The sequence below is a fragment of the Sus scrofa genome, chromosome 5, assembly GCF_054392235.1.
Source record: "Sus scrofa isolate SSC_HxYL_T2T_F1_AM1 chromosome 5, Sscrofa_HxYL_maternal_Yorkshire_Landrace_v2.0, whole genome shotgun sequence".
Lineage (NCBI taxonomy): Eukaryota > Metazoa > Chordata > Mammalia > Artiodactyla > Suidae > Sus > Sus scrofa.
Window position 1 is genome coordinate 4,635,729 of NC_139387.1, and position 211,141 is coordinate 4,846,869.

The 211,141-nt window shown below is 56.5% G+C and overlaps 1 protein-coding gene and 2 long non-coding RNA genes across 17 annotated transcripts; all 3 read left to right on the forward strand.

Annotated features, from left to right (window-relative positions):
• Nucleotides 1-44,051: 44,051 nt before the first annotated feature.
• Nucleotides 44,052-187,965, forward strand: SHISAL1 (shisa like 1). 15 transcript variants are annotated; one of them, XM_085024980.1, is made up of 5 exons: nt 44,052-44,190; nt 137,062-137,157; nt 140,397-140,610; nt 151,270-151,587; nt 182,127-187,965. In XM_085024980.1, coding segments are annotated over exons 2-5 (600 nt in total). In that variant the 5' UTR covers nt 44,052-44,190; nt 137,062-137,090; the 3' UTR covers nt 182,128-187,965. The 15 variants fall into 15 exon arrangements, with proteins under 15 accessions (XP_084881106.1, XP_084881105.1, XP_013852928.1 ...); XM_013997474.3 differs by lacking the exon at nt 44,052-44,190 and adding an exon at nt 106,273-106,674; XM_085024990.1 differs by lacking the exon at nt 44,052-44,190 and adding an exon at nt 108,267-108,514.
• On the forward strand, nt 160,364-164,847 carry LOC146403086 (uncharacterized). The gene is made up of 2 exons (XR_014845373.1): nt 160,364-160,886; nt 161,648-164,847. It is a non-coding gene; the product is annotated as an uncharacterized LOC146403086 (long non-coding RNA).
• Nucleotides 187,966-191,068: 3,103 nt separating the features above from the next.
• On the forward strand, nt 191,069-195,744 carry LOC146403087 (uncharacterized). The gene is made up of 3 exons (XR_014845372.1): nt 191,069-191,428; nt 192,494-192,687; nt 193,584-195,744. It is a non-coding gene; the product is annotated as an uncharacterized LOC146403087 (long non-coding RNA).
• Nucleotides 195,745-211,141: the final 15,397 nt, after the last annotated feature.

A 211,141-nucleotide genomic window follows, 5' to 3' on the forward strand; every position in this document is an offset into this window, starting at 1 on the left:
ATTTGGCTTTTTCCCACACGGATGTGCATTTTAGAATAACTTGGTGAACGATGTTCTGTCCCTTCACGCCAGGGACTGCCTTGGCAACTCTAAATCAAGCGACCAAATAGAGTCCGTACTCCTTCTTCTGTTTCCTAGGTTTGTTTGTCTCTTCCCACGCCAGCGCCACGGCGTCCTGATGGCTGTGTCTCTGTAGTAAGCTTTGAACTTGGGGAGGGTCAATCCTGCCACGAGGTTCTTTTTCAGGGCCGCTGTGGCTCCTCCAGGTCTGCGCTCTGCAGCCAGCTACTCGCTAGACACATGCGGCTGCTTAAATTCGTTAAGATTAAGGAAAATGAAGGATGCAGTTCCTTGGACACCATAACCACATTTCAAATGCTCACGGGCACGTTTCCATTGTCATAGCTCTATTTCGGGTCCTTTGCCGTTCCATATAAATTTTATCATCATTTCATCAATTTCTATTAAGGAGGCCTGCTGGGACTCTGATTGGGAGGGAATTGAATCTCCAGATTAAAGTGGTTGGGAACTGACATTTTAATAATGTTGAGTCTTCCGATACGTGAATGTGGTTGGTTGCTCACTTTGTTTAGAATTTCCTTAAGTCTTCTCCGCAGATTTTTAGCTGGTGGCCTTGACACATCTTTTGGGAATGTGTTCTGAAGGATTTTATGATTCTCGGTACTATTTCAAATGGTTTTTTGGATTTTTTTTTAATTCATTTTGCAATCGTTTGTTGCTAATGTATAAAACCCAAACTAATTTTCATAGTTGCTGGTATTCTGTGACTTTGCTAAATTTGTATGTTAGCACTGGGGATTATTTCCCAGACTCCTTAGGGTGGGCCAGACTCACGAGCATAGGTCTGTGCATAGAGAGAGTTTGCAGAGCTCCTGTCATGGCTCAGTGAAGCAAATCTGACTAGCATCCAAGAGGATGCAGGTTCGATCCCTGGCCTTGCTTAGTGGGTTAAGGATCCGGCGTTGCCGTGGCTGTGGTGTAGGCCGGCAGCTGCAGCTCTGATTCATCCCCTAGCCTGGGAACCTCCATATGCCGAAGGTGTGGCCCTAAGAAGAAAGAGAGAGTTTACACCTGTCATTTCATCCTGGATGGCTTTGATTTTTCTTGCTCCTCTCTTCCGAGGTAGGAGGTAGGATGGTGGGAGTAGAAGGAACTTGAGCTCAGCTTTCCACAGCCTCTAGGACTTTCTAGGACTTTCTAGGGCGGCGTTACACAAGTCACAGGGTGGGTGGCCTTGCCTTATTGCCGATCTCTGGGGTACGTGGTCCCCACCCACAGTTAGGTAAGATGCTAAGTACCGGGTTTCTCATATATGCCTTTTAACCGATTCATAAGATTTCTAGCTATCCCCAGTTTGGGAGAGTTCTTTTTTTTTTTTTTTTTTAAATCCTGAATGAAGGTTGAATTTTGTTAAATGCTTTTCCCATGACTTCAACAGTCATATTTTTTTCTCTTTTATTTCATTAACAGGATGAATTCATCTGGTTGTTTTTAGGTGAGGAACCAATCCTGCCTTCTCGGGATGAAGGAATCTTGGTAATTGAGCATTATCCTTTTCATACAAGGGTGCGTTTGCTTTGCTCATATTTTAAGTACTTTCGGTGTTTATTATCAGCAGGGGTTTGGGTCTGTAATTTTCTTTTCTGCAAGGTCTCTGTTATTAGAGCTTCCGCTCACCTCACAAAACAGGCTGGGAGCTGTTCCCCTGTCTGTTTTCTGAGAGCGTTTGTGAAAGATTAGAGTATTTCTTCCTTAATTGTTTGCTAGAAGTGAAACCATCTGGGCCTTGAGGGTTTTGGTTTTTTTTCTTTTTTTTGTCATAATAAGGTGTTTGATAACGAGCTCAGTTTCTTCAGCAAATGGGTGGGTCTCATGAGCCATCTATTTCTCCTCTCTTGAGGGTTGGTAGCCTGTGTCTTTTGGGGGGGATTTGTCCGTTTTTTCAAAGTCAGTCAATTTATTCACATAAAGTTGTCAATAATAGTCTTTCTCTTTTTGAAGTCTGTAAGGTCTCGAGTGTTTCGCCTTCTTTTTTTGCATAATATCTTGTCCCTTTTGGGGGCTTATTCGGATTAGATATTTATCAACTTTATTGATCCTCTCAAAGTACCGTTTTTTATTTCATGGACTTACCTCATGTGTCTGCTTCCCATATGATTGATTTCTGCTCTTTCATTGTGTTTTGGTTAGAGTTGATTGACCATGTTGCGCCAGGTTCTGCTGTACAGCATAGGGACCCAGTCACACGTATACGATTTCTTTTCCTTGTATTATCTTTCATCGTGTTCTATCCCAAGAGACTGGATAGACTTCCCTGCGCTCTTATCTTGACTTTCCCTTCTGTCCTCTGACTTTGGGTTGAATTTGCGCTTTTGATGGTGCTGCCATAAAACGATGGCAGGTGCCTTTTGCTTGTCTTCTCCAGCGCTGCCTTTGCCCTGTGGTTGGAGGACTTCCGCCCGCCTCCCCGTGGCTGGAGGCTTTGCTTTTTATAAAGAGGAGGGTCTGGGAAAGGAGGCTGCCTTGGAGGCGTGTGTACCAAAGGATGCACAGCTTTCTCTGGGCCCCTCACCTGTCCCCCCTTCTGTCCCCGCTGTTCCTAGTGGTCACCAGATTGGGGCCCAAGGATAAGAGCCAGTGAGTAAGCATGGGCTGCGCTGGGTCTGGGGCCTCAGCCACTTGTGAAAGTGTTAGCTCTTTTCTCCTGACCTGTCTTTGTGGGGCCCTTTCCTCCCAGCTCTGCTGAGGGTAGAGCCACTGGTGGTCCCATCTCAGCTCAGGGGGGACTGCCACTGTTTAGAACCCCCCTCCCTAGGAGATCTCTGTGGCAAAGCGCGGCCCATCAAACCAAACCAAACCAAACCAACCAAACCAAACAGAAAAGAACCCCCCCGCCCCGCGCCTTCATTTCCTTGTGATCTGAGCTCTTTCAGGGGCCCAAGGAAAAAGTGGCAATTTTGAAGAATCTGCGGCTTTTTCTCATTGTTAGGTTGGGGTGATGCTCTTTTGTGATTTTCTACTCCCTACACTTGACTTGCATTTTAAAATGCATTATAATTATTATTATCTTTAGGGCCGCACCTGCATCATATGGAGGTTCCCAGGCCAGGGGCTGAATCGGAGCTGCAGCTGCCAGCCTCCACCACAGCCACAGCCACAGCCACCATGGATCCTTAACCTGCTGAGCGAGGCCAGGGATCGAACCCGCATCCTCAAGGACACTATGTTGGGTTCTTAACCTGCTGAGCTACAAAGGGAGTGCCTGACTTGGCTGAAGTTATGTTTTATATTTTATTGAACACATAGTCAAACTCCTAAAATAGCTTTTTTTATTTTTATTTATTTATTTTTTTTGGCCAGAAGATTATTGGAAAATATAAAGCCATTTGTATTTCTACTGGGTGTGAGTTTCCTGCTTACACTCATGCTCATGAGTCAACCAGTGATCAATGATGTTGGATCAAAGTCACAAGAACATTCGTGAGTTCACCTGTGCCGAAAACATTTAATTAAAATAGTGAACCCTCTTTTTTGTAAGCCTCACCCTGACTGATGGTCCAGCAGCTTCTGCATCTTCTTCTTTTTTTCCTGAGGGGACTATAAAATAGTTTAAAACTCTGTTAGGGAATACACCAGCAGGAAATGTTACAAGAAAATTTATCTGAACAACTGAAAAGAGAAATCAGTCTTTGACTAACCGAAACATGTAATATGATAAAAGACTCAGTCAGCATTCGTGTTTGATAAGAGCTATAGGACAGAGGAGGAGAAATTGATGTTTTCTGAGGCGTTAAAAAGATATCCCCCAGGTCTTCATGGATTTAACTCCTAGATAGTGGACTGACTTGGCTTTTTAAAAGCACTGAAGAAGAGAAAGGAAGGAGCTCCCCTGTGGCTCAGCCGGTTAAGAACCTGGCACGGTGACCATGAGGACTCAGGTTCCACACTTGGCCTCACTCAATGGGTTAAGGATCCAGCCTTGTCATGAGCTGTGGTGTCGGTCACAGATGCAGCTTGGATGTGGCTGTGGCTGTGGTGCAGGCCGGCAGCTGCCGCTCCAATTTGTCCCCTAGCCTGGGAACTTCCACAGGCCACAGGAATGGCCATAAAAAAAAAAAAAAAAAAAAAATGAAAGAGGGGGAGAGAGAGAGAGGAAGGAAACCAGCCATGATGCCTATTGGTGTTGATTTTAAATAGTTGGTAGAGCAAAAGCTTTCCCTCACTGATGGACTTTGCCAAACTGTATTAGCTGTTTACCCCCCCTTTTTTTCTCACGGCCTTAACTTTCCATAGCAATTACTGACTTGTTCTCTTGTAGAAAAGTACCAGTGGTCATCGCTGAAGATTTAGAAAATAGAATGTAAAGCCTAAATAGAGGATAAAAGAAACAATAAAATGAAAGAGACCAATTTTACAAAGAACGAAGCACCAAACTGTGTATACGTGGAAAAAAATGAAACCGTGCCCCCAGATACAGGGTGAAAAAAAAAGCAACGGAAGCCTTGCGTGCAGGGTCAGCTTTGCGGGCCCCTTTCAGACCCTCTGCAACATAAACACATACGTGATACCTGTATCTACAGCAGCACCACGTCTGGGGCAGCCCCTCCTGGAGCTGCACAAGGGCACAGTCACCCCCGAGGTCTTTCACCTGTGCCCCTGTGCCCCTCGCGGGTCTCGCAGAGGCCAGCCCTGCTCTGCAATGGAGGTTGGCGTTTCCCTTGACCCGGATCTGGTGTCTCCCCTATTGCCGTGACTTGGCTTAATCGCATCACATTGATCTTCCGTGCTCTCTGATTATTACTGGGCTCTCCCGTCCTTTTCTACTCAGAAGCTACGACTCTCAATTATCCATCATTCCGGGCGTGTCCTGCCAGGGCTCCTGGTCTCCAGTAAGATGACCCTCGGCGGAGCCGATGAGCAGGTCGGCCTTGTCGCCGAGAACAGCATCTGTGGATTTATTTTCTCATCAGAGTTCATTGACAGGCGTTTCTGATGTTGGCGAACAGAGCTGATGAAGGAGGTTTTCATCCCAGGGCAGCTTACTTCGCCTTGAATCCATCTGGGGGGACGTTCACAGAAAATGGGCCATGTCACGGAGATTTTCAGATTTACCATCAGAAAACGGCGCGTGGTGCTCTCTGAGGCTTTGAAACCCCTCTCTGTAGCTGTAACGTCCCTTTTTCTTCTTCTGGATTCAGTTTCCTTTTTTTAATGATTCCATTGGTCAGATGTTGACTCCTGTGCTACTTATATTAAAGAATCAGCTATTGGTGTGACGCATTGTTTTTCTGTTTCATGTTCTCGTATTTCTGCTGTATTTTTATCACCACCTTCCTCCCCCACCAGCACTTCCTTATGTGGTAAGAAAGAATCCGCTTTCCAGTTTGCACATTTAAAAAAATTAAATTTCCTGGGCTACAGACAGGTATCCAGAGAAAACAAGGTTCGGAAGCAATTAAGTCGGGGAAACAGGGGACTAAATACAGTTCACTTCGCCCTGCCCCCCCCCACCTCCCATTCTTCCCAGAAACTTAAAAGCACCAGTGTTCATTTTGAGTGTCAGAGCACAGTCAATTCAAGTTCTCCCAAACCGCTAATTTACTAGAATACGGAATCCTATTCCTCCCCCATCTTCTTCTTCTTCTTCTTCTTTTTTTTTTTTTTTGTGCCTCACCTGTGCCATAGCTGCAACCCGAGCCAGAGCAGTGACGATGCCACATCCTTAACACACTGAGCCGCCAGGGAAGTCTTGCCCTTCTTTTTAGGTCTAAGATGTCTCAGGATTCATGCTGGGAAAAGCTCCTCATGTGCTCGATTGTACCATTTGACGTGCCTGGTCTCTCTGTCTCTGTCTCCCCCCCCCTCAAGCCCATCTGAGATCAACCTGGATCCCAATTCTGCCATCTCCACGTGGCATCGAGTTGGGCGAGGCACATCCCTTCTCACAGGAGGATGGTGGCTGGTGATGAGGCCTACACACCTGTCGAACGGCTGCTGGGTACAAGGCATGGCGGGAGCACTCCCGCCTGATCCCTTGATTTCAGCCCAGGGGAACCCACGTCCGTCTTCTGGCCTCCAGACTGTCGGAGAAGAAAGTATTGGTTTAAGGCTCCAAGTTCGTGATAAGTTGTGGCAGCAGCTCTAGGAAACTAATAGAGGTGACTTGGAAACAATTGTGACCATTTAAGATGAAACTTGACGAGTTCCCGTTGTGGCTCAGCAGTTACCATCCGTTGTGGCTAGCATCCATGGGGATGCGGTTTGATCCCTGGCCTCGCTCAGTGGGTTAAGGATCTGGCATTGCCATGAGCTGTGGTGTAGGTCACAGACGTGGCTTGGATCCCATGTTGCTGTGGCTCTGGCATGGGCCTGTGGCTGCAGCTCCGATTGGACCCCTAGCCCGGGAACCTCCATATGCCATGGGTGCAGCCCTAAAACGACAAAAAAAAAAAAAAAAAAGATGAAACTTTACATGAAGTGGATAAATTCCTAGAAGAATACTGTGCTGGAGTTCCCGTCGTGGTGCAACGGAAACAAATCCGACTAGGAACCACGAGGTTGTGGGTTCGATCCCTGGCCTTGCTCAGTGGATTAAGGATCCGGCGTTGCTGTGAGCTGTGGTGTAGGTTGCAGACACGGCTCGGATCTGACGTTGCTGTGGCTCTGGTGTAGGCCGGTGGCTGCAGCTCCGATTAGACCCCTAGCCTGGGAACCTCCACATGCTGTGGGCGTGGCCCCAAAAAGACCAAAAAAAAAAAAAAAAAAAAAGCCACAGCTAGTATCACACGTGGTGGCTTTGAAGGGCAGGATGCTCTCCCCCTGAGATTAGGAGCAAAGCCAGGATGTCCCCTCATGACTTCTAGTCCACGTTTTCCTGGGGGCTCTACCCGGGGCAATGAGGCAAGAAAAAGAGGCATCCACATTGAAAAGGAGGAAGTAAAATTATCTCTATCTGCAGATGACAGGATCTTGTCTGTATAAAATCCTAAGGAATGTACTCTCTGCGAAACGACATTCTTAGTGCAATTAGGTATTGGAACTAGTAAATGAGTTCACTGCGGTTTCCAGATACAAGATCAATACACAGAAATCAATTCTATTCCTCTACACTCTCAAGGAACACACTGAGAAGAAACATCAAAACAATGCATTTACGATAACATCAAAAGGAATGAAACACTCAGGCATGTATTTAACAAAGGAAGCGCAAAATAGCAGACTCCGAAAATTCAAAACATTGTTGAAAGACATGAGAGTAAATAAGTGGAAATACATCCTGTGGTCAGGGATCTGAAGGATTAATTTTGTTAAGAGGGCAGTACACGGATCTATGGAGCCAATGCCGTCCTTATCAGAATTCCAGCGGGCTTCTTTGTATAAATTGATGGCCAAAAAATAAAAATCATAAAAAAATAAATTGATGGGCTGACCCAAAATTCATACACATGCTCCAGGAACCCAGAATAGCCAAAATCATCTCGGAAATGAAAAGCCCCCTGGAGGATTCAGGCTTCCTGAATTCAAAGCTTACTACGAAGCTATCGGCATCAAGAGAGCGCAGTACTGGCGTAAGTAGAGACAGAGAGATGAACGGAACAGATCTGAGAGTTCGGAAACGGCCCTTCACAATTGCAGCCAGTTGACTTTGGCAAAGGTGCCAACACCATTGCATGGGGCAAAGACAGTCTTTTCAACAAACGGTGCTGGGAACATTGGGTATCTCTAGGCCAGTGAATGACGCTGGACACCTACCTCCCACCCTACGACTCAGACATTAACTCATAGTCAATCAAAATCCAAATGTAAAAGCAAAAATCTATAAACTCTCAGATGAGACCTGGGGCTCTATCCCCCTGCCCTTGGACTGAGCGATGAGTTCTTAGGTATCGCACATACTTGCAGTCTAGGAAAAGGCAAGTCATTTGGGACTCCATCCAGATGAGAACCTCTGTGCTTCAAAGGACACTGCCAATCAAAGAAGGCCACTCGCCAATCGGCTCTACCGGGATGAGGTCACGAGCCGCCACAGTTGCCGACTTTCAACACCCCCTGAAGCGAATTCAGGGTGAAAATCAGGAACGAGGCCCTCTGTGCTCCGGGAAAAACTGGCAGAACAGGCCATCAGGTAGCTGCATATTTTCAGGAGGAAATTTTATGAACCCGTTTTCTTGCATCTTCTCCTACCTGGAAAAGCACTAAAATTGTTAACAGAGACCTGTGCTCTTGTCACTAGCAGCAACCTTCCACGGAGACGGTGCCTGACGGCAAAAACATCCTTCCCCGAAATCCCGTCACGACAGTCCCATCCCTGCCCGGCATGGTTCCTCGGAGCCGTCCGTAAGGCCGTCTGCTGGACTAGGGGCCTCAGCCGGTCCCCAGATAAAACCGAACTCCCCCCACCCCTTTTAAGGCTGCACTTGTGGCATATGGAGGTTCCCAGGCTAGGGGTGAAGCCAGAGCTAGGGCTTCCGGCCTACACCACGGCCACGGCCACGGCCACACAGGATCCCCAACCCAGTGAGCGAGGCCAGGGATCGAACCCACATCCGCATGGATACCAGTTGGATTTGTTTCGGCTGCGCCACAGCAGGATCTTCCGAGACCACGGTTATAACCCCTCTTTCATAACCTCCACCGAGAACTGAACCCTCGGTGCCGAGCTTTTTCCTCTTTTTTTTTAGGGCCACATCTGGAGGTTCCCTAGGGGTCGAGTCAGAGCTGCAGCTGTCAGCCTACACCACGGCCACAGCAATGCGGGATCCGAGCAGATCCGCGACCTGCACCACAAGAGCTCTTTACGCTTTGACTGCATATCGACATGTTTCTGGGTGCCACCAATTGTAGTGTCAGCCATTTAGTTCCTGGGCACATTTGTGCCACCGTGAGTGGTGTGGGAACAGTTGGCCCTGTCCAGATGCCCTTACTTACGTGCTCAGCGTCAATCTCCAGACACAGACCTTCAGAGCAGAAGGGCGTGTGCGTTTACACGACTTACCGCTGTCAGTATTTAGTGGTTGGGAGATGCGTGACCAGATTCAGTCTCTACAGGCGGGCGGGGGCACAGGATGTGCCCGCCAGAATCCACGTCCTCTCCCAGGCTGAGCTCTCAGAGCATCTTGGAGCGGCTTCTGTCTGCCTCCAGACCTGGGGGCAGGCGGGGGGAGCATGGCCACATTTCCATGCTGAGATGTTTGCTGACCGCCTCTGACTCCCAGGACCAGCCTGACAGCCCTGCCAGCTCCCACAGGTGCTGGGCTCACTGCTCCCCCCAGGGGCCCAGGGCCCGGGGGGTCCATGCGTGGGTCTTCTTCCAGCCCCATCTCCCCTCCCTCCAAAGAAGTCCCTTCTCTAGGAACAGCCCCAAATCAAAGAGTGGGCTGTGACTGGAGGGGGACGTCAGGCTGGCCTCGATCCCTTTGGTGGCTTAAAAATAGACCAGCCATTATGCCGGTCATCTGTTCATGCCAGGATTAGGAAGGTGGTAATTGGCTCCGAGGCCAGAGTTTGCACCTCGCCTCTGGGCTCCGTGTTCCCCGATTGGGACCTCGCATCAATCAAACCCACGCGTATCTAAAGCAAAGCGTTTGCACCTGGACAAGGCCATCCTTCAAGTAAGAGACTGCACGGAGCGGGAAGAGCAGAGGTCCCCGAGGCAGCCAGAGAGAGAGCCTCTCACAGAGGCTGCCGCCGGCTGAGCCAGGGCGGCGCATTCACAAACGCGCACAAACGCATCCGCCAGAGATCTGGAGTGGCAGGTGCGAGACAAATGGAACATTTGGGAATACAATTAACGTAATGGGAGTCCTCCAGCCCCACAGAGTTCCATTTGCCGCAGCAGCGTTTCAATCCAGGCTGTTTATCCCCCCACGGAGGCCGGTTACACGGAGATAACGGCAAATCTGTCGAGTGGTCCAGGCGGTGATTTGTCTTGGAGTCAATCCCCTATGGTGGTGTGTCAGGAAGCACCGTTACCCAGACATGTTCAAATGAATGCGTCCTGCTCTGACGATTGGCGTCCAGCGTTCTTGATAAGAGCCTGAGAGTCCTGGCGTGTCCATGAATTTGCCAGTCTGCCCCGGAGGCAGCAGTCAGTGGGCTCCAGAGCCCAACCCTGGCAGTTCTGCAGTCTCCTCTGGGTTTCCCAGCCACTGTCTTCCCATGCTGGGGGAGACGGAGCCCCCTGTCTTTGGGGTAATCAAAGCTAGAGGGAACTCTTAGAGGTGGTAGCAGATGCTGCCGGTTGTCTAGCTAAGAGCTGCTCCGCCTGATTTTGATCAGAGCTGCAATGTGCACATTGAAACCGTTTGCTCTCCTAGCCACCCTTGTGGGCAGCAAAGGCCCTGTGGCACCCTTCTGGCTAAAAAGGTAAGGTGAACATCACTGGGGATGGCTTCTGGGAAAGCTTTGTGAAAGCCCCAGAGTTGGCTGCCATTCCCCCCCCCTTTTTTTTTAATCTTTGTGTCCTTCCTTCTGTCCAGAATGCAGAAGTAGTGTCTTGAGCTCAGCAGCCGTTTTGTGCCTATGAGGATCGTAGTCACCAGCTGAGGAGGACAGGGCAGAAGGACAGGGCTTAGGCATTGATGACCTTGTTGGACCAAAGCAGCTGACCTCTGGACTTTTCCATGGGACAAAATAAACCCCTCGGGCTCAGGGCCCTGTATCACACAGTTCTAACTACGGCAGTGGGATGGAGCATCTGTCTGGCGTTCAGGTGAGACATCTGGCTGGAGGTGGCAGTCCGGGCATTAGCAGCATTTGGTTAGCTGGAGGGCTTCATCTGCCATGGACAAGGCCGCCTGGGAAGGGGCCCAGAGAAAGGCTGGGATGTTGGCATTAGCCAGCGGCAGGTTCTGGAAACAGAGCCCTCCAGGGAGTGACGGGAGACAGCAGGGAGTGGAGGACAGGGCCTGGCAGAAGCCAAGGATCTCCTGTTTTGTTCCACCCCTCCCCAGCCTGGCATCTCCTCCTGGGATGGCAGGAAAGCCATCCTCAGCAGCCACGGAGTAGAATTCATCCTCTCTCCTCTTCCTTCTCCGGCCCCCATCTCAGGGACTGGCTTTGCTGCCCAGCCTCACGACGGGCCTCCGCCCTTACCCACTCTCCCTTCTCAAACTCTTCTCTCTCCCTCCCACCACAGCCATCAACTCCCGCCCAGACCACTGCAGGCTCCTCCCAATGGCACCCTCCCCCACCCTGATCCAGCCTTGCTCTGTGTGCTGACACACAGCCTGCAGAATCCTCACCTTCCTCCTCTGCTCAAAACCCTTCAGTGCCTCCCCACTACCCTCCCGATGAAGCCCACCCCCCTTTACTATCTGCCTCCCATCCCCATCTTAACCAGCACTGCAGGAATTTCAGATGATGCTCTGTTACCTGAGCAAGGCGTGGCTTCTGGGCTTCTGCGCTTTGCTATCCCCTCTTCCTGAAATGCCTTTCCCTTGGTCCTGGTGGTGAGCTCTTGCTCAACCACTGGGATCCCCATCAAACTCTTCCTCTGAGAGGCCCAGCTTCTGAGGTCAGAATCATTTGCAGCTTCCCTTTCATGCCCATGGCACTTTTCTTGAAGCTGGTGAGTTGAGGAACTCTCCTACTGTACCACAGGGAATCACACCCATGCCCACACTGCTCACCAGAATGTGAGTTCCTTGATACCAAAACCGTGTCTGATTAAAGCACCCAGCCCAAGGCTTGGCGTGGAGCTTAGTAAGTCATTGTCGAGTGGGTGGGATGATGGGTGGATGGAAGGATGAGTCAATGAGTCATTGAGTGGATTCATGGATGGATGGGCAAGTGAATGGATAAGGAAATGGGTGGATGGACGAATGGACGGGTGGATAGATGGGTGAATAAATGGGTGGAGGATGTGTGGATGAATGAATAGATGAATGGATGGATGCGTGGATGGATGGATGGGTGGGTAGGTGGATGGATGGGTGGATGGATAGGTGGATGGGTGGATGAATGGATGGGTGGGTAGATAAATGGATGGGTGGGTAGATGGATGGGTAGCTGGATGGATGGATGGGTGGATGGATGGATGAATGGATGGATGCGTGGATGGATGGATGGGTGGGTAGGTGGATGGATGGGTGGATGGATAGGTGGATGGGTGGATGAATGGATGGGTGGGTAGATAAATGGATGGGTGGGTAGATGGATGGGTAGCTGGATGGATGGATGGATGGATGGATGGATGGATGAATGGATGGATGCGTGGATGGATGGATGGGTGGGTAGGTGGATGGATGGGTGGATGGATAGGTGGATGGGTGGATGAATGGATGGGTGGGTAGATAAATGGATGGGTGGGTAGATGGATGGGTAGCTGGATGGATGGATGGGTGGGTGGATGGATGGATGGATGCGTGGATGGATGGATGCGTGGGTGGATGGATGTGTTGGTGGGTGGGTGGATGTGTTGGTGGGTGGGTGAATGGATGGGTGGTTGGATAGAAGGAAGGGTCAATGAGTCATTGAGTGGATTCACGGATGGATAGGAGGAAGGATGGGTAGGTGAGTGGGTGGGTGGGCTGATGGACGAGTGGATTCACACACTCCCCTGTTCCTTCCCTTTGCCTTATTTGTCTCCATAGCACTCAGCACCATCTACTTCACAAAGCTTTACTTACTTGTTATTTATTGTATTATTGTCCACCTTTCCAAACTAGAAGGTAAGCCCCGTGTAGACAGAGACTGCCTTGCTTGTTTGTTTGTTTGTTTGGTCTTTTGTCTTTTTAGGGCCACACCTGCAGCATGTGGAGGTTCCCAGGCTAGGGGATGAATCAGAGCTGTAGCTGCCGGCCAAACACAGCCATAGCAATGCAGGATCCGAGCTGCCTCTGTGACCTACACCACAGCTGATGGAAGTGACGGATCCTTAGCCTACTGAGCGAGGCCAGAGATCGAACCCGCTTTCTCATGGATACTAGTCGGGTTCATTAACCACCGAGCCACAGCGGGAACTCCGAGACTGCCTTGTTGACAACTATATTCTCAGCGCCCCAGACTCTCGCAGACTTACACAGGGGTTGCTCAATAACGTCCAAATGTGGAGGAAGTCTGGACTGAGGATCCGGTCTTGTCTCATGCAGCCTTCCACTCTCTCTCATGTGGGCTCTTTGGGAACAAACCAAAGCAAAGGAGACACAATGAAGGATGCCTGTACTCAAGGCCAGTCCAGGTCCAGATGGGGAATGAGCTCTGCCTTGAAGCATCTGGAATCTATGCAAATGTATGGAGTGTGCGCTTGTATTTTTTAGCCTCAGAGCACGTGGGGAGGGTGGAGGGGCAATAGGAAGAAGGAGGCTTGTGTGAAGAGAGAATTCTACATATACGTTGGGGAAGGCTTCCTGGAGGAGGTGGCATAGGAACTGGGCCCAGGAGGATGTGGAGGATGAAGACGGGCAGATCCAGACATGGAGAGCAGAGCAGGTGGGCTGGGCAAGAAGGCAGGGATGGGTCTGACTGGAGAGCTGGGGCAGTGGACGGAGAGATGGGCAGACAACAATGGGGACGTGTAGGTTGGGAGCAATTCTACTTGTCATCTATGAGAGAGGACCCAGGAGAGGTGTCTGGAGAGACTGGAAAATAAGCTGATGCTCCTGGGAGTACCAGGAACCTTGGGGCTCTCAATCCTGCCGAAACAGCAGGAACCGTGTGCCTGGAACTGGCCCCAGAGACTAGTTCAGGGCTGGGCATGAGACCCACTCTGGCCAATCAGTGTCTTTTCTGGGACTTTCTGGCTTCCTGGGTGAGGCACAGCTGGACCAACGTCCCGGCCATGGAAGATGACATCTGCAGAACAAGGCCAGGGCCCTGGGGAAGAGGAGCGAGGGAAAGGGAGAGAAGCCAGAGGTTGTTTGGGGCCCTGGAGGAGTTGCCGCGCTGGAGCCAGGGCTGCCGAGCATCTTCTGAACCATGCAGCCACCGATGACCCTGACGGCAAAAGATTCAGTGTGATGATGTGAAAACAGACACCATCGGAGTTCCCATCACGGCTCGGCCATAGCGAACCTGGCTAGTATCCATGAGGATGCGGGTTCGATCCCTGGTCTTGCCTGGTGGGTTAAGGGTCCGGGGTTGCCATGAGCTGTGGTGTAGGTCACAGACTCGGTTCAGATCCCGTGTTGCTGTGGCCGTGGCGTAGACCGGCAGCTCAGCTCCGATTCAACCCCTAGCCTGGGAACTTCCAGATGCCGTGGGTGTAGCCCTAAAAATACAACAACAACAACAACAACAAAAACCCAGGTACCTTTATGCTGCAGGTCACAGGGGATGGAGCTGCTGTGCACAGCGGGTGGGGTGAGCCGCCGGTGCCAGGGTCCCTCTTAGGTGGGTCAACAGCCCCCATCGTCCCATGGGAGCAAAGCAGAAGGCTGCTCCATCCCCTGGAATCTGGCAGAAGCCAGAGTCTTTAGGGGTTTGGTGGAAACGTCCGGCTGCAGGAAGATAGGACGGCTTCTTAAAGCTCCAGTGGAGACAAGCTTGAAACAGAGAAGAAAGGACAGTTTGGGCCAAAGGGGCTCTTTCCGCCCGGGGCCTCGAGTCCAGCAATGAAGTGCTTGGCAGGGCTGCAAAGCCAAATCTCTGCACCAAGCTGGGGTTCTGGGGAGCAGAGGCGGAGGTGGGAGCTGCTGTGGGGGGGAGGAGGGGAGGCCGGGGGCTGTGAGCCATCGCAGGTGACCCTGACACCCAATGGGAAAACCCGCCCCTGCCCCCCGAGGGGCAGCCCGTCCTGGGACACATACTGCTGTGGCTGCCCCCGGGGCCAACAGATAACCCAGGGCTGGAGGCGGTGGCTGGGGACGGTGGTTGCTAAGAGACGGAAATCTCAAGGCTGACATCCAAATGTCAGGCCACCACTCAGAAAGAACCCTGGCTTCTATCCCTGGCCCACGGCGTCTTTAGAAACCAAATCTCCAGGGTCCTCCTGAGGCCTGAGGTGGGCAGGCAGCTAGACCTGGAGACGGGAGCGGGGGCTCAGCTAGACTAGACCCCGGGACAGGCACAGGCGGAGTGCATCCCTCTGTCCCTTCCCCGTTGCAGCCTGAGAGGAAGGTGGGCCATGTGGCTCCCCTGGACTCACGCTAGTTCGGGAAGCGTGTCTGAGGACATCAGCTGGGGTCTGTGCTCACCCCCACCCTCGCGGGCACACGCACGTGCATACACACATGCACACGCACACATACACACACAGCCACACAGGTTTAGTTACGCTCCAAGACACCATTCTTTCTCTCCTCTCAGCTTCCCTCTGCCTTTATCCAGCAAACCCCTAAGAGTCCATCTTTTTTTCTTTTTTGGGGGGGCGCGCTGCACCTGCAGAGTATGGAAGTTCCCAGGTCAGGCGTCGAGTCAGAGCTGCCAGCCTACGCTGAAGCTTGAGGCAATGCTGGATCCTTAACCCACAGATCGAGGCCAAGGATCGAACCCGTGTCCTCGTGGACATTACGTTGGGTTCTTAACCCACAACAGGAACCCCATAAGATTCCATCTTCAATGTCAGTTTATCAGGAAGGCTGTCCCTAACCCTTCCAGCAGGAACCCTTCCTCCAGAGCACCGTACACGGCTGCGGCCATGCTCTGGGGACCCGGTGTTCCTCTAGCATGTACGTTCTTCCAGGTCAGATATCAAAGCTCCTCACTCAGCACCTACCTCTCGGCGGGCTCTCGCTAAGTGGCATTCAACACAATGACTATTTTATAAGTGCTAGGCCTGCCCTCTTTGGCCTCTCCTTTTGGAAAGGATAAAGTTTTTTTTTTTTTTAACTGAATTTGCTTAATTTTTTCATGCATTTTTGTTTGTTTGTTTCTTTATCTTTTTTTTTTTAGGGCCGTACCCAAAGCATATAGAGGTTCCCAGGCTAGGGGTCCAATCAGAGCTGCAGCCGCCGGACTATGCCACAGCCACAGCAATGCTGGATCCTTAACCCACTTGAGCAAGGCCAGGGATCGAACCCATAACCTCATGGTTCCTAGTCGGATTCGCCAACCACTGAGCCATGACAGGAACGCCCCATTTTGTTATTTTTTTTTTTTTTTTTGTCTTTTTGTCTTTTGTTGTTGCTATTTCTTGGGCCGCTCCTGCGGCATATGGAGGTTCCCAGGCTAGGGGTCCAATCGGAGCTGTAGCCAACGGCCTACGCCAGAGCAACAGCAACGCAGGATCCGAGCCGAGTCTGCAACCTACACCACAGCTCACGGCAACGCCGGATCGTCAACCCACTGAGAAAGGGCAGGGACCGAACCCGCAACCTCATGGTTCCTAGTCGGATTCGTTAACCACTGCGCCACGACGGGAACTCCCCATTTTGTTATTTTTAATTGAACTGTTATACTATTCTTTTTATCCTTGGTCTTCAAAGCGATGACTCAGGGTGCTCCAACCCAGTGCGTGGTGATACTGCCATATGGTCTCAAATGAATAGCAAGAATTTAATATTCTGCAAGCTTTCACTGAGGTCAAGGGAGCGAAGTCGCTTAGTGTTTAGGGGATGGGCTCTGTGCGTGGCTGGGCATCCGGGACAACTTGCTGTCAGGGATTCCCCAGGAAAGTCTGCGTGGGGAGAGCCTCAGCCCCTCCCAGAGGCTCCATCCACTGGGGTCTGTGTCTTGGGGCCCCCGACGCCTCCACCCCGTTCCTTCCAGCTTTGCATCCACCCCCGTGAATGTCGGGATGGGTCCTGCCCTACACTTGTGCCGTCCACAGGTGCTTTGCTCCAGCCTTCTTTCTGGACAGGAGAAAATTCCAAAACTCCATTTCCCAGGAACGAGTGGTTTGTGTGCCCCCCCCCACCCCAGGCCTCTGGAAAGACACTCATCTGACTCTTCAGGAGGAGCCTAATGAGCGACAGATGCCCCGTCGAGGGTGCCATCTCTCTAGAAGGTCGAGGGCATCCTCCAGCTGCCATCCTTTCCCAAGGGAGAGCTGTTCGTTTCCCAGCTGGGTTCCGGCCCCAACCCCTTCCAACCCCGACGCACTCGCTGCCCCACGCGGTGTCATGGAGGCTTGGATCTCAGGGGGAACCGTCAGGTGAACGTGTTGAAAACTCTGGACCAGGCACCTCGATTGGACTTCTAACTCGGCCACCAGGGGGATACGGGTCTCATCTGAGTCTTGGTTCGCTCACCCTGTCCAATGGGCACTTTCATCCCCATTTCGCAGATTCGGAATATTGAGCCTCATGGAGGTGAACAGCCCCCTTTCAGCCAGAAAGCAGGGGCCCAGGAGGAGGCTAAGGAAGCCTGAGCCCAAAGTCTGTGCCATCCCATGGCCCTGCTACCCACACCAGGGGAAACGGCTGCACAGAGAGCCAGCGATGCTCTTCAGGCCACCCAGGGGTTGGTGGCCTCGCTGGGGCCAAGGTCCTCTTCTCTGCCAGAGGGCAGCCCCAGTGCTGAGCCTGGCTGCCTTCCCAGGATGAAGATGTCAGACAAGCCCCCTGGGGTCCTGGAAGCGAGGGGACCCTAAGCGGTGTTCACAGCCCAGCAGCATCACCTCCCAAGGGGAGAATCGAGGTCCTTGTGCTCACCGAGAACCAGCAGACACTTGGGCAAACCCAGCTCAGCATCCTGGCTTAACCCAGTTAAATGTGGCACCAGGTTGTGGAGGGTGGAACATGAAGCTGGTGAGTGTACGTATAGCAAACCCAGCGCAGCCCTGGTCCCATCATACAGACCCCATCAGCCCAACCTGTGGCCTTGGGAGGTGAGCTCACCAGCTACGGGGCCCTGGGACTCCTGGGACAGGAATGTGCCTGGCTTGCAGGTACAGCCTTGATGTGGCCTGAAGCACTTCCACTGGGGCGTCCCCACAGCGGGTTGGGGTTGTCTTTGCTTTACGATAAATGATTTGTTCTGGGCTAAGATGCTAACGTGTTCCCTATCGAAATGGTTTTAGTTCCTAAGACCTGGATGAGGCCTCTGGCAGGTGTGACGAAGAGGGTTGATCTCAGTTTAGTGAGATGCTACCATGTCCCAGAACTGTCCCACGTCACTTGTGTAGCCATTGGCACCGCTGGTTATCCTCACGTTAAGGTTCCCCGTGTAAGTTGGGGGGGGGTGGACCTGGGCAGCTCTAAGCACCCCTCCCCGCAAACCTGGCATCAGGGATTGCAGATCTGGGGTGGCAGGGAGAGTGCCCAGTTTAATAACTGATGAATTAATCAGTCAGCCACTCATTTAAGCAATGGGGACTCAGTTTCCTCATCAATAAAATGGAGACAACAAATTTTGTTTGTTTGGACAATAAAACAACAAATCTTGTTTCAGAAATTCCCGCTGTGGCACAGCGGGATCAGCTGACTCTCTGGAGCACAGGGATGCAGGTTCAATCCCCAGCCCAGCACAGTGGGTTAAGGATCTGGCATTGCTGCACCCTTGGCTTAGGTCACAACTGCAGCTCAGATCTGATCCCTGGCCCAGGAACTCCATATGCATGGGGCAGCCAAAAAAAGAAAAAAGAAAAATCATCTCTCATGAGGCTACCTTTTTAAGTGCAGCACCCCAGCATGTAATAGGTACCCCAGTGTGTCTTCAGTTTAGTCCACCCCGCAGGTGGTGGCTCCCTCTCTTTGACTCAGTGACTAGCTTGGCGACGACATTGCTGGACTGAATTCTAAGAGGCGTCCAGGCTGGAGTCCATGGTGCTCCCGCAGCTCTCAGACACGCACTCATTGCCGCTGCCTCTGGGCATCCCAGGTCTGGGGCAGCGCCTCCGTCTGTCCTTCCAGCAGCGGGGACAGGTCACGCAGAGGCTGTCTCTTCAGCCAGGCCGGCGTCTGTGACTCACTCATCGTCATCTGTGTCCCAGCCCTGGCCTCAGAGCCAGGGTCTCGCCTGCAGGACGGGCCGGGCAGGGCAGCACTGACCGCCCACAACCAGGTGGACCCCATGTCCTGTCTGGTCTGTCTCTGGCTGAACCGGGGCTGTCACACGTGGTGTGACTTCTGTCCCGAACTGTGGCTTCCTCAGGTGTAGCTTGTACAGATGTGGGGAGAACCAGCTGTCCCCACAGAGCGGCAGGCTCTGTCACTTAGTGCCCCCTGCCTGGAGGGCAGAGGGCGTTCAAGGCAGCTCTTCCCTTAGATGGCCCCTCCAAGGGTGACACGCAGGCCTGTGGGCAGAGGTCATAAGCTCAGGCTTTGCCTGGTCCCCTGTTTTGGACAGAAAGCTCTCCCTCAGTCACTAAAACCACTCCTTCCTTGGTCCCCCCAAACCTGCTCACGGCCACCGGGCACCTGGGCTGCATTTCGCTTTACGATGCCTGGAATTCTCACGGAAAGTGGGGCTCACACCCACGGGCCTCTGACTTTATAGGGACCCAGCCTTCAGGCTGGGGGAGAAGGGATGGCCACGGGCACTGAGACGTGCATCAGGCCAGCAGCCCTGCCCTGAGGACGTCCTGCGGTCACTTCATTTGTTCCTGCCTTCCTTCATCGAAATAGCCACTGAATAGGGGCTCTGTGTCTGGCCCAGAGCTGGGATCTCGGGACGGAAATCAGACAGGGGCCCTGTGATCAGGCAGCTGCTGGAACCTTAGAGCAAAATGAGACCCAGAGCACAGCATCCTCCAAGGGAGTCATCAGTCTCAGCTCCCTTCCTGCAAATAACGGGGAGCTCACTACCTCACAAGTCAGCATCGCTCAGAACTGGTCGTCTCTGCCTGTCAGTAAGTTCCTTCCTTCCTTCCTTCCTTCCTTCCTTCCTTCCTTCCTTCCTTCCTTCCTTCCTTCCTTCCTTCCTTCTTTCTTTCTTTCTTTCTTTCTTTCTTTCTTTCTTTCTTTCTTTCTTTCTTTCTTTCTTTCTTTCTTTCTTTTTCTTCCTTCCTTCCTTTTCTCTCTTCCTTCTTTCTTTCCTTCTTTCTCCTCTCTCTCTCTCTTTTTATCTTTTGGTTGTGTTGTGTTTCTTTGTTTAGCTGTTGCAAACAGTGCTCCAGAAATATTCTTCCACAAGCTCCTGCCACCCAGGAACAAGAGATTCTCTGAAAAACACGAACATGACATAAGCAGGTCTGGCCACCTCCATGCTCATTAGATAAGGCCAAACTGTTTTCCAAAGCAATTGCCCCAAGTTACACAATTACCATTTTATAAATTTCCAGAAATTCTATTTGACTCTTTTGCAAGTCTGCTCAAGTCATTTTCAGAATCTCTGGCTCCTAACTCATATTTCCAATTCTCTCCTTTTTTTGTTTCTTGAATCATATCAAACAAGCTTAGGATATACTCCTCTAGCAATGCCATTATCTGAAGACACCACGGGTTGATTCAGCTCTGCGTGGTTTTTGCTGGTTCTCACCTACTGTGCCCTGGTCCCTTGTGTGCTTAGTGGCTTTTTTCTGTAAGATGCTCATTTCCCCTGCATTCTTCCTTCATGTTTGGCTTCCAGGTGGAGTCCTCTAGAGGGGATTTGCAATTGTTTCTGAGAAGTCTGGAGAAAGCTGTTTTAACATAAATTCTCAGCCAGGGATTTTTGCAGACAGAGCTGGAAGTGTTGATTGGCCTCGCAGGCTTGTTGAGGGCTCCCTGTGGGGTGTAGTGTGTGAGGTCACCAGCTGGACCCATTTCTTGCCATTGTGGGTTTCTGAGGCTCATCTCAGGTCACCGTGGCCAGTTGGTGGCAGACATGTGAGACATTCAGAGTGTATGAGTGAAGAGAATAGCGGTGCCCATCATTAATTGGGCACCCCTGTGTGCCAAACACCTTGGGAGTTGCTGGACATGCTACATCCCACTTCTTTGTTACAAGAATCCTGTGAGGTGGGCACTAAGATTTGCCCACCCATTTTACAGATGAGGAAACTGAGGTCAAAGCGGGGAGGCCCAGACCCTCAGTCCCCCAGCTGGCGGGCTGCGTGCACGGGCACTCCTAGACTCCCAGCCTTCACGTTGAGACCATGTGGCTTCAGGTCAATTCTGCTGTAATTATTTTACTGTTCTGGCACCAGAGGCATAAGGTACCTGAGCCCCCTGCACAACTGTCCCCTCCGGCCCTGGCACAGGCACACCCCCACCCCTTCGGTGGAGCAGGCTTGTCCCTTGTCATGGCAATGAGTGGTGACTCATGCTATGTTCTTCTGAGTTGGTAAGAACTCCCCGAGCAAATGCCACTTCGTGTTGGCAGCCAGGCAGCCTCTGCCTGTCCAGCTGACAGACACTGGTGTCATTCTGGGTACAAGCTAATGATAAAGGTGACATAAAGAGAAAAGGCCCTCTTCCAGAATGGACAGCCCCGGCTGCCCCCTGCTTCCTCTGATGCACCTGTTTGCAAGTCTTTCCTGGAGGGATGCTCCTTCTAGCCTCTCCTGGGGACAAGGAGAGGCACCTTCCCAGTAGCTCAGCTCCAACTCAGAACCACGGCAGGGGCCAGTCAAGGGCAGGCAGGTCACTGGCCCAAAATTCACTAGAGCAGCCTGGGCCCCCAGAACTCCCATGAGCATCTCACCCCACGCAGCTGGCTCTGTGAGAAATAGGCCCTGGGCTGTGCTTCCCTCTGGCCCCAGCCCACACTGCCTGCCATTCTCCCGGGCCCCTCTGTCCCTCGGCGACTCCTGTGCCTAGGATGGGTGATGCTGGGGACACAGAGGAGCAAGCCCTGGCCTGGCCCAGTGGCAGCTCCCAGTCTGCTGGGGGTTCGGGCTCAGATAACAATGTGCAGCTGTAATGTAGGAGCCCAGGCTGGAAGAGAACAAGGAGGACTTCTTGGAGGAGGCAGGCTGGGCCTTAAAAAATGAGTAATATGAGTGGAGTGGGTAGGTTCTCTCTCCCCTGAACCTGGTTAGTTCCTGCTTGATCTTCAGATCTCAGCTCAAGCATCACCCCCTCCAGGAAGCCTTCTCTGATCTCACCCACCTGGCAATCCCGTATGATAGATGACCCTCCATGTCCCTCTCCATCCCAGAAGCGAGGAGATTACATGATTGAAGTTCCCCCCCATCACCAGACTTTGGGCTCCAGGAGGGCGGGGACCATGTTACCTGTGGCCCCTGGAGAACACTGTGTCCAGTGGGAGGCGGGTACTGTTTGGGGCACAGGCTCCATCACTTCCTAACACCACAGCAAGGGAGGCTCTGGGCCTCTGTGTCCTCATCTGTGAAATGGGTCAGTGGGGTAAGAGAGGCACAATGCTAACATACAGGAAATAGAGGAGCTATATTAGCAATTTTCTCCTCTAGCTCGCTGCCTGCCGCGGAGCACGTGATCAGTAACCATCTGCTGTATAAATGCGTGTGGTTGACCAGTTCCTTAGTCCCCCCGTTGGTCTGGCTACCTCGTTACTGAGTTATGATCTTCCTCCCTGGTCTGTGAGCCCTTGAGGATGGGCTGGGGCTGCCCTGCGCATCCTTGCGGGGGGAGGGAGGCAGGGAGAGGTGCGTGTGTCTGTGGGGCGCCCACTGTGCATCGCACGCCACGTCGGGTCCTTCGTCGTCTGTGGCTCAGCATCCCACGGGAAACTGAGGAGGGGCCAGGATTTGAACTCAGATCTCTGACTCTGAAGCCCAGCCAGACCTGGGCCTTCACTGCTCACGCCAAGCAGAGGGCCACCTCCCGTGGATTGTTCTCCTGCAATGTTGGCTGGAAGCTGCTTGATTTGTGTGTGTGTGTGCGGGGGGCTGCCTGAGGCTGTGCAAGGGACGCCCTGAGAGTGAAAATCCTACAGCCAAGGGGCGTCAGGGCCCACTGTGTGTGACAGCCTGGCTCTGGGAAGCCCTCCTTGCGACCTGGGGGATAAAGAAGGGGAAAGCTGGGGCTGGGGGTTTGCACTGTGTGTGGCTGGGCAGAGGAGGCCACCTTGCCCGCCTGCTGTCCCAGGACCTGTCACCTGCCTCTAGGCGGAGGTGGCCTCAGCCAGGTGGCGCATCTGCTCCGGGTTCTGCGAGGGATATTCGGGGAGGCCGTGCCTGGCCGGTCTGTCTTGCTAGGGTGCGCGGACCCAGCTCTTCTCCAGGCACACAGTAGGGGCTCAGAAGCGGATGTTGAGCCCATGGCTTCCTTGTGCGTGTCCGGGGGTGGGGGGCAGGGATGTCGCACCCAGAGCGGGGTACAGCAGGTGCCGCAGCACGTGTACCGTGACCTTTCCGGGCTGCTCTCGTCTGCACAAAGGGCCGAGAACGGGGAGAAGGGAGGCCCTCAGGTTGAGTTTCCCTCAGAGGGGACCCGGGAGCTGAAGGGAACACAAAATGGGACAGCGGTGGGGAGGCCTGACTGCCCGGGGTGCCGCACCCCCTGCAGATAAAAGCACGGGGACCCCACGCCTGCCCCAAGGCCCCGGGGGCCAGCGCCTGCCTTCCCAGCCCCTCCTGGCCCTCCGCCCCTGTTCCAGCCCTTCTCATCGCTCTCCCCGGGTGCCACGCGGAGGAGGGATTTCTCTAATAACCTTCGGTGTCTCCGACTTTATCATCCAGCAGCGGCTTTCAGGATTTACTGGGATCTCCCCCGATACGGTTTGACAGTTTCTTTGAGGAATTGGGCCGTTCCGCTGCAGAACTCAATTTATCTGCCAGCAGCGTGCTCTGGTCCCCCAGCCACCAGGCACCTCTTCGTGCCAGCTCTCAGGGACCAGCCACAGGCCGGCTCTGCCATTGACAGACCGAGTGGCTGCCAGGCGTGGGGAGCCAGCCAGGGGCAGCCTCAGTTCCGTCAGAGGCGTCTCCGAGGCCGTCTGGGAGGAGGTGCTGCAGGGTCACGTCTTCCGTAGCCAGGGTTTGGGGGAAAGCAATTCCCAAGCAGGCTCGGAGAAACGGAAATGAAATGATTTCGCGGGGAGGGGAGAGCGGAGCCAGGGCCCCGAATCACGCAGAAGCCCGGGGAAGGGTCCATTTTCTCTCCCATGTGTAGACAGAACAGCCGTTCTCTTCATTGATTTTTTTATTTTTAGGGCCGCACCCAGAGCATATGGAAGTTCCCAGGCTAGGGGTTGAATCGCAGCTACAGTGGCCAGCCTACGCCCCAGCCACAGCAACGCCAGATCCGAGCCACATCTGTGACCTGCACCACAGCTCATGGCAATGCTGGATCCTTATCCCACTGAGCGAGGCCAGGGATCGAACCCACATCCTCATGGATACTAGTCAGATTCCTTTCTGCTGCACCACAACGGGAACTCCCCAGCCCTTGTCTTTAGGAAGCAGGGACGAGGCTGGGTTTGAAGGATGATGCTTTAGCTGCTGTCTCCACACTCAAAATCTCCATCTCCCCTCCAGCCACTCTCCAGCTCTGGCCCATTCACGTCACCTGTCACACGTCCTTCGCCCTGACGCCTGCCTCCTTTGGCCCCTGCAGCTGTCTCCACCCCGGGCGCAGGTGCTTCTCCTGCTTCTGCAGCCCAGGAAACCCTTCTCCTCTCAGGCTCAGCTCCCAGGCCTGGGATCCTGAGTCAGGGCAGACCCCTGACCAGGCCTGAAGCTTCTCGGAGTCCCCACGTCTGTACCTGCAAAGCAGGGCCCGTGTCCCCTGCTTTCTGGAGAATGGACTGTCAGGTCTGCAAAGTCCAAGCTAGAAGGTGGGAGTGGAGGGGAACTGGGGGGCTGCCCGGGCCCCAGGGCCTCATTCTTCAGGGACTCCTCTGCTTTGTGGCTCCCCAGGTCTTATGTGCACTCTGCCCCACAAGGCCCCTGCTAGGTGCTGGGATTCAGGTGGACAGAGGGCCAGGGCTCGGGCACCAGACTGGGGCTTCGAGGCATCGTCTCTGACAGCACCCGATGTGCTGTCCCCAAGCTCACAGCACGCGGTGGCCTGTAGCAGATCTGTTCCCCGCCTCAGCCTCTCCATCTCGCTCTGATGGGGGCTGGTCCATCTCCAGAGCCCGTGGCCAGGTGTGTGAGGCCCGGGGCGGGGACAGAGGCCAGCTCAGCCTTCTGCACCTAATCTGCTCTCCTACAGACCGTCCCAGGAGCCAGAGGGGCCCAGAGGCTTTGAATGGACAGCCAGGCTGCGGGGCCCCGAGAGCCAGTCTTCCCACTGCTGTGGTTACTATGGAAACCAGGACCCCAGGCCTTCTTGCCCACCCACCCCCATGAAGCTGGGGCTGGAAGGAAGGTGGGTGGGTGAGTGAGGGAGGCCCTGGTCTGGGGCTGACTGTGGGCAATCCTGCCCTTCGGTCGTCAGGCTCCTGCAGAAACGTGGAGAGACCCCAGGGCCCAGCTGGCAGCGCAGAGATGCTGAGAAGGCGCCCTGGGCCTCCCAGGGCTGCTCAGGCTGAGCACGTAGGCCACCTGGCTGCTCTACCATAGCTGGGGGTGGGTGGGTGGGTGCAGGAAGAAGGGACTCAGGGGTCCAGGGGACCCTGGAGACTCAGGAGGGAAATAAGGCAAAGCGCCAGGCGTGGGAAGAGTGGGATTTGGGGCTGGATTAACCTGATCTAGTAAAAGAAGTCCGGCGTTCCCGTGGTGGCTCAGCAGAAATGAACCTGACTAGCACCTAAGAGGACACAGGTACAATCCCCAGCCTCGCTCAGTGGGTTAAGGATCCGGAGTTGCTGTGAGCTGTGGTCTAGGTCATAGATGTGGCTTGGATCCCACGTTGCTGTGGCTGTGGTGAAGGCCTGTGGCTACAGCTGCAATTCGACCCCTAGCCTGGGAAACTCCACATGCCGAGGGCAGAACCCTAAAAAAAAAAAAAAAAAAAAAAAAAAAAAAAAAAAAAAGACAAAAAAATTTTTTTAAATAAAATAAATAATTAAGAAAGAGACGTTCTCTTCTGCTTCTCTCAGGGCCTCTTGTGAGCAAGCCCACACCTTTGCCTAAAAACCTGGAAGCGGGGGGTCCCCAGGTCCCCCTTCACGCCTTGCCTGGCCTTCCCCCCTCACCCCGGTTCTGAGGTTTCCAGGCCCTGGTCTCAGATGAGCTCTGGGAGCAGCAAAGGCGAGAAGAAAGGCTCTAGAAGCTTCTTTGCACAAAACCCTAGCCAGAAACTCCGTCAGCTCTGCCTGTAAAGGTCTCAGTGAGTCAGACACTCCCACTGGCCTTGTTCACACGCACAACTGAGCTTGAATGGAGCTCAGTTCCTGCAGGAACGGAGGCCTGGGGCGCCCGGGGTGCATGGTGTGCAGGCGTGCCCTCTGCTTGGTGCGTGTCAGACCCAAGACCCCTCGCGGCTGGCACCTGGCCATCGAAGCCCTGCAACTCAGCTGTGTGGGTGATGCTCTGCGCCCCGGGCACAGCCCTCGACAACGTGCCAGTGCTTTCTCCTTCTTGCTTGCGTTCAACATCCTCCCAACAGAGCAGGGAGGGTCATTCCCATTTCACAGGTGACAAAACTGAGGCTGTAAGAACATGTGTGATTTGGACAGCGTTGCATGGTAGAGCTGGAGGTGGGATTTGCAGCGGGGTCCAGAGTGTCCCTCCCACACCGGACTGGATTCTTGTCCTTGCGTAGTTCCAAGCCATTGCGGCTTTTCATTCATTCACTCATTCCACCCTGGACAGGCACACTGCGAGGCTCCCCCGTTGGGTCTGGGTGCTGGCCAGTGGGAGAAGAGCTGTCCCTCAAGTCAGTGTTTCTGCTCTTCCCTCCACCTGGGAAGCGCTCACCCCTCTTCACCTGACAAACTCCTACGCACCCCTCAATGCCCAGATCCGTGACGCTGACCCAGGTCCCACCAGCACGGAGGAACTACAAGTGGCTTGACTCAGTGATGGAGGAGGCAGGGTGGAGGGGACATTTCCAGAGGTGAGGGGCTAGGGAGCCACGAGCCGAGTTTGAGTGGGACATGCGGGCTCTGATGTGCATCTTGAAAGATGACTCTGCTTTTGCAGTACGGTTCCGCCTGGCCCCCGGCCTTCTGTTTCCCAACCAACGGGCTTGGCTTCCATTAGCTTGGATCCCAGCGTGTTCCCGGAGCCTGTCTGCAGGACACGTTAACACATGTTCCCTGGGACCCAGATGCTGGGCTGGGCGAGTCTGGAAACATGGTTTTGCTTCGTTCAGGACCCCCTCAGTGAGCGCTCTGGGGCACCCACTGTGTGCGAGGCCCTGGGGACAGTCTCCTGAGATTGTCATCGTTCTCACAGCAAAGCTCAGGACTTGTGAGCCGATGTCTCCACCGGGAGAGGGACCATGAGCTCCTGGGTCCCCGAGGCCACGTTATGGCCCCTGAGAGGCTCGGGGGTCAGGGAGGGGTGGGGGCGGGGAGAGGGTCAGGCGTTCCTGACCTCAGGATGCTTCTTCCCAGCACATCTCGCGGGGTCCGTGTGGCCTCTTCCTGTGCTGTTACGTCGCAGGTCTCTGGTGGGCAGGACTCCCCGGAAGTGGTCCCGAGGAAGCAGGGGCACTGCCCCCCTGGGCTGCCAGGGCCCTGCAAGCCTGCATCTCTGAGCACCTGCTCTGGGCCAGGCCCGTGCCAGGTATTAGAAGCCCCCAAGATGGACAAGACCCTGCCCCCAGGAATTTCCGCGCTGATGCTGGGGGCAGGGGGGGCCCGGATGACAAATGAGCAAATCAATAGATGGACGGAGGGATGGATGACCAGCAAAGTGAGACGGGGCGATGGCGCCAGCTGCAGCCGCTCAGAGGAGGTGGGGCTTTGCCGAGAAAGCAGGCAGAGCGGGCAGGGCTGCAGGGAAGGTGTTCCAGGGGGTGGAGCCAGCAAGCTGGGGGCCTTGGGGGGCTGGGGGCAGACAGGAGCCCACCTGGGGTCAGCCTTCATCCACTGCATCCTGAGAAGCCATTGGAAGGTTCGAGCGGGGGAGACAGGTCATCACTCTATAAGGAAAGCTTTCCCTGGGGAGGCACTGAGCTTTGGCGACTTCTGCTGGTTTTCACGCCTCCCTCCTGCCGAGCCCTGGGTCAGCAGCCCCCAGGGCCCCCCAGGCACCGTCTCCCCCAGGTGGACCCCATCATTCCCTCCCAGGCCCTCAAACCATCCACCCCGAGAAGCCTGAGTATTAGCACATCATGACTATTGATTCGAGATGCCGACGCCCGGTGCAGGGCCAGGAACAAGAGGCGAGCCGCCGGCTGAGAGTCAGCCCGACCCTGCTCAGGTTCAAGGCCAGCCTTCTGCTCCCCACACCTTTCACGGGGCATGCTCATTCTGTCCACCCTCCCGCCCTAGGCAGCCCTCCTGTACCCCGACCCTGCCCTGGTCTTTAATCTGCGGTTCCCAGAGCCCAGGGAAGTGGCAGAAGTCTCTCAGAGGTTCCCGTTTCTCCCCGTGAAGCAAGAGCCCCAAGCCTCAGAGGTGGGAGATCCCGGCACCTGCTGGATAGATTTCCTGTCCAGAGGAGCAGAGAAATTGCCATCTGCGCCGTCGCTCTGTGCCTTGTCACTTCCAGTTTAACAAGACCCCAGGTAACACTGTAGCCGGCCCGCCAAGAGTGGTTCCTGGTTCCATCTGTGTCCCCTGGCCGGGCCCCTGGAACACGGCTCCCGTCCCCACCAGGTGCTATCCTGAGAGGCTGGGGCGCAGGGGCCAGCTCTGCCGCTCACTGGCTGTGCGACTCCAGCCTGGGCCCAGGCCCCTGGGCCTCCAAGCCCTCCATGACCTGTGCCAGGAGGCTCAGCTCTCAGACTGTTGGGGACCTGACTCTCTGCTCCATCCCGGGACCCAGGACCTTTCAACTCATCAAGCACGGACACATCTGGACCGGCCCTGCCCCTGCCCGGGACACCTGGAGCCCCTCGGAGCCTCTGTGTCCCCATGTCCCTGGAGACTCAGCCCGTTCCCTTGCTCAGAGGCTGACCTGTCTTTCCTGGGCCAGGTCCGATTCTGCTGAGCCCTCCTGGATCAGCCCAAGGCCTGGGCAAGGACTGGAAACCTCTAGAAGTGAAGCCTGGGCCTCTGGGCCCTGGACTAACACACATGCCCCTGAACACCAGCTTCCAGCCCAGATGGGTGGGGAGGGGAGCGGCAACGGAAAGTCGCACCCCTGCGTCTCTTTCCTTCCTGCAACTCGTCCCCTCCTGCAGCTGTGTCCCCTCCTTCTGTGTGCCTGACTCCTGCAAGCCCTGGCGGCCTCTGGCTGGGGACTTGGGGACAGGAGGCCAGAACAGGACTCAGAAGAGCCAGGCCTGCCCATCAGCCAATCAGCAGCCCACTTCCTCTCCATGCCTCGGGGTCCCCATCTGTCAAATGGGGCTGGGAAGGCCCCCCTGCCGAGGTGTTGGGAGCTAAACAAGGGACACATGAGTGGAGACTCTGGCTGACTTTCTGCCAGGTCACCAGGCGGTCCATTGCGGGAGCTTCTGCCCTATGCCAAGCATGGGCCAGATGCCCAGGTACCCTGGCAGGGCGCTCAGCAAGCCCAGTAACTGTTGGTCCTCCCTGGACGCGTGCTGCGTGCTTCCCCTGCTTGGACCCATCCCATTTGAACTAGTCCCCTTCAAGCCTATGGCTGAGAGTCCCTTCCTGTTCCCACTGCACAGGGCAGCACAGGGTCTGCTTCTGCGGGTCTCTCCGCCTGCCCCCTTTGGGGGCATCTGGCACCTCTCCAGGGTTCCCCAGGGCCTGTGGAGTAAGGCAACGACTGAAGAGCATCTTTTCATGGGCGGGTACAGAATGGGATGGAATATTATTCAGCCTTAAAAAAGGAAAGGGCTCTGACATGAGCTACCACACGGGTGAGCCCTGGAGACATGCAGGGCGTTCTGTTCCCCAGTTTGGTCCACGTGGGGGCGCTCCCTTTGGAAAACTTCAGCGAGCTGCATGTATGTTACACTTCAAACCAAAACAATCAAAAAGCTGGATTACAGGACCGAGTGTTAGGAGCACCACCGAGGAGGTTCAGCGGGCCGGGGTGCAAAAAGATGCAGGAAGCACCGGGCAGGAGGAGGGTCGCGCCCCCCCACCGCGAGTCCAGCATCCCGGGTAAATCCCAGCTGCTCTGCTTGTCCGAGCCTCAGTTTCTCTCTGTGAAAATGGAGTGAGAATTCGGACTTTAGAGGAGAGGCTTGTCGAAGCCAAGCGTGTGGCTTGCCGTACCCGTGGGCAGAGGGACCCCAGGCTGCTGGCACAGTCCTGCCCCCAGCCTGCCCCCAGGCTCCCCAGCTGAGGTGAGCCCTGGAGTGGCCGGTGACACGGTTCCAGGGCGCAGGGCCCTGCCAGCTGTGTGCTGTGTCCTGAGACACCCTTGGGAGCCTCTGGACTGGATGAGAAGCTCAGGGAGGGCAGGTCATTTGCAGAGAGGACGTCCAGTGCCCAAACCCTGGGAGCCCGGGGTCCAGGTGTTGGGGAGATGGGGCGGTGCCAGGCATGGAGATGGAGGAGGTGGGCAGGGAGGTGGGTGAGAGCCAGGCGAGAGGGGGCTGTGGGTCAAGGGGGGCTGGCACCCTCAGGAGGGAGGTACCGGCTGTGCTGTGAAAGGCCCAGCCAGGCGAGAGCAGAGAAGCGGCTGCGGCTTCGAGATGCCAGGAGGGGATGGTGGACGAAGATAAGAGCATTCTTCACAGAGTGATGGCAGCAGGGCCACCAGGTGGGCTGAGACCTGCTGCGCCGAGGGTGCAGTGGCCAGGACAGCGTTTCCAGAACCTTGGCTGCAGAGCATCTGGCGGGATAATCAGGGCCTTTTCTCCTAAGGGCCAGGAAGAGCGATGTGCTGTGTGCTGATGGAAGGATCCAGCAAGGGGGGCGGCTGGCTGATGCGCGAACGAGGGGGCGGGCTGCAGGGAGAGCAGAGCTTGGTCAGCACGGGGGCGGGCATGTAGGTCCTTCTCACGGACCCGAGGGCAGAGAGGGCACGGGGGCCGGGGAAGGACCCGCCTGATCTGGTGGCTTCTGGTTCCTTGGGGAAGAAGGAAGAAGGTCACGGCTGAGCGCGGGACGTGGGGGTGGGAGGAAGGAGGGAAGGCGGGGAAGCAGGCCTTTTGCAGAGTGGGGGGTGCGTGTGTTTCCATCACGTGTTCTCACTCCCACACGCGTGGGCAGAGCTTCCCTCGACACCATCGAGTTCACACTCGCAGTCCGCTTTCTGGACTGTCTCCACGCGGCATCTCGCAGGCATCTTTCCCAAGCAGGATAAACAGATTGCTGTCTCTGCACACGTGCGGGGGCAGGGGATGGGGGGATGCTGGTTCGAATAGCCCTCCCTGGGGGCAGACAGGGGGTGTCGGCTTCTCCCTACGACCAGGGACGCTTTAACCCAATGCACAGTATCTCTGGGCATGCGATGACTATTTTTTTAATTAAAATTTATTTATTTAAGAAAAGTTTTTTTTGGCCACCCCCATGGCAGATGGAAGTTCAAGTGCAGGGATCGAATCCAAGCCACAGCTGCAACTTATGCCAACGCTGCAGCCACGCCAGACCCTTAACCCGCTGTGCTGGGCAGGGGATGGAGCCTGAGCCTCCGCAGCGCCCTGAGCCGCTGCAGTCCGGATCCTGAACCCACTGTGCCACAGCAGGAGCTCCCATGAGGAATGTTTTACATGAGGGTCTCCAGTTAGTGGACTTGCTCACTCAAAAGGGCGTGTGCATTTATGGTTTTGAGGTCACTGGTCTCCCACCAAAACAGGCCCGGTTCATCCCTGGAGGGGACGCCAGGAGGGCCAGCTCTTGCGACAGTGAGTTCAGGACCCTTTTTGTTGGCGTGGTGATGGGTGAGTGCGAACCCAGCCTCGTTTCGGTGTTCAGTTCCCCGAAAGCGAGACCATGTTTTCTTCGTTTTTTTTTCCCCTCTCCTTCCCTATTTCACCCCCTTTCCTCCTGTTTGTGTTTTTCTTCTTGCCTTTTACCACGCTGCCTGCAAAGACAGCTATTAAGCTTTTGTTATATATGTGGCGGGCGCTTTCTCTTCCACCGGCATATGTCTTTAAGACTTTGTTTTCATTCTTGTGCCATATAGGAGTTTCCACTTTTATGCAGACGATTTTGTCAGCCTCTCTGCGGTGGAAACTGTCGCGTGTCGCCCAGATGCCTCTGGGGACAGCACACCCATCCCTCCTGTTGCCTGTGACGAGGCCCACGCTCCGCGTAGAGAACCCCCCCCCAACCGGGTGGCACCCCCTCTCCTGGCTGTGGCCCTGTGACTCACAGGCCATGCAGAGGGGTTGAGACGCCTCTGCAGACGCCCCGTCCCAGAGCGCCTGCAGGGTGGGTGGGGCCGGCTCCCCCCTCGCTGGTCCTCCTTGCCTTTGGCATGGACAAGCTGTGCTGGGTCCTGGGGCTGCCACCACAGGGCACCTCAAAGGTAGCGGCTTAAAACAACATCAGATTTTCTCTCCAGTCCTGGAGGCCAGAAGTCTGAAACGCAGGTGTCAGCAGGGCTGTGCTGCCTCCAAGCCCCCACTCCTGCCCCCTCCAGCTTCTGGGGGCTGCCAGCACCCCCTGGATTCCCTTGGCTTGTGACTACATCAGTCCCATCTCCGTTTGGGGGGCCATCCGACTGTCCCTTCTCTGCCTGTGTTTTCTCCCCTTCTTTTTCCTTCTTTCTTACCTTCCTTCCTTCCTCGATAGAAGATCTCAGTTCCCAGACCGGGGCTTGAACCAGGGCTGCAGCGGTGAAAGCGCTGAATCTTAACCACTAGATCACAGGCAATTCCCTCTGTTTCTTATAAGAACCCTTGTCGTTGGATTTCAGGCTCACCCAGATGATCCTGGAGAAGGTCAGCCGGAGATATGTGACTGGGTCACATCTGCAAAGACCCCTTTTTCTTTTTTTGTCTTTTTAGGGCCGCACCCGCGGCACATGGAGGCTCCCAGGCTAGGAGTCTAACTGGAGCTACAGCTGCTGGCCTACACCGCAGCCACAGCAACGCAGGATCCGAGCCGTGTCTGCACCTACACCCCAGCTCACGGCAATGCCGGATCCTTCACCCGCTGAGCAAGGCCAGGGATTGAACCTGGAACCTCATGGCTCCTAGTGAGATTTGTTTCCACTGCGCCACGACAGGAACTCCCAAAGACCCCTTTTTCTGAATAAAGTCACGGGTAGGGGCTCCAGGGGTCAGGCTGGGGACCTATCTTTGGTGGAGGGGCCACCATTCAAAGCACTGCAGGCATCTACTGGGACCCTCTGCCAGCCCACTGGGCCTTCTGTGCTAATTCCCCGTCTCAGTTTCCAGGGAAGCCAACCCAAGATGCCACGCCTCCCCCAAACGTTTGGGACTGAAGAACACTTGGGAGAAAGTGTCCAGGCCCCAGGCCCTCACCTGTCTGGCTGTGAGACTTTGGGCAAGTCCCCGCCCCTGGGGAGGAGGACAGCTTCCTGCCGTCAGTGAAATAATTGAGTTAGATGCTGGTTAGGGCTTTCTTTCTTTGGTCTTTTTGCCTTTTCTTTGGCGGCTCCCACGGCATATGGAGATTCCCAGGGTAGGGGTCTAATCGGAGCTGTAGCCTCTGGCATATGCCACGGCCACAGGGATGTGGGATCCGAGCCGCGTCTGCGACCTACACCACAGCTCACAGCAACGCCGGATCCTTAACCAACTGAGCAAGGCCAGGGATCGAACCCGAAACGTCATGGTTCCTAGTCGGATTCGTTAACCACCGCGCCACGACGGGAACTCCCGATGCTGTGCTCTGAACATGCTTCCACGAACCACCATCAGCCTCACAGGGGTACTGGGTGGCTCCTGGCAGCATGACCCTGGTCCCTTGGCCAGGGACAGCGGGACTAGGAGAGGAAATGGCCCCTGGCCTGGCCCCTGGCAAGCCAGCAAGTCAGCCCTGGCTGGAGAGCTGAGCCCAGGCTCCTCCCAGCTCCCGCCCGCAGCCCCAGAATAGCTCTGATGTAATTTATAATTGTCCCTTCCTCCCACAATGAAAGCCACCAAGCGAGAAAAAGGGGTTTCTTTTGTAAAATTGCTTTTCTGCCTTCCTTGACAGAGGCTGTGGTCCCTGCGTGTAATTAATTCACGGCCTGGTGACCGGGTCAGCCACTCCGGTGGGGAGAGAATGCTCCAGAGAAAAGCAGAGACGCGCAGTTGTGGATGGAAATGAGATGGCCCAGCCGCCCAGACCGGCCACTCCCCCCCGGACCAGAATAAACACCTACAAATCCCTGGCTGTCGGAAACTTGGCCCCCAAGGCTCCAGCCTTCCTCGTGTGCGGCGGTGCAGACCCGGAGAAGTCTGAGCAGAGGAGACCTTTTAAGGTTTTCCTGATGTTTCTCAGGCCTCCCGGAGGCCTGGAGACAGGTGTTTCAAACCCAGAGTGGGGGCGAGTCTTTTCCGGCTTGCGGGGTGAGTCCTGGTCTGCTGCCAGCTTTCTGGGCGACCTTGACTGAATGGGGACACTCGCTCAGTGGAATTGAATTGAGACTGTTTGCCTCTTCTGTAAACTGGGGTAAAACTTGCAAGCCGATTATAAAGACCAAAGCCCAGAGCTCCCATTGTGGCTCAGCAGGTTAAGAACCCGACTAGTATCCATGAGGATGTGGGTTTGATCCCTGGCCTCACTCAGTGGGTTAAGGAGCCCACGTGGCTCTGCCTGTGGTGTAGGCCGGCAGCTGCAGCTCTGATTCCACCCCTAGCCTGGGAATTTCCATAACCTGCAGGTGCAGCCCTGAAAACAAAAAAGACCAAGGACCTGCTTTGAAAAATCTAATCACTTCTCTCCAAAATTTACCCTGAAGGCCTTTATCCTGGGGCATCACTAATAACAAAAACAAGGAAATTCTCTATGACACGGAGAAGTGAACCAGCCCTGACTACACCCTACATGGGCTTCTTAGGAAAAGGACCGACCATTTTTTTTTTGTGATGGAATACTATGCAACCAAGAAAAATCTTCCTGCAGAAAAATCTTATTGCTGTGAGAAAAATAAGCAGGACCCTGAGCGCAGTGAGCCCATCGGGGGAGGGGACATGCATGAAGCCCCCCACCTGGGGTACGAATCTGCACACCCCCGCTTTCCTGCACACAGTCTTGGAAGCCCCAGGACAGGGCATCAGTTTTCAGGGATTTTGATTTGCCGTATTTGAACCAGAGGATCAGGGGAGGACGATGGAGCAAGATCGAGACTTTATTTATGTGGACTTGCTCATGGCTAATGCTTTTAGTATTTACTGTGTGCCCAGCACGGTTCTACTGCTGTACACACCATGTCCTGAGACATCGAAGATGCTGCCAGTTTCGAGACCCTTGTATTTTACAAACCTGGAAGAATCACCGATGGAGTTCCTGCCGTGGCTCAGTGGTTAACGAATCCGACGAGCATCCAAGAGGACCCAGGTTCGATCCCTGGCCTTGCTCAGTGGGTTAAGGATCCAGCGTTGCCGTGAGCGGTGGTGTAGGTCACAGATATGGCTCAGATCCCATGTTGCTGTGGCTGTGGTGTGGGCCAGCAGCTGCAGCTCTGATTAGACCCCCTAGCCTGGGAACCTCCATATGCCGCAGGTGTGGCCCTAGAAAAGACCAAAAAAAAAAAAAAAAAAAAAAGGATCCGACCACAGTAGCTCAGGATACCCTGCCTGGCACAGTGGGTGAACGATCCGGTGTGGCTGCAACTGAGGCTATGATTCAGTCTCTGACCCTTTTCTGTATGCCGGGGTGCGGCCATTAAAAAAAAAAAGGATTTGCTGACAAACTCTGCATCCTAGAATCAATGAAATATCATCTCCTAACTCAGAGCTATTCTTCATAACATTGAGAAGGGAAAATTGAGGATCCGAGACATTCACTAACTGTCTGAGTTACTGAGGTGGCAGAGCTGGGACTTGACCCTGGCCCATTGGGACTCGGCTCATTCCTCCAAGGGCACCAGGACTCAACTTGGGGGCAGGGAGTCAGGGGGTTGAGGGGGGAGGGGAAGCCAGGCAGCAGGCTGGGAGCCTCGGGGACCCGGTGCTGTCACACCTACCCCCCTCTCAGGGCCCCAGTCTCCTCCAAAGGAGAGGTGCCCCCCCCCAAGCCTTCTCCAAAGAAGAGGTGGCCAGGGACCCCCGGATACAGCTCCCGGCTGCTTATTGCTGGAGTTAACGTTTTTCTTGGATTCCAGAGTTGGAAAACTTCAGGCAGGGCGGGCAAATCAGGTTCATCTCAAATGCCAACCCTTGCCAAGCAGCAGAGATGCCTGGGAAAGTGTTGAGAAGGATTCAGAGGCCCAGTGGGGACCCAGGCAAAGCTTCCTGGCCCTGAGAAAGGATTGATGCCTTCAAGACATCAGCAGAGGAGAGGCGGGACGAGTGCCAAGCATTTTCCGGGCCTGGACCAGGGAAAAGCTGGGACACCTTCAACACGAGAGGACCCCCTGCCCCAAGACGCCTGCAACATGTGCAAGAAGAGCTGCCTGGCCTCCCAGGGTCAAGCGCATGCCCCTGGCCTCTCTGAAGCCCAGGCCTCACCAGCTGAGCCAGGACGTGGGAGGGGGTGACAGTGGGGGAGGGGGCCATCTACAGGGAGCCAGTTTCACAGATTATACCGCATACACCGCATACACGGCGGGGAGTGGGCCAGGGCCTGCTCGTTATTTCCCTTCTATGATCAGCCCAGAGGTCCCGCTGCTGAGGAGGAGGAGGAGGGCGCAGGGTGCGGGGCGGAGCGGGGCTGGGCGTAACTCACACCCCAGGGAGCGGGCTCCCTGCCTAGTCCAGGGAAGGCTGCCCACTTGTTCTAAGGTGGCCGGGACTCCAAAGGGCCCTCCCGGGACACAGGAATTGTCCTCGCTGCCATGCTGATGCGCATGGGGTCGGCGCGTTGGAAGGACTTCCACAGGCCTTTTCTCCCCTGTCCCCGCCCCGCGCCTTCAGAGGAGGCCCCAGGGGAGCCGTCGGCTTCTGAAGCACAGGTGGGCTTCGAACCCAGGACTGGCCGACATCCCCGCCCCCACATCCTCTGTGCCACCTGCTGTCTCATGCTCCTCCCAGACAAGGGCCGGGGAGGTGTCCTTGCAGAAGCTGGTTCTAGAACATTCAGGGATGGTTTCAGGGGACACATTCTCATCTTTAAGAAAGAGCTGGTGGAGTTCCTGCTGTGGCTCAGTGGGTTAAGAACCCAACTAGGATCCATGAGGACACGGGTTGGATCCCTGGCCTCACGCAGTGGGTGAAGGATCCGGTGGTGCCGTGAGCTGTGATGCAGGTCACAGATGCGGCTCGGATCCTGCACGGCTGAGGCTGTGGTGTAGGCCAGCAGCTGCAGGTCTGATTCCCCTGCCCTGGGAATCTCCATATGCTGCCCGTGCAGCTCTAAAAAAAAAAAAAAAAAAAAAAAAAAGAGAGAGAGAGAGAGAAAAAAAATAGAAGAAACAGTATCTTTGAGGCTGGGCAGACTTCCGAGGGTTCCATCAGCTGGTCTAGGGTGACTGTGTCCTCTGTTCCTTCCCTCGGGGACCACAGCAGAGGAGAAGGGGGCAGGACACGGGTGGGGTGGGGGTGGGGGGAGACCTCTGAGTCCTCTCCACCCCCGGATCCAGAGAGACTCAGGCCAAGGTCAGGCTTAACAGCAAGTGAGATTTCTTATTTCCTGCCTGCCTCTGGAACAGAGGAAAACAACTCTCAATTATGGTCAGAATTGTCAGCTGGAAGAAAGCTGTCGCTCTCGATTTAGAATTTGCAAACAGTTTATTAAACCTGCAGGGAGGGGCACGCCCCTGAGCCCGCCCGCTGGGGGAGAGGGGACCAGGGCACAGAGCAGGGCTCCACGGGCTCCGAGACACCATCCGGTCCTCAGTCCCGGGCGCACCTCTCACGCACATGGGCCCTCGTGACAGTACCGATGCCAGTGGCCCCAGCCATCGTTATCTTGTTGGCTGAGTAGGCGTGGGGAGACCCCAGGCATGGGCATGTTTTTATGGACACTTGTGCTTCTTCTGTGCAGCCAGGGAGCTGGGTGGATGGGTGCCAGGCCCTCCTGCTTCCCCTCCTCCATGAGCCTGTCTCCTGGGGTCCCACAGGAATCCCTCTCCTTGAGGCTGTGCCTCCCCCGCCACGTGAGCTGTAGGGTGTAATGCCCTCTGTCTTGGCTTCCTGATCTCATGGCCTTGTCCCACCCACCCTGGGACCAGGGGCTCTGAGGCCGGCTCCGAGTCTACACCCTGAGTCCCCTTCTATGTCTCAGGCCTGGCTGTGGCACGTCCTGCTGTTTCCTCTGACTTGGACCCGGGGAGGGGGGAGCATTATTAAGGCTTTGGATGCGTCCACAAGGACGGGTTGTGTCTGGTTCCATCTGGAGTAGAGAGAGCAGGCGTGTGGAGGGAGGGGCTGCTGCTGATGGAAGGTGGCAACTTGGCAGACGGCTGACGGCGAGCGGGGAGCATGAGGGGCGGGACCCCGTTCTGCCCTCGCTTTCAAGGAAATGACTCTTCATTCCGGAAATAAAGGTCTCAGGCTGGTGTCAGAGGAAGGCGAGGGGCCAATTAAAATCCTACAGGAACCAAGTGTCCCAGGCCTGTGCCTGGTCCCTGGACAGACCTCCTCTGGCTCCCTGGGCACATGTTCTGTTCAGGGAGACAGAGGATGAGCAGATAAACCTTGGACAGCGTGATAACGGGCGTCAATCCGTGTTACAGAGGATAGAAAGGCTGGGGCCGGGAGGACCCTGGGTTTTGTTACAGAGGCGAGCCCGGGAAAGGGTCTCTGAAGAGGTGGTCTGGAACTGACACCTGATCCGCCGTCACGCAGAGATCCAGGTTCAGAACGTTTGGCAACGGGAACAGGTGCAAAGGCCCTGAGGCAGCAGGAGCTTGCTGTGCTTGAAGGACAGAGGGAGGGTCTCTGGGCCTGCGGCCAGGGCAGCATGAGGATGAAATCTGAGAAGGAAGTGAGGATTGCAGAGCCTTGAAGACCAAATAGAGACCTTGAATTCTATTCAAATAGAATCGGAGGCCAGAGAAGAAAGCCATGTGGGTGCGGCCGAGATAGAACAACTGGCACCCAGCTAGCCCTTCCCCAGCCAACAGTTATGCTCTTTCCTCCTGGCAGGCAGTTCCCTTCATGGCTCAGCAGGTTATGAACCTGACTAGCATACATGAGGATTCAGGTTTGATCCCTGGCCTCGCTCAGTGGGTTAAGGATCCAATGTTGCCATGAGCTGTGGTGTAGGTCACAGACATGGCTTGGATCCTGTGTTGCTGTGGCTGTGGTGTAGGCTGGCAGCTGTAGCTCTGATTCTACCCCATAGCCTGGGAACCTCCATATGCCATGGGTGGGGTCCTAAAAAGCAAAAAAAGAAAGAAAGAAAACAAAGAAAGAAGGAAATAAGGAACGAAATTAAAGAGGAATTCTCTGGCAGTCTATGGGTTGAGGATCTGGCACTGTAATTGCTGTGGCTCAGGTCACCACTGTGGTGTGGGTTTGATCTCTGGCCCAGGAAATTCTGCATCCCATGGGCCCAGCCAAAAAAAAAAAAAAAAAAAAATTTACGGAATACTGTATTAATAAGTGGACAAATGGGAAAACTCAACAACTCTACAGAATAATGAAAATACTAAAAAATTACACTCTAGAATTAAAAAGAATAATAATTGCAATGAAAAATTCACTGGATTGGCTTCACACTGTGTTAGAGATGACAGGGGGACAAATACGGGACTTTAAAAACAGACCAATAAAAATTATCCACCCCTGAGTGCCCTGGTGGCTTCATGAGTTGGGAATTCAGCCTTGTCCCTGGCCAGGGAACTTCTACGTGCCTCAGCTTGGCCAAAAAAAAATCATGCACACTCCAGAACAGAGAGTTTTTAAAAAGAAGAAAAATGAACAGGCAGGGAAGGAGTGATTTTTTTTCAACCAATGGCGCAGCTTTTCTGACTGGGCTCCATTCTGGCCCCTGGGCTCCTGCCAATGCAAGGCTGGTCCCGGCCCCCAGGCCCCTTCTTTGGGCTCGATGACACTGACTGAGCTGGGGTGGGTGGGCTCGGGGCGGGGGCAGGCTGAGCCTTGGTCCTAGGAGCCACATGTGTATGTGGCCCAGTAGGGCAGGGAGCCAGGGGAAAGGACCCCCTTCTAGGACACCTGGGCTGTGCGTCTTCCCTCTTGGTCCAGACCCTCAGATTGGCAGTTCATACCCATCGATCACTCGGTCTGTGCTCAGCAGGGGTCGCTGCTGAACACACAGCAGTAAACAAGACAGACAGGGGCCCTGCGCCCTTGGCCTGACCTTTGACCTTCCAGAATGGGGGCAACCCACAATTCATAAGTAAACAAAGTGCTGGTGATGGGGGTCGATGCCGGTGGGCTTGGGAGTCACAGGCGAGCCCCGAAACACGCCTGGCCGGTGGGAAGCTCTGGTTAGTCTCACTCAAGAGAAGGGGTTTCACCAAGGCCATTCTACCTCAAGTTTCAAAGGCCCAGGGACATGGTCACAGGCACAGAGAGGGACCCAAGTCCCCAGGACTGTAGGCAAAGCCTCTGGTCCCTGAGCCACAGAGACGGGAAGGGCTGGAGTGCCCGCTGTGTCCATGGAGGGGCTGCCTTGGCAGGTAGTGAGCACCCATCACTGCAGGTGTGCGAGTCTTCCCCACCCACCGGGAAGGCTGCTGAAGGGACTGGAGGGGCCCAAAAGCATAGAGAGGCTGCAGGGGCCGGGGCGGGGGGCACAGGTAGGTGACTCTGGCCCTCCTGGCCTTGGTTTTCTCATCCATGAAATGCCAGGGAAGGTGGGACCACCGGCCGGGCCTGAGCTAGAACACTTTCTCATCCCACAGCCCAAGGCCGGGGGGCGGGCACTGCAGGCCCCCCTCTGCCCTCGCCTTCTGGGCGGCAGAGCCTGCTTGCCCGCCATGCGCTGTTCCTCCCATGGGGAGGGGGCCTCCTCCTCAGACTCTCTTGTCCCGCAGGCCCAAGATGGGTTTTGCTCACTGTGGGGAGGCGAGGTCGACGCCCGCTCTCCCCCTTTGGCTCCTCCTCACAGTCCTCACAACCCTGCGACCCTGCGACCCTGCGGAGGGACCAGGTAGCTGCCAGGGGCCAGAGGGGATCAGGCGGGGCCCCGCCTGGGGGAACAAAGCCGAAAGGGGCAAAACAACGGGAGCTCAGAGCCCGGAGGGCTTCCTGGAGGAAGGGAAGCCCTGTCTCCCTTCCCTTTGCCTCTTCTCCTCTCTCTCGAGTGCTAGGACCCTGGGCTGGCCGTCCTGCGCAGGGCCTCTCTGCCTCATCTCTCCCCTGTGCCTCTGTCTGTCTGTCTCCGTCGCTTTGGGTCTGGGATGTCTCTTTCCCCTGTTCCTCTCCTCCATCTCTCGCCTCGTCTCCCAGCCCCTCCCCGAATCTCATGAGTGACAGGGCGGCCAGATGGGGCTAGAATTAGACCGGCAGCTGGGAGGCCAACTGCCACTCTCTCTCCTCTCTGCTCGGGCCCCCAGCCTGGGGGCGGGTGTGGTTTTTCACAGCCCCCCAGAGAAGGGGGACCTAGTAGTAGAAGCCCCGAGTTTAGGTGTGGATGGGAGCGCCGTGGCCCTCAGATTGCAGAATGTGGGGTGCGTTCTGGGGATTGTCGGCCCCCAGGGGAGAATCCAGGGGGTTCACCAGGTGACCAAACGCAGGGCAGGCAGGACTCACAAGAGGGGATGGATACTCTGGGCTCTGGCCCTATGGGGTGACCGTTCCTGGGGCCCCTCTAATGCTCAGACCAGAGCCCAGACCCCTGGACTCAGTTGGGGTCCCCTAAGCAGGGGCAGGGCCTGGGGTCTCAGGGAGTGACAGGGAGGCCACGGGCCCCAGAGACCCCTGGGGGGTCTGGGAAAGGGGGCTCATTGCTAAAAGGGGGCCCTGCTCTCCTCTCCTTTGCCTTCCTGTACCTGGAATCTCCTGGGTCCCGCCTTGTCCGATGCAAGCCCGGAAGAGTGGACTTCTCATCCATCCGACTCCCCCGGGACCCCCAGCACCAAGAGAGCACCTGCACACGGTAGGGGTTCCACGGTAGTTGTGGAGGCAGGGAGGAGTCCGGGTGGCTGAATGGACCCGTCCACCTTCCCACCACAGGGGTTACCATCACAACTCCACCTGCCACAGGACACAGGGGACCAGGGTGGATCGGTGACCGGCTGGGCTGGGATGGACGGCCTGTAATCCGCTGTACGCATGTTCTCAGACTGTGAGCATTTGCCCGGAATATCAAATAGTGTTCAGAAAACGGTGTGAAGGGGCTGCACGGGGGAACATCACACGGCCGGCTCCAAATCCCTTGAGCGCTTCTGGGGGTTTCGTTCGCTTGACCAATGAATAGGAACAGTGGATGCTCCCAGCCCTGCAGAAGCGATGTCCTGCCTGGGGGCGTTTCTACCCCGTGGAAGAGACAGGCGTGAGCCAGGTCAGGGACACAGAGCACAGACTGTCCTGGGCAGGTGCCTGCAGAACAGAGGCTCCAGGAGGTGGCAGGAGACCTGCCTGGCAGGGATGTGGCAGGCGGCTCGCTGCTCCAGGGCACAACCTGGGTCCTCGAAGGGACCCGTGACCAGGCCTGGTCAGCCACCCCTAGGGTGCCGGTCATGGAGCCGAGACCCTCCCCAGCTTGTGAGCAGCCCTGGGTCTGGAGGGGGTCCTGGGTGGGCTGAGCTCCATCTCCAGGGCGGGCCTCCAGTGGCTGCAGCTGCATCACAGCCTCTAGGCAACCTGTCGCCTGTTCCCGAGGGCACGGGGTTGGGGGGTGGGTGTGGGCCTTCCTAGCCCCCAGCCCTCTTGTGGCCTTGGGAGACAGGCCTGACCATCCCCAATATAGGAAGGAAGTGGCGTTTGGTCCGGGGCGCTGAGAGGAAGGGTGGGCGCCCCAGACACAGGGGGACAGGGGTGTGGACAGGAGACCTGTGTCTGCAGGTCTCTAAAGGGGCTACGCCTGCTGTGTGAGAGGCGGCCTGGCCCACCCTCTGCACCGAGGCTGCGGCACATTCAGCAAACACGCACACACATGCATGCTCACACAGGCACGCACGCACACACGTGCACATGCACGCACACGTGCATACGCACCCACGCACGCACACGCATGCGCCACGCACAGACCAGGGCACTTTCTTCCCTACGGGCTGGGGCAAAGCAGATGAGCAGACACCGATGGCCTACCGTGCGCCAGGCGCCTTCCCCATGGTTCCTGCAGCCCCGCCAGCCCCAGGAGTGGGAACCGCTGCCCGACTTGGCAGGAGGGAGAGCACGACCCTGAAGGAAATGTCCAGAACCAGGTTGAGCCACCTCCCCGCCCCCCAGGGCAACAGACTGATTCTGAAGGTGGAGCCACCCCTGGGTCCTGACACCTCATCCTTGGCTTTGGGTGGGCAAAGGAGATGATGTTTCGGGTGCCTGATGGGGACAGTGTGCCAGGCCAGCGCCAAATCGCCAAAGAGGAAGGTTCCAGAGTTGGCTCTTGGACAGAGGTGGGGCCAGGAATGATCTGGGTTTGAGTACCCCTCCCTCAGGAGACCCTGGCACTGCCACCCTCTGGCAGGGGACCGGGCAGGCTCCTTTCCTGTCTGTTTAGCTCTTGCAGGTCTTTGGAGACTCGTGGTGGGCTTGGGGGGAAGGGGCATATGTTCCCCTCCTTATGAAACAGGACCCGAGCACCTACTATGTGCACAGACTTTGGAATAGACCCATGAACTAGACAGACCAGGGCCCTGCCATCCTGCGATCTCAGTCCAGCTGAGGAGAGGCACAGAGAGGACATTAACGGCGAGCCCTCATTCCAGCCCATTCTCGGACCCCAGCCCTGCTCTGGGCAGGTGCCCCCAGGGCTCTCCGTCACTTTCCCGATGGAGCCGCCTTGGGAGGGAAGCACCGTTTGGCCCGAGCAGAATCCCCGCCTGGGCCCTGAGCTGGGGGCCGTCCTCGCCAGAGGGATGTCCCCTGGTCTGGCTCCCGCTTCTCGGATGAGGACACCGAGACCACACCCTTTAAATGCCTCTGTCTCTCCCTTCTAGAACCTTCCCAGAAAGCGACAACTCAGCCCAGAATGGGCTAGTTTGAGCCGCTGGAAATCTCAGCTGGGATCCTGGCGTCTGGGGAAGGGCCGGGCTCTAAAAATAAACCACTCGCCTGAGCCTGGGAGCAGCCGGCGGGCGCCTGGTGAGAGAAAGCTGACGCCTGGCGCTCCTGGCAGATGACAGTGGGCCTGGCCCGGCCGGATTGTCCTCGTCAGGCAGCTGGCCCTCAGCACAGGCTGGTGGCAGGTGGCAGCCAGGAATATTCGACCCCGGCTCCTGGAGGCACCCACCACCACCCGCGCCACGCACAGGACACATATGCCCCAACCTGGGACGTGCGCCACAGAGCAAGGCTGGAGCTGCCCCCCTGGAAGGGGCTGGGGGCAGACGCCGGGGACGCCTGGAGGGACCGTCCGTGTGCCGGATAGCGACAAGCCTCAGCACAGGTAAGGGGATGTCTCCCCAGGCCCCAGAGGACTGAGCTGTGGGCCTGGGGGTGGGAGGGGGCTCTGGGGGCTTGGTGTCCGCCCTCAACTCCTGGGATCCAGGCCGGTGGGGGGCACTGCCACGTCCCTCCCTGCTCCGCACCCCCAGCCTGGTGGGGAAAATCCTGCCCTTTCCAGCTCCGCATGCTCTCAGCCAGCACAGAAATATCAGGGTCCTGGTGGCTTAATTAGAAGCCGGCTGCAGGTTAACGCGTCTGCAGGAGCCAAGGTGAAGTTTGGAGGCAGGCGCCCTGCAGGGTTGCAAGTTTGCAGGGAGTCTGGAGCCTTCTAGGGAGAACCATCATCTCCCCCTTCAGCCCCACAGTGGGTGGGGGGCAAGGACAGAGGGCCGTGGTCCCGCCGGACGGATGGGAGGCAGCCGCCAGCCTGGTCGGAAGCACTGTTTGGGCAGAGATCTCTTGGAAGGTGGGGAGACACGCCAGAGACACCCGTTTCTCTGGGCAGGTTTTGAGATCCCTGATTCTGCATTGTATTTCAGGGTTCACAGGGAGAAACCTTTCAGTAAAAGGCGGGGCTGCTTTGGGCACTGAGCTGGGCCTGACGGGGCCGAGGTGAAGCATGGGCCCCCGTCCGGGATCTCGGAACCTTTGGCCCCCGCGTTCAGACAGGCTGTCAAATCTGACTTTCTGCGCCTAATCCCTGGGGCAGGTGTTCACCTAAGGGCAAGGTGATAGGTGTGCATCCTGCCTCCTCCCGCGTCCAGGATGAGGAAGGCGGGGAGAGGGGCTGGGGGCTGAGGCTGGCCGCCTTTCCCACGTCGTTCAGCAGGGCAGGTGCTGGGAGAGGGGACCGGACCGACCCTATGAGGGCCGCCCAGGCCTCTCCTGGGCACCCGGCAGGGTGTCACTTAGGACGTGGGATTAATCAGGATGGTTTCTCTCCAGCCTCCAGACAGGCTCGGCTGGAGCGGGGGGCTGTGGTACGTGGCTCCAGGCACGAGGTTGCAGGAAGGAGGGCGGGGCTGGCGCCGGAGGGAGGCGCTCGTGTGGTCCGTGGACAGATGCTGAGTGGCGCCTGGGCTCAGGCTGGACACATCCTTCTTGCGAAAACGCAAGGAGACTTCACGCCGGGCCTCCGTGCCCCCCCTTCGCCCTGCTTGCTACCTGCTTGGTCCCTCAGAGTCACCTCCAGGAGCTGGCGCCCTTCGACCTTCTCCCACGATCTCCCAGAGCCCTGCTCCGGGGCTGCTGCCTGCTCACCTGCCCAGTAAACCCATCCCACCACCCCCTGCTTCTGTGCGACTTCCTATTCTCCTGTGTTGCCTGCGTCACCAAGACCAGCAACTGGGTCTTGTCAGCATCAGGCTGAAACCTCCACTCAGGCTTGCTCCTGATGCTACTGCTCCCCGACTGCGCGGGTCTTGGTGAAACACCTGGTCCCTAAGCCTCAGTCTTCCCACCAGGCAAATGGGGGGAGGCTGCCTTGTTGTGGGGCCGTAGAGGTTGGCAGAGCTTCTGGGTGGGAAGCGAGACATCTTGCACGGAGAGTAAAGGCTTCTATACCAGGATGGCCTCTTCTGCTTTAGATGAGTGCCCTGGGGGCCAGGATTTGTCAGCACAGAGCCTGGCACACAGTGGGTGTGCAACAGTGCATGTCAGTTTCACACACACACACACACACACACGAGGGCACGGCCACTCTGACTTGACATTCACACCAACCCGTGTGGCTGGGACCACGAGGACAACACTGCTGAGATATCCTCTCGCCCCTCCATGGCCTGGTGCTGCCCCCGCCCCACGGGGTCCCCGCCCACACGGCAAGCTGAGGGGTTTGGGTCCAGGGCACTCGGGTCACCTTCCAGAGGGGTGGGTGGAGCCCCGGGAACATGCGAGGCCCAAGTCATGGTCAGAGGCAGCGGTTTAGGAGCAGGACTCCTCCTTAAGCCGGTTTCGGTCCCGGCTAACTCAGCTCCTGTCTTACGTGTGCGAGTGGACACCCCGCCTCTGCCTCCAGCGCCTCTGAAGCGGGCCTGTCCCCAAGAGCCGCCTCTGACCTGCACGGCCTTTGTGATGCCCGGGAGGCTGGGGGTGCCGGAGGTGGCGGCCGTCTGTGGACCCATGACGAGGTCACAGGAGCATTGTAGCAAAGGCCTGAAACCGAACATGTCCCTGCCTTAGCGACAGTGACCCTGCGTGCCAGTGACCAAATGTCAGGCCAAGGCCACATGCTTGACAAGCTCTCTTACACATTCAGCCATCGGCGCTATTGCAAAGGGTACGATTTTGTTAAGGGAGGCAGCTCGGCAAACAGTGCGACTGCATGTGGACTTTAACACGGAGAGGGAGGCAGAGGGGCTGCTGGAACCCGCCGTGCCTGCTGGCCACACTGACCGGCCTGCTGCAGACACCAGAGCTCAGCTCACACGTCCGGAGGCTGTGCTCTTGACTGGTGCCTACCCCTGTCCACACACCACCCCCCAGCTTCTAGTCTGAGGGTAAAATCCGCCCTAGGGGTGCCCTGCTGGGCTTAGCTCTTGTCACTTTATCCAGACTGATACTGGCAGGCAGGGTGGCATCTTTCCCGTGGTTTTCCCCGCTTTGGAGGCAGGCATATCTCCACTGTACTGGTCAGCTCTTGCTGCAATGGTGCTGTGTAACAAACAACCCCCAAATCTCTGTGCCTTGCAGCAACCAAACGTGCTTTTCCTGCTGCGGGTCTGGGGTTTGGCTGACCTTGGTTGGGCCTGGCCGGGCTGGGCTGGGTTCAGGGGTGCTTGACTCCAGGCCGTGATCCGTCTGGGGTCTGCTCTGTGTTGTCCGTCTGAGGCTCCGTCTCCTCTGGGTTGCGGCTGAAGAGCAAGAGGCCAAACCAGCTCAGCTCGTGAATGGCCTTGCTGCTGCCTGAGGGGGCCCAGGGAGAGGAATGGAGCAGAGACGGGGAACACGGATGTGTCACCGCGGGGAGGGGGCTCCATCAGGGGGTTTCAGTAGGAGGAGGAGGGGGCAGAGGGCATCTGGAAGGGGGCCCTGCCTGGGCAGAAAGCAGGAGGCAGAGACTGGCTGGCTGGGCTGCCATTTGCTGAGCAAGCCGTGGGCCCTCCCGGGGGCCTGGACGTGGCAGCGGGCACAGCTCCGGGGCCCCTTTCAAAGGCAGTTCTGCTGCAGCTCCTGCCTGAGAACTGCCTTAAGCTCCTCTGGCACCCGCTCTGAATTAAGCAGTAAACTGGGAACCTCTGATCTCATTACTTCAATTATAATTGTCCCCGCTCTTTAATCCGCCACTGTGGCAGAGCCTGGGGACATGGAAGCTCCTGAGGGGCACCCAGCTGGCCGCCAAGAGGATGGTGGCTGAAAGGTCACTCACAAATACTCCAGTTCCCATTAATTTGCAAAATAAAGAATACACAGTCCCAAAGCCCTTAAGCTACGGAGGTATTTAAATACCAGCCGTTGGCAAACACAGAGGGAAGAGGAGTTATTTTTCCCGGTTAAATACTCTCGGATCTCCCCAGATTTCAAGACACCCTCACCCTCCACCCCCCAGGCAGGGAGGGCACTCAAGGTAACAGATCTGAGAGCAGAGGCCTCTGTCCTGGATGTTCTTCCATTCCCTCCCCCCACCCCGCACCCCACACCCCGCACAGCCCTGGACCCTTCCAGGTGGAGACAGCAAGGCCTAGAGTGAAGCGGCTCCAGTGGTGTGGCTGTGTGCCCCTGGGCACACCCCGGAGCCTCTGGGAGCCCCTGTTTATCCATCCGCAAATGGGCTGATGAGTTAAAAGACAAAACTGACACAGTCCCATCATGGGGGGTTTTGTTTGGTGGCATTTGGAGTCGAGAGAGTCGGAGGGGCATCTGCTGCTGATGGGAGGGGCCTCCAGCTTGGCAGGTGGCAAAAGGCCCTGGGGAAGCGTGAGGTGCGGGTCCCAGTTCTATCGTCGCTTTCAAGGACGTGATTTCACTCAGAAATGAGGGTCCTGGAGTTCCCGTTGTGGTTCAGCAGGTTAAGAACCCAACGTAGTGTCTGTGAGGACATGGGTTCGGTCCCTGGCCTCACTCAGTGGGTTAAGGAGCTGGCGTGGCTGTGGCTGTGGTGTAGGTCGGCAGCTGCAGCTCCGATTGGACCCCTAGTCTGGGAACCTCCATGTGCCGCGGGTGTGGCCCTAAAAAGGAAAAAAGAAAAGGGGGGGTGATGACCCCTGCTTGGGTCAGTGGTCCAGGAGGGCGGGGAGAGGGTGTGCAAATGCTGGGAGGGGTGGCAGCCTGTGCACCCGGAAGGGGGACAGGGAGAGGGAGCCACGGAGGGTCCCAGAGGGAAACAGAGACAGGAGGTTGATCAATCCTCACCTGTGGCTGAGACTCTGGAGGGGAACAGGCCCAGCGACCACGGGAGAGAGAGGCCCACCTGCTGCCCCTGCAGGAGGGAACAGCGGGGGGGGGCCTGGGAGGGCCTTGTTTCCCCCCCCCAGGACGGAGGAAGACCCCCCTCCCCCGCAAGGGAGCCCCAAGCTAGTTCAAGCTCAGAATCAGGAAAGGAAAGATGGGAGCCCATGTGTTAACAAATGAATGATTGGGAAAAAAAAAAAAAAAATGATTGAACCTCTAAGCGGGGTCCTGTGGAAGCCAGTTTAGGAAGAGCATGAATTAAGCTGTCAGTCGGTCACCACCCAGAGCTGACAGCTGGGGTCCTTTCCTCAAGCCTCCCTCTTATCCTGCTTCAGAAGGGGCCGTGGTTGAGCGCCCACTAAGGAGCCAGCGGGTCTGGGTGCAAGGCCAGCCCTGCCACCTGTGGGTCTCGAGTGCTTCGCTGCCCCGGGCCTCGGGTCCCCGCCTGCACATGGGGCTGGTTGGCAGAACCATCCGAGTTAATTTGCTCGAAGCGCCTCGTGCAGCGCCAGGCCCTTGGGGCTCTCCAGGAAGGGCCGGCTGTCCTCCCAGGCACACCTCTTAAAGGACCTCTTCTGATCCTGGGCGACCTTGGCCGGGATCCGAGGCGAACTTGGCCGGGATCCGCAGCAACCTGATGGGGGGACTGCAGCCTTGTAACTTGGAGTTTTCTTTGGAGGGTTTTCCCCTGAACTGCTTTTCTGGGGCTGCCTCTGATAGCAGGAGATGGAAGGGGCTGTGGGAGGGGGCCCTGGCCTCCAGACCCTCCCCCTCATGGTTGGGGGGTTGAGGGACACAGATGACAGCCCCTCTGCTGGGCCTGCACCCCTAGAAACCCACCTGGACCTGGAGGCAGTTAGTCTTGCGCTCCCTCAGTCCCAGGGGCGGAGCGGAGGCTCAGGGTCTGCTTCCCCCACCCCCCTTCCTCCCAGGAACAACCTTGAACCTGCCCTGGGCAGGCTCCCACCGAGCAGCCCAGAAACACCAGCCCGCCGGGGCCACACCAGATCTCCCCGGGGCCCCCTGGCCCCCCACCCCCGTGGGTCTCTCCTGTCTCTCTCTCCACCTGGCTTTCCTTCTCTCCAGACCCTCTGCCTCCCTCCCTCTTTTCCTCCCTCCTTCTCTCCCCACCTGGAGTGGCCCTGAAATGAAGCTGAAGTGTCCTCTTTAGCAATTTAAATGCATTAAATGTTTTTCCAGCACAAGTGGGATACTTTCTCTTTCTTTCTCCAAAATAGACAACAAAAGCCACCAAAAAGAAATAATTGGTTCTTTCCTCCTGCTGCCCTCCCTCCGGGGCCCCCCGGGGGCCTGTCATCATGCGAACTAATCCCATCAGCTTGGCAGGAGGCGCTTCATGCCTGGAACCTGCACATCTGGGTCCCCGAGGCCTCCGCTGGGACCAGGCAGCCTCGACCCCTCCTGAGCTGCCTCCTCCAGGTGGGCTCCTTTGCGATCTTGAAGCTCCACGTGGTGGTCCTGCCGGTGGGGAGGGAGAGGGAAGAGCCGCCTCTGCTGAGCCCACCGCCTCGTCCTTACCTCTGCAGCCCTGCACGGGGGTGTGTCCTAGTCATTCTCTAGGTGGGACAGTGGGCTCTGAGGGGCTAGGGACACAGCCAAAGCCACCTGCAGTGTGTAGCAAAGCCAAGGCTTGAACCTCTGTTGCAGAGAAGAATCAGAAGCAGAGTGACGGATCCTAACTTAGGTGTCTCCTCCACCAGGTGTGGCCCGGGCTGGGTGCCGGCTTCCAGAATGTTCCATTTGGCCAACCCCACCTTGCAGGTGAGGCCCAGAAGGGGGAAGAGCCTTGCCAGGTCACTCAGCGGGTAGCAGGCCCAGAGCAGAGCTTGCATAAGGAGTTGCCCAAACGTATCTGCTGAGTGCCCAGGGTGGCCCAGACCCAGGTGAACCCAGAGCCGCGGGCCATGTGCCATAGGGACAGACAGAACTTTCAGAGCCCAGTCCCCCCGATGTGCTTGGTGGACTGGAGGGGGCTCAGAGGCATGAGGCCTTGCAGGCCTTGGATGCGGGCAGACGCAAGTATGGACCCATATCTGAGCCCACCCTCCACCCTCTGACCACCGTGGCCTTGGCCAAGCTCTGTCCTGAGCTATACAGTGGGATGGTGACCCCACCGCTGGCACAGAGGCAGCCGCACTGCTCATCCCTTGGGGACATCAGTTGGAGTGGCAGGCCCTGGGGACACATAGTCCCCCAGGCACCAGGCACCCCAGGCCTGTTCCCACGCCATGGTCTTCAAGGTCTTTGCACGTGCTGTTCCCTCTACCCGGAAAATTCTGCCCTCCTGTCCCTTCTTTGTCTGCCCCTAAATGCCACTCCGCCATCCCCTGCCACCACGAGTCTGATACCTGGCCCTCAGCTGGGCTCTTGCCTCACTTCTTGCTGTTCCCTTTGCTCCGAGGACACCTGTCCTCTTGGCAAGTGTCTCCTCCTGATTCAAACACCTCCTCTTCCATGAAGCCGTCCTGACCTCCTCCTTCTCCCCCCACCCCTTGGACTGTGTAGACGTCCAGGAAGACACTCGTGACTGCGGCCCCATGGCGGACATGTGTCTTTCTCTGCCAAGGGAAGGGACTCCTTGAGGGTGGGGACAGTGGCTGATGGAGCCTGGCACAGGGAGCATCCTCACCCTGACACAGCGGTGCTACCTGACATGGGAGACTTCTCCCAGCCAAGGAGAATGCTGTCTTTCTCCACCCTCCTGCTCCGTCTCGCCAGTCCCTAGTGAGGGGACAGGGGAACCAGCTGTTTCCTGGTTGACCACTGGGCAATGCCGGTGCTTTCCTGTGGGGTAGAGAATTCTGACTGTGGGCAGGGGGGAGAGAAAACTGTCAAACAGGCTGAGGCAGGAGGCAAAAGAGTGATAAGCTGGGAGCGAGAGTGGAAGGAGAGATAGAAGAGTTCCAAGAGCAGAGAGAAAAAGGAGCTGGGGGACTGGACCACATGGGGCCATGGAATTCTTTAGGGTTACCTTAGGCTATTGGTAAAACCCAGGAGTTCCACTGCCCAGATGCGCCTCAGCCTGCCCTGCACCGAATGTGTCTGCCTGGACCAGCGGGCGGTGGGTGTTATCACACGTGTCCCTTTTGGGGTTAATAACGCACTGCCCTCTAGTCCAGGCCAATGGACGACTACAAAGTCGAACCCTCCCCGCTTCCTGGCCGGGAGCACAGACGCTAGAAACCTCTTCCTGCCTCTGCCAGAGCGCCGCTGCCTGCATCTCACAGTGCGCACGTTGGGGTTTGCGTCTCGGCGCCAGACTGTCCTCTAAATGCACCTCCCAAGCTGTGTGATCACCCCAAGATCAGTCCCTTGAAAGGACGCCCTGCTCCTCTAAGGCTCCCACACCCACCTGCCAATTAGCTTCGGCGGAGGTCTGCCGAGAAAGCGGATCAGACGTGATGAAAGGCTGGAGGACAATGAGGGCTCATTGTGCCTCCTCGCTAGGGCTGTTCTGCTCCCGAGAAGAGCGGGTATGTCATCTGGCTGCTTCGCTGGAAGCCTTCTGCACTTTTAAGACGAGCTTTTCCTGGGACCTGCCATCCGGAATGAAGGAAAAGGGTGGGCAGAACTGCTGGGGTTGGGGGGCAGCCACACAGGCACCAGCTCCGTCATCAATCGATTCACAGCCCCCTGCTCAGCGTGGGGTGGGGGGTGGCAGGGAGATGCACAGGCTTTGCAGCCTGACTCCGTCAAGCTTATAGCCCCACCTAACATCTGGGTGACCTTGGGCAAGTGACTCCAGCAGTCAGAGCTTCAAGCGGCCTCATCTGCCACGCAAGGCTCAGAATGCCAATACGGTGGGGGGCAGATGACCCAGTAAGAGGAGGGGGCAGCAGAAGGGCCTGGGGCCTAGCAGAGGCTCAGGGAACGGTGGCAGCTGTGCGTAGGGGCCACACTCTAGCCAGGTGGGATCAGCTGGCCCGACCAGGAGTGAGTCCCGGATGTAACTCTTGCTCTTGATATAAGCTCGTGAGCTGGGGTCGGTCCCTTGACGTCTGAAAAGCAGAACTGTTGGTGCCGTGCAGGGCTAGTGCGTGTGCAGGGTCTCAGGAGATGATATGGGCAAAGATGGGTTGCAAATTGTAAAGTGAGCTGCAAATGTCCCAGACAGTTGCTGGCAATGATCTGTGTGGTCCAGGGTGGCACCGGCGGTAAGATATGCTTTGTGCTGGTGTCTGATTGCTCCATGGGCTCTCCCGGAGGCACGGCCCGTGGCGAGGAGGCGGCACTGTGCCCATGGATGATCTGGGCTGTGTGATCTTGCATGAGGTGCTCACCCTCTCTGTGCCTCAGCTGCAACACAGTAAAGCTGTCACATTTGACTTAATGGCAGTACAGAGCCTTGCCCTTAGCGAGTGCCTGACAGGTGTGCTCTAACGGCCATCATTCCAGGACATCAGGCATCTCCTCCTGGGTGCCTTGGGTCTCCATTGCCCAGTTTAAGATTCAGAGCCCCTCCAGCCCAGTCCCCGCACTTCCGTCAATGTCTTTGTTCTGAAAAGCACCTGTCATCATACACCGTCCAGCTGATTAGCCGAGCATGACCTGCAGCAGCCCCTTCAGAGACAGCCCAACCCCTTCCCGGTCCCTCCTGCTTCCGCAGCCCTCCCGCTGGGAGCCAAGCCCGCCTTGCTTCTAAGGTGGAAGAGGAAGAAATTTTCCTCTGCCTTTTTATGTTTTTTCTGGCTGGTCTAAGATTTAAATTGATGGGAGACAGATTAGCAGGAGAAAATCGAACAAAGCTTCAATAACGTGTACCCAGAGGGGAGCCAAGAAAAGCAGCTCCCCTCAAAGGTCGCCACCCTCACCTTAAATGCCATCTCCAGCTGTGGATTCTGGGGGTAGTGCTTCGGGGCATCAAAGAGGAGGGAGCAAGCTACGTGGACAGAGGAAAGCAAGGGTGGGAAAAACGAGAGCTGGTGTGCCTTGCAGAGACAACCGGCCGCAGAGCGGACTCTGAGGTCTGGTCCTGCCTGGGCTCCCGTCACACTGGCCCCTGTTCTCGCAGCTGTCTCTGTGGGGCTCTATTTCGGGCACAGGCCCTTTATCTCGGTGCTTTTGGCAGCTAAGACGTAAAAAGAAAGACTTCCTTGAGTCTTCTGGTTTTAAAAAACAATCAGCCGAAATTCATCCTGATGCCAAAGGGACACATTTGAGGATAGAAATTTTGCTCCCTACCTTTCCAAGTCTCCAAACCCCCCGACAGAGGGCACAAGCTGGTTGCGGTCCCCAGATCTAGGACTTGGCATGACCTGGCCCCGTGGTCATTGCGTCAACCTGAGTCCCAGGGGCCAGCTGGACCCCCAAGGGATAGGTTCCGGAGACCCCACTCTCCCCGCTGCCCACCACCTAACCGCGAGCTGCAGTTATGCCAAGGACCTGCCAGCGTGGGATTCCTTCTGGGCCCCCCATCCCTCCGCACCCCCTGCCACCCATTTAAATCTATATCCCTGAGCATACATATCAGCCTCTGCCAGCTGCAGTCACACGAGGCCATAGGCTGGTCCCTGTGCCATCAGACACCTCTCTGCTTTGTCCAGGCTGTCCCCTCCCCCCCGGAACACCTCTCCCCTTGGCACCTGTTAGCATCTCCCTCCTTTCTCAAGGGCAGCCGTAGGAACGGACCTTCCAGTGGGACCAGCGGGACCCCCAGCGCTTTCTTCACCTTCTCGGTTAATGCTTCTGCCCTGTCCTCAGACTGTGGTCCCCCCAAGGCAGGGCTGGGAGCTCAGCCCCTCCCTGGTTCAGCACGGCCACAGGGCCTGGCCAGATGTCCATGGAGAACAGAACACCGCAAGAAGGGACAACTATCACACAGGATGAACTGGAGGCCAAGGAACAGCCTTGCCGAGGAAGTGAGGTTTAAGCTGAGACAGGGGAAGGCAGGGAACAGTATCCCAGGCAGAGGGAACAGCAGGTGCAGAGACCTGGGCGGGGGATGGGGGGTGGGGAGGGGGTGGCCTCAGCTCACTGGCCTTGACCAGGAGTCTCCAATAGGTGGGGCTTGATCGCCGTGGGAAGCAGGTCTCCTGTGTCACATAGTTGCAGGGACAGAGATACAGAGCAACTCGCGGAAGGTCCCACAGCAGAGGCAGAGGAGGCACAGATGCAGGCTGGGGCCATCCTGTGCTATTTCTACCCCAAAGCACGGCCTGCATGGTATTTGCATGTGGAGCTGGCAAATGGTCCAGCAGGGGGCCTGGCCCTTCTTGGGAGGGTGCAGGTGTCTGCAGGTGCCAGGCTGGCCTTGGTGCAGCGCCTGCGGGGCCGTCCCAGGAAATGGAGCACTCAGCATCCATTACTCCCCGCCCTGCTGGCGCCGCTTTGCTGCAGTGAACACTTTGGAACTGAGTATTTCCTCAAAGAGCAGCCGGCAGCCCCAGAGAAGCCGGGAGGCTCAATTTCTGCCTCACTCCGCGGAGCCGCGTTTCTGCAGTCAGAAGCCTTCCGGGATCTGATGATTTTTTAATGCGTTTATAGTCGAATTGAATTTCAGGCTCTGGGGGAGCTCCTGGGAGCGCCGGTCCAGGACCAGAGAACCTTGTTGCAAGAGCAGGGCTCTCACCTCTGCCTTCGCCTACTGCCAGTGCAGCCTGAGAACAGTCCCCCACGGTTTAGGGAACTTCAGGGGACAGAATCCCATCCCCTGCAAGAGTTGGTCATGGAGGACCAGCAGTTGGGCTCCCTGTTTTCAAATCCCAGCCCTGCTGTTTACCAGCCCTCCAACTCCAGGGGAACTAATTCACCCCTCTGAGCCTCAGCCTTCTCATCTGCAAAATGGGCTAAATGATGCAGGTTTTTGTTGGTGAGGAGTGGGTGAAGTAAGCCACGGGCGCTGCTCAGCACGGGGCAGGCATGGCATCCAGGGAGCATCCAGAAGCATCAGCTGCTGTGATGTTGTTCTAAGTTACACAAGTAATATGGGAACTCGCCCGCCATCCAGTGGCCCACAGGCCGAGGATAAGCTCCAGCCCCGGGGCCTCTCCCGCCTACCCCACTTCCTCCAGGGCCTCACGCCTGCTTCCTCGGTGAACCACACGCATGCCTCTTCCCGGCAGCCCTCCGTCTTTGCACCTGCTGTTCCCTCTGCTCCTTCCCCCTTGGTGGTCCCTCCTCCCCCACCCCAGGGCCAGCACCCCGTCTCCTCAGCCTCAGTGCCACCTCTCAGGGCCTCCCTGACCCCCCTGCCCCATTCTCAGCTTCTCTGAGCTGCACCCACCATGACCCCCGGCTCCGCCTCTCACATGACGTCAGCAGGCTTCTCGGGAAGCAGGGCCAGTCTCCGGCAACCCCCCCCTTAATTAAAAAAGTTGCATATGCGCATGATTATGTATCATGCACATGCAAATCTTATGGAAACGGGTACAAGGCAGAATAAAAGCCGCCTCCGCGCCCATTCCCCCAGCACAGACCCTCTCCCGTGAGCCGACGGCTGTGCTCCGCTTCCCTTTATAACTTTAAATAATACACTTCCACCTCTTTCTCATCGACTTCGCCCGCTCTGTGTGGCTCCGGCTCCGCAAGGCTGCCTCCTTCGCCCACGCTCCCACTCTGAGCCTCTCCACCTCTGATGGGTATTTGCTTCTCAGCCTCGGCTCCCCTGACTCCGTGATTTGCAGTGTAGACCTCTGTGCTATCCTGGCCCCGCCACGGCCTCCGGACTCAGGCCTCCTCTGCCTGTGTCCTCCCATCAAGCCAGCACCCTGGGGGAGCTTGTCGGCCAGGACTCTCCCTTCCTAAAAACTTCCGACACACACCGACCGCACCTACGGTCAAGCCCAGACTCTGCCAGGGCTTCCAGAGCCACACAGCTTGGCCCTGGGGGCGCTCGCCCTCCGTGGCCCCCTCCCTCCCTTCTGCAGACCCCCAGCCCAGCCTCACTGGCTCTCTCCCAATTCCTCGAGCCTGGCCCTGCACCTGTTCCTCTGCCGGCTCCTTCTTGCCACACTTCTAGTTTTATAACCCACCCCCAGGGGGACCTGCCTGTCCTTCAGGGAGGGGGGGTCCCCACTGGACACTCTCCACCCAACGGCCCTGGGCAGTTCTTGGTTGTCCTGGTGTTTCTCTCCTGTGTTGCTGGGCTTCCTGTCTGACCCCTCCCCTCCCCCCACCCGCCAAGGGAGGACGACCTTGGCCGCCACCCCAGCACATCTGGCCCTCGCCGGCAGCGTGAGCTGAACCAAGGAGCAAAAATGTCAACCTCAGGTTCTCGAGTTGCCAAGTTGCGGGCTCCTGCGGGCCTTGAGGGGTGAACCACCCCCTCCTCTCTGCACCCCCCACCCCGCCGCCTCCCCCCCACCATGAGGGCTGCTCCGCTGGCGCTGGTGGGGAGAAGATAGAACAAACAAGAGCCATTCATCTCTGCTTTGTCAACGGACCAGGTTTAGAGCCGGGGATGAATAACCAGGGCTTATGAAGTGACGCTACCAGATGCTGTTCCCCAGGAGCCAGGAGGTGTGATGGCGCCTGCGGACTGGGGGGTGGGAGCCCCACTCTAGAAAACATGGCCCCTGGCAGGGAGAGCCTGGCTTCGGGTCTCGGCTGCTCCCAGGCCCTTGGCCGCCCAGCCCCTGTCCACGCCGCCTGCTCACCTCGACCCACGTGTGCAGAGAGCCTGGGCGCAGGTGCGTGCAGGAGCACCCAGGGCGTGGGGTGAGCCAGCTGCCTTCCTCCTCTTCGGCACCCGTCTCTGGTTTGCCTTCGTCCTGTGGACGGTCCAGCTTGTGCAGAGCCCCGTCCAAAACCTCCTCCTTGCAAACTCTCATGGTCCCGCTTTTCGCTTTTCTGACTGATCGGGGCGGGGGGCTTGCCTCCTTCCTCCTCTGAGACTGATTTCTGCCCGAGTGAGCCTGCAGGTCCCTCTCCTTGCTGCCACGCTGAGCTTCGCCGGGGGTGGGGGTTTTGCCATCATTAGTCCTGCTGCACACGTACCAGCCCGTTTGATGGGTAAGCGCGGGAAACACGCCTCCCGTCATCCTTTTCTCGACCCTCGACCACTTCCTCTTTGTCCCCGTGCTCCCAGGAGCTGCTCCCAGATACTGGTGGATCTCGGGTTCAGACGTCCACATCCCCGGGCCCCTCCACTCACTCCTGCCTCTTTTTGTCTCCCCGGCTGGAGGTCCTTCCAGAACCCTTCCATTAACCCAGCTGGCGGACCCTTGCTGGTAAAGTCAGCGAACTTGAGTGTTTTGAAAACCCACCCACCCTCTCCGGCCTTCCTTCCTGCTCATTACTCAGCATCACTCAGGACCTGCGTGGGGACTGCCCCAGGGTTGGGGGGGGGGTCAAAGATCCTGGTCACCAGCAGCTCTGGTTAACAAGAGACCAGCTCCAGCATTTGCTCACACCCAACCTGGGCTTCTCCAGGCTCCTCCAGGGAGACCCACACTCCTCTCACCTCTGGCCGAGGTTTCGATTCCTCCAGCCCACAAGGGAGCCAGCCGGTGGTCCTAAAACCAAAACACCTTTGACTCAAACCCAGCCTACACCAAAATTGGGACTTGAACCCACAGGGTTTTTTTTTTTTTTTAATTTATTTTTTATTTTTTTACAGCTGCACCTGCACATGGAGGTTCTCAGGCTAGGGGTGCAATTGGAGCTGCAGCTGCCAGCCTACACCACAGCCACAGCCACAGCCACACGGGATTCAAGCCTCATCAGCAACCTACACCACAGGTCACGGCAACACCGGATCTTTAACTCACTGAGCAAGGCCAGGGATCGAACCCGGGTCTTCATGGATACTAGTCAGGTTCTTAACCTCATGAGCCACAGCAGGAACTCCCCACGGTTTTTTAATTAGAATCCCTCACCTGGTGTCTGGACTTAACTGAGGCTCAGGTTCTTTGTGTCTCAGGGCAGAAGGAATTCAGCAAGGGACAAAGTGATAGGCAAGAAATCGACTTATTAAGATAGGAGGCTTGTGAGGGATACCAGCAGGCAGGCGAGGAGGCTCTGCCCTGGGAATCAGGTGGGGCTACATTCTTATAATCCAAGGAAAGTGGGGAGGGGGAAAGCCACCTCCTTCCTCTACCTTCAGGTCGAGGGCAGGCTGACACCATTAGCCCCTCCTTCGTATCGGCTAAGAGAGAATTTGACCCTATGAGGTCGAACAAGGGCTGTCCTGGTGCTTAGTCGATCAGCAGAAGGGCGGTGACCCAGGCTAAAATGTGTTGAACCCCCTCCGCTTACCGTATAAGGAGAGTCTCCTCCTCTGCAAGGTCATCTTTCCCTTAAACGCCTCTCCTTGGTCCAAGGATCCTTGTCTCGCTGAACTTGAATGCAGCCCCCTTTTCTCTTTCACGTAATGACCTGAGACATAGCTCGTGCTTTTATTTCTGGTTTTAGAGTTAAGCAGGGCTGCTGTGTTCCGCGACGTTCTGCTGGCTTTCTTGAGCAACTATTAAGTTACAGTGGCCTCCCAGAGTTTCCTCGGTTTCCCTCATCTGTGGTCCCCCACTGGGGCTTCTACGGCTCCCTGGGGAACCATCCTACCAGTCCCTCCTCCTGGGCTTAGTTGTTCTCTCCACCTGCCACCTGCCACCTGCCAGGGCGGGGGGCGGGGGCCAGAGTCCCAAGTCTCAGAGCTCAACGCGCTGTCCCAACAGGGTGCCCCAGCGACCTTTCTTGGCAAGTGGATTCACTAGGTTTTTTGCTTCTTGCCCCTAAAGTAAATACTATGGCATTGCTTTCCTCCCCGGCTCCATCGGGAGACCCAGTCATTGATCAGGGATGCCCAGCTCACCCGCGTGCCCTGGCAGCTCTGGGGAGTGGGGCCCGGAGGGAACAACCAGAGGAGAGTGGATGTATTTGTTTTCTGAGGCCGTGGCCAGGTGTTGGCCTGGCAACCCCTGGTGGGGGTGACGTGTTGGCACCCTTGCTGGTTTGCTCACTGCCCCCTGGGGCTCTGGGGCAGGGTCCGGGGGCCTCTTGCTGCCCCTCAGCTCTGTTGCCAGGGCCCCAGCGACGTCTCCTGCCCAGAGGGCGAGGACCCCAGTGGCATGTGACTCCAGCCAGCTGGCACCACCTCTCAGCTCCAGCAGCGCCTGGGCTCAGAATGCCTGCTGCACAAGTAGGAAAATCCCTGTTCTCACCATGGGTGAGTCCACAGGGGGACAACGAGGTCCTCCCGGAAAAGTGCCCAAAGAGACGAGAGGCAAGGCAGGAAGCCCCGGCCCGGCACCTGAGGAGTCCCGCACTGCTCCCCAGGTTCATTCACGCCCCCCCAAGTCCGGTGCTCTTACCGCTCACCCTGCAGAAGAGGAAACTGAGGTGCTCGCGGTGGCAGGCAGGGGACAGAACTGCCAGGCCCAGGCCCACCTGTCAGCCTTCAACTCTGTTCATGGGAAAAAAAATCTACGTAAACAATATCTCACAGCGATGACGTACGAGCCCCTGAAGCCCACAGAAGGGACAGGGGACTGCCTGGAGCCACCTGGGGTGGGCTGTCCAAGGGGCCTGAGAGGCCGGGGCAGGGACCCACAAGGACAAGGTTTGGGGAGCGGCAAACAGCCGGTGGGAACACAGCATGCAGGAGAGGCAGGGGCTGGAGCTGTGGCTTGGTCCTCAGGGCCCCGGGGGGACAGAATCACCTGTGCGTCTAAAACATCACTCAGAGGGCAGAAGGGAGGGTGACAGCAGTGTTATCTGCGGGGGCGTGGGGGGGGGCGATGCCGGGGTTAGGTAGACCAGGAGGCCTCCCTGCTTCCTCCTGCCCCCTCTTCTGCACCCCTTTCTTCTTCCAGCACCCAGCTCTCCCCACCCTGTTTCCCAGGGGAACAGTCAGGTTGTAGAGGAAAGAGACCTCCGGCCAAGGGTCACCAGACTCTGGTTGAAAACGGACTTCTCGGAGCCGCCGCTCTCGCTTGTCTGAAAATGCAAACAACATCCCCGCCACCAGGAGCCGTTGAGGACCTGAGAGGTGATACAGGAGCACAGAGCCTGTGAACAGGAGGAGGCAGGCGGCTGCAGGGAGACAGCTCATCAGGCCGCATTAGCATTCATTAATTCTAACATCCATATGGATGTCCCGCCCCAGGGAGAGAGGGGGCCCGGCCATCCCCTGCTGGCCTCTCCCATTGGCTGCGGCCCCGAGTTCAGGCCATCAGCATGCGGCTGTGATCCGCTGATTTGATTAACGTACCTTCGGCTCAGCGTCAGTCCACAGAGGGCGTGGGGGCTGGAGAGAAACCATCCTCAGGTTTGAGGAGAGCGGAGGATGCTAATGAAAATCATTGCCCTCCTGGCAGCCACGCCGGTGAAGGGAGGGACCCACGGTGTCTAAATTCCTCCTTTCCCTGCTTTGCTCTCAATCAGGAATCGTTTCCAGTGCCTCGTGGGGCAGTCACCGCCTGGGCGAGGCGGTCCTCTCCTACCAGCAAGGCACTGAGCCTGCCTGCCTTTCCCAGCTGCTCTCTCAGCATCCTCGGGACCCCCCCACTTCTACCTCGGCATCTCTGTCCTTCTCGGAAAGGCTGGTCAAGCTCTCTGACCAAAGCACCTGCCAGATGCCCGGGTCCAGGCGAGCTCCCCAGGGCTGGACAGAACTTTCCGAGATCCAAACGGGCCCGTCATTCCCTCCTACTGCAAACCCTTCCAGGGCCAAACCCACACCCTGCGGAGGCCTGTCTGATCTGCCCCGTGCAACCCCTGACCTCTGCAGGCCCCTCCCTGTCCAGGCTCAACCCTTGGCTCAGCACAGCCAGAGACCTGCTTCACCCCTCCGTGGCTTTGACCTCGCCACTGCCTCCCCCCTCATTCGCCTGGTCAGCTCCTATGAGTCTTTCAACACTCACCTCCTGCTTCAGTTGCCCAGGGAAGCACCTGCTGGGTTCCCCTGCCACCCTCCACAGCCATCAGTCTTCGGGTCTGGGCTCCCTGGGCCACCCATGCCTCCCCCCCCCCCCCCGCCCCCGTCTCCAGCTAGTCTCTTATATACTCACCCCTGCTTTGCATCTCCCCTCATCCCCCGCGGACTTGAGATCCCCCAGAAAGTGCCTGGCCCACCCGCTTCCATGGCCCAGGGTCTGCTCAGCGAGGGGGCGCTGATTCCTAAGACTTTGTGGGGCAGCAGAAACACACCGAGATACGAGCCTCAGCCCCTCACCGAGAGCCCTTGCGAGGCTGCAGACACAAGTCCCCAGCAGCTGTCACCTGAGGTCAGGGAGGGAGGACACGGCAGAGTCACAGTGGAGCCAGCGCGTGGCCCCTGAGTTCTGGCGTCTCCCGGCAGCAGCGGCTCTGAGCTCGGCCCGGCCTTTACCCTCCTGCCCTCCCATCCCAGACAACACTAAGGGCAGGGGCAGAGGTCGCAAGACTCACCATCTACTCCGCCTTCTAGAAATCTCCTCCTTAGGTGGAGCCCCCTCCCAGGGAGCTTCCTCATCACTGTCCTCCTCGCACAGGTGGGCTCCCACCCCTCGTCACAGACATGCCAGCCACCCTGTGACCAGTTCCCAGACCCCATCTCTTGCTGAAGCTGCCCACCGGTGCAGGTGGCCTTCCTGCCCCCGGGGTACAGGCTTCGCTCAGGCGGGGCCTGACCCTGAGATCCTCCCCAGCCTGGGCTTCTCCTGCTCCCAGTGGAAAACTTCTTCCGGGAAGAAGTGGGTCCGAGTCTCACCTCTGCCGCTCACAGGCCCGGTGAACCCCGGGAAGGGTCCACAGTTCTCCGGGGTTCAGGGAGAACCCTGAAGAGGGTGGGAGGCTGTCGGCATCAGGCAGCCAACGGGAACCAAGGCCCAACTCTGCGCCTGCACATTTCGGGAGTTGGTGGGGGTGGCGTTTAAGCACCTACTGTGAACCAGGCCTTGCCTGGGAAGATGCCAGTGTCCCAAACAGCCACATGCCCTCCCTGGGCATAGGATCCAGGGCAGGAGGCGGATGTGAGCTGCCCAAGGGGATGAGCCACTACAAGGCTGCTCTGAGCCCACCAGGGAGGGGAGGAGGCTTCCCTGAGCTGGGGTCTAAAGGATGGACAAGCCTCAGCTCGGAGGAGAGGAGGGGAAAAAGAAGGAAGAGCATTTCAGACGGAAGGAACAGCATGTGCAAAGGTCCTGGGGTGGAAAGGAACCCAAAGTGTACAGGAAGACAAGAACTCAGGACACAGGGCAGGGCGGGATGTGTGATGTAGAGAGAGGGAGCAGAGGCCCGTCCCCACCAGCCTGACACAGAGGCTAGAATGAGGGCGACCACACGGCCTGGGTGGCTCAGGAGAATCCAATTTACACCTGTAATCCTGGCATTATTCATCTCTCCCTCTCTCTTCCACTCGAGAGTAAAGACTGGCTTGGATGGTGTGTTACAAACCCGGGGAGGATTGGCGCGTTTATCCTAAGGGAGGGGCTGGTGGATCGCAGGGGGCGCTGACACAATCAGGCACTTGCTTCAGAAAGAAGCCTGCCAGCCGTCAGGGGATGGGGTGCAGGGGACCCAGCTGGAGGGGGTGGGGCGCAGCCTTGAGGGTGGCAGACGGGTGGGGAGCGTGATGAGAACGTACCCTGCCCCTTGCATCTCCTGCCTGCCTCCCAGGCGCAAGCACCCACGTGCGCGCGTGCGCGCGCACACACACACACACACACGCACGCACGCACATACGCACACTCTGTATACACAGGCGCCTGCCCTTGGGGTCATCAGGACATGCTCCTTGCTGCTGAGCACGTGGTCTGCACCCCATCAGCGGCCTGTGGCTGATGTGTCCTCCACGGCTCTCCCCGGGGAGAGCTCTCCGTGGGGACCGGCTGAGTGGAGCTGCCTGGAGACGCCCCCTTCACTGAGCAAATGAGGCTTCATTTGGGCTAAGCCACACGGGCACAAAGGACCAGGGTCCCCGCCCCCCAGGGCTGAGGGCAGAGTGGCTGCCTTGGGGGAGGTGAGGTCAGGGCCAGAAGCTACCACACAGGCGCCGTAATGACGTCTAAATGGACGGCGGTGCTCTCTGCCCAGGTGCTGCATGGCACAGGTCACAGGGCAGGTGCAAGGTCACAGAGACATCCAATGAGCGGGAACAAGAGCTCAGCCTGGGGAAGCCCTGCCTTGGCCTCCTCCCAACCCCCCTTCCCTCCCAGGCCAGCCGAGGTCCTGTCCCCAGGGGAGGAGAGATGGGGCGAACCATCCAGAAATCACTACACAGGGTGTTACCCGCCTGGTCCAGATTGCAGACAAATGAGGGTGTGGCCCAGGGGCCCTGACAATAGCGGGCGGCCCAGGTAACACTCGCACACAAACCGCCAGAATCACCCAGGCGCTCCTGGGGTGTCTGTGGGGAGCCCCTCTCTGCCCCATTCCCACTGCTCTCCAGTGTCTGAGGCCAGGGACACAGGAGCCACACGAAACCCCAGATGCCGCCCCTCTCTTCAACTCAGGACCCCTCCGGCACCCCCCCCCCATAGCACCCAGCCACTCTGACCTCCTGGCTCCTCCTCAAGCCCAGCTCTCCCTGATGACCCCGGGTCTTCTGGAATCTCCCGGAAGGGTCCTCCTGGGCTCTCGGCAGAGGTGACAGTTTTTACCTTTTCACGGGTGAAACCTGACCCCTCAGAGAAGCCACCCCAACGGGAAGCTAGTGGAAGTCAAGGGTTTTAAAACTCTCAGCGGCGGCGGCGTCTTGGAGTCAGACTGGAGCCCCGGGGAGTCAGCAGTTTGTAAACACGGGAATGAGGGCGATTAGCGGGGAAGTGGGTTCCTTCCCCATTAATTCAAGGCCACTGGGCTTTATCGCTCCCGAGGGAGGGAGGGCCGGGGCCTGCTCTCCCCTCCCCCGCCGCCTGGGGGGTTGGCACTCTGCGGGGGATGGGAAGCTGGCAGGGCTGGGCTGAGCCAAGGGCAGGGCCGGGCTCCCCTGCTCCTCCCCTTGTGACCTTGAGCGTGTCCCTCGCCTCTGAGTCTGACAGCGGCACCCCGAGGGGGGCCTCAGAGGAGCCGTGCGGGGCGTCCCGGCCTTGGGCTCTGTTTCCTCTCTTCCTCCAGGACGGCGCCCCTACCAGCCGCTCTGTGAGCAAATGATCTGGCTCTGGTTTGAGGCAGGAGGCAAAGAGAACCAAGGAGAAGGACGGGGAACTAAACACAGGCCAGGGGAGTCCCGGAGGTTTCCCGGAGGCGGTGGCGTTGGCTGGTCTTTAAGCCCAGAGAGAATGTCCACAAGCAAAAGGGGGGCCAGCGTGGAGCCTGAGCCAAGGCCTGAGGCAGGAAGGAGGTGACCAGCCCATTGAGGGCTTGGCCGCCCTTAGAGCTGTGTTAGAAGTTTCCAGGGCCCACTTCAGATCCACTAGGCTCCAGCGACACCCCCCGTGCCTGGGTCTGTGTCCGGTGCCGTGGACCCATGGTCCCTGCCCTCGAGAGGCTCATCATCTGCTCAATGTCATGTACTCTGTCCATTCTGGGATGGGGAGGCCCAGGGCTACTCTGGGCAATCAGGGAGGGCTTCCTGGAAAAGGGCAACCTGAGCAGAGCCTTGTAAGCCAAGCAGGGAATGAAGCACGTTGACCACGGCCCTGCTGGGCTGAGCAGCGTGAGGGTCAGGGCAGGGTGGCCGGAGGCGGCGTGCCCACAGCCTCCTGTGCCCGGAACCAAGCGAGACTCTGCGTTATCTGATTATTTTCTTGGCATGTCCTCTGGGCGGCTGTTCCTTTACAGCTCAGGACCCTAGAGTTCAGGGAGGTTGGGGGACCTGCTGGGAAGTGGCCCAGCTGGATTCCAGCCCCGGCTGCTGCTCGAGGCCTGGACGCCACGGGGAGGACAGTGGGGAACCCTCGGAGATTTGGGGCAGGAGAATGACATCCAGGAGAGGCCGGTTGTTTGTGGCTGAAAGCTCTGGAAAGGGCACTTTTGGGAAAGTCCACCTGCCGCCCGCCCCTCCCAGGGACACCCCACCCCCACCCTCAGCCAGGCCAGGGGCTGCGGGGGAAGGAGGGGAGCTGCCGCCACCAAGGCCCCTGACAATGAGGTGATTATGTCTTGAGCTTTGCTTTAAAAACCTTAATGGATTTTTTCCACTCCATAAAGCCACCCTGTGGTCTAGGAATGATAATTGAGATCCGGGAACCAGCCTAATGCCCCGACTGCACATCCGCTCCCCACGCCCAGTCTCCTGGCTGCCCGCTGCCCAGGACGGAGAGGGAGCTCTCAGCAGAGTGAGGTGTGAGTTGTAACCCTGGCTGTGTCCCTATGGGCCGGCGCCAGCACTCTGCCTGGGGTTTTCCAAACAGCAGCAAACTGGGTCCTCTCAGCCTTGCAGGATGGGGGCTGCTGCCAACACGCCGTTCCCAAGAGGCCTGTGGGCTCATCCGTGGTACCAGCCACCCCTGACCCAGGAGCCCACCCCTGTTTCCAGCCCCCAGGCTTGCACACCTCTGGCGACGGGGGGCTCACTCCTCTTCACGGTCCTCCTTATGATCCAGCTGCTCTGCCCACCCGCCACGTGGGTGCAGGATGTCACCTCTGATCCTGCTGGCCTCTCCCTGACTTTGTCTCATCCCTGCTCCCACACCAGCCTCGTGCCCTGCCTGGCCCAGGAGGCCCTGGGGGACCAAGGGGATGGATGAGAGCCACGTGTCCCTTGCGGCACCTGCTGTCCCCATTCCCGTGCTTCCCCCTTACCAGGGTGGTCCCCGATCCCCTGTCCAAGGGGATGAAGAGGGAGGAACATGATGGGGCCACGTGGCAACTGGATCCCCCTGCCCCAGTGCCTCTGAGTCCTTGTCTTCCCCCTACACACCTTGCTCAGAAGTCACAGCAAAAACAACAACAACAACAATAATAATAATAGCAGCTAATACCTTTGCAGGCACCAGACCTGGTTTTAAGCAGTTCGCACATATCACCTCCGGGAGTTTTGTCACTAATTCACACAGAACACACCATATTCGATGCTATTTTACTGCTGAGGCCATTGAGACTCAGAAAGGTTGAGACACCTGCCCAAGGCCACACAGCTCCCTAGGTAGGGGGACCAGCAGGAGATGCTCTCCCTTGCTGGGGACCTAAGGCACAGGGCCCTTTGGTCCCAGAGAGGGACCTCTGACTCCAGGGAGCAGTTCCCCCTCCCCTAGCACTGGCTTCCCCCCAGGTTTCTGGGGCATAGAATTGGCGCTCCTGCGGTCAACTCCTTTCTCTGCTGAGCTGAGCCCCAGCCCAGTGCCTGTGCCAGGCCAGGTGCTATTGCCAGGGGCCCAGAGGCTCCCCTCGGGCCTGTGAGGTGCTAGGACCCTGTGGGTCCCCAAGAATTTATAGACCTCAGAGGTGCCTTGCTCTGCTCCCTGGGGTCTAGCAGTGATTGGGTCTGAGGGGACACGGGCTCAGGGTCCCATACTCAGCCCTGCCACCAGCCCCACTAGAGTGACCCTGGCAAAGCTCCAGTGCGCTGTCCCTTCAGCTCCACCAGCCCGTGAAAACTGAGTCACTATTTCCTGCACACTTGGTGCGTGCTAGGTGCCAGGAGCAGCCTTTTACCTTCTTGAGCAATAGTCCAGTGAGCTGGGTGACAGTCCCATTTCACAGAAGAGGAAAGTGAGGCTTGCCAAGCCCAGGGACCCATTAGCGCAGAACGAGGATGGGGGCTACCCTGCCCTCATGCTGTTGGCTCCAGTTCCCAGTGCCGGCTGGGGTCCTGGGGTTAAGCCCTCCCTTGTTCCCAGACCAACAGCCACTCTTTCATTCCCAGGCCTCTCTGGTCACATTCCTCCCAGGCTCCCGTGCGACCCTGGGGCACGGAAGGAGAGAAAATTGTTGGGAGCGGACCTTTGGGTCAGCTTCCTTCTGGCATGAATGGAATTGGCTGGATTTGTTAAGAATGCACCCAATTTGCTGAGAATAATTTATATTTTGCCTCTGAGTGCTGGCCAATTTTAGCTTAAATAGTCCAGAGTTGGTTCACTCACCCACTCTTAAGATGCTGCTGTGCCATTAGCCCCCTGCCCTCCTCCCCTCCCCAGCCACCCCAGAAAATGTGTTGTTTCAAAGCAGAGAACATCTGGGCTGTGTGTGATCCAGCTGTAGGGACTGCAGGAACCACAGGCCTGCTGGGACGAGGAACGTGGCCATAGCCTGCAAATGCCAAGCATGTCATGCTGACAGGATACAGGGCTGCCTGTGGCCCCCCACTCAGTCCTGAGGTCTCTTGTCTGACCCAGACCAGTTTCTATTACCGGAAGCAGAGATTAGAGTTTGAAATATGTTTGAGTCATGGCTCCGTGTGATCTGGGGCAAGGGGCTTCATTTTGCTGAGCCTCAGTTTACGTATCTGTAAAACAGGCTAGGAACATATGCTTTGCAGAGCTGCACTGGGGATTCAAAGAGAATCAGAGGTCAGAGTTCAGTATGATGCCTGGCAGACAGTGGGCATTCTACCCTGATCTGCCATGTCTGCGTGCCACTTTCTGAGCCCATTTTCTTCTGGCACTGACGCCCCCACCCTGCATGAGACAGCCCCCTTTCATGCCCTCACCTGCCTCCTTGCCTTTGCTCAAAAGTATGTTTGTATTTGGCTTGATAGTAAGTCTTGAATCTGGGTCTATGAATTCCAGTATTGTTTTGAATATCATAGATACCTTCCATTTCCACGTGGAAATATAGGATCAGTTTATCCCTTCCATTTCCATGTGGAAATATTAGGGTCAGTTTATCAGTCCTCCCCCAGATATACACACAGACCCACTAGGATTTGGACTGGGGGTAGCCGTCAACGTACAGGTCAATGTACAAGTCGAATTCACATCGTTACGATATTGAGGCTTCTTATCTATGAACATGGTATATCTTTCCGCTTTTTAAAAGGTCTTCTTTGAGTTCTCTCAATCATGTTCTGCTTTTTCTGTGTAAATGTCTTACACTTCTTTCCTTAGACTTGTTCTTGGGTGCTTTTGTGTTTTTGATGTTGTTGCAAATGCTTTCTTACAAGGTCATTTCCTAATTGCTGTGAATGCTATGGAGAGATACGATTGATTTGGGCATGTTGACCTGGTATCCAGCAACCTTGCTAAATTTATTCGTCCTCACAGATGACCTGTACCTTCTTCTAGATGACCCCTCATAACTGATCATGTCATCTATACATGCTGACAGTCTTATTTTTTATTTTCCCAATCCTTCCTTCATCTTTTTCTCTTTCTTGCCTGGCGTAATGTAAAACCGATATAGTGACCACAGTGGTTACTCCTGACGGGTTCCTGACCTCAGAGGGGGATGTTTTCACTCGCTCATCTTAAGAACGCTGTTTGCTGACAGATAAAGCAGTTTCCTTCTATTCCTAGATTGCTACACGTTTTAAAAAAAATCATGACGAGTGGTTCAGTGTTATCAAATGCTCTCTCTACATGGATTGAGATAAACATATGGTTATGTATTACATTCTTCTTCTGTGATGACTGTCAAGTCAAGGCAGTCTTACATCCCACAGTAAACTCAACTTGATCACGATGGATTGTTCTTTATACATACAGCCAGATTCTGTTCCGCTAATACTTTACTTAAGATGTTCGCATCTCGGCATTCCCGTGGTGGTGCAGTGGTAATGAACCTGGCTAGCTTCCATGAGGATGCACGTTCAGTCCCTGGCCTTGCTCAGTGGGTGAAGGATCCAGCATTGCCACGAGCTGTGGTGTAGGTCACAGACGCATCTCAGTCTAGTGTTGCTGCGGCCGTGGCCTAGGCGAGCAGTTGTAGTTCTGATTGGACCCTTAGCCTGGGAACTTACATATACCATGGATGCAGCCCTAAAAAGACAAAAAAAAAAAAAAAGATGTTTGCAAGGTGTTCCCACTGTGGCTCAGCAGAAACGAATCTGACTAGTATCCATGAGGACACAGGTTCGATCCCTGGCCTCGCTCAGAGGGTTAAGATGTCAGTGTTGCCATGAGCTGCGGTGTAGGTCGCAGACGTGGCTTGGATCTGGCGTTGCTGTGGCTGTGGTGTAGGCCAGCAGCTGTAGCGCCATTTTGACCCCTAGCCTGGGAGCCTCCATACGCTTCAGGTCAGGTGCAGCCCTAAAAAAGCACACACATACACAAAGATGTTTGCGTCTTTAATTTTGGGGCCTTTAATATTTTTTTTTTTGGTATTAGTTACATATTACTGCATTAAAACTTGCACCAAAACATACTGACTAAAACCCTCGTCTTATCTCTAGCAGATTCTGAGGGTCAAGAATTCAGATGGGGCAGAGCAGGGACACCTGGTCTCTGCAGTGTCTGGGCCTCAGCTGGAAGACCTGAAGGCTGAGGACAGATTGACCCAATGTCCCAGTTATTTAGAGCCTGACTATTGACTGGGGCCCTGGCTCGGGGTCCCTCACAGCATGGTGGCTGGGTTCTAACTGCAAATGTCCCAGGAAGGAGAGAGAAAGCAAGAGTGAGAGGGAGGCAGGGAGCCACATGCTGTATTCTTTCAGACCTGGCCTGGGACATCACATACATCACTTCGGCAGCTGTCCATCAGCCAAGAAAGTTTCTAAACTCCAGCTAGATTCAGAAGGAGAGGGGAAAGAGTCAATCCCATTGTTAAGAATACAGGGCAAGCGTTCCCGTCGTGGCTCAGTGGTTAACAAACCCGACAAGCATCCGTAAGGACGTGGGTCCCATCCCTGGCCTTGCTCAGTGGGTTAAGGATCCGGTGTTGCCGTGAGCTGTGGTGTAGGTCAAGGATGTGGCTGGGATCTAACGTTGCCGTGGCCCTGGAGCAGGCCAGCGGCTACAGCATAGGCCAGCAACTACAGCTCTGATTTGACCCCTCGCCTGGGAACCTCCATGTGCCAAAGGTGTGGCCCTAAAAAGACAAAAAAAAAACAAAAAACAAAAAACAAAACAACAACAACAACAACAAAAACAAACCCCCCAAAACACCTAAAAAAGAATACAAGGCAAACATGGCTATGTCTGCCTTTGGAAAATGCATTCTGCCCCTTTTCTTGTAAAGTTCTCCGTTTTAAGTATGAAGGCTCTGCTTTGCCTTTAAAACAAATAGGAAAATATTCCCACTTTTTATTCGGTGTATAATATTTTTTGCCTCTAAAACAAGTAGGGAAATAGTCTCACTTTTTTATTCTGTGCATAATTTGTATGCAACTGAGGTTATTTCTTCCTTGAATATTTGGAAGCATTCATCACTGAAGCTGTGTGGGCCTGGATATCTCTTTGAGGGAAGGTTTCTAATTACAGATCAAATTCTTTAACAGATATGGGACTACACAAACTCTTTATCTCTTCTTAGCTGGTTTCACTTTTCTAGGAGTTTGTCCAGCTCAACTGAAAGTTTAGATTTACTGGTAAGAGAAATGTTCACAATATCCTTTTTTAAATATTGGTGAGGTCTGGTAAGATGTCAGCTTTTTATCCTTTTTTTTGTTTGTTTTGTTTTTTTAGGGCCGCACTTGCAGCATATGGAGGTTCCCAGGCTAGGGTCCAATCGTATCTATAGCTCTGGCCTATACCACAGCTACAGCAATGCAGGGATCCGAGCTGCATCTGAGACCTACACCACAGCCCACAGCAATGCCAGATGCTTAACCTACTGAGCGAGGCCAGGGATTGAACCTGCAACCTCATGGTTCCTAGTTGGATTCATTTCCGTTGCACCACTCTGGGAACTCCCTTTGTTTTTGAATTCAGTAAAATTCCACCCTAGTCAAAGAACATATGGCTTTAATTGATTGAAATACGTTGAGACTTGCTTCGTAGTCTGGCATGTAACCTGTTATGGTAAAGGTATCAGGTGCATTTGATAAGAATAGAAATTCTGCTCTTTGTTTGTTACAGAGTTCTCTATGTGTCCACAGACTGGGTTTATTCAGCATATCATCTATTCTATATCCTGGGAGTTCCCGTCGTGATGCAGCAGAAACAAATCTGACTGGGAACCATGAGGTTTCAGGTTCGATCCGGGCCTTGCTCCGTGGGCTAAGGATCCGGCATTGCCTTGGGCTGTGGTTTAGATTGCAGACGAGTCTCCGATCTGGCATTGCTGTGAGCTGTGGCGTAGGCCGGCGGCTGTAGCTCTGATTAGACCCCTAGCCTGGGAACCTCCATATGTCGAGAATCTCTATATGTGTGGCCCTAAAAAAAAAATAAAAGAAATTTTCGACGTCCTCAGTTTGTATCTCCTCGTTCTGTCCCTTGCTGGGAGGAACGCATTGCTCTCCCATGTGACGGCTTCTTTGTCTCGTTCCTCTTTTAGTTCTGCTCATTTTTTACTCTATTTATTCTGAGATTATGTTACGAAGTTCATACAAATTTAGACTAGTTTATCTTCTTGGTTAATTGTCCCTCTTTACCACTCTGGATGATTTTTGCCTCGAAGTCTACTTTGCCTGATGGTATTATAGCAAAACCCACTCACTTCTGGTTAGAATTTGCATGATCTTTTTCTGTTCCTTTACTTCCAGCCTATCATAGAAGTCCTTTTATTTAAGATGTCTCTTCCAAGCAGCATATGGTTGGGTTAAAATTAAACCAATTTAAGTGAGATGATCTTTGTCGTTGGAGAAAAGCATTTATGTTCTATTTACCCCACCTGTTGTATGTTTCTTCATTCACCTTATTTTAGAAAAAATCAAACAAATATTGTTATTCAATTCCCCCTCTTCCATTCGCTTTTCAGGTATATAGTCTTGGATTCTCTTTTCATGGTTACTTTAGAGATGACACCATGCATCTTTGACTTGTTATAGTCTAATTTAGGTGACTATTTTTTTTTTTTACCCGTTCCTAGAAAATGCAAAAATGTAAGGGCTTTGGAGCGTTTTAACTTTATTTGCTCCTTCTGTGTATTTTTCTCATTGTTCTGCTGTATACGCATGTAGTCACATATCTACCCCGTCTTCAGCTCTTCATTCCTGCCTCCATTGTTATGTGTCTGCCTGGGATCAATTTTCTTCTGCCTAAAGAACTTCTTTCACAGGATTTCTTTTCTTGAATTGTTCTGGGAATAAATCCTCTGAGTTGTGTGTTTTTTTGAAAGGATCTTTATTTCATCTTTATTTTTGAAAGATATTTTCCTAAGGTATATAATTCTCAGTTGGTGGGTTTTTTTGTTTGTTTGTTTTTTTGTTGTTTTTTTTTTTTTTTTTTTTGGGCAGTTGAATCACAGATGCTCTTCCATCATCTCCTGGATGGTGCTGTTTTGGTTGAGAAGTCATCTGTCTGTCTTATCGTCACTGTATAGAAAGTCATGCGTCTTTTCTCTCTGGTTCCTTGTCAGCCCTTCTCCTTTGGTTTGTCTTTGGTTTGCAGCAGTTTCTGCGACAGGTGTTTTAAGCTTCTTGAATCTTGGCTTGAAGTTGCTCATCTGACTCGGAAAATCCTTGGAAATTATCTTGTCAAGTATCGTTTCTGTCTAATTCACGTCCTCTTGCCCCTTCTGGGACTTCAACTGAGTGTGTGTCTGATGTTTTAACAGGACTCCCATGCCATTTATCCTCTTTTCTGTATTGTTCCTTCGTGTGTCACTCTGCTCTGTGATGTAGATTTTTCTCACTCGTTTATTTCCCATGAATCTATTCTCTGTTCAGCCTCGTCCATTTTGCTTTCAATGCCGTTAGTTGAGTTTGGGTTTTCAGTTACTGTGTTTTTCAGATCTGTACCTTCTGGTGGCTGCTGCTGCTTCCTCCCCTGCCCTCCCCTCCCCTCCCCCTCCCGCACCTTCTTCTCCTTCCTCTCCTACTCTTCCTCTTCCTCCTTCGTCTTCTTCTTCTTCGTCTTCTTCCTTGATATATTCTGCCTTTTGGCTGAAATTCTCCCTCTTGTCACCAATCGTCTCTCATGTACGAGTCACAGTAACATTCATGTCTGTGTCTAAACCTCCAGGGTTTGGACCACCAGTGGGTCCTTCCTTTGTCTGCTTTTTTTTTTTTTTTCTCCCTCTTGTTCCCTTTACTGGGATGCCTGGGAACTTCTAAATGGATGTTGAACATTGTGTGCAAATGTGCAGAGTCTCTGTATAACATTATAATCCTCTTGAGAGGGTTTACTTTAGCTTCTGGAGGCATTTAGATTATGGAGATAGATCATTAATCCACTCAGTGCCTGGGTCTCGGCTGGGTCTCAGGCTTTCTCAGGCAGCTTTATCTCCAACTTATCCCGATTCCTGGACACAGCCGCCTTCAGGGTTGGCAGCGTGGACCCTCCTTTTTGGTGGTCCCTGAACTAACTCTAACATTTTCTTCTTCTCATCATCGTCAGTCTGCCCAAAGTTCTGCGTCAGTCTCCTAGCAGCCACCTTCTGCCAGGCTCATTCTGCTTAGGGATCAGCAAGTTTCTTGAAGGGAAGATGGAGAGAGTACAGTACACTTTGCCATGCTTCTCCTCTCCTGGAATTTAGATCGTCAGGTCCCGGGCGTCCAACAGCCCTCAGCTCCAACTTTCATCTCCTCAACCCCATGAGATTTCTAAGGTCTCTGATGTGATTAGCTGACATTTTCTGCCTGGTTGTGATGGTGGTGTGGGGGGTTGTTGTTGTTTGTCTTGACTTGGCTTCTCAGCCCCTTAGAACTGCCACCTACAAATGGGCAGCTGTCTCTGGGGAGAATCAGAATAACTATCAGCTTTGTCAGAATGAGTTTCCCTTCTCTTTGGGATGTGGCCCCTTCAGTCCTGGCTGCCTCTGTAGCTCTCTGGTGCCTTTAAACAGACATTTCTTGCATTTTATCTTGCTTTTCACTTTGCTGGGAGATCAGAAAGAGGGCAGGTGAGAGGCAATGCGGCCTCAGGTCAGCTGATGGCGGTGGAGGGGGCAGAAGAAGACAGATGGAGAGAGATGCCAACGCAGTGATTTATGGATGGGGGGTGGAGAACAGCCTAATGAATGTGGATTCTTTGTCTCTCTGAGATGCTGGCACACAGGCACCAATGCCAGGCTCCCGCAGGCTCCCCTCTGGATGTCCAAACCTCCTCGCTGTGCACCCCCCTCATAGCTCTGCCCTCCCCGTGGGTATCGTTTATATCCTTGTCCATCTCCACACCAGCTGGGAGCTCCGTGTTCCGAGCATTGCCCAGCACTGAGATGGTCACAGGTCCTCGAGGGAAGGCATTAAAGAAACGTGACTTAGTCTAGCGATGACCTGTGGTAAGACTGGCATCTCCTGGGTCCAAAGGCTCCCGGGACCGACCACTCTGCCCCAGCTGGGTATGTGGTATGGCGAGGCTAGGTTTCCACTGGAGGTGCTCCCCAGGCCCCAGCCCATCTGTTTCCCTGGCAGCTGGCATGCCTGGACTCCCTCTAACTGGGTCACTGGCCGAGTCCCAAGGCTGTTCCCAAGGCAATCGCCCTGGCTCCCGGCTGTGCCCAGGCCTCCCCACCCTCTCCTGCCCAGGCCACATTCTCAGCATCCCCAGCCCTTTCTCAGGTCAGAGGGGGTGGATGCTCATGGCAGGCCTCTCCCCAGCGATGGGAAGGCTGTGGGGAGTGGGTGTTTACAGCAGCCTGTGCAGCAGATAAACACCCGGCAATGACCGGACCCTGCTTGGCCTCTCCTTTTTTTTTTTTTTTGCTTTTGCTTTTTAGGGCCGCACCTACAGCATATGGAGGTTCCCAGGCTAGGGGTAGAATCAGAACTACAGCTGCCGGCCTACACCACGGCCACGGCAACGCAGAATCCAAGCTGTCTGTGACCTACATCACGGCTCACGGCAACGCTGGATCCTTAACTCACTGAGTGAGGCCAGGGATTGCACCCACATCCTCATGGATCCTAGTCGGATTCGTTCCCACTGAGCCACAGTGGGGACTCCTGGCCTCTCCCTTGATGCAGAATTTAGACCAACAAAGACACACTCGATACCTGGAGCAAAACCCCACCCCTCACCCCCACTTTGCCAGCCCCTCTCTGGCTGCCCGCACCTCCTCTCTCCCGACCACTAAGGAAGAGCTTGCCCCTCAAGTTCCCACGTACTGAGCATCCAGACTTTTCCTGAGGGGTGGAGCTAAGTTCCCCATAGGGCAGGGGCTGCAGAGGGACAGGGCTCCTGGGAGAGCTGGCTGGGCTGGCATGATGCGGGGGAGATGCCTTTTGGTCTCAGATGGAGACTTTCTGAGTCTCTGTGGATGGTTGAGAGGCAGGGCTGGGAGGTGAGGTCAGGAGGCATCAATGAGGTCAGAGGTCGGAGGGAATGGGCTGGGGTCTCAGGTACTGGGTTCTAGTGCTTTCCCGAAGCTCCAATGGCTTCTGGCTCCAGGCTTCTGGCTCCTTACCACTGTCCACTGCCTTCCCCAGACTCTGGCCACCTGAAACTCCTATCTGCGCCTCAAAACTGCAAGGCTGCTTCCTCCGGGGAGCCCTCCCAGAAAAGGGATCATTCTTTCTCTAGAAGGCGTCCCTGGTCTGATTTCATGCTGGGTGGGCTGTCCCCGCATGTGTCTCTCCAGCCACTGCCCGGTGTCGGCATCTTGAGGACAGTCTGCCACACCTACCACCGTCCCCCCTCCCCGGCTCCCAGACCCCTGCTTCTCTGGGGCTCAGCCATTCCCCTTAGCTGAGGGGTCACACCACTTTCTCAACAGGCCACGTCCAGGCTTCTGTTCTTGCCGTGTGAGGGCAGAGCTGGCAGGAGTGTGTGACGATCAACAGCTCGTTTTTACAGGCCATGGAAGTAGTTGATAGGAAGTATATCTGGGGCTTCTCAGAATCAGAAAACGGAATTGGCCAGGGCGGCCTGGGGGCCAAGGACAGAGGCCGATCTGGCCATGGGGCAGCTCATCACTTCCCCCAAGGCCACACTGCAAGGCCTTGAGCAGGCTGCTGGCCTCACTCGGGCCATGGGCAGCCAGCGCCCGGCCACTGAGCAAAGGAAAATTGATTTCTAAGACTTGAGGCATCAGTAGGTCAGCATCACAGCCCATGTCTGCAGCATCTGGTTTGGATGTTGCGAGAGAAATGCCCAAAGTGCTTTCATGACCGTGGGGCCTGGGCTGCCAGGACACCAGGGCCGGTGGCCAGAGAGAGTCCCCAGGTCCCAGCTGAGAACCCTCAGGCCTAATGACGTCACCCCACATAAAACCTTCAAGGGCTCAGGTAGAGACCCAGCATCTCCGCAGGGCCAATAAGGCCTTGGGGCTTCTGGCCTGACCCTCGAGCCCCCAGCATCCCTCCTCTTGGCTTGGGCCACCCCGAGTCCTTCATTGCTTCAAAGACATCCTGAGGTCCTGCCTCAGGGCCTTTGCACAAGCTGTTTCCCAGCCTGAGGATGCTCCTCCCCTCCCTTCCCACGTGACCAGGTGATGCCTCCCCACCTTTGGATCTCAGCTTGAAGGCCTTTTGCTCAGGCCAGGCTCCCCACTCCCAAATTTGCTCCCCAGTTTGCAATGACACAGTTTTTGGTAGTGACCCGTGGGTGTCCCCTCGAGGGACTGCACCCTCCACAAAGAGGTGGTTCATCCTTATACCCCTCTGACCAGCCCCGCAGCTGCCGCAGAATTGGTGCTCCACGAACGTTTGTTGAATGACTATGTGAGGGATTGCTGGCCTTGGCAGGCTTGGATCTGGGCTCCAGCCTGGGCCGGCTCCTTATTTCTATGTGCTTTCAGACACATCGCTTTTTTGGAGCGCAGTTTCTCCTACTGGCAGAATGAGGTTATTTATTAATCCTGGCCCCTCTGCCTGGCTGAAAAGTCGGTTCAGGGCTCGAAAGCATCTTATTTTATTCTTTCATTTACCCAAAAATTGCAGAGCATATGTGCAAAGTGCCAGGCGCTCCTCCAGGCAGTGGGGACCCAGCTGTGGGACGAAACTGACAAAAGTCTCTGACCTTGTGAAGCTGACATCCTTGGGGCTGGGAGTGGAGATCGGGTAATGAAGAGCCAAACAACAGGTGACAGCAGAGCTGTGCGAAGCAATAACTGGAGTCCCCGTCGTGGCGCGGCAGAAACAAAACCTGACGCGCATCCACGAGGAAGCAGGTTTGATCCCTGGGTTAAGGATCCGGCGTTGCCGTGAGCTGTGGCATAGGTCCTGGACGTGGCTCGGATCCCGAGTTGCTGTGGCTGTGGGGTAGGCTGGCAGCTGTAGCTCCGATTCGACCCCTAGCCTGGGAGCATCCATATGCCGTGGGTGCGGCCCTAAAAACAAACAAACAAACAAAAAAACCCCACTAACTGTATAGCAGGTGAGGTGGCCCTGGGATGGGGGCACGTGGGGGCAGAGTGGGCTTCCAGCCTATCTGGAAGGTGCCACACGAGCTCACACCTGCAGGGGGCGGTCTTTCCAGCTGCCTACGTCATTGCCTTTGGAAAGAAGATGGAAAAGCTAACTGCACAGCATCCAGGCAGAGGAGACAGGGAGGGCAAAGGCCTGGGGGCAAGTTCAGTGGGGGCAGCAGGCTGCGGGAGGCACTCTGTGCTGGGTGGGAACTGAGGCTGGCTGAGCCTGGAAGGGTCCTGAATGCCCTGCTGACCGCTGGTCCTGCCGAGCGGAGCCACCAAAATTTGCCCAGGTGTCACTTGCAAGCAGGTCAGGGCACAGCAGCCCAGGAAAGTCTCCCATCTCGGCCGCCCAGCCTCTCAAGTTTCCTCCTGGGAGACAGTGATTCGCCCTGACCCCAGCGTTCCCTGGGCTGCTGTGCACAGACACACACACACACGCATACACACACACACACCCCTTCCAGATGCCTCCCCATCTTGCACGCCCCGCCTGATGGAGAAGGGCCCCAGCCTGGGCCTCCAGGTCCCTCCAAGACTCAGAGGAATTAATCAGTTTGGAAGCAGCTGCCAAATGTACCCACAGGCTAAACTGGCCCAGACCCAATGTGTGAGCCACCCCAACTCCCCAAAAGCCAAGCTGCTCCCACACAGGTTCATCCCGGGAGGCAGGCCAGCCTATGCCCAATCGTCCTGGGCAGGCAGCCCAAGGAACCGCTGGAGGCTGGGTTCTTATAGACAAGTGCCCCAGCCCAGAGGGGTTCCCTGCCCCCTAGTCCCCCGACCCCAGCTGCTGCTCACGCCCTGGGCCGGGGCTGTGGACCCAGGGTCCAGCAGAGTGGGGGGTCTGTCTCTCCGCCAGAGCAGGGAGGGGGTGACATCAATGCTGCTACACGCGACACTGGGAAACACTCTTGGGTCACGGTCCACGGTGGTGGCTGGTTGGAGCCCCAGCCCTGCCATGTACCAGCCGTCATGTGTCCACAGCCAGTCTCATCTTTCTTTTTTTTTTTTTTTTTTTTTTTTTTCCAGTCTCATCTTTCTGAGCCTCAGTTTTCTCACCTGTAAACTGGGCTCCACGGGCCTCACTGTGTGGTCCCGGAGAGTCAGATGAGAGCCAAGGACTTCATTTGGGGGAAGGGCTTCCTGCCTTCTCATTCTCTCAGGAAATCGTGATGTGAGGGCATGTAGTGGGCGCCCAGGCCATGTATCCGTCGGGATCGGCGTCTGAGTCTGCTTGTCAACTCAGGACTTCATGAAGACAATGAAAAATGTGTTGAAGATCCTTGCTCTGGCATAAGGATCATGCATCTGGCGTAGTAGACCAGGAACTGGTTTGTCTCTATAAACACATCCTGTGTCCTTCTGGAAGTCTCACACCACTCATAGGATAAGACAGAGGATAGATCGTGGGGCTCTGCATCCCCCCCAACGTAGGGGTTGGGGAACCCCTTAACTAAGAGGATGACCATTGGGCCAAAGTTGAGGCCACACTGTTCTTTGTCCCGAGCTATTTCCTGCACCATTCTTGCCTCTTCCAACCGGCTCCCCACTTCTTGTTCCAAAAAAACTTCACGCGGTTGGTCAATTTTAGTTTAGTCTGTGAGGTCATCATTGGCCACATTTCTAAGACTTGCCTCCCTTAACCGAGTCTGCAAAGTGCCTGCCAACCAATCCAGGCCCTCAGGAATGACTGGGGCTCTGCATCTGGGCAACTTTGCAGATGGGTCAGCTGCTCTTGGAGGCCTGTGCCGGGCAGAGGGGGTTTCAGCAACTTAAGCTTTTGGTGTAACACGTAACTTCCAGGCCAGTCTGCCCTGACAGCCATGTCCCCAATGCACGGAAGTCTGGAATCCCCAGTACCCAATCTTTGAGTCAAATATTAATGCCTGTATCAGTCAGCTTCCACTGTGTAACAAACAATCCCTGATCTTTGTGGCTTTCGCAACTATTCATTTAGCTTATGATTCCATAGGTTGCCTGAGAAGTTCTGGATCAGCTCATTTCTGCTGGGCCAGCTGTACCTTGTGTTTGTGGTCAGCTGGCGGGGGGGTGGGGGGAAGGTGGTGGAATGATCCAAGATGGCCTCGCTCATGTGTTTGGTGATTGGCAGGCTGTTGGCTAGGGCGTATTCACTTGGTGCTCTCTACCTTCCAAGGGCATCACCAGAGCAAACCCCAAAGCCTACGAGGCTCCCAGCCCTTTGCTTGCATCATGCTAATGTCCCCTTGTCCAGGGCACGTCCAGAGTCATTGCAGGAGGGACAGAGACATTGCAATTTAAGAATGTCTTTTCTGTAATGAAGATGGACTCCACTACAGGGGGTTGGGGAGCTGGTGGCTGTGGGCACCATCTTGCCGGTGGACAGTGTTGGGGGTGAGGACACCTGTTGGCAAGCCCCCAGCTAAGGTGCCATTAAAAGGCAACCAGTGTTACTAAGTGAGAGAAGCCAGTCTGAAAGGGCTACCAATGGCATGGCTCCAAGTGAATGGCATTCTGGAAAAGGTGACACTATGGAGGCAGTAGAAGTTCAGGGGTTGCCAGGGGTTGGTGGGGGGGGAGATGAGGGGGAGGGGGAGGGGGCGGAGAGGAGAGGATGTTTAGGGCAGTGACACCATGTATGACAGGTGATGACGGATGTTATACCTTTGTCCAAATCCATGGACTGTCCAACATCAAGAGTGAACCCTCGGGAGTTCCTGCCATGGCTCAGGGGTAATGAACGGGACTAGTATCCATGAGGACGCAGGTTTGGTCCCTGGCCTCGCTCTGTGAGTTAAGGATCCGGCGTTGCTGTGGCTGTGGTATAGGCCAGCAGGTGCAGCTCCGATTCGGCCCCCTAGCCTGGGAACCTCCATATGCCACAGGTATGGCCCTGAAAAGAAAAAAAAAGAGTGAACTCTAATGACAGTTATGGGCTCGGGCGACTATGATGTGTCAGTGTAGATTCATCAATCATAATCAATACGTCGCTTGGTGGCAGGGGTGGATAATGGGGGGTGCGGTGCATGGGGGAGGGGGTATACGGGAAATCCCGGTACACTCTGCTTAATATCACTGTGAACCTAAAATGCTCTAAAAAATTCAATCTATTTAAAAAAAAAAAAAACGACCCACTCCACTTTGAGAGGGGATCCAGTGTAAGGTGAGGACGGCTCTGGGTGAAGCCGAAAATAGGAAGGAGACGGGGGCAGGCTCTCAGGGGCCTGAGAGCAGCGGGCCCTCTGCAGAGGGGAAACGGAGTCACAGATGCACCGGGCGGGAGCAGCCAAAGGGACGGGGGCAGGTGGGCTCTGCCACCTGTCTGGCGGCCTTCCACTCTCTGTGACCTCAGGCAGCGCCCTTGACCTCTGGGGCTGAGTCTCCTGTCTGTAAGGGTCCGTCCACTGTCCTTCCATCCACGGCTGTGGGAAGGTTTTAATGAGATAATGTGCATAAAACACTTAAAACCATCCCTGGCTTGCAGAGCGTGTACCCAGCGCAGGCCAGCTGCTCTTATTATTAGCCCAGCCCAGGCCTCCCAAGCCGAGCTTCTTCCCAGCGCGTAGGCATCGTCGGGACTGAGATGAAATGTCATCCACGTGGGGGCCAACCTCAGCTCTGCTGTGTGACCTCCGGAAGTTCCTTAGCCTCTCTGTGCCTCTGTGCTCCCATCAGGAGAGTGGGCCTGATGATAGGCTCCCCTCAAAGGGCCCCGGTGGGAATAAACAAGCAGCTTCCTGAGCGCTCAGAGGACCCCCCACCCCCCATTCCCCGCAAGGAGTGTGCTTTATTGCTGTTGCCATCACTGCCCTTCGAGAAGCATCCACGGCTTCATCCCTCATCCATCTGGTGTAAAGCCTTTGAGTGGCGGCTTCACAAGCAGATTCAGACCAGCACCTGCCCTGAAAGAGCCCCCAGCCACAGTGCCAGGGCCAAGACCCAGGGAGCCCGGGGCTGGGAGGGGAGCCGGGAGGGGGCCACCCCTTCCTCCTGGGGCTGAGGGAGCTGAGAAACCCAGAGCAGTTGCACGCGTGACCCTGGGCAGCTTCTCCTCCTGAGGCCTCAGCTCCCATCTGTGTCGCAGGAGAGAACAGGGCACCCTTTCCTCTGACCCTCCTGCATCTCATGCCAAGGACACGGCCGAGGCCAGAATCGGAGAAGGGGCTGCTGGGAGCCCCGCGGGAGACGGTCACGAAGGCCGGGATCGGAGAACCTTGAGCTGGATCCAGATGCATGAGATGACGCCCCAAGGCCCCTTCCTGCATGTCTAGGGCCCATGGGGGAGGCTGGATCTACACCTGCCCAGAGCGTGTGGATGCCTGTCCGCTGAGGCCTGGGGACGGCGCCCCCGGTGGCTGTCCGCATGAGCCAAGGCTCCAGGCAGGAGCACGTCTCGCCGGCTTTCCTTAATCTCCACCCAAACTGAGCTTTTTAGGAGCCACTTGGGCCAAACTGCTGAATTTCTTAGAAGGTGTGAAACAGTGAGGCGTGGCGAGTTCTCAGTGCGCCCCTCAAGCGACAGGGAACACGGCTGCCCCCGCCGCAGGAACAGGCTGTGACATGTGTGTCGCCCGCACGTGAGTACGTCTGTCTGTGCCTGTGTGCACACGTATGTGTGTGTTTCAGTCAGTAGCTGGTGTGTGTGGATCCACAGGCTAAAGAACAAAAGTGCAGATTGAAACCCAAAGCATGGAGTTCCCGCTGTGGCTGTGGGTTAAGTACCCACCATAGTGTCCGTGAGGATGTGGGTTCGATCCCTGGCCTCGCTCAGTGCGTTAAGGATCCGGTGTTGCCATGAGCTGTGGTGTAGGTTGCAGACACAGCTCGGATCTGGCATGGCTGTGGCTGTGGCGTAGACCAGCAGCTGCAGCTCCAATTTGACCCCTAGCCTGGGATCTTCCTTCGCTGCAGGTGCAGCCCTAAAAAGAAAAAAAGAAAAGAAACTCAAAGTCCGCCTTCTTTAAACATCAGGATGCCAGGCGAAGATGACTTTGTCTCAAAAGCTGTCTTCCAGATGCTTGCTGACTCAGCTCCAGAGGCCCAGGTTCAGGGCAACTTGGGGCCTTGAGAGGGGCCTAGGAAGGGGGTGCCCCTGGCCCAGATGGGAGCTGGGCAGATGCCGGGGGTCACTGACCTCCAGGTGGGGGTGTTTGCCATGAGTGCAGGGTTACAAACCTGGGGGGCCAGGGCCTTTGGTGACGGCAGCCTTTCGTCCAGGCTCAGCTCACCAGCCCCCGTGCCCAACGTGGGTCTTCTCCCCAAGCCCCCGCTGGTCACTCTTCACCTCTGGCTGGAGACATGCCCACCGTGGGCACAGTGCCTGTGGGAGGCCTCGGGGTGGGGCCGGCTTCCTTCCTTCTGGGCTCCCACCCGGCGCTCCTCCCACCCTTGCGTGAACAACAAGGGCATGGCCTGCGGTTTTTCCAGGCACTTCTGCATAACACAAAGTCCAGACAAATCTCACGTTAAAACTTGAGAGTCTCATGGAATCAGAGTGGTTTCGGGGGCGGGCACAGTCAGTTTCTCCTCTGTCCCCCTCCTCGTCCTTTGCTGGGTGTGGGCCTCACCCCCTGGGGCCTGGGCTCCCGGCAGGGCCACATGGAGACCCTCAACAGGGGCCCCTAAGCATCCAGGATCCAGGACCCATGCTTTCTTCCAGGTCTGATTTGGCCACAAGAATGAGGCCCTTTGTCCCCCAGCTTCTAGCACAGCCCTGCTTCTTGGCGCCACCTCAGAAGCCAGTTGTTCCCAGAAAGAGGTCCCAGGGGACACGGGTTGAGCTTTCAGGGAGGCTTGCCTGGTGCTCCGGCCCATCTTCCTCCAGCAGCTACTAGCACATACCTTTGTATAAAGGATAGACAGGCCCCTTCCTCCAGGCAGACCACCTGGCTTGACTGGCCTGGAGGCGAGGCTGGAGGCCAACCCCCTTCACACCCTGTCACTGTGGTAGCTGTCTTTGGGGACTGTGCCCGGGGGCGGGCTGGCTTGGCTGTGGACCCCCTCCAACAAACACCTCCTCCCCGAGCTTCCTGGTTGCTTTGTGCAGACCAGCTCAGCCCTTTGCCCCCGCCTCCCGGCCTGGAGACCTGCCCCCGCAGAGGGTCCTGAGGCGGACACGGCCTCCTGGACAGGGTCTGGTGCACAGCGGGCTCCAAACACATCAGCTGAATGAATGATTTGGTGAGGAGCCAGCGCTCCATGAAATGGGCCAGGAAGCCGTACCCCGGGGGCCAGGGGGCAGGGGCTGCGCCTCCAGGATTCGTTTCCCCACGAGAAGTCCCCCCACTCCTGCTGGCTGGGGAGGTGGACGTGGGTGGCCCCATCGCTGCCCTCATGGACAGGGACAGGACGTGGGCAGCAGCAGCTGGTGGGGTGGCCGGGGGGGGCAGGGCCCTGCAGAAGCATGGCCAACCCGACTGTTGACAGGCAGCTGCCTCGGCTGGGCCTCAGTCTCCTCATCTGTGAAATGGAGCATGCAGCCAGCCCATATAACTAAGGAGGCTTCTGGGTCAGGGGACGCCCGGCGCCCGCACGCTGGGCCTCCAGCGACATGTGGTGGCTCTGTCTGTGGGCAGGTGGCTGGCGCCAGCGCTGTCTCAAACAGCATCAGGCGGAGAGGGGAGCCAAGCGGGATTCCGGAACGTGCTGGAAGAATGCTGGGTGGCATCCAGGCGGGGTCACAAACTCTCCCTGCAGGGAACCCTTGTCCCTGCTGGGCAGTGTCCCGGTCCCTGCTGGGCGGCGTCCAGATCCCACGGGCCAGGCCTTCCGGAGGCTGGACCGTCCTGGGCAGAGGTGCCTCACCTCTTGGAGGGGAGCTTGTGTCTGGTCCTTCTTGGAGCCTGGGGCTCACTGGCGTGCAGACTGGAAGCTCCCTAAGGGAACCGCATGCGCCAAGGCAGGATGGGGGGGCCACTCCTGGAGGCTCCCTGTCCCATGGTCACTCACAGAAGGATGCCCACTCGGGGCCAGGCTCAAGGCGGGCTCTGCCCCACACGCCCTCCCCGAAATCCACACAGCCAGAAACCCAGTGTCCAGTACCGACTAGTTCAGGCTGCTCCTCTCCCTGCTGCCTCCACGGCTGCCCAAGGGGCTCCGGGAGGAGAGGAGAGGAGCCCGGCCAGGCCCAGGGACTCTCCAGACCCCGCAGCCACTCGCTCCAGTCATCCCTCACCCGTGCGCGGAGAGGCAGGGTGGCCCGGTGATCACACACTCCGCCAGGGGGACCAAAGTGCCGGGATGGATCCTGGTGTCCCCACCTCTGGGCGTTTACCTTGGGCAAGTGGCTTAGTCTCTCTGGGCCTCGGTCTCTCGGTCTGTGAGATGGGCCTGATCGCAGCACTGGGCACTGGGCGTGAAGTGGGGGCACAGAGCAGGGCAGCGTGTTCCCTCTCACAGTCGCCTACGGTGCGGAGCCTGTGCTGGGAGCTGGGAGGGGAGAGGGAGGGACAGCGTCTGTCTTCAAGACACTGGGACAGAAACCAGTGGGGACCCAGAGAAGGGGACGCGGACCAGGCCTCGGTGACCAGACAGACACACAGACCGTTCCTCCCTCTCTAAGCTGAACAGAAAGGAGCATTGAGGGAGCAGAAGAACTTTCATGATCCCTCCCCCCATCTCTGCCCCCCCTGCCCCCCCTCCAGTGCAGCAGGGACACCCTCTGGACGCCTCCCTCTCCAGCCACTGTCCCTGGCTCGTTCACTTCCTGGCTCCTTTTCAAACTCGTCTCCCATTCTCAGGGGCTTAACCCCCGCTCTGCTACTCACTGGCCATGTGGTCCTGGGCATATGCTTTTTTAGCCTCATAAAATGCAATGACAATACCCTTCTTACTTCGGATGCCAGGGAAAAATCAAGAAGGTGACCTATGAAGAGCGTTTCCCGGAGCCAGGTCTCCCGGAGCCATTCAAAACCCATCAATTCCCCCCTCCCGTCTCCTTCTGTAATTTGCAGAGAGATTGAGTTTAAGTGAATTTAAACTCTATCGAATGGACCCGCATGGCTCACTTAACTGCTTTTCAGAATGATTTGCTGCCGTGATAACTGCAGCAAACCTCGCTGTGCCCGGAGCCTCCTCACAAATGGTCTCCGAGGGGGGGGGCCGGGGCCTGGTTGTGACAAACTCCAGCTTTGCTCCAGCCTGGGGTGGTAGGAGGCATTTCCTGCGTTAAAGGCATTTGGGGAGTTGCCGTTGTGGCTCAGCGGTAACGAACCGGACTAGTATCCACGAGGTTGCGTGTTCGATCCCTGGCCCCGCTCAGTGGGTTAAGGATCTGGCATCTCTGTGAGCAGCAGTGCAGCTCGCAGATGCAGCTGGGATTTGGCATGGCTGTGGCTGTGGCGTAGGCTGGCAGCTGAAGATCTGACTTGACCCCCAGCCTAGAAACTTCCGTATGCCATGGGTGCGGCCCTAAATTGGAGGAATAGAAAAAGCATTTGGGATGCTCTGAGTGACAAATGTTTGGGACCAGCTCAGGCTGGCCCTGAGGAGCAGGGAGGGTTGCAGGTGGATTCAAGCCCCAGAGGGTCTGGTCATCATTTCCCCCTGAGAGCATCAGCAGGGGTTGTCATCATTTCTTGGGCCACCGCAGACCGGGTGGCCTGAACCACGGCATGTATTCCCCCGCAACCCCGGAGGCCTGAAGTTCAAGGTCAAAGTTACCAGCAGAGTTGGTTTCTTCCGAGCTTCTCTCTGTCCCTGCGCCTTCACGGGGTTGTCCCTCCGTGTGGATCTTTGTCCTCATCTTATAAGGATGCCAGTCCTGCTGCCCTAATGACCTCACCTTTGTCACCGCCTCAAAGGCCCTCTCTCCAAATACAGTGCGGGGGTGAGCACCTCAATATGTGGACTTGGGGCGTTCCCACTGTGGCTCAGGGTCTGCCTCCATATCGAGGCAGTAGAGAGGATAAAGCAAATATGGCAAAATGCTAATATTAAGGGGTTCAGGGTAAATACAAGAACTCTCTATACTATTTTAGCAGCTTCTCTCTCCGTCAGAAGTTACATAAATGTAAAAGGTTAAAAGAAAAAGGAGGAGTTCCCGTTGTGGCTCAGCGGGTTAAGAACTCAACATAGTGTCCATGAGGATGTGGGTTCGATCCCTGGCCTCGCTCAGTGGGTTAAGGATCCGGGGTTGCCACAAGCTGTGGTGTAGGTCACAGAGGCGGCTTGGATCCTGAGTGGCTGTGGCTGTGACATAGGCTGGTAGCTGTAGCTCCAATTCGACCCCCCTCGCTTGGAACTTCCATGTGCCGAGGGTGCGGCCCCCCAAAAAAGCAAAAAAAAAAAATGTTTGGATCTGGGAGGGGACACAAGTCAGCCGATAGCATTGGTGATTCATCATAATTCTAGAATTTATGAGCCTCTACGCTGCTCACCCCTGTAAAGACGGCCCCCAACACCACTAAGGGTTCTGCCTCTGGCGGGGGAACCCCAAGGCTGAAGAGACGGGCTTATCCATGGTCACACAGCCATCCAGGGGCTGAGGCAGGACCTGGACCCAGGCCTGGCTCATTCTGGAGCCCGTCAGCTTTCCACGGGCGGCCACAACCCCCTAAGATGGTTGGGGAAACTTCCAGACTCCCCAGAAGCTGGCTTCAGGGGCGGTGACAAGGTCCATTGCTTTATACCAGGTTCCCTGTGCCAGCTAGGGCCCCGGTCCCGAGAGGGGCTTGAGGGACTTGAGACCTGTGGATCTTGGCATCACCACACCCGACTCCTGCCAGCAGGCCGCTGCTGTGCAGAAACTGATGGACGACCCAGGCTCAGTGGCAGCCCTGGAGGAAGGCGCTCACCCTGCAAGAGGGAGGGGAGCCAGCCACATGTCCCAACACTGGGACACACAGCCAAGAGCTGGGGGCCACTTCTCCCTTTGGTCTGGGCCTCGCAACCTCCATGCAATGACCATGAGGGGCTGACCTTGGCAGGTTGCTCACCACGCCCACGCTCATTCCAAAGCCCCAGCTGTCGCCGAACCAAGTCATGACGGGGTTGGTGGGATTCCTGGGGGAGAATCTGGAGCCCGCATGTTTCTGCCCCACTGTCCTTGGTGCCAGAGGCTCAGCCCGCCACCACGTGCCCCAGAAATACCCAGAGGGGACACGTCCTCGTGGGCTGCAAAGCCCCGCTGGCCCCAGCTCTAAATTCCTCACCCCTTGTGGTCCCAGCCGGTTGCCAGCTGTAAACAGCCTGACACGACGGCCCCACAGGGCTGGGAGCTGCAGTAGCAGAGAACATGTGTCTTTGGTCCCAGTTGGAATTTTTTCCCCAAATAATATTGGACGCGTTGCGGCTCCTGGGTGTTCCCGGTCAGCGCACAGGCCCACCTACCAGATGCAGGAACAGTCAGCAGGTCAAACATGGCTCCAACCACTTTCCTTTTTCTTTTTACAGCCGCACCTGCGGCCTATGGAGGTTCCCAGGCTAGGGTCGAATCCGAGTTGCAGTTTTTGGCCTACACCGCAGCCACAGCAACGCCAGATCCAAGCCATGTCTGCCATCTACACTATAGCTCACGGTAATGCCAGATCCTTAACCCACTGAGAAAAGCCAGACATCACACCTGCATTCTTGGAGTTCCCTGTGGCTCAGTGGTAACACATCCAACTAGAATCCATGAGGATGCGGGTTCGATCCCTGGCCTTGCTCAGTGGGTTAAGGATCCAGTATTGCCATGTGCTGTGATGGGCATTTCTGTGAGGTAGGCCGGCAGCTGCAGCTCCAATGGGACCCCTAGCCTGGGAATTTCCATATGCCGAGGGTGTGGCCCTAAAAAGACAAACAAAAACCCCGGCAACTTCATGGATACTAGGGGGTTCTTAACCCACTGAGCCACACAGGGAACTCCTCAAACCCCTTTCTTCCCGGCCCCAGACATTGACTCCCCATGGCCACATCCTGGGACATCTCTGAGCCCAGCCAAGGCCCCAGAGAGGCCTGGATAGTCACGCTGCGGGGCTCAACCCCTCCTCCTGAGGGCCCTCCCCCAACCCCACGTGGAGGAAACTTCCGTCAGGCTTTCTGAGCCCTCTTCTCCTTGACCTTGACCTGCCAGACCCAGGTGCAGCGAAGACTCCTCCTAAGCCAGTTCGCGAAGCATCCCCTCCACCGGAGCGTCGTTCCCCGACCCTTGGCGTCTGACCCTTTGGCCAGTGTCCTTTGGGGCCCATTTAGCAGGAATTCCCCTCTCCTTGATACCGAATCAACTTCCTCTTCTTAATTGTCCATCCGCTGACCCCTCACCCTGCTCTTTGGCTCCGAGTCCCTCACCGACCTTGCTGTGCTCGGAACCTGAGCTCCATCTCTCACCCCTATCGCGGTAGCCTTGAATAAACTCTTCTTTGCCATTTTTAGCAAGCTCCCCGTGCAGTTTTTCTCTTGATCACAAGCCTCTAAGCCCTGTCCAGCCCGGCCGTCCTTCGGAAGCTGCTCACCTGAAAATCTTTTTTTTTTTTTTTTTTTTGCTTTTTAGGGCCGCACCCATGGCATATGGAGGTTCCCAGGCTAGGGATCGAATTGGAGCTACAGCTGCCGGCCTACACAACAGCCACAGCCATGCCAGATCCAAGCCGCGTCTGCCTACACCACAGCTCATGGCAATGCTGGATCCTTAACCCACGGAGTGAGGTCAGGGATCAAACCCGCATCCTCATGGTTCTTAGTCGGATTTGTTACCGCTGTCCACGACGAGAACTCTTCACCCTGGAAATCTTACTCTGGGTCTTGGTGGACAGCAAGATGGGCAGTCAGAACCCTGACTTCACCCCCTGGCTCCCCCGCCCCCGGGCGGGCCTCTCGCCCGGAGCACCGCGGTTCACACCTGCAACAGAGGAGCCGGGGAGAGAAGAAGCCGCATGCGCCGGGCAGAAGGCAGCTCTCCGAGCAGAACAGGTGCTCGGCAAACGGGGAGTTTCTTTCTCCTTCTCTGGCTCCTGTTTACACGCGGCCTTAAGTCTGCCAGCAAAGAAAGACTCCACGTGGCCAGCAGGTTCTGTCTTCCAACCGGGAAAACAAAATGCCAGGTGGCGGACAAGGGGCAACTCTCAGACACAGTGACATCTGCCTAGCGCCGGCTTCCCCATTTAGCGCTCTATTTCGGTGCTCAAAAGGACAGGCAGGTGGCCAGGCACGGAGCTGAAGTTGAATAAAAGACCCGGGAATTCATCGGAGCGGCCAGGCGCGGCCCGGCGGGGGGCGGGGGGCGGGGTGGTCTTTCGTGAGATGGCTTTGGCTCTTTGTTTTCTCCTCGACTAGAACAGCGGGCCAGGGAGTCGGGAAACGTTTTAGAGGTTTGTCCGAAGGGTCTTTTCTTATCCTCAGGCATGCAGCGCTCAGAACTGGCTGAAATGTTGGCCATGAGCCTGCCCCACGCCCATGCCTTTCGGATCTGAGTCCTTACCTTGGCTGGCTTCGAGGCTGGGGGGCTGGGTACAGGGAGACCTCGCAGGAGCGACCACCCCAAGCTCCTCTGAGCGCTGGGCCCCTGATGGCCCGTTTTTCATGCAGGGAGACAGAGGCCCAGAGAAGGCGAGGGATCAGCCCAAGGTCACACAGCATGTGCGTGCAGGAGCTGGGAGCCTGGACGCCCAGATTCCTTCCTTTGATGCCCTTTTCAAAAGTCACCTCAGAGTTCCCACTGTGGCACAGTGGGTTAAGGTGACTGCTGAGGCGTGGGTTTAATCCCTGGCCTGGCGCAACAGGTTAAGGATCTGGCGTTGTTGCCACAGAGGTGTAGGTTGCAGATGAGACTCAGATACGCTCCCTGGCTGGGGAACTTCCAGGTGTTGTGGGCATAGCCAAAAAAAAAAAGTCACCTCCTCTGTGAAGCCTTCCCTGCATCCACCACCCTCTCCAGGTTGGATCAGGTGCCCTCTGGGCCCCTGCAGCCCCTCAGGGTCCTATCATCAGAGTCCAGCTCATGCTGCATGGCAGTCGCCACCAAGGCCCTGCCCTTCTTGGGGGCACAGAGGTGGCAACAGTCCCTGAATGAATGAGTGCACGCAGACCTGGGCCTCTCCTGCAAGCAGCCTCCTCTCCTGCACACGGCCGCGGGCAGAGGCCCCGCCAGAGGCTCTCTGATCTCCACCACAGCCAGCTCCGACGCGGCAACTGACAGCTAATTACAATCCTACTATTAATAAAAACAATAAAAATAAGCACGGCACAACTGTCACCGCCAATTCCTGAGCCTTACTACGAACCAGGTGCTCTGCCAGCGACTTTAAACTGAAGGCTCGTGACAGCCGTGGGAGGTGGGTGTTATTATCCTAATTTTTGAAACGAGGAACCAGGGACTCGGAGCTGCCTCCGCGTTTGCGGAGCGAGGGCGTCACTCCCAGACAGGTGGTTGCCGGCGGGGTGCGGCTGGAAGCGGGGCCATGGGGCCGGGGCGGGGCAGCCTGTTGGAGCTGGGCTGTGGCATGTGTGTCCCAGCCTGCTGTTAACAAAGCACCGTGCCCTGCGGGACTGAAAACCGCAGACCTCTACGTGGTCACACACGGTCTGGAGGTCAGGGTGTCGGCGGGGAAGGGTTCCCCCGGGGCAGGTTCCCCGGGGGGTTTGAACGGGCTCTGTTCCAAGCCGCACCCCTGGCTTCTGGGGGTTTGCTGGCCATCCTTGCGGTAGACGCCTCGCCCCTTCTCTGCCACCACCCTCACACGAACTCCTCCCTGTGCGTGTCTGTGTCTACAGGTCCCCCCCTTCCACTTTTTAGGGCCACACCTGCAGCCTGTAGGAGTTCCCAGACTAGGGTTGAATCGGAGCTGCAGCTGCCGGCCTACACCACAGCCACAGCAACGCTGGATCTGAGCCGCATCTGCAACGTACACCACAGCTCGTGGCAATGCCGGACCCTTAACCCGCTGAGCAAGGCCAGGGATCAAGCCGGCATCCTCGTGGATACGCTGTTGCGTTCCTAACCCTCTGGGCCGCAGCGGGAACTCCCACGTCCTGTTTTTATGAGGACGTTGAGACTCACCCTCCTGCCGTGTGGCCTTATCTTGGCTTAAGTATGTCTGCGCCATCCTGATCCCTAATGAATATCGCATTCGGAGGTGCAGGGGTGGGATCTCGGCAGGTTGGGGGCGACGCAGTTCGAGCCATCACAGCTGCCCATGGGCACCCGAGAGGGAACGGCAGGTAATCGGGGAGGGAGGCTGAGTGTCAGGTGGGCGCTGGGGAAAGGCCACCTGCAGGAGGGGCCCCATGAGGGGGTGGCTCTGGGGGCACCAGTGTCCATGGGAGCCCAACAGCTGGGCAGGGAAGTGTTGTCTTGGCTCCCTGCCATCCTTCTCCCTGTAACTCAAACCAGAAGTGGGGGGTGGTCTCTGCCCCTCCCTCGACTTCAGCCCCCAGGTATGACCCCACCCCCACCACCTAAGAACTCCGAGTCTCTTGCTTACAAATAAGGAGGTGCCTGTATAATAGAGCAGATGATGATGAATACGGGGGGTGGGGGGCAAGAAGACAGGCTGGGGGAACTGCCGGGAGGTGAGGGGGCACTAAGAGAGACCCTCTGAGTAAATGACCTGACGTATCAGCCAAGGCAGGCAGGAAGAAGCCAGCCTCCGGGATGCCTGGGGCCAGCAGAACTCCCTGGGAACGGGGTGGGGGCAGCCGGTGCAAAGGCCCTGAGGCAGGAGCAGGTTTGCTGGTTGGGGCGGGGGGATGGGGCAGCGAAGGGGAGGAGGAGGCCTCAGAGGTGAGCCTCTGACCAGGCCTGGGCCTCCCCATCTGGGGGCAAGAGAAGCCTCAATATTCAAATTGCAATCGTGTCACCTCCCAGCTGCCAGGCCAGCCCCGTCTTCACAGCACACCTGGCTCCCAAAGCGGCGAGAACGAAGAGTGTGTGATTTTCATCACTGCAATCACTTTCTATAACAATATCATGAAACGCTGGGGAAGAGAGCAGTGCGGAAAACCCCCAGAAATAATGAAATAAAGTCCATGACGTTCTCGCTATGAATAGAAACCCCGTTTGCAAAAGTCGCACAAGGGATCACAATATTTCTAAATCTCCCCGTGGCTGCTGTCTAATTGCCACGGGGCACCGTTTTCCTCCTTAGGCTTTCATCAACCAATTTAGATGTATTACCGTGCTTGACGCTGCCTTGATTTCTGAGAAATGAAACAAAAATATTTAAAAAACACTTGCGGAGTTGAGAGCAGCAGGCCCAGCTCCCAGCCTGCGTTTTGTCCAAAGTCTCCACAGAAGCTGATTTGGTTCATTCACTCTGTAAATTTTGCTGAGGGCCTACTATGTGCCAGGCCCCGGGGGGCAGAGCAGAAGGCAAGTGGATACGGAGCCCAGCGGTGGTGTGGTGGACCCTCCAGATCCGAGGGGTATTTGCAAGAGCGGAAGGAAGGATAAAGTGCCCAAGGGAGGCCTGACTGGGGCGGGGGGCGGGGAGGGACAGAAACAGAATCTAGAAGGGGAATTTTAACAGGAGCGGGGAGACCCCTGCGGCCTTGCTGAAGAGCTGATGTTTTAGAGAAGATCTGACAGAGGTGAGATGAGCCAAGGAGCCGGGCAGGTCCCGGGGTACATTTCGGGGAAGGGCGCTCTTAGGCGGGCTGGGCTCCGGGTGCCAGGGTGAGTTCTCAGAAGGATCAGATGGACCCCCCACCCACAGAACACCTGCCACCTACCTGAGAGAGGCATAAGGAGCGGGGGTGGGGCCCACCTGGGCTCTCCGTAAACGGGGATTTAGCTTCTCGTAGCTCAACTCCTTCTCCCCCTGCCTCAGACACCGGGGGCCAGACTCTGGGCTGGAAAGAGACCCTGCCCACAGTCTAGAAACCTCCATGGTCTGCTCATGCTTGTCCACGTTGACACAGGCATCTCCAAGCCCCCAAGCCCCAGAACACAGGTCCAGACAGGAAGAAGGCCCAGGGCGTCCATTCATTCCACCCGAAGGGCAGGGCAGTGAGCCCCGCCAGCCTGGCCACAGGGCTGCTGGTCGGGGCAGCAGCAGGGCCGCCCAGCCTGCGGAGGGAGGGATGGAGGGAGGGACAGAGCCCTGGGCAGTCAGGGCTCTGCTGTGCTTCCCCCACCCCCACCCCCAGCTCCTAACGCCAGCCCCACCCCTGCTGCCACCAGTCTCACATCCTTGTGAACCCGGGAGGCGCCTCCATCACGGGGGCCTTCCCAAATAGTGGCCCCCCAGGCCCAGCTTCTCTGACGTCCACACCGGAAGAGTCCCTGTCAAGGTCCCTGGTTCTCCCAGGTGGTCTCTGGGCCCCATGCCTGGTCCACAGGACTCAGGTGGGCACCTGTGCCAGGACGATCATGGGGGCACTGCCGTGCCCAGCCCAGCCTTCTCCCCTGGTCTCTCCTGGAGGGGACCCTCGGATGCCAGTCTCTCCAAGCGGTCCCATCAGGCTGGAGGTGAAGGAGACAGGAGCTCCCTCCCCCTTGGGGACCGGAAGGAGGACAGAAGTCCCTCAGGTTCCTCCTCTGCCCTGACCTGGCTGGGGAGCACGACGTGGGGATGGGTCCCTGCTCGCTTTCTGCACCAGGCGGGGTGGGTGGGTGGTTGAGGGGACCTGCCTCACTGACGCCCCGTGGATGTGCCAGTTAGAACTTCAGCTTTGTCCACGGAAGGTGCCGGATGGACACCAGCCTATTGCACTTGGCCGGAAGGAGGGGTGGGGGCTGGGGGGGGGAGAGGATGCTCACGAGCAGCAGCTGCTATTGTGCAGGTGAGGGTCACGGTGGCCTCCATGGGGTTGCTGTGGACGGACGTGGACAGACTCCAGTAGTGGCTACTGGCAGAGGCCACAGAGCCTGGAGACGGGGGGAGAGGCGCCTGATGGCAGGGAGGAGCCGAGGCCTGGAGGAGGGGGCGGGCAGGGGCAGGAGGACACATGCTTCCAACCTGGACTTGCCCTCGGACCCAGGGCCTGAGCGGCTGGCCATGGCAATTTGGCCCTCCGGGGAGCGATCGGACCCAGAGATTTGGGACTTGGCGGTTCATGGATGGACAGGAGACGGAAACGAGAGAGTGGCAAGGTTACCATATATAAAGACAAATAATAAATATAAATATGACCCAGAGTTTCCCCCTGCCACCTTCTCTCCAGGTAGAGCAATTCCTGGTACCTTTGTTGAATGAACAGATTCTTATTCCCAGCTGCGTGGGAGAGCTTTAAGCTGAGACCTTCGAGCAGAAACCAGCCCTCAGGACGTTGAGGCTGCTGAGCATCGGATTATCAGGGGGAGGACAGAGGAGCACATGGGCAGCAGCCTTGGGAAAGTGCCTGGACCTGCAGGGCAAGGACACAGTGGGGGGTACAGGGGCAGACACCTGTGCCCTCACCACCCGCTGGTCCCTTACCTCCCGCTGGTCCACGGGAGGAGGGAGAACGAAACGGTCTGCGCGTGTGCCAGCCGCTCAGGACAGTGTGGCTGCTGGGCTGGGAGGCGGCCGGGCCAGAGAGCTGGTGCCCGGCAGCTGCGGGCAGAGCACCTTCTTTTCCTGGGGCTGCAGGCTTGGGACCCAGGAGGCCAGCCCGGCCCAGTGGGGAGTCGCCTCTGTGCCCAAGGCCGGCAGTGCAGGGAACACACTGGCAGGAGGACGGGACCTGTGCTGGTCAGCAAGCCAGATGATGACAGCTGGGTCGCAGTGCTTGGAGCCGGGCTCAGGGTCCCACCCGCAGCTGAGGGTCACCTAAGCTCCCATGAAACAGGAGAGGAAAGGGCATGAGTTTGATCCCGGTTGGGGTTTGCCATGGCGTGTCGGTTGCAGGGTCGGAGCTCCGGGCCGTGTGACATGAACCAGGCTTATGTGTTACAATCGTGGCCCCTTTCTCATCCTCTCGGGCCCCTAAACAGAAGCCCACAGCCCTCTGGCCATATTCAGGGACCAAGTCCCCCAACCCGGTCCACCCCCCATCTGCATTCACCCAGCTGTAGCCGGGGCCTCCTGTCCATCCCCCCCCAGCTCTGGTGGCCGGGACCGGGACTGTGCGGGGCCACCAGGACACCGTCCTTCCTCCTTCTCTGCCTCGCCCTCCGGGCCAGGGAACACGACAGGCTCCAAAGCAGGGGCCTGGCAGGGTCAGGTCTGATTTTTAGACCACGGTCTACCCAGTCTGCGTCTCCGGGCCAGCTCCGGATAAACCCCAGGGTGGACACGGATCCACGCGTGTGTGAACCGCTACGGCAACACCCCCGGAAAGCAGAGGACCGATTACACTGGAAGCCCCCCCACCCCCAGCAGGGAGCGCCCTACCTGAGGACAGCCTCTTCTCTCTCCTCTCCGATAGGTGGGGCTCCTCCTCCATCCATACCTGCTCGAATGCTCTCCCCGCCCCCCACCCCGCTGGCCCCAGGCCGGCCCCCTCAGAGTCACAAAGAGCAGGGCCGGTTCCTCTCCTTCCCAGCCTGGCCCCGCAGAGGTCATCCACTGTGCCACACCCAGCCCAGCCCACAGGGAGCACGACACCCACACCGAGCACCTACTAGATGCTTCGGAAGCACCTACTATGTGCCATTTTGTATGCATATCTCCCACCACAGCACCACGCCCACTGGATGGGCCATAATCCCCATTTCGCCACAGAGCAGGAAATGGGCTGGGAGAGGTCACGTGACTGGTCTGAGCCTGTGTGTGGCTGATCTGAGTTTGTCCTGGGCTATCAGACTCTAGAGCGATGCTCTGAGCTGCTGGACCCTCCTGCCGGTTCACACGGAAACAGAGGAGGCCAAGGTGGGAGTGCGCTCTTTTGGCAAAGGTGGAAAGTGGAGTCAGAGGCATGGGACGAGGGCTTCTACCCTCCAAGTTCACTGGCAAGGGGGCAGGATGGGGGCGAGGGGAGGGGAGACACCTGATCTGCAGCAAGGCATGACAATTCCCTCACCAGGGAACCAGAGACCAGAGGGCGGAGACTTGCCGAAGGTCGCCCACTAGCAAGTGGCCAAACCAGGATTCAGACACCACCCCGGGCTCCAGGCGGGACCCCGGGGATACAGCCAAGCGCAGGTTCAGCCCTTTTGGGGACGGAAACTCTCCCCTCCCTCCTGTTCCTCCTTCTCTCAAACAGCTGGTAAGGCTCAGCCATGCCCCAAAGATGCCAGCAGCAGCTGGCCGCACCGCAGGGGGCAGGACGTGTCCCCCCTCTGCAGACACACAGGGGCAGGAAGGCGGCAGGAGGCTCAGCTGCCCAGGCTATTCTTAGCTCTTCAGGGCCCACAAGCAAGGTCACCCTCTTGTCCCCAAGAGAGAAGTGACTCGGGCGGATGGAGGGCCTATCCTGCTCCTGGTCCCAAGAATGGGCCAGGGTGAGCAGCCAGGCCACAAGCCCCCTTCACTGGTCCTGTTTGCTGTCATTTAGGCAGACCCATGATGCCACCACCGATCACCCTTCTGTAGGTGCCAAGGGCCTGAGCCCAAGGGTGCCCATTGTCACCGTATATCCCTACTAGTGCCCAGGACAGCGCCTGGCACATAGGCGAGGCTCCCTGAATGTTTGTGGAGTGAACTGGTTAACCTGTGCACTAGCCCCGATCCTATAGCAGACACGTTATTAATAGTAATCATAGCCCCCCATTCCTGGGCATGCTACGTGCCAGCTGCTGCGGTAAGCACTCTCATGCCCCATCAGTCCTGGTGACGACCACAAGGAGAGAAGTCTCGCTTGTCCTCGTTTCACAGGCCATGAAGCTGGCCATGGCGAAGCCAAGGGTCACCTCCTGCAGGGACTCCAGAGCCCAGGCCAGACGCCCCCACCCCCACCCCCCCACCTTAAGATGCAGGCTGTGATGACAGCCCTTGGAGAAAGATGTTTCACTGGGGAGGATGGCAGGGACTGGCTCAGAGGGGGCACTGTCACCGTGTAAGCAATGACCCAGGAGCCTGAAGGAACCTGTCACAGGAGGAAGCCAGGTGCCTTTGGTGTGTCCACAGTTGCTGGCTGTGGAACGCTGGGCGCACCAAGAAGGCTGGGAGTCTGTGGGTGTTGGGGGCCAAGGGAGGACCCGGGCTGTGTTTTGGGAAGACCCCCTTAGCTGCCACATGGAGGGGACCTGGGAGGGCCCAGGACAGCTAAGGGGGTGGCTAGGGGCCAAATCCAGCCAGAGTTGTCCAGGGTGTAGACAGTTGGAACTCTGAGGGGAGGTGGGGTGGGACGGGAGATGGTGGCCAAGGATGGTGCCAGGTTCCTGACTCAGGTGTCTAGGGAATGGGATGTCCTTCCCTGAGGTGGGGACAGACAGGATATGTCCAGGTCCTTGCCCTTCTCTTTGTCCTCTTGTCCACTGCCCCCTCCACCTGCTGCCTAGACCGCCCAGCAGTCTGTTTGACCAAGCTCCTGCCCACCTCTCCATCACAAAATGCACACCCTGCTGGGCACCTGCTTGCTTGCATATCCACCAAACCCACACCCAAGCGTCCCTCACCTCCCAGTGCAGCAGGCATTCTCCGCTAGCAATAGTTACAAGCGCTAAATGAGTTAATGAATGTACTTGGAACAAATGCTTGGAACAGTGCCTGGAACCTCAATAAATATTAGCTACAGCGGAATATTATCACAATTGTTATTGTCCATCCAAGGACCCATCCACCCATCATTCACCTATTAATTATCTAGCTACACATCTCTCACTCTTCCACCATCACCCACTAATCCATCCATCATCCCTTCATTCATCTCTCCATGAAGCTCTCCAAGGACCAAACTATTCATCTTTCCATGAACCCATTCGCCCATCATCCCCCCACCTACCTGCTCATCCATCCATCATCCATTGATCTCTCATCCATCCCTCATCCATCCATCCTTCATCATTCATCTCGATCCATCCATCCATCCCTCATCCACCCATCATCCATCTATTCATCTATCCATCCATCCATCCATCCCTCATCCATCCATCATCCATCTATTCATCTATCCATCCATCCCTCATCCATCCTTCCCTCATCCGTCCATCCCTCATCCGTCCATTCTTCATCTGTCCATGCATCCACAGTTTTCCCATCCATCCCTCATTCATCATCCATCCATCCATCCATCATCTATCCACCCATCATGTATTCATCTACCCACCCACCAACTCATCATCTACCCACCTATCTACCCATCTATCTGTCCATCCACACACCATCTTTTCACTCATTTTCACATTCCTCCACACATTCACAAGTACTTGTCTCAGATGCCCAGTCCTCCGCTCATTTCCCAGGATGCAAAGACTTGGAAACTTGAGTCCAACACGAGGACTCTCAGTGTCATGGGGAAGGACAAGCCAACACAGCAGTCACCTATGAGAACAAGGGTCTCTGCTCTAAAGGCCAGAGGGAAGTAGAAAAGTCCCCTCTGAGTTGGCCTGATCAGGGGAGTCTTCCTGGAGGAAGGAGAGTCGCCTAAGACTCTGATGTCCCAGGGCCCCTCCAACACGAGTTCACCCGGCTAGCTCGCCCAAACCAGGCTCCAGCACCGTTCCACTCCCCCCGCTCCCTCCAGTTGCCTCTCGCCTCTGCAAAAATTATCTTTTTTTTTTCTCCGATGACAAAACCAAGTTGTTGAGACAGCAAGCTCTTGCATGGTGTTATAATAACCATCATAAATTAACAGTCCATGCTGAAGCTTCCAAGTCCACCTGGCAGCTCAGGGGAGGGAGGAGCAGAGCGGGGGGGCGGGGTGGGGGAAGGACCCAGGAGACAGAGAAGAGGAGATGCTAATTACACTGTGGAATGAGTCACAGCACCTCTACAGAAGGGACTTCGCACCTCATTACAGGCCACAGGAAGAGCAGCTTATTTGGGGTGCGGGGAGAATTAATTAAAGTTGGGGATGCACTCGGAGAGCCGAGGAGGGAAGGTGTGAGGCAAATGCCAGAACTGCTTATTAATAAAATAGCGGTGCCAAGGAGCAGACGTGGCCAGACCGGGCTGGCCGTCCCAGGGGCTCTGAGAGACGTCAGGCTCCTGGCCTCCTGGGCCAGGCCTCTGAGAAGCCCTTATGCAACTTCGCACACCGAGGCCCGCTCTGGGCTGGGCCCTGTGAGGGGCAGTGTTCGGGACACCGAGCCGGTTGGGCCCAGGCCAGCTCTCAGGGAGCTCCTGGTGGTGACAAAAGCACAGAGTCACACAGTGTGACCAGGACTGTGATGGGCGGAGAAGCCTGGGGGAAGCAGCAACCCAGCCTGGTTCAGAGAAGGATGAACCCAGAGACAGATGACCTGGGCCCCTGAAGAGAAAGAGGCGGGAGAGTCCAGGAGGAGAAAACGGAGAGCTGGGGCCTGGTGACATCAGGGCACGTCTGTTCCTCCTTCTGAGAAGCGGGGAGGCAGAGCGCGCCTCGGGTGGCCCTGTGGCCGGAGATAGAACTGGTGGCAGGTGGAATGCAGACTTTATCCTGAAGGAAGCAGGGAGCCGTAGAAGGGCTTTGAGCAGGAGAGTGATGCTGTGAGGTTTGGGTTCCACACGCATCCTCCTGGCCCCCACGGGGGGAAGGCCCCATGGGTGGCAGAAAGGAGGCAGGTGGGCAGCTGGCTACTGCATGCGTCCAGGCAGGAGACAGTGAGGCTTAAACTGGCAGCCCCAGTGGACACCAGGAGGAGCGCTGAGGGGCTGGACGAGGAGGGTCCTGGGGGCTCTGCAGATGAAGCCATGACATCTGGCGACGGATAAAGGTGTGAGTCCCATCATCAAGGGCAGGGTTCCCACACAGATGGGCCCCTTGGTTCACAGCACCGACCCCCTGCTGTAGATCTGGGGGCAGGACCAGCAGCTCTGCGAGCGCCACCTCTGGGTGGTACCCAGCAGCTCTTGCCCATCTACATCCAGCCCACTTCCCCTGCGTTTGTCAATGACCCGCCTTCCTCCTTCCTCCCCAGGTGGGCTCAGAGGTGGGGAGGGGGGCTTATGGGTGGAGGAGAGCCCTCAGCTTTTCTGACAGAGGTTCTGGCCCAGGTTTGAGAGCTGGGCTCCAGGGTTAGGCAGACCTGTTCGAGGAGCCTCAGGAAAGTGACTTCCCAGCCCCGGTTTCTTTGGCTGTGAAACGGACGTGAGGGCTGCCCCATCACGTTAACAGGCACGATGCTTGTCAGATGCATAGAACCCAGGGCTCCAAGACCTTGGCCGTATTGCTTTTATGATGCTGATGACGTCAAGGGCCCAGTGTATCGCCTCACACACAGCAGGTGCTCGAGACCTAGTATCTGTTCTTATGCTCGGTAAACACCAGACTCTAGGTACCCACGGGGGGGAGGGAGAGCCGAGTAGAGGCCTGTGGGCTAAGGCCCTTAGTCATATGGCCTCAGCCAACCACTTATCAGGGTCCCTGAGAGGTAGGAATGGTTGTCCCCATTTCAAAGATGAGGAAATCAAGACTCAGAAAGGAAACAAGTTCTGATGCAAGAAAGACCGAGAGCCTGACGCTGAAGCTGGGGCATCGTTTGTAATTTTCACATAAGATAGGACATTAAGGTGGCAAGAAGGCTTAATGTGTAGGTGACCTTGGGCAAGTCACTGGACCTTTCAGTTTCCTCATCTGCAATGACGGCTCACAGCTGCTGACCTTGGAAGGTCATTCTGCCGGGGTTCTAGGTTTTTTTTCAGGGCCGCACTTGCAGCACATGGAAGTTTCCAGGCCAGGGGCCAAACTGGAGTTGCAGCTGGGGGCTATGCTGCAGCCACACCAGATCCGAGCTTCATCTGTGAACTATGCCACAGCTTATGGCAACGCCAGATCCTTAACTCCCCAGGCATGGCCAGGGATGGAACCTATGCCCTCACAGAGACTGTGTCGAGTTCTTAACCCGCTGAGTCACAATGGGAACTACAGTTCTGGGGTTCTGTTTCTGTAGGTGATATCCCCGGATATTCCCATGGTGCTCTGGGGCAGAAAGCAGCCCATCCTCTCTTTGGCTGAGCTCCAGTACCAGGCATCCTGTTCTGGGGAGGCCTTAGAGCAAAACTGACGGCAGAGGGCTTGGCCTCTCAGGTGGTCTGGGTCTGGGGGCAGCGCTGAGACAAAGGTACCTGCTAGACACCAAAGTGGGGCCATATTTTCTCTGATCAAACACATGACGTAAATGGTATAAACGGTGCTGAACTTGGAAAGCTAATACAGGGCAGGCAGCAGCTTCCACGGAACTGCTGTGTGACCCCGGGCAAAGTACTTAACCTCTCTGATCCTTCCTAGCCACAGCTGAAATGGTGCAAAAATAACATGGCTCGCGGGGCTCATGAGAAAACCTTGGCAAAGCCCCAGGCCTGCATGAAGCACATCAATCCAGTCTCTGGAAGCTGGAGTTCTTTTCCTTTCTCTTCTTTCAAAGGAACCAGGGTTTGCCTGGCCCTGGTCAGCCAGGGGAGCCCTCAGACAGGGCTGCAGGGTGTCCCAGGCTGTGGCTGAAAGCACTCCAGCCGCTTTCCATCAGGCCCCCTGAGCCTTCGGAGGTTCTGACTCATCCCAGATGTTGAGCGGTGAACAGGCTGTGGCTGGCAGGCAGCCAGACAGGCGGGGGCCACCTGGCCAGGGTCACGGGCTCCACCCTGCAACCCAGGCCAGGGCCGGCTCACTCACAGCCGCGCACCTCCCCGGAATAGAATTCAGACAGATGCTGGAACCCACCACCAAAGGCTCCTCTTTGCCTGGACTCCGTGGACGTAGGAGATTTTGCAGTAACAAAGGTCACTCTGTGAGGCCCAGCCAAGCCATCAACAATATTGGGAGAGGCCCCTCAGCAAAATCAAAGAAGCCTGGAATTCCAGCCCTGGCTACGGGGCCCTGATCTGTTAAACTCCAGACAACCTGCCTCCCAACAGCTGGGCTAAACCCACAGGGAGCCAGTGCTGGGCTGCATGCACCAGGGTCTCACACTATCTGAGCCACAGGGGCCTGGCCAGCAGTGAGAAGGAGCAGGTGGGGAAATGGAGGCCCGGGGGAAGCAGAGTCAGGATGCTCTTCTCCTTCCAGGGCCCTCTGCCCTGCTCCTAATTGCATCAAGGTCAAGAGCTCAGGCCCGGGGCGGGGTCAGGGGAGGGACAGGTTCAAATCCTACCTCTACCACTTCCTGGCTGTGTGACTCTAGGGGAGGCACTTAACCTCTCTGGGCCTGTTCACCATCGGTCAATAGGAATGCATAGAAGCAACTCCCAGGATGGTCCTGAGGATTCCGGGGGACCTCCTAAGGAACACCGTGGGGCACGGAGCCCCCAGCAGGGGCAGCCTCGCCTTGGCTTCAGATAAGCACATATTACCTTAGCCTTACTAGGCGCTCACCCAGGTAGAGTGGGGGAAGGTATACTTCCTACCCAAGTGGCTGTCCCCTAATTCGAGAGAAACAGTAGATCCTCATCCCAGAGAGGTTAGGTGACCTGTCCGGGGCCTTGCTGGGCCAAAGCCCGTAGACGAGGGCTTCTGAGAAGGGGCTGTCAGGGCGGTAGAAAGAGTCCCTGCGTTTCTGCCCCAAGCCTGCCTCACACGAGCTGGGTGAGCTCAGGTCCACTCCACGACCTCTCTGGGCCCCGTCCCTGCAGCTCTGAGACGAGGGTGGCTCCCCGGCCCTGCTCCTGCGGGCGTGCCCCCCACCCAGGAGTAAATGAGTGTGGCCAGCGGGTGAAAAGCTCTGCGCGTGCCCATCATCCTGCTTATCGTTGTCGTCAGGAGGATTATTCCCGGGGGGCGGCGCTGTCGTGGGGAAGGCTGGGCTGCGTGGAAATGAGGCCTCTAGCTTGGGGTGCTTGGCTCAACCTACCAATTTGCATCATATTCTCATCACCTGCAGGCTGGGTTTGAGATGCTGAGATGCTGCAGCAGCACGGCTGTGAGAGCCGCCAGCTGCGGCCGAACCAAACCCAGGATGGACACAGGGCACAGATGCCGTCACCATTCATAGAAGCCGATGCCCAAAGGTTTGGGGTGGGAGTGAGCGCCCCAGAGGTATGCCTTCAGCCATCAGCCTCGGGCTGTGCCCCCTGACCCCCCATGAGGCAGCCGGCCCTCATCCCTTTGGCAGGTGAATCAATCCCCCCAAGGCCACCAGCTGGCATGCGGGGAGCCCTGGATTTGAGCCCAGGGACCGGGATGCAGGGGTTCTCCCCTTCTCCAGCTCCTCCTGCCACCTGTGAGCCGGTGTCACGGCGCCTCACCTGTGTCCCTGGCTCCTCACCTTGGAAGCTGTGACAATGACAGTGAGCCTTCGGAGGTTCTGATTCATCACAGATGTTGACAGGTGAACAGGCTGTGGCTGGCAGGCAGCCAGACAGGTGGGGGCTGCCTAACCAGGGTCACGGGCTCTGCCCTGCGACCCAGGTCCCAAAAGCCAGTCGTGACTGAGCACAGAGTCTACTGCCAGCTGAATGAGCTGTGGCTGTGGTGTAGGCTGGCAGCTGCAGCTCCAATTTGACCCCTAGCCTGGGAACTTCCATATACCGCAGGTATGGCTCTAAAAAGAAAAAGAAACATCCATTTATTATCTCACAGTTCTAGTGGGTTCCTAGTGGGTCAGAGCCAGGGAAGCTTTGCGAGTCTTCTGCTTAGGGTCTCACAAGGTAGAAATCAAGGCATCGGCTGAGCTGGGCTCCTAAGGGGAGAGTCTGAGGAGACTCCAGGCTCCAGGGTGCTGGCAGAACGCAGCTCCTGATGGCTGCAGGACTGAGCACCCCCCTTTCCTCCCGAGTGTTGGCTGGGACAGGCTCTCACCTCTTTGCCCTGAGCCCCTCCCATCTCAGAGCCTCCCTGAAGTCCAATCCCTCCTTGTGCTGGCATGTCTTGGGCTTCCTCTTCTGTTGCCAGCTGGAGAAAACTCTGCTTTTAAAGAGCTTGAGGGAGTTCCCAGTGTGGCTCCGTGGGTTAAGGACCTGACATAGTGTCCATGAGGATGCGGGTTTGATCCCTGGCCTTGCTCAGTGGGTTGAGGATCTGGTGTTGCCACAAGCTACAGTGTAGGTCCCAGAGGCAGCTCAGATCCGGTGTTGCTACGGCTGTGGTGTAGGCAGGCAGTGGCAGCTCTGATTTGACCCCTAGCCTGGGAACCTTCATATGCCACAGATGTGGCCCTAAAAAGACAAAAGAAGTTGGAGGGTGGGGGCATGCACGGAGGGTTTGGGGTGGAAATGTTATAAAATTTGCTTGTGATGATTGTTGTACAACTATAAATGTCATAAAATTCATTGAGTAATTTTTTTAAAAAACTGGTTATAAAAAAAAAGAGCTCGAGCGACTGGCACACCAGATAATCTCCTAATCTCCTGATCTTACTCATCAAGTGATTAATAACCTTAATTAGATCTGTGAAACCTCTTTGGCCACAGCAGAGTAACAAGTGCCCGGGGAAGGCGATGGGGTCCTCCTGGGTCTGGGTCTGCCAAGTGCCATTTTGATGCAGACAGAAGCCCTGTCTCTGGGCTCTGAGGGCTGTGAATGGTTCTGCCAGACCTCCTGCCAGGGCCAGGGTGGAAACCGTGTCACGTCTTGTGGCCAGGCGGGAGGCAGGCAGGAGCAAGGAGCTCCCCACCACCGTGAGTTGATAGCCCCTTGCTCGGCCCAAGTTGGTGTCAGTGTGGTGTGTCAGGCCTTGGGGAGGTTTCTGGGCCAGAGCATCTGCTTGTCCCATCTGGTTTCCCGAATCTCCAGGACAACAGCAGTTGCTTCCACACACTGATCACCTACTACGTGCCTGGCCTGGAGCAGACAAGACTCACTTCTTACAGAAGAGCACCTGGAGGCTGAGAGCACAGCCCAGGCCACCGCGGGGTGCCAGCTCAGTGCTCAGGCTCCAAAGCCACGCTTCCTCCATGTGACCCGGCCCTGCAGCCACTGGGAGGCCGTGGCTTTGCTTCTCCATGTGGCTCCCACGGCTAGTGGGGAGAACGGGAGCAGCAAGGGCACAGGGGTGGCTGGGACCTAACAGGCCTCAGGGGGCGGGATGGGGCCCTGGGCCCAGTCTCCCCTGCTCAGGACCTGTCTGCTCCCAGGAAGACAGGGCAGGCAGGCCGCAGCCTGGGGACTTGAGCCCCTTGGGATTGAGAAGGAAACTGGCTCAGGAAAGAGGTGAGCAGCTCGTCCACCCCCTCCATCCACCTCCTTGAGCGTCCGTTTGGCCCAGAACACGAGCCCCAAGCCAGGCCAGCAGTTCAAAGCCCAGCCTGGCCACATCCTCTGTGGATGATCTGGTGGGGGGGGACTTGAGCTCCAGTTCCTGACGTCTTGCATTTGGGAACTGGGGACTTGGAACCCTGCGATCTTGGGGTGCAGAGGGAGAAGGAGGGATGGGAGGGGGTCTTTGGGCGGGCGGGGGCTGCTCCCCAAGGGAGGTGGGGATGACGATGCAGCGGCTGGGGGCCCCCGCTGGTCGAGGCTCCGCCCCCCGCCCCCCCAGAGTCTCAGCCACACGCGTCCCCCGTCCCCCTTCCCAAAGGGGCTTTCGATGTGGACCTTGGCAGCTCCCACCTTCTAATTAAATGACAACAATTTTGACGTGGCAGGTGATCTTCTCGGGAAGCCTGGCTTTAAATTTAGCTCCCTCCCCAGCCAGCCCTTTGAAAAGGCTGCCCTCCGCGGAGAAGCGGAGGGAGAGAGCGGTGAGTCATCTGCCAGGCCGCCCGCCCGCCCGCCCGGGTGAGCAGCGATTGCGGGGGAGCAGGCCTCCCGCACGAAGGCAGAGACATAGTAAATAGGGAAGGGATTAAAGGCGACGCCAAGCCGGAGCCCCCAGCGCGGCTCACAGTAGGTGCTCAGAAACGAGAGCTCACGTTTCCCAGGCGGGCTGGGTAGTTATCTGCGCCCCCCCGGGGGGCGGGGGGGGGGGCTGCCTCCACCTCTCCGCCAGTGGGGCCCGCGGTGGAGACACAAAAACGTTTGCCAAATGGATCCAGGATGCTGGCCTTCATGCCAGTCTCACCTAATTCTCCAGGGGTCCTAAGTGCCCCGATCCCACAGATGCGCAGCGCCTGGGAGCCTAACCCTGGGAGCCCAACTCTGGGAGCGAGCATCTTACCTTCATGCCTATAGGAGAAAGGTAAGGACGGTAAGAATCTTGAGATGCACAGTTGTCCTGAATTATCTGCAGGCTCCCAAGGCCATCACAAGTGTGTTTCTGAGGGAGCAGGGGGGTCCAGACACACACAGGAGCAGACCATGTGAAGATGGGGCAGAGAGAGGTGCAGAGATGCTGGCCTTGAAGGTTGGCGTGACGCAGCCACAAGCCAAGGATGCTGGCAGCCGCCAGGAGCTGGAAAAATTCTCCCCTAGAACCTCCGAGGGGGGCCACCCTACCCACATCTTCAGCCCCGTGAAACCGATTTGGGCATTTCTGGCCTCCAGAACTGTAAGAAAATACCTATGAGTTGTTTGCAGCCCCCGAGTTTGTGCGTGTTGGTTGTGGCAGCCTCAGGAGTTGAGAGGTGCAAACTTGCCCACGGTCACACTGCTGGTGAGTGGCCAAGCTGAGATGCAACCCCAAAGCCGACCAGGTCCAAAGCCCACGCATTTTCCTGCCCCCTCTGCGATCTGCTGGAAGGACACAAGGGACAGCGAGGCAGATCAAAGGTCTCACTTATTTGGGATGATGGACAGGACTCTTTCCTGTTTGATACAGCCTCTCATTTGATACAGACCCTCTGCAGTGATGGAATCATCCCATTTTGCAGATGAGGAAACTGAGGCTCAGGGAGGCAAAGTGGCTCTGTCCCACGTAGGAGAGCCTGACTGTGGGGAAGGGAAGGTGCTCGGAGCCGGAGCACAGGGAGGGCAGCCCCGCTCAGCACATGCAGGCAAGTGATGGAGATTTCATGAGTTCATTTAGGGACCACCAAGGGGAACCCCAGTGACCAGCAGGCTCGATGTGGCTGCAGAAGGGGCTGGAAAGGGGGGCTGAGCCTCAGGGGGACAGGGCTTTGAATGCCAGGAAGGGGCGATTGGGTTCTGGCCTGCAGAAAATCAGGGTTCATGGAGGTTTAACATCTCTTGTGGTCACCCAGCCCTAGCCCCAGCCCTGGGACAGACCCAGGGCCCTGCTCATTCATGGGACAGATGGGGGCGGTGGGGGGGACCCTCCTGAACCGGAGGCTTTTCAACAGGTCCTGAAAGTGCCACACAGGCACACAGCTCCCTCCCAGATGAACACACACCGCATACACACATCCACACCCCCCACATACCATCTGGCCTCCAAGACACCCCAGACACAGCCTCTGCCTGCTGGGAGCTCAGAGGATGGTCCCCTCTCAACCCGAGCCCCACGCACCTCCATCGCAGGGCCCTTCACGTGTTTCTTCCCCTCTCTGGTCCTCGGCTGCCATCATCCCACAGAATGATCATGGATCCCTTTCTTCGGAGCATTTGTAGGATCTGCGGGACGTGCTTCAAGTACCCCGCCTCATTTAATCTTCGAAACAGCTCCGGGGGGAGATGCTGCTGTGCCCTCTTTAGGGAGGCAGGGAGCCTGGGCTAGGAAGTTGGCCAGAGGGTGGGCATCTTCTGGGCTGGCGCCCCGCTCCGGTGCCTGGGCTGCTGTGTGGCTCAGGGCAGGTGCCCTAACCTCTCTGAGCCTCGGTGGCCTCAGCTGTGAAACAGGGAAGCCACTACTGGACGCCATGGTGAGGAAGAAGTAAATTAAGCGTAGGAAGGGCTCGGCCCGGTGTGTGGGGCGATTTAATCAAGGTTTGTGAAAGTGGAGCCAGATCCAGGGATGTGGGAGACTGATGGAGTTTGCACCGGAGGAATCGACTCCCCCTGAATGACCAGATGATAAACCGTCCTCAGTGCCATTCCCTCTGCGGGGCCTTTGAAGAGGGTGCAGGGCCCCCCCTCCCCCCATGATCTACTTTATCACCAGAGGTCACCGGGGCCAGGGACAGGTAGGGGCGGAAAGTGGGGAAACACGCTTCCTGCGCCTGGCTCCCTAGCTGGAAGCCACACGGAGGCTGGTACAGCTGGCAGATGAGAGGTGAAATGGGGGAGGGGGGCTGGGGAGGAGGGGTGGAGAGAAGGGGGCCAGAACGCGAGAGGGGAGCCCACCCACGCAGTCACGGGGGTGGGGGGCGTCGAGGCTTTCCGGTTGGAAACCGGACAAAGGATCTTGTCTGGTGTGATGGATCCCCCACCGCAGCCTGACCCTGACCCTGACCACCCCCACCCCCCACCAGGGGCGGGTGAGAAGGAATGTCTTGCTCGGCGGGCGCCCCGGGGGAGGCGCGCGGCAGGTGGGGCCCCCCAGCGGCAGGCAGGCGGCGCGAGGGGCTGCGAGGACAGCGGCCACCTGGCAGGAGGGGTCTGCGTTCCCGCGGGGAGGGGCTGGGGGCGCCCCGCAGCCGGCCTGGCGGACGGAGGGCTGGGGAGCCGCCAGGGAGGCAGGTGAGTGTGTGCGGGGGAGCCGGGGGGCCCGCGAATCCGAGATGGAGGAGGAGAGAAAGAGGAAGGGACGGAGAGAGGGAGGAACCGGAGGAAGAAAGGGGAAAAGGGAGGAGGGCGGAAAAGGGAAGAAGCGAAGGGGTGAGGGAGGAAGGAAAGAAAAAGGGGAGAAAGTGAGAAGAAAGAATGAGGCACCAAAGGGAGGAGGGAAGAGAATGCAAAAGGGAAACACGGGGAGCGAGCGCGCGAGAGGGGAGGAAAAGAGATTGCGAAAGAAAAAAATGAGGAGGGGAGAGAGAGAGGGAGCGAGAGGGAAGAGAGAGGGAGCGAGAGGAGGGCGCCGCGGGCGCTGGGGAGGGAGCGCGGCGCGGCGGCGGCGGCGGCGGCGGCGGCGAGGGCAGGACGGCTGGGCGCCGCGAGCGGGGAGAGGGGGCAGCAGAGGGCGAGCGGCGAGCGGCAAAGAGTGAAGTGGGCACCGCGGCGGCGGCGGCGGCGAGCATGAGCGCGGCGGCGGCGGCGGCGGCGGCAGCGGCGGGCGCGGCGCGGGGCTCGGGGCCGGCGGGCCGGCGGGCGGCGCGGGCCGCCCAGTAGCGGCGGGCGCGCGGCGGGGCGGCCGGCGGGGCAGGCGGCCGGCGGCCGGTCCGCGAGCCGGAGCCCCAGCCCCAGCCCGAACCCGCGCCCCGCGCGCCTAGAAGCGGGCGCCCCGAGTCCCCGCGGTCCCCGGAGCCGGGACAACTGTTGCGGCGGCGGCGGCGGGGGCACCGCGGGGGCGTGGGCGCCCCCCCGGCCCGGCCGGCGGCTCAGCCCCGCGGGCGCCGGTTCCCGGCGGCGGAACGAGGAGCGAGCGGGCGGCGGGCACGAGGTGAGTGGCGCGCGGGGGCCGCGCGGGGGAGGGGCGCGCCGGGCCGGGGTCCGAGCGCTGGGGAAGCGGGGGAAGGGGTCGGGGCGGAGCTCCGGGTGGAGGAAGGTCTCGCAAGTGGGGGGCGGGTCTTTGGCGCCCGGGCTCCGGAGAAGGGGTGAGGGCGCCCCGGGCGGGGAGGAGTGGGCTCCCCGGGAGAGGCGGGTTCGGTGCATCGGGGGTCCGGGGTGCCGTGGAAAGGGACTCCGAGGGGAAAGCCTTGGAGCCAGGAGCCGTGTCGGACAGCTGGTGCCCTGGTGTTGGAGTCCGCGACAGGGCTTAGCAAGGTTGGGCTCGCTGAACCTTGGAGAGTACTGGGCCCGGGTCCGAGGAGCGGTCCAGGGCTCGTCGTGCAGGGACGCGGCGGCTGGAACCTGCATCCGCGTCCAAGGTGGGGACCGGCGTCCGAGGACCCGTCAGGGAGCGGAGCTAGCCGGGAGCCCCGTGCGCTCCGGGCAGGGTTTCAGAGCCACGCTGGGGACCTGGCCGGTTCCGGGGGTCCCGGCTGCGCGGCGCCGGCAACCAAGAAGGCCCCTCCAAGTGCGTGCCCCTCGTCCCCCACCCGCCGCGTGGCCCCAGTGGAACCGCCACCGCCTCCTGGGGCCGAATCAGTATTGATCCCGTGCCTGGGGAGGGGGGCCCGGCGGCGGCCTCCGAAGCGCCTTAGCGCCAGCGGTTGCCATGGCAACGAGACCCCACGCGTCTTCAGGTTATATTTATTATAATTATTATTATCATTATTAGCATTAGTATTTGTTACTCAGCCAGGGGAAACCAAAAAGGAGAAAAAAAGCCAGCGCGTCCTGGCGCCTCCAACTGTCATCTCTTTAGAGAGCGGGGATGCCTGCTGGTGGGCCAGGCCCTCTGCCTGGGTCTGGTGCCCTGTGTGGGTTGCCTGGTGGCGCCCCTGGCGGGGAGGGGGCTTATATAATCTGCCCGGGAGTGTGTCTGTGGGCCTCTTTATGTCTGGCCTGCCTCTGTTATCCCTTGGCTTAGTGGCTGCTCCTCCTGCCCAAGAAAGCCCAGACCAGGATGGCAAGAGCAGAAAGTGCATTGTGCCAGGACTCACAGCTGGGCCTCCAGCCCTCTCTTTCCTGGCTGTGTGACCTTGAGCAAGGCGCTTGACCCCTCTGAGCCTGTGTTTCTCCATCTGTAAAGTAGCATGGGTGCCATTCCCACCTCTGAAGGTTGCTGCGAGGTCACATGGAGAAAGCCTCATGACTCCTGACTGTGTGACCCGAGGCAGCTGCCTGCCCTTCTCTGGGCCTGTTTCCTAGTCTGTAGAATAAGGGCCTGGACCCCAGTGTGTCTTTATCACTGGAGTCCCCTGAATCTCACTCTGGGCTGCAATTGAAATACTGTTAAGGCAGCAGGTTGGGTTCAGACCAGGTGAAGGGGAGCTCCCCCCACCCCCGTCACCTCTTGTTCCGTCACCTGTCGGGTGGTCTGCAGGTGGCAGGGAAGCAGGCAGCCCAGCCTCTGTCTCTGGTGTCAGCCAGGACAGTCCCCATGCCGGTCAGGGTTGCCCAGGGTTGGGAGTTCCCCCAGGTCGGGGACCGCTCAGGGCAGGACACCTCCCTGCACGCGTCCATCTTTCCAGAGACACGGTTCGCTGTGCCTGTCCTGGCTGGGGGTGAATGTGGAGCAGAAGCAGGAGCAGGAGGGGGCCAGAAAGTTCGCTGCAGCCAGGCAGCCCCTGCCCCTCGGGGCTCAAGTTGAAAGCGCCAGGGAGGGGTCGCTGCCCCTCTCTTTACTGTCACCATCACCCTGAATTCCCGACTCTGTCTCAGGCATCTGGAGGTATTGCATTGCGGGGCAGGGGGAGGTGGGGGAACAGGTGGGCTTGGAGCCGTGTGTGCACGTGTCCCCTATCCCCACTCTCCCCAGGCCACCAGCCGGAGCTCATGGACAGGACAGCGGGGATGGGGGCAGGGCCCGTGCTGCTGAGATCTTTGAGTGAAGGAGGAAGGGAGTGAGGCCTGTCCCGAGAGAGAGATCAGGGCGAGCCAGACACGGGCCGAGAGCCGCTCCCTCGGTCCCTGTCATCTACCCATGTGTTTATTCATTCCTTCACTCTCTTCTCTTCTTCCTGCGCTGCGAGACCCCATGTCTGCTGCTGAAGGGCACCTGCTCTGCCCTTGGCAGCTCTTAAGGAAAACAGCCCTGGACAAGCCCTGTCTGGGGGAAGCAGAGCTTGGGGGCGCGCACAGGTGGGGAGCCTCTGCCCAGAGAGCCCGAGGCGGGTTCCGGGCTGGGGAAGCCTGGTCCGGAGGGCAGGCATGAATCAGCCAGAGAAAGGGAGAAGCAGAGGTGTCCTGGGCGAAGAGGCAGACACGCAGCGGGAGGGAGGGAGGCATCTCGTGGATGGGGGGGGCCTGGAGGGGGCCGGCAGGGGGAGATGGCGCAGCTGGAGCCGGGCCGGGGCAAGGGGGGCAGGTGTGGGTTCACAGCAGGGTTGGGGCAGGGCAGAGGGGAAGATGGCCAGCTTCGGAGCTTGGATGCTCCCGTGGCCGTGGGTGGGAGCCCATGATGGGGGTGGGCAGAGGGAGGTTTGGAAGAAAGGACAGCACACGTCCAGTTTCCAGCTCTCTGGGACCTTGGCGTCTAGGAGGGGAAAGTGGAAGCCAGATCTGGCTGCCTCAACTGTCCAAATCTATTAAATGACTTCGCCGACACAAGCGTAAGGATCGCACTTGACAGTGAAAGTCCAGAAGCCTACTGTGCGCCAGGCACCGTGCTGAGCACGCCCCGAGCCCATCATCTCATTTAGTCCACACACCAGCCCCTGTGAGCTGGTGACTATGTCATACTGCTGAGAAAACAGGTGCAGAGAGGTTAGGAATAACCCAGTTCCTCACCACTGCACGCTGCCACCTGGGGCCCGGCTGCTGCCTGCCTGCCGGCGACCACAGTGGCTCTTTAGACGCCGGTGCAGTGAGCCCATGCAGGTCAGGGTCTTTTGAGTCTCACACCCCAGTCCTTGTTCTCTTTATTCTCTTCTGGGCGGACACAGGGTGTGGCCAGTTTTATGCTCAGATGAAAGACATCACCTCCCTTCTTGGGGAGGCTCTACCTCTGTTAACTCGGCCTCTTGCTTTAAGCTTCTCCCCTGAGTCATGCAACAGATTTATATTGATCTTAGAATGAACTCAGAGTCCATCCCCAGCTCTCCCAGAGCCACTGAGCCACTCTTTCTAGAAGTTACTGAAGCAGGAGTCAACCACTAAGAACCATGGGGCTTTATTTCCTAAACGCTCTTCTGTAAGGTGGGGTCCTGAACATCTGGAGCCAGTGAAAGTGAGGAGGGTGACCAGAGGCCCTGCCCACTCTGGGCCACGCTGTCCTGGGGACACCAGGTGCCACCCAGCCTGCTGGTGTCGGCCTCGCCCTGCACAGAGCCTGGCAGGGGAGAGGTACCATCTCTCCTCCCTCCTCCCCCTCCCTTTCTTCCTTCCCTGCTTCTGTTCTCCAGCGCACCCACTCCCTGACCCCCTTCTCTGGTGTTTGAGCCTCCGCCTCCCCCAGGAAGGTAAAGAAGCCTCCTCAGACCTGCCCTCAGGGAGCTCCCTGCCTAGACATGACCAGGGCTGAGGATCTGTTTGATGACTGACTCTATGACTAAGTAGCTGCTTAGCTGAGACAGTGGCCGTCCTGGTACCACCAGTGTACCCCCTCCCGTGCTGCAGGTGGGCCCACTTGGGGCAAGCTGCTCCTTCCTTTCCCCCTTAGCTGTGACCAGGTTGGGAATTGTCCAGAGGGCCTTCTCTGGGCATCTGGATGTCACCATCACCCGCCAAGCCCTTGCCTCTGAGTCTGGCTTTTCCTCAGCCAGCAATGCAGAGGCCTGGTGCCTGTCTGCTGGTTGTGCTGGAGCAGGGCGCTGTAGCTGGGGGGAGGGGCAGATAAAGGCGGGGACCCCAGCAGCCCCAAGGCCCACGTGCGGCGCTGTCTTACGAAGGCAGGACGTCCTATGGGCCTGAGAGGGAGCTTGAAGCTTGTCCACCTACCCGTGTGCGGATGGGAACACTGAGGCCCAGAGCAGGCTGGTGGTGGGCTCAAGGCCACGGGGAACTGAGCGGCCTTGAAGGCCAAGGACGTTGGTGATATGATGCGGACCTGGGGGGGCCTCTGTGGCCGCTGCCCGGGGCGAGGGAGGGGGCACACACTCCTGGGATGGTGCAATTTGCCCTAAAAGCTGCCAGTCTCGCCCATCAGGAAAAGGCTTCAGACTCTCTCCCTCCCCGGCCATCCAAGCGGAAGAGCAGAAGCTGAGAGATGAGATGCAAATGCCTCCTGTCCCATATTTCCGGCCATCAGACATGAATGGAGCGTTGGCTCTGCGTGTTCTCCACAGGCTGCCCCGTCCTGCCGTGTCTGGGGCACACCCAGTCCCATCACCGCCCATCAGTCCGCACGCACCCCTACCCCAGCAGATGCGTGCAAACGCGCCTGCCAGAAATTAAGAAATAATACATGAGTTTCCCAAATTACACCCATTTAACACTGAATTAAGTTCTGGAAGCTCTTAACAGAGCCCTGGGAGGAAAAAAAAATTTTTTTTTTTTTTTTTTTTTTTGATTCACACTTCCCTGGAAAATGAGACAAACCGTGATCTTTTAAAACCCAGCTACATAATCTGATTATTCCTTCCTGGCAAGCCTCAGAGAGATGCCGGGCGGAGGGTGGAGACGGCCGCTCTGCCGTGGCCGGGAGATTTGCACGGGGAAATTGGGCTGGGAAAGTTGGTCTCCTGCGCCAGATTCGAAGCTCCTCGGCGCATGATGGGCTGAAAATAAAGTGCCGCTGTCTTCGATATTGCCACAAATTAAAAATAAAGGCAAATTCCTTCCATAACCCAGCGTGAGAACATCCGCCACGGCTCCCTGAGCAGGTTCCTGAAGGCTGGTTTTGCTTTTCACTTTGGGCTCCTTTCCTTTGTCGGCAGCATCGTCCCCACGCAGCTGGATTTGCAGACCCACAGAAAACGCATTTAAGCGTTTGCTCATTCTGCGTTTCTGGGGCACCTACCCTGTGCTGGACACCGTGCCAGGCCCAGGGGGGACAAGAGACGATTAAAACAGCACCTTGCCCTGATGGGCTTTTCTGTGTGTTCGTTGGGGCCAGGAGAACAGAGGGGAAACAGACATCTGCAAGGTCCTGCCCTGCCTGCGGGGTCAGGAAGGGCTGGCTTCCTGGAGGAGGTACCTTTTGGCCTTTTGGCTCGGGTCTTGAAGGGTGGATAGGAGTCTGCCAGGCAGAAGGGGGCAGGGGGCATTCAGGCAGAGGAGCAGCCTGAGGAAAGTCTTCAAGTGGGTGTCAGACAGGCACGGCCTCCCAGTGGCATCTTTGGATTTTAACGCTTGCAGTTTCCTTTGGTGCAGAGCCTGTTGGAGCCCCGAGGCCAGCCCTTGTGTCTCCTAAGGAGAACAAGAGTCCAGAGAGAGGGTCCTGGTCGGAGCCCTGACGCCCGAAGCTCTGGATCAGATGGGCTCTGATGGGCTAGCAGGCTGCTAAATGGAAAGTCTAGAAATTAAGTCAAAGGATTACAGGCACTACCACCAAAGTCTGGAAGGTCCCCTCTCTCCCTCCACCTGAGCCCTGCTCCTCCGCCGCCGCCACAGCACGGGCTGGGCCTCAGGTCAGCGGTCCCAGGGTGCCTAGGCTAGAATTGCTGGCCCTGAGCCTCAGTCTCTGCATCCAGAGAATGGGAGGATGGAGCCTCTCCCTGCTCCTTTGCAGGAAGCTTGTCATCGTCACTGAGCCCTGGAGGCCGGGACAGTGCAGTCCAGCCTCCACTCGGCGGGAGTCGGGCACGCCACTGCCCCCGACTCCCCGTCCCCACAGGCTTGCTCCCTCAGGGCTTGGTTGTTTAGATTTTTCAGGGAGCAGATCGGGAATATGGCGTCATCTGAGTGTAGCTGCCCGGAATCTGATCCCTGGGACCGTGAGGCCTTTGGGGAATGAGCCATGCCCGTCACCAGGGCAACAGGCCCAGCTGCAGGGAAGCTCCTGGCCCAGATCCCTCAGGAGCAGCCTGGGATCACGGAGGCTGCGCTCCGGGCTCCGCCCAGGACACGTCTTCCCTCTTCTTGTTCCTAACTCTGTGGCCCTGGGCAAGTTACCGACCCTCTGAGCCTCAGTTGCCTCATCTGTGAAATGGGTTATTGTGCAAACAGATAAGGTGAATTGGCAGCTTAGGTAGCACAGGGTGTGTATTCCCAAACACATCCGCTGGCTGTCTTATTGCTGCATCAGAAAGAACTTTGCTGTTCCTTGGTTGCTATGGCTCCAGCCCTTCCAAGAAGTAGCCAGGCAGGAGCCAAACCTCATCAGCCCAGAACCCCCAGCGCAGAGGATTCCAGGGCCGTGGATGTTGACCGGGTGAGGAAACGGATCAGGTGTGCCATTGGACTGCTCTGGCGCCTGCTCGGTGCCATGGCAACCCCAAGGGAGCCAGCTCTGGAGCTCACCTGCCTCGGTCCACACCCCAGCTCCACCCTCTCCCTGTGGTCAGTGTTGGGCTGTTTGACTTCACTGTCTGAACCGTAGTGTCCTCATTTTCAAAATAAGCTTGGTGATATTAATGATGATGATAATAATAATAGTACCTTATAAAGGCGGTTACGAGGATTAAAGGTATGGGTCGTAACCCTCCAGGGTCCTGGATTAACTACAGCAATAACCATCATTTATCATCCCCGAGCTCCTCCGGAGGGGCTGTCGGGATTTGAATCCCAGCCTCCACCCCTAATAGCTGTGTGACCTCGGGCAAGTTACATCCCTTCTCTGAGCGCCAGTTTCTTCATCTAAAAATGCCTCACAGGGTTCTTGCAAGAAGTGAAAGAGTTGTTTCAAGGAACATGTTTGCTGCCGAGCCTGGCACATCGTATGTGCTCAGCAAATAAAACGTCATCCCTGTCCCTATGACCACATTCGTGGCAGGAACACCCAGGGGCCGCGGAAGCAGCGGAGCGTCTCTCTGCCTTGTTCCTGGTTTAGCTCTGTCGTCAGCTTCTGGCTCAGACCTGCCTTGGACAGGTTATGAATGAGGGCGTGATGGATGCGTGGGTGGATGGATAGACTCGTGGGTGGTTGGGTTGAACTGACGGATGTAGATGAGTAGATGGATGGATGGATGGGTGGGGTGGGTGGATGGGTGAGTGAGTGAATGAATGAGTGAGTGACAGCTGTCAGGAAACATCGAAAGCCTAAGATCAGAGAAGCTCAGGAAGGGGCCCGAGGATGGGGGTGGAGGCTTCTCCTGGAGCGCCATGAACCATGAGGTCAATTGAGTTTTGTAGCCAGATGTGGTCTCTTCTCTGCACGAACACTTGTCCCCCTTCCAGATGGCCCAAGTCTGGGGACCCAGGTTGCTTGGTGGCCCCAACAGTTGGGTTTGGGAGCTGGACAGAGTTGAGCTCAGTCTGGGGCTGCCTCCTCTTTGGGGCAGGCAAGTTCCCGTGAGTCTCTGGCCCTCTGTTTCCTCCTCCAAGACGCAGGAGAACGCTCTCTTCCCCTGGGGGCGTGGTGACGTGCAGAGATGGTGCGTGGAGCGTGGTCTGTGGTTTATAAAGTGCACGGGAAATCGGACGAGGTGTTTCGTGGTCTGTGGTTTATAAAGTGCACGGGAAATCGGACGAGGTGTTTGGGCCCCACATGGTGGATGGTGCATGGCAGGTTGCAGGGAGGCTTTCGAGCCGGGGGAGGCCAGGTGCAGGCAGAATGAAGCCCCCACCTGTGAGCCACCCGACTCCTTCCCGAGGCGGGGGCCGGGCACAGGGTCAGGGAAGGGCACATCCAACCTGCCCAAGGCCCCCAGAGCCCTGACCTGCTGGCCCTCTTGTCCTCACCCAGCCCTGTCCTGGGTACTTTGCACAACCCACCTGGTTTAATCCTTGGAACACGCCTGAGCAGGGATGGGTTACCGTTGCCACCTGAGGCTCAGAGTGGGGACGTGCCCTACCCCCCTGGGGGGGGGCGCACAGCCACTAGGAAGCAAAGCCGGGATTTGGATCTTCCCACGGTGGGTGGAGGAAGGCAGAATACCCTCCTTGGTCAGGAGGGGGCGCTGGCGTGGGGGCACGGGTCACCACACTCCTGTGCCCACCCCTCCTCTCTGTGTGGCGTGTGCAGCCACCTCCAGCCTCTCTGCCTCCGCTTCTTCCTCTGCAACAGGGGTCCACAGCAGCCCCCCTACCGTGCGTCCGGGTGAGGGTCACGGAGGCAGTCACCACTCACTGGTCACTGTTGTTTGCATGCCTTCTCTTTGCTGGAGAGGGGGGAGGGGTGGGAGGCAAGCCCCCTGGGTGCTGGTGAGACTCTGCACCAGGGCTGCCCCCTCGTCGTCTGGCCCTGGGGCTGGAAGGCAGTGGGGTCTTTAAGATCTGGAGTCTGGTTTCTGCTGTCGCCTGCGGCCGCCTCCAAGGGCAAACAGGAGCGGGCCAGCCGTTGACCTGGGTGTGTGGCCTGTGGTCCTTCTCTCCCGAGACCGCACCCGGGGCCTGCCCTTGTGGGGCTCCCAGGTCTGCAGGGACCCTGGGACTACTCACCTCTCTGCCTGGGGTCCGAGTCCCACGTAAGGGACCACATGGAACAGAGGACAGGGGAGCACTTCCGCCCGGGGCGGGGACAGGGCCGCAGATCAAGGAGGCCTTCCCAGAGGAGGTGGCACCCATGGAGGGTGAGTTGACCGGGTCAAGGAGTAAGGGGTGGGGGAGATCGAGGCAGAGGGAGCAATGCAGATGGAGCCTAGAGGAAGACGTTTGAGAAACTTCTGGACAGCATGGCTGTCCTGTGCTGTTTGTGGAAAGCTGTGCCAGTGAGCCTTTAGAAGTGAGCAGTGGCTTGATCTCCAAGGCCACTGGCTGGCTAAGGAGCTGGGACTTTGTAGGCTCAGGGTGGTAGGCACGGGGCTTAAGGACCACCAGCAGCCAGTGCTGTGCCTGGGGCAGACATTACTAATCGATTCACCACGGCCTGGAGTCAGGATGTGCCCCAGCCCAGCCCCCCTGGCAGGCCCAACCAGCCGATCCTATAGGTGCCCCAGATGACACCTGTTTGCCCTACAACTGTGGTCCGCAGGGAGAATGACAGTACATCACAGTGACCGGGGCTGTGTGGCTCATCCGGCACCCAGAGTACTTTCCCGACCGGAGAGGGAGGCAGCTCGTAGCCTCCAGTTCCACCCAGGCTCCCAGGCTGCCGCAGTGCTGGGCGAGTTTGGTCCTTTCTGGGAAAGCCTTTCTTCCGGTGTGTCTGGGCATATGCAGATCCACCGCTCCTGGGCGAGCCCCTGCCTGTCACCTGTAGGTCCAGCTGGGGCCTGGCTGAGAAGTGGGGTCTCCAGGAGGAGACCTGGCAGAATTCTGGGCAGGACCAGGGGAAGATTAGAAGACTTTCCTCCTGAAATTCAAACAATTGGACAATCTGTTCTGGATCGATTTAGCAGCAGTGAAGTGAAAAAAAAAATCAGAAAATATAGTGTGAAAGCTATTTTCTCTCTCAGTTGGGAAGAGGGATGAGCTGGAGTTTATTTGTGGACTGTCCGAGGCCGTGGCCAGGGCCTCTCCCCTCCTCGCTGCCCGCTCTGCCACGGCCCCGGCCCACTCGTACCCCCACGCCTGGCCACCTGCTCCTCAGCGCTCGGTGCCAGCTGGGCAACCAGGGCTCTCAGAGGGGCAGCCCCCTGGCTTCAGCCTCCAGGAGCCAACATTCTGCAGGGGCCCCAGACCAGGGCATATAAGATGGGCCGCGGGGCGGGGGGGAGTCTCTTTTGCAGACAGTGGGTGGGGTGGCACAGAGAGGCCCCCACCCCCTGCCCTGCAGACCAAGGCGCCTCCATGCCAAGGACCAGGTGTGCCTGCCTTTCACTCCTGTATCCTCAGGGCCTAGAGTTGGCACCTAGTAGGTGCCTGTATGTTTCCTGCCTGAAGGTGGGTGGGAGGGAGGGAGGCAGGATGGAACAGAGGCTTGGAATGAAGTGACCTACTCATGGTCACGTGTTTGTTGGTGGCGGAGCTGGGATTGGAACCAGAGCGGTGACCCCCAGACCTGAATTTCTCCCACACCCGTGCCGGGGGCCAGGGGCCAGGAGCCAGGTCTGAGACCCGGGGCGGGGTGGGGAGGGGTCCCACGCCTGAGATGCTTTCTGTTACCCCCGACACAAGTCCTGCGTGGGGTCTTTCACCACCGGAGCCAAATGCTGATTGTTATAAACCAAGCTTATTCAGTGTGGGGCCAGACCCGGGGGGCGGGGGCGGGGGCGGGGATGAGGGAGGCAGGAGTGAGGATCCCCCCCCCCACCAGCTTCCCCAGGGGAGGGGGTTGTGGGAAATGGAGTTCCGGAGGAGTTCACCCAGGGGCTGGATCATCTGCCAGGAAGTCCTGTGCGTGGGAGACGGGGCAGGCTCCAGCTGATGCCCAGAGCATCTTCTGTTTCCCCCAGGCTTTGGGAGAGGGGGAGATTCCCAGTGGTTTGGTTTGGGGGCGTGGCAGCCCCCCCCAACCGCTTCCTCCCCAAATACCCAGAAAGAACCTTGACTTGGAAACTGGACCAGCTTGGGCCCAAATCCTGTTAGCTCAGCACCTGTGTGACCTTGGGCAGGTGACAACTCCTCTGAGTCTTGGAGCAGTAGTCCCCACCCCCCCGCCCCCGCTCCGCGTTTTTTTTGTGTGGTTTTTTTTTTTTTTAATTAAAGGAGATGATATTTGGCGTTCCCAGTGGGGTTACAGATTCCACTGCAGCGGCTTGGGTTGCTGCTGGGATGCAGGTTCGATCCCCGGTCTGGGAACTTCCACATGCCGTGGGCCTGGCCAAAAATAAGGAAAAAAATAAAGGCGGTGAGATTTGTCAAATGCCCATCCTGGGGTCGGGCACACAGTAAGTGCTCAAGAATCGCCTCTTTCTCCCGTTTCCGGGGTGTGGAAGGCCAGGTATTAGATACCCTTTCACTCTTGCTTGGTTTCTGCATCTGCGCCTTGGAGCCCCTGGGCTCCCATCCAGGGCACCAAGGCAGGTCCCCCTGCTGAGAAGGGGGGTGATGCCACAGCCCGGAGGGCCCTGTGAGCCCAGCATGCCCTCATGCCTCCCCTTAGCCACGCCGGGGGTGGGGGTGCGGAGGGTGCCGGGCGAGGCCAGCTTGGCCTCGTAGAAGGAGCTCTGTGCTGAGATTCTAGCCACCCGGCTGCTAGTCCAAAGTCAGCTGTGTATGAGCTGTGTGGACCCCCCCCCGCCCCCCCGCAAACAACACCCTCTCTGGGCCTTCATGGCCTCATCTGAGGCTCATCACCTCCCCCACCACTGCTCAGCATCATGGGTGACTCAGCTAAAGGAACATACGTGACAGCTCCAAGCAGACCCCCGGCCAGGTAGAGGCTGACCGCTGTTTACTGACCATCCACGTGAGGCCGGGGTTAGCACCCCGCTTGATGGGGAGGGGCCCAGAGAGGCTAAGTGGCGGGTCCAGGGTCTCAGGGCAACGGTGTCCCCTCCCCCAGGCCTGCTTGCCCACTGTCCTCCGCTGTGGTGCCTTCTGCCCGGCCCGGGCCCAGCACCCACCTCCCTGCCAGGTCGCGTCCTCACATCCGAGTTCTGAGCCGGTTTCCTGTCGACAGGGCTCTTTCACAAAGGCTTTTTCATGTTCCCTCTCTATTCCCCAGAAATTTTGGAGCCCGCATCCCCCAGAGCGGCCCACTAATTAGACCTCCATAATACTGTTTACCTAGATGTCAGCCGAGAATGTAAAATTTAGCAATTTTCTCTGCATCATAAGCAGTGCTCATTTTTGAGAAGGAGGAAGTCTGCTATGATGGGCCCCAGGGTCCGCTGTGATAAAGGCTCAGCCCCCTGGCACCTGCTCTGCCCCAGGGTAGGCAGGGCCCTCCCCTGCTGGGCGGGGCGGGGTCAGCCTGTGGGCGGAGCTTTCCCTCCAGCAGGGGCCTGCGCCCTGCCCGTTGCTCCCTGCTTCCTCTAAAGCACCTTCAATGTCAGGGGGCCGGTGTCGCCCCCCCACATGCAGGACCGTTGAGGGCTCCGGCCACTCGGCCACTCTTGCCCGCCTGCAGACGCGTTTATTCGTGATTCTTTTGTTTCCAGAAGCAGTGTGGGTCACCAGTTGGGGGAGGACAGCACAAAAGTGGGATTAAAAGGGAGGATGGGCTGGCGGGCGTCCCCCAGGCTGGGGAGAGGGGGGATCTGACCGGAAGAGAAAGGTGCCCGTGAGATGGCTCAGGGCCCAGCCTCTAACCAGACACCTGACAGCAGGGCCTGGCCATGGGGGCCTCCCCTCCAGGTGGGCAGAGAGCAGGGCTTCCCACGCATCTCCTGAGACGTGTGACACCGCCATCCTCTGAGACCAGGGACAGGCGTGAGAGGGGTCTTCCCCTTCCCCCAGCAACTGCCACTCACGCCAAGGCAGGGCCTGACCCCCCGTGCTTCCTGGGACATGGGCATGGGAGGGGGCCGCAGAGAGAGGCAGCAAAGCTGAAGGGGTGAGGATGACTGAAGAGCTGAGTTCGAGGTGCGGATGTGGGGCGCTGGCGCCCCAGGAGGGGAAGTGAGCAGGAGGTCACTGGTCACGGCGGAGCCTGCAAGAGCTGGCGGGTGTCCTCTTCAGCTATTGCCACCGGGGAGGCCCAGCCCACTGAAGGCCAGGGTGGCTGACTATTGGCATAACTACTGCGTATCAAGAAGGGGTCGGGGGGCCCGGCCTGGCTCTGGGTAGCTCCTGGTTCACCTCCCGCTCTGCTCAGCGGCTTTGGTGCCAATTACAGAGAGTGTGGGCCGGGGGCTGGTTAACCTGCAGAAGCGGAGCCGGGTCCAGGGGAGACGTGTGGCTGTGGGCCCTCCAGGCCAGCCATCGGGGGTGGGGGGGTAAGAGTGCCAGGCTGGGGGCGGGGATGGGGGGGAGCCGTCTCCTCGCTGTCCCTGTGGTCTCTGCTGCGGCCCTATTTGCATAATTTTGAAGTTGATTGGCCTAAAGGCAACTTCGCTTAATCACAGCTGACAAGTCTCTGGTTGCAACAGCAGCTGCTTCCAATTAGCCGCGTTGGTGCCATGGTTTGTTAGGCTGGCTCGGCAGCCCCTCTCCCAGCTCCCCCACCACCCCAGCCCCCCTTTTCAGGCCCAGAGGAAGCCGCAGGGCTTGCGAGCTGCTTGGAGCACTTACTCCCTGCTCCCTGAGCGTGGACAGGTTAGCACGTGGCCTGGGCGGCAGCAGGCAAGGCCCTGTGGGCTCCCAGGAGATGCTGCCACACAGGCTGCGGACTGACTGTACTTTGGGTCCCAAAGCCCTATCTCAGGGCTTAGAAAACTGGGTTGCCTGGTTTTGTGAATAAAGTTTTATTGGGACACAGCCTCCACCTTGCAGTCCATATGCGGTGTCGAGGGCTGCTTTCCTGCTGTAACGGCGGAGTGGAATCAGTGCCACGAGACCTCTGGGCCCACGAAGCCCGTGATGTTGACTGTCTGGCCCTTCCTGGAAACATTTTCCAATCCCTGACCTCACTCAGGGGCGCTCATTCGTGCGCGTGCGTCAGAATCCCCTGGAAGGCTGGTACAATGCAAATTCCTCGCCCCCACTCTGGTTCTGATGCAACAGATCCCAGGGGGCCAAGATCTCGCATCTCTAAGCAGCTCCATCTCTAAGCAGCTCCTGAGTGGGGGGTGGGCGGCAGCCAGGCAGCCCCGGCCCAGCCCCTCCAGGGCTCTCCTGACAGGGTCCGTTCATCTCATCCTACTCTGAACACCTCCCCGCTTAGGAGAGAAAACCGAGGGTCGGAGCGTCCCTTGCTTCTCGAAGGTCTGAGCTGATAAACTCGGGTTCTTTCCCTCTTCCTCTGGTGCATGCTGCACCCTTGACCCAGGCACCTCACCCCAGGAACACGTCCCAGGGGACACCCTGCCCCAGCTGGGTTACTTGGCTTGGTCTGTTGGTATCTGGGTTCCACACCCGGGTCCGCCGTTAGCGCCAGCGATGCCTCGGCAAGTCAAGTCGGCGTGCCGTCGCCCTCGGGCTCGGGGCACGTGATCACAGGAGGTCAGGGTGTCCAGGGCACGGCTGAGAGCACCTGGCACCTGGCAGGGGGTCTGCTCCCCCCACATCTGCAGTCGGTGGTGTGTTCCATTACCAGCATCTGTTTGGTGTCATCTCCCCCTCGGGGCAGAGATCCATGCTGCCACCCCCAAATCACTGGACATCACCCTGGGCACGATCTGGGGTACCCCCCTGCCCTGGCACACCTTTTCATTCTCTCATCTTCCTGTGACCTGGGAGAGGGGGAGGGGCGGGAACCCACTTAGAGGCTGGAAGCTGAGCCTCCTCGAGGTCAGGCGACCTGCCCCGGTGTGCGTCCACCTGGCCAGGCACACTGCTGACACAGGAGGACCTTTCATGACCAGTTTATGTGGATGGTGAATCACCCAGAGCTTATGAGCACACGTACTGGAAGGGCTGGCGTGGCTGGGGCTCCCCGGGGGAGGCTGGGGCTCCGCCCGGAGACAGATCCTGGCTGAGAGCGGAAAATCCCAGCACCGGGCATGAACATTCCTGAACCCACCAGCCAGCGGCCCCATGTGCCCTCCCCCCGCCCTGCCCCCGCAGGCCCTGCGCCCCGTGCCCTTGTGACACCTATATGCATTCTTCAAAAGTACATCTTCCACAGCACCTTTGTGGCTTTTCCCAAAGTGGATCGTGCCCAGGTTGGTCTGGGGACGCAGCGTCTCCCTCAGCCCTGGGCCGCTGGAACACCCGTGATGTTTGGCGTGACCGCGCTTGGGTTTGGCGGCATTCGCTGTTTGGATGTCCTGCCGTGCGACCTCGCTCTGTCCAGCGGGGCTGTCCCCAGGGTCGTCTCTCATCAACAGTGCGTCGGAGAACCTTCTCATACCTCGGGCCTGAAGGGCAGCGGGGCCTTCACTGAGTCCGGGAAGCGTGTTAGTGCCACTGAGGACCCACCGTGTGTGAGAGGGCACTGGGAAATCAGCCTCTCCGGGGCTCCCGGGCTTGCTGTGGGGCCGGGCTCCCCCCCCAACCCCAGGAGGCAGGGCGGCTGCTCTGTCTGGGATGGCAGCCTCCCCTAAAGCGGGATCAAGGAATTCCTCCTTCCTGGGGTCCTGGCCAGCAGCAAACTCAGTGACATCACAGGATGTGGGCATCCGGGATCTGGCGCACAGGAGGTGCCAGAACGGTAGCTTAGAAACAGCATGTCAGCTCAGTTCAGAGAGGTAAAGGCACTTGCCTGGGGTCACACAGCTGAGATGTGGCAGGATGTTTGGACCCCAAGCCGGAACCCTTCCTTCCAGGTCCCTGCTGCTGTGCTGAACCTCAGACCAGAGGCAGGAGGTCCCCTATTCATTGTATCAAACAAACCCCTGCCTCAGAGATGGTCACGTGTGTGCCCTGGTCCCTCTGCCAGGAACACCCCCCCCATTGGTCCTTCAGGGGTTCACTGCCAGGACCGCCCAACCCCCGCCACCGCCTGGTGTGACTTGGATCCCAGCTCCACCACGAACTAGCTGGGTGACCCAGGACAAGTTGCTTAACCTCTCTGTGCCTCAGTTTCCTCCTCCGTAGGTTGAGGAGAAACATGAGGATTAAATAAATGTCCCCACCCCCACCCCACAGACTGGGTCAGGCACTTCTCCTGGGCTCCCCGTCACAGCACCGGTCCCTCTGGGCTGCCACTGTCCCTCTGGATGGTGATGAGATTAGAGGTACCCAGGCCAGTCTGGAAGAGGTGCTCTGTCTGCTATAAGCCGAGCACCTGCGACTTCAGTGGACAAGAAGGGAGGTTCCTCTCTGGCCCAGGTCAGGACAGACAGGATTCCAGCAGTGGGAGGGAGGCAGAAGGAGCCCGCTTCCTTTGTGGCTTGGCTTTAAATGCCCCCAGGCTCTGGCCACAACAGAAGTGGCAGCTAAGGGCGAGGCAGAGGGACAAGACTTGAAGAGCCCTGAGGAGTTCCCGTCATGGCGCAGTGGTTATAGAATCCGACCAGGAACCGTGAAGTTGCGGGTTTGATCCCTGGCCTCGCTCAGTGGGTTAAGGATCCGGCGTTGCTGTGGCCCTGGCGTAGGCCGGCGGCTACAGCTCTGATTAGACCCTAGCCTGGGAACCTCCATATGCCGCTGCAGTGGCCCTAGAAAAGACAAAAAGAAAAAAAAAAGAAAAAGCCCTGAGTGTGGTGATGGTGGGGGCCTGGGGCGGTGCCCGGGGCGGGGGACCTGCAGGCCCTTTGTGTCCAGATGGCCACGTGATGTGCTTCCAGCAGCAACCGGAGTGGACAGCCCTCCCTGGCAGGGAGGCCTCTGCTGCCAGCCGGGGATGCTGGCAGGTGTGGGGTGTGTGGAAGGGGGCAGCCAGGATGGTCGCCCTGCCTTGGAGTGAGGTGGAGGCACCCCCCTCGTGGGCTCTGTGTGCCTCAGTTTCCTTCTTCCCGGGGCAGAGGGTCGTGTCTGGGACCAAGGACCTTGAGGGCCTCAAGGGATTCACACCCGCGGGGTGTCATCCTCTGCCACGTTAGCCCAGAGACGCCCCTGTGACCCCGCTTGGCTGCTTCCGAGCTGTGAGACCTCCCAGGGAACAGCCTCAGTTTGCTCACCTGCAAAATGGGATCTTAATGGGTGTTGTGCAGACACAAAGGCAGGGAGACCTGAGCCTGGCCCCCAGGACCGTCCCCTGGCAGTGGCCCCGGGACCCGGGCCTGAGCTGGGCCCCCACCGCTGACCGGTGGCTCTCTTCAGCTGCCAGCGTCCTCCCTGCCCCAGAAGAACCAGCTGACCGGCAGCCCTCTGCTCCTTTGCCTACACGAGACCTGACCAAGTCGCTCCCATTTTATTGGGGTTTCGGGTTGGTCGTGATGTAGAGTGAGGAAGGCCAGGGACTGGCTGCAAGGGACAAGGTTACTGGTCCCTGCCTCCCAGAGCTGGCAGATAAGGATTCCCAGATCCACGCTGTGCACACACAGGAATTTCTTCAGGTGCAAACCCTCGCTGAGCCCGGCCCCGAGCCAGGGTCTCTGCCCTGGACAAGCACCCAGCCCGAGGGAGGAGCCAGGCAGGGCTGCAGAGTGACCCTCAGTCCCAGAAGGCTATGAGGGTCCCCCGTGAAGCCTGGGCTGGGAGGTGGGGGGAAGGGCAGTCTCTGGACAGAGAGGCTGGGACCCCGTGTGGGGCCCTCAGACGCTGTCCCTGGACCACCTGCCCACGTGCCGGCTCCTCTGTCTGCAGGCTGTGTGACCTCGGGCAAGTTACAGACCATCTCTGTGCCTTGGTGTCTTCATGTCAGGAGCCTAGCACAGAGGGTGGCTGAATAGAGAGTCAAATGCTTGGACAGGCTCCATGCTTTATGGACCGGTGAGGAAGCCGGGATGGGAGGGAGAACAGAGGGAGTGGGGGAGGCGGCGAGGGTCCAACTCCCGCCCCCTCCTCCAAAGCTCCCATTCTCCCTTCAAGCTCACTTCCAAACTCAGCTGCCCTGGTGCCTTGGTGATCTTGCCCAGCTCCCCTTCCCACCCAGCTCCCCTTCAAAGGCCTCTTCCTGTGCGCGCACCCGGCTGGCAGGCGGCCAGGCAGAGGACAGGGTGGACAGACCCCGGGGCCCCCCTCGGGGTCATGGCTGGCCCGTGTGAGTATGGACCAGCACTCCCGCCCACCTGTCAGGCTCAGGCCTGAACCTGCGTGCATAGTAGGTGCTCAGATGGCTTTGCCCTCCCCCCACTTTGCTTTACTGGTCCTGGGCTCTGCTCCTGCCCCCTCCTCACCTGAGAGGGCCCAGCCCTCCCTGTTCTCGGAGGTCCTCCTGCCTCCAGGGTGGCCCCGCAGAAGCCTCTCAGTGCTTGGTATGAGCCAGGAGGGGGCCGGGCCCTGCCTGCTGCTCTGCTGCATCCCCCCTCACCCCCCCCCACCCCTGCTCCGCTGCACCAGCCCCTCCCCGAGCTTTGTCTCCCACCTCCTGGCCTTTGCAGGCGCCCTGCTCAGGGCTGGCACCCCCCTCCCCAGACCCACCTGGATGAACCTGCTGGCCTGTCATGTCAGATCTGGGTTCTTTGGGGGCACCCCCAACCCAGAGCAGGTCAGAGCCCTCCTCTGTGCTCAGATGCCCGGAGTCGCTGGGTGTGGGGATGAATGAATGACGAATGAATGCCTCCATCCCCTCCTGGCCCCCCAACACCCCTTCAAGGTGGACGTTTTATCCCCACTCAGATGGGAAACTGAGGCTGGGCTTTGGCTTCTGTTCTCCCCAGGGAAGGAGGGTCTGTTGGAATGGGGCCCTAGCGGGTCGGGGAGAAACCCAGGGCTGCCCTCTGACCATCTGTGGGCCTGCTTTCCTCTTCCTGCCCTGACACGTTAAATGATTCATTCTTCATGTGATATTTTTGTGTTGCTCCAGTGGGGAAAAAATGCCGCTGGGATTTCCAGGGGTGGTTTTATCTCCATGGTGTAGTCAAATAATTCAGGAGAACAGATGGCGGCAGAGGGCCTCACAAGCTCCCAGCTAAGCCCGCCCCTGAACGAGGGAGCCTCGTGCCCTGGGACCTGGCACAGCCCCCGCCCCTCCTGGGGAGAACAGAGCCCTTGGGTCTTCAGCAGGCCTGGGACTTCCAGCCCGTCTCTCTGCCGCGTGCCCTCAGGCAGACCGCTCCCCTCCCTGGGCCTCCGTTTCCTCACCTGTGAAATGGGAGAGCAGCCATGCCCACCTCGGACATTCAGGAAAGGGACACGCACAGAGGGCAGAGAAATACGCCAGGTGTAGAGCTTGAACCCAGAGCCTGGTTGGTGGAGGTGGGGGTGGGAATGTCCCTTTGGGGGATCAACTAGAATGTTCTCTTGAGGGAGGGGCTTGGGGGGCAGGAGTGGTTTCCGAGTTGGAGGTGACCTGCACGCCATCCCGTGGTCACTTTCGCGATGACGCCCCGCGCCGCGGTTTGCAGAGCTGGCCTCACCCCTCCCGAGGGGACCCTCCGTTTCACGTGGAGGAAGTGGGGGGCAGAGGATGTGCATCCAGGACTGAGCCGTCCCACCGGGCTCCCCTGGACTGAGGGGGCTTCCCCCACTGGAACCCTGGACATGGGGTTTCTTGGCTCAGGTGAGCGGCATTCACCCCGAGGCTGGTGCCCAAGATCACTTGCCCCTGGGGTTGACATAAAGCTTGACCCCTCGTCTCCGGGGAGCCACACTGTGGCCTCTGCCTGCATCTCCGCTGTTCCCATCGCAAGGTCTGCTCTTTGCAGTAAAGTGAACCTGGCCTCCAGGTCCATGAGTGTGGACAGAATTCCTGCTCTTTGGGCAGCAAACCTGTATTCAGCACCTACTGTGTGCAAAGCATCCTGGAGGGGGGAGCACAGAGGCACAGAAGGCCCCCCCCCAAATCAGGGAGCTCGTGCCCAGCAGGCAGGGAAGCAATTAACAAGCAGGCCGGGCAGAAGGAAATCAGTGCTAACTAAAGGCCAGAGCGAAACAGGAAGAACTGGAGAAATTCAGCCGTAGGCATGGTGTTCTGACACGCTTTGCTTTGCCTGGTGGCACACAGCAACCTCCCAGGTACCTAAACACCTGCTTTGGAAATACCAATGGGCAGAGCAGAGAAGAGCCATTTATGGAGCATTTGCTAGACGGCCGGGTGCCCTGTTGGCACATCTGGTTCTTTCCATCTTTCTTCAGGACCCCAGCAAGGGGCGGGACTCATGGTTCCCATTTTACAGATGAGGGAGCTGAGGCCAATGAACTGACTTGCCTAGAATACTCAGCAACTTAGCAGCAGAACTCAATTCCCAGCCGGCGGAGACTGACTCCAAAACCTGTGCCGTCACCGTCACCCCCACACGCACTGTGAGCCCCTGCTTGGGGTCAGACAGACCTGCGTTCAGATCCCAGCCCTGCCACCCTCTCATTCTAAGCAAATCCCTTAGGCTCTCCGAGCTACAATTTATTTATTTATCTGAAAAAGGGAGGTGATCTTGCCAGCATTCATTCAACCAGCCCGTCAAGTGTTTATAAAGCGCCTACTGTGTGCCAGGCCCGATACTGTTTCGAGATGTGCCAAAACCAAGTGAGGTCAGCCGGGCTGGCTTCATGGCGCGTGGTCCCTGCCGTCACACGGGGCCCACGTCACAAGGGCCCGCGCTGAGTTTGCCATGTCACTGTCTAGGAATGCTCCGTGATTTTGGAGCAATGGTTCCCGCATTTCTCATTTTGCCCTGGGCCCTGCAAATTGTGCCTCTGGTCCTGGCTCCCAGCGCACGTCCAGCTTCCAGTCCAGTGGAGCAGACCAATGCAGCTCTGAGAAAGCCACTGCCAAGTACGTGGCTCTGAAGTGCCATCCGTGCTCAGAGGAGTGGCAGACGGGCTGTGGGCACACAGACCAGGGTCCCTGACTTCAGGCAGGGGTTGGGGAGGCCTCTTAAAGACACAGGCTCTGGGGGATTCTGAATCTGCCGGTTGAGGTGAAGCCACAAGATGGGGTGCAGGCCCTGGTGAAGGGGCTGAAAGATGGCCACTGTGACTCCAGGGCGGGCCACCCTGGCGGGAATCTGCGCTTCACCCCGTGCCGTGGGAGGCCCTTCGAGGGGGTGACGCGCTGGGATGCGAGGTGAGGGTGGGTTTCGGGGACGGGAAAGCACGGGGAGGCTCCACGTGCTGATTGTCACAAGGAGGGAGACACGGAGGCATCTGAGGGGGTCAGGCTCTGGCTCGCAGGTCTGCATGGAGAGGGGTACAGGCCATCACAAGGGGGGCAGCATGGACCTCAGGGGCCCATGTGAGGTTGAGAAGCTGCGGGAAAGGAAAGGGGATGGACCCGATGCAGGCTGGGCTCCAGCCGGGCTGCCCTGCGTGGTGGCCGTGACAGCTGGCCGTGCAGCCCGGAGCCCAGCTCCGGCTGCCTGGCCGGGCCAGCGCAGCAGGGAGCATCTTCTGCTTCCCTCCCGCCCGCTGGCCCTCTGCCCCCTCCGCAGGCGCCAGGGGTCAGGAGGACACGCTTTGATCCGCCTTCACACGAGGGTCTATTCCTGGACTTTGAGACCAAAGATCTCGTAATATCTAAGTGGGTGTTGGCCTAAAAAGAGAAGTTCGCAAACTTAAGACTCGGTCTCCGCTGCCAAGGAAAGGCCCTGGAGACTCGAGGTCTTGCTGCAGGGTGAACATCACCGCGGATATCGCGTGCGTCTGCGCGTGCCGCGGGCTGGCGGGGTGTGCACGTGTGCGCATGTGTGTGCTGCTGCAGACACGGGGGTGGGTGTGCACGCGTGTGCCGCCTGGGCTGTGAAGACACTCGCTCATCTGTCCATGTAGACAGGGCACGGGAGCATGGGATTCGAATCCCGGGTCTGCCCGGCCCCTCTACCCATGCCCTGGGGCGGGCAGGGTACAGCCCGAAGGTGTCAGGAAGTAAGTGACCTCATCGAAGTCAAGTGCTCAGCAGCCTCCAGCCCAGGGCAGACGTCCAGTGGCGGTCAGTGGCTGTCCCAAGGGTTTGTTGCAGTGCCCTCTCTTGGGCACCTGCTGCCCGCGGGACTGTTGCTGAGGCCCCGAAGGGTTCTGTCCATGTTTAATGACTAATTCGTAGCACTCATACTCCTACGGATGATTAGAACGCCCAGGCTTAATTACTAATTCATCGCGGAATCTGTTGCTTCCTGACTGTTGCATGGCAGCCAGACCTGGTCCATCTTCTTTGTGGCTGGACCACACCCTCGCTCCACACTGGGCGTGGCCCCCAGTAGAGGCGCTTACTGGCTGCTGGGCATCCAGAAGAGGGCCTGCTTCCTGGACAGCGGGGGTGGGGAGAGTGAGTAGCTGAGGCGGCTTCATGGACCAGGGGGCACTTGAGCCGGGCCTCGGGGTAGGTCTGATGTGGCCATCTGATGGGGGAAGGAGATGCCCAGGGGAGGGCCAGCCAGAGCAGAGGGCCTACTCCTGTGCCCTATCAGGAGGCCGGGACAGGGCCCGTCCTCAACTGCCAGAGGACTGACCATAGAGCTGCACCCCCGCCGGGGTGGGGCAAGGTGCTTGGATAATGGGTGTGTACCTAGTCACGTGTCCGTCTTTGTTTTTTTTTTTTTTTTTTTTTTTTGTCTTTTTAGGGCCACACCCGTGGCACCTGGAGGTTCCCAGGCTAGGGGTCCAATCAGAGTTATAGCTTCTGGCCTACACCACAGCTCACAGCAACGCTGGATTCCCACGACGGGAACTCTCCCTTCTTTGTTCTTGATATCGGATGATTCAGGGCTCTGGTGGCCAGGTCTAAAGAGGCCAGGCCCCCTCGGCCGGGGTCTGGATTCTCCATGCTTCCCCCTCTCTGCCACCTGTTTGCTCTAACCCCAGTTTGCTCTCAGGTTGGGACACACACTAAGCAGGCAGCATGCTTCTGTGCAGGGGAGGGAGGGAATCAGAGGGAGAAAAGCCTCTGCACCCCATCTGAACCTCAAAAGCTGGGTCCAGGCTGCCCGCCTGCCCGAGACGGGAAGGGTGTCCCAAGCATGAGGAACAGCGTGTGCAAAGGCCCAGAGGAGAGGCGGATCCTGGAGGGCTGAATTTGAGGAGCAGAGAGAGTAAGAGTCAGCAGCAAGGGCCAGACCCCCCTGGGGCCTCGGGAGTGAGCAAGGACTTGAAGCTGGAGCTGCCAAGATACCTACGAAGGTCCAGTGGGTACTTCAGGCAGCGGGCTCGGGCCGCTAGGACCTGGATCGGTGGGCGAGGCTGGGGCTGGGGCAGGGGTCGCCCGTGGCAGGGGACCCTCTACACTGGCACTTTTGGAACACCAGCCCCGTTCCAAGCACGTTGATGCAGCACTTTGTTTGTCATCACCGGGACTCTGTGAATGAGATCCTATTTTTATCCCCGTTTGAAGGGGGAGAAAACTTGTCCCAGGTCCCATGGGGGTGTGGTTCAAAAGGTGGGGCCGGGCGGGGTGGCCCCAACCCGAGGCCCCCCTGCAGGCCTCGATACCTTTGACCTGGTTCAGGCAGGAGACGATGCTCTTGGGAAGCCAGTGGGGTGGGGATGGCGTCGTGGTGGGCTGGGAGGGGTCCAGCCGGAGCCCAGAGCAGGTGAGGAATCCCCAGGCGTTGGGGAGGGGGCGCGTGGAGGGTCCCTGGAGGGACCCCCTGCAGGGCACCGGGGGCCTCTCCTCTCCCCCCCTCCCCCTCCCCCTGGCCGACTGGAAAACGGATCTGCTGTTTTTGCTGGTGGGGTTTAATTCCTTCCCCGGCTCTGTTTCTCTTCACATGCCCTCCTTCCTCTCCTCTCGGGCCTCGCCAAATTCGGTGTTTAAAAATAATCCTCAAATCTGGGAACAGCAGTCCCCGGCTGACCCAAGGGGTGGACGCAGAAATGCGTGCCTGACTCGTGATTCTGGAGGCAGTCAGCCTGGGGAGTCCTGCTCGTCCAGAATGTTCTCCCTGTTATTGGGGTTTTTGCCATTGGCCACAAGCTACCACTGTGGGCAGTTGACCATTTTTCAAAGACAGAGTGAATCGCGCCTGTCTGTGGTAAATGGGCTGGCGGGGCGAGGGGGAGGGTTTGGGAGACCCTGAAGTCTCCTATGGTGCCAGGAGGGAGAGCAAGTTTGGAGGTTGGCCTTGCTTCCTGCCTGAGCCACTGCATGGCTGTGTGACCTCGGGCAAGGCACTTGCCATCTCTGAGCCTCCACGGCCTTCTTTACCAGGCGGGAGTCTGAGGTCTCCCTTGTCAGGCTGTCGGGGTTAATCTGAGATTACATGGTGAAAAGCCAGCTTCCAGCCCCTGCAAATAGCTCCGCTGGTGTCCGCTGGCCCCAGGACAGCAGCCCCACGGCGGCAGCGCCAGAAGCAGGGCCGGGCCCTGTAGCACAGGAGGAGGGGTGCTCACTCCTTGCCCCATCGCCCGCCTCTGCTGGAGGGGCCTCCCCAAAATGTCATCCGCAGGGGGGATCCCAGGGGATGGTACCTGGCGGTGTGCCATGCCCAGGTCCCCTCCTGGCAGACCCCACGCAGGGGCTGACGGGAATATCCGTGTTGTTGATGGTGTGACCTCTGAGGCTGGCCCTCTCGTGGAGACCTCCCAGGGACAGCGGCCCTGGCGTTTCCAGAACAGCTCTCCCCCACCCCCCCTCGGCCAGGCATAGAGACAAGGGCTTCTCGCTTTGCTGTCTCGGCTCGTTAGACGTGGAATTTTTATGTGACTTCCAGTGACATAAGCATAAGCACCGTGGGGCTTGCCTTCCACCGCGGGCTTCAGCCTTCAGCGCTGGCACCCGAGCTGCCCTAGGGCCTGGGGACCTAGGGCCGCCCGCACCCCACCCTTTGTCCCTCAGACAGGGCCGAGGTATCTGTCACCTGTGACTCATCCCCAGGCAGCCTTGGATGGGGGAGGGGTGGGGGACGCAGCCAGGCGGAGGGGGCTGAGCAGACCACGAGGAGGGGACAAGCGGGACAGATGTGCATCCTCGTGGCAAGATACACCCGTGCTGTGGCTTCAGCGCCCCCTGTAGGCCCGAGGGCCCCAGGCCAGTGCGGGCCAGGCTAGGAGTCCCACCCAGTCTGCGGGGCTCTGGAGGGGAGCCAGATGTCGATCCCCTGCAGCCCTGGCCTAGGACTCTCAGGGTTGGATAGAGGAGGGCGTGAAGACTAGTCCCATGAGAGCTGGGGGGCGCCCTCACCCCGTACAGCCTGAGTCCCTAGAACCCAGCCCGGGCCCTGGCCTGGAGTGAGAGTCAGCGGGTAGATGGTGAGAGAATACATGCATTAACGCATTCACGAGAGAAGAGATGGGATACGATGAGCCTCAGTGGAGGGACAAACTTTCTTCCAGTCAAGGCAATCAAGGCAGGCTTCCTGGAGGAGGTGGTGTTAGCATAGCTTCTAAGGTGGTATAGGATTTGGACTCACGGGGGGGGATCCCCCCATATCTGCAGTGCCTTGTAGGGAGCGGGAGCAGCAGGAGGGAGGGCTGGGTGCGTGGCAGACGTGGATTCCCGCCTTCATCCCAGCATTTGCTCAGTGAAGCCACCAGTTCTCAGACTGGAGCCCCAGCTCCAAAAGTGGGCAGCCCCGCCCTGCAGGGGCTAGAAGGGCCCAGAGTCTGGAGACCTGTCTTAGCCCCCAGGGAGCCCTCGGCTTCCCCACCTGTGGAATGGGGCCACCTTGCAGCGGGCTCCTCTCAGAGGACCTGGCACGCCCCATCCCCCACCGCGGGTCTCGCGGTGTTGCTCCTTCGGTCTCCCCAGTTCCAAATCCTTTCCTAAGCACTTTCAAATGCTTTAATCTCCTTCATCCTCCCAGGAGGGCCCTGGGGGAGGCGAAGAGGAGGCCCAGGCTCAGAGCAATTAAGCAGCTCGCAGCCCGTGGGGGCAGAGCTGCTCCTGGGGGCAGCACTGCTTGTGGTGGCAGCAGAGGCGCCTTCGTGGCAGGTAGGAGGGGGCCTCCTGGGGAGCCGACATCGTCATTGCTGCTGGGTGAGCTCCGTCTCACGGCCCTGCCAGCCCCTTGGCTGATTCTGGCTTACCCACCTTCAGAGCAGCAGCAGGCACCTGGTGCCTCCCTGCTGCCAGTGCTACAGGTGAGAAACAGAGGCCCCAGGGCAGGGGCAGGGCCTGGGCGGGAGCGCCTGTGTTTGGCCTGCCTCCTCGGGAAGCTCTTGGCCTCTGGGCTGCCCCTGCCCGCTGCGGCTTCCTGCTCTGCCAGCCTGAGCAGGATTCAGAGCCTCCTTGGACCCAAGCTCTTCCTGATCAGGAGTGCTGTGCAGGGAGAGGGTGGTGTGCGGGACCCCATCTGGCCCCTAGCCTGGCGCATAGTAGGTGCTCAGCAAACTTGGGTCCGTGCCTGGCACACAGTGGGTCCTCAGCAAACTCCCCCCGAGCCACATGCAGCTGCAACCCAGCTGGGGCTCTAGGAAGGACGTGCAAAGCATGCAGAGGACACCTGGACCCCAACCCTTCTCCCCAGTCTCCAGTCCCAACCCCCTGCGGGGAGGGGGTGATGATAGGGAGGTAAGCCGTCCCTCAGGTTTGCTCCCAGGCTTCCACAGCCTGATGCAAAGTGAGGGTCAAGGCCTGCCTTGGGTGGCCCGCTGCTACCCGCCTCTCCCCCGTCCTCCACTGGGCTCCCCAGGGCACCAACCTCAGGGCCTTTGCACGTGCTGCTCCCTCCCTCTGCAACACTTCCTCTAGCCACCACCACCCATCTCCAGAACTTTGTCATCTTTCCCAACTGAAACTCTGTCCCCGGGAAACACTCAGCACCACCCCCCACCGCCCCATTCCCCCACCCCCAGCCCCCAGCTCTCACGATCCTACCTCCTGTCTCTATGGGCTTGGCTGCTCTAGGGACCTCCTAGGACTGGGATCGCACAGTGTTTGTCTTCTCGTGCCTGGCTTACTTCACTGAGCATAGTGTCCTCAAGGCTCCTCTGTGTTGTCACCTGGGACAGAATCTCCTTCCTTTTTAAGGCTGAGTAAGGTTTCACTGTCGCACGAGCCGCCCTGGGCTTCGCCATCAACCCCGTGGGCACCTCGGCCGTCTCCACCTTTCGCTGTTGCGCATCATGCTGCTGTGGACACGGGTGGACAAGTATCTGAGCCTCTGCTCTCGGTCTTTGGGGTGTAACTCCGGGGACCTCGTCGCCCTTGAACCACTCACCTGCTGTGTGCCACCAGCCGCCCTCCCCGCAATGCAAGCCAGGGCAGAGACAGCTTCCATTGTGTTCCATTTCGAGTCTGATTGGTTCATTGCTGTGTCCCTAACACTTGGAAGGTGCCGGCTGGATGCGTGCTTTGTGGGGGGTTAATGGAAGTCACCGTTGGCCACACGGCGGGGAGACCTAGGTCTCTCAAGCCCCACAGGTACCCAAGCTCCCCTCCAATCGCAGCACGCACTCGGGCACCTGCCCACCGGCTGCAGCCCGCTGGTTATGTCCACCCCCTAAACCATCCGTCCTCCTTTGATTAAGTTTCATTTGGCCGTGAAAAGAAAGGGAGGTGACAGTTGACTTCTGGGGGAAGGTCAATCATTCCGGAAAGAAAATTGGATGGTGGCATTTCCGTCATCTGTGGCCTGGCCCCTGTTCCCGGCAAACTCGCTTCCCTGCCTGCGCCCGCCTGTTGCCCACCGTGGGCAGCAAAGCCGGTGTCTGCACAGCAGACGAGGCGGCCCACACCCGGCCTCTCCCGGCTCTCGTTCAACAGGCAGCTCTCGACGGATCGATGCAAGCCAAATGATGACCAGTTGTGGCCAGCAGCCCTTGAACGTGCTTGCAGTCCTCTTGTTGCTGATTTCTGCAGGTAGACCCTTCGTGATGCTTGGCGGAAGGGGGGAGGGGGCAGGTGGTCTCCTCCTGGGGTCGGCGCGGGCCCAGCTGGGGTTCTGGGTGCCAATGGGGGTGCCTCGAGTCCCCTGCCCTGTGGCGTGCCCCTCGTGAGGAGCTGGCATTTGGTGCTGCTTGGGTACAAGCCTACATGTGCTATGCCCCACGTGTCGCCTCTGGGAGCTCAGCTGGAAGGTTCTCGAGGGCGCTGTGGGGTTCACGGTGGCTGCCAACAAGCCCTCATGTGCAGTGAATGCTGTCCTGACCCCGGCAAGTCAAAAGTCAGGCGGTGTCCTAGTCATCCCATTGTACAGATGAGGAAACTGAGGCCTGGAGAGGGACCTAACACAGCTGGGGGGGGGGGCTGGATTCTAACCCAGGCAGCGTGATGCCGGGGCCCACCTCCCAGCATCTGACCAGTCCCCTAGCTGATCCCCTGATCCCAGCAGGCAGGCTCGCACTCTCTGGTCACAAGATGAACTGCAGCTGGTCTTAGTAAGGTGCCCGCTCTCCCTCTGTCTCCCTCTGTCTCCGTCTCTGTCTCTCTCTCATGCAGGTGTGCACATACCCTCTCGTGCCCTGTTGCTCTGGCTGCGGACACCAGGCTGCAGCTTCAGGTCCTTGCCCCTTTGCTGGGAGATGTGGCCATGAAGGGCCCTGGGACAGCAAGGCCAAAGCCAGGCCGAGGCTGGGGTCTAGGGGCCACATGCACTGAATGCCAACCCCGCTGTTCTCCCATGCGCTGCCCAAGGCCACACAGTCACCTGGCTGTTGAATGGTGGCCATCAGACGTGGAGCCTTGCAGCTGGGGGCAGGGTTCATGGTCCTCTCTCAGACCCCGAGATTCCAGTACCCAAGAGAGTGGCCCCCCTCTTCGGTGTGCCTTCTCAGCTTGGGCCAGTTTTCCTGGTGACTCAGACGTGCTGGCCTCCTGATGACTGTCCCTGTACCCGCGAGCCCCAGGCATGGCCCTAGAGCCAGACTGTGCCTGTGACGGAGGCCCGAAGTGCACCCTTTATCCTCCACTCTCTGCCTTACACCCTCCCTCTTCCAAGGGGGCCCTAGGCTTTGCTGCTCACAGATGCTCCTGGGAGCCCCCAGCCCCGGGGATGCCACCATGACCTGCCATCCGTGAGGACACTGCGGCACAGAGAGGCTGTGATGGCCGGGCGACCCACGCGTGCCAGGGTTCAGACCAGTTGTCCTGGCTCCTGCCCCGGTCCCCTTGGGAAGCAGCTGGGGCCTCCTTGTCTTTGCCAAGCAGTTAAAGCAAGTTGTGCTGGCCGTTCAGGGGTGGCCGGGTGAGCCCCAGGGGACCTGTCCATACCCCTTCCCTGGCTCGGCCTCCCTCCCACCTTCCATCTCTGCACATCTGGCTCCTCCAGACCCCAGCTCAAGGGCCCCCTCCCCGCACCCCTTGGTCCCGAGGTTGCAGCCTCTCAGCTCAAGTTGCAGGTGCGCCGAGTCTCAGGGCCCGGCTCATCTTCCTGATGGGCCGCTGGGTGCTGCTGACCCAGCCCGCTCCCTGGAGCTGCGAGCACACCCACGGCAGGGCTTTCTCACCAACCTGCACAGGGGCCCCCGGTGGCCGGAATTCGCTTCCTGCTTCTGCCCCCACCTCCAGCCTCCGGGGCGTAGTTCCTCCAGGCCAGTGGGTCCCAAACCAAGCCTCTCAGCACCTCCTGCAGAGCTTGCTAAGACTCAGAGTGCACCCCCCACCCCCAGCGCTTCTGATTCAGAATGTCTACAGAAGGGCTGGCGAAACCGCATTTGTGCCAAGTCCCGCTGGGAGGCTGATGCCAGGCAGGTCAGGGGCCGGTGTTCTCAGCCTGTCTTCTCCTCTGTGTGTGAATACAGTTAATCTCGTGAATACCTGAGATTAAATAAAATGGTACATCCACCTGGCGCTTACTCAGTGACCTCTGCCTCCGTAAGGGGGTCTTCTTTTCCCCAAGTTCAAGGCTAAGAAGGGGGCCTGAAGAGCACCCTCGACCCCAACTCCTGAAAGGCTGGGCCCCTTCTCTCGTAGTGATGCTGCCCTGCCCCACAAAAGAAGGTGCTCTGTTTGGGGGAAGGGACCCGGGGTTTCATGAGGCCACCCAGGCCAGCCTCGCTGCTCCAGCACGAGGCCCACCCGCCCACCAGCCAGCCCGGCCCAGCTGGGACTCCCCTCGGCAGCCCCGGGGCGCTGGGAGCTGTGTGGGCTGGAGTCTAATAACCTCTCCGCACAGACGGAGGCTCTCAACTAACTGAGGCGCTTCTGCAGAACCCGAGCCTTTGTGGTTGGAGAAATATATTCAGCCTACGGAGCCCCTTTTGAGCGATACAAATTAGATACAGCAGTCCCTTTTATGAAGATACTAATTAAGCCGGAGACAGCGGGCTCCAGGTTTTTTTCCATTGTTAACATTTGTTCAGGCTTCGCTCCTGTTTATCACCATCAGCACGGCTAGTAAATACTGTCCTGGGTTTTCCGCGCCATCGGTGGCTGAACGGGGGCCTCTGGCCATGAGCCAGGGGGATGAGAGTCCCAGGCCAGGGCTGCTTTGTCACTGTGAGTTGGGGCCACCCCCGAGGGGGGCCCCAGTTGAGTAGAAACCAAGCAGGGATGGGGTCTTGCACCCATGCCCCTCACCACCCAGGCCGCCTGGACTGGTTAGCGAGGCCGCCCAGGGAAGGAGGAGTGGAGAGGGTTCTGAACTTTGGATCCAGGCCAGCCTGGGCTCTTGCTCCAACTCCACTCACCAGCTCAGGCAGGTTGCTGTGGGCCTCCCAGCCTCGGTTTCTCCATCTGTAAAGTGGGATCCCAGACTTGCCTGCTCGGACAGCCAAGTGGATTAAATCTGATAGAGCCTGGGAAGCACAGAGTAGGCACTCCGTTAATGATGTTTCCTAATCTGCCTACTGTGTGCAGAGCCCATGGAGGGGATCCAGGTGAGGCTTGAGAAGCAGCCCTGCCTGCAAGGAGCTCCCAGTCCGGGCCACACTGTCTAAGCAGGACTGTAGTCAAGGGACACTTGGGTGGGGACCGGAGCCAAAGCAGGCTTCCTGGCAGAGCTCAGGCTCACACTGGACTGCGAAGGCTTCCCGGTAAGGGGACAGGTGAGCAAGACCCTAGCATAGGCCGACCCGGCTCTGCCTGTGGTCCTCACGGACGGGCGAGGGTCCTGGGTCAGCTGGTCCTGGTGACCCAAGCCTGGTGGTTCTGTTTTCCAGTCTTGTCCGCGCATTTCCGGGTCTGTGAGCCATACACGGACCACAAAGGCCGCTACCACTTCGGCTTCCACTGTCCCCGGCTCTCGGACAACAAAACCTTCATCCTCTGCTGTCACCATAACAACACGGTCTTCAAATACTGCTGCAACGAGACAGAGTTCCAGGCGGTGATGCAGGCGAACCTCACGGCCGGCTCCGAGGGCTACATGCACAAGTAGGTATCACTCGGGGGCCGCTCCCCCGCTGCCTTGGGCCCCCGTGGAGCCAGGGTGCTGCCCAAACACCCCAGCCTCCGGGCCAGCCTTTGGGTAATCCGTGCGAGGATGGGTGGAGCTGGAAGGAGTCTGGCAAAGGCTTCAGGTGACAGGCTTTCTGGCCTGTTCCACCCTCTGGACTTTAGCCTTCTTATCTGAGAAATGGGCACGTGATACCTACCTCTCAGGGCTGCTGCAGAAGTTAAATGAGATCAAGCCTGTGGACGGCTTTCAGGTATGGAAGGTGCCTGGCGCTGGAATTCACGGGGCCCGAGTATCGTTTCCATTCATTATTGGTGGAACACATAGTGGTGGACATTCCTGACCCAGAGATCAATCCCACGCAGGCCTTTTCCTTAAGATGATTAAAACACGGTTTGGACGGGGGCTATGAGTGTACAGATGGGGGCGGGGGGTTGCTGGCAGAAAAGCAGTGGGAATGTACGCAATGTAAAGCCATGTAGGATCAAAACAGCATCCACCTATTTTTCTTATTATAAGTGAAACTGAGCATATGTCCTATGTTTGAGAACCATTGTATGTCTTTCACTGTGAGCTAGCTCTTTTTGTCCTTTGCCATTTGCTACTGAATTTTTGGCCTTTTTCTTATTTATTTACAGGAACTCTTTATATATGAAGGAGATAGGATGCATTGTAGATACTTTCTCAGTGTGTCTTTGAATTTGTGATGCTTTTTTCCTCATGCTTAATTTTTCATTGTTGTATGATCCAATTGTACCCCCCCCCTTTTTTTCTTTCATGTCTTGTGAGCTTTGTATCATGCTGAGAAAGGCTTTCCCTACTCTGAGATCATTCAAAATTCTCTCGTGTTTTCTTTTACTTCTTTTGTGTTTTAATTTTTTGCCATCAAATCTTTGATCTGTCAGTAATTTATTTGGATGTAAGGGTTTTTTTTTTTAGATCCGAATGTAAGTAATTTATTAATTTACTTGGATATAAAGTAGGTATCCAACTTTTTTTTTTCCCGAATGGATAGTTACCCCAACACCAATCATTAAATTGTCCAGCTTTTCCTCACTGATGTGAAATGCAATCTTACCACATACTGTAATGTTCTGAATCTGAGTATCCGGGTCGCTTGTGATGGGTTTCATTGGTCTGTTTATAAGTACGCTAGTACCACGTTGTATTAGCTGCTGTGGCTTTTGATATGTTTTCGTGTCTTCTTTGTCTATCTGCCAACTCTTTTGTCATATGAACTTTAGAATTAGTTTGCATAGTCTCCTTGTCAAAAAAAAAAAATCAAATTAGTATTTTTTACTGAGATTGTGTTGAATTCCTCGATTTAATTCAAGGAAAATGGACTTTTCATGTTGTCGAGTATTCCTATCCAGAAACACAGTATGTCTTTCCTTTTGTTCAAATTTTCTTTCATGGTGTTTTAGAGTTTTCTTCATATAGATATTGTACATATCTTTTGCATTTTATTCAAATTTATTTCTTTTCATCCTTCTTTTTTTTTTTTTTTTGCCATACCCGTGGCATGTGGAAATTCCCAGGCCAGGGATTGAACCCATGCTACAGTTACCACTTGTGCCACAGTTCAGCAAATGCTGGATCCTTACCCCAATACGCCACAAGGGAACTTCTTATTCATGTTTCTATTTTTATAGTAGAGTCTTTTCTTCTACTGTGTTTTCTAACCAACTGTTGTTTACATAATAAAACCTAACGATTTCTCAATGTGAAATTTTTTACTTAGCCACCTTACTGAAATGTCATATCTTTGTGATACTGTTTCACTCGATTCTCTTAGGTGTCCAATTATGCCATTTGCAAACAATGATAATTTCATCTCCTTCTTTTCAATCTTGGGGCCTCACTTCTTTTTCTTGTCTAATTCTGTTGGCTAGTACCTCTAAAACCATCTTTAAAATTGTCAGGCAATCTTATCTTCTTCCTGACTTTAATGGGGATGATTCAGATATTTTCCCAATTAGCCCGAGGCTGACTCTTCAGGTGGCTGTGTTCCTTTCATGGTAAGGAAAAACCCACTTGGAAGAAGTGTTTGTTGAGTGACTGTTGAAGGGATTCGTGACAGCATGGGGAGTGGTGGGCTGGTGGGGGGCGGTCACAGCCTCAATCTCTCTGTCTGATGTTGGGCTGGAATGTTTTGCCACCCTGCCATGCTTACTTGGGGGAAGTTGCCTCTTCCCTTTGGTCGGGCAGGAGATGCCCATCCCTTGGCTGCCATCCAGCTCTCTCCTCCTCCCACCAAGGCCTTCCTCCCAGCCTTCCTTCCTCCAATGCTTCCCCTGAATATCCTGCCATCTGCTCAGACCTTAGAATAATTCTGTGTGAGGTAGTTCAGCAGGCCTTGTCTGTCACGAGGGCTGGCATCAAGCCTGGAACTTGACCCAAGCCTTTTATAAGACCAAAGACTAATTCCCCGAGCAAGGAGAGCAGTGCCAGGACTGGGGTTAGGACCCTGAAGTGCTGTAGTTGCCGGCTGAAAGCCAGATGGAGGGCAGAGGCTTGGCAAGATGGCCAGGCTTCTCCAAGGCTCTGGCGACCTGTGTCTGGGACCCACGTTTTGAAGCCCCCAGGTTTCTGTGTTCTGCACGTTTACACAGGCTTCACACCGAAAACTCTGTCATTTCAGCACAGTGGGTCCTGGCTACAGATAATGAAGAATCAGAACATCAAACAAAGCCCTTTCCTGGGGAGGCATGGACACCCTGAGGCAGTTTGGCTGGGTTTTTATTCTGGAACCTCGGCAAGCATTTAGGGAGCATGTGGCATGGGGCCAGCCCTGCGTTCAAACCCTTGAAGTCACCTGGCAGCCCACCCCTAGCCCCTGTCACACACACAAGGAAGGTGAGGCTGGAAAGGCTGATAACTTGCTGACTAAGGTTGCCAGTCGGGGTGGAGAGGAGAGCCAGCCTGGGTCCAGAGGCCTCTTTCATAAATCTGGGACTTCTACTGATGGAGGGCCTAGAGCGGGGACCCCTCCCCCCACAGCATCATGCACGTGTGGGGCCTGATTCTCCCTCGTGGGGGCCACTCTGGGCATCATGGGATGCTGGCCACCACCCACTAGCACCTGCTCCCCACTGCCTGGCTGTGACAACCAGCCGTGTCTCCTGTCGTGGCCAAGCGTGGGATCGGGGGGCCTTCCTGGCTCGTGGTTGAGAGCGATGCTCTGGAGGGGCCCCTCCTTGTTACTCTCCACCGAGCTCCCCACCACCTCCCTTCCCACACACATGGACGGGGGCCCAGAGCGGGCTGGCTGCGTGCTCTCCCGGGCCGTGCCACTCTCGTGGGCTCCCTGAGGGCGGTGTGGTGCTTGGTCTCCAGCATCCGAAAGTCTTTAGGAAGCTGGGAGCCACACAGTTGGGAGAGATGAGCATCCCTGGGCAGAGCTCCCTGCAGCCTGAGTGTGAAATGCCAGGGCGAGGCGGGGGAGGGGGGAGAGGGGGGAGCAGGGGGAGAGCTGGGGGAAGGGCAGGGTCGGGGGGGGGGAGCAGGGGGAGAGGTGGGGGGGCGGGGTGGGACGGGCCTCCTGGGCTGGGGACGGAGGGGGAAGTGCTTGGGCTTCCTCTTAAGGGCAAGGGGCCCTGAGGGTTTAGGTTGGACTTGTGCTCCTGGGTGGCACACAGGACAAAGACCGGGGACACTGCAGAAGCCATGATGATGACCTGGGCAAGACTGGGGCCCCATTGATGGGAGGCGCTGGAGTCACCTGGGAGCTGCCCAGTCCAGAGCTTAGATCAGAGGCCCTGGAAGCCCCCGCTTAGCTGCCTGAGCTGCAGACCGTGGGGAGAGGGCCTGAGCCCAGGGAGCTGCACCTGACCTCGCATCCCACAGAGCTGGCGGCAGAGCGGAGACAGCTGGAGGATGGGCCACAGGGCTGGAATGATAGGCCAGTGACTGGGGTGCGACAGGCCTGCATGGCCTGAGATCCTGAGGGCCCCGGGTGTGTGAAGAGAGCCAGGTGGGGTCTGCCTCTGGGAGTGTCTTGCCCTTTGGGGCTCTGACCCCTGTGGGTGGGACGCCCGTGTTGTCTCGTTAGTCCTCACAGCGACTCAGGGAAGGAAGAAGGGGCTGGGCCCAGGCTGGTGCAGTCACCTGTTTCAGCCACCGTCAAGGCCAAGGGGTGTCAGGGCCCTGGTTCCAGCCAGTGGGCTCAGCACCCCCGGGTGCATCTAGACAGCCAGGACTTGCTGGGACCTGTGCCAGACTCAGCCAGGAGGCCAGATGATCGAATATCCCAGAAGGTTGGCGCCCACTGGCAGCCCATTTAGATGGACTAGCACAGCTGCGACCCCCGGTGGGGCTTTTTGAAGATGCCCGGGGCCCGTCAGCAGCAAGGGCTGCCTGGCACACGGCCGCCCCGCCAGTGAATCAGCTGGAAGGCGGGGCTGGTGGCAGAGAAGAGAAGAGTGCTTCTGATGACTTATTTATTTGTGTTTTTTCTGGAGGAACAGAAGAGTCTGTTTGGGTTCTGGCTGCCTGGCAGGGAGGCGGGCAGAGCGAGGGAAGCCCAAGCCCACCGCTATGGTGAGATGCCACTTGCAGCCACTCGGGCGGAGGCCCTGGTGTTCAGGATGGCCCCTCGCACCTTCCCACACCAGGTTCTGGCCAGGACACTAGCAGCAGTGACCACCCGGGGCCCCGAACAAGCAGCAGCAGCATCTGTCCAGGGCACGGGGTGGGACATGGGGGACGTGGGGCAGTGGTCAGCTCTCTCTGGGGGGGGGGGACATGTCTCTGGCAGAGGTGGCATGGACCAGAGTCTTGAGCAGTGCGTGGGCGTCCCTTCTCCAGGGAGATGGGCTGAGGCAGGAATTCTCAGAAGACAGAGGAGTCCTCAGGGCCTCAAAGTGGTCGGTTTTTTAAAAAAATTTTTATTCTTTCACTTTTTAGGGCCACACCCGCGGCATATGGAGGTTCCCAGGCTAGGGGTCCAATCGGAGCTACAGCTGCCGGCCTACACCCCAGCCACAGCAACGGGGGATCCAAGCCACATCTGTGATGTACACCACAGCCCATAGCAATGTCAGATCCTTAACCCACTGAGCGAGGCCAGAGATCGAACCCACATCCTCTTGGATACTAGTCAGGTTCATTACCGCTGAGCCACAGAGGGAACTCTAAGACCTAAAAGTAGAAAGTGCTCGGAGGTCCCATCGTGACTCAGCAGGTTAAGAACCCGACTAGTATCCATGAGGATTCGGGTTCGATCCCTGGCCTCCCTCAGTGGGTACAATATCCCACGTTGCCGTGGCTGGGGTGTAAGCTGGCAGCTGCAGCTCCAATTTGACCCTTAGCCCGGGAACTGCCATATGCCATGGGTGTGGCCCTAAAAAGACAAAAAAACAAAAACAAAAACAAAAACAAACGTGAAAGGGCTGGATTGTCATATTCTTGCCCACAGTGAAACCGCTTTCCTCCAAAGGTGCGTTCCCTCCAGGCTTGGGGACTTGAGAATCCCAGTGCCGGGGTCTCCGCCACCTGGCCCCGTCCTGTGGGCCTTACTTCACCAGCAAGCACATTTCGGGGTCTGAATTGGGCCCGAAGTTTCTGGATGTTCTTGCTGCCCTGTTAGGCATACAACCTACCTCCCCACGGTCAGCCTGGTGAAGCTAAAGAGGCTAGAATCCATGAGGTTTCCTAATCTGAATACAGCCACCAAGCCAGGGAAGGGACACATGAACACTGAGCATTTTCTGGAACACAAGGGGCCTGTGTTGTACTAACGCCCTTGACCTGAGCAGAGGTGTTATCTTTGAAGACGCTCCTGCTGTGGCCTCTTCGCACCAGGGCTGAAGCTGAGAGACGGGGGGCGCGTGCCCTAAGTCACACAGTTTGTGTCACCCCAACTCCTAGCAACACCAGAATGTTCATCCACTGAGTGAAGCCAGGGATGGAACCCGCATCCTCATGGATGCTCGTCAGGTTCATTACCACTGAGCCACAGTGGGAACTCCCACAGAGAGGGAATTTGCCCGCCTAGGACTTGAATCCACACAGGCCTGACCTCTTGGGGCAGGAATTTCGTCACCAGGCTTATCAGCTTGTCACAGTGACCCATGGCCCGCCCCTTGAGCGGGCTCCGTGCTCAGCTATTTTAGGTGATGTCGGCTGAGGGGCCTTGAACTCTGCCGCCAGGGTTCTGACACAGCGGCCTCACCTCCCCCATCCTCATTGCAACTGCCCCTGGGTGGTGACGGGACTTGCACACAGCCTCCGCCAGCTCACAGACCTGCTCCTGTCCCCGAAAGGTGTTCAGCGAGGTTTTGCCAAAAGAGAAGGTTTTGTTCCTCGCTTGGGAAGCTCCAAAAAGAATCTGAATCAGTAAATATTTTGGAAGATACTGAGAAATTGCTATCTGTGGCTTTGGCTGGCTTCACATCGTGCCCCATAGCACAGCCTGTTTTATCTTCTGCCCTTTGTAAAACACACACACACACACACACACACACACACACACACTCTCTCTCAGCAAAACGCCCCTGCGTCTGGATGAAATTAATTTCCAGATAACATTTTTCAATTAAATTAAAAAAATCCGGAATGCTTCCAGCCAGCCAACCATGGAGAGCACGCCCTGAAGGGCCCGGGCGCTGCCTGGGGACCGCATCCGTGGCCCAGGCGTCCTAGCCGGCCGCCACCTCCAGGATGGCCTCCTTCGCAAGGGAGAGAGTCTGCGAAGGTGGCACCTCCTGCGGGTGTGCCCCTCCCTTCCCCGAGCTGGGTGGGTGTCGGGGGGCAATGCGATCATGCTACCCTCCCCCTATGCCAGTTAGAGCCAGGTGGCTGCAGAGGCACACGTGATGACAATGACACATGCGTGGGATGCTCTTGGTGAGGGGTGGGGAGGTTGGGACCCGATGTCCGTTCCTGGTACAGGGTGAGCCAGGGCCAGGGCAGCCACGCATATGTGGGGAATCCCCACCCAGACAGCTGTCTTAGACTTGACCTTGAGATTCCACCGCCCCCCACCCCGTTCAGCAGATGCTGAGGTCAGATGGCCCTGCCGTTTAATCCCAGTGTGGCCACTCCCCAGCTCTGTAGCCTTTGGCCAGTGACTTTGCCTCTCTGGGCCTCATTTCATCATCTGTAAGTGAGGAAAACTGGCCCCTAATACACAGTGTTGTTGCAAAAATTTTGAAATGCAGGGCAGTGGTGTGTTGTGGTTGCTCGTATCACCGTGAACTCTGAGTGTGTGCCTAGTGAAGATAAAATCTAGGGAAAAAGTTGTTAACATCAAGGCTGCCATTGTCACCAGCTCTGAATAAGCACTCAGTATCTGTTAGCATAAGGGACACAGGGAGTAGCTTGGCACACAAAGATAAGTTGAGCCGGGACCCTAGCTTCAAGGAGCTCTGATCTCAAGATGCACACAGTCCTGCAAGACAGCAAAGACAACACAGTGTGTTCTGGGAAGCCCAATGGCGTTGGGAGCCCACTGGAGGGATTGGACTTAACACAGGACATCCAGGAAGGCTTCCTGGAGGAGGTGATAGCTACACTAAGACATGGAGGCAGGGCCGGCTGTGAGCACAGGAGGGAGGGAGCAGCTTCCAGGCAGAGGAGAAGCATAGGCAGAAGCCTGGAGGTGGCTTATCTGCCCAGAGAACATGACACCTGCCTTAGGCAGTGTGGTGCAGGGGTTAGGATTGGGGGCTCTGGGGCTGGACTGCAGAGTTCGAATCCTGGCTCTGCCGCCTGATGACTAGACGCTCTTAATTCTTCTGAGCCTTGGATTCCATCTCTGGAATGGGGATGAAAGCAGTAATACTTGCTTCCCGGTCTATTTCTCGAGTGTGGAACGGGCTGAGATGTGTAAAGCGTTTAGAGCGATGCCCAGCAGCTGTGTCTTTGTTGCTGTTATTTCTCAGTCCTGGTGGTTTAGTCCAGCTCCCCACCCCCACCCCCGCCAGCATCGCAGACTCTCTCTCTCTGTGGGGCAGCTTCTGCAAACAGCTGCCCCTGCCTCTCCCTCCCTGCCCCCCTCCCTCAGCCCCCGCGGCTGCTGCCATGGGAACCACCCAGGAAAAGCTGGATGCTTGGAGCAGCTCTGTGGGGGCTACAGGGGAGGCTGGAGAGAGGGTGCTGGGGGAGCAGGCGTGCCGGTGGCTGGAGCCAGGGCCTCCTCCTCTGTCCACGTGGACTCCTGCCTCGGCATGCCAGACGGGGCTGCCGGCCTCTGGTCCCTGGCAGGAATTCTTATCCAGATTGTCCAGGCAGAGCTAGCTTCCCCTAAAGCAGCTGGCTATCAGTCCTCCACACCTTAGTATGAACGAGCCCCTGGGATGGCTGTGGGCCCCATGGAGGTAGTGGCTAGAGATGGAGCTGCAGGAGGGATCAAAGATGCCTTGATGCAGAATTGCTGGGCTACTCATTCCATGAGCAGATACTGAGCCCCAAGCACCTGCCAGTGTCTGCTCCATACAAGGTGCCCCAGCCTTCACGTAAGGAGGGAAGGTATCCAGGCAGAGGGCAGGGTGAGCGAATGTCAGCAGCTCTGCCTGGGCCCAGCCCTGGTAGGGGGCGGGAGGACCCCGAGGGGAGCAGCCCCCTCCCCCACCACGGCAGAGGTCAAGGTCAGGCAGTGCTCAGGGGTGAACCAAGCTGGGAAGATCCAGAGTCTGGAAACTGAACCCAAGTGGGACCTCACATCATCTCTTCCAGGCCCAGAGACACACAGGGGGCCTCCCAGGCCACACAGCCGAGTTGGGCCCAGGACAAACCAGAGCCAGGCCTCCCGGCTCGGGCCCATGCTCCCTGGCTTCAGACAGCAGACAGAGGGGCCCGCGGTGGGGACCCAGGACACCAAAGGACCCCTGTCTGGTGGCAGCCAGGGCGGGCCCCTCCCAGTGGGATGTAGGGCTGTGCCGCTGGGTAGAGCCTCCCTCTGGCCACCCGCCAGCGCACACGCCCCTGAGCAGATGCCCGCAGTGGGGCGCAGATGGAGGCGGCATTTGTGGGATTAATAAATCGGTCCCCTTAAACTGCCGCAGTCCTGGGCAAGCACTGTTGGGGGCTCAGCGGCCCCAGCGGCAATGGCAAAGCGGGGGAAACGGCCCTTCCTGGGCCCCGGGGGAGACTCAGACCCTGGCCTGGGCGGGAAGATGAACATGGGCCCTGACAGCTTGGCCCCGGGGGGGCAGAGTGGGTTTGGGCCTGACCCAGCCATATGGAGGGCAGTGTGCCTGGAGGGCTTCCTGGAGGAGGCAGTCTCCGAGAGGTGGTGGTAGGACTCAGGTGGGGAGGAAGGCGGCAGGGAACAGAAAAGGCTGGCCTGGCCGGCAGCACAGCCTGTGCAAAGGCCGGGGGTCCGAGCGAGCTCCTTAGGGGCCATGGGCCTTCGCAGCTCTAGACCTGCCATCACCTCTACTTCTGGAGGGTGGCTAGTCCCCCGCGGAAGTGCAGGGTGAGGGAGAAAGAGAATCGACATCAGGGGTCCCCGAGACCCCCAGCCGCGCAGTCTGGTGGTGCTTGGTGAAGAGGCCTGAGTTGGGGAGCGATGGGGGGGGGCTCTGAAGGCATGTGGCTGGTGGAGCAGAAGGGACCAGAGTCAGGGGCGTGGGGAGGGCAGCGGAGCCGATGCTGAGTGTCCTGGGCTTCTGAGAGAGGAGGCGAGATGAAGCAGGCTGGAAGGGAGCCGGCCGCAGGTGGGGAGCACACCAGCTGGGTTCCCGCAGAACTCGGGGGTGTGAGGTGGCCTGGTGTGGGTGCTGATGGGTGGGGGTTTACCGCTCTGGAGCGTGGGTCAGTTTATCTTAAGACGACAGACTTCCAGCATTTGCTCTGGGTCCAGGAAGATGGGGGCGGGGGAGCTGATGGGGGAGGGGAGGAGGTGATGAGGGGTGCCTCCTGGGTGGCAGGAACAGCATAGCAAAGGGCAGGAGGGTGGACCGACCTGGGGCACCCACGGGAGACAGCTGGGAGGAGGACCATGTGGGAGGGGGCAGGAGGGTGAGAGTAGGGGCTGCTACTTCCTGAGCCAAGCCAAAAATTCCTTCCAAAGAGTTGTTTTTGTTGTTGTCTTTTTAGGGCCGCACCTGCAGCATATGGAAATTCCCAGGCTCGGGGTCCAATCAGAGCTGTAGCTGCTGGTCTACACCACAGCCACAGCAACACCAGATCTGAGCCGCCTCTGCGACCTACACCACAGCTCACGGCAATGCCGGATCCTTAACCCGCTGAGCGAGGCCAGGGATCGAACCCTCAACCTCATGGTTCCTAGTCGGATTTGCTTCCCCTGCACCACAAAGGGAACTCCCCCTTCCAAAGGGTTTAACAGTGTATGTGGTGGGGGGGGCGCCGAGGGGAGGGAAGCCCCCCGGGAGCCCCACCCAAGGACCTGGGGTCCTGGAGGGGTAGTCAGGTGGGATGGGCTCAGGGCCATGGGTTCCAGGGATCTAGGGGGAGGCCGAGAGGCAGGTGGGACAGAGGCAGTGGGGGTGGGGAGCGAGCATGAGGAGAGGGAACCCAGACTCCTTGCCCGGGGCGGGGGGGGGCTCGCCACCCCTCCCCTCTGAGACCCCGAAATGGCTCCCGTGTTCCGTTTTCTAATCCACCCCACTGGTTAACTCGGGCCCAGCGGAGTCACTGTCGCGGCCTCTCAGCCTCTCTCTGTTTTCCCCCAGCAACTACACCGCCTTGCTGGGAGTGTGGATCTACGGCTTTTTTGTGCTGATGCTGCTGGTTCTGGATCTTTTGTATTACTCGGCCATGAACTACGACATTTGCAAGGTCTACCTGGCACGGTGGGGCATCCATGGACGGTGGATGAAACAGGACCCCCGGCGATGGGGGAACCCGGCCCGGGCCCCTCGGCCAGGACAGCCGGCCCCGCAGCCCCAACCTCCTCCGGGCCCCCTGCCGCAAGCGCCCCAGGCCGTGCACACGCTCCAGAGAGACAGCCACAGCCCACCGCTGATGGCCTTCCAGAGTTCCTCTGCCTGGTGAGTGGCTGCGATCGCTTGTCTTTGGTGAGCTTGGAAAATACCAGGTCATTATTGCTGCTCGGTTTGGCTCATCAATTACCGGATTATGTGCTTATCTCATTTGCCGGGAAAAATTTCAAGTTGCATATGGTAACAACAGCGTGTGCCTGGACAGCAGAGTCTAAATGAAAGGTTGAAATGGAGCTTTAGAAACAAAAGCTTGCCAGTTTTTATTTTCCTTAGAATTCTGGTGTGAGTGAACTGTTGCCACTGAGCGTGAAATGGCATTGTGAGTTTCCTGGCTGCCAAGGCAAAAAGGGAAATTGGATGGCTTTCCAGGTTTTCACAGTCTGGTCAGAGGAAGCGAACTGGTCTGTCAGGGGCTGGGAGGGAAGCTTTTTTCCACATGAAGTTAGGAAATAAGCATATTACTGGGTCCCACTGAGCACAGAAGTGAGGCGATGCAGGCAGGCTGCTCAGTGGTGGCTCATGGGAGGGAAGGAAGCTGGCAAGGAAGGTGGGATCTCAGTTGGCCTTATAGGGTGGCCACTCCGGCAGAGCCAGTTACCCTGCCCCAGGGGCGAGTTTATGGCTTCCTCTACGGTGCCTCTCCAGTCTGTCCGTCTCTAGTCTGATGGGAGCTGGGGAATAACCTGACCTGGGGGTCCCGGGACAGTGCGGGCTCTGTGCATTTTGGAGCAGGAGCCACTGCGCAGCTGGCCCACACTAAGGACAGGCTTCAGCCCCTGGCAGGTGCAAGGCTGAGCACAGATGCCCACATCCAGGGCTCGGTGTGGGGTCCAGGTGCCCTGTGGGGGCTGAGCTGCCGCCCTGGGCACACAAGACATGGGGCACGTCAGCCCGGGGCATCACCCTACCGAGCCCAGCCTGCAAGATCCAGGTGCAAAAACCTGCAGCAGGGATCACTGCCAAGTCCATGAGCTCTGCAGGCAACCCAACCCAGGTTCAAGTCCCAGCTTGGCCAGTTACCAGCTCCGTCACTTCAAGCAAGTTCCTTCACCCGCTCAACCTCCATCCTTGTGAGGGAGTGGAGAGTCTGCATGTCCACTCCCCCTGCCCCGGTTATCCTGGGGATCAAATGCAATTCCCGGCACATAGTAGGTGCTCAGTTGACCGCTGCTACCTCCTTGCTGGAGATGCAGCCAAGCTAGTTCCTGATCATTTAAGTAGCTCATGCAGGGTGACCTTTTCCATAATGAATAACTTAAATAATTAATAAGAGACACTTAAATCAGCCTGTGCTTACTGGTCCAATAAGTGCCCCGTCCGTCACGCAGGGGACAAAGACAAAGCCTTGTTCAGCTCAGCTCTGTTTGCCAAACGTGCGCGAGCAGGTCCTCTCGCGGGGGCGGGGTGGCGAGCCAGGCTCCTGGTGGCGTGGAGGTGATGGCTGCAGAAGAGGCGGGTCTCCATCCAGAGGCGTGGGAGGTGACACACAAGCCCACCCAAAGCGTCAGCCCCAAAGTGAAACAGCTGCTGGTCCAGCCCCAAAGCTGGGGTTTCCCAAAGAGCGCGGCTCTTGGAGCAGACACCCCTGGGCCGGTTGTCAGCCTCAATGCCCGGGTCTCAGCCAGGAAGCTCTGAGGGTAATACTGTAGGCACCAAACTTTGAGAACCACTGGAAAAATGTCTCTCGCAGATGCCACGTGCTTTGAGAGCTGAAGCTACCATGTCAACAGAGGTGTCCCTCTCCACCCCCCTTGCTGTGTCCTTGGCAGTGATTCGAGCCAGCCTCTCTGGGGTGTTTGCCTTCCTGCCTGCAGAATCCAGGGCGGTGAGGTTTGTTCCGAGTCGCTGGGTCCAGTCCCTTGCTGTTAACCCTCACCTGCCTCTGCCGTCTCCCCCTTTCCACACTGCACAATTGTGCACCTACTGTGTGCCAGGCGCCGTGCTGTGCACTCCAGGTGGGGTTCAAAGACATCTGCCGTGGAGCAGAAAGGGCGCGCCAAGCTTGATGGGCTGGTCCCTGCAGCCTGGGTTCATGGCTTCGGGAGAGGCTGAGCTCCCAGGCGTCTGCGTCGTGTTGGAGCGCAGCGCCTGCTGGTTCCCCTCTCTGCACGACCAAGTGAGCGTTCCCTGGAGACCTGCGGGGATGGGACGTGTGCTGGGGGTTCCCAGGGTGCCGCCCAGCTCCGTTCTGCCTTCCACTGGCGGTGACCTTGGGTCGGGGGCTTCCTGCTTGGGCTTCCGTGTACGCCCGAGGGGAGAAGGGATGGACTTTGGGAATACGGTCAGGCGGGCGGCCGACCTTCCTGGCGCTGGCCTCCTGCTGGGTGCCCTGCTCCCAGCAGCGCCTACTGAGCACTTGTTGTGTCCTGAGTGGCGTTTGCACCCTGCCAAGAAGCTTTCCCGAGGTGACAAGCCAGTATGGTCAGGATGTGATGGGGGCTCCAGCCCCCCTACCCACTGGCCCTAGCATCCGCCCCCTCCCCCAGGCTCGCAGGAATCCCTGCGCCTCCCGTGTGCTGTCTTCTGTTACATTGTTCAACTGGGCTAAAGTTTCCCCGAGCAGCCCCCACCCCTCCTGGCTCTGTGCTGGGGGTGAGGGACACAGCGACCGTGGGGCCCAGGAAGACGTGGGCAATTTCATCCAATGAAGGGACACAGCCCGAGGGAGGCACCGGCGGGTGAGGGGCACAGCCGGACGGTGCGGGGCAGTCTGAGGTCACACAAGCCTTGCCTTGGGGACAGAAGGGGAGAGGGTGGCAGAAAGCCACCCAGCCAGGCAGGTGGATGGCCTCCCCACGGGGCGGGGGGTGTGGTCACGGGGTGGCGTTGAAGTGGGGGGAGGGGGGCTGGAAATCTGGCAATCGAGGAGCAGGAGGGGCTGGAATCACTGTTTCTCCCCGAAGAAGCACTGGAGTCTGGGCTGCTTTGTGGGTCTTCTGAACCCCCACGTTTGGGCATGTGTCAGCACTTTGCTAGGGCATCACTGAGATGCCACCTCTCCAGCGGATGGCATCAGCTGCATCCCAGGCGTGCATGTGTGTGTGTCCCCTTTCATCTCCAGAAGTCCTCAGCCTTTGTGGCCTCTGTGGCTTTCTCCCCACCCCCATCCCGCCTCAGAATCATGTGGGTGACCCCAGCCTCTCCAGCTCCCAGGGGCTTCTCCAGCCCTGACCCACAGCCCAGCCTCTCCGCCCCCAGGGAGCAGGACCGGAGCGCTTCATCTGGGAAGAGGGGCCGAGGGGGAAGCAGGTTGCAGGTGCACTCGACACCGGGGTCCCCAAAGTCCCCACCACGAGGTCACTCCTCTTCTAGGCCCCACACACATGCCTGTTCTGAGCCCTCATTTGGGGGTGGGGGACTCTCAAGGCACAATCCAGCCCTGGACGACTCCTGGGGACACTGAGGCAGGAAGCTTATCCCAGGTGCCCCAAGGGGAGGCCCATAGGTGCTGCAGCTGCCTGGTTGGTGGCCGGGAGCAGGCGCTGGACCTGGAGGCAGGGTCGTGGACCAGGCTGAGCCTCGGTGCTGACAGCTGAGTCCCTGCAGAGCTGGGCACCTGGCAGGGCTCAGCGAACACTCAGAAACCCACCGAGGAGGCTGTGAGAGCTGCTCCCCCCAGCTCCCCAGACAGCGGGCATCCACTCAGTGTCAGGTGCTCAGGGCACAGTGGCACAAAGAGGAACAGGATGGGGTGACAGGGTGGAGAAGGGGGTCACAGTCGCTGAGTGCTGGCTGCGTACCGGGCACCTGCCACGGGCTGCGTCAGTGGAGTCAGCACCAATCCGGCCCTAAAGTCATGACTCTTAGTTGGTTATTTTTCGTGTTCGCATTACCATCGTGCCATAGGAAGCACAACCGTTTGGGGAGGAATCCGATGGCTCAGGTTCAAAGCCCACCTGGGACACGTGCAGGCCCTGTGACCTCGGACAAGCCATTCCACCGGCCCGTGCCTCCGTTTCCCCACGTACCTAGCAGGGGTTGTTGTCATCCTGAGAATTAAGTGGGCCAGTCCTTGTCAAGGTCCTGGCTGGCACCTAGCCCCCGAGTGGTGGTGACTCTTAAGGTCATTTCACCTATAGCTCTTCCAGAGTTGACAGGGCGAGCAGAAGCAGCATGTCCCTGCACGGGCCACCCCACGTGCTGCGCAGACCAGCCACACACCCTGGTTCATCTCCCATCTGCCCTGTGGGGTTGGGGTGTGGAGCCCCATTTTCAGATGTGGAAAGAGGGGGGCTCAGGGGAATTTGTTGACTCGCCCATGTCAGCCAGCAAAGGGAAGACCAAGGCAGGGCCCCACCCCAGGGCCAGCAGCCCCTCTGCTGGAGGGGGCGCTCATAGGGCTGCTGGAGAGGTGGCCTTGTCCACGGGAGGAGGGAGCAGCCTCTTGGTCAGAATCTCTGAGGCAGCCCCCAAGCTGCCACTAAAAAAGCAATATTGGAGGCCGAGCATCAGTGGTGCCGCATTTCAGGGCAGCCCTGCCTCTGTGGTCCCCGCAGACACAGCTCCATCCGTCTCCATCCCCAGAAATGCCATTTCCTTGCTGCCTGGCGAGGCCCCAGTTGCATCACCACGTGGGCTGGCACTAGGGTGCCCCCGCCTTGGACCCCCACAGTCACTGCGTCACAGACTCGGCCTGGATCCGGTGGGGGGGGGGCAGTGTCCTTTGGGCACAGCAGGTGCACAGCCCCCCTTCAATCACCTTCGCAGGGAAGCTGGCTTTCCCTTCCTCGGACTGCAAAGTTTTCTGCTAAAATCCCACTGCTGGCTCAGTCTCCCCTAGTGGCCCCATGCCCCCAGCTTGTTTCCTTCTGAAAAGCGGTGACACGTGCCCTGGTTTTTTACCCATAATGTCTCCCCTGCCCACCTGCCACGCTCTGTTTTTCTCCCGAGCGAGCGTTTCACCTTGACCTTTCTCGCATGCGTGCAGGCTCACAGGCGGCAGGGGGGCAATTCCGGGCTGAGTGCCTCCTTCCTGCCGCCCTCCCCTGGCCCTCCCCCCCGCATCCGTTCCCACATTCAGCCAACACTCCCCCAGCCCCTGCCCTCACCCACGGCCCGCACACCACTCCACCTGGCTCTTTTTGCCCCAGCTCGGGGTCTACCTCCTAACAAATCACATCCTTATTATTGTGCGATGGTTGCTGGCCTCCCTCCGGCTGAAACCTACCCCCACCCCCCCGCAGGTGTCTGGTCTCTGGTGTTCAGGGCACTTAGCAGGTGCTCAGCAGATGCTGTTTGGTTGACGCAGCAGCAGAACTGGAGCTGCCCCTGAGGCATCACCCTAACCTGTGTGCTTTGTTGCCAGTGCCCTCCCCGGGGATGTAGCGGGGCTAAAGGAGGAAAGGGGGGCAGCTAGGGAGGCTGCAGGCACCACCCAGGCTCCTCGCTGCAGCTGTGGAGAGCAGGGTCCCTGAAATTCGGTATCACCCCTACTGCCCTGTCATTATCCTGCACATGTGCGTCGCTGTCACTGTTACAGGCCCAGAGAGCAAGCAGGGGCTCAAGGTCAGCCACACCAGGCTTTGAATCCCATCTTGGCTCCCGAAGACCTCTCCGAGCCTCAGTTTCCTCATCTGTAAAATGGGTACAGTTGCAACCTGACCTCACAGTGCAGTCATGAGGACGAGAGGAGGTTCATGGCTGCCCTCCCAGGACCCCAGTCTCCTATTGTCCCTGCCTCGCTCCCTCTGGTTCATCCCACCTCCCCAACCCCTTGGAGGACTTCAGTTCCTGGCCTGACTCCCACAGCCCTCCCCAGCCACCCCGCTGTCTCTGAAGCCTCAGGCTACCTCTCACCTCCTTCTAAGAGGCGCAGGAGCAAGTGGAGCGCTGGGGCCATAGCTAAACACTTACTGGACACCCCCCTCATCATTATTTTCCTTGGCCCTTGTAACTCCCACCCTGGGAACTGAGTACCACAGCTTCTACCGTCTCCTTTAACAGATGAGCAAACACAGGCCCAGAGAGGCTAAGTGACTTGCCCGCAGCCGCACAGTAAGTCCATGAACTTGAGCAGGGGTCTCCCTGGTGCAGGGTCTCTCAGAACCAAGTCCGACCCCGAGCCAGCCGCCAAGCCCCTGCTAACCTCGGAGCGCCTCCCGCCTCCCTCCTGCCTCGCACCTTCCACTTGAGGCCGGGCTTCCCTCCATCTCTGGCCAATTCACGCCTCCCTGCTTTTGCACACAGTCCTCTTCCCAGAATGCTCCTCTTCCACATCTCCCTGGGGAACTCCTATTCATCCTTCAAAACCTTCCCTGAGGTCAGGGGCCCTAGTCAGATCTAGAGGCCTGGTGGGGGGTGAGGGATGGGGTGGTGAATAGAGGAGAGGGCAGAGGCTGCTCACCCCCAGGCCTTCCCAAGGGAAATTCCTGACTTGGCCTGGAAAGAGGGGTGTTTGTGTATTTCAAACTGTAATGGGCATTCAATCCCCCCCGGGGCCTGATAAATTTGCGAATTCAAATGTGCATGGGCTGGGGTGGGCCTGGGACTCTGCATTTGTAGACCAGCTCCCGGGAGATGCTGGTGCTCCCCCAGATGCTGGTCTGGGAACCAGCCGTTGACTGGAGGACAGTGCCTGGGCCTTTCGAGTGGGAGCTTCTTTCTCCAGGACAGGCTGCCTGCCTTCAGGGCTCAGATTGGCAGAAGGAGCCCAGGGGCCTGGGGGGCTGGCTCTGGAGTCCAGGGGGGACAGTGAATATCCTGACCCCATGGCAAGAGGGGAGAAGCTTCCCCTCCCCTCCCCTGTCCACCTGGCCAGCCAAGAAAGCCTCTAGTTCAGGAGGGGCTCGGGTTTGCACGGAAAGCATCCCAGCACATGGGGAACAACCACAGTAGCACGAAGGGCGCAGGGGACCCAGGAGAGCCCTCAGGGAACTGCAGGGGAGGGCGGCATCCGGGCAGGCTTCCCGGAGGAGGAGGCAACAGCGTTGCGCAGGCCTGGGGAGGTGCGGGGAGGTCACCTGATTGGAACAAGGTGGAAGAGTCTCTCCAGACAGAGGGAGAGGCCTGGAAAAGGCCACGGCGAACCTTGAAGTCAGGCGACATTTACAGATTTCGTGGGGGCCAAGGAAGAGCCAGCCCCTCTTTCCTGACATTCGCTCTGGGTCCTCTCTCAGCCCATTGCCCCTCCCACTCACCTAGAACCCTCTCTAGCTCATTGGAGAACCCATTCATGCTTCCCCCTCCCCACAGGGTCCCCAGAGCTCCCTGGACCCCAGAACCTCCCCGCTGGTAGAGCTCGGATGTCCCTTTTTGCCTGGCTCTGTGGTCAGAGCCTCCGCTGTGTGGCTTCTGGAGGGAGGACTCCAGCCAACAGCAAAGAAATGCCAGGATATTAGGAGATAAAGGGAGAGGACCAGGTGTCTTCATTCCTTGGCGACACATCAGACACCGAGGAGGCCCCGTGATGGAATTGAGAAGGCACTGAGTGTCCTGAGTGGAGTTGGAGTTTCAGATGCTCGGGGCCTCCAGCTGGATCAGGACACTCTAGCCCCGTCCATCTCATCTCTGTCCTTCCCGCTGGGCCCTGGCTTCCTCCCACCCGGCCTAGTTTACGCGGGGAGACACCCCCAGTCCCCCACCAGTTCTTCCCGTTTTCATCACGTTCACGCAGCTTTGGTGAGGGTGTTTGCTCCTTAGCGCTGCCCCATGACTGGGGAGTACTGGGAGGGAGGAGGAATGACAAGCCCGGAGCAGAGGCCTCACCTGCTGTGTGTCCTCAGATGAGCTGCAGACCCTCTCGGAGTCTCAGCACCTCCTCTGGGCATTGGTGATGAGAGGTACAGGAGAGCACACAGAAGGGCCTGGCCTGGGGCTGAGCACACAGTAGGGCTTCAGGAGAGAGCGATGATCGAATTCCTGGGGGACATGCTCCCTCCCCTCCCAGCTGGCCCCTCCTTACCCCGGGGAGGGCACTCAGAGAGCCGGGCTTCTCAGTGGACCAGGGCTCAGGTGCTTGGCCAAGAGGGAACACGTAGGTTTGGTGCTGGGGAGCAAATCTAAAATAACAGCTACCCGAGTTCCTGCTGTGGCTCAGCAGGTGAAGCCCCAGTGCTGTCTCCCTGAGGATGTGGGTTCTATCCCCGGCCTAACTCAGTGGGTTCAGGATCTGGCGTTGCCACAAGCAGCCACGTAGGTCACAGATGCAGCTCGGATCCAGCTGCAGCTCCAACTGGATCCCTAGCCTGGGAACTTCCATATGCTGTAGGCATGGCCATAAAAATTAAATTAATTAATTTAATTAAATAATAGCAACCCTTGAGCACAGGTGCAGCCGGGCACCATGCCAGCGCTCAGGCAGGGCGCCCTGTGGTCCTGCCCCATCCCTGCTAGAACTAAGAACGAGGGTTTTCTCTGCTGGTTCAGTACCTCGCTCCCAAATCCTCATTTCGTGGATGAGGAAAGCAAGGCACAGAGAGGTTAGGTAACTGGTCCAAGGTCACCCAGCGGATCCCCCCGTAGACTCAGCATTTGAACCCAGGCAGTCTGCTCCAGCTGAGGCTGTCAGGGCGGGGTCTCCAGCCTGTCCTCAGCCGGGGAGCTGGACAGGAAAATCGGGGGAGGCAGGGGACAGAGATCGAGGGCTTCCGCATGGCCCTGAAGTCTTGGGCAGGAACCGGCTCCCTGCTGAAGGCTCCAGCCAGGGCAGGACTGAGGGCAGCGGGCAGGAGTCCAGTTCTGGTCCAGAGAGAAGGATGGGAGCCCACCTCCCCACTCCTGTCCTGGGCCAGGCCCTGCCTCGGGCACCTGGTCACACAGTCAGACTGACTCGAGGGCAGACAGTAGCCATGAGTGAGCAGGTCTGATGGAAGGGAGCCCAGAGGAGACACTGGCCCACGCTGGGCATCCAGGAGAGCTTCCTGGAGGAGGCGATGGCCAGAGTGATCTTCAAGGATGAGTAGGCGTTAGGTGAAGAAAGAAAGAAGAAAGAGAGAGAGAAAGAAAGAGAGAGGGAGGGAGGGAAGGAGAGAGAGAGAAAGAAAGGAGGAAAGGAAGAAAGAAGGAAGGAAAGAGGGAGGGTGGAAGGGTGTTGTTGGTAGGAGGAACCGCATATGCAAAGACCCGGAGGAGGGGTCAGGCCCTAGGGATCTCCATGGGGAGCGGTGTCCGGGAACAGAGAGCATCTCAGGCTTCTTTTCTCTGAGAGAATAATCAGGTTCTTTTTCTGGTGATATTACCCCCTTTACTGATAATATTCCACCAGAGGTCAGAAATGCTGCCCAGAAACTCCCTCAGGGCTCAGGGGGCCATAAACCCCAACAGGGACCCCCAGCCCGGCTCTCGATGGAAACAGCGTGGGGGCTCAGGACGCACCAGCCCCCAGGGTCCAGAAGAAGGGACCCGGCCACGTCCAAAGGGACCTGGGGCTGTGCCAGTGAATTTCCCACTCGTACCAAGGAGCAAATTGGGATCTTAGAGCAGAAGGGAAGGGGCGGGTGCTGTGGTCTGGAGGGGACGCCACGAGTCCAGAGTTCAAGTCCCATGTCTGCCCTCCGGGTCCTGCAGCCTGGGCAGTTGCTGCAGCATCTCGCCCTCTCCCCGCCCCCCCAAGGCCCCAGGTCATTGGAAAGGGGGGATGGGAGGCAGGGCCATTGGAGCCAGAGCCTCGGGGGTCCTTGTTGCTGGTCTTAATGGTAATTTCCCTGATTCACTACTCCGCCCGCCTCAGCCCTGCACCGAGGAGCTGTCACAGATTCCTTTCTTTTGAGGACGAATTTCCCATCGTAAGGTTGCCCTGCCCACTGGAGAACGTGCAAAGAGTGGACCAGGGGCACCAAACGCAGCCCATTCTCCCCCCCACACACACACACACACTCCCCCAGCAGCCTTCTCTTGTCATCAGCGCACGGTTCACTTTACAGTTGTTGCTTGGCACATAAGATTGCGTGTCTTGGGGTTTTAATTCAACGTTATGTCACGGCGAGCTGCCCGCATCATGAGGGGCTTTCGTAACTGCGCTGTAACGGCGGCGCTAATTGTCCGTGGAGACACGATGGTCCGTCATCATCCATGACCCACTTCTGTGTCTCGGGCCACCGGGGGGCTCCTGACCTCCCACCGGCACGGCTTCTCCTCCACCCTCAGAGCATCACTCTGGCTCATGCCCCAGGTCCCTCGGCCTCCAGGGCAGGAGGGTTTCCAGGTGTTGGTACGGAGGCCCCCTCCGTATCCCCACGCAGCTGAGTGCTGCCCAGTGATGGAGCCCGCGCTCCCTCTGGGGGCTGCTGCCCGCATTTGAACAACCCCACTTGCTCTGAAGCTCTCTGTTCTTTTCTGTTGTGTTTGGCTTCTGGTCTGCTGTCTCTTCTGCTGTAAGGAATCCTGAGAGAGTGGGGATCGGTCTGTCCTGTGCCCAGCCATGCCGCCAGCACTTAGTAGTGGGCACCCAACAGATAAGCATTGAGCAAATGTACCTTCCCCTGCCCGGAGCCTGCTAAGGGTCAGGCCAGTGGATGACCGGCATTATTATTATTAATAATAACATTTACTGAGGAACCATCGAGATAAGCAGCTGCTGCAGAGCTGTCTGCTCACATCCCTGGCAGCACTGTGGCCTGGCCGCCCCCAGCTCCAGGCACGGAGGCAGAAATGGAGGCTCAGAGAGAGTTAGCAGCTTTCGCAGAGCTGCACAGCAGCCGAGCCAGAATTCACAGCCAGGTCTAGCGGACTCCCACGGCCACGCTCTTGGAATGGGGAGCAGGTGCTTCTGCTGCTTCTGCTGTGAGAGTCCCACCCTGGAGTGGTGGTCACCAAGCACCTAGGCCCGTGCCGGCCGCGATGACAAGGCTCCTTGCGCCAGTCAGGCCTTCCCCACCCCAAGTGTCCCCCCCAAAGGGCATGAGGTCTGGGGCTCTGGGCACCAGCACCCCAAGCCCTCTCTGGCCTGGACCCAGCATGGACCAGAAGCCATGTGGCTTCAGATCCTGCACTGGCTCCATCAAGGTTGGCACATGGGCATGGTCAGATCCCACACTGGCTCCGTCAAGGTTGGCGCGTGGGCATGGTCGGGTGTGTGGATTGGCTTCTGGATCATCATCCTTTTCCTCGAACTGTCTGTAAAGATCTTTCCCAGGCCTCAGAATCTTTCTGGAGACCCAAGGAGGGGCTGAGGCAGCCATGGGTCCCCGCCTGTCCACAGCCACCTGCCTCCTTCTGCTGGAAACCTTCCCCACTGGGGGAGCCATCCAGCCCCGTGGCACAGAACCAAAAAGAGCACCGGCTGGTTTCTATACAGTGTCGCCTCCAAAGCCTCACGGCCACACTCCAGCAAACGCGCAGCGAGGCCAACTGCAGGGTCCAAGAGTCAGAGCTGGGTTCAGGTCCTGCCTCCGCGTGCGAGTGGGGAAGCTTGGGCAAATTATTTAATTCTGGGAGCCTCGGTTCGCCCATCCGTAAAATGGACCCAGTAGATGGACCTTGTGGGATGACTATGAGGATTAGAACAGGACCCGGCATGTGACAGGTGCCTCAGTCAGTGCCGATGGGGGCAGCGCGAGTGCAAGAGCAAAGGAGAGAAGCAAACCACAGAACCCCACACCCAAGCACAGGTGTTTTGCATTTTCTGCATTCTTGCAATAATGAGGTACAGTGGTTCCCCCCCCTTCTCCGAGGTTTCACTTTATCCGGTTTCAGTTGCCTGCGGTCAGCTGCGGCTTGAAAATATCAAATGGAAAATTCCAGAAATAAACAATTCATACGTTTTCAATTGTGCACCACTCTGAGGCGCGTGATAAAAGGCTCACCCCATCCCACCCCGGATGTGAACCATCCGTTTGTCCAGGGTGTCCCCTGCCACTGGTCACTGCGTAGCCATCTCGGTGATCAGATCAACTGTCGCAGTATCACAGGGCTCGTGTTCAGGTGACCCTTACCCACCTCATCATGGCCCCAGCGAACAAAAGCGGTGATGCCGGCAAGTCGGCTGTGCCAGAGGGAAGCCAGGAAGTGGCTCCTTTAAGTGAGAGGAGGAACGTTCTCAATGAGGAAAGAAACAAATCTAAGATCCTCCTAAGATCCACGGGAAGGACGAATCTTCGACCCATGAAATCGGGAAGAAGGAAAAAGAAATTTGTGCTCGTTTTGCTGTCACACCTGAAACTGCAAAAGTAGCAGCCGTAGTGCAGATGCTAAGTGCTTAGCAAAGATGGAAAAAGTGCTATGTTTGGGCAATGAGATATTTCGAGACGGAGCGAGGGACCACACTCGCATAATTTTTCTTATAGTATGTTGTTATCATTGTTCTGTTTTATTATGCGTTACCATTGTTAAGCTCTTGTTGTGCCTAATTTATAAATTAAGCTGTATCACAGGCATGTGCATATAGGAAAAAGCTTAGTATCCGGAGGATTTGGCACTTTCTTCCGTTTCAAGGACCCCTGGGGGTCTTGGAGTGGATCCCCCGCGGTCATAGAGGGACAACTGTACACACAGATTTGCATTCTAGCTTTATTCCCTAACATGAAAATTAGCCATTGTCAGAGGTTCCCTCATGGCACAGAGGGTTCGGGATCGGGCGTTGCCAAAGCGGTGGCGCAGGTTGCACCTGCAGCTCGGGTTCGATCTCTGGCCCAGGAACTTCCACCTGCAGCAGGTGCAGCCAAAAAATAAATAAATGCAAATAAAAATGACGGTTTAAACATTAGCCGTTATCTTCTGGTTTTGACTTAATTTTCCTAAATCTCACATTAGCAGCTCCGCAGTTGTCCAGATTCCATGTGCTGGCATTAATTTAGCCATTCTACAGCAAGGCGTTTGCACAGCTTTTTTTAAAAAACTAGGACAAAGAACATTGCAAGCGGGAGGAACATACACTCTAGAAAATCGGGGGTGGCAACCAACGCGTGTAAGTGTTTCTCGTTTTCCTTCTTTGAATAATTTCCTCCAGATAGAGTCCAGGCTGGCAAGTGATTGAGTCTAGGTGGTGACAGTTTTGTGGGTCTTTATATCAGTGCCAACCTCGTTCCCGAAGGGACTGTCACCCACCGGCAGCTTCTGAGGAGGCTCACTTCCCAGCCACCTCCCCCTCCTCCCCGCACAGGGCACCCTCCTTTCATCTGGTAATTAATTGTATTTCAAGGGGCACCCTCCTTTCATCTGGTAATTAATTGTATCTCCTCTCCCTTGAGTTGCCAGCTTATTTTAACGTGTCCCCAAGACAGGTGAGAATGGAAGCCATTTGCATCAGCAACATTTATTTCCCAAACTTCAGCTCCCGGGTCTTCCTCCTGCTGTGTACCGCCCTCCCTTGTATTATTTACTTACTACATTTTAAATTGACCTTAAATCAAGCCATTTTTTAAAAAAAGAAAACTCAGACTTGCTCTAAGCTATCATATCTTTAAGAGTTACATTTTTTTCCAGAGAACCCTCCTACACTGTTGGTGGGAATGTAAATTGGTGCAGCTACTCTAGGAAAATAATGCTACCCTGTGATCTAGCGGTCCTCGTTCTGGGCGTCTCTCCGGAGAAAACGCTAATTCAAAAAGACACCTGCACCCCAGGGTTCGTAGTGGCACTGTTTACAGTAGCCAAGGCACAGAAGCAACCTCAGCGCCGATCAACAGATGAATGGATAAAAGAAGATGTGAGAGATACATACATAGAGTGCATATATACATATATATATACGATGGAATATTACTCAGCCATAAAAAAGAACCAAATCATGCCATTTGTAGCAACGTGGATGGACCTAGAGACGATCACACTAAGTGAAGTCAGCCAAAACCCAATATCATATGAGATCACTTATATGTGGAATCTAAAATACGATACAATGAACTTAGGTCTAAAAGAGAAAAAGACTCACAGACGTAGAAAACACACTTGCAATTACCAAATGGGAAAGTGGGGGGAGAGAGAAACTAGGAGTTTGGGATGAGCAGATACACGCTACCGTATAATAAACTACGTAAACCACAGGACATCCTGGATATAGCACAGGGAACTAGAGTCCATATCTTGTAATAAACTGTAATGGAAAAGAATATGAGGACATATATATTAATAATATACGTCGAACTGAGTCACTTTGCTGTACACCAGGAACTAACACAACACTGTAAATCAACTATGTTTCAATTAAAAAGAAACGAGTGAAGTGTTCCTAATGCATACACATCAAACGCATCCATACACATGGCCCAGAGTGGCGGGGCCACCTCATCCTGGCTCTGCTGAACTGGTAGTTAAATTTTGAGAAATGTTAGGAGCCTGTTATGAAACACACCCAGGGTAAAAATTCAATGATATGAGCTTCCAGTTAAATAAACTCCATTAAATACAAAGGTAGTGGATACAAGCCAATTACCCAGTTGTTTCTGTACATCCGCTGCTCTCCCTGCTCTTCCGTTTCTACGTCTGTGGTCTCTGTGCAGTGGTGGCTGCTACCCGTCTCTCACCAACGCTGGGGTCAGTGATACCATGTTGACGGTCTTTGCACCACGGAAATGGGCAGCAGATATTACAGATCCAGCACCTCTGATGAGCTGCCTGCCCCTGCGGTCTGTGCCCCTGACTGTGGAGACGCAAATGTGTTTCTGCATGCTTGGGAAACCTCGGTCCCTGCGTTCCCGGGGACACCCAGGGGCAGGCATCCGGGCAGTGGTAGGCAGGACAAGAAGCAAGATCGTTCTGGAGGGCGCCTCAGCCACGCTTCCCGGATCCTGGTCTTTCCCAGCCCAGGAAAACAGGGGGACCAGAAGCCGGAGAGCCTGGTCAGACCTCCCTGTTACACATCTGGCTCTCGGTCCCCGAGGAAACATCTTGGGTGTCCCTTTGCAAACTCTCCAGCTCCATCCTGCCCTTCCTTCTCTGGAACAGTCTGCATCGCTGTGTGGCTGCAGCCCGGGCACCCGTAACTCACTCACTTATTCAATAAGTGCTTTATTCAAGGTCGACACTAGCCCACGGCCAGTGCTCAGTGCAGGAGGTTGAAAGAGGAGACAGGATCAGCCCCGCCCGCAAGGAATGCCAGCCAGTGAAGGGCAGAGAATCAATCCCGACCCCCCGCTTGCTTTGCCTGGGAAATCAAGGTATTCAGCCACAGGGCAAATATACCCCAGAGAAGGTCTTAGAAAAATCGCTGAAGATGCACTTTCGGATAAGCGAGATCCACTGTCTCCAGGCCCAGGATGAGCTCAGCTGGAGGGTGGGGCAGGGAGTGAGGGGCTTGGGTCCGGCCAACCAGGTGGGCGGACGCTGTGACCCTGGGCCAGTCACTGGCTTCTCCCAAGCCTGTTTGCTTGTCTGGGCAACGGGGCCATCAGGAGGACAGAGATGGTGCCTGCTAGGAGCTGGCACAGAGCAGGCACTCAGCCCTGTTGCCAGGCATGCTCTGCCAGGTGGTGACTCAAAGCCTGCCTCGTCCTGGGTGGGGTTCCTGCAATCCCACCCCAACCCCACCCCACCTTCTGGCCTGGGGGAGAGCTATGCTGCCCACCCAGCCCCCTAGTTTGGAATCTTAATTAAAACACCCTAACCTGGAGTTCCCATTGTGGTTCAGCAGGTTAAGGACGAGTGTAGTCTCTGAGGACACAAGTTCGATCCCTGGCCCCGCTCAGTTGGTTAAGGATCCGGTGTTGCCATGAGCTGTGGTGTAGGTCAGAGATGTGGCTTGGATCTGGTGTGGCTGTGGCTTGTGGTGTAGGCCGGCAGCTGTAGCTCTGACTGGACCCCTAGCCTGGGAACCTCCAAGTGCCGTGGGTGCAGCCCTTCCCTCCCCAAAATTCCCTCACCCAATAACTATGTTGGAACAAAGACGCCAGCTCGCCTCAGTAATTAACAAAGAGATGTTTCCACGAAGGTTTGGGTGAATCTGGGCAGTGGCGGGGGCGGGGGGTCATTACCAAAAGAAGGGAGGGTGTTCCTTTACGTGAACTTGACGGGACCGCCATGTAATCGCCCCCTGGGCTGCAGTGGGGTAACTGGAAAAAGGGTGTTCGCCAGCGCGGGACATCATGGTTGGGCTGATGGCTGTTGTGTTCCCCCCACCCACTTAGTTCGGGGGTCGTCCTGGGCCCAGCTCCCAGATCAGAAGCTTGCGAGCAGGGGAAGGAGGACTGTAACGCCTTCGACATGGGTCGGGAGGGACCACAGAAGCCTTTCTTCTTTATTCCACCCCTACCCCCTGCCATTAAAACTCTCCTTAACTGCTAAGATATTTGCTTCCAAGAAGAGATGCTCGTTGTGGGCGTTCCAGCCCCGATGGAACACAGAAACCAGCACTTGCCTCCAGGGCACCTGCCCCGCTCCTCATCAGCGCCCTCCAGCGGTCATCCTCTTGTTTCTAAGCTGCCCCCAGGCTGAGGGGGAGACCACGCGGCCAGATCTTGGCCACGGGCTCGGGAGGGCTCCCATCCTGCCCTGAGTCCCAGGAATCCCTGCATCCTCAGCCTGAGTCCCCTGGCACCAGCCTCTGGGCTGCCCAGCTGTGTGTCCTTGGGCAAGTTGCTTTACCTCTCTGAGCTACAGGGTAGACAATGGCAGGGGAGTAAGTAATGCCCACCTGGCAGGGGGATGGTGGGGACGGAATCTGAGAGGGTGGGCAGGGGACCTAACCCAACACCCCATCCACAGGAAGGACCCCAGCTGCAAGCGACTTGGTCTGATGGGCCTTTGGGTGAGAGCCCCCCGCCCTGCCCCTCCCTGGCAGGCAGGGCTGATAGCGGGAGGCAGGATTGGAGGCAGGGAGGCCGAGGGGAGGCCGCCGCTGGGCCCCGGGGAAGAGACCATGGTGGTTCAGGCTGGAGGCAGTGATGGGGAGGAATGGACTGATTTGAAAGTGTGTTGGAAGCAGACGACGGAGGGGGTGGATGTGGGGGCGGGGGGGGGGCGCCAAGGACCACTGTGGGGTGGGACGTGAGTGACCAACGTGCCTTGTGGCCAGGTCAGGGGAAGGACAGCGCAGGAGGAGGGCTGGGCGGGGCTTGTGGTGGGGGCGGGGCTGACCGCAGGGAGCGGGGGAGGGGGTTATAAAGGGCGAACATGCATCCCCAGGGCGGGGGCAGGTCACAGGTGAGCGGGAGATGGAGGCGCCACGAGGATCAGATGTGTCCCAGGTGGGTGGAGGGAGGCCCCAGGAGGGACAGTGGACTCAGGACCTACAGCCGTGACAGACGGGCCTCCTGCCTGGCTGAGGGGCTGGCCAGGAAGTACCAAGCCCAGGGGTGTGTGTGTACAGTGTGTGTGTGTGTGTGGGGGGTGCAGTCTGTGTGTGTGGTTTGTGTGAGCAGTGTGGGTGTCGTGCCCGTGGGTAGCACATGGTGTTGGGGGGTGCACGTGTGGGTATCATGCATGGGCATGCATGTGTGGGTTGTGTGCCCACCATGCTCGTCTATGACCCTGGCCCAAGCCTTTGCCCCCTCCTGCCCCCTCTGTCCTGAGCCAAGGGCAGGAGGAGGGTGTGGGGAGGGGAGCAGGGCATCTGAGCCTGCCAGGGATGCAGTAAAATAGGAACGGGACCAGGTCAGCACCCAGGCTGGAGGGCGCATAGAGTGAGTGGTGCCACAGGCGTCCAGGAGCCACAGGAGGCCAAGGACAAGGTACAGACATCCCCAGAGCAAGGAGGCACGGTCGTTTCCCAAGGATTTACAAAACGCAGACCAAAGTGGGGCCCCAGGCCAGGGCTGGGGACACAGAATGGATCAGACCTCATCTCTGCCCATGAGACGCTCACCCAAGCCTGGCCTCCCTGAGCTCCCTACCCCAGCTCCCTCACGAGCTCCTATTCACCCCTCAAAACCTCACTCAGGTCACGCTCCTCCCCCAGGCCTCCCTCCCTCCTCTAGAGGACTTGTCTCCCTGCTCCCCCCCGGTCCCATCACACCACGCAGTCTGTTGTCACATCTCTGCCCCAGGACTGGGCAAAGGCAAGAACAGCCTGAGTCCTCATGGGGATGCCCACGCCCAGGGCTTGTTCAGCCCCCTCCGTCACTGGCTCGCTGTTAACCCTGGGCAGCCTCGTCCCTCCCCGGCTTCATCTCTCCTCATGTCAGAGGAGGGAAGGGACAGAATGTGCCTCTGTGGTGCCTTTCAACTGGAAACTTCTCTGACCTTCTCCCGGCTGATGGAGACACCGATCGGGGTCAAGAATGGATGCGGGAAAGCGCTTTGAAAAATTCATAGCAGGAAGCCAAGGGAGAGAGGCTTTCTTCTTGAGGGCGGGCGGAGGCGGGAGTCGTGGACCGAGGCTGCGGATGAAAAGGACTGCGTCTCAAGCACTTTGTGGCATTTAATGTAGAATTCAGAGTGCCCGTGAAAGCCACAGCATCAAATATTTACCAAGGCAGCATTCAAAATGAACCTTTAGGATGTTGGGGTGGAAAGGCCCCGGAGCTCCCTGAGAAATGCCACAAGGCGGGAGGCTGCGGTGACAAGAAGGAAGGTCCATGTAGGACGTGAACCGTGATGTCCCCAGAGCCAGGCACAGCTTCCCCCAGATCCCTCCTAACCCCACCAGAGCCAGAGCCAGAGATGCCCCCAGCGCCACCTCTGCAAAAGCACCTGGGCTGTCCTCCTCGGCCAGAAGCCCCTCGGAGGCTCCCGTGACCCGTAGATAAGGACAGGCCCTTGGCTCAGCATTCACGGCCCTTTGTGGCCTGGTCCCTGCCTCTCTGGGCACCTGAGACCTGTAGGTGGCAAAGAGCGAGCTGCCGAGGTTGAGGGGATTGAGGTGGGAGCAGGGGATCGGTCTAGGCACTGGGCGTGGTATGTGCAAAGGCACTGGGGCCGAGAGCGCCAGTGCGTTCACGCATCAGAAGGAAAGTCAGGGTGCAGAAGTGTGGGGAGAGGGGAGATGGCCGGGGTGGGAGAGGGGTAGGAGGTGCAGGGGGTCTGACGTGCAGGGCCGCAGGGAGGAGTGGGCTTCCTGATCCGGGCACGGGGGAAGACCTCAAGGAGAGAGACATGGCCCGGAGTGCCTTTTTTAAAAGCTCCCTCTGGCAGTGCATGTGGAAGGGTGCTGACAGTCCAGCAAGGTGACTGTCACCATCCCGAGGGCTGCGCTGTTGCAGGAGCAGAGGTGGGGGAAGCCAAGAGCCTCCAGGACCAGCTGGTGGGTTGGGTGGGGGATGATGGGGAAATGAGGGGCTCCAAAGAGGAGGTCCCAGCCCCTGGATGGAGCCCCTGGGGAGATGCTGGTGGGATTTTCCAAGATGAGGACCCTGTGCTCTGTGGCCCTGAGTCTCACCTTTACCCCAAAGGGGTCATCGTCTCTGCAGTCCCCCCCTTGCAGGAATCAAGCACTCACACTGGTCCACCAGGGCTTTGACCAGGCAGGCGCTAGAGCAGAGGGGGACCTGACCAGGAAGCCAGAGATAAAGGTGCAGACCCGAGCTGCAGCCTGGATGTGTACCTGGTGATGGCCATCAATTAGAATGCTCTTGCTTTGTGGCAACAGCAAACCTCACTCAGACTGGTGGACACAATAAAGAGAATGTTTGGCTCATGCAACTGAACAGGCTAGAGAGAAACATGGACTGCAGGAGAGGCTTTATCCAGCAGCCCCAGCCATCTGATAAAGACCTAGTCTCCCGTCTCTTACCTCCACTTCCCTGAGGTTAGGCCCAGCTCTCCCACCAGGTCACACATCAGCTGCCACCATCTCCCAGTGCATCAATCCAAATCCAGCAGCAAAGGCAAGGGCAGCATCCCCGCTGGCTCAGTCAGAGGCCCCAGAAACATGTCCTGCTGGCACTGATGGCCCTGATGTGGCTCAAGTGCCCGTCCCCGGGTCAGTCAGTCCTGCAGGAAGAGAGATGGCGATGGGCTCACCCACTCGGCGCTGCCTCCAAAGCTGGGGTCAGTGTCAGGCCTGAGGGGTCCAGAGACCAGTTCAGAAGGGGGAGGGGAATGGAAGTGGGGTGTCTGCCATCAAGATCCCCCTGCCCTCCAAACCTCAGGTTCTTCTTCTGTGAAGTGGGGGTGCCCTAGCTGCCCTTGGGGTTGCATGCACGTGACAAGGTGTCAGTGTGCGTTATTTGTAAACAGGCAAAGCTGCACCGACAGAGGGTTTATTTTCACCCAGGTGGAGCAGCAGACCGGAGCTGCCCTGTGTTTTACAGTGGTGAGGGTGTTGGGAGGCAGCTGCTTTCATTGGTTCCCATGGACAATATCTGCTGAGCACTACCGCACACCAGGCAGCTTCCTGGTGAGGGGTTGGTGGCTCGTGTCCCACTTTCCATGTTAAAGTGCCTTGAGTGTTCCTGTGGGTGGTACAGCTCGGTGAATTTCAGGCAGAGATGGCGACTTTTCCAACACCCAGCAGGCTTCCTCGAGTCCGCTCAACACCACCCCTGATGTCCAGCCTCTGAGTTCATTTTGCCTCACTGACCGAACACAGGCTCTTAGACTGGGATTGGATGGTATGGGGCCTTGGGGAAGTGTCTCATGCAGCATTTTGTCTATGAGATGAATTCCTTCGTGCTGGTGGGTGTATGGAGAGTCATCCTTTTTCACTGCTGTGTAGTATTCCATTGCATGGACATACCACACTGTTTATCCCTTAACCCATTAAGGACATTTGGGTTGTTTCCACTTGGGGGCCATTATCCATAAAGCTGCTCTGAACATTCACGGCCAAGTCCTCCGTGGACACATCTCTCCTGGGTGCTGTAGGGAGGTCCTGTGGCCACTGCCACCAAGTCGGTGGCTTAAAACAACACAAACGTGTTCTCTTAAGGTTCTGAAGTTCAAAACATGTGATATCCAGGCCTTGGCAGAGCTGGGTCCTTGGAGGCTCCGGGAGAATCTGTGTCCCAGCCTTTGCCTCTTTCTAGATGTGGCCTGTGTCCCATGGCTTGTGGGCCCTCCCAGCGATGGCGTCACTCTGACCTCTGCCTCCGTCTTCCCCTCTCCTTCTCTGGCTCTGACCGTCCTGCCACTCTCTTTTAAGGCCCCTGGTGATGACCCCGGCCCCCCTGGGTAGCCCAGGACAGTCTCTCCCTCTCAAGCCCAGCAACTAAGGGATAGATGTTTATTTAACTTCAGCATGTTCTGCCCCCTCCCCCCCACGAGGTTCCCAAAGTGGCCGAGCCAGGTTGCTCTCCCCCCGCAAGGGTGAGCATTCCTGCTTCCCTTCCTCCTCCCATCCTTTTCATCTCAGCCCTTTATTCCACTGGGCATGTAGGGCACTCCCCGTAGTTGTACATGGCATTTTTCTCCATGCTCATGTTTCTGTCATCGTTATAAGAGCACACCTCCCCCATGCAGCCCTCCGTGACTACACCTTTCGCAGCTGGGGAACTCTCTCACCCCGTGCGAGTGCCACCTTACCCCCACAGTGGTCCCGCACGCTTCGCTCCCTTGTAAGATGAGGTGACAGCATTTTCACCCCTCAGGTTGCTGTGAGGATGTAATAGAAATTGAGCCGAAAGCTCCTGTCCCCATGCCTGGCTTATCATCCGCACTAAATCCCGGGGAGCTGTTATCAGTGCCGGGGGCACATCATCTGCAGTTCACCTGCAATTAGTCATGTTGTGCCTTGTGACTCCTCTGCTTTTATCATGAGTGGTTATTGTTACAGACGCTCTCAGCGTTCTGGAAGCATTCATTGTTATTCAAATTGCCAGGTGTTCTGTCTTATCTCCCCAATTAAGCTGCAGATGCCAGCTGGAGACCCTGACACCCCGCTTCCAGCCCGGCACCTCTCTCTCCAGGGCAGCAGTACCCACACTGCCTGGCCAGCCTCCGTGCCCCTAGCCCACCCAGGCCACTACCCCGTACCCGAGGGGTGGCTATGCAGCCCAGCCGTGGGCAGCGCGGGCGGGATCCCGGCTCCACCACTAGTTACATTCATGACCCTGGGCAGGGCGCCTTACCTCCCTGAGCCTCGATTTCCCCCTCTGTACGTGGGGGAAATAAGGACCCCTCCTCCTAAGCCTGTCGGGAGAGCAGAGGGAGACTGCAAGTGCCTGCGCTGTGCCTGGCCCGGAAGAAATACCCCATCACAGCAACCCCCACCTCTGGCCTTTCTTGGAATTGGGAAGGATCAGGGCCGGTGCCTTCGCCCGGCAGTTGAAGTGCTCCGTGGCTGCCACTCCCGCCAGGAACATCCTCTGCTGTCCACTCTGACCCTCCGATTGGCGTGGCTCAGGATGTGCCCTCCTGTGGGCGTGCCTTCCGCTCCTTCCAGAACTAGCTCCTGTGTGCATTTTATTCCCCCAAGGGCCCCGCCCACCAAAGCCACGCCCCCACTGAAACCACGCCCCTCCCTGCCACGCCCCCAGGGACTCCGCGCTGACACAGCTCGGATCTGGCACTCTTGTTTGGGGGTCTGATGTGGCTCTGCTCCTAAGCTCAGCGTCCTGGAGGCCTGGGCCCACACCCGAGAGGTCTGTGCCCCAGCGCCCAGGCCTGGAAGAAGATACCACCAGCGAGGGCTTCCACAAGGCCCGATGGGAGGCGCCTTTCACGATTGCTTGAAAGGAGCGTGGGTGGCATGGGGCCTGGTTTTCATGGGGCTGTTTGGCAGGAGGGGGCCAGGACTCCAACAAAGTGCCCAGGAGGACAGGTGTCTTGGGAGGCCCAGGGCAGGTGGGCTTTCAGGGATAGAGACGGGTGGTCTCCAGTTCCCTGCATGGCAGAGATGTGGTTGCCAAGAAAGCAGAACAAAAGCTGACATTCACTGGAGCTTTGCTCCCGAAGGCAGCACAGAGGCAAAGTGTTGCCAAGATGCATGGGCTGTGGTGGGGCTGATGGGCTCGGCTGTGTCCAGAGGTGTGTCCACCAGCTGTGTCCACCAGCTGTTGTGGGGGGCAGTCTACAGCAGTGAAAGTCCCACTCGCCAGCAGTGAGGATGGTCTCACATGCCTGGAGTGGCATCGGGGGGTTTGGAGGCCCAAAGAGGTTTAGCGACTTGCCCAAGGGCACACAGGTTGTGAGGGACAGAGATGGGAGTTGAACCCAGGCCTGACTCCAAGACCACTGGTGATGGCAGCCCTCAGCCCCCTGCAGTGCCATGTGGTACTGACCATCACAAAGGCCCATGGGTGGAGTTCCCCGGTGGCCTAGCGGGTTAAGGATCAGCATTGTCACTGTTGTGGTTCGGGTCACTGCTCTGGCGCAAGTTTGATCCTAGGAACTTTTCCCCAGACATGGGGAAAAGAAAAGAAAAGAAAAACAATGTGTAAAACACATCCAGCCACAAACGGGCAAATCCATGCTGTGCTCAACCTTACTGCGGCCCTCGGAAAGGCAAAAAGACAAAAAAAAAAAAAAAAAAAATAGTAATAATAAAAACAGAGAACTCTGGCTTCTTTGTTGCAAACAGCCCGTAGAGAGGTGACAGCAGAGAAACCAGTACTAAATAACACAAGCAAGAGAGGCTGCTGGTTTGGACCAGGGTCCTGATGGGGGTGTGGGCACGAGGTGGTTAGATTCTGTATCTAATGTGAATAAGTGAGCTTGGCTAACGGATTGAAGCTGGGTGTAAGGGGAAAGGTGTCAAGGACAGCGCCACGTCTTTTTTTGTTTGTTTGTTTTTTGTTTTTTGTCTTTTGTCTCTCTTTTGTTGTTGTTGTTGCTGCTATTTCTTGGGCCGCTCCCGCAGCATATGGAGGTTCCCAGGCTAGGGGTCTAATTGGAGCTGTAGCCGCCGGCCTACGCCAGAGCCACAGCAACGCGGGATCCGAGCCGCGTCTGCGACCTACACCACAGCTCACGGCAACGCCGGATCGTTAACCCACTGAGCAAGGGCAGGGACTGAACCCGCAACCTCATGGTTCCTAGTCGGATTCGTTAACCACTGCGCCACGACGGGAACTCCAGCGCCACGTCTTTTGATCCGAGTGCCTGGAAGGGTGGAGCCCAGCTCAGCCAAGATGGGGAGGACCGGGGAGGAAGGGGTTTCATAGGAAGCGCAGGAGTTCGGTTCTGGATGAGTTAGGGACCAGAAGCCTGCTGGACGTGCGAGGGGGCTATCGAGGAGGGGGCTGAATACGGAAGACTAAAGTTCCCGGGCGAGGCCTCAGCATGTAGACGGTCCTGTAGCCACAGATCCCAATGACAGCACTCGGGGCCGGAGATCAGAGGACGAGGCGTGTCTGCGGCTGGCTTCCTGGGGCAGCCCGTGGACTGAGCTCCGTCCTGAAGGGCTGCCTGGGTCTCTCTGCTCTGGCCCGGCTTGCGCTGCTCTCCCCCGCCTGGGGAGCCGTTGTGTTTGAACCAGTGTCCCACTGAGGACACTTCTGTCACCCTCATCTTCCCCCTTTCCCCAGGTCGCTGCAGTAAGTGAGCTGCTACGAATGCTGCCCTTGTGAGCCCGTTGGTGGGATAACGGTTAAGGGGAATCGCTGTGTCGGAGGGCGCGTGGGAAGGCTCCCGGGTTCTTCTCTTGTTGTTTGTCTGTTCCCCCAGCTTTTCCAAGTGCCTGCTCTGTGCCAGGCATCGTTATCGGCCCTGGGGGTCTAGTTGTGAGCCAGAACCAATGAAAAGCCCTCCTTCTATGGAGCCTGCAGACAATTTAAAACACAGACATAAAATGGATGGACTGTTTGATGGTGATAAGAGCTATAGGGAGAAGGACTCTTTGAGAGGCGTTGATGAGGAAATGCAAATTCCAATAGGTTGGCCGGAGAGGGTCTCAGGAAGAGGTGACTTGAAAAGACCTAAGGGAATAGCCCTGCGTTTATCCGCGAGAAGAGGTGGAAGCAGGCTGGTTGCTGGCGCTGTGTTAGTCTGAGCTCTTGGAGAAATAGAAGCAATAGGATAGACAGAGAGATATCGATATATAAATCTAGATATAAATAGATATCTCTATATAATATATATAGAATCTATAAAATCTGCATAGACAGAACTATACATATAAAGAGATTTACTACAAGGAATTGGCTCGTGCAGATTTGGAGCCTGTGAAGTCCCGAGATCTATAACTGGCGAGCCGGAGACCCAGCAGCACAGACCGTCCCGTCCAAGTCCGAAGGCAGGAAGAGGCCGATGACCCAGCTTGGGGGCAGTCAGGCAGGGGGAACTCCCCACTCCTCCCCCTCTTTGTCCTGCCCAGGCCCTCAGTGGATGGGAGGAGGCTGACCCACCCTGGGGACAGTGACCCACTGGACTCGGTCAGCTGATTCACATGGGCATCTCATCCAGAAGCAGGTTTGATCCAATACCTGGGTACTACCCCCGTGGCCCAGTCAAGATGGCACGTAAAATGAGCCATCACGGCTGGAGCTGGAGTGGGGTGAACAAAAGAGAGAGGATAAAGGGTGTGGCGGGAGAGGATGGAGAGAAAGCTTTGGCTTCACATTGAGTGAGATGGGAGCCAGCGAGGGTTTGGAGCAGAGGAATGTCATGATATGATGTAGATTTTCACAGGATCCCTCTGACCGCTGGGTGGAGAAGGGCCACAAGGGGTTGACCAGTGAGGAGGCCACAGCAGGGGCAACGGAGGTGGCAGGAAGGGCAAGGTTGATGGGTACATCTGCAGGGGCCAAAACCACTCTGGGTCTCTGATGGAGTCGTATTTGCTGAGGTCAGGAAGACTGTGGGGGACGCTGATTTGGGAAGGAAGATGTGGGGTTTTAGTTTTAAGCCCATCAAGTTTGAAATGTCTCTTAAATATCCCATTGGTGATGTCAAGGAGACAGTTTGTCTTTTTTTTTTTTGTCTTTTCTTGGGCCGCTCCCGCGGCATATGGAGGTTCCCAGGCTAGGGGTCGAATTGGAGCTGTAGCCACCGGCCTATGCCAGAGACACAGCAACGCCAGATCTGAGCCGCATCTGCAACCTACACCACAGCTCACGGCAACGCCGGATCGTTAACCCACTGAGCAAGGGCAGGGACCGAACCCGAAACCTCATGGTTCCTAGTCGGATTCGTTAACCACTGCGCCACGACGGGAACTCCAAGGAGACAGTTTGGAGCGATGGTGGGAGCTTGCGGCTAGAGCGACATTAATGTGTAGAGAATGTTTATATATACAGGAGTGAGTAGCGATGGGGAGGCGACGAGGAGGCCAGGAAGATGGGGAAAGACTCCAGAGCCTGAGAAGCAGTAGCCGCAGAGGCAGGAGAGGGGCCTGGAGCCTCCTGGAAGCAGGAGAAATGATCACCTGTGTCAGTGCTGCCAAGAGAGCAAGTGAGAGGAGGACCAAGGATTGACCACCGGATTTGGCGACACGGAGGGCTTCGGTGACCTGAACAAGGGCAAAATCTGCAGAAGCGTTGGGCAAAAGCCTATCTAGAGGGGTTGAGAAATACTGGCATTGGAAAGCAAAAGCCCAGATAACTTTCAAATGGTCACTTCCTCTATCTGCTCTATAAGATTCACCAGCAGTTACTATTTTCTTGTTTTTCAAAAGGAGCCAGAAATTGGATTTGTTTATTCGTTCCTTTCCTTTATGTTTTTAACTTCATTTCCATTTTAATTTATCGGTTGCTCTCCTGTGCCTTCCTTTGGTATTTTGCCTTTTTTTTTCTAACTTCAGAGCTGGATAGCTAATTCGTCTTTTCTTAGTTATTTGTATCCATATGTATAGCTATAAATTTTCCTCTGAGCATTGCCTTGGCTGCATTGTGCAGGTTCTGAAATGTAACCTTTTTATTTTTCATTATTGTCTAGGTATTCTACAACTTGGATTTTTTTCTCTCTCTTTGAAACAAGAATTTATTTTAAAGAATTTTTAGGAGTTCCCATCGTGGCGCAGTGGTTAACGAATCCGACTAGGAACCATGAGGTTGCAGGTTTGGTCCCTGCCCTTGCTCAGTGGGTTAATGATCCAGCGTTGCCGTGAGCTGTGGTGTAGGTTGCAGATGCGGCTCGGATCCTGCGTTGCTGTGGCTCTGGCGTAGGCCGGTGGCTACAGCTCCGATTTGACCCCTAGCCTGGGAACCTCCATATGCTGCAGGAGCGGCCCAAGAAATGGCAAAAAGACAAAAAAAAAAAAAAAAAAAAAAAAAAAAAGAATTTTTTAAACTTCTCGATAGTAGAGTTTTTTGTGGTTTTGTTATTAATGTTTTCAAACTCTAGTGTATTGTGGTCAGAGAATGTTATCTTGTATCTACTTTTTGGAATTTACCTTCTCTGTGGCCTGATAATCATTTTTTGTGTATGCATTTTCAAGAGTATATGAACAGAAGGTAGATTCTGTTTGATATACACACACATGCACACAAATATATTATGTTATTCATTAAGTTATTTGGCTCTCTATATACCTTATTTATGTTTTTCTCAACTTAATCTGTAATGTATTATGAGAAATGAATTAAAATGCACCAGTACTAGCATATTGTGTGTTTTTCTTCCTGTATTTCCAAGAGCTCTTACTCTGTGAATGTTGAGACTATGTTATTTGGTGCAAAGATGCTCATTATGTTTAGGTCTTCATGGCGACTCTTATCTTTGATCTCCACCCCACAGTGTCTTCTTCCTTTTTTTTTTGCTTTTTAGGGCCACACCCGTGGCATATGGAGGTTCCCAGGCTAGGGGTCCAATCGGAGCTACAGCTGCTGGCCTACACCAGGGCCACAGCAATGCCAGATCTGAGCCGCGTCTGCGACCCACACCACAGCTCACAGCAATGCCAGATCCTTAACCCACTGAGCGAGGCCAGGGATCTGACCCACAACCTCATGGTTCCTAGTCGGATTCGCTTCCACTGTGCCACGACGGGAACTCCTTCTTTCTCTCATTGACTGTTTCTTGCCTTGATTTCAGCTTTGTTGAATATTCAGATAAAGAACTCTGGTTTCTCTTGGTTTGCATCTGTTATATTTCTGCTCATCCTTTTTTTTTTGTGGGATTGTAGTAAAACACGTAACATAATTTTTACCATTTTAACGTCTATACCATTCAGCGGCATTAAGTCCATTCGCATTGTTGTACAACCATCACTACCATCCATTTCCAGAACTTTTTCCTCATCTACCCATCCTACTCTGTGACACCTTTCTGAATCATTCTACCTTCAGTGGATTTTGCTTGTCATCTAACCTGAGAGTCTTTTTTTCCCAGCAAGTGTGTATGGCTCATTAATGTTTACTAAGATGGCGGCTGCATTTAGTCTTCATCCTGTCATCATAGTTTATGATACACTTTCTGCTTTTATAGCTTTTGTGGGGGTTGTCAATTTTCACCATATGGTCTCTGTTTCCTTTGTTTTATTTTTTGTATCTACGTCTTCTGACAATTTGGAAAGCTGTGTTTTTCATGGTTATCTTCATAATTATACGGTGATATGACACCCGTAATCCCCTCTTTCTTTAGGCAATGTTTGTTTTCTCCCTAGTGTGAATGATACCCAAATTAGGATATTCTCCTTTCCTTCCCCTTCTCTCCCTTCCACCAAGTGATCTTAATTGACTATATTATATTAGTTTTTCCATTTAGCTTTGTACCTTTATAATGTGATTTCCATCTCTAAACAATTTTTGGACTACCGACTATAAATGAATAAGCCATAATTTACATACATCACCTCCTTCCTTCTGACCTCCATCCCTCCTACCCCAGTGTATAATTTACATCAGTTCTGTTTCCTCTGAAGTTCTTTCCTATAGCAGTCATGGTTCATTTGTTTCTGACATAGGCCTACAGTTAAATAGATTTTCATCACCAGTGCTCTGGCCAGAGTTATTCCATTTACCATTGGTTGTCCCGAGTGTGTCCTCTTCATTTATACAAGAAGGGCTCATGGGAACTATAATTCAAAAATGTGTTTAAAAAGTTTTTCTGTTGACTTTAGACTTAAAAGATGGTTTATCTGGGCTTTAAATTCTTGGTTCCTTTATTCACTCAACAAAGATTTATTAAGTCCCTGTGGTATGCCAGTTACTGCCCCAGACACTGGCATATAAAAATGAACACAACACACAAATATCTTGGCTCTCGTGTGGCTTGATTTATAGCTGGGAGGGACAAACAATAAACTAGACCAAGAAGTGAAATATTTGGTGTGCTGGATAGAGATAAGTCTATAGAGAAAGATAAAGCAGATGATGGGAACCTGGCTTTGTTCTGTGAAGCAGAGGAGACAGCCCCATGGACTGTCTCCCCTGGAGCCCAGTGATGCAAAGTGGCTCTGCCCTTTGGAGTATCACTCCCTCTGGAAAAGTGGGCTTTGCTGGATTAGACAAAGCCCCTCCCTCAACTTCCCCTCTTGCCTCTGGAACACACCCTGGAGCTTGGGTGAAGATGGTTTATTAGTTAATAGCTATGATCAGGTGTAAGTAGCAGAAACTCACAGCAGTACTGTGGAGGCAGAGAGTCTGGGGCTGCCACCAAACCAGATTTCTCTTTGATTTCCACTCCATCCACATTGGTGAAGGTCCTTCATTCTCATGCTCTTCCTCTGGATCCATGTCCCCTTCCCAGTAGACTTCCACTTACATGGCATTGGTCAGAGTGGGTCATGTGACGACTCCTGTCTGCAAGGGAGTGTGGGAAGGTGCATATTTGTGGCAGGTAATTGCCCCTATAAATGGATATGGGGCAGGGTATTCACTGCGGCTGCTGCTGTTGGAGTTTGTGTTTCACCATCTTTGTTTGGAGGTGATCTCAAGAGGAGAAAGGACAAAGACAAGTCGACTCTGCTAGTCAAAGCTGTTAAGTGTCCCACGGGCTGGGGTTTCCACTCCTAATTTTACCCACTGATCTCCTGGCCTGCTTTCCTCTCCATGGCTTTGTATGATATGGTCCTATCCAGTGGTGAGATTCCAACATTCATAATGGGTTTTATTATTATTATGAGGGGGTATCTGTATCTGTTCTTAATATATCTCATTTGTTATAGCAAGGATGACCACATGGTTTATCATCCAACTTGGAATACTTTTGAAGGTGAAAGGGGAAACAATGCAAAAACTGTGTCAGAACACGGAGTTCCTCTTGTGGCTCAGCAGTTAACAACCTGACTAGGATCCATGAGTATGTGGGTTCGATCCCTGGCCTCGCTCAGGAGGTTAAGGATCCAGCATTGCCGTGAGCTGTGGTGTAATTTGCAGACATGGCTCTGATCCCACATTGCTATGTCTGTGGTGTAGGCCAGCAACTGTAGCTCCGATTTGACCCCTAGCCTGAGAACCTCCATATGCTGCCAGTGCGACCCTAAAAAGGCAAAAAAATAAATAAATAAAAGATAAAAAAAGTAAAAATTATGTCAGAACATAAGTATCAGTGTATTATAAGTATTAACTGTGACCGTGTCAAGTCAAGACATATAATCACCCTGGTAATTGCACCCTGGTAAAAGAACACTGTTGGTTTTTGTAGGTTGATCTGATGTTTCATAGGTTGAAAATTCCATCTTTATGTATGCACTCTCTGTTCTAATAATTAACCTGTGGATTCTCTTGAGTTTTCTATGTCCATCATCTGCCAATAATGGTAATTAAGCTTTTTCCATTGCGCTCCTGACACCCTATGCTTTTTTCTTGTCTTATTCCATGGGCAGGGGCACTAGTGCTGTGTGGAACCATAGTAATAGCAGACCTGCCTGTCTTGCTTCCAGCCTTAAAGTCAGACAGCTCTAAAAGACAAAGATGTCATGTGCTCAGAGAAAGCTTGGCTTCTCCTGGCACCGAGGCCCAAGAGAAATGTCCCCTCGGAGGAGATGCCATGTGATATTTTGTTTCCTTCTGCTTCCCTAGAAATCCCTTTTGCCGTGCCTCAGGAGGGGGGAGGCGAGACCTGGAGCACCTGGCTCAGCCTCCAAGAACAACTTCAACAAGACGCCAAGGAGAGCCGAGGCGGCCGCGGCGGTGGCAGTGGCAGAGGAAGAAGTGCTGCCGGTGCCCAAACCCCCTTCCGTGGACGTCTAAGACCAGGAGCAAACTCAGGGGTGGGGGGCCGGGGGTGCAGGGAGGGGCTTCTGAGCCACCCGTCCGCAAGCAATAGTCCCATTTTGGGCTGGTGGCTTCCGAAAGGTGGCACCATTGTGGACTCAGGATGACTGACACAGCTGCTCTGGCCGAGTCAAGCCAGAAGGATTTTGGCCTTTGCTGTACCCATGGTTCCCTAGCCTCCGCCCCCTCCAGTAGTGGCCTGAGGGCCTATCCGTGTCAGAATATTGAATGTGAGTGTGTGTGTGTGTGTGTGTGTGCACGCACACGTGCGTGTGTGTGTGTGTGTGTGTGTGTGTGTACGATTTGGGGTGTCCTTTCTGTTTGATTGATTGGTTTTTATTGGGGTCCCCTCAAGTTTTCTGATGGGCATGGGTCGCCTTGCAGTGGGGGTCCTGGCCGGTGTCTGGGCTCCAGCTCCTTGCTGCAGCTGTGAGCCAGATAGAGTGGCAAGCTTGGGGCATGGCCCCATCCTGTCTCAGGGGGTGCTGGGGATTTGAACATGCCAGTGGGAGTTCGTTCTTGCGGAATTTGTTCCCATAATGACGGTGATAATGGGAGACGCGTCTCAGGCTGTCTGCCTCTACAGGGCAGGCTCCAGGTTGAGCGTCTTCACACACAGCCTCTCTCGCCACCTGGGAAGTGGGTGGGATGAACTCCCTGCAGAGACAGCCCGGGTCTCACAGCCGGGAGGAGACCCGGCCCTCCGTTTGACCTCAGAGGTGTTAGAACCCAAAGTTCAAGCTCCCCAACCCAGGGTACCCCAAGGACCCTTCCTGCAGGATCTTCCCAGTGGCTTCTCATTGGACGGGCCATCGCCCCACACTCTCCACCATCGCTGCCCTGGGACCTTCAGACACATGGCGTGTTCTGACTAAGCACCTACTGTGTGCAAGGCCCCTACCTGGCAGTGATGGGGATGAGAGATGGTCAGGCAGGCCCTGTCTCGGCCTCGGTGGGAGAGACAGACACACAGATCTTTGCTGGACAGAGTGATGAGCACTTGGAAAGGCAGAGGGGAAGGTTCTAGAAGCCCTTCCCAGTTAAGGCGGGACTTCCACATAAACCTGGAGGCCCATAACATCCATCCGCAGAGCTCATGGCCACCACCTCCCACCTCGCTGCCCCAGGACACGCAGAAGGGGAAGGATCACATAAATCCCTGAGGGCTAAGCTGGCGGTGTAGACACCTGAATTCTGCTGGTGTCAGTGATGCCAAAATGGAGCTCCATGGGCCCTGCTCCCTAAACTGTGTCTCCTTGGTTTGAGGATGGTCACTTAGCCACAGCCTGCCAGACCATCTGCCCATCAGGCACGCACTGAGCAGGCAGGTCCTTGCTCACGGTGCTGGTGTCCTAGCTGGGGGAGAGGACAGGGAAGGGCAAGGCGGCGGACAAGGAACATAGCAATAGCAGTGAACCCTAAGCTGAGAATTCGGTCAGAACGATGTTCGTGACGGTCCTGCTGGGGCTGGGGTGGTCTGGGGAGGCCTTTCTGAGCAGGTTAAGCCCACATCTAGATGATAAGTAAGAGCCAGCCACGCACATCAGAAATAGGAGAGTGTTCCAGGCAGCGGGAACAGCGAGTGCAAAGGCCCTGAGGCAGCACCAGGCTTGACTGTTTCAAGGAACCCAAAGAATTCCAGGTTGGCTGGGATGCAGATGAAGGGCAGAAAGAGAGGAGAATGAGAGCCCATGTGCTGTGGTTTGCTGTGAGTCACCAGAGGCTGGACAGACATGATGCGCAGCCGTTGATAGAGCAGAAAGAAATTTCCAGAGCGTCAAGCATTTTCCATCCAGCCTGGCTCTTCGTCCTCTCAGAGCCCCATAAAGAAGGGACTGTCCCCATTTCACAGGCTAGGACACTGAGGCTCAGATGCATCAAGTGGCTTAACCAAGGGGCGCATGGAAGACCCAGGCCCGTGCTTCAGTCCCTTCTCCTCCAGGCAGTGCTGCCAGGGCCCAGGTGTACAGCCTGGCAGAGGCAAAGCCAGAGGAATTTTGCTTGGGGTCTTGATTAGAGATAGGCACAACTTCCTTTCCCCCAGCTGCTGAGTCGTCAGAACCTGCCCCAGGGCCTTGTCCATGCAGAGCAGCAGTTGCCATGGAGGGGTACTCAGCAGCTGTTAGCTCAGCTGGATCAGCCCATACCTGCACCCCATGTGCAGAGCCTCTGGAGTCAGAGGGGCCTGAGCCTTGAGGACAGGCGTTTGGGCACAGACCCAGATTCCAACATCAGCTCTGCACGGAGAGCCTCAGGCAAGTCCTGCGCCTTCTCAGCCCTCGGTTGCCCCACATCACTAAAAGGAAGGGGTCAGACCAGGTATTTGGGGGCCTTGCATCCCTGACTTCCTGCAGTTCTGGGCGGCGCTTGTGCAGTTGCTCACACAGAGGCGCTTCCTCTGGTGAGGAGCAGCTGGTGGCCTTGCCTCCCTGGCCCGAACACTGGAGCCAGAGGTCACTGTCACAGAGACCAGTAAGGGCTACCCCAGTTTGCATCCCTGAGCTGGAGAGCTTGCAAGACGCTGCTCCGGGGCCCTACCAGAGGTCTTTCTGGGGGTGACTGATGCGTCCATGGAGGTTGCCTGTGGCAGCCAGGCTGGGGATCTGAACATTCCGCTCTAAGCCGCCAGCCTCTCGTCGTGTAGCTCAGCAGACATCACAGGCTGGGGCAGCCTGGGGTCCAGGGGACAGAGTGCAGGGAGCCACAGCGCTGCTGATTCCCAGCTGGGTGGTCTTGGGCAAATGGCTTCACATCCCTGAGCCTCACCTGTCAGGTGTGCGAGGCGGGGGCAGGGGAGGGAGGGAGCAATATTTGCCACCCCTCTGAAGTGGTCGCGAGTGTGAGAGCGATGCGTCTGGAAGGCACATGGGTGCCGTTCAGTTCCTCCCAGTGTCAAGGGCTCCTCAAAGCCCCCGAGACACAGGCCATCCCAGCGAAAATTCTGCCCCATCCCACCGTGGCAGGCAGACGTGCCAACGAGCAGAGTGTCCTTGACAATAAGATGCAGGGTAGTGACAAGTTCAAGTAGAGATTTTTTTAGTTAGTGTTTTTAGTGACTCCAGACCTGGTTCTTCAAGCTGCCTACTTTTATTTTTTACTGTGAGCTCTGGATACGTCCACGTAATTCGTTAAAAAAAAAAAAAAAAAAACAGTAGGAAAAGAAAAAGAGAAGATGGCAGTATATCCACCGAGAAACTCGACTTCCACTTTGGTTCGTGGCACTCACTGCCCGTATTTGTAAGGACTTCTTCCCACTGGGAACTGCGTGTTATAATGAGCAGTTTTATGCTTTCCTTCTTGTTTGCGTACAGTGTGGTTGTGTGTTTTGGCATCTCTACGCAGAAGCGATACCCGCTAGCACCCATGGGCCTCTCTCTGCCCTCACCTGAACCGCTGGACTCCCCCTGCCGCTCGAGGAGCAGCCTGCGAGGGCAGAAGGGCCCCGGGGCCGCCAGCTGCCGGTCAGACCTCTGAGCTGACCAGGACCAAGAGGAAACAGGCCTTAAGTGCAAACACGGCACACGCACGCACGTCCACAAATGCACACACGTGGTTCTGCAGGTAGATCCCGCCTCTCTGATGAGCCAGTGTCTGAGGCTTTAGAAAAAGAGCAGGCAGCCAGCCGGGGGCCCTGGGCTGGTGGCACTTTCCCTCTCTCTCCAGCAAAGCCTTTAAGCAAATTCAGTCCCAAAGCTGGAAGAAAGGACTTGGGGGAATCCGGGAAAATATGGCCAGAATAGGGGTGAACAGGCTTCTTCTGCCAAGAGACTTTCCCGGCTCACCGTCTAATCAGAAGCTCCCCTTAGGTCGTTCCAGGCACATGGAGACTGGGTGGCCCAGTCGGTGTCTCCCAGCACCCAGCAGACCCCCGGGGCGTCTGCTGTCCCCCCACACCACTGTCCCAGCCCAGGTCCTGTCCTCTGGCTCTGCTGATACTCCTTTCACTGTGTCTCCTCGAAGTTCCCAGAACCACAGACTTTGAAAAGATTGTTTCGTGGTTTGTTTTAATTTTTTCAGCTTGGCTGATTCGTCCCCACCAACAGGGGGAGTCATGCTGGGAGAGGGGCTGTCAGAGGTGAATTTGCAGATTCCGCAATGATCTAGGTTGACGGAACAGCCCCTGAGCGGAGATGCTGGGTCATTTCTTGCCAAGCTGGAGGGGCAGCCACATCATTGCAGAGATTCTGTGGGGACCCCCCCTTCTCTGTGGCTGGACTAGGAGAGGCCACCTTGCAGGGTTCTTATGCTTCACCTGGTGAGCATGAGACACCCACAGACCATCAGAAAGGTCAGCGAGGCAGCCACCACCCCGTGAGTGGGTGACACTCTGGTCACTACCACCTGCAGCCCCAGAACACCTCACCAGGCTGGGTGATGCCCTGTGCCCTCCAGAAAACACAGGGCACACCTACCATGTGACTGACGCCACACCAAGACCCCCCAGCCCCTCCTTATAGCACAAATGCAGCCCCAGATGGTAATTAAGTGAATGTAGGCAGCTTGGGGACCTGTGGTCTAAAAATTCACATGTTGAGTTGAGCAGTCAGGTGAGATAGAAAATTCTAGAAAATCCATGTGTTCATGCCTGCATGCATTCATCTCGTCCACAAATATTCACCCAGTGCCCATTCGGGAGCAGTTCCTGCTGTAGATAGAGATGTCGGGGGGCCCAGGCTGTGTCCGAGGGAGAGGCTGGGGTCACCTGTGAAATGACTCGTTGTGCCTAACAGTTAGGAATGCTCAAATCCACAAGAGAATAAGTGACCTTGGAGGTGGCATTGACCCCCCCTGCCCCCAAATTCCCAGTCCGAGACGCTGCTAGACAGTTGGTGCTAGATAGATGCCTGGTGAGTGAGCGGCTTTGACTCTTAGTCACACTGTCCCTAAAACTCCTATCTTTGCGTCAAAGCCCTGACCCATTTGCCCCTGACGGACTAAAATCCAGGACTGCTGCAGTGCCCTGCTCCAGCGGGCACTGTTTCTACAGGCTGCATCGTGCACAGCAACCTTGGGTTTGTGCAGTGAGGTGCCCCGTGAATTGCCCCCTAAAATATGCAGGATCCCATCAAAGTCAGCAAATCCCCAGGGAGGGTCTCCACGCCCGTGATGGAAAGTTACAGATGACATGGCCTCCGTGGGCATCCAGTGTGGCCCCAACTGAAACCAAACTGGTGCCTGGAGAGACTCTCTTCTTGGAACCTCACCTCGACTCCTTCCTGCCTCTTCTCCATCTCCCAGGTGAAAGCTAGTGGGATAGTCAGTCCGATGACGGAACCGCCAGAGTCTGGGTGACGGGCAGTCACGGAGCGGGGACGGCGAGGCTGAGGGGCTCAGTCACCTGCCAAAGCAGGACCCCCAAGGTCAGTACGACCTCCCCAGGCGTAGCTGGACAGGGGTGCAGCCGCCGTGGGACAGCCTCGTCTCCTGCTTACCCCCACTTCACGTGAGCGGCATGGGTCTCTCTGAGAGCTGATAACCGGGAAAACCAAAAACCAATATTATTCCTAATAATAATAATATAATGTAATAATAAGAAGAATAATGTGTTTTACACGGACCGCTGTTGCACTGCTTTTGTCTTTCTATACGGTAGTTTTTATAAAGATGTCCTTAGGTTTTAATAAAGGAGTGTCACATCACCTGTCCTCTGTGTTCACATGTGCTTTAATGGTTCAGGATGTGCTCGCAAGAACTGTGCTCGCCGTTGGAGTCACTCTGTTGGGGCCAGTGGACACCCAGGGCCTGGGGTCTCAGCTAAGGATCTGTTCAGTGTGGGATTAGGGGCAGCTCGTCACCCGGGGCCACCCAGCAAGTCCCAGTGCCGAGGGCAGATGGAGAGTCCAGGCGGGCACCCCTCGCAAGGGGCAAAAACCAGGTGGGAATGGAGACGGAGCCACAAGAGGGGCGCTGGCAGGAAGGGCTGCGAGCCTGAGAGCAGACTGGTGACAACTGCTGTGGACGCGCACACGTGGGCAGTGGCCCGGCTTCCATTCCCTCCGTCCTCCCGGTGCCTGGGGCTGGGGCAGTGTGGCAGCTGCTCATCCTGGGTCAGTGTATTTCCAGGCCTGGCTTAGAAGTTAACCCCGACAACCGAGCCCCGCTCCAGCCAGTGGGCTGGAGCAGGACCAGACCCCCTGTGCCCCAGTAGGACAGACACACTTATTGGGCGAATAGGGGTTTGGGGTCTCCAACAACTGCCACCCAAGGGGGCCACACTGGAGCCATTTCCCACCCAGTTCTCAACCCCATTCACAAATTGGCCGGAGTAGGGTAGAAATCTGGGGGGGGGGGGGGGGAAACAACTAGAAAGTTCCCACTTTTTGGAAAATAAATAGCCTGAGGTCAAAAAAGAACTCACAATGGAAATTAGAAAATACTTGAGCAGAGGAGCCCCCATGGTGGCTCAGTGGGAACAAACCCAGCAAGTATCCATGAGGACATGGGTTCGATCCCAGGCCTCACTCAGTGAGGGGGGATCTGGGTTAAGGATCCGGTGTTGCTGTGCCTGCGGTGCAGGCCAGTGGCTACAGCTCCAATTCGACCCCTCGCCTGGGAACTCACATATGCCATGGGTGTGGCCCTAAAAAAGACAAAAAAGAAAGAAAAGAAAGAAAATACTTGAGCATAAAAGAAACGATACATGGAGTTCCCGTCGTGGCGCAGTGGTTAACGAATCCGACTAGGAACCATGAGGTTGCGGGTTCGATCCCTGCCCTTGCTCAGTGGGTTAACGATCCAGCGTTGCCGTGAGCTGTGGTGTAGATTGCAGACGCGGTTCGGATCCCGCGTTGCTGTGGCTCTGGCGTAGGCCGGTGGCTACAGCTCCGATTCAACCCCTAGCCTGGGAACCTCCATATGCCGCGGGAGCGGCCCAAGAGATAACAACAACAACAACAACAACAAAAAGACAAAAAAAAAAAAAAAAAAAAAAAAAAAAAAAAAAAAAAAAAAGAAACGATACATAATAAAACTTGTGTGATGCAATTAAATTGTGCTTAAAGGGAAATTTACACTTGAGAGCATATATTGGCAAAGAAACCAAAGAAGATCTAAATAAATGAAGAGACATATTATTTTCATGGATTAGACAACAACATGGCAAAGTATAAATTCTCCTTCAAATGATACACGTGTTTAACTCACTGAAAACTAATGACTTAGCTGTACTTCTCACAAATTAAAAATAGGATAATCAAATAAACACAAAGAAAAAGAAAAAGAACAGTGAAGATAAATACAAAACTAATGAAAGAAGTTCCTATTGTGGCGCAGCAGAAACAAATCCAATGAGGAACCATGAGGTTGCAGGTTCGATCCCTGGCCTTGCTCAGTGGGTTAAGGATCCAGCATAGCCGTGAGCTGTGCCGTTGCTGTGGCTCTGGCGTAGGCCAGCGGCTGCAGCTCCGATTCGACCTCTAGCCTGGGAACCTCCATGTGCCGCAGGTGCAGCCCTAAAAAGAAAGACAAAAAACGAAAAACAAAAAGAAAAACCTTAACGAAAAAGAAGATGAACATAATAAAGAATCAGCAAGGCCAAGCACTCATTCCTTGGGGGAGGGGAAATGAATTAAATTGATAACTTCTTGGCCAAACTTATCAAGGAAAAAAAGGCATAAATCCCCAGCAGCAGGAATTAAAAAGAAGATACTACAACACATTCAGAAAACATAAAAAAGATAAGAGGTGGCTGTGAAAAATTGTACCTGAAACATTTGAAGATTGAAAAGAAATAGTTAATTTTCTTTTAAAAAATTCTAAGTTCCCCAAACTGACACTAGAAAAACAGAAATCTGAAGAATGCTATAATTATTAAATAAATTGAATTTTTCCAACAAAGAAAACCCTAGGCCCTGCCAATTCAATGAAACATTTAAAGGAGAAATAATGCCCATGTCACACCAGCTCTTCTAGAGAATGGAAAAGCAAGTGTAAAATGAATATAAGAGAGTATAAAGCGGCTTCGGCTCGTGACATGAGGCCAGAATTACCCCAATAATAAAACCTGACCGTGTCAGTCTCAGTCATCAGCACAGATGCGAAAAGTTCAATCAGAAGATGGCAAATGAAATCCAGCACAACCTAATCAGGTGTATCCCAGAAGTGTCAGGCTGGGTTAACATCAGAAAACAATAACGATAATCCACAGCATTAGCATATTACAGAGGAAAATTTATGATCACGCCAATAGACACAGAGGAAACTAAAATTAAAGTCAACACCCATTCACGTTTGAAAATGCCAAACAAGCTGAGAGGACAAGGGACCTTTCTTAAAACAGACAACAGACACCCATGAAAAACTTAGAAGAAACATCTTACAAGTCTTAATGCTTGTAATGTTGAAAGCTTTCCATTCAGATCAGAAATAAGCCTAGGAGACCTGCCAGCGCCACTTGAAGCCAGCCAGCGTTGACTGTGAAACCCTGGCAGCACTCTAAGGCAAAGACAAGGAATAAAAGGTATAAGGATGGAAATGAAAGAAATGAAAACGTCTCCTTTCAAGATGATATGATTGTACAGTTAGAAAATCCAAAATAATCTAAAATAACCCAGTAGCTAAACATAAAAAAAAAAAAAATTGTATCTCTTATTCCAGTAAAGTCTAATATGGGTTGGTGAGAACTCCCTTCCACACGACCACTCAGGGATCTAGGCATCCTCCTGTCCACCATCCTCTCCTCTCGTGGTCTCCAGGGTCACCATGGCAAAGAAAGAGTGGAAGGGAAACTCATCAGCCAGCCCTTCGGTGCTTTGGCTTGGAAGTAGTAGGTGTCAATTCCACTCACATTTTTCACTGGTTGGAATCAGCCACCCACCTAACGACCGGGGAACTGGGAAGAGCTGTCTTCCGTGGTCCCCAAATATTCAAGTCACACACTCGCATCTTCCCCAGCTGCCATGGGTCCCTGAATGCAGCTTGCAATCTCGGATCTTTGAGCAGGTAGCCTGCAGGATGCTCTCCGGAGGGTTTGTACCTTCCTCCTCTTGGTCTGGAGATCCATGAACTGAAAGACATTATCGGCTTCCTCTACAGACCCAGCGTCCACGGATGGAGCAGCTCAGGACAACGGCGGTCAACTCTGCCACGTGGAAATGGAAAGAACAGAGGTAGGGTCACTGCTCCGTAGCAGTTCCGAAACCCTGCTGAGGGGACACTGCAAAGGCCTCCACCACAGGGACACAGCTCTTTTGATTAAGCCCCTCTGGGAGGAAGCCCTTTATTCATCGTTCTCCCTGGCCCTCGACTATGTCACCCCATCATCCTTGTTGGCCACCCAGAAATGGACACGAGAAAAGAGAGTGTCCTTGGGGGCTGTGAAGCTCTCAGGTGCAGTCTGCCCATCAGCCACTGGGGACCCGAGGCTTGTTTCAAGTCATGAATAGTCCAAGCCTTATTTCAGTTCGGGCTTTGGCTTTCACAGCACAATTTCCTTACAAATTTAATAAGCTTCCAATTTATTTGTCTCCACTGGGTCCTGTGTCCCCTAGCTCCACCCCAAAGTGCCCTCTGAGATATTGATCTTGCTTATCTGCCTTTTTGCCCCCAAGGCTCACTCGCAGTATAAATGGCAGCTACCTTGAGTCCATTGGAACCTTTTTCATCTGCTTTTTGCCCTGAGCTCGTTTGCACCTTTGCTGTTCAATAGTGTTATCAATCCTCTATCAAGTTATTTTGGGCTTTCCAATTTTTGCTAAGCCTCTAATTTCTGGAATTTCTTTATTCTCTTCATTTCTGGTTACAAACAAGCCACTTCCTTCTTGAATCCATGTTTTTCTTGCAAAATCTTGTCAAGGGTAGTCAGCAGCCAAGACACACTTCTAATACACTGCTTTCTTACCTTGCGTTTTCCATTACAAGTTCCATTGGCTATAAATTAATGCAGGCTGAACTAAATGTGTTAGCATGTATAACCTGCACTGCCAACCCCCAGTCTCCAGCATTAGTTTCCTTGGCACCAGCCACCAGCCGCTAAGCTAATGCTGGGTATTTTAGCTTTTAAATGCAGCAACATCAATTATTAATCAGGACAGGATAGACTGGGCTGAGTTCAAAACAAAGAGTTATTCACCCCTCAAGCAAAGATGATGCAATCAGGCAATGCTCCAGGGAAACCTTCCTCCATACAGTGACTCAGGATCCAACCGCTTTCATCTGTGTCTCCATGATTTCAGAGCTTCCCTGTGGTAAATGCCACTGAAAGAGACATAGCAAGATAAAGGAGGCATTCTTAATGACCTCATCCCAGAAATATCGTTGTCTATAGTCTTCCTAAAACCCCCCAGATGACCAGGAATTATAAAGACGCCAGGATCAAATCAATACGCCGTTGGCATGAGAAGAGATGGACTCAAATACAGAAATGCATGTGAGTATACATGATAGCCTCACCAAAGTTACATTTCAATATAATGGGGAATTATTAATATATAACTATGGTTATTAGTTCACTAAACCAAAAATATTTCCCAATAATCCTTACATGACTACCCATCAGGAAAAAATAAAATTGGGAGTTCCCTCTGTGGCACAGGAGGTTAAGAACCTGGCTGCAGCAGCTTGGGTCACTGCGGGGGTGCAGGTTGGATCCCAAGCCCAGCGCAGTGGATTAAAAGATCTGGTGTTGCCGCAGCTGTGGCTGGGATTCAGTCCCTGGCCTGGGAAATTCCATATGTCTCGGGTGTGGCCATTAGAAAGAAAATAAAAGATACAATTGGACTCCTATTTCAGCCATGTGTAAAAATAAACTGCATATTAAAGACTTGCCAGCTAGCGTTTTGCACTTGCCATCTGCTTCTAGAAGATTGAGTCATGAGCTGGTGCAGCTGCTGACCCTCAGCAGCCTCTGGAAGGAGCTCAGGGTGGAGAGCACGAGTGAGGCGCTCTCTGCTCTAGGAAAACTGGCAGAACAGGCCTTCGGATGGTTATTTTCAGATTTTAGGAGCCCCCTTCTTGCATCGCCAAAGAGCTAGGAAAGCAGAGAAATCCTTCCTGGTGATGTCTGGGCCTCGCGGCTAGAGCTAACTTTCTGCAGAATGAATGCTCCTTGCACGGCCCTCTCGCTTTACCACAATCACGTCTATACTGACCGCCCCCCCCCCAACTCCCCACCAAACCCCACCACCCGCTCTTTGGAGCAGTTTCTTTCCCAGAGCTATCTGAAATGTTGCCTCCCAGGCTCTAGAACCTCATTTTGCCCCAAAGAAAACTTAACTCACAACTCTCAGGTCGTGCTTTTTTTTTTTTTTTTTTCCCACCCTGCAGACTTAAACCGCAAACATTCAGCAAGAAAGTCAAAAGGGTTGTGTGAACACGCTCGATGGAGAGAAATGTACCCAACCCACACCCGATCCCCGGCCGCTGCATAAGGAAGGACAAGCCTGTACGAAGACAAAAACTCATTATTCTGTGACCAAAAAATAACACCAAGTCAACAGGTGAACGAGAGATTTAAACACGGAGAGCACACACAAGGCGTGCGTTTACATTTGCAGAAGGCAGGCAGAAAACGACAGAAAGAGAGTAAACAAGCCAATGGGTGGGGAAGACCCCCAAGAGGCAATTCACAGAAGGGGTCCAATAGCAACAAGCGTGGGAAAAGAGCGTCACACATACTGGTGGGGGGAGGGGAGCCGATGAAATCATGACATCAGACTGGCAAAAAATCAGTCCACGACTCTCCGGGTAGTAGCTGTCCCGAGAAAGGTCCTCACGCAGCGATGCTAGAAAGGAGGGTGATTAAGACGGGCCTTGAAAGCACCCTGAAAATATCAGCACTAGAAATACACACACCCCTTGACGTGGCGTGGAGGGAATGGCATTCCTCAGGGGAATGGAAATGACGTGAGGCTGAGCAACAAGAGGACAGCCTCAGTGCGGTGACGCCGAGAGAGAAAACACCCACTCCCCAGGAAAGAAGTGCACGCGTCTGTGTCCACACCTATATTTCTTATAAACTGTGGTAACATAGTTATCATTATTGCAAATAATAGTATGTTATGTTATCACATTTGTCATCATATTATTACAAAAAATATAATAGTATTATTTGTAATACTAACAAAATATGCAACACCCTTTATGATAAATTTTATGTAGTCAACCGATTCTCACAGAATTTGTTTTTAATGGCCACACCCGCAGCTTAGGGATTCAAGCCCGGGGTTGAATACAAGCCGCAGCTTCGACCTACACCACAGCTGCGGAAGCACTGGATCCTTTAACCCACGACGGCGCCAGGCCAGGGATCAAACCTGCACCTCCATGGCCCCCTGAAGTCACCACGGTGGGATGCTTAAGCCCCTGCGCCACGGGGGAACTCCTCTCCCAGAAGGTTTTTGTAGATTTTTGCCAAACTCTTGTACCAGCAGCCAAACCATAGTGGAACCCACGAACAAGGAAGGGTCCAACACGGATATTTATCAAGATTTTATCTTTTCAGAGAGTCAGATGAAGGGAAACAACAGCGGCCTATGTTGAAGCATCACTCATCCGTCACTGGCCTGAGTGCCTTCGGTGAACTGAGTTAACAGATTTCCGATCCTAGTGCCTCACTTTTTCTCTGCCCGTCACACGGCAATAGCGGCAGACACGACCTGCTTTGAAGCTGAGTTTGTATTATCAGTGTCAGGGTTTCTTCAGCCTCGTCCACCACCAGAACAATCCATCCAGCTCTGAGCTGTGATGTGCGCCGCTTTGTCTGTGTGCTTTCCCCACGGCCAGCTCTAAACCCCCCCGGATCACAGCCTCGAGAAAAGATGCGCAGATGTTGTGCTGTTCTTTACAGCAGCTGTAAATTACCTGGCGCCTTGGTACGAGTGAAATAATTAGGGAGTGCTTCGTTAGGAGTATTGATTATCTTTGTTTTCAGTATAATGTAGGTACTTAATTATACGTTTTGAGAATTTAATTTTTTTAATGGCTGTGTTTAGTCCCTGACTCACAAAATTCCTGAAATATCAACAATAGGCTTTCGTGAACCAGTCTGAGCTGGCTTCAACACACCCCTGGGGACAGCCGACTGGCAGGCAAGGGCCACCCGGTGCAATTTGATGCAACTATTTCAAAGAATGAATTGGAGTTTTGCAGGGGATTTGGAGGGATTTTCGCAAAGAATTGTCCAATAGAAAAGCCAAATATGGACAAGAGAGTATAATATTGATCACCCCCCCCCAGCAAAAGCCTCTCTAGAGGTGTCTGCATAGGCTAATAAATGATCACGTGACTATTCCGGGGAATAAAGCAGCACCATTTGGGGCACAGAGAGTGAAGTGTAGGAAGGAGAAAAGGGAGCCAAACAAAATAGGCAAACAGAACACAAAGACTGCCAATAAAACAAACCACGCATATGTTAGCACATTTCGGCATTTGTGTATAATACATGCATGTATGGGTTCATGTCATTAAAATACATTTTTAAACCCAGGCCTCGGCTGGACCGATATTTAGGTTGTTTGTTGGATAACAGGCCACCCCAAAAGTGAGTGGCTGAAAATACCAGCAACCATTTACTACGACAGTCCCGTGGGCTGAGCGGGGGCGTTTCTGCTTCAAGAGGCATCGGCGTGGGGCGCTGGGATGGCTGGGGGTTCCACTCGGCCTCCCTCGTGTGGCTGGCAGATGACGCTGCTGGGAGCTCAGCTGGAGCTGCCGGGCGGGGACTTCAGGTCTCCTCCATACCAGCCTCACCGCACGGGCTGCTCGGGCCTCCACACAGCGTGTTGGATGGGCGCTAAGAAGCGGGGAGGGGGCGCTGAGTGGAGGCCGTGCTGTCAGAGGAGGTACAGGGGCTCAAATTAAAACAGGGCCTTGTAGATACAGGAGGAGCTGGGCTTGCATTTCGGGTGAAAAGTGGGAGCCTTTGCAAAGTTTTAAACAGAGGTTCTGGCTTAATGTTTTTTTGTTTTGTTTTGTTTTTTGACCTTTTAGGGCCACACCTGCAGCATGTGGAGGGTCCCAGGCTAGGGGTCTAATGGGAGCTATTGCTTCCAGCCTACGCCACAGCCACCTCAACGCCAGATCCGAGCTGCGCGTCTGTGACCACCACAGCTCACGGCCACGCCGGATCCTTAACCCACTGAGCAAGGCCAGGAATCGAACCCGCAACCTCATGGTTCCTGGTCGGATTCGTTTCCACTGCGCCACAAGAGGAACTCTGTGGCTTAATGTTTTTAAAGGAGTCTCCCGACTGCTGTGCTGAGAACAGACTGCCGGGGGCAAGGATGGAGGTGGCTTGTACCAGGCAGAAGCAGTGGGGTTGTGAGGAGTGGTCAGATTCGGGAGTCATTTTGGAGGTGGAGCCAATATCATGTCCTGACAGATTGGAGGTGGGGTGTGAGAGAGAGGGGGGCCCAGGAATGAACACAAGACTCGGCCTGAGCCACTGAAGGACGAGGCTGCCGCCAACCGACAAGGAGGCCAGGAAGATATCCGGCGTCCAGTGGTGGGCGGGCCGAACTTGAGAAGAGGTCGCTTTGACCTCCAAGTGGAACCATCATGGAGGCAGTGGGAAGCGGGTTAAGGTCCAACAGAGGAGGCCGGGGGGAGGCCTGTCATCTCCGGGCTTTGAAAGTTACCCGACAGGATCCCTGAGGCAGCAAGACGTTAATAAAAGGAGACATGGTCCCAGGACCGAACGCTGGACACGTTCAAGGTCAAGGAGACAGGAAGACCCAGCCAAGAGGGAGGAGGCAGTGTCAGAGGTGGCACAGGGCCCTGGGAGCCAGACGAGGAGGGGCAGCCAGGAGGAGAAAGAGACCCACCGCAGAGCCCGACGCAGCTGACAGGTCGGGAAGCTGAGGTCTGACGGCTGACCTTGGATTTCAGCTTTCAGGAGGTGGGTCACGGCCAGCTTAGAGCAGTGTCAGGGAATTCATGGTGTGAGGAGCCTGCTTGGAGGGGGTTGGGGGTGGGTTGGAGAAAGATGGGGAGGAGGACTTCCGCTCTTTCAAGGAGGTTTGCTTTCAAGAGGAGGAAAGGGGGAGTTCCCACCGTAGCACAATGGTTAATGAATCCGACCAGGAACCACGAGGTTGTGGGTTCGATCCCTGGTCTCGCTCAGTGGGTTAAGAATCCGGCATTGCTGTGTGAGCTGTGGTGTAGGTCACAGACGCAGCTCGGATCCCGCGTTACTATGGCTCTGGTGTAGGCCGGCGGCTATAGCTCTGATTAGACCCTAGCCTGGGAACCTCCATATGTCGCAAGAGCGGCCCAAGAAATAGCAAAAGGACGGAAAAAAAAAAAAAAAAGACGGGGAGGAAAGGGGCAGCAGTGGGAGATGAAGACTTTTTTTTTTTGCCTTTTTTAGGGCCGCACCTGCAGCATATGGAAGTTCCCGGGCCAAGGGTCTAATTAGAGCTACAGCTGCCAGCCTACACCACAGCCACAGCATCGTGGGATCCAAGCCACATCTGCAGCCTACACCACAGCTCATGGGAATGCCGGATCCTTAACCCACTGAGCGAGGCCAGGGATTGGAACCTGTATCCTCATGGATCCTAGTTGGGTTCATTAACCACTGAGCCGCGAAGGGAACTCCTGAAGACTTTTGTGAAGGTGGCAGAAACTGCGGGGTGCATGAATGTGGATGCTAAGAGTTAAGGAAACGCACGGGCTGAGCCCTGCTCCTGAGCCCAGCACAAAGGGACCGGGACAAGCGCACGTCGGGGATGGAGTAGCTGTGGCTTGTCCCCTGCAGCCTCAGCTTTGATGCATCTTTCCAGCTGGACGGAACTGCCCCCCGCACACACACCTCCCCCCCCCCCGCCCGCTCCGATTGCCCCAGCTCTTCATCTCCAAGAGTGGGGTGAGCCCCTGAACAACCAGAGGCTTGGTGCTCAGATGGGTCCTTGTCTGGAACAGCAGGTGTCCTTTTTAAAAGCCCATCCCCCTTGCTGCTCCAGCCCCACCTCCCCATTAAACACCAAACGGCTGGCAAACATTCGAGCCAAACCCCAGTGCGGGAGGCGGCAAGACGTGACATGAAGAGGAAGCTGCAGCAGGAGCCCAAGAGGCAGGGCCAGACAGGCTCCCGTTAGAAACGTCTATTTGTGGCTCTCCCAGTCTAATTTCTGGATATGATAATGAATAAATATTGGTCTTTCCTTCTGCAGCCTTTTCCATCTGGGTGGTTCAACCAAATGGATGCTGCCGCTTCCTGTTGTTTTCTAGAACTGGGGCCGGGGGGGGGGGGGGGCTTCACAGCAGGATGGTGGCAGGACAGGCAGGAGCCCTGGAAAGTCAGATCCCTTGGACGGGAGTGCAGCTGCCCTAAACTGAAGCTCTACCTCTTCCTTTTGCCCCTCTGATGCACATTGACAAGTGTTCATTTAACTGTTGTTTGCATACCACTAATGACGGGGAGCTTACTACCACCGAGCGGTTTGTTCCACTGTCAGATGGTACAGAACTTTAGGAAGATTTTTTTTTTTTTCCTTTGCAAAACTTCTTTTTTGAACTCCTGTAATACGCTGGGCCCTTTTCTAGACTCAGGATGCAGTGACTAAGACCTACAGAGTCCCTGCCCTCCGCGGAGGGATAAACGGGAACGCACACAGACAGCAAAAGGAAGGTGGGAAGGCGGTGCCCGTTAGTGCTGAGCAGTGCGGAGACTCTGGGATGGCACGAACTAGTGACAAATGCAGAGAGTCAGCAGTGGGGCTGCCCCACATTGGAGACCAGGAGCCGTGACAGCTGAGCTGAGAACTGGGTCAGGAAGGAGCCGCGCCTGCCGATACCAGCAAGGACCGCATTCTGAACAGAGGGGCGTCGCGTGGGGATCCAGGTGGCCTCCGAGGATGGGAGGGACTGCCCCCAAGGCGGGCAGCTGTCCCCGCTGTCCTCCCTGGGAGAGGCTCGGTCCCTGGGGCGGAAACTGGAGGGGAGGGTCGGGCATCTGGCAGCCGGGTGCTGTTCCTCCTCCCCAAGCCTCTGGTGGGCTGTCTGGGTGTATGTCACCTGCGGGAGTTCCCTCCCCCGCTGTCCCCGCCCCCGCCCACTCTAGGTCTCTGTAGCCTCTCCCCTGCTCTGAGCGCACGGGAGGAAGCTGGCAGTGGGCTCAGAGCAGAGGGTCTGGCTGTCCCCAACCCCAAGATGCCCCCTCCTGCCAGCCGGGGAGGCCCCAGGCAGATTTTGCTGACTGGACTGCATGGCAGCTCCTCCTGGCACCGAACCCCACTCCAGCTGCTCCCACGTACCCTCCCACGTACCCTCCCCCAGCTGACCCCGTGTCACCCCTGCCCAGTCCTGCCCTCCAGGGCCCCCTACTTCCTCCCCCTGCCTGGGACAGCTCCACAGACCTGGTGAAGGCCAACCCCACCCCTCCTGGGCCTTCTGCAAGATGGCGGTGGGCTGAAGAGAGCCCCCTCCTCAAAAGATACGTCCACATCCTAACCCCCCACCACCCTGATGGTCACCTGATCTTTGCAGATGGAATTAAGATGCGGTCGCCCTGGATTTAGGGTGGGCTCTCGACCCAGCAGCTGGGCCCTGCAAAGAGGAAAAGAGGGGAGTTCCTGTCGTGGCGCAGTGGTTAACGAATCCGCCTAGGAACCATGAGGTTGCGGGTTCGGTCCCTGCCCTTGCTCATTGGGTTAACAATCCGGCGTTGCCGTGAGCTGTGGTGTAGGTTGCAGACGCGGCTCGGATCCCGCGTTGCTGTGGCTCTGGCGTAGGCTGGTGGCTGCAGCTCCGATTCGACCCCTAGCCTGGGAACCTCCATATGCCGTGGGAACGGCCCAAGAAATAGCAAAAAAGACAAAATAAATAAATAAATAAATAAATAAAATAAAATAAAAAAAGAGGAAAAGAGGGAGTTTGCGACATGGACACAGACGGGCCCCGAAGAAATGCCTCTGTGGCACCAGAGACAGAATCGGACCGAGGGGGCCTCAGGCCAGGGACCCTCAGAAGCCGGGAGAGGGGCAGGGAAGGGCCCCCCGGCAGAGCCTCCAGAAGGAACCAGCCCCACCCACACCGTGGTCACCATGTCTGCCTCCCGACTGCGAGACAGTCCATATCTGATGTACAAAGCCCCCAGCTGGTTTACAACGGCCCCAGGGGACTCCCTCAAGGATGGACAACCATTCAGGCAGCAAGCACCACGGACACTAGTGAGAGTGAATAAGGGGCTGGTCCAGGGCAGGGTCGCCCAGCCCTCCCCCAGGGCCTTCTTTTGCTGTTAACACCACAAGGTCACCTCCACTGGTAGCACTGGTCCCAGCCCCTGGCCCACCCTGGGTCACCCGGAGCTGTCACACTTGAGTCGCCTGGCTCAGTCATGCTGTGGCTGTGTGGCCTGGGGCAAATTATCACCCTCTCTGAGCTCCTGCCAACTCCGGTCTCAGGTTATCATGACGATTCCAAGAGATACTTGCAGAATTCCCATCATGGCTCAGTGGTAACAAACCCGACTAGTATCCCTAAGGATGTGGGTTCAATCCCTGGCCCTGCTCAGTGGGTTAAGGATCTGGCGTTGCTGTGGCTCTGGTGTAGGCCAGCGGCTACAGCTCCGATTCGACCCCTAGCCTGGGAACCTTCATGAGCCGCGGGTGCGGCCCTAAAAAGCAAAGAAAAAAGATACTTGCAAGCCACACAGCTGGGAGCTGACACACAGTAGGTGCTCAGGGAGCAGACACGAGGTACAGACCCCTCAATGCACCTTGGGTCTCAACAGCAAGTGACCCCAATGACGTATGCCAACGGGAGGGTATTTTTGCCTGAAGCTGATGTTTCTTTCTTTTTTTTTTTCTTTTTGCCTTTTCTTGAGCCACTCCCGCAGCATATGGAGGTTCCCAGGCTAGGGGTCAAATCAGAGCTGTAGCCACCAGCCTACACCAGAGCCACAGCAACAGGGGATCCAAGCCGCATCTGCAACCCACACCACAGCTCACGGCAACGCCAGATCCTTAACCCACTGAGCAAGGCCAGGGATCGAACCCGCAACCTCACAGTTCCTAGTCGGATTCATTAACCACTGCGCCATGACGGGAACTCCAGAAGCTGATGTTTCTTATATGTCATTTTATTCTTATCAACAGGCAGCTTGGAAAATGTGTAGCTAATTTTGTTTAAAGGATTTTACACGTGTTAAAGATTTTTCCTAAAAACACATTCACACATCAAAGTGGAGCCAGGGGTGGGGGTGGCAGTTCCTGAGGCTCAGCTTGCTCAGTGCACCCCTATTTCAGCAATGTTGGGTCCTGGTGTCACGGGGCCCACAGCTTCTACAGCTCGGGGTGGGGTGGACACTTTTTAACCAAAGGAACACAAAAATATTTTCCTCTTGTGCAGAGACATAGCGCCACGTGAGCAGGTGCACACACTTGTCCACACTCAGAAAGACGCACTTGTTTCCCACGGTTACCTACGAGTGTGTGGCTGAGGATCGGGGTGACCAGCACGCCCCCCCACCCCTGTGACCTGTTCCACAGGGTCCCTGTCACTCGCCCTGTCTGCAGGTGCTCACAAGCCCCTTCCCACACCCCCTGTGCGGGGCACGCGGCGCTCAGCCAGGAGGCAGACCCAGCTGTGCACACGACACTTGCAGAGCTGGGACTCCGGCTGCAATCAGAGGTCAAGGTGCAGAGCAGGTCAAGGCAGCGTGAGTTCAAGGCCGAAGTGGAAATTGAGGGCCGTGGCCCAGAGGTGGTAGGACAAGAACAGAGATGAGTCAGGGCACCTAGAACAGGCAACAGGGAAGTAACTAAAGCTGTCCCTTCCTATATCCTGCCGGCAGCTGCAGTGGCCATTCAAGGTCCTGGGGTGGGGGGCCTTCCTGCATCTCCACGTCTCACCGGCCTCCTGTCCTGGGCCAGCCGGTCACTGCTTGGCACCACATGGGCAGGTTTTGTTTTGGGGTTTTTTTTTTTAGAAAAGGATGGCCCGGGAGTGGCGGTGCACTCCCACTTCTTTGTCTGGAGCCATGGCTCTGAAACTACGTGCAGGCTCTACTCTCTCAGTGTCGAAACCGTACCTGAACTAGGGACCGGAAACACACACAGAGGGGCCCCCAAACCCGGCGAGCCCCACGGAATCTCCCAGAGCTTGTCAGCCACGCAGAGTCTGCATTAACCCCCAGGTGGCTCATGCACATGTAAGGTTTGAGCATCAGGAACAGGGTGCCTGGCGTGTAATCTGCACCCCAGGGGCTCTGGGCCCGACCTGTGGTCACCTACCATGATGTTCTTCCTGTCCCCATGGGCCCTGAGTGGTAGATGGACATTGGCTGGTGGGCCTTCCTCACCTCTGCTGCCCAGAGCTTGACGACCAGGACAGACACGGCAGGACATTGGGTTCTGGGTCCAGGGGGTCTGAGCAAGCCACCCAGTCCAGGAGGCTGCACCCAGCCCATTAGGTATACGTCATTCAGGTTAAAGAAAATGTGGCACATATATGCAATGGAATACTACTCAGCCATAAAAAAGAACAAAACAATGCCATTCAGAGCCACATGGATAGACCTAGAGACAATCGTACCAAGTGAAATAAGTCAGGCAGAGAAAGACAAATATCCTGTGCCATCCCTTATATGTGGACTCCAAAATATGACATAAACTGGGGTTCTCTGGTGGCTCCGGGGGCTAGGGCTCCAGGGTTATCCTGCTGTGGCATAGATTTGATCCCTGGCTCAGGAACTTTTGTATACTGCGGGCATGGCCAAAAGAAAAAAAAAACGACACAAATGAACTTGTGTATGAAACAGAAACAGACTCACAGACACAGAAAACAAACTTGCATTTGCCAAAGGGGAAATGTGTTGTGGGAGTGATAAATTAGGAGCTTGGGATTAACAGATACATACAACTAAACATAAGTAATAAGCAACAAGATCCTACTGTAGAGGGCGGGGAACTACACTCAATATGCTGTAATAAGCCATAATGGAAAAGAGTATGAAAAAGTATCTATATATGAAAAAAAACATTATCTATATATATAACTGAATCACTTTGCTGTATAGCAAAAACTCACACAGCATTGCAAATCAACTGCCCTTCAATAAAAAAGGAATACCCGGAGTTCCCTTCGTGGCTCAGCAGAAACAAATCTGACCAGCATCCCTGAGGACGCAGGTTTGAGCCCCGGCCTCGCTCAGTGGGCTAAGGATCCAGCATTGCCACGAGCTGTGGTGCAGGTGGCTTGGAATCAGCGTTGCTGTGACTGTGGTGTAGGCCAGCAGTTGTAACTCCACAACCCCTAGCCTAGGAATCTCCATATGCTGCAGGTGCATCCCTTAAAAAATAAAGACAAAAAATAAAAAAAGGAGTACCCCACCCCACCTTGCCCATGGGTGCTGGAACCCTGTGCAGATCTCCCAAAAGGGGGGGGTACCTTCCCTCTGCTCACGCATCTCTTCAGCAGCCCAGCCAGCCTTGCATGGTCTTGCCTTCAGTAAGCTCTGCTTGATACTGATACCGAATTTGCCTGCGGGGCCCTGGCCAGTGACACCTGGGGGCTCTGCCTCCCCCAGGTGAGCGTGTGGGGCCTCACCTGAGGCTCTCGGCTCCTCTGCACCTGTTTCTTGCCTCCTGCCGCCTGGGACCTCAGGGCCTATTCCTCCCCTCCAGAATCACCGCCTTGGCCCAATCCATCCCCCAGGCAGGGTCTGTGCCCCCAGAACAGCCAGGGCTGACTGTTCCAGAAGATTCTATCTGTCCTGTGCCCTTCACACCACACTAATTTTGTCCTCGAGAAGCGTTTCGTTGGCAGCATACGTGACGTGCTGGGGAAGATTATCTGTAGGAAAAAGCAGCCCCTCCCTGTTATCTGGCTGGGTCCGGGTCCAGGGTGGGAGGCAGATTGGGGTGAGGGGGGAGGAGAGAATGGAGGAGGATGGAGGGGGAAGAGATACCCACCTGCGCTTGGAGACTTGGGGTGGACGGAGATGGAGAGAGAATTTTAAAGATATTTTGCTACTTTTTAAAAATCTACAGTGAGCAGCCAGAGAATGACTTCCGTTTTCCACACTGTGGAAAATATATGCCTGTACATATCTGGGAATTAAAATGCCTCACACTCAACAAGGAAGATCCTCGCAGGCCAGGGAACTAGGAGGGAAAGCGCAAGTCCCCAGAGGGGACAGTCCCCGAAGCTGGCTGTACCCCAAGGCATTCGCCAGGGCTGGTCACCGATCGTTCTTTTCAGGACCACTCATGGCTCTGGGGCGGGAGGAAAGCCTGTGTCACCCAGCACGAGTCAGATAGGGACCCCGAGTCGAGCTGGGCCCTCCAAAGGGCCACGCATCCCCTGTTGGGATAAGCTAGTAGGAAAAATCCCGAAGACAGAAGAAACAAGGACAGTTGCCTGCATCAAGCGTGGTGCTGGGGGCAAGGCCACCAGAATCTCCCTGAAGGCCTGACCCCCAGCCAGCCCTCATGTGGGTTTTCCACCAGCCCTACAGACCACATTTTGCAAAGGAGGCAGAGAAAACGTCTAGAAACTACAACAGTCAGACGAATACTCGGATTTAAAGGGAGGCAACTCAGGAGTTCCTGGTGGCACAGTGAGTTAAGGATCTGGCACTGTCACTGCCGTGGCATGGATTTGATCCCTAGCCCTAGAAGTTCCACGTGCCACGGAAGCAGCCAAAAATAAATAAAGACATAAAAGGAGGCAACTCTGAGTGACCCTGAATGTGAGGCTAAAGCAGATGTGAATTATCTCTGGAGGTTCCCGCTTTCAGGGCAGGCCTTGAAGACTCACCAGGGAATGAGTAAAAAGGACACAGGCAGCGCTCACAGAAGATACACAGGGGAGACCACCATGAGCGAGAGTCAGTGCAAACAACGGACAGCAGGATCTGACCATGGACACTGGCCTAGGGCATTAGCTCCTCAGAGAAGCACATAAAATAAAGACACCTGTGTGTAGGATGAATGAAAAGAAGGCATCGAAAATATGAATAAGGAGGAGTTCCCTGGTAGCTCTGTAGGTTAAGGATCTGCTACGGCACAGGTTTGATCCCAGGCCCAGGAACATATGGAACAAGAGACTATAAAATGGCCAAGAAGAGTTCCCGCTGTGGTGCAGTGGGTTAAGAGTCCAACTGCAGAGATCCTGCTGTATAGCACAGGGAACAATATCCAGTCACTTGTAGTGGAACATGATGGAGGATAATGTGAGAAAAAGAATGTATATGACTGGGTCACTTTGCTGTACAGCAGAAATGGACAGAACACTGTACCACTGTAATGGAAAAAAATTTTTTAAAAATTAAAAAAAAAGAATTCAACGGCTTTGGTTCAGGTCGCTGAGGAGGTGCAGGTTTGATCCCCGCCCTGGCTCAGTGGGTTAAAGCCTCGGGCCTTGCCGCAGCTGTGGCATAGTTTGCAGCTGCAGCTCGGATTCCATCCTTGGTCTGGAAGCTTCCATATCCGCAGGTGCAGCAGTAAAAATTAAATAAATAAACAAGCAAACAAATAATTTTTTTAAATGGCCAAGAATTTTGAAAAGGAGGCAAAGAAAACGTCTAGAAACAACAAAAAACGATAGAATTGAAAGAAACAGATTAAACAGCAGAGGTGACACAGCTGTTTTAGTCAAGGGAACACCAGCTGCTGCAGCCAACACCAAGTAGAGGCGACTTCGAAATATTTCTAGCTTGTCCACAGTTCAAAGCAGGTGCTCCCGAGGGCAGGCGGCTCTCCTCCCAGGGCAACTCTACCTGTGGCTCCAGCACTTGGTCCTGAGATCACCACACTTGTCTGCATCAGCTGGCATCACCCGGGCATCAGTGAGAGCCAAGGGGGATGCTGGGGACCAGCCATGCTGCATCTTATTTCATCCGCATTTCATTGACTAGGACTCAGCTACGCAAATTGCAAAGGGAGGCTGGGAAATGTAGTCCAGCCGCGTGCCCAGCAGGAAGAAGTGGGTTTGGTGAGCAGCCAGGCCATCTGGACCGCAGCAGCTAGAGAAAGGTGAGGTTCACTAAATGTTCGCCACAGCAGTTATTTAGCTGGTAGCCCTCTTCAAACCCCTGTCCCTGATTATTTCTGTAAAACCGTTATGATTCCCACCCCGGGATTGAACGAAGCCGGGACCATCATTCCCATTTTATGGATAAGGAAACTCACACTCAGAGAGGGGCAGTGATGTGCCCAAGACCACACAGCAGCTAAGTGGCCCAGGACTTCCCAAGATGACACAGCGCCGCCTCTCACGCCAACAAGGGGCAGGGAGAAAGATCCTGGCGCCCGAGGTCCTGTATTTCCCTCTGGGTTCTCAGCTGAGCTGGTGAACCCACTGGCCTAGCCCAGGGGCTGAGGGGACCCGCCGGAGGTCAGAGCAGCAAATCTAGTGTTGAACTCAGCTTGAATGCTGGTCTTCCGGGGTATCGGGGAGGCCAGCTGGGTGGGCTCAAGGCAAAGGGGCAGTTCTGGCTCTGCCTGAGCCCAGGGGAGCTAAGAGGTCACTGTCAGTGGGTCAGTCAACAAATATTTACCCAGGGCCTTGATGAGCTGGGTGTTGTGGGTTCCAACAAGCAGAGCCTGGGGCAGGGCATATACAAAGCCCAGGAGGGGTCTACCTGCTGAGCTAGCTCTTCAGTGCCTGGCCGTGAGCTCCACCTATGCCAGGACTCTGACCCCCTCATCATGACATCCACACGAGGACCCACAGAGGGACAGGTTTTCAGCTCTGTTTTTACTAGTGTGGTGATGATGGTAAAGCTGATGGCAGCGGTGGTATTGATGGTGTTGGTGACGGTGATGATGAAGATGGTACTGGGGTTGGTGATGGTGGTGATGGTGAGGATAACGATGATGGTATTGGTGTTGGTGATGATGAGGGCGATGGTGGTGATGGTGGTGGTGGTGATGGTGATGATCATGATGGTACTGGGGTTGGTGATGATGGTGGTGGTGAAGATGGTGGTGATATTGTTGATGATGGTGGTGATGGTGATGATGGTGTTGGTAACGGTGATGATGAGGGTGGTGGTGATGATGGCGATGGCATGGTGATCATGATGGTGATGGTAGTGATGATGGTGGTGATGGTACTGGTGTTGGTGATGATGGTGATGGTGATGAGGATGGTGGTGATGATGGTGATGGTGGTGGTGGTGGTGATGGTGTTGGTGGTGGTGATAGTGGTGGTGGTGATAGTGGTAGTGGTGATGGTGTTGGTGGTGGTGATGAGGGTGATGGCATGGTGATCATGATGGTGATGGTGGTAGTGATGGTGGTGATGGTATTGGTGTTGGTGATGATGGTGATGGTGATGATAATGATGATGGTGTTGGTGATGAGGATGGTGGTGGTGATGGTGGTGGTGGTGATGGTGTTGGTAACGGTGATGATGAGGGTGGTGGTGACAATGGTGGTGATGGTGGTGATGGTACTGGTGTTGGTGATGATGGTGATGGTGATGATAATGATGATGGTGGTGATGATGGTGATGGTGGTGGTGGCGGTGACGGTGTTGGTAATGGTGATGGTGTTGGTGGTGGTGATGATGGTGATGGCATGGTGATCATGATGGTGATGGTGGTGACGATGGTGGTGATGGTACTGGTGTTGGTGATGAGGATGGTGGTGATGATGGTGATGGCATGGCGACCGTGACGGGGATGGGGATGTCATCTGACATTACCGAATGCTATGTGCCCGCAATAGTTCAAGCTCTTTAGATGGATTCTCAAGAAATTTCATAACAACCCTATGAAGAGTGAGTAGGGTCCGTATTGCTTTGATTTGACAAAGAAGGAAACGGAGGCTCCGGGAGGTAAGTGATTCACCTGGCATCGCAGAGCAAGTCGAGGATGGACCCAGGATTCACGCCTCAGGGTCTGACGCGTCTCACTCTAACCACTGCACTTCCCTGCCGAGTCCGAGGGGGGCCGTGAGCACCTGCAGGACAGAGCCTCCATCGGAGCCGTCCCTGTGTCCCCAGCACAGAGTCGGGACTCAGGAAGGCACTTTTAGGAGCGGCTCGTGCACGACAATTTGTACAGAAGCAATATCCTGGCTGTGTGTTGATTCATGGCATTTACAGGCAATAAGCATATGCCAATCAACGTGAAACCACGGTGGATCAATGAGTAAATCATGCCATTGTTGGCCAGCCCAGGTGTCTTGGCTGGCTCCTCCTGAAAGAATCATTGCTGGACAGCCCTGCTGTCCGCTGTCCAACCAGCCAGGCCTCCCAGGATCTGCTGCCCCAGCTCCACCCGGGTCTTTTTACCAGGAAGAAGGCCCGTGGGGGCAGGGACCGGGGGAGGGGAGATGGCAGCTTTGATCTGTTGCCAAAAGAGAGGGGGGAGGCAAACTTTTCTCCAGTCAAGCTGTTGGCTTACCAGCTGACTTTGGTGAAAGAAAAAAATATTCCCAGTACCATCTGTTCCCAGAGTGAGGCTGGTGTGGGGCCTGGGGCTTCCTGCAGCTCAGGCAGCCAGACCCAGTTTCAGAATCCGAGACAGCTGCCCCCTGGATTATTTCGGGAAGCAGCTCAGCTCCGAGGCACCCCGGCCTTCGAGGCATTTCCCGTCACTCTGAAGCTGTTTGCAACCAGCCCGAGACTGCCAGCTCCTTCTCGGGCCCTGGAGGCTTTCCAGCTCAGCCCACGATGGCTATCTTGCTTCCAGCTCCTGCTGCAACTCCAGCGGGGGTCGGATTTCTTGAGCTGGAGGAGCGAGGGAGGCGAGGGTGGTGGGATCCCCAGCCCCCCTTCTCAGCCTCCTTTGCGGGAGCTGCTCCCTCCACCCCCTCCCAAGCCCGGGGACCCCCCAGCAACCCAGGCGTCCACCCAGTCCCAGAGTTTCTCGCTCCTCCAGTCTCTCCTCAAGGGTGCCCCTCCTTTGGTGGGGGAGAAGCTCCGGGGCTGGGATGAGGGATCTCAGGCAGGGATGACAGCATCAGAAGGGCCATGGGGCTTCCAGGGACAGCAGTTTGGGAGGAAGGGGGTGGGGCAGGAGATGGAGCCTGGTCAGCAGGAAGGCACAAAGCCAGCAGCACCAGGAGGACCCGGAGCTTTGGGGAGGGGGAGGGATTAGAGCAGGATGGTAATGGGATCAGGCTCCCTGGATGGAATACCTCCCACTGCTGGTGCAGAATTGGGCTCAGACAGGAGCGGGCAGAGCCCAGCTGGAGGGTTACTGTCCCCACCCCGATGGATGGCGAGGTCCTGGACTTCCAGGGACAGAGGGGAGGAGAGGAGGGTGTGAGCTGAGAGGTGAGCAAAGGACAGAAAGACTTGGTGCCCACGTGGGGGAAGGGGAGGCTCCAGGGTGAGCCACAGTTCTCAGGCTTGGGGGCCAAGAAGCTGGGAGAGGCCGGTCAAACAGCTGGGGAACCAGGAGGCAGGACGGCAGAGGGGGCGAGTTCTGACTCGGACCTGGTGAATTCGGGCTGGGAACCCCCAGGGGTCCTGTGCCCTGAGCAGTGAAAATGTGGATCGGGGGTTCTCATTGTCATTCAGTGGTAGGGAAGCCGACTGGTATCCATGAGGATTTGGGTTCGATCCCTGGCCCCACTCAGTGGGTAAAGGATCCAGCGTGGCCGTGAGCTGGGGTGTGGATCACAGAAATAGCTCAGATCTGGCATTGCTGTGGCTGTGGTGTAGGCCGGCAGCTGCAGCTCCAAACTGACCCCTAGCCTGGGAACTTCTATATGCTGTGGGTGCAGCCCTAAAAAGAAAGACTATGTCCAGGCAGGAGCCTGGTTGTTGCCAGGGGCTGGAGGGAGGGGGGAGGGGAGAGTTACCGTCAGTTTCAGTTTTGCAAGATGAAAAGTGTTCTGGAGACGGTGGCGAGGGTCACACACTGTGCAAACCTACTTAATGCCACCGAACTGCACGTTTTAAAGGGGCTAAAATGGAAAATTTCATTATGTGTGTTATTACCACAATTTAAAGAAAAATGTAATGGACGCAACCCTCCTATAAAAATGCAGAGTGTTCAGATCAGATAAAAAGCCACAACTATGTGTGTCTATAAGAAGCCCTCTTTAAATCTAAAGAGATGGATAAAAGGAAAAGAACAGAAAAGATCCCTTGCTAATGGCAAGAGAAAGCTTGAGCAGCTGTATTAAAATCAGACAAAGTGGGTTTCAGAGCTGAGATACCACAAAGGATAAAGAGGACATCAGAAGGCTGGGACAGTCCCCAGGGGGCAGGCACAGCTAGGAGCACGCTCTCGGTCCCCAGATCCGCCCTCTCCCGCCGGCCTCCCATCCCTGCATCTGGAGCCCAGCTCCTCTCACCTGGTACCCCCTCCGCTGAGATGCTCCCTCTCACGGTTCATCTTTTCTCTTCTGGAGCCTTCCGTGGACATTAAACAGGCTCAGACCCCCACCCTCCTAAGCAGTCACGTCCCCCGAGACCCCACTTACATCTTTTTTATAGCTTTATTTTATTTTCCTTTTTACAGCGGCACCTGCGGCACATGGACGTTCCCTGGTCGGGGAATCAGAGCTGCAGCTGCCGGCCTCCACCTCAGCCACAGGAATGCTGGATCCGAGTCACATCTGCAACCTACGCCACAGCTCACGGCCACGCCAGACCCTTAACCCACTAACAAGGCCAGGGATCAAACCCGCATCCTCATGGATACTAATCAGGTTCTTAACCAGCGAAGCCACAACGGGAACTCCTGTAGCTTCACCGAGGACAATTTACAAAAAGTAAACTTTCTCAGTTTTAGGTGTACAATTTGATGAGTTTGGACAAATTGTGGACCATTGTGTAACTACCACCACAACGATCCTTCTCGACGCCCCAAAGTCCCCTCCTGCCTCACGGCTGTGTGTCTCCTTCTGGAACCCATTGATCAGCTTTCTCTACCATGGTTTTGCCTTTTCTACAATTTCTTATCAATGTGTGGCCTT

Bases quoted from the DNA above. Each gene is read 5' to 3' on its own strand.
- SHISAL1 (XM_085024989.1), top strand. From the start codon at position 136,905: ATGGTGGCATTTCCGTCATCTGTGGCCTGGCCCCTGTTCCCGGCAAAC. The intron at 137,158-140,396 runs GTAGACCCTTCG...TCTGTTTTCCAG, and splicing joins CTTGTTGCTGATTTCTGCAG to TCTTGTCCGCGCATTTCCGG. The intron at 140,611-151,269 runs GTAGGTATCACT...GTTTTCCCCCAG, and splicing joins TCCGAGGGCTACATGCACAA to CAACTACACCGCCTTGCTGG.